The sequence below is a fragment of the Equus caballus genome, chromosome 5 (assembly GCF_041296265.1).
Source record: "Equus caballus isolate H_3958 breed thoroughbred chromosome 5, TB-T2T, whole genome shotgun sequence".
Lineage (NCBI taxonomy): Eukaryota > Metazoa > Chordata > Mammalia > Perissodactyla > Equidae > Equus > Equus caballus.
This window is the reverse complement of record NC_091688.1, coordinates 54,917,619-55,205,976: the sequence shown is the minus strand read 5'-3', so window position 1 is coordinate 55,205,976 and position 288,358 is coordinate 54,917,619. Positions and strand designations below refer to the sequence as shown.

At 40.8% G+C, this 288,358-nt stretch overlaps 4 protein-coding genes, 2 long non-coding RNA genes and 1 pseudogene across 10 annotated transcripts; 3 read left to right on the top strand and 4 right to left on the bottom strand.

Moving 5' to 3' along the window:
* Window positions 1-9,071: 9,071 nt before the first annotated feature.
* Window positions 9,072-22,189, bottom strand: LOC100066990 (putative neuroblastoma breakpoint family member 5). The gene is made up of 8 exons (XM_070267589.1): window positions 22,120-22,189; window positions 21,733-21,924; window positions 20,611-20,659; window positions 19,769-19,983; window positions 18,621-18,672; window positions 17,674-17,845; window positions 12,981-13,195; window positions 9,072-10,220 (listed from the first exon to the last, which is right to left on the bottom strand). Exons 1-6 carry the CDS (start codon window positions 22,187-22,189, stop codon window positions 17,776-17,778), a joined length of 648 nt encoding a protein of 215 aa, XP_070123690.1. The 3' UTR covers window positions 9,072-10,220; window positions 12,981-13,195; window positions 17,674-17,775.
* Window positions 22,190-22,584: 395 nt separating this feature from the next.
* On the bottom strand, window positions 22,585-28,365 carry LOC138924096 (uncharacterized). Of its 2 annotated transcripts, XR_011438722.1 has the most exons (4): window positions 27,345-28,365; window positions 23,955-26,533; window positions 23,722-23,832; window positions 22,597-22,623 (listed from the first exon to the last, which is right to left on the bottom strand). It is a non-coding gene; the product is annotated as an uncharacterized lncRNA (long non-coding RNA). The 2 variants fall into 2 exon arrangements; XR_011438721.1 differs by having other exon boundaries at window positions 22,585-22,623; window positions 23,722-26,533.
* REG4 (regenerating family member 4) lies at window positions 28,365-82,386 on the bottom strand. Its single transcript, XM_023642105.2, is given in 13 exon segments — window positions 28,365-28,420; window positions 35,273-35,475; window positions 37,032-37,134; window positions 39,310-39,519; window positions 39,620-39,775; window positions 53,192-53,327; window positions 58,017-58,267; window positions 62,841-62,946; window positions 64,986-65,056; window positions 65,059-65,122; window positions 70,114-70,213; window positions 76,061-76,136; window positions 82,293-82,386. Coding segments are annotated over 13 exon segments (1,626 nt in total).
* A 25,583-nt stretch (window positions 82,387-107,969) lies between these two features.
* Window positions 107,970-112,234, top strand: ADAM30 (ADAM metallopeptidase domain 30). The gene has a single exon (XM_001917008.5). The coding sequence runs from the start codon at window positions 108,365-108,367 to the stop codon at window positions 110,504-110,506; it is 2,142 nt and encodes a 713-aa protein (XP_001917043.4). The 5' UTR covers window positions 107,970-108,364; the 3' UTR covers window positions 110,507-112,234.
* Window positions 112,235-120,383: 8,149 nt separating this feature from the next.
* Window positions 120,384-274,158, bottom strand: NOTCH2 (notch receptor 2). 2 transcript variants are annotated; one of them, XM_023642104.2, is made up of 34 exons: window positions 273,602-274,158; window positions 235,585-235,666; window positions 209,238-209,497; window positions 205,433-205,768; window positions 195,837-195,959; window positions 178,174-178,407; window positions 176,659-176,814; window positions 176,021-176,209; window positions 174,951-175,064; window positions 174,030-174,143; window positions 172,156-172,389; window positions 168,321-168,431; window positions 161,413-161,605; window positions 159,913-160,058; window positions 158,231-158,344; window positions 155,726-155,845; window positions 155,163-155,315; window positions 147,733-147,961; window positions 146,758-146,959; window positions 144,968-145,121; window positions 144,396-144,580; window positions 142,638-142,770; window positions 137,798-138,034; window positions 135,388-135,500; window positions 133,946-134,451; window positions 132,211-132,558; window positions 131,198-131,340; window positions 130,785-130,995; window positions 130,247-130,343; window positions 128,630-128,798; window positions 127,677-127,978; window positions 126,766-126,913; window positions 125,982-126,079; window positions 120,384-125,054 (listed from the first exon to the last, which is right to left on the bottom strand). In XM_023642104.2, the coding sequence occupies exons 1-34, from the start codon at window positions 273,672-273,674 to the stop codon at window positions 123,666-123,668; spliced, it is 7,416 nt and encodes a 2,471-aa protein (XP_023497872.1). In that variant the 5' UTR covers window positions 273,675-274,158; the 3' UTR covers window positions 120,384-123,665. The 2 variants fall into 2 exon arrangements, with proteins under 2 accessions (XP_023497872.1, XP_070124548.1); XM_070268447.1 differs by lacking the exon at window positions 273,602-274,158 and adding an exon at window positions 245,832-245,865.
* On the top strand, window positions 186,287-186,624 carry LOC102151004 (ubiquitin-conjugating enzyme E2 D3 pseudogene; annotated as a pseudogene).
* LOC102147343 (uncharacterized) lies at window positions 273,995-282,126 on the top strand. 3 transcript variants are annotated; one of them, XR_011439272.1, is made up of 4 exons: window positions 273,995-274,110; window positions 274,445-274,618; window positions 277,480-277,621; window positions 280,556-282,126. It is a non-coding gene; the product is annotated as an uncharacterized lncRNA (long non-coding RNA). The 3 variants fall into 3 exon arrangements; XR_011439271.1 differs by having other exon boundaries at window positions 274,076-274,175; XR_290312.4 differs by lacking the exon at window positions 273,995-274,110 and having other exon boundaries at window positions 274,200-274,618.
* Window positions 282,127-288,358: the final 6,232 nt, after the last annotated feature.

The window sequence follows — 288,358 nt, the reverse complement described above, 5'->3', positions numbered from 1 at the left end:
TGTGTGTGAGGAAGATTTGCCCTGAGCTAACATTTGTTGCCAAACCTCCTCTTTGTTTTTCTGGAGGAAGATTAGCCCTGAGCTAACATCTGTGCCACTCTTCCTCTACTTTATATGTGGGATGCCTCCACAGCATGGCCAACCAGTAGAGTAGGTCCACACCCAGGATCCAAACCTGCAAACCCGAGCTGCTGAAGTGGAGTGTGTGGAACTTTAACCACTCGGCCACAGGGCCTGCCCCATAAAGTAATACTTTTTTAATGCGTCAGTCTCTTAAATTATGTAGAATACAAACTATGGAGTTACAAACTATTGTTACAATAATACTAGCTTCTAGACTAGTACATTTCTTTTAAAATGTTATTAGTTTCTTAAATCAGGTAGAAAATAAAAAGTGGAGTTATAAATCATTGTTGAAATAATACTAGCTTTTACAATTGCCCATGTATCTGCCTTTACTGAGATCTTTATTTCTTCATACAGCTTCTAGTTACTGTCTAGTTTCCTTTCATTTCAACTTACAAGTCTTCTCTTAGCATTTCCAGAAGGGCAAGTCTAGGGGTAACAGACCAACATAGCTTTTGTTTATCTGGGAATGTCTTAATTTCTCCCTTAATTTGAAGGACTGTTTTGCTGGATATAGCATTCTTGGCTAACAGTTCTTTTCTTTTAGCACTTTGAATATATCTGCCAACTGGCTTCTGGCCTTTAAAGTTTCTGATGAAAAATCTGGTGATAATATGATTGAGGACCTCCTGCACTTGACTAGTTGCTTCTCTCTTGCTGCTTTCAAAATTCTCTTGTCCTCTTTGTCATTTGACATTTTGATTATCATGTGTCCTGGTGTGGGTCCTTTAAGTTCATCCTACTTGGAGTTCATTCAGCTTCCTGGATATTTATATTCATGTCTTTAAATTTGGGAAATTTTTTGCCGTTATTTCCTCAGATATTATCTCTGCCTCTTTCTCTTTTTCTTTTCCTTCTAGGACTCCCTTGATGTGTATGTTTGTCCACTTTATGGTGTCTCATAGGTGCCTTAGGCTCTATTCACTTTTCTACAATCTTTTTTCTTCCTGTTCCTCAGTCTCAATAGTTGCCACTGTTTTATCTTTAAGTTCACTGATACTTTCTTTTGCCTGCTCGAATCTGATGTTGAATCCCTCTAGTGAATTTTTGATTTCAGTTATTGTAATTTTCAGCTCCAGAATTTATTTTTGGTTTCTTTTTATGTTTTCTATCTCTTTATTGATATTTCCACTTTGTTCATATATTGTTTTCTTGGCTCTCTCCATGTCTTCCTTCAGTTCTTTGACCATCTTTAAGACATATGTTTTAAAGTCTTTGTCTAGTAGAGCTGACAGCACTAAATTTTCAGGACTTTTCTATTGGCTTATTTTTTTTCTTTTGAATGGGACATATTTTCTTGTTTCTTTATATGCCTTGTGATTTTGTTGTTGTTGAAACTGAATATTTGCATCTAATAATGTGGTAGCTCTGGAAATCAGATTCTCTCCCTTCCCTAGGGTTTGCTGCTTTTTTGTTATTTATTTATTTATTTATTTATTTTTTACTGTTGTATGCTATCTCTGTGCTGAAGATCAGCCTGAGGTGTAAACTTAAGGTCTTCTCTGAGACTGCACTTTCCCTGGGCATACACAGTCACTTTCTAATTTCCCCCCTATATACAGTTGCTTTTGAATGTGCTAGCCTTCTATGTTTGGCTTCCAAAAGAGGAAAAAGGGGGAAATGAAGGGAAGGAAGGCATGGGCTCTTTAAATCTCCTGGAAGTCACTTCAGTTTTGGGGGGAGGGGTTGCAACAATGCAGAGAGCTGCAATAAAAATGGCCATGGCCTCTGCGTCTGCACCTTTGTAATCAGAAGCAGCAATCAGCAATCAGAGCACAGATCCCCAATATTTGGAGCATGGAATAGATTATTCCTCATTGGAAATTTGGATTTATGGTCTGATGATTTGATGATCTCTGTAAAGGGATTGGTGATTTATAGAGATTTTGTCTCTGTTGAGCAAGACAGCACAGGTAATTTTTTCACAGTGAATCTGGTTTATTGGTTTTTCCAATCAGGTGTTTGGTTTTATGGTCTGATCATTTGCTGATATCTATAAATGGATTAATAGTTTATAAAGATCTTGTCTCACTGGGTGAGCAATGACAGAGAATTTGGTTTATTAGTCTTTTTTGTTTGTCTATTTGTCTCCTTTGAGTTCAAAGCAATTAAGAATTTTTGCCTGTTTGGAAGAAAACAGCTCTTTGGTATGGACCAGGGAGCTCTGTAATTCTGTGTTTACTCTTTTTTTTTTTTAAAGATTGGCACCTGAGCTAACAACTGTTGCCAATCTCCTTTTTTTTTTCTCCCCAAAGCCCCTCAGTACATAGTTGTATATTTTTAGTTGTGGGTCCTTCTAGTTGTGGCATGTGGGACGCTGCCTCAGCATGGCCTGATGAGTGCTCCCATGTCCATGCCCAGGATTGGAACTGGTGAAACCCTGGGCAGCCAAAGTGTAGCACGCTAACTTAACCACTCTGCCATGGGTCCAGCCCAGTGTTTACTCTTGACTCATGGCTAAAATACCAGAGTTAAACTTACAAGTTCCCTTTATCTGAGTTTAGATGTCTATGTATATAATTCAAAAAGGCTTTTATGTCTCATTGTGTGAGGGGATAATATTTTCCTACTTGCAGCTGGTATTAGCAAGCTGAGTTATCAGTTATCTTAAGTAAAAGGATGTCTGTTCTGATTAGTTTATAGAGATAAATAAGGGCCTATATAAATTGAATATTTCTAAATTCCCAGAAAATAAGGAAATTGAACTTCTAATGCTTTCAATGTATTACATTTAGAAAGTATTCTTATAGAGACTAACTCAAAAATGTTTTAAGAATTCAAGTTTACATAAATTAGGTAAATATTTGGCAAATGAGGCCAGTTAAATAATTTTAGTTTAATAGAAACAGCTAAGCCTTCACTGATTTATCAGTGTTGAGTATAAGTGTAGATTTTTATTCTACGTGGGTATGTTCTTCCCAAGTTTATGCAGACTTACGGACCAAATAAGCTAGCATTACTTCTACCTTAAAGTTTAAATTTATGAAAAACGTAAACTTGTGTTTTAACAAATTGACTCCTTATTCTGAAAAAATTTATTTCGACAATAATTATGTTTTATATTATGTCAAACTGAAGATAATTTCCAAGATGTAGACTGATATTAAGTAGAATTAATTAATGGATATTCATTGGAGACCTACATAATTTCTAAGTGAGATAGAACACTGAAACATTAATTACTAAGCAAAATTTTGACTTTCTATATTTTTGTTGCCTCTTGTATGCTACAGACAGACTATATATGTTTGAGTCTACTAATGAATGTGCTCATTTTTGCTATTTTGAGACATTGTATAAAAGATGGCTATGGAAAGTTGTGTTGTAAGCATGAGCTCTGCATTACTGCAAAGATGCTGGTGTGTAATCCAAGTTATCCACTCCTCAGGTTTCTCTGTGAAATAGAAGTTACTTCGGTTAAAAGTTATGATTAATATATGTGAATGAGACTCTTTTTAGAAACAATAATTTCAGAGAAATACAACTGTGTACATTGTCAAGGAAATGATTAGTTTTGTCCTAAAAGACTGTAATGTTGGTCACCAAATCTCTTTGCCGGCTTAAAGCTTATTGAGGACCCCAAGAAACTTTACTTGTGGATTATAACTACTAATGTTTGCCACATTGAAAATTGAAAAAGAAATTTAAAAATGCTTACTTATTGATTCATTTGAAGATCACGACAATGAATGTTAATAATATCTTAGCAATATCAGAAAGTTGGTTTTCACCTCATGGACCCCCTGAGATGGTCCTAAAGTAAAGTATTAATTTGTTGGTCCTCAACTAAAGTGTCAGCCTGACCTGAGAATGTGGTGGCTTCAGGAGGACACATGCCCTGATCTGCTGTCCAATCAAGCCCCCTTTCACGTCACTTCTCCATGAGAGGCTCTTCTTCGCTTGCTTACTCCTCCCTAGAAAAGAAAAACTCTTTTGTCTGACCCTTGGGACACTTGCAGATCTCACGGTCAAGGATAGAGTCTTTTGAATACACCTTGTTTGTTTAGATTTGAGTTGCAAACCATATTCATTTTTACATAATTATAAGACTAAATGAAAGCTTAAAAATTTCATCTCTAGGCATTGAAAACACAATGTAACAAATGAAGCCAACTGTGTATCCCTGTTGTAGAACCACCATATGGATTAGAACTGTTCCAAGAGACTTTAAAAAATAATTTACCTGTATCTCAAGACAGTAACAAAACCAAAAGCCACTTTTCCCGATTGCGTTGTGAGTGGTGTTGTTGCTATTATCTTTATTATTTTGTTCATATAATGTGGAGAAAAGCAAATTAGATGTTGTGGGATATTGTAATTCTATTATTCCTGTGTCCTTAAAAACAGAAATGCTTGGTGTTAGAGAAAGGAGATTCAGATGAAAGACAGGCATTCAATAAAAACCCTGTAGTTCCAAATTTGATTTGGTGGAGTTTGTGAATATGTATGAATACATAAATACATATTAACATGAATATGCATTTCCTAGCTCTCTCCACTGGAAACAAACCAATGGCAATGAGTACCTCTAGGATACTCAATTTGACCTAAGAATACCATTTTGCACAAAAAGAAACCAGAGATTCTTAGAGAAATGACTGAGTCCATGTCAGGAGCAGTAAGTATTCAAGATGAGACAGAAACACTTTGTTGTACTGATATCAGGAAAGGCCTCAGAGATTATTAGCATCTTATCGACAAGATTAAGGAGACAACTTGAACTGATGTTTATTGTTGAAAGAGAAGATAATTGGAGCATCAGTAAAGACCACATTGCAATGGATTGAACTACCTCCATGTGTCTGAATCCTGGAGTTCACATTGATACAGGAAAAAAAAAAACAAAAGGAAAAAAGATAAGACACTAATTGGCAAACACAAGAGGATGCCAGGGGACCAGCCCATTTAGTGGCAGTTTTCTTTACAGACTGTACCACTAAATTACTAAATAGTATTTAGGGGAAGATTCTCTTTCTACAAGTGTCCCAGGTAATAATAACACATGATAGTGGAACATCACCATTTTGCTTCACATAATCAATCAATAGATGTGGGCCCTGAACATAAAGGGCTGCTAACGCCATTAGAAGGGACACACAGGACATGATGTGTCCCCTGATGGAAGAGCACACGTCACTTTTGAGTAAGTCTTGCCAACATATCAAACATGAATCTGATCAATCTCTATGTCTGCTGGGTCCAAAAAAGTAGCTGTTACAAACGTGGCTATTGAATATTTGGAATGTGGCTAGTGGTAAGGAGGAAGCGAATTTTAATTTCATTCAATTTATAACTCATTTAAATGTAAACTTAAAAACTGAAAACATGAAAAATATTTTTTATTAAACACAGCTTTTTAACTTTGGTGGAACAATTTCCCTTAACAGTAGCAATGTATAAAATGAATATTTTGTATTGTTGTGTGCTCATACTTTTTAGTTTCCAATATGGCTACTAAAATTTTTAAATTACATATGCAGCTTGCATTTTCTTCCTATTAAGACAGCATTGCTCTAGATTCTACCACCCACTGAGAGGAAGTATGGAGGACAGAGGCTTGTGTTAAAGTATATCCAGATACAAAATCAGCCAAAGTGAGACAGTGGCAATGCTACAGTACAAAGGACTCAATTTCATCACAAATAATTAACAAAAGAGGAGAGAACAAAAGCAAGAGAGGGACAGAGAGAGAAAGAAACTTAGGAAGACCCTATATATTCAAGAGGCCTAAAGACATATCCAATTGATGATAGTTTGTAAATTTTCTTTGTATCCTGATTTAAAGAAACCAACTTAAAAACAACAATGGAAAAGTGGAACACTGTCTATTTCATGATATTAAATATTTTAAATTAATTAATGAATAATTGTAATGTTATTATGATAATACTTTCAAAAGCGTCATCATTTAGGGAAATACACTGTTATAATTAGGAATGGAACATGATGTCTGGGATTTGCTTTAAATAATATAAAAAATGATAAGTAGGTGGGATTGTGTTAAAACAAGTTCAGCTATAAGTTGATAATTGTTGAAGCTGGTCAATAAAGATAAGAATGTTCTATTATAGAATTCTATTTTTGTGTACTATTGAAATTCTGCATTTGAAAAAGAATGAGAGAGAGTACAGGTCCACTTAGGATAATGGCAGCTGATTTTCTCAACATGTATTTCAAAGGATTAGGGATTAACAGAGTTGTAAAAGCAAAAACCCAGTTATTTCTTCCTGTATTTTTCTTTCCTGTCTGTCTCCTTTATTCCTTGTACAAAACAGCTTCACTTCTGACATTTCTGGTCACCAAATATTTGGGTTTTTTCCACCCACAAAGCAATTCTCCAGGACACCAGCTGAGTGTCCTACAATTTAACCTAGTTCTGACACTGTCTACCTGGAGATACTGTCTGATCCAAAAGGTTAAGGCCTCAGTCCCCTTTAGATGCCATCATAAGTAGTAGGTCCCCAGGTTACCCACAACTTCTCTCCAACTTGGCTACAAATCAGAAGTTCCCACAACCCCCTCCTCAGGTTTAACTAACCAATGAGTAGCCAGATGAAGACATACATAGGGTGAGATCTGGAAGGGTCCTGAATACAGGAGCTTCTGTCCTTGTGGAGTTGGGGTGTGTCATCTCCCAGTGTGGATGTGTTCACTAACCTGGAGGCTCTTCAAATCCCCTACTATTGGGCATATAGAGAGGCTTTTCATGTAGGCAGGATCAATTATGAAATTCATATCTGGCGTCTTCCCCCTCTCTGGAGGGTGGGTTGTGGGGCTGAAAATTCCAAGCTTCTAATCACAGCCTGGTTTTTCTGGTGAGCACTCCTACCCAGGAGCCATCCAGGTGCCCACTTAAGAGTTGCCTCATAGGACAAAAGATGCTCCTAGTTTTCTTATCACTTAGGAATTTACAATGGTTTTAGGAGCACTGTGTCAGGAAGGGGTCAAACACCAAATATTAGGAACAGAGATGCTCCTAATGTTCTTATCACTTAGGAAATTACAAGAGTTTCAGGAGTTCTGTGCCAGGAAACAGGGGCAGATAATATATTCTATTATCTCACAAGAGTCAAAAACACCTCTTGTACCCTGCCCCCAAACCACCAGGGGCCAGAGAACACTGTGAACTCCAGTTGGTTTGTATTGATCCAGGTCTGGAAGCCACACAGCAGTAAAAGGATAAGTGAAGATTGTGACCATAGAGGACAGGACAGCAGGGAGGCCCTGCTCCAGAGGGAACACAGGGAAATTCTCTACAGAAAGAGACTCTGATGAATTCAGAGCGGCCTGAGACCTCTGGAAATCGGGGAATTGAAAGGAAGGGTTCCACAGTGCGGAGGACCAGAGGTGACAATCTTGGGGAGCCACAATTGCCAGGGCCAGGGTGGGAGACCTAGATGAAGGTAGCGTCCTTTGGAGGCTTGTAGTGAAGAAAAGAATGAAGCAGGGGCTGGCCCCATGGCCGAGTGGTTAAGTTCACATGTTTTGCTTCAGCAGCCCAGGGTTTCACCAGTTTGGGTGCTGGGCCCTAGCACCACTCATCAAGCCATGCTGAGGCGGTATCCCACATAGCACAACTAGCAGGACCTATAGCCAGAATATACCACTACATACTGGGGGGCTTTGGGGAGAAAAAGAAGAAGAAGAAGAAGATAAGATTAACAAGCAAACCTGAAGATGCTCCCATTGACCAAAGATGGTACAATGGGAACTTCGATAAGGATAAAAACTGTAATAGATTAGAAACCTATAAAATAAAATTAAATTCATGAATTAATAATTACATTTAAAAAAGAAGAATGAAGCAGCTGGTAGAAATTAAAGGTCCTACTGGAAGAAGGTAGATTTCTAGAATCAGAAGATGCACCACACCCAGCCCCAAAACCTCACAATAGAGTCATTGCACCAAAGAGAGAGATCTAGACCTAAGAAATTGAATAAACCACTCAAACGCCCATCCGTTCCTACATAGAACCTGTGTTTCTCATCCAGGTAAACCTAGGCATGTTAATATGAAAGTCATATAGCAGACATGTATTCTAAGGGGACAGAAGAAAAAAACAGGAAGAGAGAGTTAAAGATTTCAACTCATGAAAAGAATCCCCTCAAAATCAATCACAAAACACTGGAAAACTGTAAAATGACATCCCTATCTGGATTAAACGTTCCTAAGAAAGCATTTGTGGATATGAAAAAAACTTCACATAAGAAATAGGCAACTCAAAAGAGAATTAGACAAGAAACAGGAAATGAGAAACAATGGCAGAACTTAGGAAAAAATGAAGAAAAAGAACATTCTCTGAAAAAGAGGCTAAATGGCAAGGTTGATAAGGGCAACACATCTGTCCAAAATTAGAAGAGACATTGTATAAAGAATGAAAGCATCAAGCAGAACAAAAATGAAGAAAAGATGATGAGAAAGGATCAGAGAGAAAATCATAGATACCTGGGAGAAATAGACTGGAATGGTCAACTCCAAATTCTATCCTCTTAGAACTAAAAGATTTAAAGAAAAAGAAAAAACAATTCCGCTGAAGTTCCAGACCTGCCCCTACCCCCTCAAAGCCAATTTACATACAACTGGGAGAAAAACAATTTACATTCTCCATCTCAACAGAACATACAGAGTGAGACAGTATTTTTTAAAAACTCAATAAAAATCATTGTGGGCAAGTACTTTATATTTAGCCAAGCTGTCCACGCATCAAGACTAGTAAACATGCAACATTCAGGGAGTCCTGATTCCATCACGAGAAGTCTTTGAAGGAGAAATTCTACCCAATCAAAGATGATTGAGGAAATTTTGTTTATGTGGGAAACTTTAGCATATAAACATGAACACGAGGAACAAGAATCTTTATATTGACTTAAATCCATATCCATTGAAATCAATCATGAGTATAATGGATTATGCTAATGAATGTTAAAAATTCACGAGTCCACAGTGACAGTCACAATAGAAACTTTAATGGTATGAAAGGGGGAGGGAATGTTCTTTTCCACAGCACTGTGCCAACAACTACAAGTATAGAGGAATATGAGATTAGAAAATCTCCAGTGTACAAACAGGAATATGATGACTGACACACAGCAGGACTCATTAATGGATGGTAAAAATTTTAGAGAAAGATCTTTAGAGAAGAGGATATTCAAACATTCTCAAACCACTACTCATCAAATTACTAATGATAGAAGAGAAAAATGTGTCTTTACAATGAACTGATCTCGTAGGCCCTCCAGAACAAAGTGACCAATGCTAGTCTCACAGTAACGGTGGTGGATAAACTAGACATCCTTGGTCTCCAGGGGGCTGCGCTAGGACACTCACAGCAGAAACTAACTGTATAGTGTTCTTGGCAGAAGGGTGAGTCTGAATTTAATCATGAGGAAATGGTCAGACAACTTCAGAATGTAGACCACTGAGCCGGACAACTGACCTGTCCCCTGCAAACAAGGCCACGTCACCACCACCACAGACAACCACAAAAAGGTGAGGAGATATTTTTGGTCCAAAAGGACTAAAGAAATATAATTACATAATCTTTTCAGTCCTTAGAAACCCAAAATATCTCTTCTCCTCTTGGTCATTGTCTTTGTGGTGGCACTGACTGTTGGAAGAAAGGCCAGTTGTCTTGTTCAATGGTCTACATTCTGCAGTTGTCTGATGACCTCATGATGAAATTCAGCCTGCACATTCTCAACAAGAACACTGCATGGTTACTGCTGCCTGCTGGTGGCAAAGAACGTCCGGTTCGACATGTTGTCTTTTCCCACTTGCTCCTGATTCTGGTTTCGTAGGGGATGGGAATTGAGAGGAGCGAGGGTTAAGGTCTCTCAGAACCGTGTGTGCATCTAGGCATTGGGCTCCTTCGCGATGTACCACAACTGGAGGCTGAGGGGCTGGGATTGCTCCCATCGAAGCAGGCTTTTGGAGTAAACATCCTGGAGAGTGGTTTGTGGTTGTGATGTGGATTCTCAGCAAAGGATCCCTCTGGTCTTTAACTTGTTTTGCTGTTTTAGGTTTGTTTTGTCAAGTGGAAAAGTGACTTTATAATGGGGTTTCTTCTTTTCTTAGTTTCAGAAGTACTTGGTATCTGAGAGAGAGAGAAAAGAAATCCAGTGTGAGTCTTTGTCAGGTCCTGCTGAGAGCTGAGCCTAAAGGGCTGACTACATGGTGACAGAGGCCAGGAGCAAGCTGAGCTCCTACTGGGAAGAGGAGCTGAAGGGGGAGCCGCAGGCTGGCTGAAGGGGAAAGTGAGATCCAAAGTTAGAAGAAGAACCTCCCTAAACTTCCATCCAGTCCATGGTGCAGGATCCAGGGACCCCTGTCCTCGCCCACCAGGAGCTGATGACGTCTGAGCTCAGAGCTGCTGCAGAGCCTTAGCCAGATCCCCACCACCCTGTCCTCAGCAGCCACTTCACTCCTGAATCCCCTTCGTCTGGAGCAAGGGGATGGTTGTCTCACACCTCCCAGGGAGGGATGTGCTCGGCATCCATCACACACATACAGAAACAGACTGCTGTTAGAAGGAGAGGACCCTTGGCAGAGAGGCACGCCCTCTTTCTCTCTCTGTCCCAGTACTCTGAGGAGGAAGGGCAGGCGATGGGAAGAGGTCCGGAATGTGAGAGCCTACAAGGGACCTCAGAATATATCCAAATCCAGTTCCACCTTTTATAGATGAGGAGTTGGGGTGCCAAGGGGTTAAGGCCTAAGTAAAGCCACGTGATCTGTTATCGACAACCCTGGGGCTAGAAACCAGGCCTTTCCCTTTGTGTACATTTCGGGGAAGGTGAGAGGAAAGGCTCCAGTCCGGAGGTGTCGACAGGAAGTAGATACTGTTGGGTCACCTTGGCTGGGCAAGAGTAAGGCTTTACAGAGAAATATTCTCCAGAGGGACTGAGGAAGAACCCCACAAGGGGAAACTCACAATGGAATTAGCAAAAGACAGCAGGGAGTACAACCATGGTCCCACCCATTTTCCTTCATTCCTGTGTTGATTCCACACCAGGATACACCTTAGGGCATTGCTAGGAATATTCTCAACATCTAGACCAGAAAGTCTCTGAAGGGGATGCATAAGGCAACTGGTTTGACTAGATTGTCTCCCATCCTCCCTTTGATTCTCCCAAAGCACTCCCTCGGGAAAGATTCCTTTTTAGGATTTATGCCAGTTTAAAGAATGACATAAAGAAGCATAAACCTACACTCTTTTTCCTAATGTTCAGTTTATTTACTATTACATTCTCTTTAGGGGAATGAACATAATTGTTCTCTTTGGGGATTTTACTTAATGAGGAAAATTGATCAAAACTAAAATTTTCCAACTGTAGTCCCATTAGACTTGAAAAAAATTTGATGGAATGTGAACTTCAAGTTTTACGATAAAAATCTTAAAGAAAGGGATGGTGTGGTGGCGTAGTGGTTAACTTCGCAGGCTCTGCTTAGGTGGCCCGGGTTCCGTGGGTTCATATCCTGGGTGTAGACCTACACACTACTCATCAAGCTATGCTGTGACGGTGTCCCACTGACAAAATAGAGGAAGACTGGCACACATGTTAGCTCAGAGAAATCTTCCTCAAGCAAAAAGAGAAAGATTGGCAACAGATGTTAGTTCGGGGCCAATCTTCCTCACCACACACCCACACAAAACCCCCACAAAACTCCAAAATTAAGGAAAATTCTAAATTCTGCTTATTTATAATGGGGAGGTATTTTTTTCTGTAAACTGAATTTTAATATAATGTTTATTTCTTATTTTATCTTATATTCAAAAAAGTTTCAGAAACTCTCCTCCAAGTAGAGAGGTTATAAGTCTAATCCATTTATCTACCTCTTTTTCTTCTCGATTTTTTGGTATGTTATACAGATAGTACCATTGAGAGAGGAATACAAATTCCATCAATGATGGATATTCAGTCATTACAATGAAGTGGTGAAATGTTTGGGATATTTATATGCTGAACCTGAGATCGTAGGAGACAAATGCTTCTTCTCATCTCTAGCGGCATATGAGAATCACTTGGGAGCTTTATAACAATACTGAAGCCCCAACCCCACCCCAGACCATTTAAATGAGAATCTTGAAGTATGAAGTCAAGGCATTCATTTTAAATAAAATTTCACTAGGTGTTTATTACATGGCAGTACTAACGCCAGCTCCAAGGAGGCCCTGAGGTGGGGACACGCATTCCCTGGAGGTCCCATGCAGACCAGCCTGGGCCTGCACACCTGGGGCTGAGAAGAAACCTGACTCCAGGCCAGTCCAGCACTCCCACCTGTGACCCAGGTTCCCATTTAGCTTTTTTAATTAGGGCTCTTTCTCCTCAGTTTTAACACTTCTTATTCACATGGAGAAGTCCAGGGTTAAGGGTTGTCCTAGGTCGGGTTCCCTAAAAGACCCAGGAGGAGGATCCATGTGCAAGTGGTCCATTAGGACTATGCTCCCAGAAGAAAGAGGCAGTGGAGTGGGGGAAGCAGGGAAGGGAAGGCAAAGAAGCCAAGAAACTGTCTGATTTCAGATGAAGTACGATGTGTTCAGAGGCTAAAAGATGCTCTTGTGATGAGGACCACCATGGGGCCGGGCTTCCCCTTGGCTAAGAGGAAAGGTGAGAGGGAGTATCAGGACAGCGGCAGTGGAAACACAGCAGAGGTCAGAGTGCAAACAGGAGACGGAGAAGGAAGGGCCTGGCACAGTGGCAGCCCCCATGAAGGACAGAGGTGAGACCAGACAGAGGTAGCACCAGCTGTTGAACTGAACAAACAAGGGAGAGAAAAAAGAGCGGGAGACTGAGCTATAAGCTTAGACAGAGAGCACTGAGGAATTAGTGCCTCTGAGAGCCCCAGATGGGATCACCTCTGGACTCTAAGCTTGAAGGCCAGGGAATCTGCATGGTAGTCTCCACTTGCTGAGCCACAGTTTTCTTTCGAGAATCCTCTGTTGAATGGCAATTGAAGCATTAATGTGGCCAACGACTTGACACCCCTGCTTGCTGGCATCCGAACACTCAAGAGCATCACCCTTCAGCGTGGGAGGGGTCTTCATCCTGAGGGATGCATCCAAACCCAGCTCTGAAAAGAAAACCACAGCCAACAGGATCCACAGTTTTTCATAGTCTTACTGTGACTTACTTCCCACCCAAGAGGGACATCGAATAAGGAAAGTGGCTCGAACAACAACGGCCATCTGAAAATCCGTGGGGGTGAGGTGAAGCCAATGCAGACACTTTGATATTTTCTTTTTTGTCGATCTTTCTTACAGTACTCAGTGATGATGAGATTATCAGGAGGCAAACACACTCCCAATTGCCAAGAAATATCAAGAAAAATAGTATTGATAAAGACAGTGTCTCAGTAGAGAAGACAAAGGCAAGGAAATCACATGGACAGAGGTTGTTGTATTGGGAGGGAAGAGACTGTAGAGATCAGGCAAAACCACAGTGGACGGGAAAACTTAGGAGAGAAAAAAACAGAACGGCAGAAGGTGAAAGCAGGGGAGTTTACAAAACTTGCACATACATGTATTTCACGTATGTACCTATATATAATGTACACACAAAATACACATAATGTATGACAAACGTATAAATACATATATGTATATGTATCCATTTATCTAATTGAACAAATGAATATAAAGGGACTTAGAGACGTTAAATATAACATTCTAATCACTATTCTGGTCAGTTGAAATTGGAAAAAATTTAGAAATACGAGAAGGAGAAAAGCTGTGGTGAGAAACAGATGACCCGTGGAACACCAGGAGGAGGCGGGTGAGGATAACACAAAGAGCATTAACGGTATCTCCAGAGAAGGATCGCTTGCGTTCCCCCAAATTCCTCTGTGGAAACCAGATCCCCAGTGTGATGGTGTTTGGAGGTGGAGCCTTTGGGCGGCAGGCTCCTCATGAATGGGATTAGTGCCCTCATAAATGAGACCCCAAGAGCTCCCTTATCCCTTCCAGCACGTGAGGACGGAGCGAGAAGACAGCCTCTGTGAACCAGGAACGGGGCTCTCACCAAACATCAAGTGTGCCAGTGCCGTGATTTTGGATGTGTCAGCCTCCAGAACTGTGAGAAATAAATTTCTGTTGTGTTAAGTCACCGAGTTAATGGTGTTTTTGTGATAGCAGCCTGAACGGACTAAGAAACTATCCTTGGCCAAAAAAACCTGGCGTGGAGCCTAGTTTCCTGCTCAGGCCCCTGTGGAAAGTGAGCAGGAAAGACAGCGACTGAGCCAGTGAGGCTGAGTCTTGGCTGGGATTGGGGAAGCCAAGGAGAAGGAAAAGAGAGGCTAGAGGGTGAGAAGACAACTAAATGGCCCAATATCTGATGGCACTTGTCAGGGCTACGCCTCCCCTGACCCTCACTGAGACTTTCTCTAGAACCTGTCCATGAGCAACAGGACACTCCTTGTTGCCCCACCTCCACTTGAGAACATGGGTCTCTCCTCCTTCCTCAGATGACACCATCACCTGAAGGATGAGCACCAGGCAGCTCCAGGGCCCAGGAGGAGATGCTGAGAGCGGTGGAGGGTGAGGAGGAACAAGACCCAGAGGAAATTGATGTCAGGGTTTGGAAGCTCAGTTTTAAGCAAACCTCAGCATCAGTGGATCCTGATGAGAAGAAAACTGAGGACATGGTCTTGGAGATGAGTAGAGATGATGAATTAAATGGAGTACCATAAAAGAGACGATTTGTGCACTTTACGGATGAAGGTGGCCCTTCATTTTAAAAACAGGAAAAAAACTGAAGAATAAGCAGGAGACTGAGCTATGCACCAGTGTTTCCTTTGGGACTGAACGTGCCGAATACAGTGTTACTGAGGGCACCTAATGGGGGAGAAATTGGCCTGATGATGGATCGTGAAAGGAGAGGGGGAAATGGGCAAACGTGCCTTTCTGAGAGCAAGGGGAGATGGGGTCCAGAGAGAGGGGAGACCATCAAGACTGCTCTTTGTCAGACGGAACAATGCACGTGGAATCATTTTGCAAGTGTTAAAGCACCAGGAAGATATGGGGTTAGATATGTATACTCATAGTTGTTATCAAGCAATTTTTATTGAATCAGACACTGTGGAAATTATGTCCTTAATACTCCCAAGAAACATGGAATGCAGACATAATTCTCAGGGGTTTCAGATGAGGGAATTGAGATGTAAATTCCTAAGAGGGTAAACAACCTGGCCAAGGTGAACAGCCAGTAAGATGCAAACCCGGGACCTGGGGCAGGGCTCATCCTAAAGCCCAGGCTCTCACCACCTCGCTCTATCAGAGCATCATGGGTTTCAACCTGACCTGAAGTGAGCACAGGAGAGGCCCCATTGCCGCCTCCCCACAGCCCTGTGATGCCCAACACATGGACTAGAGCTCCCTATTTCTCTTTTCTTCCTCACCTTGGAAGAGTGGCACTTCTAGAAGCAGTGTTGGCTGCAAAGCTCTAGATGGTGGAGGAAAGGCCAAGCAGGGCTTTGCCATCCCCGCAATGAAACTGGTCCAGGTCCAGCTGCAGATAATTTCTCACCTGCTGCTTGGCTCCAGCTGTGCTTGTGAAGTTTGCATCTCTAACCTTTGGAAACTCAAGTTTCCCCTCAGAGGCACCTGCTGACAAGCCTCCCAGGGAGGAGCTGAAACAAGAAGTGGTTTCAGTAGGACCAATCCGAGTTTCCCTTTGCTAAGCTCTCCCAGACCACTCATTTCAGAAGCCCCTGCTTGTCAGTGAGACCACCCAGTGACCCAGGAAACAAACGCAGACTTCATGTATATGAAGGAGATGTCGCCATGATGTGTGTGCCCGGGGAGGCTGAGATGGCAGGTGCCCAGACTACAGTGTCCCTGAAGTGGCCAATCACCCACTGGAGTCCAGAGGGCTTTGCATGGGCAGACGAGGTCATGCCTATTACTCTGTTACTAGTAACCTTAGTCCAGGAGCCTACAGAGACCGTTCTAGAGAGGGCTCAAGAGATGGGAGAGAAAGGGCTGCTGATGTCTACCCAGAAGAATATAAGAAGAGGAGAAGAAGTATGGTCCCAAGGCTTCAGATTCCAGTAGAAAGGGAGTTGGGAAACTGTAGACCAAGGACCAAGTTATGGAATATTTGCAAAGTTTTGGAGCCTTTTGACCTTCCCTGTCTGTAACATTTTACTGCCCCTCTATCACCCACACTTATATATTCTATTGCCACATGGAGGGATGTACTAGCAGCTGTAAGTAATGTGGTAGGGGTCTGAGTCCCTTATTGGAAACTTAGGGGCCAGGACTGCTACAGAATCAGACTTTGTATGGTTCTTCTGGGACGTAATATGGTACACAATCCTTATATGACACACTCCTCCTTGGGGTCTGGGCAGCAGTCCCTAATCAAACATGTTTATATTTCTTCTGTGAAATAAAAACATATTCTCAGAAAGAGGGCTAACCAAAGACCTCAAATAGCCTCAGACCAGTCCAGGTCAGGCTAAGGCAGGGTCATGACCCCCTGGGCCTACTCCACACCACTGTGCATTCCCCTATCTTCTCCTCTCTACACATCCTCATTGCCGCCAAAGTTGAACTGTTTCTTAAAAATATCACTTGGGATGGTGTTGCCATGTAGATCCTGACAACATACTCTATGAGACTCATCATCATTGATGTCTGGATTCATCAATCTCCTTCTGCTTCTCTGATCCTGTCATCTCCACACGATCAAACGTCTCAACAATCTAATCACCCAGAAGTCCTGTTCTCATCACGTTCCAACTCTACTCTGGCAAACTCCTTCCCCGCCTTTGTAGTCCTTCAGTCTTCTGGCCTCATGTTCTGCTTTGCTCACAAATTAGGCGAGGGTCCTATCAGACACACTGGTTGTTGACATTTACATGATAGTAGAACACTGAGACGTGACTCATGCTTGAAGCTCTAACCCACACATGGAAGAAGTCACTGGGCCTGCACATAGGATGAAAACCATGGCCATTCATGGAGGAGGGGAAACCAGAGCCAGAGCTTTGGCTTCACTGAAACTAATGGGCTCAGGCAGGATGTGGCGTCAAGGATCTCATTTTTAAATCTTCAGAGGGAGGTAGTCACTCCAGAGGAAGTGGAGAATCATCTTTGAACCCGAAATCATGAGAACAGACCTCCAGAATAATTGAGCAAAACTGTTGGCACATGTGGATGGCCAGAGAAGAGTGGGAGACATTGCTTAGGAAGAGCAATTAGCAAGAACACTGCTGGAGATGAGATGCGTCATCTTAAAGAAAGAGGTCTGACAAATACCTACTGTGCCCCTGCTGTAGTGGTGGCTGTGAGGTGGTTATGATCCCTTCTCTCTCCCACCTGGGGAACAATGGCTTGCAGATGCCACTGAGGGACAGGCTGAGAGGGACATAGCTAGGGACTAGGGTGACAGCACAGCTCCCAGGCCCTCCTGAAATCTGTACTTAAAACTCTGTCCAAGAGCCTGCAGAAATGATATCTCTCTACCTGGCCAGCTGTGGTGAGCACAAAAAATATGGAGGCTAACTGGGAGACCACTTGGATTTATCTGCTTTATAATGGGAGTACTCACTGGCTGCCTCCAGAGCCAAGCTGACTTGAGGCTCATCACATGGAAAGGCAGTGCTTCTGAGGGGCTCCCCGGAGGCAGACAGATCACAAGGACTGGAAGGAGTCAAACTGTGTTCACTGATGGATCTTGAAGGATTTCATTCACATTCACCTCCTGCAGCTCCCTCTCCAGACTGGGGAGAGAGGGAAGAGAAAAGAAGAAATCAAGAGGGATTAGACACCACAGTATCCCAGCTGGTTCTGATTGAAGGGTAGGGTCCAAGGGACTGGGGCAAAGCCTGGCTGTCCTGGAACAGGAGAGAGGGAGAGAGAAAAAAAGAGAGTGAGCAGAACGTGCTCAGTGCACTGGACAGACAGTGAGGTGATGATGGGGCCTGCACTCTCCCTGTAAGGCAGACTCATCGCACTTGGAGAACCAATACAATGGCTTCCAGTTTGTGAATACACTGTGTTGAATTTACATATGGCAGCCCAGTGAATGCAGGCTCCAGAGGCATTGTGGACTCCCAGAGATCTTGTGCCTTCTAGGCCATTTTCTGTCAAGATTGTGACTTGCTATGGTTTTTTTTCTTATTATTTTTGTCTAGTCCCTTTTTTGGCTATGCTATACCTATCAAGGACCTAAGGCCAACAGTTGGGAAAGCAGACATGCACCTCATCCTTGTTTTAGCCTTCCAAGAGAGAACAAGGGATTTCTTTAAGGGCAGGAAATCCCTGAGACTGCTTAGTTCCCCTTGTCAGACTGAGGCCACAAGTACCACGAAGACAACAGACAACCTCGTTCAAAGGGCTTTGCCATCCTTGCTTGAGTGACTGAAGTCACACAAGGGGCAGTGTTGGTTCCCCCTTGCATGTGAAACCTGGGGCTATTTGGCCCTCAGGGTCTCTCTTTCAGGTACTCTCCCCACACTTTACCCTTGCTTATTAGCCCTCCTCATTCACTGTTACCTGGGGGTCAGTGATTCTTGTTCTTCCTCATCTTCATCGTCTTCCAGATTTTCTGCAAACAAAATTCAGAAATGTCCAGACGGAGATGAAATAGTGCCCCTTCACCCGTTACAGACACAAAGGCCTGCCTGGGCATGGACAGCAATGACCTGTGTATGAGGTCAGGACACACTGAGAGAATTGTGCTGACAGCCCCATGTTTGACTTTGAAGGAATGGCCTGGGAGGGTGTACTGACCCATCAGGCAAAATGTCCTTGATCTGCTGGACCCCCATCATGGCATGCTCTGAGTTTCACTGGGAAAAGATCAAATATCTTTTGTCTCCAGATCAGCGGGTACTTTTCCAGTTTCCCTCTGGAATTCTCTAGTTCTATCCTCACTCCTTCCACAAAGCTGGTTCCCAGTCTCAGTAACTCTATGTCCACTCAGAACTCCCACATAGACCCTACTCCTTTCTCTAAAAGGAGGATAAAAAACCCCATGACTCACCCCTCCATACATCCCGGGACTTCACAGGGTCCTCCAAATTGTCTTTTACAATGTAAGAGGGGAAAATTTTCTTTGTGGAAAGTGTTCTATTACAAATCAACCTATCTGCCCCCAGATGTTACGATTTTAACTAAATAAACCCCAAATGGTTAGGGGTATGATACTTTTCTGAAGTACATTTGTGAGTATTCCCTCCTTTAATAGTTACAGATACCATGCAAGACATCTTTTGACCCATTTTACAGATGAGGAAACAGGAATCCAGGAAGGAGAAATCAATCACTCGCCTGTAGTTATAAAAGCTAGAGCTCAGGCAAGAGCCTGAGGAGCTCACGCTCAGTCCAGGACTCTTTCACTCTAACAAGCTGCCTCCTGTCACGTCCTCCTTTCTGCAGTGTGACAACAGGTGGAGGCTGCCTCCTGCCTCAAAGGGCACGATCCCTCAGGGAGGAAGCAGACTCTTGGAGCACTATGACGTCCCCCTGTGCATTTCTCCCCTCTCCTCCCACCCAGCCAGTCGTGGTCCTGTCACGGCTCCAAGTGCGATGCGGACACCAGGACAGCTGGCAAAAGCATTACGAGGGGAGATGCGGAGGCTCTTGTGAGCCAGGGGCCTTGGAGGGGCTCAGTGCAATCAGGGCCTGTGGGGCCCCCTTACCTGGGCTAAGCTTGCAGACAAGGTGCTCTGCCAGCCTGCGTCCCTCAGCCAGTTGTTCTCGGAAGCCCTGTCCCCAGTCGCTGCCAAGGTCACTGTGGATGAGGAGGTCCCTGAGGTGCTGATGGAGGAGGACAGAGACCTCTCTTCCTTCCCGTGATGTCTGGCGTATCTGGGTCAGCTTTCCTGCATGATCATGAATTAGGAAATGGTATTTCCTAAGGCGGGAGAGAAGAGAAATCCTCAGAATGGAAATGGGGTAATGAGAGATGATAAGGAGTTTGAGAGAGATTTCTGTGAGAATATCCCCAAAAGGCCTTCCAAGTAGAAATCTGCTCATTTTTGGTGGACCACATTTTTTCTTCTTTCCTTTTGCATTTTACACACAGTGACCCAGTAAAAACATGCTCCTGAGACACTGGAGACTCTAAGAGATCTTGTAACTTCTAGGCCTCCTCCTCTAAAGGTTGAGACAAAATATGAGTTTTTATTTTGCCTGGTTACTTTCCTTGTCATGAAACACCTGCCAACAAGCTCAGGCCCACATGCAGAGAGCAGGTATGGATCTTACTCTGGGTTTTGACCCTCTGGAGGAGAAGAAGGCATCTCTGAAGGGGCAGGACGTATCTAGGACTGGTTACCTCACTGTGAGTGAGACAGACTCCACATGCTACAAAGAACATGGATGATCCAGACTGGGGGAGTGGAGGAGACCAGCACAATCAGCCAGTTTTGTGCCTCCTTGCATCAGGAAAGTAGCTACTTTTGACCTCTGCGTCTGTTCTTTCCAGAACCCTCTCTGCATTTGACTTGTACATTACTCTCCTCTGATCCTTCATTGTTACCTGGGAGTCAGTGATCCCAGTTGTTCTTCAGCCTCATCTTCATGGTTTTCTGCAAAGAAATTGAGAAAAGTCCATTTAGACATTAGCTAGTTCCACTTCACCCATTACAAATGCAGGTGCCTCTCTGGGCATGGAGACACGAATTATCTCTACATGAGTTCAGAAAGGTGTCATGTTTTGTCTGTAAAGAAATGGGCTGCAGTGGTATTCTGATCGATCAGGCAAAGTGGCCCTGATCTGATGGATCCCAGAATGGCATGCTCTGGGTTGAATTGGGCAAGGAGTTAAAAATTGATTTTGTTACCCAGATCAAGAGATGCTTCTCCAGCTTTCCTAGGGGCTCCTCCCACTCTCTCCTCCCTCCTGCCACAAGGCTGGTTCCCAAGCTCAGTGACTCTGTGTCTCATCATGCCTTTCACAGAGAACCTCCTCCTTTCTCTCAGGAGAGGAAAAACAATTCTGTCCCACGAGTCTCACATGACTTGGTCCTTTGTGGGGACTTCCACATCTGCGTCTACTGTTCACCAGGAAAATTCTCTCCATGTTAAGTGCTAAGTATTCTAGAGTAAACCCACATCCCACTACCAGATCTACCATACCCAGGACTGAAATCAACCCCAGTGAGTGACTCTAGCATTGTGAAAGTACACTCATAGACATTCCCTATTGGAATGCTACAGCTACCACGCAACACATGTGTTAATCACATTAGAGATGAAGAAACTGAAATCCAGGAAGGATACATCCATCCCTCGCCCACTGCTAGGAAAGACAGAACTCAGCCTGGGAATGTCCACGCTTAGCTCAGGGCCCTTTTCACTCTAACTAGCCACCTCCTGTCACGTCCGCGTTTCTGTGCTCTAATACTGGGTGGAGGCTGCCCCCTGTCCCAAGGGCCATGGCCCATCATGGAGGAAGCAGGCACGTGGAGCACTATGACCTCCACCCTGTACATTTCTCCTCTCTGTCCTCCCACCCAGCCGCTCCTGGTCCTGTCATGACCCCAAGTGTGATGTGGAAACCAGGACAGATGGCAAAAACATTATGAGGGGAGAAGTGGAGGCTCTTGTGAGCCAGGGACCTTGGAGGGCTCAGCACAATCAGGGCCTGTGGCCGCCTTACCTGGGCTGAGCTTGCTGACAAGGGCCTGGGACTGCCTGCATCCTTCAGCCAATTGCTCTTGGAAGACCTGCCCCTGGAGGTTGTTAAGGTCACTGCGGGCGAGGAGGTCCTTGAGGTTCTGATTAAGCAGGATGGATAGCTCTCTTCCTTCCCGTGTCTTTAGGTGTAACTGGGTCAGCTCTCGTGCCTGAACTCAAATTAGAAAATCAAACTCCCTGTGGTGGGTTAGAAGGGAAAATTTATAATTGGAATTGAATCAAAGGTTCCTAGGACCTCCACAGAGGTTTCTATGAGAACATCCACCATTTGCCTTCAAAACAGAATTTTGGGACATGTTTGGTAAATGCATAAATATTTTTGAAAGTTACATCAGTGGCCAGGCAATACCAGCTCCTGAGGGATTGCAGACTCCAGCGTTCTTGTACCTTCTAGGCCACCTTCTCTCAATATTTGACATAATGCGATTTTTTTGGGGTCTAGTTACCTTCCTTGCTGTGAAATACCTGCCAACGACCTAAGATGAACTCTGCAGAAAGCAGATACGAATCTCACCCTGCCTTTTAACCAACCATCCATGAGAGGACACGTGGTGTCTGTGAGTACAGGAAATCCATGAGAGTAGTTAGTTTACCTTGGTTCAGACTAACTCCACAACTACCAGAAAGAGACTGCACAACCCCCTTAAGAGGGCTATGTCGTTGTTGGTTGAGAGAATGACAGGAGTGCAATCTGCAGGTTTGGGTGACCATCACATCATGAATGTGGTCACCTTGGCCCTCTTTGTTCTTTCTAGGACCCTTCCCATTCTTTACCTGTCCTTTATCCTCCCCTGATCATTCATTTTGGACAGTGGTTCTTTCTCTTCCTCATCCTCCTCGTCTTCCTGATTTTCTGCAAAAAAAATTCAGAAATGCGTAGTCAGACACTAAGCAGTTCCACCTCACCCATTGCAAACACAGGGGCCTGTCTGGCAGGGAGACAGGAATACCAGGGACAATTTCAGGACACTGAGAGAATTGTACTGAAAGGTCTCATAGTTTGTCTTTAAAGAAATCGCTTGGCTTGGTTTGATGAGCCGTCACATAAAGGTCTTTGATCTGGTGGCTCACCATCATGGCATGCTTTGCCTATAATTGGCCAAAAAGTTAAAAATTTCTTTAGTTCCACAGATCGCCATATACTATCCCGGCTGCCCTCTGGACTTCTCCCTCTGTCGCCTCCTCCTTGCCACAAGGCTGCTTCCTAGGCTCAGTGACTCTGTCCTGCCACAGCTCTCATACAGAATCTCCTCCTTTCTCTAACGAGAGTGCAGACAACCCTGTGGCAAGTCCTTCCAGACATCCAAGGCCTTCCTGGGCACCTCCGAGATGGCTTCTTGTGTTATCAGGGGAAATTCTCCATATGGAAAACGTTTCAGTATAAACCAACCTTCCCAGCACCAAGTTCTACTGCATCAGGCACCTCATCCAACCCCACGTGGTGAGGGGCGTTCATTTTTCTGAGGTGCATTTGTAAACATTCCCACATTTGATCAGGACAGCTACCGTGAATAGATAATTTGAACCATTTTAAAGATGAAGAGACAGCTATGGAAGAAGTAAAAATCAATAACTCTTAGCCTGCTCTTTGTAAAGCCAGTGCTCAGGCAAGAGCCTGAGAAACTCCTGCTCAGTCCAGGGGTCTTTTCACTCTAACAAGCTGCCTCCTGTCATGTCCTCCTTTCTGTGTTCTAACACTGGGTGGAGGCTGCCTCCTGCCCCAAAGGCCATGGTCCATCAGGGAGGAAGCAATGATTGCAACACTATGACCTCCACCTGCTGCATTTCTCCTCTGTTTTACCACTCAGGCAGACCTGGTCCTGTCATGGCCCAAAATGTGACATTAAAACCAGGACAGCTGGGAAAAACATGACGAGTGACTGTATAGAGTCCCTTGTGAGCTGAGGACGTGGGAGGGGCTCAGTGGAATCAGGGCCTGTGGCCGCCTTACCTGGGCTCAGATTGTGGGTGAAGCCCTATGACAGCCTGCATCCCACAGCCAGTTGCTCTTGCAAACCCTGTCCCTGGTAGTTGTTGTCGACGAAAATAATCCATAACCAATCTATAAATGAAAATTTGGGTGAGTTTATTCTGAGCTTAAATCTGAGGATTATAACCCGGGGCCTTTCTTCCCGAAGGAAGAAAGGGCACCGAAGAAGTGGGGTGCACAGAGTGGTTATATACCCCCAGAGAGGATGTTTCACATAGGATTGAAATGTCCCTTTTACAATAGTCTCATGACTGCTCTGTCGGCACAGCCGAATGATGGACACAGCAGGTAGGTCTTCTGTCTCAGTGAACACAGCAGGGTGGCAGTCTGTTGTCTCCAGCTGAGTGGTCACAGGTGAGCTGGGTGGTCAAAGGTGAGTGCAGCAATCAGTTCCTAGCCTAAGGAAAAATGCTTATCCCTAAGGAAATTCTAATGTGGGGGGAAGCTGCACCTTTATCTCAAAGGCCTTTGTTCTGGCCATAGGAAATGTCTAAGCAGATATACAGTGCGTGCTCAATAGCCACAGTCAGGCCCTTTTGGAAAAAACAAAGTCAGGCCGAATTAGGTTTATACCAAATGGCTTCCTGATATACTCCAATATCCTATTGCTTGCCATTTTTATTTGTCATTGTCAAGGTCATTGTAGTGAGTAGGTCCTTAAAGTGCCGATTGAGTAGGACAGAGACATCTCTCCCTTCCCCAAACTATACAAGCACAGGGATAGCAATATTCTTTGAGCAAAACCAGCGTCTTCTGAGAGGAACACTGCAGGAGGCCTCAAGTTGGGCCTTGTGAGAAGCGGCCGGGCTTGCCTTCTTGAGCCATCAAGCAAATTGACCCAGCCCTGGTAGATCGTCATCCCCATAGCCTCTTCCCTGAGTTGAGCAACCAGTTAAACATGTCTTTCTTCCCCAAAAGCACAAGGAACGTGTCAGCAGCCTTCAATAGGTGTTGCTGAAAGAGTCAGCTTGGCCCCAGCAGACACCCTGGTCTTTGGTGAGACAGATGGGATTATACACCAAGACAAGACTGATGGATGGAATCCATACACCCCACGTAGGAAAGCATATTTGGCGCTTTCGAGAGGCCAGGGACCTGGGTGATTCATAGAGGTGGGGGCACCAGGGCCCATGCCTTGATTTCAGGGCAAACTCCAGACATGGAAAGACAGAGGTATCTTTGTCTTTTTCCTCAGCAGACTGCTTAGCAAGGACAAGATGTCTCAGAGGTGAGAGAGACCGGAGTTCAGAGCTGAGGAACCATGGTAACAACATCTCCAAAGAGATAGGCAAGACTACCACCCTACTTGGACAGTCATTAATGCTCAGTTCAGGAACTCAATTAGGAAGAAAATTACAGGAGAGATCAGAGGGCCATCTTTATAGAAAGAGCTCATGGAGACTCCCGTTGTGCACAAGCATCAGCATGGCTGGAAGCGTGTTATGATCTCTTCAATCTCCCCACTCTGGTTTACCTGGTGTTCACCAGCCTGTACTTGGCATTGGGCCCCAGGGTGACAGAGATTTGACCTGGGACTTGGAAGGGTGTACAGCTACTTGACCCACCCGATGTCTGTGCTTACAACTGAATCTTAGATTCTGATTCAAACCATGATGGGTCTCCAGGGCCTGCCATCAAAGAGACATTTCTGTACCTGGACAGAGGTGTGAGCACAAAGAACTTGGAGGCTACCTGGAGAACATTCGGAGCTTGTCCTCTTTACAATAGAGTACTCACAGGCTCCATCCAGACAAGAGCAGATTTCATGCTCATCAGATGGGATGGTGGGACTATCGGGAGGGAGGCAGGAGTCAGACAAGTCATGGTGACTGGAAAGAGTCAAATACTGTTCATCCAAAGAATCCTGGAGCATATCATTCATTTCCTCCTCCTGGAGCTCCCTGCTGAGCCCAGAGGCACAAAGATAACAGAATATTAAACAAGGAAAGATTGGACACCACAACATCCCAACTGGTTCTGACTGGAAGACTAAGGGAGATGTCACAGAAGGTAAAGAGGGCATCCCTTGAAGTAGGAAGAAGATAACAATCCTTGTATGACTGCAACTAAGTGACGCTGCCGTGGTGGTGGGAGAGAGGGCGGCAGGTGCTCACTGCCCTGTCCAGATAACAAGTTAATGAGGAAGGAGACTCAGCTCTCCTCTATGGCACAGTCATGACACAGAGCACACAACGAGAACCACAGGAGCTCCTACAACTCCAAAGCATAACTTCTGTTCCACTTTTCTTACAGAGGCCCAGTGAGTAAAGGCTCCTGGGGCATTGTGGGCTCCCAGACGTCTTGTGCCTTCTAGGCCTGTTTCTCTCAATACTGTAATACCATATACACATTTTTGTCTAGCTATATGTCATGCTATGAAATTCTCACCAAGAAACTGGCCAAATGTGCAGACAGAAGTTATGCATCTTATCTTAGTTTTCCCCGAACAAGAGAGGACACATGGTCTCCCTGAGTGCAGGAAATCTCTAAGATTTGTTACTTTGCCTTGTGTCAAACTGATTCTAGGTTCCTAAACTTGAGAAATTTATACCAAGTGGAAACTAACAGGACAACTCGCAAGAAAATAGACAGCATTCTTAAAAGGGGTAATTCGTGCTTGTCTGATTGGATGAAATACGTCTATTTGGCACTTTCTGCTTTTCCCAGGATTTGAGATCTTCAGATGTCACCATTGCATTCACAGCCAGGATTATCAGTTACCTGGGGGCTGTTGGCTGTTCTCTTTCCTCATCCTTCTGGTCCTTTCGAGTTTCTGAAAATAAATTCGGACAGGGCCAGTCACACAAAAAAGTTGCTTCTTGACACATTACCAACCCAGGGGCCTATTTAAACACAGGGACACAAGTATTCTCAGTGTGAGAACAGGATATTCTCAGAATATTTCAGGAGGCCTCGGGTTGTGTCTTCCGAAAGTGACCAGGCTTCCTTTCCTGAGTCATTGGGCAGACTGTCTCTGACCTCGTAGATTAATATCACAATGTTCTCTGCCCTGAACCTGGGCAAAAAGTGAACATATTCTTTCAGAGGTCATGAGCAGCTCATCTAGTTGCTTTCTGGAAATGTTGCTGCAAGATTAAGCTCTTAGTCCATCAGGTATCCTGGCTGCAGTTGGTTTGGATGAAGTTATACACTGAGACTAGACTGATGGATGGAATTTATTCACTCATAAATTGGAAAGAATCTTTGGTGCCACCTAGAGAACAGGATTCTTGCTATTCAAAGTTGTGGAGGGTGCCAGGGTTCACGCCATGCATTCAGGGAAAATTCCAGAGCCATTCAAGAGGTGTTTATCTTTGACACTTAGATGGCTCCTTATTGAGGACAAGCCAACTTAGAGGAGACAGAGACTGCTGTTTGGAGTGGAGCAGGCATGGTAACGGGGATGACAGAGATTTGGCCTGGGACTCGGAAGAGTGTTGAACTACCTGACCCACCTGATGTGTATGCTTAAAACTGAGTCGTAGGTTCTGATTCAAATCAAGATAAGTCTTCAGGGCCAGCTGGCAGAGATGACACCTCTCTACCTGGACAGAGGTGTGGGGCACAAAGAATATGGACACTACCTGGGAGACCTGTTGGAGCTCTCTTCTCTTGACGATGGGAGTACTCAGTAGCTGCACCCAGTGCAGAACAGTCTGCGTGCTCCTCAGACAAGAAGACATTGGTGCTGGGAAGCTCATGGGAAGCAGACAGGTCCTGGTGACTGGAAGAAGTCATAGGGCCTTCATCCACTGAGCCCTTCAGGGCTTCATTCACTCTCTTGTTTTCCTGTAGCTCTGTGCTCAGGCCAGGGGAAAAAGGATATGATGAAACCAAGAAGGATTGCATGCCAGAGTCCCAGGTGGTCCTGATTGGAGGTGGAGGGATTGGTCACAGAAGGCAAGGGACAGTCCCCTCAAAGAGAAAGAAAACAGTCCTCCTGTGATGAGGGCAGTGTGTGGCTGCCCCAGAGGGCAGGAAAGAGGGGAGTGGGTGCTCAGTGAACTGGCCAGATAGCACTCAATGAGGAAGGAGAATCAACTCTACCTGTATGGTACAGCAATGGCACTCAGCAGACACAGAGAACCAGAACAGTGGCTCAACCATGCGCAGAAATTGTATTGAATGTTACATACGTCAGCCCAGGGAATACAGGTTCCTGACATATTGTAGATTCCCAGGGATCTTGTGCCTTCTAGACCTCTTTCTAACAATATTGTGACGTGATATGATTTTTGAGGGGTCTAATTACATTTCTTGCTATGAAATCCCTGCTAACAAGCTAAAGCCCATCGTGCAGAAAGCAGATATGCATCTCATCTTGAATTTAGCCATAGTGGAGTGAACAGATGGATTCTGTGACTACAACAAATTCCCCGAGACTGGTTAATTTCCCTTAGGTAAGGTTTACACGTATCACAAAGACAATGGACAACCTTTTAGAAGGCTATTTCCTTACTGGTTGAATGAATGTCATCATTCAATCAGCAGTTTTTGCTACTTTTTCATTTGAAATCTGTGGCTACTTTTGACCTCTTGGTATGTTCATTTGATGATCATCCTCATATTTCATCCATTCTCTTCCAGGCCCTGAGCATTCCTTGTTACCTGGGGTCCAGTGATGCTTTTTCTTCTTCATGCTCCTCATGTTCATGATGTTCTGCAAACAAATTCAGAAATGTCCAGTGAGGCATTAAGTATTTCCATGCCACTCATTATAAACAGAGTGGCCTGTCTGGTCATGAAGGTATAAATACCTATGTATGATTTCAGGGTACATTGAGAGAACTGTACAGAAAGATCTCTTATTTGTATTAAATAAATGTTCTGGCATGTTTCTATGATCCATCAGACAGTTTCCCTGAGCTGGTAGATCACCATCATGGCATGCTCTACCTGGTATTGGAAAAAATGTTAGAAGTATCTTTTGTTCCCAAGATCCATGTACTTGTCCAGCTTCCCTCTGGACTTCTACAACTGTATCATCCATCTTGACATAAAGCTAGTTCTCAGGCACGGTGAGAACTTTCTCTAAGGAGACAATAAACAATCCTCTCACTCTCCCGTCAAGACGTCTGGGGAGACTTCCAGTTTCTGGTCCACCAGGTAAGAATCTTGGAATTCATCACTCCTGTCCTCAGAACAAGAAAAAAGATGAACAAACTGAAAATAACCAGTCTTCTTAGATCCATCAGAGAATGAAGGTCAGAGAGCAAACTGCTGCCCCCCAAGCTGGAAATACAGACAGGCTAGGTGAATACAGAGAATTACAACTTATTGGAGCAGAAACCTAGGCGGGAGCCAGCACCAGAATAGGAAAACTTAACATGTAATTGACTACCTGCTAGATACTTGGTGCAGAGAAGTTTGAGTTTAATGCATCAGGGGGGCCCAGTCTTAGGAGAGCCCCCACACTTCTGGAGAGTTTTATGTCCAGGACCCTATCAGTTTCTCACAGTGAAGCCTAGAGAAAAATCTCCTTGCACTTCTGGCAGAGTGAGAGGAAAGCAGCCATTCTGAGGTATATCTAAAGCATTCTGATTTTCTTGACAAGACCTGTTCTCAAAGAAACTATTTTACCAGAGTTTAACCAACTGGGATTTAACCAGATCCCAACTTTCCTGGGATCAGTTTCCTGTAAACTGTCAACAGTTTGCTGTAAACAGGAATCTTTAAAGAAAGTACCCAGTTCCAGCCCTCTCTAGCCTTTCTTTTCCATTGAGGGGGGTAGGAGGGAGAACCCTGAGAAGTGGTGTGAAGGCCAGCACCCAGGGACACAGGCTGACTCAAAGACTGAGACCTGATCAAAAGGATGATAGAATGGTTCCACACAGACAAACACCTTACCACCACATCAGTAGGAATCTCTATGATAACAGGGCAATACAACTGAGAGAACTGCAAGGCTCAGGCCTCATTTAGGCAGAAATCTCTAGGGAAACTCAAGACAACAGGGGACACAAAACCAAATATGCCAGAGGAGATTTAAGCCTTTGACAGCTATAGCTACAGTAAACAGGAAACCCAGCCTGACCCCTAGGCAGATAAAGACAAAACCTCACACTAAGGCCTATTTACCTCAAATCCTTTACCGAGTACATCATGTTTGGCTTTTAACACAACATTAAAAAGCATGCTATTGGAGGAGTGACATCAGCATCATGGTGGAGCGAGGTCTCTCAGAAATCATTCCCTTCCAATACACAACAAAAAAAAAATCCCTACTCCAAGAGAAGACATCCAAACACAACACAAAAAATATCATAGAGACCCACACAGCCATATGACTGTGGGCAGAGAGGCTGGAGCCCCCCTCAGAGGAGGTGGAATGTGGTAAGAGAAATCTTCTCTTCCTCCCCTAAAGACTGTGATCAGGACCACCAGAGTCCTCCCAGAGGGAAGGAATGGGGGAAGAGATGTTCATTCGTGGCAACTTCAAGGACTCCCCCTTGCAGCCTAGAGGGAAGCCCTCTACTGGGGAGAAAGCTTTTGTGGGGGGTAACCTTATCAAGCCAACACCCCAGGAGAGCAGAGTGTGAAGGCCCCAAGAGCATGCAGGAGAAAGTGCCCCTCCTCCCAGCTGCCCAACTCCAGCTCCAGCCCCTGGGATTTTGGTTGAAGGCAGAGGGCTCAGAATATGCAGCTCTTGACTCCTACCAAGTGGCGATATGTGGTAACTGCAACCAAATAATATCAGGATGCATAAGAACAGAGCCATCACCTCTAGCAACACAAAACACTATATTAGATCTCCAGACCAGAGAGAAAATGTCAAGTACCCAGAAATCAGTCCCGAGGATGCAGAAATATGTAGTCTAAATGACAAAGAATTCAAAACAGCTATCATAAAAAAACTCAACAAGGTAAAAGAGAATGTAGAAAAACCATTCAATGAGTTCAGGAGCTACTTCACAAAAGAGATTGAAACTATAAAGAAGAATCAATCAAAAATATTAGAGATGAAAGACACAATGGAAGAAATAAAACAAAATATGGATTCCCTGAATGCTCAAGTGGACAACATAGAGGAGTGTATCAGCATAATTGAAGATAAACATGTTGAAATGCTCCAGATAGAGAAGGAGAGAGAACTAAGACTAAAAAGAAATGAAGAAAGTCTCCGAGAAATATCCAACTCAATTAGGAAATGAAACAAGAATTCTAGGTATTCAAGAAGGAGAAGAGAAGGTGAATGGAGCAGAAAGCTTGTTCAAAGAAAGAAGAGCAGAGAACTTCCTAAACCTAGGGAAGGAAATCCATGTGGAAGAGGCTGCCAGACCTCCTAAATACGTCAATGTAAAAAGACCTAGTGCAAGGTATATAGTAGTGAAACTGGCAAAACTGAATGACAGAGAAAGAATACTCAGAGCAGCAAGGCAGAAGAAAATAACCTACAAAGAAACTCCCATCAGGCTTTCAGCAAATTTCTTGCAGAAACTTTACAGGCTAGGAGAGACTGGAATGGCATATTCAAATCATAGAAGGACAAAAACTTTCAGCCAAGAATACTCTATCCAGCAAAAATATCCTTCAGATATGATGGAGAAATAAAAACTTTCCCAGACAAACATAAGCTAAGGGAGTTTGTGCCCACAAGACTCCCCCTACAAGAAATCCTTAAGAAGGCCCTCATTCTTGAAAAAAAACAGGGAGGGGAAAGGGTTACAAAGCACAGAGTAAGGAGTTAAACAGGTAGACACAATCAGAGCAGGATACCAAATACTCATGTATAGCATTAAAGGCAAAGGGAAGGAAAACACCAAAAAACAAAGATAATCTTGTCATTTTAACCACACACTCATAACACAAGATGGAATAAGATGTCAGAAAAACAACTTAGGAGGGGAAGAGGAAAGGGACTGAATTGGTTTAGTCTAAGGAAATTAGAGGCCATCAGAACAGGGACTATCTTATCCACAAAATCTTGAATACAAACCTCAGGGTAACCACTAAACAAAGCAGCAGAACAGAGACACAAATAATAAATAAGGAGAAAACAAAGAAACACAACATTAAAAACTACAAAACTCGATTGGCAGACCAAAATACACAGGATGAGAAACAAAGGAAACACAGGAGAACTGGAAAACGAGTGATAAAATGGCAGCATTAAGCCCTCATATATCGATAGTCACCCCAAACGTAAATGGATTGAATTCTCCAATAAAAAGACACAGAGTGGTGAGACGGATTAAAGAACAAGACCCAACAATATGCTTCCTCCAGGAAACACATCTAAGCTCCAGTGACAAACACAGCCTCAGAGTGAAGGGATGGAAGAGGATAGTCCAAGATAATGGCAAACAAAAGAAAGCAGGTGTTGCAATTCTTTTATCAGACAAAGTAGACTTCAAGATAAGACAGACAAAGAGAGACAAAGAGGGGCAGTATATAATGATCAAAGGGACATTCCATCAAGAAGAAATAACACTTATAAATATCTATGCACCCAACACAGGGCACCAAAGTACATAAAGCAACTATTAACAAACCTAAAGAAGACATTAATAATATCAATAGAAATGCCTAAAACTGAAATTCAAAGAGGAAAATTAAGGAAAAGGAACTGAACTTCGAAGAACTGTGGGACAAGGACAAGAGGTGTAAATATGCATAATGGGAATATCAGAAGGAGCACGGACAGAAAACGGAAAGAGTATTTGAAGCAATAATGACTGAGAATTTCCTTCAATTAATTATAGACACAAAACCACAGATCCAGGAAGCTCAGAGAATGCCAAGCAGGGAAATACCAAAAAATATACACCTAGGAAAGAGTATCATATTCCCATTGCAGAAAATCAAAGACAAAAGAAAACTTTAAAAGAAGCCAGAGGGGAAAACACCTTACCTAGAGAAGAGTAACGATAAGAATTCTATCAGACTTCTCTTCTGAAACCATGCAAGCAAGGAGAGAAGGGAGTTTAAGAAAAAAACCCCACCAACCTGGAATTCTGTATCCAGTAACTTATCCCTCATAAGTGAAAGAAAAAGACAGACTTTCCTAGACAAATAAAAATTGAGGACTTTGTCACCAGTAGACCTGCCTTGCAAGAAATGTCAAAAGAAATTCCTCAGAACAAAGGAAAATGATGTAAGTCAGAAACTGGGATCTACACAAAGAAAGTAGGAGCATTAGAGAAGGAATAAATTAAAATAAAACAGTTTATTTGTCTTATTCTTGATTGATCTATGTGATAACAGTTCAAAATAATAGCTGCAATAATGTACTCAGAGATCAAAGCTTATGGAAAAGTGAAATGAATGACAGCAATGCTCTAATGGATGGGTGGAATGAATCAGGAATACTCTGTTATAATGCACTTGTGTTAGCCATGAAGCAGTATATTGTTATTTGAAAGAGGGCTTGGGTTATTTGTAAATGTATATGGCAAACTCCAGAGCAACCACTGAAAAAAATGAAAGAAAAAAAACTAGAAGTATAGCTGATGTGCCAAGAGAGGAGAAAACACTGGAATCACATAAAATTCTTTTTTACAACCAGAGAAGACAGAAAAAGAGTGCAAGACAAAAAAAAAAAAAAAAAAAGAAACCAAGAAAAAGAGCAATGAATATAAAACAGTAACAAATATGGTAGACATTAATCCAAGTACATCAACAAAAACCTTCAAAGTCAGTGGTCTAAATGCACCAATTAAAAGATAGATTGTCAGAGTGGATGAAAAAATAAGACTTAATTAGATGTTGTGTATAAGAAATCCCCTTTAAATAAAAAGACACAGATATAATAAAAGAAACAGGATGGAGAAAGACATACCACACTATCACTGATAAAAGAAAGCCACAGTAGCTCAATCAATTTCAGACAAAGCAGACTTCAGAGCAATGAAAATGATCAGGGATAAAGAGGGGTATTACATAACAAAACGGGGTCAATTCTCGAAGAAGACATAACAATTCTGAAGGTGCATCTAGCAGAAGAGTGCCAAAATAAACGAGGCAAAAACTGAGAACTACAAGAAGAAATAGATGAATCCAGTATTACAGTGGGATATTTCAACACCCCTCTGTCACAAACAGACAGAACCCGCAGGCAGAAAATCAGGAAGCATATAGTTGAATAAACAGCACCATCAATCAACTGGATAGAATTGACATTTGTAGAACGCTTCATCAAACAAGCGCTGAACACACATTCTTCTCAAGCTCACATGGAACATTCGCTAAGGTAGGCCCCGTCTGGGCCATTAAAACACACATTAACACATTTAAAATAGAAAATATACAAAACATGCTCTCAAACCACAATGGAATTACACTAGAAATCAATAACAAAAAGATAGCTGCAACACTCCAAAATACAGATGTAGATGAAACAATAGGCTGCTAAGCAACACACTGGTCAAAGAAGAAGTCCTAAGAAAAAACTAAAAATATTTTGAACTGAACGAAAATGAAAATACAATCAAAATTTGTGGAATGCAGCAAAAGCAGTGCTTACAGGGAAATTTATGGCATCGTATTGCATATATTAGAAAAGAAGGATCTAAAGGCAATAATCTAGGCTTCCATCCTAGAATACTAGAAAAAGAAGAACAAATTAAGCCCAATGCAAGCAGAAGAAAACAGTCATAAAAATTAGAGCAGAAATCAATGAAATTGAAAACAGGAAATCAACAGAGAAAATCAACAAACCCAGAAGCACATTCTTAGAAATGCCCAATAAAACTGATAAACCTCTAGCCAGATTAACTAAGAAAAAAGAGAGAAGATACAAATTACTCATATGAGAAGTGAAAGAGGGACCGGCACTACTGATCCCACAGACATCAAATGGGTAATAAAGGAATGTTAGGAGCCAATCTGTGCCCTAAAATTTGAAACAGAGCCACTACTTGAAACACACAATCTACCAAAACTCAGGCATGGAGAAATAGAGCATCTGAATAGGCTTATATCTACTACAGAAATTGAAACAATAATTAAGAACCTTCCAAAACAGAAAGCACAAGGCCCAGATAAATTCACTGGTGAATTCTATCAAACATTTAAGGAAGAAATTAGGCCAGTTCTCTACAATCTCTTCCAGGAAATAGAAAGAGAGGGAATAATCCTAACACGTTCTATGAAGTCAGCATTATCCTAATACTAAAACCAGACAAAGACGTTACAAAAAGGAAAATTACAGGCCAATTAAGTCTCACAAACACAGGCGAAGAAATCATCAACAAAATTTGACAAATTGAATGCAACAAAGTATATGAAGAATTATATACCACAGCCAAGTGAGATTGATTCCAGGTATGCAAAGGAGGTTCAACATTCAAAAATCCATTAATGTGATTCACTGTCCATCAGGGAGGAAGCAGACAGTTGGATCACTATGGCCTGTGGCCCAGTGCATTTCTCCTCTCTGTTCTCACCTGCCAGTGCTGGCCCTGTTATGGCCCCAAATATGACATGGAAACCAGAACAACTGGTTGAAAAATATCCCTTGTGAGTGGAATCTCTTGGAGCAGCTCAGTGCAATCAGGGCACATGACTGCCTTACCTGGGCTGAGCTTTTGGGCAAGGCGCTCCACCAGCCTGCGTCCCTTAGCCAGTTGGTCTTGGAAGCCCTGCCCCTGGTAGGCGGCAGGGTCCCTGTGGGTGAAGTGGTACTTGAGGAGCACAGAAACTTCTTTGCCTTCCTCTACCGTTTGCCGTAACTGGGCCAGCTCTTGAGCCTGATCTTGGATTAGGACATGACATTTCCTAGGGTGGCACAGAAGAGACCATTTAAAAAATGCAGAGTTGAACCACAGATTATACAAGTTTTAATAGAGATTTCAGTGAGAACATCCCCCGAGGAGCCCTTGAAGCACAATTCGGGCACATGTGTGCTGACCTGCCTGTGGCAAAGAGAAAGAAGAAGGTAAAACCAAGGCTTCGTCTGTATCAGAAACTGCTCCTGTAGGATCCCTTGCCAGGCCATTCATTGTTTTCTTCTTTCAACAAAACCAAATGTCTCCCTAAACCTGCTTTAGAAAGATGTCCCTTCAGTTCCTTACTGAATGGCCATGTCCGTTTCCATGGAAAAATACACATAGTGCCTTAGTTAGTTAATGGACGCCGAACCAGACACAAAAATGTGGACAGGTACAGCTGGAGCTAACTGGAAAGAACACAAGAAGGACAGTGCCAAGGAGACAGCATTTTTTTAAAAAAAATTTAGATTATCATTGATATGCAATATCCCATTAATTTCAGGCGTACGTCATAGCGATTCAATGTTCATACACATTATGAAATGATCACCATGATAAGTCTATCTACCATCTATCACCATAAAAAGTTATTACAATATTATGGACTATATTCCCTATGCTCTACTTTGCATCCCCATGACTTATTGATTTTATAACTGGAAGTCTGTACCTCTTAATCGCTTTCATCCATTTTACCCGCCCCAGACCCCTCCCCACTCTGGTAACCACCAGTTTGTTCCCTGTGTCTATGAGTCTGTTTGTTTTGTTTTGTTTTATAGATTCCACATACGGGTGGAGAAAAGGAAACCCTCGTATACTGTTGGTGGGAAGGCAAATTGGTGCAGCCACTGTGGAAAACACTATGGAGGTTTCTCAAAAACTTTAGAATGACAGCTTTTTGTTGAAAGAAAGGAGGATAAGCTGTAGTCAGCCAGGAGGTGATTGTGTGAAATAAGTCAGAGGGAGAAAGTCAAATACAGTATGATCTCACTCATAAGTAGAAGATAAAAACAATGACAAACACATAGAGACAGGCGTTGGATTGTTGGTTACCAGATGGAGAGGGGGGAGGAAAGAGGGGGAGCAGGGTGATTAGGTACCTGTGTGTGGTGATAGATGGTAACTGAACATGATGTTGTCTACACAGAAATCGAAATGTATAACAATATATACCTGAAATTTGTATAATGTTGTAAACCAATGTTACCACAATAAAACAAACAAATAAATAAACACATTTAAAAAAAAGAAAGGTTTATGATGGTGGTGTTGCATATCGTGAATGTCCTAAGTGCCACTGAATGGTTCACTTGAATTTGGTCAACTTTACGTTATGTGAATTTCACCTCAATAAATTTTATTTTAAAAAAAAGAGTCAAGGAGCCTTTGAGTAATTGGAGTCCATAATTTACCAATTATTGTTCTCTAATTGTGTTATTCATATTCGTACGCATATGGCTGCCATAAAAAATTCTGCCCTTCCCCTGGCCCAGCATTGCTCCTTGCCCCCTTCAGAGATTCCTACAACTTCCCACCAGACGCCCAGCACAGAGCCCCCCTCACTTGAGCTTCTCCGCTAACATTGGCTTCTCTGTCAGCTTCCCCTCCTGGAACTGCAGCTTCTCCCCCAGCACTGATTCAATGATGTCTTTGCACGCTCCACACTCTGAGGAAAGAGAGAGGCCGGCCTCAGTGGAAAGCTGGCCATGCTGCTGTGGTCACTGCCTGCAAGGGAGGAGGCAGGCTCCATCTTCTCTCAGAGGGAGATATAACCCCAGCACCAGGCTCTCCACTGAGATTTCCACATCCTATTGCTCAGCCTCCCAAATACATGGCATTTGGTCACTCCTCATTTGAGAGCTGAGCAAAGAGAAGCTCCAAGGAAGAGAAAGTGACCAGACAAGATTAGCTGGTGTTTGGCAAGGTCAGAATTCACATCCCCTGAGACTGACCCTGAGTCCTGGGCCACTTTACCAAGACTTGCAGCCTCTTGAGTAAAACACTAAGCAGAGGCATGAAGTAGCGATCCCTGTGTGCTCGGGAAGGCCCCTAGGCCTACTGACTGTTGGTTCCCCTGAGCTCAAGTACCTTAAGGATAAAATAATTTTTGAGAATATGGTTCTGTAAAGTATAATGCATAACCATACATCCGTGAAGGAAATATGCACAGACTCTAACAAAATTTGTTTTAGGGGCCGGGCCAGTGGGGTAGTGGTTAAGTTCTCATGCTCTGCTTCTGTGGCCCAGGGTTCACCAGTTCAGATCCTGGGCGTGGACCTACCCACTGCTTATCAAGCCATGCTGTGGCTGGCGTCCCACATATAAAATAGAGGAAAACGGGCACAGATGTTAGCTCAGGGCTAATCTTCCTCAAAAAAAAAAATTGTTTTAAATTAAAAATAGTAGAAGGAAGAACTAATAAATAGTGTTTAATCTGTGCAAAGAACTGCTTTAGGAACTTTAAAGAAATAACTCATGTAATTCACTGCTGTCACTCAAAGAAGTAGGCACTATGACAGCGCCATATTAACGGAGGAGGAAACTGAGGCACAGAAAGATCCACAGCTTAGATCTGAGCCCAGGAAGACGGGACCGGTGTCCACGCTCTTCACCACTGCACTGTGTTACCTTGACACGAAGATCTTGGGTGACATCTTTCTTCCTCATCATCTTCAAAATTTGTTTCTACAGTTAAGTTACGATTGTAAAAAAAAGATGTAAATAAAACTTAGTCTGTCCTTTCTCAAAACCTCATCTCTTCATTTTCTTAAATAGCAGGCTTCAATTTTTACTTTTCTGTCAGTTATTTTAATTTAACCCCTCCTACAATGGTTTGTTGGAAAATGACACCGATTCAGGCTCAGAGTCGTCAAGGTTCCTTCTAATCAACCATTCTGTTGCGCACGTGCCCCCGTTCTCACGATCCCTTTCGTCACTACAGCCCCCTCTTACTGAACAGGTGCTTGAGCTTCCAATTGCGAGGCTGACTGTGGAAGGGAAGGGCCTGCCCCAGACACTGGCTTGAGTTTTCACTGGGGCTGGTGGCCACCCCCACTTACCATCATTCTGACTTTGGGCACAAGTCTCACAGCCCAGACCCTCAAGGTCACCCAGACCTGCTGGCAGTCCTGCATCACCAAAGGTTCACCAGCTCAGAGAGACACAGAAGAGGAGGTATGGATTCTCTCATTTCCCCAGAAACACCCTCTACCTCACCACAAGAGGCAAAGTGGCTTCCTTGGACTCAGAAACAAAAGCCTGTGCTCAGGAAGCACAGCTTCCCACTCAGCAGGGTCGTCTCTGTCTTGATGGCATCACTCACGGATACCACAGTGTCAGTGAGGAGCACACTCATGTTCAGGCTCCTGTAATGCAGGTTCTATCACCTGCTTCCCCCAGTGGGTACCATCACCCCGTCTCCCCAGTGTAAGGAGCACAGAGCTTTGCTAGTGGGACCTCAGAGAAGCCTGAACTGATGGAGCTCATTAATCCCGGACATTTAGGCCAACAGTGATGCAGGATCTGATTCCGTACAGAGTGGATGCTGAGGGAAACATGCAGTTCTGTCCCTGTACCAGGAATCAATCACTGGGATTTTAACGCTAATCCCACCTACACCTCACTGCCAACCTGGAAAAGTCCCTCAACTCTTTGGGCCTCGGTTTGTCCATGCTCAGCAAACTGAGGGTAAAAACCCACTTGTACCTTTCCTGGATTGTGGTCAGAATTAAATTTATTTTGCCTCAGGGAACAGAAGAAAAGGTATGGAGAGTTTCTAGTTTCTTAGAGGGAGCACAGTGGTCACTCATCACTCTGGTGACCATGACCCTGTAGGACTTACTGTATTTTTGCAGCTCGTTGGCCAGGATGTAGGTGGTGGACTCAGAGACAAGGAACTTCTCTTTGAGGTCTCGAAAGTCCTGTTTGCTTTGTTCCAGCTGAGACTGAAGCTCCTGGTTGATTTCCAGGAGGGTCATTTCGGCCCCCGGATCAGACACAGGGCCAAGAGAAACTGCCATGGTGACGTGGGGCAGAAGAGGTAGGGCAGGGACTGGGGAGAAGAGACCCAAACACAGAATGGGTTAAAAACAAGTGAAAGCAAATAGGTTTAATGAGGACTGAGGGGTATGATCCAGGAATTCTTAACTTACTGTCGGGAACAAGTTGATCAACACCCCACAACACTAGCGAGTCTGTAACCCCCAAAACAAGGTTCAAGACGCCAGAGCTCAGAGCCAAAGGCACTGCCTCTAGCTCACACTCCAACATGAGTGACGGAGGGAGGACCCAGCGTGCCAGGTAACAGTCTGGAGTTGCAATAACAGAACTGGAAGGTGGGGGGTGTCATGGAATCTTAGAAGCCCCTGCCTTCCAGTTGCCTAGGCCGTGATGATACACTAGGCCACCTGGTCTCTTCTGAAAGTCACCACTGATGAGGCCACCCCTCAGCAGCCACTCTCAGGAGTTGTCTACGCTTGTGCTGATACCACCGACCTATCTTTTTCCGAGACATATCTAAGCATAATAATTTCCCACTGTTCGTTCTTGTGTTTATAAAAACATCAAGGCAGAAATAGTTTCCCAACAAGTTTTATTTTCTTAAGGGCTGTCATGAAATCACCCCACCTTTCCCTTTAATTAAAACAGATCTGAAGTGTTTTCCACCAGTGAAAATTGTCAAACTTTTAGACTCTCATGATGTTCTTCTCTGGGAATTCTTCAGTCTTTTCTATATCTGTTAAAAAGTGCATGAAAAAAGCAAAGTATCAGGCTAACAGAATGAATAATGAATTTACAAAAATGTTTTCTGTCCTGACTCTCTCAATATCCTTCTTGCTGCATCCCTGTGTTCCGTCAGCTTCTTATCCATCAGTGGCACAGCATGTTGGCTTTTCATTAAACTCAAGTCAAGTGACATCCCTACCTCCTAAACTCCTATATGTCAGGTGCTTGCTTTCTTTTTTTAATGTACCTAAACACTGTATTTCATATTTGTCACTTACAGAGTTCATTCTAGTCCCAAAGTGTTCTTTCCAAGCTGTCAAAATGATTAAAATAGTTTAGGTATGTATCCTTGAAGACATGTAGTGACCATCTATTTTGCAAAGACTTGCAAACCTGATGCTATTTTTCCTGTCATTCAGTTCACTCACATATTGCACAGACAGGGATCAAGAGCAGTGTTTATGGGACATTGCTTGATAGATCTCTTTGACTTGTCCTCATGCCACTGATCTGTAGTTGTATTCCACTAACAGAACACGGTCAGTTCAAAGTCAGGGGTCCGGGATGGTCGATGATCCGTAGTGTACATGTGCAACAGGGTTCCGTGACGTAGAAGCTGAGGTTTAGAAGAGAAGGAGAGGCAGGCAGGGGAAAATGATGCCCGGAGCCCCTCCTTACTTCTTCAGCATCTGATCCCAACTGGGTCTTGTGAGGCTGAGACTTGGGAGACCCCTTGTAGCAGTCTCTCCAGTTTAGTGGTCTCTTCAGTTTAGCTCCTGGACTTGTCTGAGTTGAGGGTGCAACTGGTGTGACCAGGTACCCCCCAGCATTCATGTCAAAGTGAACCACTTTTGAAGTGTATCTTCTCCCCGCTCCATGCCATCCTCCAATGACATCGTGTAATGATATTGATGTGTGAGATCCATCAAAGGCTTTAAAGAAACCTATTTTCTGGTGTCTCTGGGACCTGACATTCTTTGGGAGAAACAAAAACTTGTCAAGTTCCGTCACTTTAAAAAATGATGAAACTGAAGGCTTGCAAAAGTTACATGAGTTACTGGAAGTCACACAGGGGTGTGTTTTTTGCAGTGCTGATTATAGTAATCATAATAACAGTAATAGTTCATTGAATGATATGGTGCCAGGCATTTTGCTAAGCACAATATGCATACGATGGCATTTTATTTTCATCATAATCATTTGAAGTAATACTGTGGTCCAGAAGTAAAGTAAGAAACCAGAAGAGGGACATTAAATTTATTTAGCCAAATTAAAAACAGAAAAAACACTTTTTATTATAAGAGCAAGTAAGTGATCACCTTGTGTTTTGCCACAGTAAGAGAAATCTGTTTTGTCTTTGTCCTGCATTTGTCCCATTTACTGCTGTTCTTTTTCTCTCTCTGTGATATAGCTTTGCTTCTAGAGCGCTCCCTTGTTCTACTAACCCAGCTCCATGCACGTCCAATAGCAGAAGTGACGGCTGGGCTCTTCCACAGTCTCCCTGAACTGCTTATGGTGTCAGGACGTCAGACACAGTCTGGAGGCAAGAGCAACCCATATCTGAGAATGGGTAGCTGCTTTCCCACCTCATTAGAGTCGGCATGATGTCAAATGACAGGAAGGGATGACCTCCCTGTAACTCAGGAGTGATGTCTCAGTTACTGTGATCTGTTGGGCTGAACTGTCCTGAACTTGAATGGTCTTGCTAATGTTCTGGTTTCTTAAGTGGCTAGACTATTTCTGCGTCTTTCTTACTTAAATATCTCTGTTGAAGTTGGAATTAATAGCAATATGATGAATTTTTGTAAGGTAGGAGTCTTGGAGAAGGAGTCTTTGCTCCCTTCAATGAGCAAAAAAGGGTAAATTTAACTTCCATTGAAAGCAAGCTAGAATTTGAAATGAAGGCTTTCACTGTTTTCAAGGTGGACTGTCAGGCACCTCAGGCGTATGTCCCCAAAGGCTTGTGTGTCTGCTGTAAACTGGATGAGGTTAAAACGGGGTCAGGCGCGCCAGGTCCCTTTCCATTCTAGGGTCCTCCAACAGTTCCTCCTCTGCTTTAGAGAATGGATTGGAAATGTCCTTGTGGTTCTTCTCTGTCCCACTTTTGTCTTTTGGGTAAAAGTTACACAGCTCAGTGCTTCCCACCCCAGGAGGGAATCATTATAAGAATCATCTGGGAGGGTTAGTGCAAATCAAGTTCACAGTCCTCACTTGTAGCCATTCTGATTCAATGGGCGGAGGTGGGGCATGGAATGTATTTGCTGAAGTTACTCAGATGCGAAACAGGTTTAGGGCCCACTGATGTCATCGACCTTCCTCACAGTTTGGGGATGATTATTTCAGACACATTATTAATTCTAACCTTCACCATCGACTTGTGAGGAAAGCGTTACATTTCCCTGGTTTGCAGATGAAGAAACCAAGGCACAGAGAGAGTCTGTAACTGGCCCAAGGTCTCCTGGCTGTAAGGGCTGGAGCCAGGTGTCAGGTAGAGTCCCCCTTTTCCCCCAAAGCCCAACCCACATTTTCCAGCTCACTCTCGTGTCAGGTCTTCCCTAGGAGGTGCATCCTTTGCCTATACTTCATTTCGACTGAAAACTTCCTGAATTTAATTTTTTCATCCAGTATGTTTTTCACAACAGGCTAACAGCATCCTATTTTGGCCACTGGCTACTTGAGACACAATGTTTAGTGAAAATACAGGGCATGAGAATGTGCAAAGTCATAATTCATAAACTGTACAATTCACCATTTTGTGACTTCTAGTCGATTTGCAAGGTTGTGAAAGCATCACCACTATCTAATTCCTGAATAGTTTCATTACCTCAAAACAGAAGTGCCATACCTGTTGGCAGACACTCCCTATTCCCCACTCCTCCCAGCCCTTGGCAGCCACTAACCTACTTTCTCTCTCTACAGACTTGCCTAATCTGCATGTTTCTTCTAAATAGAGCCATACAACATGTGATCTTTGGTGTCTGGCTTCTGCACTTAGCATAACGTTTTCAAGGTTCATCCATGATTTGGCATGTATCAGTACTTCATTATTTTCATGCTGGAATAGTATTTCATTTTATGACTATACTACATTTCGTTTGTTCATCACTTGATGGATATTTGGATTGTTTCTACTTTTGGCTACTATGAATAATGCTGCTATGAACGTTCATGTACATGTTTGTTTTTGACCATATGTTTTCAGTTCTCTTGGACATACACCCAGGAGTGGAATTGCTATGTCTACATCAGCTCTACGTTTAACTTTGAGGAACTGATAAACTTTTTTCCAAAGCAGTTGCACCATTTTACCTTCCCATTAGCAATGCATGAGGATTCCAATTTCTCCACATCCTCCTCAACACTTATTATTGCCTGTCTTTTCATTACAGCCATACTAGTGGATGTGAAGTGGTATCTCATTATGGGTTTGATTTCTATTTACTTAGTGACTAATGATGTTGAGCATCTTTTCATGTTCTTATTGGCCATTTGTGCGTCTTCTGTGGAGAAATGTCTGTTCAAACCCTTTTTCCATTCATATACTAGATCATTTGTCTTTTTACTGTTGAGTTGTGAGAGTTCGTTATATATTCTGGATACTAGACACTTGTTGGATACACGTTTTTCAGCTATCTTCTCTGATTCTGTGGGTTGTCTTTTCACTTCCTTGTTAGCATCCTTTGAAGCACAAAAAATTTTAATTTTGATGAAGTCCAATCAATCTACTTATTCATTAGTTGTTTTTGCTTTAGCTGTCTTATCTAAGAAATCATTACCTAATCAAAGATTACGAAGATGTACACATGTTTTCTTCAAAACACTGCTTTGAATTAGAACTTTCCTGGGTTAGGGTAGGGGGACATTTTTGAATGTTGATTCCTATAAATTGATATATATTTATATCCCTCTTGATTGATATTCACAGCCCTGCCACCCACTCCAATGGAGCATCCATGTCCTATAACAGAGATCTGGGAAATGGTATTTACTAACCTCCTGCCTTTGATTCAGGAGAGAGTTCTGGCCATGTGCTTCAGCTTCTCCCTGACCTCTCCTGGTTTCAAAAATTGTTCAATGTCTTTAGAGTGGAACAACTAATTGAGTGTTTTTCTGAGAAACCCTTGGGAGCCCAGCTTGTTCTAGAGCTAGAGTGGACGCCCTCAGTCCACTCCAGATGGGGAAGACTGCAGGAGTTGGGCTTAGGCAAGACTTTCCTCTCTGGTCTCTGATGGAAACGAGCCCCGCTTCAGGGTTTGGGGATGGCTGTTCAAAAGGCTCTTGTTCCTCTCCAATTCTTCTTACTGCATCCACGACTTCTTTCCAGAAATGGCGGGAAAATGTTTTTTTAAGAACAACTAATCTGCTCTCCACCAATAGTTTTCCATCTACAGATTTAAAGTGAGTAAAGGAGGACTCAAATATGTTCTGAGCGCCTATTATTGTTCAAGTGATCATACTTAATCTATGAACTATCTTAATCTATGAACAGGTTTTATCCTTTTCCTTATGTGAAAAGAAAACCCAGAAAGACTACACGACTTCCCAAGATCACACATCGAGTGAGCAGAGGATTGAGCACTAGAAACCATTTCTGTTTGGCCTTCGAAGTCAGCCTCGTACCATGATGTCAAACTGAATGGCAGTAATTTTGCTGGAATACGTCTCAGCGTTTGTTGTTCTAGGGCAATTTTCCCAAGGTAGCAGTGTGTCATTTTAACATTATTTGAGGAACTTTTACATTTCACTATCTTTTTTGGTTAAACTGCACATTTTCCTGTTTCTTCTTTTCCATTGCTTTGGGTTTTTTCTCAAGGGATTCTTATTATTTATGTGTTGAATATTTGTTACCTACTCTCTGTCATTTGTCACTTTTTTCACTCTTTGTCATCATCTCTCTCTCTTTTTTGTTGCTAACTTTTTTTATTGAGGTATAATTTACCTGGAGCAAAATGCACAAAACCTAAGGGTACAGCTCCATGAATTTAGCATACACAGGCCTTGTGTAATCACCACCCAGACCAAGAAACAGAGCATTTCCCACCACCTCCCAAAGTTCTATCGCACTCCCTGCCAGTCAACACCCATCCCCCACAGAGAAACATAGTCTCAATTCTCTCACCATAGATTAATTTTGCTTATTTTTGTACTTCATATAAATGGGATGATGCAGTATGTTCCCTTTCGTTCTGTGTTCTCTCCCTCAATATCTGCTTTTCAGGTTCAACCTTGACAGGCTACTGTGTGAATAATTTGGTTTTTCATTGCCAAGAAATAGTCTGTTTTATAACTATAGCACAATTTTATTATCCATTTTTCTGATGACGGACAGATTTATTTTTGGTTATTCTGCATGAAGTAACTACGAATATACATATACAACTTTGGGGGGTGAGATATTCACTTGTTTCTCCTGGTTACACATACCTAGGAACAGAATTGCATGGTGAAGGAGGGGGCGGGTAGAAACTGACGGAGACTCTTGCAAAGGAATTGCATTCTTTTACATTTTCTCCCAAATACAGAACAGTTTCAGTTTCTCTGTAATCCCCAACACTTAATATTTTCAGTCTGTTTAATTTTAGCCATTCTGCTGGCTGTGTAGTGGTTTTCCATTTTGGTTTTCAGAAGCTAACTGGCCGTGTGGCTCTCTTACTGTCTCAAGTGTCTCTCCCAATCTTCTGCTTATTAATAAACTAGGTCATTTGTAATGTTCTTTCTGACTTGTATAAGTTCTTTATATACTTTGGATATACTGTCCCTACTCAGATATATGTACTGCAAGTAATTATTCCTGGTCTATGAATTGCTTTTTCACTTTTTAAACAGTCATTTATGATAAGCTAAAGATTTAATATTTTATGAAATCCACTTTGATTATTCTTTCATGTACGGCGAGTGCCTTGGTGTTATGCCTAAGAAATCTTTGCCTATACCTTGTTCATGAAAATACTTCCATTTCTTTTTTCAAAGGCTTTATAGTTTTAACTTTCACATCTCCAATTAACTTCAATGTATGGTGGGAAGTGGTTTTTAATATTAACTTATTTTTACATAAATATGCATTCTTTCTAACACCTTTCCTTCCATGGAAAAGTCTTTCATTACCCCAGTCAAGTGTATTGGTGACTTCATTAAAAAAATCAAATAATTGTATACATATGTGGGTAAATATTTTACTCTCTACTCTTTCACATTGCTCTATTTGTGTTGTGTTTACTTCCACCAATACTATATGTTGTACTTGTTGTAGCTTTAGAGTGAGTTTTGAAATCTAGTAGTTTGTCCTCCAACTTAGTTCTTCTTCAAGGTTGTCTTGGCTATTCTAGGTACTTTCATATCCATAAACATTTTAGAATTAGCTTGAAAATTTGCCCCAAAAACGCCTGCCGCAATATTCATTGGGATAATGTTGATTTGACGTTCTAACAATATTGAATCTTCAACTCTATAAATTTGATAGATATTTTATGATTTATCTAGGTCTTCTTTAATTTCTCTCAGTAATAGTTTTCAGGGGCCTTTATTATATGTGTTCTTAGGCGTTTAATGATGGCGGGTGGTAATCTGTATATTGTTTTACTGAATTTCATTTTCTCAATAACTCACATCTAGAATGGAGAAATACAATCAATTATCATACGAATGCTGCTGAGGCATAATTTAGGTACAATAGACCGCACCACTTTAAAGTACACAATTAAATGCATCTGACAGACTATACACTAATGGAAATACTGCTACGATCAGGACACAGGGCATTTCCATTAGCTCATGATGTTCCTTGCGCCCCTTTGCAGTCCATCACTCCCTGAACCCCCAGCCCCAGGCAACCACGGTCATTACAGATGGGTTTGTGTTTTTAACAACTTTATATAATGGAACCATCCATGTACACTCTCATGTCTGCATTTCTTCATGAGGCATAATGATTTTAAAATCCATCCACATTACTCAAGGCATCAACAGTTCATGCCTTTTTATTGCTAAGGGGATTTCCTTTGTATGGCTGTATTGTGTCTATTTATATATTCATTTATTAATGGACATCTGTGTAGTTTCCAGGTTTTGGCCATTATGAATAAAGCTATTGTGCATATTCATGTGCGGATTGTTGTGTGGACATATTGCGTAAACACCTAGGAGTGGAACGGCTTTTCACGTGACTGGTGTGTGTTTAACTGTGGTGCAGCTGTTCAAAGTGGTTGTGCCATTTTTCATTTCCACAAGTGCAAGAGATTTCTAGTTGCTTTACACCCTCACCACATGTGGTATTTCCTGTCTCTTTAATTTTAGTCAAGCTAATGGATGGGGAATGGTAACCATTGCAGTATGAATTTATTTCCCGGATGACAGAGGTGAGCATCTTTTCATGTGCTTTTGGGCCATTTATATATCTTCTTTTGAGAAGTATTTCCTCAAGTCTTTTGACTGATTCTCTTATTGCATTATCTTATCATATGAGATATATGTAAGAAAGGTACACTGAAAACTACAGAACATCCCTTTAAGTAATTAAAGAACTAAATTAATGGAAAGATAAAACTTGTTATGAATTGGAAAACTCAAGATGCTTTAGATGTCAATTCTCCTCAAACTGCTCTGCAGATCTATTACAATCCCAATGCGAATTCTGGCAAGTATTTTGGGACATTGCCTATTTCCAGAATTACTATACAAATCTTTCGCCCAATTTATAATTGATTTCTTTGTCTTTTTATGATTTGGTTTTAAGAGTTTCTGTGTAGTCTGTGTATAAGTCCTCTATCAGGTATGTCATTTACAAATGTTTTCAACTCTGGCTGGACTTATCATTCTCTTACCAGTGTTTTTTGAAAAGCAAATGTTTTCAATTTTTATGACGTTCAATTTATCAATGTATTCTTTTACTGATTATATTTTTGGCATCCAGCTAGGAAACATTTGTCTAACCTAAGTCACAAATATTTTACTCTTAGTTTTCTTCTGGATGTTTTACAGTTTTAAAGTTTACATTTAGATCTATTTTGTATCATCAGTTCATTTTTGTATATGGTGTGAGACATGGATTCTATTTATTTATTTAACTATTTTTCATATGGATATAGATATCCACTAGTTGAAAAGGTTGAGAAAGATCATTCTTTACCATTTGCTGAAAAGACTATCTTTCCTCCACTGCATTGCCTTTTTCCATTTGTCAAAAATCATTCTGTTTACAGGTATTATTTTAATTTTTGACTCTTTTTTCTGTTCCATTGACCTTTTGACTTATCATTACACCAATACCATACTGCTTTGAATATGATAACTTCATAATAGTTCTTGAAATCAGGTAGAGCTAGCCTTCTAACACTGTTTTTTTATTTTATAGGTGTTTTGACTATGCAAGATCTTTGGCATTTTCATATTCATTTAGAATCAGCTCATTACTGTCTCCCTAAGATGCTGACTGAGATTTGAGTTGGCTTGCAGTGAATCTATAGATCAAATTGAGGAAAACTGACATCTCAAAAATAATGAGTCTTCTGACCCATGAACAAGGCATTTGTCTTCATTTGTTAGGTCTTCCTTAATTTCTTTCACCAGTTACCTCGTAGTTCCATTTGTTTGATGCTATTATTTTTTCACATTTCAATTGTGCATTGAAATTATATAGACAAAAAATAGATTTTTGTATATTGACCATGTATCCTGCTAGAAACAAATGCGTCAGAGTCAAGCTAGATCTGGCAGAGACCATACCTTTGGAGACTTGTGTATTTTCAAGTGAGAAGAATCTTCTTCAATTCAACTGGGGATTTATCATCAGTCCAAGGAAGACAATCAAAACCCATGCTGAGTCCCGTGGCTGGGAAGCGTTTGTAGGAGGGCTGTTGTGGACTAACGAATCTGAAAGGTTTTGTGTGTTCATCAGTAAGATTTCCTTAAAAGTAACCATTCAGTTGGTGAGCCTGCCAATTTACCCTTGTAGCTGCAATACCAGTTACAAGATTTAGGGACCAATCTTCTCCCTTATTATTTCATTTACTCTTCCTTAATTGATTGCAAAGTTACGTGCTGCCAGAATCTTTCGAACGGTATGCAAAAATATATCCACCAAATTTAGTGAGTTCATGCCCTGTTCTGACTAGTCTTATTGCTGATGTGTTCTATGATAAAAATGACAGGAAGAGCATTAAAATAATCAATAGCAGCAGCCGAGGGGGGTTGGTTGTGTGCCATTTGGAAGCCACAGGGGACATTGCCTCCTATACCATCTCTGAAGTAGGCGTCCACTCCCATCAGTCTGTGAGCATCGGAGCCCTGAGGCTGCGACTGAATGTGTACTCCCTTTGCGCCAGCTTCATTCCCCAAAAGGGGGTGAAAGACCTTCCGTTCAAATCATGCCATGACTGGTGTATGTAGCATATTTAAGTTATCTCCTTAGTCACTGAGCTTTCCAGCCAGTCATGTAAAGCCTGCTCACCTGGATGACTCACAAGGACTCATTCCCAGTGGGTCAGACGAATTGTCTCTGAAAGACCAAAGCATCCATTTGTCATTATATGTCTCTCCTAAAGCTTATTCTTGCTAGGCTAAAACACAGCTCACAAACAGCTTTAAATGTGTTTTATTTATATCTGTTTAATGGTTTTCTAAAGGCAGTGTCCCCACTGATTTTGTTTTTACAGTCCAATTTTTTCTTTGCCAATGCTCTGCCCATTTGACAGGATCCAAGAGTCAGTGTAAACATAGATTCACCACACTGGTTTGTTACCAACCTACTGATGATTGTGTACATTACACATAATTCTGTACATTGGGCTGACTGTCCCCTCCTCTTGTTACCTGCTTCCTACTGGGTGTTCAGTTGTAATGTCACTCACTACTTCCACTGACATCCCTGGATGACAGTGCCACTATCTGTAAAAACAGTTGTCTTACATTGCTATTTATCAAAATTATCATACTGTCATTAAGTCAGCATGTTTGTGAGCCTCATTAATAGTTATATCTACGATAGTCAATTCTTCAGTTAGGACAGAAACTAGAATTTAAAAATAAGAAATAACTTCTCTATTATTTTGGCTTTTTTAGAAAAATACACCATTTCCATTTCAGGTGTGTGTGCTGATGTGCAGCTTCCTGACCTCCTTTATAAAAGTCACTGTTGGTCCAAGAGAATATACAATAAATTTTGTACAGAATGACTGCAAATCATGGGCTAAATATTTAGTGTCCATGGCATCCAAAATTTCGCTAAACATGGTTTTCTAAGATGTAATGTTCTTCTGAGACAACTCATCTACAACTCCAAAAGCCTCAAGACATTTCCTCCACCTTTTGTGGCCACTGACATAAAATCTGCTCAGCCTCTTCTTACGGCACCTACAATGGGATCTGTTTTGTTCCATGGCCTTAGAGACAGAGCCATTTTCCCAACTTGTTTAAGTGCATGCAGGACCTCCTGTTTCTGTAAGATCAATGGAAATGAATGGCTCTCTTCATTATTTGGTATGTACAGTCATCGTTTGGGTCACTTGGGGAATGTGCTGTCTTCACAAGTCATTAGGTGTTGCTAAATGCAATAAATTTTCTCTCACCACATGACACTACACCCGACCCATGCACTGTTTTCCTGAAAATATCACTTTCTGAGTGAGATCTTGAAAGTTGTTGAGGTTCATTGCCGAACCACACATTATTCAATCTTTTCGAGTCCATCTCTCTGCTTTTTCTCTTGACATGGCTACTATCTAAATAACATCTGTGAAATGAAACACAGGAAGGAGGACCACGCCAATATTTGGGACACTCAACTATGACAGTTGGCAGCCAGGACGCTCTCTGGTGGAGATTCTCCAGATGCTTTTTTACCTGACTCCTTATTGCTCCTCCTCATCATCTTCCCTTTCCCCAGGATGAGACTATTGTATCTGCTGTTGATATTGTCACCTACAGAGAACCCAGACTGAGCTGGAGACAGGCATCTTTCAGCTCTCCTTAGTAAAGACTGTCTCCTCCAGCAAAATCAGCACAATGCTTTACCCACAGGGGCTCAGTAAATGCATTCATGGAGCTCAACTAATTTAGAATCCATGTTATCTAGATGAGCAGAGATGTTATATTTTATAGAACTTGATAGGATAAATAGAGGAGTGACACAGGGTGTGTTAGTTTATTCTATTTCTAAGGGAACAAAAGTCATTGGGTTTATCAACCACTAGAATATCAGAGGGCCAGGTATTAGTCCCAGACCCCCTACCTTCTCACTTCAAACTTGGAAGTTGCTTTATTCCATTTTTAGTTCAGGTATTTGATCTAAAATTTGAGGATTGAATACCAAGTTCCAAAATGCTGGGAATATGTCTGATTTTCAAATTATTTTTGGTGCGGGGAGAGAATCTTGAAGTCTAGAATGCATTTAAGTTACCAGAGCGAAGCTGGATCATCACTTTTCATTATGGTGAGGATGAACTCATAAGACTGGTTACCACAGGGGAAGAAGTGGTAAAGGGGTGGAAGAAGGGAAGAGGGGTGGGCAAAATGGGTAAAGGAGTTCATTTGTGTGGTAACAAATGGGAATTAGACTTTGGGTGGTGAATAGAAGGTAGTGTATACAGAAGTTGAATAATAATGAAAAACATCTGAAATCTTTAGAATGTTATAAACTAATGATACCTCAGTAAAGATAAAAGAAATAAAACTATAAAAATTTTAACAAAAGACTAATTAAACTTGCCTCTTTATTTCTCCAGCTGGCCAGGATATAGTCAGTAGCTACTGAGATCAGCAGTTTTCTCTGGAGACGTTGGCAGTGCTGAACGCTTTGAGCCAACATGGAGCCCAGGTTGGTTGTATCCTGAGAGGCTGAAACCTGGCTGAGGTCCAGGGTCACTGGGCCAGGAAAGGTCATCCACCTGCAGGAAAAAACAGAAAGGGGACCAGGACAACCACTGAGGTCATCCCTAGGCAGCACTGGCCACTTCCTCCAATGACCCACCACCACTACACTTCTCATGACTTCCTGGTTCCTAGACTGAGAGCTCTGTGAAGCTGGAATATTTTCTTAATCTCTGTATTCATGTCTCCCAGCACCAAGTCAAGCGCTGATGAGTCTCTCGTGATGTTCACTCACTGATCGAATCAAAGTGGTTCCAAACCATCATCTCACTACATTCCTGTCTCAAATGTCCCGTCAGGAATGCTCTGTTCTCTCTCAGGATGTAGCAGATGCCTATCCTTAGAGAGGAGCCTGCCCTACACTCTCTAGGCGCTATGACACTCACCTGGGGTCAGCTCTGGTGATGACGGGACTGTCCTCAGGGCTTCCTCTCGATGGTGCACCCTGTCATTAGGAAGAGATGTCCTCGGCCTACCCTCCCATCCTCTGGGCTGCCACGACACCCAAGTTTACGAGAGCTACTACACTGTGTTGAAACTATCTGTTTGTATTCTTCCTCTCACTGCTCTGATTTCCTCAGGGAAATCTCACTGATATCTGAACTCCAAGTTCTTAACACAGCATAAGGAAAATTAAGCCCTCATCAAATATTTAAGAGATATTGTGTGTGAAGCATTTCTCAACGATAAATGCAGAAGAATATTATTAGTATCACTGCTTCAGATGAAAGGGTTCCCTACCCATGCCCTCCTGACCTTAAGGCACAACTGTTTAATGTAAGAATGAACATCTCCAACCCTTCTCCAAACATCACTTATCCCTCTAAGCCCACACTTACTGGGAGGGCATCTACTACAAGGACAGCCCCAAGGTGGAGGCTGGGGGGTCTGGAGGGTCTGGGGCAGAGCCTCATGGTCGCTTCCTCTTCCTCTTGGAATTGGTGCTTCCCAGAAGTAGAAACCAACCCCGATCCATCCTTGGATCTCATTGGCAGGTGCACAGGTCTGCTGTGGAGTAAGTTGCTCTCCCAGTCATCACTGTTCAGCTCAGGCTGCTCCTCAAGGAGCCAGGTGATGCTATAAACATTCCTCAGTTTCCCTTGACTTTTCTGAACTCAACTTGGCCTGATTCTCACCTCCTTTGGCAACCACCTGCTCCACCAGTACCTGGCCATTCTTTGGGTTGTTCTCATCCACCAAACCTGCTGATTTTCTTTCTTCCATCTGCTCTCTCAGTTCTGTGTTTTCAGCCCGTGAGCTCAGCTCAGGCTCCTGCAGGAGACACACAGAGAAAGGACCAAGGTCAGTTCTTGTCTGCAGTTCCCAGGGCACATTTAACACACAACTCAGTCCTCACGTACTTAGAGAAAACCGAGCAGGAAAGGATTTTGGAGAATTTGAATAACAACCTTATCTTACTGATGAGCAAACTGAGGCCCAGAGAGAACAGGAGATTTTCCCAGGATCCTTCACCACTTGACGGCAGCAGAGCCACCACACAAGCCTTGGCCACAAGCTTCCCTGTTCAAAGCACCTACCACAACCTCCAGGAACCCACATCTGAGTTTCAGGGGACACTGGATCAAACATCAGTATTTCCACTGTTAAAACAAAAATATCTGAAGGATCTTTCCTGGGACAATTCTTTTATCACAGGTCTATAGTCTTCTTATATATACTCAGTCAGTTTTCAACCCTGGCTGACACAATGAGACCAGGGCATACATAAATATTAAATAAAATTTATTACAGCCATAATTAAAATGTATTTATGGGATCATCTGTGAAACGTCTAGCTCCTGTGTCAGAAGATCATCTTCCTGAGAGCAGGCGCGCTGTCTGCCTTGTCCACCCCATCTCCCCAGGGCTTCCACAAGAGCCCACCAGATAAACCACTCAGGAAACACTCGCCAAGTGGATACATAGGAGTTCCCAGGAATAACTAACTCTTGCTGGTTTCTTCTGGTCCCAACCACATCTGCAGGCAAACCCTATCCCAGGTCTGTGTTGAAGCAACAAAAGCACAGCCTTAGGAAAGGCAGTCAGAGGTTCAAAGACCAGCTCCACCATGGACCCAGAATGCTTTTGTGGAGGATTTCATTACCCTCTTTGAGCGTATTTATCTCATGTATAATAGAGAAGAATGTAGAATGGGAAAGAGAGAAGGCAGCATGGACCACTAGAGGGGTGGACGATTAAATGAGATATCATGCAGCAGACAGGGCTCCAATCCCTGAGCACTAGCTTCAGAACTAAAGATGCCCACATCAGAGACAGTGTGGTGCTTGTTAAAAACCTCTGGGGATAAGGCCCAGAAAACTGCATTTCAGATAAAAATTCCATGGAGAATCGCATGCAAAGAGAGAGCCCCACCATTAAACAAACAAGCTAGGGTGGAGATCCCAAAAGCTCTAGTGGCAGCAAGAATGACTCAGTTGGAGCAAAGCAAGTCCCTTGTCCCAGGTGTCCTTTGTACAGGAAATTTCCCCCTTTCCAAGAAGGGTTCCTACCTGATGTGGGACACAAAGAGGACCCTGCTTCCGCAGTCGGGGCTTTTGGTGCCTCCATTTTCCTTTAGGTTTTCTCCTCTGCTCTAATCGCTGGGGATTGCCATACTCATCTGGGTCATTTCTGTCTGAAGACCTCTGTGATTTTATTCTCCTCTTGGAGAAAGAGATGGCAGAGGTCAGTTCTGGGGCTCCACAGTTCTAGGCTTTCTCCTAAGCCGCCTAGGTGAGCGGAAAGATATCATGACGGAGAGAAATCAGGTCAATAAAGAGGATCCCAGAGGAGCATGAGATCGCAAGGGCAGGCCCTCATGGGAGATAGTCAGAACCCCAACAGGGTCAATATCAGACCTATTCAGGTGGAGAGGACACACCGACCAATTCTGTGAGCAGAGAACCCAGCCACGTCCTTCCAGACTTCTGACCTACAGAACTGTGAGATAACAAATGTGTGTTGTTTTATACCACTGTTTTTGTCATCTGTTAACAAGCAGCAATAGAAAACTAATTCAGATGCTTCTCTCTACTCTCCTGATTTTTCAATTTTCCCAAACATGTATGCTAATCCCCGTAAAGTAAAAAAGATCAAAGAACCACAGTAAAAACCTTGTGCTATGTAAATCTTGTGTTCCTCTTCCTATGACTGTTCCCAAGCCCGTGTATCATGAAGGACACTTTAAAGGGCATTTCAGGCGCTGGAGGAATGTCTCTTTAATGTGACCAACCAAACCTCTAAAGGAATAAAGAGGGCACAATACTTAACTCCACATAACATTATCTACAAATCCATCATCTAGCTCTATTTTCTATGGCAGAGTTTTTTAGCTCATTGTTCTGACTCACCAGACAAGGTTTTATAGCAAGTACCAGTTCCCAGCACAGGCAAACCTATTCAAGGAGAGCAATAAAGCAGCTACTATATTAAGTTTCCCAAATAAATTCCTTATATTGATGCAATCTCTCCTCTTATTTGGACTAGAAATAAACAAAAGTTTTGTGTGTGTGTGTGTTTGTTTTTTTGGAGGAAGATTAGCCCTGAGCTAACTTCTGCCAATCCTCCTCTTTTCACTGAGGAAGACCGGCCCCGACCTAATATCCATGCCCATCTTCCTCTACTTTATATGTTGGACGCCTACCACAGAGTCTATTTTTTAAAGTCCTATTCTAATGAAAATTTCAACTTAAAGGTCTCTATTTTCCAGTTTTTATTCTGCTCAATTCCAGTCATGGACACCTCACTCCCTAGGGTTGGTGAGTTCCCAAGACCCTGCAGCCTGGACTCTCTCAACGGAACTCAGGGGAACCCAACCCCAAACCTCATCTATGAACCAGCCCTGCACCCTCAAAATCCAGAACAGTGTTCAAACCCAACAGGCAGTGGCATGTACCCAGCAGGAGTGATATGTTTGCACAGCTCCAGATTATCTGAGAGAACAGAGCAGTCATCAAATAGAACACAACAGAGAAAAATCATGTTGATTTCAGCTTTTCCAGGATGCCAGTGAAGTTGGACCAATGAGCATAAACTCATTGGAGGAACTCTCTCAATAAGGGGTTAATTGTTGACAAAAATAGATGGTAGGTACAGATGCTACCCAGTGTTGGCAAGAGGGTGGAGAAAAGAACATTCTCTTAAATGACTGAGAATATGAATTGGTAAAGCTTTGCAAGGCAGTAGGGCAGGATTTAGCAAAACTATACATGTACAAATATATTTCTAAACCCAGCACTTCCCTTTACAGGGACAGATGCTGGAGAAATACTTACACAAGCAATGATAGAGATAGATACAGATACAGATATAGATATGGATATGGATGTAGACATAGATATAGATGTGGATGTAGATATACAGATGTCCCATGCAGCATTGTTTGTAAAAATAATCACTGGAAGCAATTCCATGTCCATCAATTGGAGAACATTTATTTATAATGGTCCATCCATACCCTGAAAGGATCTAAAGTTGTTTGAAAGAACAAGGCAGGTAATAACAATGCAGATGGGGATGGACTGGGAAGAGCTAAGATGTACTGAGTATTTACTCTGTGCCAGGCACTGGGCTCAATGCTTTCCCTGCACATCTCATTTAAACCTAGGACAACCCAGGGAGGAAGAACTCTTATTTGACGCATTTTTAAATGAGAAATTGAGCCATAGAAAATTCAAGAAACTTAGTTATCAACCTCACACTGTTACCCAGCCAGGTTTGCACCTACAGCTTGTGAGACCAGGATGCTCTCTTTCCCAGTTCTCTATTTTAGGGATTTCCAGAGTGAAAGAAAAATACCAGCCTCTGATGCCCTGAACTGATCTGACACTCACAGCCTGACTGTTTTGTTCTCATGCTGGAAAGAAACAATCTCACATACAGAATATCAACCTCAGATGGGATTACTCTGAGATCTTGATAAAATGAGACAAAACAAGGTTACCTCATAATTTCGTCCAGGCATAGACAAAGACAAGGTCACTATGCAACCTACAAAATCCCAAACATCCTCCTCTTTTCCTAAGGAAATGGCTGTTATTTCTTTAGCCCAATCATAGAATTGCCCCTGCTGACAACAGTATTCAGTATGGAACAAACCCTGCCTCCGTCCATCCTTCCCCAAATCACCCAGCCAAAGCCCAAATCCTATAATAGATTACTTCTAAGTCCCTCTTGCTTAGACCATGGGGTGTGTTCTTTCTGGCTGGAAGGAATAAAAAACCCAACTTGTTTCATGTTCCTGGCGATTTGGCTTAAGGGAATTGATACCAGCTTTCCAGGAATGAGCAGCTGTAAACACTCAGCCTCAGGAAGAAACGTTATGTTCTCCTGAGATATCTAGGCTCTGCAACTCCACCACTTGTTTTTACCCTAAAAGAGAAAGACAGATTCTTTCTACCTAATCCCTTTAATATCCAACGTGAACCTTAGGAGTTTAGGCAGGATTTTTCCACGTCTGATTTAAAGTAGAGAGATTGAAGATAAGGTTAAGAGAGAACCTAGTTAAGAGAGAACGTGCAGCACAAACATGGCTTAAAAGGACCTGGGATTAGTGAAAACTCAGTGTCCCTCGCGGGGCCTGACCACCCTCCTTTCATCTGACAGATGAACGAGCCCACCTATTACCCAGCAAAAGGCGGGCGCTGGTCCTCTCTGCCAAGTCTCTCTAGCCCCAAGCTGCCGCAGCCTGGGCTCTTCTCCCTTGTCTAATTGCGCCAGCTCCGGAAGACATTGACCCCAAGAATCGTGTGGAGATATCTACATTACCATTGTGTGATATCCTAAGAATCAGAAATTTCTGTTGGTGACAAAGTGACAAGACTGTCATATGCCCACATTCAGACGGAAAACTAAATTTCTTGAAGAGATCAGTCAAAATAAAGATGTCATTATCCCATCAAACTTAAACGTATGATGTTTTGGAAGGCATTTTTCTGGATCGTGCGGCAAGGGCTGTTCTACCTGGTTTTGATGCCTGGCGGCCTCCACCAAAGGCATGGACGACGTGGCAGGCTCTGTGGGGTCCTTAGTGTGGTCTTGCAACTCTTTTGTTGCTGTTGTTCTTATTCCTTCTATGATAGTTCTAATTTTCAAGAGCTCTTGTTCTACATTGGCCTGTGGATGAAAGACCATCCACAGGGACGAGACCTGACAGCCCACGTTCGGCCTAAACCTGGAGGGTGACGACGTCACTTCCCGCTCAGTTTGCTGTCCTGCCAGAGGTGGTGCGCACGTCAGAAGGAAGTAACAGTGAATGACACCAGGCCAGGGGCGGGTCTTATGCAGATAAGACAGGTCCAGGGGCTGCTGTTCAGACACCTGTTGGTCACAGACTCTATGACTTCCAGAGCCACAGGGACGGCGTCCAGGATGGTTGCCTGAATTTGAGCACAAGTGCTGTGCAGAGGAGCCCGGGGGCGGGGGGAGGGAGTCCTAGAGACGGGAGTGGACAGTGTAAAGAATGTCAGGCTATGGCAGGGCTGCAGGGAACGATTTTCCACGTGTTGTACTGCAGATATCCCCAAAATGGACGGGCCTCCTCAGGGTAAGTTTGCTCAGTTTTACTTCATGTTTTCTTATCCCTCTCATTGTCAGGAAATAACAATGTGGAATTGACTGTGCAATATGTGATAGTGAGTGATGGTGTATGGACTTTATCTTGTTTGGGCTTTAATGAGAGATGTCTTAATCCTGGGTTTCTAACTCCTTTTTCCAGCTTTTGGTTCTCCTAATCTTCCTCACATCTAAATTGGCCACTCTAGCTCTTCCGCTGATCTAGTGCTGTGGGCGCTGAGTTCTCTCCTGCTCCCTTCATGAGGCCTGCCACAGACTCAGGGGAGGAACAGCACTGGCCAGGTCCAGGGTCTTTACTGTCCGTTGTTTGGCTCCTGTTGCTGTCGGCTATTGGTTTTTGTTTTGTTGTTGCTCTGTGAGTGGGTGTGCGCGTGTTTTGCCACATGTTTACATTGGGGGGGAGCTTTTGGGGACACACGAGAAAGCTGATGCTGGGAACCTCAGGCCACCTTCTGTGGGTTCTGCTGCTTCTCTGGCTGTCTATTCTCTCCAGGTTGTTGACCTCTGTTGGAGGCCACTGTCCCGTCACCTCTGCATTTGGGCATTTCCTGTCTACAGGCCTCTGAGATCCTTGGAATGCTCTGGCCACCCTGCCCTTGAGGAGCTCTGTCCTGTGAACCCACAAAATGCCTGGGGTAACTGGGAAGTCCTCTTCTCTGCCATGGTTATCAAACACACTTCCTTCTTAGAAGGCCCCACGAGTTAGGACAATTCTCTGAGTCCCTCCCTAAAAAAAAGGCTTGGCACCCCAGTCCATGGCTCTAGAATGCACTGGATTCCAAGCTCCTCAGAGATACCCGCTGTTGGTCCAGGGACAATAGATCAGAGCTATGGTGGCCAGCACTGTGTCTGTCACACAGGGCCTCCTCCAGTCCTGGTGCCACCAGTTGTCTGGTTGGGACCAGGGCCCACCTCCTTGGCTTTCCCCGTGGGTCACATGGATGTAATAGTGTCCCACACCTGCTAGTGCTGTGCAGATTGAGATACCCCAACTGCTCACTTGTCACAGTTTGTGCTTCCTGGTATGAACAGCATTGACAGAATGGTATTTTTTCTTTAGCTGTGTAACACAATATGCAGAAGCTGGCATAAGACATGAGTGTACATCTTACTGAATGGCTATACATTAACATAACTCCTACCTAGGTCAACACCTACAACATATGAGGCTTCTAGAAGCTTCCCACATGCCCCTTCTTAATCACATTTTCCCTCCCTGCCCTTAGCAGTAACCACAGTCTTATTTTCATGATGTGCCATTTCTTGTTTACTTCATAATTTTGCTTATTATGCACTCTTCACATCTACCTTTTCTTTTCTTTTCTTTTATATTTTGAAGATTAGCCCTGAGCTAACATCTGCTGCCAATCCTCTTCTTTTTTGCTGAGGAAGACTGGCTGACGTCCATGCCCATCTTCCTCTATTTTATGTGGGACACCTGCCAAAACACGGCTTGACAAGCGATGCGTGGGTAGGCACCCAGAATCTGAACCAGGAAACCCCAGGCTACTGAAGCGGAACATGCAAACTTAACCACTGCACCACCAGGCTGGCCCCAGAAGTCTGGGTTTTCACCTGCAATCATACAGTATATATTTTCTTGGGGCCAGCCTGGTGGCGTAGCAGTTAAGTTCACGCACTCTGTTTTGATGGCCCAGGGTTTGCTGGTTCTGATCCCAGGCAGGGACCTACACAGCACTTATCAAGCCATGCTGTGGCAGGTGTCCCACTTATAAAATATAGGAAGATTGGCACAGATATTAGCTCAGGGCCAATCTTCCTCAGCAAAAAGAGGAGGATTGGTGGCAAATGTTAGCTCAGGGCTAATCTTCCTCAACAAAAAAGATGATTGGTACTATTATGTTTCCCTTTCTATCGAGAGGCAACTGAGGCACAGAGAAGCAAGGAATCTGCTTAAGGTCACACAGCTAAGTCAAGGAACTGGAATCCTACCCAGGCATTCAGCAAGCAGAGCCCATGGTCTTGATCCAAACTATACTGTATATGAAATTTATTTTTAAATTGTAGAATCCTAGTTGTCATTTTGAAATGTCTCAAAGTGAACCAGTAGATAAGTCAGGAAGTCCTGTGAAATGCAATTTTCCAGAGAGTCACAAAAGAGTTACCTTGTCATGCAAGAGAGGAGTCAGAGAGGGTGAGAGAAGGAGGGACAGAATCAAATGCCCTTCTAGGGTCTCTCTAAATAGATCTAAAAAAGGAGCAAGTCCAGACACACACGCACACGCACACAGAATACGTGTGTGGCTGTGTTTTGGGACACTGATACTCCATCTTTTGAGTCTTAAAGAGACAATTTAGCCAGTGGGTTGGTGGGGCTAAATCTGTTACACAGACAGAAACTGACATTGACATGGCTCAGGGGAATGTCCTCTTAAATTCTACCTTCCACCAGTTTCTGTCTAATCTTTGCTTCACTCCTTGTGAGAGCCTTTTTTCTGAGAGCTAAGAGCTGGGCTGAGTGAACCTGGAAAAGCAGGAGAGTCCAAAAGGCCTGGTGTTCTCAAGAGAACATGAGGCTTCTTCTTCCCACACAGGCAACTTCATTATTGGGAACTTTGCTGATGTGAGTATGGACAGACAGCAGAAAGAGCTTTGTTTATGAACTGTGTCCAATTGAATCTTAGAATCCTGAGAGGGACCTGAGGAGCTAGCTGGTCTGCTGCTTCCCCAAAGCTGGTCCAGCATCCAGCCCTAGAGATTCTGATGTTGTAGGTCCAAAGCGATCCCTGGAATTCGCATTGTAAAAATGTCCCTCAGTTGATTCTCTTGTGCCATTGAGCCTCTCTTCTGACACTTAATGCTGCCACTACAATAACAACTACAATGTCCACTTTTGCTTGGTTAAGTCTAGCGATGGATTTCTCACTACTTCCTGGGGTAGCCCATTATATCCTGGGTGGTGCTAATTGTTCAAAAATTTTTTCCTTAATTTGGATAGAAATCCACATTTTCGTAGCTTCTCCTTATTGGTCTTGGTCGTGTTCCTTCCATGTGAGCTGACTTAGTCTTTAACAGCAGTTGTGATCTCTGCGAGTCTGTGCAAAGTCCTTCCTTCCTCTGTGATGAGACCTTTTTATCTCAGAGGCTCTTCCTAGACCTTGCCTCAGGGTTTGTCTCCTCATGTCCACCATTCATCCGTTGCTGTTAGAAAGTTTTCTCACTTTTTTTGTGCATATAAGCTTTATTCCTCAGACAACGGTAAACCCTGCTCCCCATCCTTTTCCACCTGAACCCCAGTACCTCAGTCCTCAGTCCAGGCGCTGTCCCAGGCCCACTTCTTGGCTAGGAGGAGAGTCCTGGTGACACCGTGATGACCCTTTAAACCCAGTGGGATGCTCTCTTTGGCATCAAGTATCCTTTTCCTCTTTGATATTCTGTCTTCTTGTTTTACAACTGAAATCTTCCACATCAGTTACTAGCTGTGGTTCTCAAATGAGAGTGATTTTGCCCCCCAGAGGACATTTAGCAATGTCTGGAGACATTTTTGTTTGTGACAACACGTCGGGGGGTTGCTACCGGCATATGCTGACTAGACCATGGTATGTTAAACTATAATGGGCAGGACAGCCCCCACGACAAAGAATTACCCAGCCCAAAGTGTCATTAGTACCAAGGTTGAAAACCCTAGCTTATCAGCATAAAAAGCAAAGAATGAACGCAGGCAAGAGAAGTGAGGAGGCTCAGGCACCTGTACACAGTCTGCAGCTGAGGGGCCGGGCACTGTGTCTGGGCCTGAAACTCAGGGAGACAAACAAGGAGGAAGGACCCAGGCAAACGGGAGGTTTCCAGGGCTCATGGGGAACCTGAACTGTAGAAGAATCCAGAAAGGAGTCACACGTATTTGCTCCCTGTAGTGTCGGTTTTCCAAAATGTGACATATGGTATATACCCTCATCGTATATAACAGGATTTAAAAATAAATGTGCTGAAGAAAAAGGGGTGTGGATTTAAAGAAAATATCAATCAAATAACTGAAGAGCTGCTACACTGATGAGACAAAGGTTGTAAAATGGTCACAAATGTCTGAAGCTTGGTAAACAATGCCTGTGACGAGGCCAGTGACCTGCAGGAAAAAAGAGTTGTTGGCGTGAAATGGAGTGAGGGGGAGTAGACATTCATTTTTTGCTCTTAGTAGGCAAAGGGCAGGAGCTGCGATTTGGGCAAAGGTAGGGGTGAGGCATCAGAACTTACTGTTACTAGAGCTCCTCTCAGCACAGTACTTGTTCACACCCCCAGACTTGCCAGACCAGGTTCTGTCTAAAGGCAAGGCCCCACCGATCCACTGCCACTGCTGCTTCTGCAAATGACAGGAGATGGAAGACAGGTGCGGCTCAGCCCACCCCCCGGCTCACAGCCCAGGTGGCTGCATGGGCCCCTTTAAAATATAGTTTTCATTGTAACAGCTGGGAAAGCACAGAAATGTGTAAAGAAGGAAAATAGAAAAGTCACTGCATTTAACCACTAAGAGGAAAACATTACTAATACTTTAGCATATTTACTTCTGATGTAACAGGTTTATCTATCACAATATTTTTATGTACTAAAAACTGTAGTGATCTTTAAAATACATATTCAACTTTGTATTTTGCTTTCTAAACATTTTGTTAATGATAAGCATGTACCATAATTTACCTTAATAATTCTCCTGTTGATTGATGTTTATGTTGCTTCCCATTTACAATTATTACAAAGAATACTGCTATGAACAACTTTGTTCATAAAGCTGTTTCTGTACTTAAAGTTATTCTCTTAGTCTAGAGTCCCAGAAGGAGAGTTAATGGTCAAAGAGCGTGAATATTTTGAGGGTATTGATATGCACTGACGAACTGCTTTCCAAAAACAGTTCTGTGGTGGCCATTTACATCCCCACCTACTCGGTAATCTCTCCAGATCCTTAAAAATGTTATTCATTAAGACAAAGCAATAGTTTGATGATCTGATAAGTCAATTATATTGTTATTTTAATTTGCATTTCTTTAGAGACACCACACATTTTTTTAGAACATTTATTAGCCACTTACTTTCCTCAGACATGAATGTAAAAAAATTAAATTAGAGGGGCCAGCCGGGTGGGTAGTGCTTAAGTTGGCATGCTCTGCTTCAGCAACCTGGACTTCGTGGGCCCGGATCCTGGGTGTGGACCTATACACCACTCAACAAGCCGTGCTGAGGCGGCGTTCCACATACAAAATAGAAGAAGGTTGGCATAGATGTTAGCTCAGCAACAATCTTCCTCAAGCAAAAAGAGGAGGATTGACAACAGATGTTAGCTCAGAGCCAATCTTTGTCACCAAAACAAGTAAAAAATAAATAAAATAAAAAATGAAAATAAGCCAAAAAGAATTAACTTACAAAAAGTATCTGGTTGGGCCCAGCCCTGTGGCCTAGTGGTTAAGTTCAGTGTGCTCTGCTATGGTGGCCTGGGTTGGGTTCCTGGGCACAGACCTACACCACTTGTTGGCAGCTGTGCTGTGGCAGCAACCAACATACAAGATAGAGGAAGATTGGCACAGGTATTAGCTCAGGGTGACTCTTCCTCAGCAAAAAAAAAAAAAAAAAAAGTATCTGGTAGAAATAGATGTAAATATTTATCCTATCTCTGAATGAGAGTTCTGATTTATAGCAATGTGAATACATAAGAATGTAAAATTGTATAAAATATTTGTAACATCTATGGCAAAGTTTTATCAAGAAACAGAAAGTCTGGGGGTTCTCTCCTTGTGTTCCTCATGTTTGTTTGGGTTAACTGTCGAAGCCCGACAAAGGATCTGTGAACTGCAGATGCCACATGGAGACCTCAGTGACCAGCCCAAAGACCTCACATGTCATTCCTTACGATGAGGCATCAATGGACAGTAAAACGAGGGCCAGTGAAAACAGTTAGGGATGACATCAAAAACACAATAGCCTTTAGGGAGAAGCTTAGCTGAAAGTTTCCAACTTTAACTCAAGATCAAATGGGGACTGAATTAAGCTGGGTTCCATAACACGCTGTGTGTGTGCGCGTATGCATTATATATATGTATATACCCATATATACTTCCACAAACTTTTTTTTGAAGGGTCTGAAAATGTGGTAATTTGTGTTCTAAGATTTGGGAGGACTTTAATTAGATAGAAGGTTTATAAAATGATGCCACGGAAATCATTTCCTCCTCTAAGGGCCAGAACTGGGACCCTGACCTTGAGGCCTTTGCCTCTGTCAGTTGCAGGCACGTGAGAGAAGAAAATCTGCTACGTGTGCCGCTTGTCAGTAGCCCTGGGGGCCATTTCCCAGAGAGGGGCTATCTACGTGGCTTTCCCAAGGGGGCATCTGTGGGCTAAGTCTGAGGTTACCCTCTCTGGGTCATGCAGGCTGATCCACACAGGCTGTTTTCTTTGGTAGCCCCGTATGTACTCTGCTGTAATTTGGCTTCCTTTAAATTCAGGATAGATTCCAGGTGGGCTCCGTTTCCGTACGACTGACACTCGAGCTGCAGGCAGGGAGAAGTCGCATTAATGATGCTTTGAGGTTTAAAAGCACAGCCCTCACCTCAGAACCCTAGTGCGCCGAGCACCATGGACTCGTACGGGCCCCACCTCCTCCTTCGGAGGTTGTGATCTAAACCCCACAGAAGACTTCCTGTCACCATGGAAGAAAGGACAACTGCTACAAGTACCAGGTCTCAGAGGAAGAGGCAGCTCAAGGCAAGGACACAAGCTTTCGGGTCAGTGGAAGTGCCTGGGGTCCTGGTCTTGCCTCTCGTTAGTGTAGGTATGTGACCTCAACAAGTCACTTCACCTCTCTAAGGGTCAGTTCCCTTATCTGTAAAATGGAGAAAATAATTACCGCTACTCAAGGGAGTTATGAGGATATGATTGTTATAATTATGTATTATAATACTGCATTTCAAGAAATCGAAGAAACCACTAATTGTAAACTGTACTGTTCTCTAACCAGAAACATATTGTCCAATTAAGACAAAGATTTTCTATATAAACATTTTATAGATAGACATTTATACTTTATTTTATGCTCTTTGGGAGTTGTGTTACAGGATCTGCCTACATGATAAAACTTAAATTAATTTAATAAAAACATGGTTTGGGCTGTGGCTGCTACTCCAAAGCTTGCCTTTCATATCTTGCTCGGGGTTAGATGTGGTTACTGTTTAATGATAATTTAGTCCACACACTTGCCAGGCACTTCACAATACCCAAATGCTTTTAGACCTGTAATTACATTTGACTTTCAAATTTGTGAGGCCTGGAAGCCGGATTCCCAGTCAACACTTAGTGAGTGTACTGATCACAAAAGATTCCTGGGACAGAAGAGGAAACAGGCTTGGAGTGTTGTGATATTTTCCCTCCAAGTTCACACAGCTGGTAGTGACAGAGCTGGAACTAAATTCAGACCTCTCCTCTTAAGTCCGAGATCAGATCTGCCTGTCATTTCACTGTCCCCTCAATTAGCTTCCAGGAGTCCCAAGAACTAAGATCAGAATTGGCAAGGAGTCGAGGAGCAGCAGCGGCCGTGGTGTCAGTTTGTTGGGTCCTTTCCCAGAACCTTGTCTGCACTCTGCTTCAGGAGTGGTGAACTCTGCTAAGGCTTAGCATCCATCTGATGGACCATCTTTGCCTTAAGAGCCTGAACTGAGCATGTGCCACAGGCTTTTTGTAAGTTATTTTAATGAATCCTCCCGACAACACTATAGGATAAAAGTGTTGTCCCCATTTTATAGCAAGAAAACTGGTAAAATGACATACAGCTGTAAGTAATGAGTGGCAGAGTTGTGATTTAAACTCAGGTCTACATTACTCCGAGTTCAACAGATATCTTCCTCTTTGTTTTGGCAGCATTGGTGTCGGAATCTCTGGGGACAGGCAGTAGAAATGTCCTTCTAAGATTTCTTCAAGTTTCTTCCCAGGAACTGGGGGGAAGTCCATTGACCTCCATGAGCTCTTTGTCTTTCAGTAGACAGAGTCTGGGAAACCCCTTCTTTGTTTAGCTCTTTTTTTTTTTTATCAGTCTGTATTTTTTTTTATTGAGTCAATGATAGGTTACAATCTTGTGAAATTTCAGTTGTACATTAATGTTTGTCATTCGTGTTGTAGGTGCACCACTTCACCCTTTGTGCCCACCCCCAACCCCACCTTTCCCCTGGTATCCACTAAACTGTTCTTAGTCCGCATTTTTAAATTACTCATATGAGTGGAGTCATACACCAATTATCCTTCTCTAGCTGGCTTATTTCACTTAACACAATTCCCTCAAGGTCCATCCATGCTATTGCAAATGGAATGATTTTGTTCTGTTTTACAGCTGAGTAGTATTCCATTGTATATATGTACCACACCTTCTTTATCCATTCGTCTGTTGATGGGCACTTAGGTTGCTTCCATGTCTTGGCTATTGTAAATAATGCTGCAGTAAACATTGGGGTGCATAGGACTTTTGGGATTGCTGACTTCAAGCTCTTTGGATAAATACCCAGTAGTGGGATGGCTGGATCGTATGGTATTTCTATTTTTAATTTTTTGAGGAATCTCCATACTGTTTTCCATAGTGGCTGCACCAGTTTGCATTCCCACCAGCAGTGTATGAGGGTTCCTTTTTCTCTACAACCTCTCCAACATTTGTTACTATTAGTTTTAGATATTTTTGTCATTCTAATGGGTGTAAGGTGATATCTTAGTGTAGTTTTGATTTGCATTTCCCTGATGATCAGTGATGATGAGCATCTTTTCATGTGCCTATTGGCCATCTGTATATCTTCTTTGGAGAAATGTCTGTTCATGTCTCCAGCCCATTTTTTGATTGGGTTGTTTGATTTTTTGTTGTTAAGTTGTGAGAGTTCTTTATATATTATGGCTATTAAGCCTTTGTCAGATATATGACTTGCAAATATTTTTTCCCTTAGTTAGTGGGTTGTTTTTTTGTTTCAATCCTGTTTTCATTTGCCTTGAAGAAGCTCTTTAGTCTGATGAAGTCCCATTTGTTTATTCTTTCTATTGTTTCCCTTCTCTGAGAAGGCATGGTGTCCGAAAAGATCCTTTTAATACTGATGTCAAAGAGTGTACTGCCTACGTTTTCTTCCAGAAGCCTTATGGTTTCAGGTCTCACCTTTAGGTCTTTGATCCACTTTGAGTTTATTTTGGTGAATGGTGAAAAAGAATGGTCAATTTTCATTCTTTTACATGTTGCTTTCCAGTTTTCCCAGCACCATTTGTTGAAAAGACTTTCTTTTCTCCATTGTATGCTCTCAGCTCCTTTGTCAAAGATAAGCTGTCCATAGATGTGTGGTTTTATTTCTGGGCTTTCAATTCTGTTCCATTGATCTGTGCACCTGTTTTTGTACCAGTACCATGCTGTTTTGATTAGTGTAGCTTTGTAGTATGTTTTGAAGTCAGGGATTGTGATGCCTCCCGTTTTGTTCTTTTTTCTCAGGATTGCTTTAGAAATTCTGGGTCTTTTGTTGCCCCGTATGAATTTTAGGATTCTTTGTTCTAATTCTGTAAAGAATGTCATTGGGATTCTGATTGGGATGGCGTTGAATCTGTAGATTGCTTTAGGTAGAACGGACATTTTAACTATGTTTATTCTTCCAATCCATGTAGATGGAATGTCTTTCCATCTCCTTATGTCGTCATCCAATTCTCTCAGAAAGGCCTTGTAATTTTCACTATATAGATCTTCACTTCCTTAGTTAAATTTACCCCAAGGTATTTTATTCTTTTTGTAGTGATTGTGAATGGTATTGTCTTCTTGAGTTCTTTTTCTGTTAGTTCGTTATTGGAGTATAGAAATGCTACTGATTTATGCAAATTGATTTTGTACCCTGCAACTTTGCTGTAGTTGATTACTTCGAAGAGTTTGCCAATGGATTCTTTGGGGTTTTCTATATATAAGATCATGTCGTCTGAACTCATTATCACTTAGTTTACCTAATTCCAAGTCCTCAGGACTTAATTCTATGTTTTTATTGTTTTCCTTCTGGTCTGGGGCTTTTATAAATTGCTGGATGGTAGAGGAGCGGTTTTTTCGCATGGTGGTAGAATTTGGTTGCAGTTACAGCCTGTTGCCACTAGATGAGGGCCGAGAGCCACGTGTTATGAGCTCTCTGCCTTCGGGCAAGATGGCTGCGCCCAGTGGCTTTGCCGGGAGGGAAGGGCTGCTATTCTTGCCCGCTGATCTGGATTCAGATCAGTTCTGTTCTCTGGTCTCCCGAGGCCCTGGGTTTATGGGGTCCCCACGCACGGAAGCTTTCCCCCGTCAGCGGGTTTCCACTGAACCAGTGGCAGGAGTCCTGGATGATCCCTCGGTCGTGCAGCCCCTCCCCCACTCCTACCTGGACCTGCGCAGCAGCGATCACAGACTCTAGGGGAGGGAGCCACGTTCTCTCCTACCTGTTCCAGTGCCTCCGAGGCCGTGAGCAAGGTTTGTGATCCCCGCCTTCTTGGTATTGTAGGTCTCTAACTGTTGGCATTAGATTTATTCTCTGAAATTCAGTTTTTCCAATCCTTTGTTGTATTTTGGAGGGGAGAGATTCCCGGGTCAGCTCACCTGCCATTTTGCTCCACCCCTTCCTGTTTAGCTCTCTTTTTAACACTCATTCCCATCAGCTGAGGAAAGCCTTGCTTTAGGGCTGACTTCCCTGAGCTTGCTCTGCTAGTTACTCTTGGGAAAGTCACTTATGCTCACACTGCATTGGAGTTTTCTGTTTAAATGTCACAATCTCTCACTCATCCTGCCCTTTTTAAGGCCAGAGAAGACTTTCGTATCCTCAGTAGCTATCATGCAATAGGTGCTCCATCACTGCTGAGTTATTTATGTACAGGAATTCTGAGGCCGTTCTGGGCCCAGATCACACCCCATTTCCGTATGTGGTGTCCCCCTCAGTCACTTCAGTGAAATAGCACAATCCAGAGAGACAGCAGCACTGACTCCCCACGCTCCTCTGAGGTAACTTTGACTGACTATGTGGGTATCTCCTAGTGAAGTAAAATGGATACATTTGTTGGGTTGTGTAGACAACAAAACCCTCCATTTGCTTGGACTGTGTCACTTTCTGTCGGGTGGCTCTGAGACCTGTGCTCCAGGCCTCTCTACACTCTGCTGTTTTCCTGATAGGTCTTGTACAGCAATTCGATTATTCTTTCGGTAAGTTCTTCATCTTCTCATCCTTCTTTGATTTACGTATTTCTGTCTTTCTTCCTGACAGTGAACTCCTTGAGGATAGGGGCTGTTTCTTGTCCATTCCTATGTCTTTGTAGCCCATCTAGGGTCTGGGCATGTAGTATGTTCTCCATCAATGCTTACAAAATTGAATGAGTTGGGACACATCCCCTTCTCTCCATTTCACCAGACAGGTGACTTCTCAGAATGCCAAGGAAGGCCCCTTGATTCTGAGTCAAATGAGACCTGGAGCTCTGGGTGACCCCTTGCTTTAGAGACACTGGTCCAAATGTGAGCCAGATTTCCTACCTTAGCATCAGACCAGTTCCTCAGCTTCCTGGAGTATCCATAGCAATTGGACTTGTGGTAAAACCATCCAGTGGCACAGCTGGGTCTCAGGATGGTGTCAGCATATAAACAAAAGGCAATGACAAGTTATGATGGCAAGAACAATCAATTCCCACACTTGAGCCAGTTTACAGACCTGGAATGCCTTGAATGAAGGGGAGGCTGGATGCCTTTGAAGAAGGATCTTACTAAGCGATCAAAACTTTATACTGTTACCCTTTGTTCCAGCCTTCTCCAAAGGGAACTATGGCCTTTTTTTTTTTTTTGAGGAAGATTAGCCCTGAGCTAACTGCTGCCAATCTGCCTCTTTTTGCTGAGGAAGACTGGCCCTGAGCTAACATCCGTGCCCATCTTCCCCTACTTTATATGTGGGATGCCTACCACAGCATGGTGTGCCAAGCGGTGCCATGTCTGCACCCAGGATCCAAACTGGCAAACCCTGGGCCACCAAAGCGGAACGTGCGAACTTAACCGCTGTGCCACCAGGCCGGCCCCAACTAGGGCCTTTTACCAGGGTAACTGTGCACTGAAGAAAAGGAAATAATCGGATCTTTTGAGAATTACTAGACACTGGCTCTACAGTGACAGTAATTCCAGGAGACCCAAAACATCACCGTGGTCTGCTGGTCAGAGTAAGAGCATGTGGAGGCCAGGTGATCAATGGAGTTTTAGCTCAGGACTGTCTCACAGTGGGCCCAGTGGGTCCCCAAGCCCCTCCTGTGGTTGTTTCTCCAGTTACAGAATGTATAATTGCAATAGACGTGATCTGCAGCTGGCAGAATCCCCACATTGGTAGTGAGGTCAAACAGCTATAATTCAAGGCATCACAAGAGTGGATGAGGAGTGTAAATTGGTAGTTTTAGGCATTACAAGGAGGAAGCAGTTTTTTTGGTCAGGGGACACAGGTCAGGTTAGATGGCAACTTGGATGGGACTTGAGAATAGGTGGGCTGTAAATCAATAGCAAGGGGAGGGGGAAATTTTAGGCAAAACTGGTGGGTGAGCAGAGGAATGGAGGCAGGAATGTGCAAGATGTGCATAGGAAGAGTGAGTACTTCAGTTTACGTCGAGTGTAGGGGATCTGTCAGACAAGCATGGTAGGAAGGAAGAGGAGAGAGTAAGGGCCTAGAGGCCAAGGAAGCCAAGATTAGGGGAGGCACAAGTTCTTCCTGCTAGTCGATTGGTAAATGGGTCACGTCAGTGAATCTGAAGATCTCTGAAGAAGGGGAGCCGGCTGGGAATGCAGAGGGCCCAGATGATGAAGGGAATGCCAAGCCAGCCAGTTTGGACTTTGTGACAATGTGGTTACACTCCAAGGCCACAGATGGGTGTGGAGGTCTTTCTGCCCCTCGTAGACATCCACAGACTGTTGTTGTCACATAGCATTTCCTCTCTCCTCACTCAGATGACACTATTGTCGCTTGTTTGCCCCACTCTTCTGTTCTATTTCATCCCTTGCCTATAAACTTCCAGGGGCTTCCCATTGCTCTCAGATAAGCTCCCACTCAGTCTAGCGTTTAAGGGCTTTCATGACCTGGTCCTATTGCCCTATCCAGCCCCATCTTCCTCTGCAGCAGTCCCAGCTCCATCTTGGAGCATGACACTCATTATGGACATAGATCATTTGCACGTGCTATGCTTTGTACCTCTGAATGAAGGACAGTGACTAATGCAGGTAAGGTACAGCACACAAGGTTTCAAGGGGTGCCTCAAATATGCTAGGAACAAGCAGCAAAGATACTCATGTATTTAAATGCTTCACCTTCTACTACTTTTAGAAATATAAACACCATTGTACGTGAAATAAAAAGAAGGCTTTTATGCCACTGCTGCTACTTCTGCTACCACTAGCACCAGCTTCCATACACAAAGTGCTTCCTTGCTGCCAGGCACTGTGCTAGACAGTGTATGCATACTGTGTATTTATCATATATATATATATATATATATATATATATATATATATATATATATCAGATTGGTATGATAAATGTATATAAATATAAATATATGTCACATATATATCATATTGTTACAATAGATATATATGATATATAAATATATATATATATATCATAACTTAGGGAGGTGAGGAAACAGGGTGAGGTGGTCACCTGCCCAAGGTCACACAATAAGGGAGAAAAGCTGCTTTCCAGATTCAGTTCTGTGACTTCCAAGTCCATGTTCCCACCACCAGTTCTCTCAACTGTGGATTTTATAAATATGGAAAAATAAGAAATTAGAAATTTAGCAACAGAAATCAGAGGGTTGGGATGTCTTGGTTATTTTGTCTGAAAGAAAGAAAACGAAAGACATCCTTGACTCCTGAAGTGAAAATTGATCTTCTTAAAGAGAAGGCCGACCACTGATTACCATTCCCAATGAAAGGCTTGAGTTTCAGTAAGGGACAGCCTAGGGAGATGTTAGGAAGCGTGCCTTCCAACTTAACCCTGGTGAGAAGATCCTGAAAGGGTGGTGGAGCAGAGCACAAGCCTCAGACCTTGGTCTGAGGATTCAGACCCCTTACATCACACCAGATGCTCCTAGTTCAGTTCACTTCGATTTTTTTTTTTTTTTCTGTGAACTCTGAAGTGACTCCGTTTGGCATTCTGGAGCAAACCTGTTAGGACAGATCCTCCACCATCATGATCTTTATTTTTCCTGAATCTAGGTAGTGAGAGCAGAGTTCCCAGGGACACACATGGAGGACCTGTAGGGGCTCAAGGCGAAGGAGACCCAAGATCATTCTTGTGGCCAGACAGTCAGTGCTCTCACTCTTCTTTCTCCGTCTCTGTGTCTCTGTCTTTTTGAGTGTCTCTCTCCGTCTCTGCCTGTCTCCCTCTGTTCAACTCTCTCTCTGTGCATCTCTGTGTCTTTCTGGCTCTTTTTCTATATTTCTCTATTTCTCTCTCACGCTGTCTTTCTGCTCTCCCTGGCTATGTCTCTGTCTCTTCTGGACTGTCCCTTTCCATTGGTCTCTGTGCCTTTTTGAGTCTCTCTGTGTCTGTGATGCTCTATCTCTCTGTCTCTCATTCTTTCCTTGTCCCCCCACTTCTCTCTTCCTCTCTCCTCTCCCCTCTCTGGTGCTCACCCCACAGTATCACAGCTATGGCCATGTGCTCCCTGGTGGAGACACATTAGTTCCTAGAACTACAACTATGCTACCCTGCTAGAGTTACTGTGCTGCCTTCTACGACACCACCTTTTTATTCAGCCTTGACTGTGTACCTGGCACTGTTCCAGAGAGTTTACATATATTCTAGTTACCCCCGTAGTAACCCTGTGAAGTACACATTGTTATTTTCCCCATGTTCCAGATGAGAAAACAAGGTCCCACAGCAAGTAAGTGATAGAGACCGGATTTGACCTGAGACAATATGAATGCAAGTGGAAGTTCTTACTCGTTGTAGTCATTAGGCTTAATTTCTTTGTTTTAAAACTCATATGGGCAAGTGCATTCATTCAGATTGCCTTGTTTAATTACCAGAAACTTCCTGAGAGATAGGGATGTATAGCCCCATTGTACAGATAAGAAAACCTCCTCCGGGAGGTGAAGTAACCTGCTGAGGTTGCCCAGTTGGGGAGTAAGAGGGTTCCTGGGTGAGAAGCCAGTGTTCCCCCAGCAGCCCTCGCCCTGCTCTTTTGTGGTGTTAGAGTTCCTCATCACTGTGCATGCGGCGCCATGAGGCTTTGGCTCCCAGTATCTTTCCTGGACTACTACTGTCTTTTTATTCCACCACTTACTAGATGTGTGGCCTTGGGAACAGTATTTAACTGCTTTTAGCTTTAGTTTCCTTGTTTGTACAATGGACTAACAATAGATACCTTCTTCATAGGGATGATGCATATACAGTGATCAGCATGGAGCCAGTATGTAGTAATTGTTCAATAAATAGTAGCTCCTTAATAAATTGTAGCTATTAAAATAACCATATTATCATCAAAACCAGTGTACTATTTTTGAAAATAGTAACTGGATAAATTTTTTAATTATTTTATTTTTTTGATGAATATTAGCCCTGAGCTAACACCTGCCGCCAATCCCCCTCTTTTTGCTGAGGAAGACTGGCCCTGAGCTAACATTCATGCCCATCTTCCTCTACTTTATATGTGGGACGCCTGCCACAGCATGACTGGATGAGCTGTGCTAGGTCCGCACCCAAGATCCGAACCAGTGAACCCCAGGTCGTTGAAAGGGAACTTGCAAACCCTAACCGCTACACCAACGGGCCAGCCCCAGATAAAGCTTTTTATTGTCCATAAATCATATTGCTCTTTGTCTCCCCATGCATTGAATTAATGTTATGCATTGCTTTGGGTGAAGGGCAGCTACAGGCCAAGAACAGAAATCACTGTTGAGGCCATAAGGGTAATAATCTTGACCACCAGGTCTTGTTGAGAGAGAAAATTAATTTCTAAGTTCTCCATACTTCCTTTAAGGGAAGATTAGACTTTGCCCATATGCCATAGTGCAAACAATCTATAGGATGTGTCATAAGAGAGGGTCCCCCAAGATAGTAAGAATAAGTAGAAAGCCTTTCCACAGCTGGGAAGACGATCTGTGAAAGAGCAATGGAAGGACCAGTGGTGAGCGGCAGGGTCTACCTCCCCTGGGGAGAGAAACTGGGGAGCTTTAGTGAAATCCCAGAGTGGGGCAGCTCATTTCTCACCCCCCAGCATATAGCTTGGGCAAATTTTAAGCCCCCTCAGAGAAGCCAGAACCAGAGCAACAGGGAACTAACTACCTAGTTAGTTGGTGAGAAAAGTCCATGAAACGTGGCTCCTCAGGAGGAGCTTGAGGGCAGCCTCTCATCGTCTTTCACACTCTAGCATGGTTCAGAGAAAGTGGCTGAATTCCCCGGGTCCTGAGCAGCCAGAGGTGATTGAGAGAACTGGTGGCTGGAAATAGGCACAGGGTTGAGGGCAGAGAGCCTTAAAGCACAAGGACGTGTCAAGGGTGGGGCTATGGCACGGACCACAGACTTCAGCCACAGGCACCAACATGATGCCTGAAGAACCCTGCTTATCTTCATATTTCCTTCCAATTGGTCCTTCTCTTGACCAAGGTATTCCCCGGTGGGAGAAGTGCCAGGTTATAGACCACACTAGACCCCCTCAGGAGGCCCTCTTCTCAACAGAAGTGCTGCTCAGGCATGGTTTCTTCACTCACTCTGCTGCATACAGGCCCACAGGGCCACGTGGGACTGTGAAACACCCAGGACTAGGAGCCAGAGCATCGCATTATCTTGCTATGTGACCTTAGGCAAGTCTCTACCCTTCTCCGGGCCTCATTTTCCTCATAAACAGAACAAAGGAGTTACACCAGATGAGCCTACATTTTGTTTCCTTCCATTTCAGATATTCTGTGATGCTTATTCTTAGCTCACACACCCAGTTTTCTTCCCTGGCTTTCTTCACTGGAAGATCCTAGGGTATTGCTTTCCACTTTGTTGACGTGTTACTTTGTACTAGATGCTGGGTCTAAATGTGTGTAGGAGCCATCTGTCCAACTAGGCTGTAAGTCCCTTGCAAACCAGAATCCTGATATATTCAAATAGGAAAACAAGGCGTAAACATTGGGTAGCTCTAATTATAGCTATTACTTATTGACTGCTAGGAGTCAGGTGCTTTAAATACATTATCTCTACCCTTCATGATAAACTTGCAAAATGATTATTATAATCTACATTTAGTTGATGATTTAACTAAGGCTCACAACCATACAAGGTTAGAATTTGTTTGATTCTAAAGTCTTTGCACTTTTTACATCACTTTATCTTTCATACCTGTCTTTGACATCTATTTCCTGCAGGGCCTAACTATTTTGGGGGTGGATGGGTGGCTGTGTCAGTGCGCTGCATGAACATTGGCTGTGGGCTCAATTCCAGCTGAGTGACTGATACTCACCACCCAGGACTTCAGTGCTGGCTGCACAGCTCAGCAGTACGAGCAACCACATGCTTTTGGAAGCCGTCTTCCTCTCCCCTTGGGGATAGAAGTGCTTCGGAAACCTCTACTGCAAGGATCTCAGAGTCCTTGTTAGTTTTTCCTTGAAGCTCCTCGATTCATCTAGAACTGTGATCTGAACACATTTGCACTGATGAGATGGACCCAAGAATTTAAATGCCAAATCACATCTGGAGGGGATCCTAGGCAACGTCTGGAGTTTCCGTGGTTTACAAAGTGTATTTTAGAGAACCTCTGCCATTCTCGTGCTGCCCTGAAGAGAGAACACAAGGTTTGGCTTCCAATGGATCTTGGTTCAAGTTCTACTTCTGTTACCTACTCACTGTGTAACATTGGGTGTGCTCCTGAATCTCTCTGAGCTCAGTTTCCTAACTACATGTGGTAGAATATTACCAGATGAATTTATTTTTTATGCTACCTGTTAAACACAAGCCCATTGCCCTTTAGGTAGCTGAATGGGAACCATCATTGCTTCATGGCACAACAGAGAACAAAGATATTAACTCCAAGCCTTTTACATTCAAAAGCACTGGTCCAGATGTAAGAGAGAAAAGTGTTGACAAAATATGTGTTTAGGTGGTTTGCCACCCCCCCCCCCCCAACCCTCACTGCTGTCTCCATGCCATTATAGGAAGAGTTTAAGTCTTGAGATGAGAGAAGAGAGAGAAGGAGATTAAAGAAGCCAATTAGATGTTGATAAGACTTTAAAAGTTCTTTCAGTGAATTCTCTCATTAGTTAACTCCAAAGGTGGGTATTGAGAGAACCCACATAAAAGAGTGGGATGTGAGAACATAGAGGACTGGAGAAATATCTGAATTGAAAAGGTCTACTGAACACTGAGTAGGATTATTTCAAAAAATTTCTACATGTACACTCACCACTCATGAAATTTGGCAAGGGAGAAACCTGAAACCACAAATCAGCAACAATTACCTACAAAACAACAAGGATCAGAATGGCACCACACTGGAGAAATAAAAATGGAAGTCAGGCAAGTTTAGATTATCTTTAAAGGGCGAAAGGAAACAACTTTCAACCTGGAATTCTATACCCAGCCAACCATTCATTAGGAGGGACCATGAGATAAAGACATGTTAAAATTATAACAATGTAGAAAGGTTACTGTTCATAGACTCTTATTGAAATTACTGCTTAGGCATGTCACTTGGCAAAAAAATAAAATGATCCCTGAAGAAAAGAATGTGGTACCATAAAGAAACATGTGTTGAATATAATAATTATAATGAGGTTTGGAACAAGATTAATGGTAAGTTTGTTTTACTTTTTAATACAAAGCAGAACTAAAATACCACACAATAGCAACTGGGGTTAGAGAGAGTTTGGAATGAAGTTAAAATGTTCTAAGATCTGATGCTGATTAACTTTAGACTTTATTAGAAAGTTTTAATTTGAATATATGTATTTCCAGAATACTCTTTGTATAATGCAAACTTAATGCTGTTACTATATAATGAGAAGGTGAGTCTTGAAACTTTTTCCAGTCCTAAATCCTAAGCATGAGCGTAAACTACCCATTAGTTTACAAATCTATAGAGGAATTCCTCCTCGCCCCCTAGGGTGCAAATTTTTACAGTCTCAGACTTCGCCCTTTCATATTTGACAGAGATATTGACTATGAGCACTGCTGCCAATGAGCCCTGTAACATCCCATGATGCTGGATCAAATCCTTTCAGCGAGAGAGCAGAAACGAGTCACTGAGGAGGTGTTTATTAACTTTTACAGCCAGTCTGGAGAAATTCTTGTCTTGAGGACAGTAGAGTTTATGCCCACTCACTCAGTCCTGATGTGGGGGCAAGTGGCTTGGAGCAATGTTCCTTTCTCCAAATTTCCTGGGCAATCTACTATCTATATTTGTGAAAGCTCCACCAGCTAGAAAGCATCAGCTGATTTTCTCAAGAGGTACAATGGAAGTTATGCCACAAAGATGTAAACTGAAAAGTCTATACGTGACTAGCTCTCTTCTTCATCCTTCAGTGCTTGCAACCTGGGCCTCATCTTCTCCCTGAGCCCTGCTCTAAACCAGCCCCTCCTCTGTAATAACATCTCCTTCTTTACATGGAAATTATCTGTTTATGGACCTGTTACCCTCAACAGGGTGCCCCTTCTCAAGCAGAGGGATGTGACTCCTCATCTCTATCTGCATGTCCGGGACTTAGGTGGTGCTCAAAATGTGTTTGCTGGACCAAACACTCATTATATTGAAATGCCCAGGACAGTGCTTAACACATAGAAGATACACAATATATGTTAGCTTCCATTTTCTGTATTTCCTTCTAAAGATTTTCACTAACTTGATTGGGCTTATTATCTGAATAACTTATACGTGTTTTACAGATTCATATGTAGAGGTGTGAAAATATTGTTGTAGTAGTAGGCACCATAATTTGATTTGGGGAGTGTTGTCTTCAAAGACAGTATCTTGATAAGCAAATTGAGGGAAAGTAAGACCCTAAGAATATTGATTAGCAGCATAGAAGCATAAAATATATATCTAAATAGTTCTGCTTTTGAGCAATAAACGTGAAATTTGGTGGAGGGGAGCAGAAAAGAAAGGTGAGGAGAGGGAGTGAGAGGAGAGAGAGGGTTAGTGAAGAACTGTGGTGTGTCCAAGGGACTTTTAAAAACAGGTTGGTCTAATGTCAGACTAGACTTTCTGTTACTATTATGTAAACAGCTCTACATTTCCCAAAGCTTTATAAGTTCCGTCATATTCACAGAGACCTCATGAGAGTGAGGGGTTTGGTTTGCTTTTATTCTATTTTTATAAAAGGATTTCACCATATAATATGGATTGAAAATTACAGTTTACTATGTAGACCATGATCTCATTTTTTGTAAAAGAAATCAGCTCTGTAGGTATTATGTGTGTATGTATTTATGTCCCTAGAAAAGCATGCAAAGCACATTTACCTGTGGCTACCCCTGGAGAATGAGGTGGGAATGGGAAAAGGGAAGAACTTTCGCTTTTTCTGTGATGTTGCATTGTTTGAAAATGGTAAAAAGCATATTTTACTTTTGTAATTAGCCAAACAAAAAATAAATGAAATAATCTCTTTATTACTCACCTCACCAGGCTGCTGGGAAGACAATTAGGATAATCTATGGGAAAGCCATTTTTAAACTGTAAAGTGCTCTGTAAACTCTAAAGTGCTATATGCACATAGGGGATTATTTATGACTTTGAACGAAGTACCTCATGCCTTTGATTCCTCATTTGCTTATCTTTAAATTGGGGGAGTTGGGCTAGACGGTTTCTTAAACTCCTGCCAGGTCCAGATTCTTTGTGGTCTGTAGCTGTTCCCTGGTTTTCAATCACCAAGCTCTCAAAATTTCATCCTCCTGCCTCGGGGGCTTCTGCCGCATGTCCTCAGCACCCCACCTGTCACACTGCCTTGGGCTTTCTGAGTAACTGGGCATCATTTAGCCTGTGTGCAAGGAGGGCTTCTCAGCCACTAAATGTACAGGAGATCTTTTCTGTTTGCTGACCCCCCTGGGTTCCATAAGGCTGAATTAGATGTCTGCAAACATCTTTAATGACTAGGATTATTTGAGAATTTGCCAGTGCTTGTTCTTTCTCGAGGAAGGCCATTCAACCAGAGGACCACAGCTTGTGATTTTTGGTCACTTGCATTCTCTCATTTCTCTTTTCATTTCACTTTTCATTTCACTTTGGATTCTCATGGCTTCAAAATTTTTCGCTCCCCACTCACTGTTTCCTTCCTTCCTTTTGTCCTTCCTTCCTTCCTTCTTTCCCCCATCCCTCTCTCCTTCCATCTCCCCCTCCCTCCTTCGTTCCTTCCTTCCTGCTTTTCCCCTTGTTCTTTGAGTCATTTGATTTCCACTATACCATCCACTCATTTCTTGTGTGTTGAGTCTTGCCATATCACATCCTCAAAATGACTAGGTGAAAATGTAGTTCCCCTTATTGCCGAATTCCTTGTTTAATTTTGTTTTGCATTTTAAAAAGATTTTCTTATGATGACATTACTTTATTAGGCTTCATTTACATTGAATAAAATGCACATGTCTTAAATATTAAGCTCGAAGGATTTTGACAAATCTATACACCTGTGTAACAGTGTAATATAGATGAAGATATAGATATCTTCCAGGTGAAGATATAGAACATTTCTATCACCCCAGAAAATTCTCTCCTGCCTCTTCTCAGTCAATCCCCCCACCAAGGCAACAACTATTATCACTTCTATCACGTAGATTAGTTTTGTCTTTTTTTTAACTTTTTGTGAATGAAATCATATACTATGTATTCTATTCTGTATGGACTTTTTTTACGTGACAGTGTTTTTTCGATTCTTCCACATTGTTGCCTGTATTAATAATTTGTTCTTTTATAATGCTAAGTAGCTTCCATTACATGACTATAGCACAGGTTCTTTCTTATTGTGATTACTTATTCCTGGTTGAGGGACATTTTAGCTGTTTCCAGCTTCTGACTAAAGCTGCTGTGAGTGTGCTCAGTCTCTGGGTGGACATATGTTTTCATTCTATGGCTGGGAGTGGGTTTGCTGGCTCATGGGATGGGTGTGTATTTAAGTTTGTTAGAAAGTGACAAACTGTTTTCCAGAGCATTTGAACCATTTTACACTCCCAGTAGCAATGTATGAGACTTCCAAGTGCTCCACATCCTCAATAACACTTGTTATTGTCAGCCTTTTAATACCTTGGTCTCAATTCAAAAAGTAAGATATTCTTTTCCTCTGCTGTAACTTATCCCAAAGTAAAGGATCAAAAACTACCCAAAGAAAATGACCTAGACCTTAATGGGAAGAAAATTCCTATGTGGGAGAATCAGAATTCCTTTCTGGGCCTCATTATTGTCCCTAAAATAATGGCATTGGAGTGGATGAGTTCTGAGACATTTCTAACTGAAATAATGGATTTGGAGGGAGGCAGACAAGTGTAGTTGTCAGCACACGGGCTTTGGCATCAGAGACTCGGGTTCTCACAGGCTCTGGCACTTATTAGCTGGGGGCTTTGGGGAGAGAGCAAAGGGTTTTGCATAGTGCTTGGTACCTAGTAAGAACTTAACAAATATCAGATTTTAAAAAATAGACACTTTGTAAAGTGTATTCTGGGCATGAAGGTGGCATTCTAATGAACATGTCAGTCCTTAGTGTGGCTGACATGATGTGGATGGCAGTTTCTTTCCTTGAGAGATTTCCAAAGACTTGAAGTACTTCATCATCACAAAAATTTTCAAACATAAAACAAAGTTGAAAGACTATTACAAAAGTTGTATACTTTAACCCATATGCTCATCACTTAGATTCTATCATTAGCATTTTACTACCTTTCTTTATCACATACTATATATTTACCCATCTCCCAATGTAACCATCAATCCACGTTGGAGGAGTTTTTTTTGATGCGTTTCAAAGTATATTTCAGACATCAGTACACTTCTCTCTAAAGACTTCAACATATATATCATTTACTAAAGTTTAATATTTATTTATATGTTTTTTATTTTCAGGTAAAATTCACATACAACAAAACACACAAATCTCCAGTATACATTTGCAGAGTTTTGACAAGTACACACAAACACATATACCAAACCCCTATGAAGGTATAGAACATTTCCATCACCCTAGAAACTTCCTCATGCCCTTTCCCAATCAATTCCATCCATAGGTACATACTATTCTGAATTTTTTCCATCATAAATTAATTTTAAGTTCCAAAACTTCCATCAATGGAATTAAAGAGTATACACTCTTTTGCTCATGGCTTCTTTCACTCAATAAAATGTTTCTGAGATCCATCCATGTTGTTGTGTGCATCAGTAATTTGTTCCTTTTTATTGTTCACTTTTAGTATTCCATAAAATGAGTATATCACAGTTTAACCATTCTGTTGATAGATATCTGAATGTTTCCAGTATCAGCTATAATAATAAAGCTGCTATGAATATTCTCATTTTGTGGACATGTTTTAGTTTCTCTTGGATAAATACCTAGGAATTACTGAGTCATAGAATGGGTAGTTGTTTAGTTTTATCAGAATATACCAGATTTCTTCCCAAAGTAGTTAAACCATTTTGCATTTCCACCTATAATGTATGAGAAGGGAGAAAGCTTTTGCTACTTCCAAAGAAGTTTCTCGATCTACATGTGTGAATTTTTCTAACCAGAGACATGGCTGATGACTTCAGGAGCATGAGAATGGGACACGGGGATAACTCCACCACTACCATCACCTTGGACCTCAGGAAGTTGGTCCATTGTGTAAAGAATCCTCGAACCAGCATGAGTTCCTGTCAGACCATGCAAGGTACTCAAGGCATCTGGGCATAGGAGGCCCCGAGGTCACCAGTAGGGAAGTGTCTCATGGTGAGTTATTACACTTGTGCCCACAGGGCAGGTAAATACATTCTTTGCTCCTTCTTGGTAATCCTTAAAGATAAGGATGGTCAAACAAAGTAATATTGCCTCTGGAGAAACTCAGGTCTTGGGAAGATTTAAAAGAGAGGAATGAAGAGGTAATGCCAAGAAGTAGCCAATGGGAATCAAATTTAAGCCTGTGGGTCAAGGTGTGGAGTCAAATCTAGAGAAGGTTTTTGGAAGAGGCCACCAGTTGTTTTTCCAGAGCAGAGGTGGGTTCTTTGTTTATTTTTCTCTCTAATATAGCCCATATGCTTAGCTGAGAAAGCTTCTTCATCTCTCTTTGAATGTCCATATCTCTTGTTTAATAACTCCCTAAATATTCTTTAGAATGTTATGACCATCCTTCATGGGGTTTGGTCTTAAAATTAATAAATTTATGGTATTATTGCAAAGTCTTGCCTTTGTTTCCTTTTTAAGATGACACAATTTATAATATGCAAGCTTGCTGTCTGTCTCCTCCCTTTACGTACACATCAAATGAGCAAACATTTGGCCATGACACAGACATCATAGAGTTGGTTCAATGTTTGTGGGTGCAGCAACCTGAAAGCCTCTTATCTGAAGTAGCCCTAGGAATGCCTGGACACAGTTGACATAAGGTGTTCGACTGGCTACTTTAAGATGTCTGCTTCCAAAAGCAAAGTGATTGAAAAGGACCCAGAATTACAGAATGTCAGGGCCGGAGGAGAATTTAGAGGTCTTTGGTACCTCCTCCACATCTTACAAGGGAGATAGTGGAACCGAAGCAGGGATAATTCTGACGACTGCATTCACAGTTCATTGGAGATTGTTACTGTTAAGATTTTGTTTATAATGAAGGAGAGAAACACTCCAGCCAGCTCAACATCAAGTGGGTTTCTTGGAAAGATAAGCATCTTGCGGAAAGTAAGCATGACTGGGTCTTGTGGACTCTGGCTAGGGGAATGAGAAGCTATTCGTGGCTGATGCAGTCACTGACTCTGGGATCACATGGTCTGTGGTTCCCTTTGGGCATCTATTCTACTCTCTTGCTTCTCCCCTTAGCCTGGCATTCTTCAACACGTAATCGAACGTGGCTGCCCCAGTTCCAATGTTACCTGACCCTTTAGGTCAAATTTAAAAAGCATGAAATGGCTGGCCTTTTATCACATGTCTGTTGGCATGACAGTTGAGAATCCTAATATCTTGACTCTTGGCTTAGTGATTTATGCTGAACTTTCTGTTCTGAATGTGAGCACAGACAGTGGGAGAGTTTAGCGTCAGTTCCCTCATCACTAAGTCAGGGATAATAATAGTTCTACCCTGCAGAGATTTTGTGATGATTAAACCCATTTAATACATGTAAAATGCAGAGAACAATGACTAGAAAGTACGATATTAGTGTTACCTAATTTTATTAGCTGATATTCTTCTTCTGCTCTCCCTTCTCACCATCTCCACCACTTGGCACCAGAAACCCTCTCCATTCATCACTGTCCTGCTTTGTGCCACTGGAGGTTTCTTGCCTGCAGAATGCATGCCCTGGGCTCCCTTGCTTGCAGGATTCCAGTTAAATTTGGCCAATGGGAGACAGCAGATGGAGCCTGGAAGTGAAGTCAATATTTCTCCCCTCTCCCTCCCTGCTCTGGTACTGAGTATCTGGCAGTAGCTGTATCCCTCCAGAATTTCAGTGGCCCCTCTTCCACAGTCCCTGTTCTCAGTAGGTCTCGTAGCAGAATTTCTTTCCTTGTTTCCTTGCCTTGCACCAAGGAAGGTCCAGAAGACCTTCTCTTCACCACGGTATTAAGAAATGCATAGGTGAGAGGAGCTCGGGCATCCAGGAAAAGGCCCTGCGGTGTGCGTCCTCTGTAGGCTGAGCTAACGGTGGGAGACGCTGCCATGGATCTGGCTTCCTGATGTTGGTGGGAATAATAGGATTCTGGAGAAGCAGAGGACAGCTGGTGGCACTTAACCACCTAGAGACAAAGTGAGAGTAATTACCTTGAGGGCAAGGACATACGGTGGTGATTAATCAGCGTCCCTAGGAGTGAAATAGTTGGGAAGTCTACTATAAAATTGGTTTATTTACATAACAATTTTTAAAACTCAAGTTTGGGGTGACAGAGACCTGATTGAGTCACCATAGTGGGCATTTGTGACCTCTCACCTACTTCTTAGACTTGGAGCTCCTTGACTGAGAGGAGATCGAGACTCTCTGAGAAAGAGTGAACCCTGCTATGCAGCCACAAGTGTAGGCTGTAAATCTTCCATCAGGCCTTCTCTAGGGTCCTGAAGCCATTTCCTGGGGTGGCTGGGGGAAGGGAAAAATACTCAGACCTTCTGGGACTTATTAGGTTCTCGTTCTGAGTAACGCCAGCGCATGGGGACCTGTGGTGGCCATGAAAATACACCACTCATATCTCCAGCAGCAGAAAGCATAACTAATCAACAGCCTCAGCTAACGTACTCTGAATCCAGGGCTCTCTGACATCTTCCCAGGTTCTGTGCTAGCCCGTGAAGAAGAAAGCCTCACACCACTTCCCTGCAATAGAATACTCAAGATGAATCATGAGGATGTAAACCATTTTCCTGTCGTAACTCTGACTTTTCTTTCTCCACAATTTGTTTTGTTTCTGCATACTAACTTATTTATATAAAAAAGAGAATAAATCATTATGCTTTCATGAATCTCTTTATTGAATCCTGCGGTATGATACAGTGATGCTAAATTCAAAATGATTTTTTCTACTCTGTACCATGCAATCCCTTCTCCCACAGGATCAGTATCTTTGTATAGCTACTCGTCTTAACAGATCATAGCTAATTAGATGAGTAAGTAATAGACCCAATTCAGCCTAGTCAGTACACAGGCATCCATTCCTCACGCTGTAGTACTTGTCATCACTCCAAGGTCTTTTCCAGTTCATATTTGCTTCATTTGCTATTGCTGCATCACAAATTATCACAAACTTAGAGGCCTAAGACAACATCTGTTTATTATCTCACAGTTTCTGTAGGTCAGAAGTCCAGGCACAGTTTAGCTAGATCCTCTGCTTAGGTCTCGCAGGCTGAAATTAAGTTTTCATCCAGGTGTTGTTACTTTCTGGAGCTTCTGGGAAAGAATTCACTCCCAAGTTTATTCAAGTTGTCAGCTGAGTTCAGTTCCTTTTGACTGTAGGACTGAGGTCTCCATTTTCCTGCTGGCCATCAGCTTGGGGCCTCTCTTAGCTCCTAGAAGCTACCCACATTCCTGGCCACATGCCCCCTCCATCCAGCAAAGAAGGGACAGCTGTGCAGAAGGGTGGCTTCAAAATTCCATGTAGGTGTTTCATGTAAGTACTTTACCAAGGCCTGGGCTGCACCTGCACAGGAAAAGATTAAATGAGGTTTAGCAGAGAGTGGCTGCTACAGGGTTGAGTATAAATCAGAAATATTTGAGGTCCAGCTGTGTTGGGAAATCGGTAACGGAGTTTCCTGCCCATCCAAGGTGGGGAGACCCCAATAACACCTCATTAATACCCCAGAACTATCCAGCTGAGATGCCAGAAAGGCTGTACCTTAGGAATAAGTGCCACGGCTCTGGAATAAGACCTATTCTAGACCAGTCCTAGCAAAGTCTAAAATAACATCCTGCTAAAAAATACAGGAGTCAAAGAAGAAATCACAAAAGAAATTGAAAAAGACTTCAACAAACTTAATGAGAATAAAAACACAACATACTAAAATTTGTGGGATGCAGGTAAAGTGGAATCTAGAGGAAAATATACAACTTTAAATGTCTGTACTAGAGAAGAAGAAAATTTTAAAATGAATGATCTAAATTTCCATCTCAAGAATCTAGAAAAACACAAGTGAATTCAACCTGAAGTAAGTAGAACAAAAGAAATAGTAAAGAGTAGAAATCAATGAAATAGAGAATAGATAAATAATAGAAAATTAACAAAGCCGAAAGTTGGGTTTTTGGAAAAGAATAAAACTGATAAACACGTAGCAAGAGTAATCAAGAAAAAGGAAAGAAAATATAAATCATCATTATCAAGAACTTACAAGGTGATATCCACAGATTCTACAGACACTAAAGTTAACAAAAAATTATAATGAACAACTTTATGCCCATAATTGCAATAACTTAGATAAAATGGACACATCTCTAGAAAAATACAATTCACCAAAACTGAGCAGAAGAAATAAATAACAAGAATATCTATCTGTGAAAGAAATTGCATTCATAATAAAAAAAAAACCTGAAAAAAAGCAAAATCCAAACCCAGATGATTTCCTCATGAATTCTTTCGTTTATTTAAAGAAGAAATGATACAAATATTATACAAATTCTTTCAGAAAATAGAGGAGAAAGAAACTTGCCAATTCATTTTTGAGGCAAGCATAGCCTTAACACCAAAACCTGACAAAGATTTTATAGGAAAAAAATATACACACCATTTCTCATAAACATAGATGCAAGAAATCTTCTACAAAATGTTAGCAAATCAAATCCAGACATATATAACAGGCATAATACATCTTGACCAAGTCTAGTTTATCCAGGAATGCAGTTTGTTCAACATTTGAAAACCAATTAATATAAATCACTCTCGGGGCCAGCCCTGTGGGGAGTGGTAAGTTCGCGCTCCGGATAGGCGGCCCACAGTTCCCCTGGTTCAGATCCTGGGCGCGGACATAGCACCACTCCTCAGGCCATGCTGAGGCAGAGTCCCACACAGCACAGCCAGAGGGACCCACAGCTAGAATATGCAAGTAAGTGCTGGGGGGCTTTGGGGAGAAGAAGAAGAAGAAAAGAAAAGAAGATTGGCAACAGATGTTTGCTCAGGTGCCAATCTTTAAAAAAAAAGTTCCAGATGATGTCACCAAAAATTGAAGATGGTCAGGGAAATGTAAACAAAGAGAATACTATGTGGGAAAGTTGTGCTATCCCAACGCAATTTTCACAGTCCAAAAAGTATTCCAAAGTCACGTTAAAGGGAAGTCTGAACTAGCCAAATTTAGAGTTTCAGGAACCTACTGTTCTTTTCAGCCAGTGTTAGTATGTGACAAACTACCAACGAGCACACTTTCTCTCTACTGTTTCTTTACGTCACTGTTTTCCTAATACTGCCTGGACTAACCGCATACGCGTGTGTGCTTAACACAATACATACTCCAACAGCACATAAAGACTCGGACCAGAGCAGTCTTGAGACAAGTTGTTTCTGCACCACCGACTGATCTCCGGTTAGAAGGCAAAAGGGTGCCAGGCGAGGGGGAGACCAGCTGACGAGGCTCTCACAGCCCACCGCCAGAAAAAGAAAGCTGATCAGCTTGCTCATCCAGAGACACCCTGACCTCACTTGATATGGTTATTCTCCAAAGAGACTCGTAACTTGCGTTGAAGATACTGTTTTCCACAGGTTGGTAAAAGGCAGTCCGCTAAGACTGCCATGCTCGCCAATGATGAGTTTCTCCAACCAGAGCGCTTCTGAAGAATGGACCACTAAGGGCAGCTTTCACAAAGCCCCTCAAGAAGGGAAAACACCTAAAATCCTAACTCGAGATAAAATCCTAATTCTGACTTTTAGAAATAACACCAAAGCAGTGTCTAGCAAGGCAGAGGGTAGGCACCAAAAGAGAAGATGTTATTGGTCTTTATAAATTCTATGGACTCCCAGTTTCCCCTCTTCATTCCAGACGCTCCTGCCTTTTCTTCCGGAAGCCCTCCGCACGCTCTTGCTCCGCGCCCTTCAGCTCCACCTCGCTCCTCCAGAGTCAACCGCACCGCCTCCCGGGGGATGGGCCTCCCCGACCCTGGCTGGGAGCTGCGCAGCTCCTAGTGGGACCCAGACGAGTCTTGGCAGCCCAGCCGCCCCAGCGGCCCGGCTCGCCCTGCGCGGGTCCCTCTGGCGCCTCTAGTGGTGGCCACTGTAGTTCACGCCGGGCCTTGGGCTCAAGCTCAGGTCGGAAGGCAATGGGAACGTCCCAGTACTGGACAGCTACTAACCTTGCGGGCAATCTGTGCTGGCTCAGCCTGCCTGGGGCAGGGTTTTAATTTCCACCCAGAGCGAGGCTTTGACTCTTACGATCATCATCACCCCCAGGAAGCTGATCCCAGAATGGAAAAACAGACTGTGCCAGGACAAGTGTGCTACTTCCTGAACCCGATGGGCAGGAATGTCTCCTTTCCCTGAGGCCCGATAGGCTCCTGCTGCCCCAAGCCTGCGAGTGTTGTTCACAGAGGGAGCCCTCCCGAAGGATCAGCCTTATTTACCTGGACATTGCAAGTACATGGGCTTTGTGGAAGGCTCCCAAGGAATCTGAAGCCACGCTAAGTACCACTGACTTAAAAAGTGAATTGGCCAGTTGTTTTATGCAGAATGAGTTTATTTGGGAATAGCCAGAGGAATTGTAATTCCACATACACAGGCTACACCCATGATAATCAGATCCAGAGAAACAAAGAAAGGGGTTTGCTTCTAGTATAGAGGAAAAGGGGGAGAAGGGAGGGGCTGTAATAAACAAACAATCCATTGGAGAAAACTGGGAGTCCAAAGTGTAAAGGCTTCTCATTGTTTGGGTTGCCACAGTCTCTCATTGGCTGGGCTGTTGCCAGGCAGGGAGAGAAATCTACCTTCTGCTTTGTAGGAAAGCAGTAAACACCTTCCTGTCTGAGATGCAAGCGTACGTTCCCTTATTGTTCGGCATAATTGACATTGTATGATAGGGTGTGAGAGCTCCCCCTACAGGCCTTCCCGCCTCCAATTTAGTAGTAGAGCGGAAAGAAAATGGACGCAAACTTGCAGAGTCCTGCAATGGGAATTCAAGCCTCTGCCCAGATGATCCTTATGAGTAAGATGAAACTCCTTGCAAAGGTGGTTGCCTTTGTTACAAAAAGGAATGCTACATTCATTACCTATAGTGTAAAAATATATTTGGAGAAGAAGCCATAGATGGGCCATGTCAATGATACAATGCAGTGACTTTACGGGATGATGGATCTGGAAACTGTGGAATCTAGGGTCGTGGTTATATAACATGTAAACTGAACATACATCATGTGGAAGGACGCCGTGTATCAGTGTCAAGGCCATCCCTAACATGCTTGATCATATTACTCTACCTTCCACTCATCTGCAGAAGGAAAATCTCCTGTGCACAGAGTATCATGCATCTTTGATAGCCTGTGGATTACCAGATTTGGGCATCGTGAGGGATGGCACTTCCTGCGGTGAGGACCTGGTATGTATTGACAGAGAATATGTCAAAATCACAACCCTAAAATGTGACTGTTGGCCTGAGATTTGCAACTACTGAGATGTTAGCAATAATAGAAAAAACTGCCAATGTTTGTGAGGTTGGCCCCTCCTTTCTGTGAGGAGGAGTGGTTTGGAGGAAGCATTGAGAATGGGCCTTCAGGAGAGAGCAAACAACACCTGTCCGAGAAAGCACACACACTGTTGTTTCTGTTTATTCGCCTCTTTCTCCTCATAAGGTCTGTGATTCTTGTGTTGTCCAGGATAATTATAGCAAAATATCTTCAACCTATAAAGATAAGAGAATTGGTAAGGACAACCCAGGCCAAAAGTAAAACCAAATCAAAGAGATATGACAAATAAACATTATTCATGTGTTTATTGACATAACTCAATAACACCAGATTCCTTTTTGAATAACTTAACCTAAAGATAATTTATTTTGCTCTTCTGTAATTTTTTAATAATCTCAATGATCGCCGTTTCCTTCAGGTGAAGACTAGTGAAATATAATTAGAAAATTGAAAGGAGAAACATCCTAAATATACCAACAAAGATAGTCACTATTTATCAAGAATATCATCCTAAAGTGATTCAAGTAAAAGCAATTATGCTCAAAGTTACCTTATTTTAAATGCCAGTCCTATAAGTTAGTAGTCGAACAAAGGTACTGATTGTGTGTGTCATTCTAATTTATTTTGGTATCTTAATTCGTTTTAGTATGGTTTTCCCTTAGGTTTTCATTAGCAAATAGCTTTTTCTTTTCCCTAGAGTCTTACATTGTTTATCTGACCATTGAACCTCAGAATGGTAAATGCTGTTGAGAAATTACAGTAATTCTCCACATAGAACTGTCTGTCCCAGGGCCTTAACCTATAGGGAGACTGTTTTGTTGTTTGTTGTTGGCACTGTCAAGTCCATTCTGACTGCTGGCGACCCTGACTTCTCAGCAGAAACTACACAAGCTAGAAGAGAGTGGCATGATATATTTAAAGTGCTGAAAGGAAAAAACCTACAGCCAAGAATACTCTACCAAGCAAGGTTATCATTCAGAATGGAAGGAGAGATAAAGAGTTTTCCAGACAAGCAAAACTTAAAGGAGTTTATCCTAAGAAACCAGTTCTACAGGAAATGCTAAAGGGATTTATTTAAGTGGGAAAGAGAAGACCACAAATAGGAATAAGAAAATTATCCCCCCAAAAAGGCAATAAAATCACTGGTAAAGGCAAAAGTACAGTAAAGGTAGCAGATCAACCACCTATGAAGATAATATGAAGCTTAAAAGACAGAGTACTAAAATTACCTATTTCAATGATGAGAGTAATAGATACAGATACACAAAATAAGAAGTTATATATGATATCAAAAACATAAAATATGGGAAGAGGGGAGTAAAAGAGTAGACCTTTTAGAAAGAGGTCAAACTAGAGAGACTCTCAACTCAATATAGATTGTGTATATGGAGATTTGTATATATGAACCTCACGGCAATCACAAACCGGAAACCTATAATAAATACACAAATAAGTAAGAGAAAGGAAGCCAAACATATTACAAAAGAAGGCCAGCAAACCACAAAGGAAGAGAGCAAGAGAAGAAGAAAGTAACAGAGAATTACTAAAACACCCAGAAAAAACGTAGTAACAAAGAAGGTACAATGGATACCAGAGAAATAGAAAGGATTAAAAGAGGCTGCTGTGAACGGTTATGTGCCAACAAACTGGACAACCTGTAAGAAATGGATAAATTCTTAGAGTCACACAACCATCCAAGACTGAATCATGAAGAAATAGAAAATCGGAATAGATTGTTTTGTAGTAAAGAGATTGAAACCTTAATCAAAAACCTCCCAAAAAACAAAAGTTCAGAACCAGACAACTTCATTGGTGAATCCTACCAAACATTCAAAGATTTAATGCCTATCCTTCTCAAAGTCTTCTAAACAATTGAAGAGGAGGGAAACTTTTCTAACTCATTTTATGAGATCAACATTACCCTGATACCAAAACCATACAAGGACAATACAAAAAGGGAAAATTACTGGCCAATATCTCTGATGAACATAGGTGCCAAAATCCTCAACAAAATATTAGCAAACCGAATACAACAATACATTAAAAGGATCACACACCATGATCAAGTGTGATTTATTCCAGGAATGCAAAGATGACTTCACATCTGCAAATCAATCAATGTGATACACTACATTAATAAAATGAAGGATAAAATTTATATAATCATCTCAGCAGACACAGAAAAAGTATTTGACAAGATTAAACATTCATTTATGATAGCAACTCTCAAGAAAATGGGTATAGAAGGAAAGTACCTCAACATAATAAAGCCATATATGACAAACCCATAGTTGACATCATATTCAATGGTGAAAAACTGAAAGCTATCCTTCTAAGATCAGGAACAAGTTAAGGGTGCTCACTCTCACCACACTTATTCAACATAGTATTGGAAGTCTTACCTAGAGCAATTAGATGAGAAAAAGAAATAAAAGGCATTCAAATTGGAAAAGAAGAAGTAAACGTGTCACTATTTGCAGATGACATGATTTTGTATATAGAAAATCCTAAAGACTCAACCAAAAAACTACTGTGTTTCTATACACTAACAACAAACAAGCAGAAAAAGAAATTAGAAAACAGTTTCATTTACAATAACAGCAAAAAGACTAAAATATCTAGGAATAAATTTAATGAAGGAGGCGAAGAATTGTACACTGAAAACTGTAAGACATTATTGAAAGAAATTTAAGAAGACACAAAGAAATGGAAAGATATTCCATACTCATGGATTGGATGAATTAGTGTTGTTAAAATGTCCAAATTACCTAAAGCAATCTACAGATTCAATGCAATCTCCATCAAAATCCCAATGACACTTTTTACAGAAATCCTAAAATTTGGGGGCCTACTCAGTGGTGTAGCAGTTAAGTTCACATGCTTCACTTCGGCGGCCCAGGGTTCACTGGTTCCGATCCCAGGCAGGGACATAGGCATCGCTTATCAAGCCATGCTGTGGCAGGTGTCCCACATATAAAATAGAGGAAGATGGGCACAGAGGTTAGCTAAGGGCCAATCTTTCTCAGCAAAAATAGGAGGATTGGCAGCAGATGTCAGCTCAGGACTAATCTTTCTCAAAAAAAAAAAAAAAAACCCTAAAATTTGTATTGAGCCAAAAAAATCCTGAATAGGAAAAGCAATCCCAAGCAAAGCTGGAAAAATCACACTTCCTGATTTCAAATATACTACAAAGCCATAGTAATCACAACAGTGTGGTATTGGTAAAAACAAACAAACAAACAAACAAAAAAACAGACACAGAGATCAATGGAAGAGAATTGACAGCCCCAAAGTAAACTCACACATATATGGGCAACTAATTTACAACAAAGAAGCTAAGAATATACAATGGAGAAAGGAAAGTCTCTTTAATAATGGTGTTGGGAGAACAGGACGGCCATATGCAAAGAAATGAAACTACACCACTGTCTTACATAATACACAAAAATTAACTCAAAATGTATTAAAGACTTCAATGTAAGACTTGAAACATATAATCCTAGAAGAAAATATAGTCCGGATGCTCTTAGACATTGGTCTTAGCAATATCTTTTTGGATATGTCTCGTTAAAAAGGGAAACATAAGAAAAAATAAACTAATGGCACTACATCAAACTAAAAAGCTTTTCATGGCAAAGGAAACCATCAGTTAACTGAAAAGACAATCTACTAAATAGGAGAAGATATTTGCAAATCATATATCCGAGAAGAGGTTAATATCCAAAATATATAAAGAACTCATACAACTCAACAACTAAAAAAGAACAACCTAATTAAAAAATGAGCAGAGGATTTGAACAGACATTTTTCCAAAGAAGATATATAGATGGCCAACAGGCACATGAAAAGGTGTTCAACATCACTACTTATTAGGGAAATGCAAATCAAAACCACAATAAATTATCACTTCATGCCTATTAGAACGGCTGTTATCAAAAAGATGAGAAATAACAAGTATTGGATAGGATGTGGAGAAAAGGGAACCCTCATACACTGTTGGTGAGAATGTACACTGGTGCAGCTGCTATGGAAAACAGTATGGAGATTCCTTTAAAAATTAAGAATAGAACTACCATATGATCCAGCTATTCTACTCCTGGGTATTTATCTGAAGAATACAAGAATACTAATTCGAAAAGATATATGCACCCTATGTTCGTTGCAACTTTATTTACGATAGCCAAGATATGGAAACAACCTAAGTGTTCATTGATGGATGAATGGATAAAGAAGATGTGGTGTACATATATACAATGGAATACTATTCAGCCATAAAATCTTGCCATTTGCAACATCATGGATGGACCTTGAGGGTATTTTGCTAAGTGAAATAAGTCAAAGAAAGATAAATACCATATGATTTCACTCATGTGAAATTAAAACAATTTTAAAAAGTAAAAAACAAACACATAGATACCAAGAACGATTGGTGGTAACTAGAGGGAAAGGTGGGGTGAGGGGAGGGCGAAATGGGTAAAGGGGGTCAATTCTATGACGTCAAATGGAAACTAGATTTTGGTGGTGAGCATGCTATAGTGTATACACAAGTAAAATTAGAATGTCATACATTTGAAACATACGATTTTATAAACCAATATTAGCTCAATAAAAAAGCTTTCTTACAATAAATATAATAAGCACTAAAAATACAGATTAAAAAGAGAAAAATAGTTCATTAACATGTGCATTGCACATACACATGAGAGTGTTCAGTGATGAGTAACTCAAAGGGGTGGTTAGAACTTGGCCTTATATAGCATCTTAACAAAAGAACAATAAACTTGTAGAGAAGTAACAAGACAAAGGACTTAAGAGTTCTTAGGGTGGCAGATAGTGGGAAGGTAAGTATATGGGGGAAACAATGGAAGATAAGGGCTAGTTAGCACAGTCTGTGATGTAGATTCCTTTAGTGCTGATTAGTGTCTCAAGTTGTCTCTGGTGATTAACTTCCCTCTTAGTAGAGAGGGGAGGAGGGACACCTTTACAAATTTATGTCCTGCTTTTCAGCAAATAGAGGAAGAGCAGAGAACTTTTCTTGTATCTGCTTCTTCTCAATTGCCTGCAGCTCAAAATAATCCTTACACCAAAGTGGCATATTTTGGGGTGGCATATTCTGCTTCTATTCAAGTCTATCTTTCTTCACATCTTGTAAGTGGTCCTTGTATGTGTATAATACTAATAACAAATATGTACTGAGAATTTACTGTGTGCAAGACGGTAGAATGCACTCTAGCTACATTAGTCATAAAAGCACATGTTCAAGGGATTTGTGTAATTTATAAACTCTCCAGGAGGGCCAGAAATCTCATTTGGATTAAGGATTAAGTAGTCAGAAAAAACAGGAGCCAGGAAAAAGGCCCAAACACATCACAGAGGTTTTCCAGTGGAAACCAAGAAATGCTGACTCCCCACATGTTTCTTCTGTCTTTCATTGCCTGTTTCCACATATGGGTTCATCTCAAGCGGGTTCATCTCTTTGCAGCATCTAGGCCAATCTGCAACCCTCACTACAAGGGAATCTGGGAAATATCGCTTATAACTTTTCATTCCCTGCAATATTGGAAGCCAGGATAAAAGGAGGAAAAGATATCTGCCACAGTAGGTATTAGTAGTATTATACACTTTTTACATAAATTTACTTTTTTCTTTCAGTCTATTAATTTTTGAAATATATTAATAGATCTTCTAATATTTACCCATCATGGCATTCCTAGAACAAACATAACTCATTTATGGTGATTCTTTTTTATAACATATTGCTTAATTTGACTTAGAGATACATTATTTAAGATAATGCCTTAATTACCAAAATAATATTGATGCGTTGGGGTTTGTTTGCTTTTTTGTTTATTTGTTGTTGTTTACAGTTCATGAACCAATATTCATACATTAATATTGACTGAAGGCCATAGTTTACATTAGGGTTCACTCTTTGTGTTGCATAGTTCTCTGGATTTTGATACATGTATAAGGCCATGTATCCACCATTAGAGTATCATACAGAATAGTTTCATTGCCTTAAAAATCTCCTGTGCTCCACCTACTCATCTCTCCCTCCCTACCCCTGAACCTCTGGCAATGATTGTTGGTTCCTATGGTAAGAGTATGTTTAGTTTTGTAAGAAAAGGCCAATCTGTCTTCCAAAGTGGCTGTACGATTTTGCCTTCCCGCCAGCAATGAATGAGAGTTCCTCACATTGCTCCTTAGTTCTAAAATCACCTTTTCTGCCTGCTCTGTGAAAATGGATCTGGGCTCTTTAAATATTTTTGCTTGCTAGCATTCTGTTAAGCTTTATCAGTAGAGGGTGCTGGAGAGGTATTTTTTAGGAGTAAGGGGTTTTTCTTCCTGGTTCCAGTGACTCCCTAGACAGGCTCCTCCTGCAGTGTAAGTAGCTTGCCAAGTGACAGGCTCCTGAAGCACAGGCAGCTTCTCCAGCGCCCAGGGTCTGCAGTGTATGGCAGCTGGAGGCACCCACCAGCCAATAGCAAGCCCAGGCACCCACTTTTTCCCAGGTGGCTTTGTAGTAGAGTGTATTAGATGCCCTGGTGAGACAGCTTCCTGGGAACAGCTTTCCCCAGTCCTCAGAGGATGGATTTCTGGCAAGATCCACCAGAGGGGTGCCTCAGTGAATTCTCTGCCATCCAGCGACCGAGGCTGTGCCTCCAACAAAATCTGGCTCTTAGCCCTGAAAGATCGAGGCTCTTCCTTGGATGCCCTATTTCAGCCCAATAGCTAGTAGTAGACTACACTATATATTATAGTATTTAGATTACATTACACCATTTCTTATCTTATCACTTCAAATCTGCTATATTATGTATTATATCCACTATTCCAATATTCTTTAGAGTTCTCTTTACATTTTAGTAGTAAATCTCTTATTACTCCAATTTCCTGTTATAATTAATAATTCTTTGTGTTACATTTTCCCTCTTCAGTTACGATATGGATTCTCCCTCCTGATTTAACCCAGACTGATAGATACAGAGGGTAACTTTTGTAGAGAAATAAATACTACTCTCTGTTGTGCTTAGTTTTATCCTAATATCAACAAGTCAAGGCATTTTGGAATCTATATAATTCACTTTCATTGATTCACTTGCAAAAAGGACATAATGAATCATGATGGCCATCTCAATAAGCTGAAGTTATGTTTTTTTAACTTTTAGAAAAAAGGAAGGGACAAAATATAAATGTTTACAATGTAAGTAAAAAATATTAGCCATATTTAATCTACTAGCAGTATCCCTTCAACAATATCTTTATGATTCTAAGGTAATCTGTCAACTTAAAGATTAATGATTCCAAAGCATAGTTAATTGTCTCATCTCACAAAATAGATCAAAAGACTATATTATTAAAACTTTTTTCATCATGAAATGTAACATATACAGAAGTGAGCATAAAAATTTTAGGAATGATTTAACAAATATGTACAGCCAACCTTAGTGTTCAAGCAGTATATTGCCAATACCCCAGCACCCTAGAAGCTACACCACCATACTTGCCCCTCCAGCATCCCTTCCTGATTATAGCCCCTTCCCTTCACCATGCAAGTAACAAGTCTTCTGACAGTTCTGGTAATCATTTCTATGATTTATTTTTACCAATTATGCATGCAGCCCTAAAAATAAAGTTCAGTTTGTCGGATTTTGACCTTTATATTCATTTGTTTTGCTTTTCCTTGTGTGTAATATTCATCCATGTTGTTGCATATAACTGATTCATTATCTCCATTGCCACGGTCACTGTTGATGGAAATTAGGATTGTTTCCAGTTTGGGGAATATCGCTACATCCATGCGTCCTAGTGTACATAGGTACACATTTCTGTAGGGTATATACCTAGGAGTGAAATTTTTCTGGATCATAGAGCATATTTTGAACAATATGAGATAATGCTAAACAGCTTTCTAAAGTGATTTTACTGATTTGCATTGCCACTGAAGTGTATGAGAGTTCTTATCATTCTACATCTTCACCAAAACTTCATATTATCAGTCACTTGAATTGTTGCTAACCTGATGGCTATAGTACCAGAGAGCAGCTTTAATTTGCAGTACTCTCTTTAATATTGTGGTTGAGAACATTTCCATTTGTTTATTGGCTACCTGAATTCTCTCTTTTGTGACGTGCTTGTAGAAGTCTTTTGCTCACTTTTCTGTTAGATTATCTGTCTTCTCACTGATTTGTCAGAACCATTTATAGTCCTCTTTGTCAGTTATAGGATTGCTTAATATTTGATCTAATAATAAAACAGAATCATACCACACCTAGGAAATGAAATTGTATTCCATACAAACAAAATCAGAGATGTACTAAAAGAAATTTGTTAAAGCACATATTAGGCAGACATTTTACAATCGTAGGATGAGGGAGGACAGAAGAACGCCATGAAATCCAGAAACTAGACGGGCTTAGAATGCTCTGTATGATGAAAGACGCTATAAAAGTTCAGTGACGAAAAACAGATTGTGAAAATTAATTTGCAATATCTAAGTAGCTCCAACAAATCAATAAAAGCAGAGAAAACTATGTAATAGAAGAGTGGGCAAAAGATATGTGTAGGCAAATTTAAGAATTATTTAATAATGTATTGTACATTTGAAAGTTGCTAAGAGAGTAAATCTTAAAAGTTCTCATCACAAAAAATTTTGCAACAATACTTAGTGATGGATGTTAACTAGACTTATTGTGGTGATCATTTCACAATATATACATATATTATATCATTCGTTTAAGGTATGTAATGTTAAATATCAGTTATATCTTAAGTTAAAAAAGAATTTAAAAAGTAGTTTGGCATTAAGCTATAATACTCAACTTCACTAATAATCAGACAATGCAATTTAAAATAATGAGCTACATTCTTTTTCTAATGTGAGTCTAGATTAAAGAGTTGGATATTAAGTGCTGCTGGAAAGCTTGTAGGAATATGGTCCTTCTATAGCTGTGCTGTCTCATGTGGCAGCTAGTAGCCACAAGTGACTATTTAAATTAACTAAAATTAAAGTTTGAAGTTCAGTTCCTCAGTCATAATAGCCACATTTCAAGTGTTCAATAACCACATGTGGTTAGTGGCTACAGTACTGGACTGGATTAACACTTCTACCATTGCAAAAAGTTCCATTGAACAGACTAAAGACATCAGCAAGATAGAATAGGAAGCCCTAGACACTCCTTCTCCCACAAAAAACCACAAAATACCTCTGAGAAAGCCAGTTAAGGGGTTCCAGCACCCCAGGTGAGCATGAAGCCAACCACATGGAAGCTGGGTACAGAATTTGCAACACTCTCCACTCTCTCTCATCAGAGCTTCTCCCTGCTCCCACCCAGCCCCTCAATGAGGCAGCATGTTTGGGAGGAAATGCTCAACTCCCATCTTCTCCTTGGGGAGTGAAAGAAGCAGAATGTAAGTCCAACTGACTTTCAGAAGGTTGTCTGAGGGACTAGTGTCTGTTTTGCCTGTGTTCTAATATTGATAGGAATGAGGGTGCCAGGTTGAGGACTCTCTGAGGACAAAGACATAAACCATGCACCAAGGTGTGTAGCACCACAGATGGACACTAGGTGGAGCCTTGGATGGTGATTTACTGCAACAAAAGGGAGGCTGCAATATTGTAGACAGACACCAGTGGGAGCTCCTGAGTAGAAACTGGCAAATCTCTTCAAATATGTTATACACAGAGGCCCAGAAAGGACACACACACATTACATATTACACACACATACCCAGAAAAGACTTGAGAGGTCTCCTGAATCTCTAGCCTGTCTATGTAGAGAAAGCCCACCCTCTATGAAACCAGACAGCAATCTGAGAGAGTCATCTGCTTCTTTAGATGCCAAAATCCCAAACACAAAAACAACAACAAAAACAAGACATACAAAGAAACAGGCAACCATGACAGGTTTAAAGGAACCAATTACATCTCTAGGATCTGAATCTAAAGAAATGAAGATATATGAATTGCCAAACAAAGAATTCAAATTACCATTATAAGGATGCTCAATGAACCAAAAGACAGCACAGATAGACAACTAAACAAAATCAGGAAAATGATGCATGATCAAATGAGAATATCAACAAACAGAAACTATGGAAGAACCGAACAGATTCTGGAAATGAAGAATACAATATCTGAATTGAAAAATTTACTGGAGAGATTCAACAGCACACTTGACCAGGAAGAAGAAAGAATCAGTGAACTCAAAGATGGGACTGTCATAATTAGTGAAACAGAGAAAGAAAAAGAATGAAGAAAAATGAAAAGAACCTAAGGGACTAATGAGATACCATCAAATGAAACAACATATGCATTATGGGAGTCCCAGAAGGAGAAAGGAGGGAGAAAGGGCCAGAGTACCTATCTGAAGAAGCAATGACCAAAAATGTCTCAAATCTGAGGCGAGAAATGGACCTACAAATTCAAGAAGCTCAAAAAGCTCTAAGTAGGATAAATCAAAAGAGACCTACACTGAGATGCATCATAATCAAACTGTCAAAAGTCAAAAATAAAGAGAATCTTGAAAGCAGTGAGAGAAAAGTGACTGTTTCATACAAAGGAGCTCCTATTAGACTGTCATCAGATTTATCAGCAGAAACCTTGTAGGCTAGAAGAGAGTGGGATGAAATATTCAAATTACTGAAAGAAAAAACTGTCAACTAAGAATGCCATATCTGGCAAAACTATCCTCCAAAAACAAAGCAGAAATTGAGACTTGCCCAGATAAGCAAAAGCTGAGGGAGTTCATCACCACTAGACGTATCCTACAAGAAATTCTGAAAGGAGTTCTACAAGTTGAAGTGAAAGGATGATAAACAGCAACACAAAACCATACAAACATATATAATTCCCTGGTAAAGGTAAATATTTAGACAAATAAAGAATTCCATAGTATTGTAATGTAGTTGAATTAATAACTTATAAATCTGGTGTAGAATTTCTAAAGCATGAAAAGTAATTATGAATCTATGTTAATAGATAAGCAATATAAAAAGAGGTAATTTATGTCATCAATAACATAAAGAAGGAGGGGGATAGAGATGTAAAAGAGTAGAGTTTTTATATGTGATTGAAGCTAGGTTGTTATCAGTTTAAAATAGATTGTCATAACATTAAAATGTTTTCTGTAATTGCAATCATAACCACACAGAAAACATCTACAGAATATACACAAAGGGAACAGAGAAGGGAATCAAAGCATATCACTACAAAAAATCAATGAAACACAAAGGAAGACAGCAAGAGATGACAAAAGGGTCAAAACAGCTAGAAGACACACAGAAAACAATGTAAAAAATGGCAATAGTAAGTTCTTTCCTGTCAGTAATTACTTTAAGTGTAAACAGATTAAACACACCAATTAGAAGACATAGATGGGCTGAATGGATGAAAAAACAAGATTCTACTATATGCTGCCTATAAGGACTCACATAGGCTAAAAATGAAGGGGTGGAAAAAGATATTCCATGCAAATGGGAACCTAAAGAGAGAGTGGTGGCTCTAGTTAGATCAGAATAAATAGACTTTAAGTCAACAAGTGTTACAAGAGACAAGGAAGGACATTATATAACAATGAGTCAATTCACCAGGAAACTATAAAAATTAGAAATATGTATGCACCTAGCATTAGAGCATCCAAATATATGAAGCAAACATAGACAGAAACTGAAGGGAGAAATAGACAGCAACACAACAAAAGTAGGAGACTTCAATACCACAATTTCAGTTATGGACAGATAAACCAAACAGAAGATCAATAAAGAAACACAGGACTTGAACAACGCTATAGACCAAGTGGACATAACAGATATATACAGAACACTCTACCCAACGACAGTAGAATACACATTCTTCTCAAGTGCACATGCAACATTTCCAAGGTAGACCACATATTAGGTCACAAAATAAGTCTTCACAAATCTAAGAAGATTAAAATTATACAAAGTCTCTTCTCCAACTCTAATGGAATGAAACTAGAAATCAGTAGCATAAGGAAAACAGAAAAATCAACACATATGTGGAAATGAAACAATGCACTCTTAAACAACCAATGAGTGAAAGAAGAAATCATAAGGGAATTTAGAATATCTGGAGACAAATGAAGACACAACATACCAAAACTTATGGGATGCAGTAAAAGCAATAGTAAGAGGAAAATTTATAGCAGTGAATGCTTACATTAGAAAAAAGCAGGAGCTCATATAAAACACTTCACCTTACACCTCAAGGAACCAGAAAAAAAAGAAAAAATTAAACCCAAAGTCAGCAGAAGGAAGGAAATAATAGAGATAGGACAGAAATAAATGAAATAGAGAAAAGAAAAGCAGTAGAAAAAAATCAATAAAACCAAGAGTTGACTTTTTAAAAATATCAACAAAATTGACAAACCTTTAGCCAGACTAATGCAGAAAAAAAGAAAAGACTCAAATATCTAAAATTAGAAATGAAAGAGGAAACATTACAGTTAGTCACATTAAATTAAAAAAATTATGAGACTACTATGAATAATTACATACTAACAAATTGGATAACCTAAGAAATGGATAAATTCCTAGAAATATACAACCTACCAAGGATGAATCATGAAGAAATAAAAGATCTAAATAGGCCTATAAATCGTGAGGAGATTGAAGCAGCAATCAAAAACCTGCAAAAAAGGAAAGCCCAGGACCAGGTGGTTTCACTGGAGAATTCTACCAAACATTTAAATAACAATTAACACCAATCTTTGTCAAACTCTTCCAAAGAACTGAAGAGGAAGGGACACTCCCAAACTCATTCTATGAAGCCAGCATTACCCTGATACCAAAACCAGACAAAATGCAACAGGGAAAGAAAGCTACAGACCAATATCCCTGATGAATGTGATACAAAAATCCTAGACAAAATACTAGCAAACTGAATTCAACAGCACATTAAAAGGGATCACATTTCATGACCAGGTAGGATTTATACTTGGATGCAAGGATGGTTCTTGACACATGAAAATCTATCAAGGTAATATACCTCATTAACAAAATGAAGAATAAAGCCATATATGAAAAGCTTACAGCTGGGATCATACTCAATGGGAAAGCTTTTCCTTTAAGTTCAGGAACAAGTGGACAAGGATGTTCAGTCTAGTCACTAATATTCAACATAGTACTGGAAGTTCTATCCAGAGCAATCAGACATGAAAAAGAAATAAAAGGCATAAAATTGGACAAGAATAATTAAAATAATCTCTGTTTGCAGATGATATGGTACATCCTTATACATAGAAAACCCTAAAGATGCCACCAAAAAACTGTTAGAACTAGTAAATGAATTCAGCAAAGTTGCACTCAAGAATCAGCACTCAAAATTCAGAGGCATTCCTATACATTAACGATGAACACAATCTGAAATGAAAATTAAGAAAACAATCCCTTCTACTATAGCATCAAACAGGATAAAATACTTAGGAATAAACTTAACCAAGGAGGTGAAAGACTTGTATTTGGAAAACTACAAAATACTGCTAAAAGAAACCAAAGAAGCTTCAAATAATTGGGAAGACATCTCATGCTCACAAACTTAATATTGTTAAAATGTCCCTAAAACCCAAAGCAATCTACAGATTCAGTGCAATCTCGATCAAAATCCTAATGGCATTTTTTACCGAAATAGAAAAATCCATCCTAAGATTAGTACAGAATTTCAAGGGGCTCCAAATAGCCAAAACAATCTTGAAAAACAACTAACTTGGAGGCCTCACATTCCTGATTTCAAAATATACTACAAGGCAATAGTAATTAAGATGTTTTTGTGCTGGCATAAAGATAGATGTATAGATGAAAGGAATACACTTGAGAGCCCAAAGACAAACCCTTCCATATATGGCCAAATGATGTTCAACAAGAGTGCCAACACTACACAATGGAGAAAAGGCAGTCTCTTCAACAAACAGTGTTGGGAAAACTGTATATCCACATGCAAAAGAATGAAGCTGGACTCTTACCTTACACCATTTACAAAAATCAACTCAAAATGGATTAAAGACCTAAATGTAAGAATGAAAACTATTAAACTCCTATAACACAACATAAGGGAAAGCCTCAGGACACTGGATTTGGCAATGATTTCTTGGATGTGACACCAAAAGCACAGACAACAAAATAAAAAATAGACAAATTGGACTACACCAAACTTTTAAACTTCTGCACACCAAAAGAAACAATAAACAGAGTGAAAAGGCAACTACAGAATGGGAAAAAATAATTGCAAATCACATGTCTGATAAGGGTTAATATGCAGAATACATAAGAAACTTCTTCAACTCAACAACAACAAAAAATAATCCAATTGAAAAAATTGGCAAAGGACTTGAATAAACATTTCTTCAAAGAAGTTATACCAGCGGCCAATAATCACATGAAAAGATGCTCAACATAATCATTACAGAAAAGTAAATCAAAACCACAGTGAGATACCACCTCATACCCAGCAGGACGGCCACTATCAAAAGAACAGAAAATAATGAGTGTTGAGAAGAATGCAGGGAAGTTGGAACCAGGAACGGTTGGTGGGAATGTAAAATGGGGCAGCCATTATGAAAAACAATACGGAGGTTTGTCAGAAAATTAAAAATAGAATTACCATATAATCCAGCAATTCTACTTCTGGATATAGATTCTAAAGAACTCAAAGCAGGATCTTGAAGAGACATTTGCACACCCATTTTCATCACAGCATTATTCATGAAAGTCAAGGAGTGGAAGCAACCCAAATGTCTATCGACAGATGAATGATTAAAGAAAGTGTGGCACCTACATACAGGGAACATTATGCATCCTTAACAAGAAGGAAATCCTGTCACATGCTACAACATGAATGAACCTTGAGAACATTGTGCTAAGCGAAATAAGCCAGTCACAAAAGGACAAATACTGTATGATTGTACTCATTTAAAATATATTAAGAATTCAAAATCACAGAAACAGAAAGTAGAAAGGTGGTTACCAAGAGCAGAGGGAGGAGGAGTGGAATTAGCGTTTAATGAGTATAGAGTTTCAGTGTTGTAAAATGAAAAAGTTCTAGAGATCTGTTGCAGAAAAATGTGAATATACTTAACACTATGGAAATGTACCTGTAAAAATAGTTAGAAGGTAAATTTAATTTTATGTTTTGATCATAATTTTTAAAAAGTTCTATTGGACAGGGCTGCTTTATAGATAGGTGGTAAATGAATATAAGATTTTTACAGGTCTATTTGATTTTTAGAGAACTCAGTCAATATGAGTACTTGCTTTCTTTTTGATCTAACAATTTCAATTCTAGGAATCCATCACAAGGGGCAAAAAATGTGTGTGTATATAAATGTGTGTGTATCTACATATAAATATATAATATAAATTCTTTTAAATGCATATATATGTTTATATTTATTACCATGATGTAAAATTTTTATAAACAAGATAAATGTAAAAATGTGAAGCACTGCAACCTTATCATCCACGCATAAAGGCAAAGGTTAAACAATGATTATGTGAACACTATAGAATATTATACTTGTAGTAGAGGCAATGATCTAAATCTGTATAAATGACCTAGAAAATTATTATAATATGTTGTTTACTGAAAAATAGGTGTATCAAAAATATATGAATGGCATGTACTATTTTACAATATGACATAACTTCTATATTGTTAATGGCATAACAAAAGATGGAGAAATAATCATACCTAATAATCTTGTCTGGGGAGGGGAGTGTGTTGGAGAAGTCTGCAGGGTGGAGGGTAAAGAGGCTTTCATTTTCTACTCTATATAATTCATGGTTATTCCAACCCTTTATGATACATATGTATAATTTTTGTAAATAAAGAGAAATATGTCAAATCAGCCTATTTTCACAAGGCTCTGTGTGAACAAACACGCTACAGAGTTTAGCACACAGACTGTATTGTAGCAATAGAAATTAGCAGCTTTCCTCAAGAAATTCTCCAACAGCCTAAAGGAAAATGGTAAAGAGATGAAAATGGTGATAAAACAGAATGGATGCAGGAGATAGATTCCAACTGCCCTCCTCAATTTAGGCCGCTGGGTGTTGCTTGAGAAAATCAACTGGATTTACAGACTGGGGAAACTAATTTCTGGTTTCCAACCTGGGCTAGGAGCTCAACACACTTGGTGATCCTCCCATTTTTCCCAGTCAACTCTCTCCTGAGTTCTCCTCTTCTTCATCTCCTCTACCTCTACCAGCTACTCACGCTCAGCAGCAGACTTCTCAGGATACAGAGCCTTTGGACTGGCCCTCCCCTACTGTCTTCTCACTACATTCACAGCTGCTCCTGCCTGCCTACCAGCTCATCTCCACTGTCCACACACCCTCTCATGGAGGCTGAGTGGGGCTGTCTGCTGCTGCTTTCCCACCAGCACATGAGAATGGCCAGGACCCTCCCATCTAACAATCACTCTTTCCACCACAGAGGACCCTCCAGTGACTGTCCCATCTCTTCTCTCTCTGTCACATCTAATTTCTTGAAGATGTGGTCTGGATCTGTGACCTCTCCTTCCTAATCCCCCATTCACATCACGACCTTCTGGCATCTGGCTTTGCTCCTCAGCAGTTTCTCGAACAATTCTCACTAAAATGACCTCACTTTTGCTAAATTCAGTGTGTTTGAACTCTGCTCAGTATTTCGACTGTTGACCACCACATCTTTCATGAAATGCTTCTACGGCCAGCCCTTAGCCTCACTTTCCCCTTCCAAGGGTATCTGCTTCTTTCCAGGTCATTGCAAACTCCTTTCTTCAGGCTGGTCTTAAATCCTAGTATTCTGGAGGCTTTCAGTCATGTCTGTTTCTCTGCTCCTTCCACACAGTCCCTTGAGGCATGTCATCAGCGTTCATGGCTTCATTCAGCACCACTGTGCTCATGACTCCAGCTCAGCTTAGGCCAGGCACCTCACCCCAGATGGTGCTGCCCATTTATTTGATTGCAGTTTAGAACCCTTTCTTTGACACTCCGCTGGCACCTCAAAATCTACAGTTCTCAAGTGGAGCTTGTCGTATTTCTTCTGCTCACCCAAGACTACTACTTGTTCTGAAGTTTTCTCCTTCCCTGAGTGACAGGAACCACAATACACACATCTGCCTGAGCCAGAAAACTGAATATTCTTTTTCATTTTTGCCTCTTTCTAGCTGGGAGAATCCATTCAATCATTAAGTCTGGCAGAGTCTTCATCCTTCATATATTTTGAAACTGTCCACTTGTGTCCTTTCCCAGAGAGACAACAGAGGTGACTGGTAAGGAATACAGCTCTGGGGTGGAACTGCCTACAAGTGTGTAGTGATTGCATCACCTCGCATCACCATCTGAGCCAAAGTATTGTTTCAGCTTCCTCGTGTGTAACATACGGATGATAATAATAGGGTTATGATTATCTGCAAAATAGGATTATTGTAAGAATTAACAGTCTGATTCATGTAAAGAGCCTGGCACACAGTAAGCCTTCCTTAAATACTGTGTTTCTCACGAGCCCCAAGCCCACTGTTTCTGGGCCCACAGACAACATTGCTTGTCTGGATGGTTACAAGAGCTTCTTAACTGGTCTCCCTGACTCAGCCTCGTCCTTTTTTAACCTTTCCCCGTAATGCAGCCAAAATTAAGTCCCTAAGAACAAAACTGAAAACGTTCTTCTTGTGTCAGAATCCCTCAACAGACCCTTACGGTTTACCCTTTCCATGGACAAGTCCCTCCATTGTCTTCAACGGACCTGGGCGGTCTCCTGCTCACTCACACTGCAAAAATAAACACTTGCCTTTCTCTGGAACCTCCCGGGTTTTGCCGTTTTCCGAGGTACTTTTCTCTTCCTAGATTTCCCCGCCACTGTACACACACCCCCACAAATCACGCTGATCCCTGGCACCTAAGGACGCACGGCACAAAGAGCCCCCCCCCCGCCCCCCGGAACCTTTCTCTCGCCTGAATTCAGGCGCTGCCCGAGACGGGGCTGGAATGTAGACTCTGCACTGATGTTCTCAGCTCTGCTGCTGCTCTTGCCGGCTCCGTGGCGCTCCTTCCCTCCGCCTCAGGCGAGCCCAGGGGAAAACTGGCAACGGAGTGGTGAGGTGGGCACAGTGGCCCATAAAACATCCCATTCCAACCGATGGAAAACATCAGGTATGCACTCGGGCCACAGAAACAAGACTAAACGGCACAGGCATAGTGAGCCTTCAACAGGTTCTCTGTTCTTCCTATTCCCTATGCCTGCTTTTCCCAGCCGCTCTCTGCCCTTTTCCATCCCTCGTGCCAATAGCCTCTCTTTTCTCTTTTATTCGCGCGCACGTTTCCCTCGTTTCTTCCACGTGCGCCCAACGGCGCCGCCCAGAAAACGGTCTAGGTATGGTTCCGGGAAATGTCAGCTGGGCCGAGCCCGGGAGGCTGGAGCTCCCGCCCGCCCTGCTCTGGGAGCTCCGCACTTTGCGCTCCGGCGCCTCTAGTGGCGGCCCCTGGAAGTCTGACTCGCAAGGCCGCAGCGGCAGGGACTGACTCCCTAAAGGACGGAGCTGCGCCATGAGGTCAGTGAGGACCTTACTCTCCCAAGGCCGTTCGCTCTCCATCCTGATCCTAGTCCTGGGGCTGCTCCTGGTTGACTCTCTCGGCGAGGATTTAATTTTTCACCCTGAGTGGGGGTTTGACTCGTATGAAATCATCATCCCCAAGAAGCTGAGTTCACGGGGAGGGGAGGAGGCTGTGGCCAAGCACGTGTCCTACCTCCTGCAGGTAAAAGGCAAGGAGCATGTCCTCCACCTGTGGCCCAAGAGGTTACTATTGTCCCGAAATCTGCAGGTTTTCTCCTTCACAGAAGAGGGCGATCTCCTGGAGGATTACCCTTACATACCGGGGGACTGCAACTATATGGGTTTCATTGAAGGAACCCGGGATTCTGAAGCTACCCTAAGTACATGCCTGGGGGGTCTCCAAGGCATATTGAAAATTGATGCCAAACATTACCAAATCGAGCCCCTCAAGGCCTCTTCCAGTTTTGAACATGTCATATATCTTCTGAAGAAAGAAGAGGAATTTCACAATCAGTCCTGTGGCTTACTTGATGATGAAATAAAACGGCAGATGGCCCAGCATGAGAATGTGGCTCGGCTTAGGGACTTTTCTGACTCCTATAAACACAAAAAGTACCTTGAATTAGCCCTGGTCTTTGATCATCGTAGATATTTGTACTCCAATTCCAATCTTACTCGAGTCATAAATGATGCCATTCTTATGACTGGGATTATGGACACTTACTTCCAAGATATCAATATGAGAATACATCTGAGAGGTATTGAAGTTTGGACAGATGCAAACAAAATGAAGGTTGATTCTCCAACGACACAGCAGGTTTTAAGCCAATTTTTGCTGTACAGACGCAGGACCCTAAATGCCCGGATCCCGGCAGATTGGGCACACCTATACCTTAAAGGACAATATGTCGATTACCTTGGACAGTCCTTTGGAAGAGTGTGTAGTCAGACATACAGTGGAGCTATAAGTGTCTTTCCAGATATAAATGTCCTTGGACCTGCCACCTGGAGTGCTCATTGCCTTGGCCATGGTGTGGGAATGTCCCATGATTATGAATACTGTCAATGTAAGGGCAGGCGTAGTTGCATCATGGGCACTGGGCGAACTGGGTTTAGTAATTGTAGTTATTCCTATTATATTGCTTTCATACACTCAGCAGGAGCGTGTCTAACTGACATCCCAGAAGTAGGCTATGTGGTTCAGAGATGTGGAAACAAAATTGTGGAAGAGAATGAGGAATGTGATTGTGGTTCAAGAGAGGACTGTAAAAAAGACCAGTGTTGTCAACCAGATTGTAAATTGAAACATGGTGTCAATTGTAGCATGGGACTTTGCTGTCATAAGTGTCACTTTCGTCCCTCTGGGTATGTGTGTCGGAAGGAAGAAAATGAATGTGACCTTGCAGAGTACTGCACTGGGACCTCAGGTCTCTGCCCAAGTGACACTTATAAGCAGGATGGAACCCCTTGCAAGTACGAAGCCCGTTGTTTCAGAAAGGGGTGCCAATCCAGATATATGCAGTGCCAAAGGCTTTTTGGACCTGATGCCAGGGAGGCTCCCAGTAAGTGCTATGATGCAGTTAATTTAATTGGTGATCAACATGGGAACTGTGGTATTAGAGGAATTGGTGACTATCAAAAGTGTACTAGGGAAAATGCAGTATGTGGCAGGCTACAGTGTATCAATGTCAAAACCATCCCTGAAATGCCAGAACATACTACTATCATTTCTACTCATTTGGGAGAGGAAAACCTCATGTGCTGGGGCACAGGCTATCATCTATCCAAGGTACCCTTGGGGATACCTGACATTGGTGTGGTAAATGATGGTACCTCCTGTGGTACGAATCGGATATGTGTTAACAGAACCTGTGTGGATAGCTCATTGCTGCAGTTTGACTGTTTGCCTGAGAAGTGCAACCACCGGGGCATTTGCAACAATAAAAAAAACTGCCACTGCTTGTATGGCTGGGCCCCTCCTTTCTGTGAGGAGGTAGGGTATGGAGGAAGTGTTGACAGTGGGCCACCGGGACCGCTAAAAGCAAGGGTGCCCACCTTACTTCAGGTTGTTCTCATCATGTTAACACGCATTTCTCTCTTTGCTATCTCAGTGATTATTGTGTATCTGAAGTGATTGGTAGAAAATTGTTTAAAACTCAAACAGAAAAAAACACCACCAATTAACACTGGAGTTAGAAAATCCAAGGCAAAGGAAGTCAAGAAACCAAAAGACGAATCAGGCAATCCACAGTCACTCAATAATGCAGGGCCGTATATTGAACAAGCTTGTTTATCCACAAGGCTCTTGGTTCTTCTTCCCATTCTTTTTTACTTAATTTTCCTTCAAGTGTTGATCAACAAATAAACGATATTCTTATTTTGGAAACAAATCAATGTATTTTATTTTCCTAGTATTCACTTGTCCTTTAGTTTGTGATTGAATTTTGGATGTCCTGAAAAGAAAGCCCTGATGGACTTTCTGAACACTGAGGCTCCGAATGTTGTGGGTTTCAGGGAACTGCAGTACAGTTCCTGTCTCTCTGAATCCAGCAAACATGGTGCTTGTCTGCCTTTCCCTCTGCCTCCCTCAGGTGATCAATGAGAACATCCGTGCCTGTGCCCCCCGCTGAATGATAAATGGAGACTACCACATTTTATAAAAAGAGAGGGGATACTTTACAAGGAGTGTCCCCGCAGATTGCTATTTTCCCTGTTATGGTCACTGTATGGTCACTCCAGCTCTGCAGACATGTGGTCTCTGACTCAGTGTCTGGGGTGACCTCAGTGGGTTAAGGACAGTAATCTACTGTAACTCCTGCACTGCACTGCAGTCTATAAATGATGGCAAGCTCTGGCAGTGTTCTGGACACCAGACTCTTAAAAAAATTCTGGGCTTTGGGTTTCTCCTTACAGGGGCGGGTCTTCCAGGAATGTGTGCTGAGGGACACCTGGCCCTAGGTTTGCCACACCCCTAAGTAGAGCTGAGAAGAGGGAATAACGTCTTCCACATTCAAGTCTCCCCATGTCTGCCTCCAAATGTTCTCTCCCGTTTGCCCAGTGCTTTGGGATCACCAAGTGTGTTGAGCTCCTAGCTCAGGTTGGAAACCAGAAATTACAGTTTCCCCAGTCTGTAAATCCAGTTGATTTTCTCAAGCAACACCCAGCGGCCTAAATTGAGGAGGGCAGTTGGAATCTATCTCCTGCATCCATTCTGTTTTATCACCATTTTCATCTCTTTACCATTTTCCTTTAGGCTGTTGGAGAATTTCTTGAGGAAAGCTGCTAATTTCTATTGCTACAATACAGTCTGTGTGCTAAACTCTGTAGCGTGTTTGTTCACACAGAGCCTTGTGAAAATAGGCTGATTTGACATATTTCTCTTTATGTATTTTATTTTTTTTTATTTATAAAAATTATGCATGTATGTTCTAAAGGGTAGAAATAGCCCTGAATTATTTAGAGTAGAAAATGAAAGCCTCTTTACCCTCCACCCTGCAGGCTTCTCCAACACACTCGCCTCCCCAGACAGGATTATTAGGTATGATTATTTCTCCATCTTTTGATATGCCTTTAAAAGTTTAGAAATTATGTCACGTTTTAAAATAATACCTAACATACATATTATTTTTACACTTGCTTTTTTCACTAAATTGAATATTGTGAATAATTTTCTAGGTCCTTTATGTAAATTTAGATCATTCCCTCTAATAAATGCAGAGTATTCTGTAGAATGCAAGTAATAACTTATTTAACCATCTCCCTTATGTATGGATGATACAGTCATGTCATTTAAACTTTTTACATTTATGTTGTTTAGAAATTTTTAAATATGTGTGATTAAACTTAACATATATATGTTTTTTACAAAGAAGTGTATGTCTATATTTATATATAAACACACACACATATATGTGTAAAACTTTTTACCCCATGAGAGTATTTCTGTGGTGATAGATTCCTAGAATTGAAACAGTTACCTCAAAGAAAAAATTCAAATGTTCACATTGATGGATACTGCCAAATGGCCCTTTAAAATCTTGTGCTAATTCATAAGCTATCTGCCCAGTAGGACTGTCCAATAGAACGTTTTGCAATGATGGAAATGTTAATACAGTCCAATACTGTAGCCACTAGCTACATCTGGCTATTGAACCCTTTATATGTAGCTAGTGTGACTAAGCAACTAGATTTTAAACTTTATTTAATTTTAGTTAATTTAAATTTAAACAACACGTGTGTCTAGTAGCTGCCACTTTAAACAGTGAAGCTATAGAAGACCTATATTCCTACAGCCTTTTTCAGCAGTGTGTAATATCCAACCCTTTAATCTAGACTCACATTAGAAAAACAGGATCGCTTGTTATTTTACTTCGCTTTCTGATTATTAGTGCGATTGAGCCTATTTTAGTAGCTTAATGCCAGTCTGCTTTTGTAACTCTCAAATTTGCCTGTTCGTGTTCTTTGCCGTTCGTCTATTACACAGTTTGCTCTGATTTATTGGTTTGTTGGAGCTGTTTATCTATTGCAAATCAATTCTGCCAATCCCTTGTCACTTAACTTTTATAGTCTTTCACCAAACAAAACATTTTAAGCCCTTCTGACTTCTGGGTTCCATGTCTTTCTTCTGTTCTCCCTCATCCTATGATTGCAAAATGTCTGCCTAATATGCTCTTTAACAAATTTCTTTTAGTACATCTCTGATTTTCTTCATATGGAATAAAATTATGCCTACCATCTGAGGCATGATTCTTTTCATTGGATCAGGATATTGAATAATCCTATAACTGACAAAGGGCAAAATCTTAAATGATTCTGACAAATCAGTGAGAAAAAGGCAGATAATCTAATAGAAAAAGTAGCAAAAGACTTCTACAGGCATTTCACGAAAGAGAATTTCAGGTAGCCAATGAACAAATGGGAAGGTTCTCAACTATATTACCAAATAGAAGGCTGCAAAGTAAAGCTGCTATCTGATGCTACATACCGTATCATCAGGTTGGCAATGATTCAAAAAAGATTGATAATATGAAGTTTTGATGAGGATGTATAATGATAACTCTCATTCACTTCTGGAACTTATATAAATAGGCAAAACCACTTTAGAAATCTGTTTAGCATTATCTCATATAGCTGAAAATATGCAGACTCTATGATCCAGCAGTTCCACACCTAGGTATATACGCTACGGAAATGTCTACATATGTACACCAGGATACATGGATGTAGCGATATTCCCCACACTGCAAACAATCTTAATTTCCATCCGCAGTGATTGTGGCAATGGAGACGACAAATCAGAGTTACATGCAACAACATGGACAAATAGTACAAACATGGAAAAACAAAACACAAATAAATATAAAGGTCAAAATCAGACAGAGTTGAACTTTACTTTTAGGGATATGTGTATAGTTGGTAAAATAAATCGAAGAAGTAATTACCAGAACTGTCAGGAGAGTCATTACTTTTAGGGTGAAGGGAAGGGACTATCATCAGGAGAGAATGGAGGAGGGGTAGACTATGGTTCTTGTGGTTTCTAGGGCGCTGGGGTGTTGGCAATATATGCCCTGACCACTGGCATTTGCTGTACATATTTGTTAAACCATTCCTAAAAATTTTATGCTCATTTCTGTGTACGTTATATTCACATTGAAAAAATATCTTGGTAACGTAAAAGTTTTTGGTCTATTTTCTGAGATGAGACAATTAAACATGCTTTAGAATCATTAATCTTTAACTTGACAGCTTGGAGCCATGAAGTCATTATTGAAGGGCTAGTGCTAGCAGATTAAATATGCCTAGTATTATTAACTTACATTGTAAAAATTTATATCACCAATGTATTTTGTCCCTTCCGATCATTTTTTCTTTTTAAAGAACAGCTCCAAGTTTTTGAGATGGTCATCATGATTTATTATGTCTCTTTTGGAAAGGAGTTAATAAAAGAAAATAATGTAGATTTGGTGATGGCTCTGACTTACTGATATTAGGATAAAACTAAGCACAACACAGAGCAGTGGTTTTTTTCTCTACAAAAATTACCTCCTGTACCTATCAATCTGGCTTCAGTCAGAAGGGAGAATCCATATCGTAATCAAAGATGGAAAATGCAATATAAAGAATTATTAATTATAATAGGAAATTGGAGTAATAAGAGATTTACTACTAAAATGTAAAGAGAACTCTAAAGAATATTGGAATAGTGGATATAATACATAATATAGCAGATTTGAAGTGATAAGATAAGAAATGGTGTAATGTAATCTAAATACTATAATATATAGTGTAGTCTACTACTAGCTATTGGGCTGAAATAGGGCATCCAAGGAAGAGCCTCGATCTTTCAGGGCTAAGAGCCAGATTTTGTTGGAGGCACAGCCTCGGTCGCTGGATGGCAGAGAATTCACTGAGGCACCCCTCTGGTGGATCTTGCCAGAAATCCATCCTCTGAGGACTGGGGAAAGCTGTTCCCAGGAGGGCGTCTCACTGAGGCATCTAGGGCACTGGAGAAAGCTGTTCCCAGGAAGCTGTCTCACCAGGGCATCTAATATACTCTACTACAAAGCCACCTGGGAAAAAGTGGGTGCCTGGGCTTGCTATTGGCTGGTGGGTGCCTCCAGCTGCCATACACTGCAGACCCTGGGCGCTGGAGAAGCTGCCTGTGCTTCAGGAGCCTGTCACTTGGCAAGCTACTTACACTGCAGGAGGAGCCTGTCTAGGGAGTCACTGGAACCAGGAAGAAAAACCCCTTACTCCTAAAAAATACCTCTCCAGCACCCTCTACTGATAAAGCTTAACAGAATGCTAGCAAGCAAAAATATTTAAAGAGCCCAGATCCATTTTCACAGAGCAGGTGGAAAGGGTGGTTTTAGAAGAGTCAATAAATGGATAATCTACACAGTTTGCTAGCAGGAATTAGATTTGCCAGTCAGGAGAGGCAAGATTACAGAATTCTAGTTAGTGCTCTATTTGTTTTCACCCAGATGTCTGAGGCTGGGACAAGGAATGAAGGCTACATGCTTCCAGGATGATTCTTCCTGAGGTACAGATGGAACTGCTGGACCCATTTTTTTCCTCCAGTGTCCTCCGTTAGGTCAACAGAGGTCTATAAATCTATCCCCTTTAATGTCCCCGTTCTCACCTGACATGGGTAGATAGATTCCTGTACCCTACAGCCAGAGTGTATTTAATTTCCTTCACCATTTGGTTGGAGTCAACTAACTGTTAACAGGAAAGAGTCTGTGTTTTCGTTTGTTTGTTTCCCCTGTCTTCTTTAACGGCCACGAGTTCTAACAGTTTATATATTCTCTTGGACTTTTTATGTACGTTACCAGATGGTGTATAAGCAATGACTGTTTTTGTTTTTCTTTCCTGGCTGAAACTAGAATTTCCAGACTGAGTTGAATAGAACATATGAGAGCTGGCATCTACATTATACCTAACTTTAAAGGAAACAAATTTATACTCTCATCAAGTATGATGTTTGCCATAGATTGTGGTAGATAGCCTTTAGTAGTTTGGGGAAGTCCCTGTTTCTAATTTGCTATTATATTTCATAATTTTTATCATGAAGATTTAATTTTACTAAATACTTCATTGCGTCTATTACTTTTTTTTCAGTGAGTTAATTTCTGTTTATCTTGATAATTTCCTACCTTCTATTTCTTTGGATTTAGTCTGTGGTTCTTTGTCTAATTTCTTCTATAAAATGCTTAGGTTATTGATTCAGTCTTTCTGCTGTAATATAAGCATTTAGGCTAAAGTTTCTCCACTTAAAACTTTAGTTGCTTTCCATAAGTTTTAATAATTAGTATTTCAAAAACAGTGGTACTATTGGATAAGTATTTTTGTGCAGTTTCTAAATATCTTCTAACATATTTGTGTTAACAACTGACTTATTTATAAGTTTTTAAAATTTGCATACATATAAGTATGTTGGTTACATGTTTATTTTTGTTTCTAATTTGATAGTGTTGTGTTCAGAGATAACTGTCTGTATGATACTGATTCTTTGAAACTTTCTCTGAGATTTTATAATGGCTTCATATACGTTCAATTTTTGTGAATGTTCCAGATATTCTTGAAATAAATTCATGAACTCTTACTGTTACAGTCAGTGCTCTGTATATAACAGGGTGTGAAAACGGGATTTTTTTCTGTTTTGGAGTTTGAGCACAGGGCCCTGCTGATATCTTTCAAAGACCACCAGGAGCACCTCTGCAAGTCAAACAAAGATGGATTTATTGATGCTCTTTGCAGCAGGGAAAACTGCACACCAGGGGGAAATGTGGGTATCTCAGTAAGTGGGTGTCAGGAAGGGCTTATTATAGGATTTGGAGTTGTGTTAGATGGTATTGAGATGGATTCAAAGAATTGAGTATCTTAATGAATTTTTATCTAAGTTGTGGGCATGATCAGATATATTTATGATTTTTATCTAGCAGGTGGGAAGAATAGAGCAGAGCTAAAGCTGTAATTGATAAAGCAGCAGCATCACTCAAGTTTTCAGGAGTAGGGGGTATTTGGTAATATTTGCAGTTAGGAGTTTTTTTAAAGGTTATTACTGTGTGTACATTGGGGGGAAATGTGTGTGTGTGTTTGTTATTTTAAATGTGGTTTTTTCTTCAATTACATCGCCCAGTTGGTATTCGTTTATAACAAAGGTTTTTCTATGAATTAGTTTTACATCATTTTATTTATTGAATTCTGAATGGTTTAGGGTAGTTTTTCAGTAAGTTTTCTTGGGTTGCCCAGGTATATAGTCTTATTGATCTCAGATGCAGATAGCTTCTCTTTCTCCTTACCAATTCTTCTATGTAAAACCCTGCAGTAACCATAGGAACACAGATTCTGATATGACATAGTGGCTGGTGCGTATCCTCTGTCAGGACCATGTTCTTAAACCTTTTTCCAGGAGTCAAGGGAAAGGGATCATGGAGGAGAGAGAGAGAGAAACATGAGACAATTCCATTAGAGAGAGCCAGGAGCTGAGTCCCTACGTCTAGTATTTGCCTTGCCTAAATTGTCTGAAATAGGCATATGAAGCAGGTGATGATTTACAATGAGGTCTTGCAAATCCCAGCCAGATTACAGAACCCAGAATCAACCGAAACATGTTTATGCTGAAGCAGACAAGGGCTACCAGGTAGTGCCAAATAGCAGCCAGGACCCAGAGCGATATGGATTATCCAGCCCAGCTCCAGAACGCCTACTCAGCTAGCCAACAGCTGACTCCCCTCACTCATTTATTAACTTTGCAATTATGCAGTCCTATATTTTATATAATTGAATTTGAAAATATATTTTCTTCATGGATAAACTATTGCAAATAACAATATTTTTAAGAATAAAATAATCCCCACAAACCAAATTTATGCAAACAAGTAAATGGGAAAGGGAGGAGGGAGGAAGAAGAGGAGGAAGCAGGGAGAAATAAAGAAATTATCTATTATAAATTATATATAATTTTATAATAGTGTTTCTACATTTCTGTTTACTATTATATATTTTACAGCAGTGTAACTTACATAAGTAAAATGCACAAATCTTAAGTAAATTTTACATATGTATACATTCATGTAATCACCATGGATATTTCCAGATTCCAGAAAGATTTTTCTTGCCCTCTTCTCAGTCAAGATCCCTCTCCCAAAAAAGTACCCACTATTCAGTTCTCTATTTACCTTTTTTTTTTTTTTATCCTGAATTATATAATTGAATCATATAGAACGTCTTCTTTTGTGTTTGGCTTATTTTGCTCAACAGTATGTCAATGACAATTCTTCATATTGTTGCATTTTGTTCTTTTTCATTTCTTTACAGTATTCCACTGAATGAAGATACCATAAGTTATCCATCCTACTGCTGATGACTGTCTTCAGTTTGGGTACTTAAAGCCAAAGTGATGATGAAACACACTAGTAGATCTGGAAAAGAAGTTAAGTCAGGATTATGAATACATAATTCCTTTTACTTTGTTTCCTGCCTTGACACATCAATGGCAGGCTGTCAGGAGAAGTCTTTTAGAAATGCTATGGTTGGAGTGAGAATGTTTTGGATAATGACGTGTTTGCACCTTCAGACCCACCTTCTTCCTTTCTCCACCAAGCTCTTTGTCCCCGGAAGCTGACCTGTATCAATGGATCAAATCCAATGGGCTCCTGTATTTTCAGACTTCCACTTGGATTCAGCAAATGGAAAGTCCAGGGTGGAAGTGGGTGGAGATGAGATCACGGTATTCATTCCCTGGCTTCTTCATTGTGAGGGGACCTGGGGCTCACTGTGTTCCCTGACAGAAGTCACAGCTCTTCTTGACGTAAGTTACTCTGCAAGACTTTCTCCTTCCAGGTTCCGGTAACCTCTCCCAGCCTTCAGCCCTTTGGACCGAGGGGTGGTAACAGCTCTGCTGGTGCTAGCCAGGCTTCCTGCACTGCCCCTTAGAGTTCCCCTACACCTCACACACACACTTCATAATTAGTTCTTTTGTAAATAAACTCTTCCTGAATTATCCTAATTTGAGTTTGCCCACACTTTGCAGTTGGGACTTGACCAGTGCAAATGTTTTAAATGTGTTTTGCTAAGCTCTAAGTCAAAAGAAGAAAAAGTTGTATTCCCTTTTCGACCACTCACCACTGTGACTCGACCACTCACACAGCTGGTCTGGAGCAGTGTTTATTGGGAGCACTTACAGAGGCAGAGGAAGTAACAGGTTCGCAGTTCCCCCATTGTCCATCACATCCTGGACCGTATGCGGGCATTCAGGATGATTGTTCTACTCATCACGTTCTGAAAGAGGAACTCAGCCCCCTCTCCTTGGGCTATGAGGATTTTTAGCTGCATCACTGGGGGAAGCATCAGTCCCTCCCCTGGCATGACCATGGCCTGGTGTCCAAGTCTATTGTTCCAGCTGTGTGATGTGGCAGCCCTTGGCCTCCAGCCCTGCTCTCCATCCTTGGATTTCATGACTGGGAGAGCCCTGGATCCTCCACACGCAATCAAGGGCTAGGTTTCTAGTCTTGCAATTGCAGGGCTAGGATGTGGTCAGCGGCCCAGTGGTCTGCAGCACAGACCCACCAAAGCAGATTTCCCTGGGGCAAGTTTTAGTTCCCAAGTAGCCTGAAGAGGCAACTCCAGCTCTGAGAGGCCAGCCTACAGAGGACCAGACTGGTGAGTCATTCCTTAGCTCTCAAGTTCAATCTTTTTACACCATTACAAAACCCAACATGAGGACTCAAATGTGTCTTATCTAAAATTACAACACTCTCAGGATAACCAATGTGTTACCAGTTGTGTTAAAACATATTTGTGCAGATCTTGAATAAGGTTCCTTCATCTGCTTAACTGAAACATATCCTGAGAATTTAAGTCAAGTCATTTAAAAAATACTGCTACCATTTAGAATTATGCATGTGTGTTGTAGAAGTTTCTGCTAATAGAATCTGGAAATGAACTCCATGTAGATATAAGACTGCTGATGCCATACAGATCACAAAAGTCAAATATTTATGTTCAAATGTCTCACTAATTGACTTTAAAAAAAGCAAACGTAGGAACAAACTTGGTAACATATTTATATGCAAAATGATATTTTATAATTGCATATGTTAAGTTCTACACAAAATTTGAGGAATAATATTGCAAATTAATGGTTTAAGTAACAGCACCATCAATATTTTTAATTACATCCCAATCCTCAGTTCTGGCTTTAGCAAACACTCTCCATTTCCAGTGGAAGGCACTTTGTCTTGAGCAATTGTCCACCTGTCACCAGCCAGTGCACAGAGAAGTGACTCAGTCCTGCAATGCTTCCTATCTGACAAAAGCTTTTTCCTCAAAAGCATTTATTAATGACCCAACTGGAGAAAGAAAAAAAGAAGCCTAGTGCTAGGCTTTGTGGGATTCAGAGTGAAAAGAAAATGCTTTCTCTCTCAGCAAATCACGACCCCATGAGCTAGATCATTGTGAGACCGGGGATACAGGAAAGGAAAATAAAAACTGCAGTGCCACTGAACTTGACATGTAACCTTTTTTATTTTGTGATAAAAATGCTTTCATATAAATTTCATCTTAACTACTTTTAGAATGAAACTTTGAAAGTAAAAACAAAGTGTGCGTTTTCCTTACTATGTATAGTTAGGAATACGCAGTCATTTTATTGGTTACTGGGTTTTTCATACAAACAGATATAATATCACTTTTAAGGGAAATGTACACAAGGAAGGAACCATAGTACCAGACAGTTACGAGTGGGAGTCTCAGGGCACATCAACGTGTCCTCTCAGTCATCATACATTCAACGTACTGGTTAAGGCCAAAATCCCCAAACCATCTGCCAACGAAACATTACAGATTTGGTTCTTTTCTATGCAAGAATTGTGAACTAGCAAATTTAATAAAGGATGACATAATGGACTTGAGCATCTTAGCTGATTGCTTACATTAAAATCTTTAACTCTCAGTCTCCCTTTCCCTCAAACCTCTCCCTCGCTCACCATCATGTAAGTCAGAAAACGATGCTTAACACAAAACAGAAAAAACAAACAATTAAACAAAACATCTATCCCCCAGACAGACAGGAGTCAAAGGAAAAAACTTATAAAAATAAAAATAAACCAAAAATGGGGGGGGATGACCTATAGACGGCATAAAAGATGTGTTCCATAAAAACCTAGTCTCCAATTCTGAACCCAAATGAGAAAGTGATTCTCCGTCTTACCTTCTCTTTTATTAGATTCTATACACTCAAGGGCTCTTAAAATGTAGGAGATTGATAAATGCTCGAAAGGCAGTGTCTTCCTTCTCATCACTGAAGCCTGTTGTCTGTAATGGCAGCTTTCACATTCCCTTCCCCAAAACCCAAGGATCCCAAGAAGGAGAAGCAAGCAAGTTAGGCCTACATTGAGCTCAGGGAGGGGAGAGGCTATAAACGATCCAAGCTGCTGGATTAGAGGCTGATACTTTCAGGATGTGGGGCTGGAACAGGATGACAGAGAGGGTCAGATGTGGTGGGGTCCACAGTGGTCCATGCAGATAGGTTCTCCCCATCTGTGAATTGACAAATGGGTCCAAGGATAGAGAATCACCATTTAGAATGATAAAATGTCATACACCATGAAAGGGGCTGCTGGAGCTGCCATGTGAGAGAATAAAACACAGAATGAACAATCTGCTTACGTCAGGGCAGAACTAATTATTTTTGTTGGTTAAATGAACTTGGGCAAGACAAAAAACCATTTGTAGACTGCCATGCTAACAGACACACAGGGTTTCCATATAGGGCCATAGACAGATAAATCAGGTAAGTGAGAAGCACTGAGAAACACTCCCAGCCAATGGGAATGAAGACTATCATTCAAACCAAAACAGAGTAGGGAATTTAACTATTAATATCTACAAAAGGGCCCGGCAGAACTAATTTTCCAGGTTTCATGACATCATAGCACAGGGAGAAGTGACAGTGTGACCACAGGACCAATTATCAGCAGACTCAGGGAGAAGAGGAAGAAAGCTATTCTCCTCCTATTTCTAGTGATGACTGGAATGCTTCTGCCCTTGACAGAGGGTCAAGGCAGTTACCAAGATCACAGATACAGAGAGGAGACTCAGGTGAGATGCAATCACAATCTGAACCTGAGGATGAGAAAGACGGTGAGTCTGAAATTGTCCATTATCATCTAGAAGGTGACACTAGGAAAGGGAAGTGTCCTGATAAGTGTCTTTGTTAATTGCCTAAACAGCAGTGTCATGACTGCTTCAAAGGAAAAGAAAAGGTAGCAAAAAATAGCAAAGGCTGCCTCATAGTTCCTCCCTTTCCAACCTTCTTATAGGGCTGGCTTGGACCCTAGAGAACGAGGCCAACTTTCTATTTCCTGCACTTGAACATAGAAAATCCATGTGTGCGGTGAGAACCTACTGGGTGTACCAGTAACTCAGACCATACAATGTGGAGGGAAGACTGGTAAACAGGCCTTTGATCAGAAAGAGAATCAAGAAGTAGAGACAGTGATCACCTGATGAAGGGAGGGCGACTGTCATGGGGTCCCTTGAGCTGAGGAAGGTTCAGTTCTAAATGGCAAGGGAATATCGTCTCAGACATTTTCTTCTGTGGAGATAGATGGAAGGAAAAGCTCAACAGCTAGGACTAGCTTCACCTGCTGGATGAGTGAGTGAAGCAGGCCGAGGGTTCTAAGCTCTGGGAACAAATGTGCTTCATGCTGGCAGTCAATGGAATGCTTGGCAGGAAGGGAAGGGGGGGACCTGTCAGTGGGTAACCACTTCTTGCATGAGTTAGCTTATCTCTGGGTCATTCCAACATTCCAAACCTTTGTCTGTCTGTTTGTTTTTGTAAGGAGGTCACAGTACCTATGGTGCCAAGGAAAAGATGTCACCCTGACTAGGCCCACAAATGGAAAACAACCAATTTTTATCCTTCTTTCTAGTAAGGTTTATATGAAGCCCCACATGCAGGCAAGAGAATTAAGGTGCAGCCTCTTGAAGGGGTCTCCTGTCCCCAAAATGGGTTCGAAGAAATATATTTTGCTCCCTTCTTCTTCTGGGAGTCCTATTATGTAGGAGAGTATAATAGGTCCATTTTCTAAAGAAACATACCTGAAAGGTTTATGCTGAGAACCATAACCAAAGTAAACCCTGTGAGACTCCTAGGGGCACTGGGAAAGGAGGAGGGGAAAAAGGAGGCTGAAGTTGCTTTCCAGAGCAGGAATGAGTAAAAGCACAAAGGTCTTGCCCTAGAACATGCTGGTGTGGCTACAACCATAGAAAGGTGCAAAAATTAAAGCACCAAATGAAGTCAAAAGAATTTCCAAGGATGAGAAGATGAGATAACTCAACTCAGGCAGAATTCCAGGGCACAGTTCCCAGTAGGACTCTACTATAGAATCTTCTCATGGATATGGCAGAAGCCCCCAGGGCTTAAAATGCAGTCTAAGCTGCAAGACTGTCTGGGCTACAACAGGCATCCATCCATCCTAGTCTCCAAATAGAAGAGAGTAAACATGGTCCCAAGTCTTGTATTCATCTTGCATTTCCATGAACTTGGCTTGATGGGCAAGAGACTAGAAGGAGCCATGTCTCTCCCCTACAAAACTCTGCATATAGCCAGTGAAGCTGATAAAATTGCTTCCCTTGCATTATCTAAAAGGTAAGAGCATCTCCTCTCTTCTGCCTCCAGAGGCTGGTTCCAGAGATTTCTTCATTTCTCTCCCGGATGACCTTCATTTGTTCCTCAGCAGCATTTACAATAGGCAGTTCTGTCCCTAAACTGGAGGCAGACTTTTTCATGCGTAAACCTGCATGTTGCTGCGTGGTGGCTCAGACATATGTGTCCCAGGTCCCCGCTGACCTGCTCCAGCACCCCCAGGAGTAGGGCTGGTGGTCACATCTGACCAGTCAGAAGCAGAGTGGGGTGATGAACTTGACCACTGGTCAGGAGATTCTGGGGATGGTGTCAGGTAGGGATGTTCACCCTGGAGGTGACCACTGTGACTGGGTGTTCGCTCAGCAGCATTCGAGGAAGCATAACTATGCTGTGAAGGGGGTGTGGGATACTTGCCCACAGAGGCTGGAAAAGGATGATAGGCTGGCAGAATGGTTTGAGCAACCTGCCCATCCTGCTGGGGCATCATGGCAGTGGGGAATGCCACACTGGGCAAACGAGCCATTTCTGGAATCTGGTACATGGTGGGCAGGGGGCCTGCAACAGCAGGAGGGCAGTTGGACTGAGGCTGGGGAGCCCCAGCTGGCTGGGCAATACTGCCTTTGGGGATTAGCTGGAAAGTCACAATGGGGGGCAAGGGCTCCCGAGGGGTAGTTATATGCTTCCCTTCAGGTGGCCTGCTCTGGGGAGCTATGCCAGGGTGGGTGCCCTCAGCTGGAGCCAGGACCATACCAAACATCTCATTGTACTGGGTCTCATTCATCTCCATGCGGTTCATCCAATCTGCTGGCACAGTGACTGGATGTAGCCTACCCAAGCTCCCTGCACTGCCATTGCCTGGGGGAACAATGTGGTGGTGGGACAGCAGCTGGCTCACTGAGGGCAGCACAGTGCTGGCCCCATGAGACAAAGGCTGCATCTCATGAAGGTTAGAGAAAGAGAGTGCATGCTGCGCATGAACTGGGGCAGGGGGTGCAGCAGTGGCCAACATAGGGTTGGGTGAAGCCTGTAAGATTCCAGGAGATGTAATCATTGGAGAGGATGTGGTGTCAGAAACATATGTGTGAGGAGATTCTAGGGAATCAACAGGGGATAAAGTCACTGAGCTCTCAGAGAGCTGGCCCTTATCACTCAGAGACTTCTTCCTCCTACTACCCTTGGCATCCTTGGTCTCCTTGGCAAGGTTAGGGAGGCTAGTGGGCATGGCACTCTTGGCATTGGGCCGTCTAGGCTTCTTGCCCATTGGGGTGTGCTTCAGACTGAGGAAAGATCTGTTGGGCCCACAGATGACAGGTGAAAGAGCAGAAGTCAGCACAGTGCCTGGAGGGCTTGGTGTCACATTGTACTCGTCCAGGAGGCGGACAATGTCATGGTGCATGCGGTCCCGAGCCACATCCCGAGGAAGACGATCCATATGGTCTGTGATGTCCCGATTGGCAAAATGGTCTAAGAGAATCTTGGCTGCTTCATAGCTCCCCTCCCGGGCAGCAAGAAACAGAGGTGTCTCTTCCTGCAGAAAAGGCCCAGATAGAGCACATTTTAATAACGTTCTTGAGAATACAGCAGTTTCTCAATCTTTTTGTTATTATCATTCCCTTAGACATTTTTTTCCTAACTCCCTCCCACATGAAATTTTAATACCACAGATAAATTGTATATCTACCCATGTACTGAATGGATATCTGCATTTTATATACAAAAGAGTAAGATGATTTCGCACCTCCTCAACAATCAATTTTCCCTCATTGAGGATGTTATCACCTTAATGGGGAATGTATGAAATTAAACATGCCACTGGGCCAGAGAGTCACTTAAAAGAGCACTGAGCTCACCGAAATAGGGTTTTAAGAGGAAAAAGAGTTAGAAATAAGACAGGTAGGAGGGGAAGAACCTAGAGCATGTAGAGAAATGGCAAAAATAAGGGAAAATAAAAAGAAGAAGAGATAAAACGTGTTCAAGAAAGAACTAAAATAAGGGAACAGACGAAATAAATGAGACAAGATAAGATGAGTGAGAGAGGGGAAGCCTGACATAAAACTCAGGAAGAAAAGTAAAGAGGAAAACATCATGGTGTCCAACAGGAGAGAAAAGAGCAGTGGGAAAAAATGAAAACACACAGGAGAAAAGGAAGTGAGTGTGGACGGAACTGAGAGCAGGAGAAGAGAAATGTCAGAGAAAAGAGAGGCGGAGAAGGCCACGCCAGTTATTTACAGCACAGCCCGGTTGAGACTGAGTGCTGAGCAGACAGAGGGCTCCATCCTGACACTGCTCTGGAGAAGCCCAACACCCTTCCTCAAGCTCTCTGGACCAACTTCCTTTCCAACCTGCCTTCATCTTTGTCTACACATATCACAGGAGGAGCTACAGGACAAAAGGGAAGGCCTTCTAATCTGAGGCGCTGCCATGCCTGCCCTCCAGCTCAGAGCCCAGACTGTACCTTGTTGTCCTGCATGTCTCGGTTGGCCCCATTTTTCAACAGCAAAAGGGTCGCCTCCACATTATTGACAGCAGCTGCCCAGTGAAGAGCAGATTTTCCTGCAAGGAAGAACATTTTTATAAGCAGACAAGAGTTTAGAAGGACGTGAGCTACTCCTAGTAGAAGGAAACATCATAACTTATACAAGAAAACCTTAAACTTCCCAAAGAGCAACAGAAAGCCAGTTCTCTGTGAAGGCCCATAGGAAAAACCTAAGTGTTATCTTCTTGTTCCTCTGTTCTAGAAATACTTCTACAGGCTGGCTGGCCTTCAGAAAACCTCTGTGTAAAGGACCACTTGTCTACGGTACCCACATCCTCCACATGGCAGAATCGACCATTGGAGGATCTACCAATCACACACTGAAGACAACAACCTATTTATTTATTACATGTCAGACTGTGTATTCAGGATCTCCGACAACCCCCCGAGTGAAGTCAGCTCTCATAAGTCCTCGTATCAAGAGTGGTATCGCTGGGAATCTACACAGGAAATCTATGCGATCTACCTTTCACAGACCTGCTTTGAGGACCAAGAACCCTCACTAAAGATCCCTTCCCATCTTCATCTATGGACTTCCCACTGGTCCAGTTCTCTGAACTCAATATGTCGAAAAGGAAGAATTAATGAATTAATCTTCAGTGGATTCAGATCTGAGACAGTTCTTTAAGGATCGTGTAACAATTTTCCTCCTTAGAGGCATGCTTTTCAGGGGAGAATTTGAATCCCTGCCTTTTGTCCCTACCATGGTCATCCACTGCATTCACATCTGCTTGGCAGTTGATCAGTTCTGCCACCATTCCCTCCACAGCCAGGCGGGCAGCCAGGATCAGGGGTGTGGTACCATCATTCATCCTAGCATCTAGATCAGTTACTCGGTTGCGGATCAGAATCTAGAAGAGGAGAACGTACAGAAAACAGAGTCACCTGGATTAAGGAAAATCATGAAGCTAAGAAAAGAAACAAAAGCATCAGAGCTGAAGCTACACTGTAAGTGCCTGGAAGGGACGGAATGTCTCGTTATCTTTGTGCCCAAAATTCTACCATGGTCAATCAATAAATATTTGTTGAATGAAAGTACAAATAAATGGATGCTCAAGAGACAATGGCTCATGTAAAGTGATGTATTTCTACTTTCTAAAGAAAGAAGGAGGTGTGGGAAAACACCATAATTTCAATTATGGCGTTAGTTTAAGCTGATTCAGAATACTTTCAATTTCCTCGTAAGGGTAAAATAAAAGGGCCTCAAGGAGTACACTGTGAACTCACGTCAAGAAAACCACCAAGGAGCAGCTGGAAGCCCATATGGTCAGATAAATTTACAGAGAGAAGCTGGCACTAGTCAAAGGCTTTATAACAGGTAAGACTCCTATCTGATCCATTCATTTGGGAGGCATTTTGCACATCGAAAAGAACAGTGATTAAGAATCAGAAGACTTGTGTTATCTGCTGTTGGTTCTATCACTATCTGGCTGTACAGAGTTAAGTCAGTTTGCCTGCCTCACTTTTCCTGCTTTTCCGTCTAGCAAGCATGACTCTACTAACTGCCTTATTCTCTCAAAGAATTATTGAACAAATATAATGGGATATTAAGTGTCTTAACAAAGATAAAACATTATAGATCCAAAAGGAACCAACTCTTCTCATGTTCTTTACCTGGAAGACACCTTGTGCATCAGCTGCCACTGCAGCATGGAGAGGGCAGCGGCCCATGTTGTCCTGGGCATTGGCATCTGCACCTGCATCCAGCAGACGCTTGGCAGCATCAGCTCTTGAGTAGCGGGCTGCAAGGTGCAGGGCCATCTCACCAGTCCGGTCTGTCTGGGCCTGGAGGCTGGCACCCTGGTAGACCAAGTCTGTGATGATGTTGGCAGAAGAGTCCTCTGCATCTTCATCTTCATCACTCATATCTGAGCTGCCTCCTCGGAGAGAAGCCAGCATCAGTGGAGTGCACCCATCTACAGGAAAGGAAAATTCCAAAAAGTATTCAAAGAGGAGAAGGACATTAATGTTCAATTAACTCTATTGTTGGAAAAGTTCAATTTGAGTAAAGTTCTTCTTATGGGGGAAAAAAATCCCTGTGGTTCCTAATTGGCAATTCATTTTACATTTGGCACCTACTTTTCCTCTGATATTGTCCCTTCTGTAAAGAGTAAAGGGAAAGTAAGAGTCATTTTAAGCTGGGGGATCTTTTCTAAGTAAACAAGCTTTTCTCTTCAAGTTTCTAAGTGCTATGTTATTTTGAATTGGACAACAATTTGAAATATCCAATATTAACAGAACTATATGCACTCAGGTGTCAACTAAACTAATTCTCTAGCCTTCTGATTGGGGATATTATCTTTCTATCCTAGTAAAATCTATCCCATATAATCAGCCTGTTCTCAAGCATGCTGTATGTGAAGCAATGTGAAATCCTCCCCTTTCCTCTCAGGTAAATTAATAATTTCTGCATGCCTCTATTCTTTAAGCATTCGTTTCTTCATGCTGATTTAGAATCTGTGACATTGGCAGAGGGCATATCATTAAGTGGGGTCAACACAAGGACAACACTGCAGAACCAAGGGCAGGCATGCCCTAGTGAAAAGGGGAAGCTTGCAGGTGCTGACCTGGGCCACGGACATTCACGTCCAGCACATCCACCTCCTGCTCTGCCTGCGGGGGAGTGAGAGCCAACGATGGTGTCCTACGGATATCTGCAGCTTCAAGGTGCTGCTGTGTCCATGGACGTCGATCAATGGGGTCATCTTCTTCTGAGAGTAAAGCCTCATCTTCAGCCTGAGAGGGGAAAACAACTCTCCTATCAATCTGGCCCACCACCAGGAACTGCAGACAAGGACCTAGTCCAGAGCCTCCCACCACTTCTAATCTCCCCCCAGCTTTCTCTCTCCTCCTACTCTACCCCTCCAGATTATTAACTGCATCTGCTTCCCACTGCCCTCGTGATATGGTTCCTATTTACCTCACCTGCATCATCTGTCCAACTCTCCCAACCGCCCATCTCAAACTCTAGGCTGCAGCCCTAACATGTCACCTATATTACCTACCTAATATGCTACCTATAGAACCCCGAAGCACCATTTTCTTGCTTCTGGGCTTTTGCCTCTGTTGTTCCTCTGCCTGCCATGGTCTCTCCCAATTCTTTGTTTGATTAACTCTTACCTACTTTTCAAATACAAATTAGACTTTAATTCCTCTTTTTGGTCCTAAAAAGCACACTCTGCCTACCTCTATTTAACTGACTATGTATTAAGTGCTACCAAGGCACTACATGGAAGTCTCTACCTCTAGACCGCAAGGTTCGTGAGAATATGGAACAAGACTCGTTCGAGGTTGCCCAGCACATAGCAAGCACTCAGGAAATATTTGTTGAACGATAATTATTATTATAATTTAAAAAGCAACTAGCCTTCATTGAATATTTAGTATGTGACAGAAAATAGGTAAGGCGCTTTACATGTATCATTGTGTTTAATCCTCACAACTCACAGGGGAAAGAATTATTATTGTCCCTATTTTACAGATACGGATAATTAAGTAAAAAGAGATTAAGTAATTTGGTAGCTACCAAGTAGCAGTGTTTTAGAATCCAGTTCTGATTATAACTAAAGCAATGTCCTAACCATCATGCTGTACTACATGCCTGCATTCTTCAAGCATTCATTTCTGTAGCTAATCTAGAATATCTATGGGATACATGCATATCCCAGCCATGTAGAGCTATGGATAGAAGGATGGTCTCCTTTTTCACATCAGCTTCAGCCCAATCTACTTCTGACTTCCATATGGCTTTAGTTTCCTGGGCTCAAGATGCAGAGCCTCCAAACTCAATGGTCACTGGCTTTCTTTCCCTGTTTAATTCCACCTTCCCTTCCAGAAGGAAAAGTGTCCAGAAACGATAAGGGAGAGAGCTAGCCATGAAGAAATGCTATTTACACACATCAGTCCTTATTCGACTACCATCAGCATGACACTTGAGGAAGGAAGCATGTTTGTTTCATTATTTTTAAAGAGTTCTTATTGAAAAACATACACAGGTAACCTAAGGCCATCAACGACCTAAAGATTCCTGCCTTTCATGACACCCTGGGATGGTCATTGCCTAAGCAACATACAAAGACTATCACCCTTTTCTCCCTTCCGGGACACTCTAGATACCAAAGGACACAAATTGAAATGTGATCAGCTAATGGCTGACAGTGGTGGTTCTACCATGGCCAGCTTACCTTGGCTTTCTTTGGCTGTGGCCCTTCATCATCGACCCAATGTTCACTTGTTCCGGAACCAATTAGGTTAGCCTCTGAGACTTGCACTGAGAGATTCCTGATATGACAGAATTATGAAGGGGAAAAATAAAAGCAGAGATTATGTTACAAACTAATAGAATGGTTTTCAACTTCTTCCACCATGACACACTCTCGTGGCTATACTCAGACTTTCAGGCGCCTTGGCCTACAAAGGATGGGCAGTATCTTACATCCCATCGCCTGAGAAAATATCCTTTCCTTTCCCAATGATCAAGAGCTCACAACAAAAGTGTGCCTCAACACAGAAGCTGAGCATCACTGCAATAATATATATAGAATAGAAGCATCCAGACTATTATTTCATAGTCACTCAGTAGACATTCAGAATCATGGTCAAGTGTGATAATGTGGTATGGCCAGAGCTCAGAATTTAGAAACATGATTCAACAAGACCTGCTTTTCGATTTATCCCTGCTCATTACCACTGTGACAGTAGCTTGTTGGCAAACCCTCTTACTTCAGCCCCACGGCATCCTGTCCCACTGGCTCACGACGCTTGTGATTGCTGGAGTCTCGGCGAAGGGTGAAACCTTCAGGCAGCCAGAGGGAGCCATGCTTACGCTTTCGTTTTGCCATGATAACCCCCAGCAGGATAATAAACAGGATGATGACAACAGCAACAGCAAGTAGATAGAGAAGCTGAGTGCGTTTTGGAGTCAAGGATTCACCTGAAAGGGCGGAGAGACAGGGAAAGCGCTGAACAAAATATCGACCTTTCAATATTCGCATCAAATTCATTTAGAGGGTAGCTTTGACCTCACCAGCCCTGAAAAATAGAGAACTGCACATTGAAAAGTGTGATGTTTTCTCTTTGCCCCCAAGTGATGCCTTTCACCCCCATACTTTCCCCTTAAGACCAGTGCCACTCACTGACGACAGACACAAGAGGGTACGACAGGGTCCCCTGGATGGCATGAGAAGCCAGAAGAGCTGCTGCTGCATCTGTGTTCTTGAAGCACTGGTCTGAATCTTGAACACACTGCCGGTTGTCAATTTCCAGAAATACCTTAGAGCTGTGAAATGCCAAGGGAAAGAGGAAAAAGGGAAATGCTAAGTAAAACAGAAGGTGCCAGTCAAGCAAGCTGAGTCAGAAAGGGTTATGTGATCCTTCCTTCCTCACCTTGAGCATCACGCTTTCCATCTCTGTGATGCTGCCTCCAGAAAGATCTCAGAAATTAAGATATTGTCCCTTCAGATCCTAAACACTACTTCCCACTCAGGCGATGTCTCACCTGCTTTGGTCTGGGTGAGTCTAAGCCTTCTGACTCAGGCACACAGGACAAGGTGAGAAAACTGGGTAGCGCTGGACTTCGGTGCTCTCCTGGTTGGGTGGTGGTCTTTCACCCCTTCCTAGGTACTCAGCAGCACATAGTGCTACTCTAAAAATATACCCCCCCATACTTTTGGTTCTTATTCTCCTTTGTTTCTGCATCCCTATCTCAGCTAGCTATAGAGTTGAAAGTTGCGGGATATACCAACAAATAGTGGGGTATGAATGACAAAACAATTGGAGATTATTACCCTCATCAAAGAGAATTATATTACAAATGAAGGGCCTTGAAAAGAGGGCAATGATTAGTACAAAGGAGGAGTCACTACTAAAGGGATTTGAGGCAACACTGGAAAAACGACAGAGATTCTAGCATTTGAGGAGGGCTTCCAGACATCCTGCCTCCTGCTTGCTCCAGCCCACCCTTCAGGATCCCAAGATCAAGGCAAACCTTGAGCCTTAAGCATAAGTACTGTGAAAATCAGTTTGTTTGACCTGATACACTGCTCTGTTTGGGGTACGCATTTTTATAGGTTCAGTTATGACTTCTGTGTATCAAAGTGCTCAGCTTTATAAAATTAAGCTTGAAGAAATTCAGAAACCAAAAACCTACCCAGCCACCTCCTGTTCTTCATCACTAGGAAGGGACCTGCGTGTCATCCTCGGTTTCTTCACAACAGCTGACTTCTCACCATAATAGGGATAGACCATGAGGCCCCCCTGGGAGTCCCGCTTAATGCGCAGGTTGGTGTGGAGCAGAGTGCCCAGTGCCCGCAAGAAGCTGCGGGCATCCTGACGTAGTTGTTCAGGTGGCATCAGCACGACAATTACCAGGGTACCCTCTGCCAGGTTCTCTGGCTGGTCAGCAGCACAGTCTAGTCCATCCCAGCCACACTCCTCGCTGTTGCATCCCTGGTCACAATGGTTGTCTTTGAAGTGGTCTGCACAGTATTTGTCATACCTAGGCAGGTGGAGGCAGAGGAGGGAGAGAACAAGGAAGGGAGTTCAGACTTGACTGGAGCTCTATTTGGTTTTCCACTTGGAATTACTGTGGATTTTCCTACCTGTCCTCTGTGGCCCAGATCAAGTCCCAAATGCCCCGGGAAGCCTTCCCCGAATCGCCTATCCCTGACATCATAAGTACGTATAGTCTATGCCACTTAACATCAGTGAATGCTCCACGAATGAGAAACAGCACTGAGCTCACTATGCTACACAGGCTTATGGGGCCCCAGGCAGCTCGTAATCTTGTTAAGTCAGATTTGTAAACAAAGCTGTGTATTTGAAACAAAAATCAACCTGGTTCATACTTCCTCTGTTTTTGTATCTACTGCTCCTGTGAGGTAACAAAGAGGCTTTCAGAAGTATAAGCTGCCTCTAGAAGATTCTTCCAGAAACTGGACACATAGCCTTGAACCATCAAGAGTTGCTATACAGAGGGCCATGTCACTATGGCCCATTTCTTTCCCAATCAAAACTGAATACCAACTATGGAAGGTAGGCAGTGAGGGGTATGTCTCATACAGGATACCAGATCTAACTTGTACAGCCTCTTTCAAATACTGAGAATAGGAAATTGAGTCCCAAAACCTAAATGATGCACAAACCATTTCATCTACACTCTCCTCTCCTCCCCCACCCCTTGATAGTGACATGATTTGGTTCAACTTGCCACACTAGCTCAGTGAAGAGATTAGGAGTCAGGAATAGCTCATGTGCTTTGGCAAGACCTTTAACATCCCAGGTCTCAGTTCCCTCACCTGTGAAAGACTATTAACAATACCTATGCCTCGCAAGGTTGTTGAGAATTAATCAGGGTTAAATTCAATGGGATGGCTAAAAGGAAAGTTTCTATGTAAACCATAAAACACCCTATAACTGCAACAATGAAGACCAGCAGGGTTAAGTGGCCTAATCTAGTGTACGCTCCCTGATAAATCCAGATGGGGAACCCAGTCCTAGGGAAAGGATGGGGTGAACAGAGAGAGTACAGACCTTTCCATCCATCCTGCAGGCAGGTTATGTGAGAGGCTGCCTGAGAGTGGGTAACACCACTTCCAAAGTTATTTCCCCTGGGAGGTCACGAGAGCAGCAGGTGAGAAGGCAGAGATAGGCAGAGAGGGGGTGGTTGTGCAATGAGCATTCCTGGACCTCTGTCAGCAAGGGAGAGCACGGGGTAGCGTGTGATGGGACAAGGCTGACACCAGGAAGAAGAGGACCTTCAGGGCACCAGTCTGAAAAGCAGAGGCAGCTTGGGTTGAAGCACTGGAGTGGTTAGGAGTAAGAACAAGAAACTGAGGTATGTTAGTGACAGTCTCCCTCAGCTTCTGGGGACCGTGGACCCTTACTTGCATGTCTTGCTGTTCCCCTGGCATTCAAAATTGTCAAATAGGCACTCAGCCGTGTTGCACAGCTCATCACATTGGTTGTTGATGTAATCCCAGCAGGGAAGTGGGGAGGAGCAGTTGGCCCAGGGGTTCTCCATAGTGAGGGAACAGTCACCCCCATCCCATTGGCAGGCGTGGCTGTTGCAGGCCTCATCGCAGACGCCATCACGAGCTTTGTCAGCACAATACTGGCTCAGACAGGTGTCAGGCGGGGTGCTAGTGGGGGCTGTGTAGAGTTCACAGCGGCTGCCCCAGAATGGTGGAGAGCACTGGCACGAGTAGTAAGGAGGCTGGCGCTGAGGGTAGCAGCTGCCCCCATGCTGGCAGGGGTTACTGGCACAGCTGGACTCGCAGTCCTGGGGGTTGGGGCAGAAGCAGCGGGGTCCTGAGGCCGTGTGCACACACTGCTCCCCTCTCCTACACTTCACTTGTCCACAGCTGCTCTGGCATCTTGCCCCGGAGAATCCCTGTGGAAATCAGTGAACAAATGAGGATGGTGGACCGACTCTTGAGGGCATGACCCGTTTTCCCTCCTAATCCCTTCCCTCTCACACCCCTGGGGAGAGAAAGACTGGATGCTTGGCTAAGATCCTCATGTAGCCTCCTGGACCAAGTTCTAGGAAGAGACTTCTTCAAGTCAACCTATAGGTGAGGGCTGAAGATTCCACGGGATGAATGTAGAATTCTCTCCCTTTAGGAGCTCACTTCTAGAAACTAAGTCCACAGGTCATGGTGGGATGAGTCAGGTGACATTGTATCTATAAGCACCTTCTCTAACTGTCATATAATGGCTTTACAGGGGGGAAAATATCATTTCAGGAGGTTTGGGTATCTAAAAAAACTTTCCTGTGTCATTTCATTCTTATACTTCCTGATCAGCCCAGGCCAAGGTCACTGGACATGTTTCCTTTTGGTATCTCCCCACATATAGTGATCTCTGCTCTAGGGAGGTTTTAGCCTCTGGCAGTGGCAAAAGAGTTTGCCAGCAAGTGGCTAAAACTAGGCTTCCTTCTAGTTTAAGAAACATCTTGCTCCCAAATAGTTGCTGCTAAGGAATGTAAGCAACTCTACCCCAGTCTGGGCAGCAAGACCACCCTCCAGCATAGGACTCAGAAGTCAGACAGTAGTCCTGTTTTCAAGGGAACATTCCACAACTTGTTGTGGTTTTTCCTTGGTGCTTCTGAAGACTGACAGTCACAGATTAGGGAGCTCACTGTTTCTGGGAGTATCTTAACAGCTTTACATGGAAAACCTAAGCACTTTCTTCTGAAAGAGATAAAATTAAGAAATCTCCCCAACCAGAAAGTTCCCCATGGAGCTTGAAAAAACCAGGTTTAATTTCAGCTTTGTCACAGACTGTGTGAAAGAGAGCATGCTCCTTAACCATGCAACACAGCACTTACCGGGGGACAACGACAAATGAAACCATCAGGCATGTTGCTGGCCACAGCACAAGTGCCTCCATTAAGGCAAGGCATCTGGGGACACACATCGATGAAAGTTTCACAGTGACGACCTCAAAGCAGAAGATGAAAAGGAGTTTCAAAAGGCAGAAGTAGGAACTACAAGCTACCGAACAGAACACTGCTGGATTGTGAACTAGCCAGAGGATTAGAGATGGAGCAAGAGGTGTGAGGGTTCAGTTCTCAGCCTAAGTGAGCATAAGATGAAGGAAACACAGACCGGATCTCCACATGATTGACCCATCACTGGCTCAGGCCAGTTCCTCATCTCTCTCACCTATGCAATAAGGACACATGGCATACATCCCCAAACAGGATGGATGTGAAAAACGACTCTAATCTCACCAAAAATGATGCCTCAGGTTTTTTTAAGGCACTTTACCTTTCACAAGTCAAAGAACACTTAGCAAAACTTTCACTCTACTTTGTTAACATCATCTACTTCATAGGAGAGGCTACTCCAGGCCAAGACATCTAAATGATGATTTACAGCTTACAGAAAATTTTCATCTGTAACTTCTCTTTTCAATCATTTTCTAGCCTTTCTGTAACCTGACTGGTACTGCTTTAAAATACAGTTTAATTTTCCCAGAGTTAATTTTCTCTAGAAACAGTTCTAAAATAGAAGGCATATAGAGGCCACTGCTCCAACACAAAGTAAATTAAGCAACTGAAATCATGGGGGAGACATGGAGGCACAGCTGGGCCCTCTTGGCACATAGCAGGAGATGGGCCTCATCTGGCTTATAGTCAATTAGAAGGAAAGAGGCAGCTTGAAAAAGGAAATTAAAATAGTAATAATTTTGGCCAACCAGAATTAATAGGCAAGAGTTACAGATGTTTGTCTCTTCCAAGCACAGCAGCAGCCCCTAACCAAGAGCAGGTATCACATGGACACATGGTCAGAGACCAACGGTCCCTCGATCTTCATCTCAGCATCAGCATCCCACAATAATTACAATCAGGGAGCTCAAGGGATTTTTTTTTTCATTCACAAACATGGGAAATGCACAAACACTACTTCCTGGCTGTGGGACCCTACTTCAAGGTGGTCTCCATTCCTTCCTTCATGTGTGCCCTCTTTCTTGGTAAGTACTTGTCAGTGTTTCCAGATAAAGGAAGCCTCTGAGGCAGTGAAAGGACCAGAAGCCAGCTTTGCCTCTCTGGCTTCCCAAGCACATCGTGGCTAATATGAGACTGTAGACAGATTGTTCAAACTCTTTCTGTCCAGCACTGCCTCAATAGGTATGATATTCATAATGGATTGTTTCTCTTTTGATATTCCATCCAGGCATCTTCCATATTGCAAAAGCCCTTCCAATCTTTATAAAATTCCAAAATTCTTAAAGGTAACATAGCTTTAAAATTGGAAGGAAGGAAGTTTGCAGATGGGCTCAGAATGTAGCAGAGTCCAACTTGCCAAATTATTCGTAGACTACTGCAACCTATTATCTGACTCCCAAGGAATACTACTACAGTATAAGATTTGGAATGACCCCAGAAACGCAAGACAGATTTCTAATCTGAGCATCTGATGATACTACCACATTTAGATACAAACAACTATTTTAGTCCCAAAAGGTCACCGAGCTGCCCTTCTCCAGAAGTAACTAGTGAGCGCCCGTGGTAAAGCTCCTACTCTGAAGCAGGAGTTGGTCATCGTTATGATCTGTGATGAAAAAAAAGAAGCCTGAGAAAGTCCAGACCCTCATCAACTGATTTTTGATTTAACACACCCAAATTTGGACCTACTCCCCTTAAACACCCTAGAAGATCCTAAGTCTCTCTGGGTCCCAGAGTTGGAAAGAAGGTCACAGTGGCAGCAACTACCCAGAAACTCAAGTCACTAGATGCCAAAGAAGGCAGAGTTAGATGTAAGCTTCTTGAAAACAAGATGCTATTTTGCTCAGATAAAAAGAGTTCTGTGGATGGATGGTGGTGATGGTAGCACAACAATGTGAACGTGCATACTACCACTGAATAGTATATTTTAAAATGGCCAAGATGGCAAACTTTATGTTGTGTGTATTTTGCCACAATTAAAAAATGTTATTTTGCTCAACTACCCTCAGCATTCTATTTCTTTTTTTATATTTCTGCTCCAGTATGATACAATCAATGTATAACAAAAGAAAAAGTGTCTCTCAGGAAAAAGAAAAGGTAGAGATTGATCATAACATCCATGGAGCATAGACGTAAGAAAAAATTGGGCCCGTGAATTAAGCTGGTCTAGGTTTTCACATATAATGAAAAGCTTCACTTGGGTCTAGGACGTGTATACAGGGCCCCACTTCCTCACTGAAAGCCCCCTCGGAGGCAGAGTGGCTGGAGAGGCTGGAGGGGCTCTCACCGGTGAAGGCCCTGTGGCAGACACACAGGTAGTCGTTGATGAGCTGTATGCAGTCCAAGCTGCCCTCAGAGCTGCAGGGGCTGGAGAGGCACTCATTGATGTCCCCCTCACACCGCTCTCCGGCAAAGCCAGGCAAGCAGCGACAACTGTAGCCCCCAATCCTATCCACACACTGACCACCATGAAGACAGTGGGGACCCCCAGCACAGTCGTCAATGTTGTCTTCACAAAGCAGGCCTGGAGGGAAGAGAGGAGAGAGAGCATTATGACAACCCTGGGAACACTGCTTTCCAGCAGGGAGAGCCACCCTGGTTGGCACTTGCACAATTAATCAGGTTATACTCCTCAGTCTGTGGTGGGACCTGTTAGGTCAGGCAGGGCAAAGCACACTCTTGATCCATGACAGCTGCCATCCTCTTGGCGACCAGTAAGAGCAAAGGAAAGGATATGCGTAGAGCTTCTCATGGACTCTCTCACACAACCAATGAAGCCACCTCCTGTGGAGCAGCTGGTACTGTTTGTCCCAACCGAGAGACAAAACACTAGAGCTCAAGAGAGACTCAGCACTTTTTCATTAATTTATCCATTTTAATTCAAAATATAAAAACAGTTGAAAAGAGAATATAACAAGAAATCATAGATTACAAATACGTAAAAATATTGGTAAGAATTGGAACTAAATTTGAGTGATATATTTTTTTAAGTTTTATATCCATTGTGTTTTTTTCCTGTAAAATAGTGGCAGTGCACTAGTGTCTTATTTTTAATAAAAATAGAGGGAAAATATCCTGTTGAGAGCTCAAAGCTTATTCCATTTACAACAGAATTCATTCAATATACTGTAGATGTAAATGCACCATCTAGTATGAATATCTGTAAATATTTTTAAGAAGCTAAAGAAATCAATCACTATTATAGAAATGATTCTATGATTAATTCAAAAAATTACAAAAGAAAGGAAAACAGTTCTGTATTCCTACCACTTGCATTTGTAGCATACACTAATATAAGCAAGACTATTAAAAAAGAAAAAGAAAAATGTAAGAAAAGGCCTCATTTTCAATAGGAATAGCAAAAGATAAAATAGGAATGATCTTAATAAGAAATGTACTACACCTATATGAAAACTTTAAAATATTCCTGAAAGGCACAAAAGGAGATTTGAATAAATGAAAAGACACTATGATTTGGTTAGGTAGATTCCTCATCAGAAAGATGTCAGTTTTCTCTATACAAATTTATCAACTTAATGTGACCCCAACAAAATACACCAACAGAATTTTTTAACAGACAATCTGATTCTAAAATTGTATGGAAAAATAAACTATACCCATAGCCTGGAAAACCCGGAAAAAGAAGATCCATAATAATTAAAACAGAGTGGTATTGCTAAATTAATAGAACAAAAAAGAAAGTCCAGAAAAACACTCAAATACACATGGGAATTTAGAATTTGATTAAAGTGCCAGTTCAAATTATTCTATCAAAGATCAAATATTCAGTAAATTGTGTTGGGAAAAATCAGTAGCCATCTGGAAAATGTGCTTCAGTATTCTAGTACTTGAAGAAAATATGGGAGAATTCCCTTCTAATCTTAGAGAGGAAGGTGTTGCTGACTAGGACTCAAAATCCAGAAGCCATTAAAAAGGTTAATAAATTCAACTTGACTAAAAATAAAAAGCTCTGGGGCCTGGCCCAGTGGTTAAGTTTGTGTGCTCCACTTCAGCGGCTGGGGATTTGCAGGTTTGGATTCTGGGTGCAGACCTACACCACTTGTCAAGCCATGCTGGGGTGGCATCCCACATAAAACAGAGGAAGACTGACACAGATGTTAGCTCATTGACAATCTTCCTCAAGCAAAAAGAGGAAAATTGGCAACAGATGTTAGCTCAGGGACAATCTTACTCACACAAAAAATAAAAATAAAAAAGAAAATAAATAAAAAGCTCTGCATTAAAAAAATCACCAAAAAGAAAAGCAAAAAGCAATATATTGGGAATATATTTACATTTTGTATTATAGACAGCTAACCTCTGCAAAATATTAAGAACAACAACGTAATGGGAAAAAAAGGACAAAGATATAAACAGAAAAACCATAGAAAAAGGAAAACCAAATGACTCTTAAATGAGAATATGTTCATCCATAGTGAGAAGCCAGTATGCTCATACATTGCAATTCAGCAATATCAATCAAAATTACAAATAAACATATTCTTTAACCTAGCAATTGAATTTCTGAAAATTTATTCTACAATACACTTATATACATGCAGGACTACCCAAATTTCTATCACTAGGGCACTGGTTAAGTAAAATATTGTATGCCCATAAAAGGGAATTCTGCAGGACCACAACAAATTAAGGCAGTTCTATATTTTGATATGAAAATAACTCCAATTAACTTTAAAAAAACAAGTGCAAAAGACTGTGTTTAATATTCTATCTTCAGAGTAAGAATTGGGGTAAATAAAATAATCTTTCTATTTGGCTTCTATATACATAAAGAAACTCTGGAGGATACATTAAAAAAACTCTAGAAAGATATAAAAAAAAAGCGGTGGTTACTTGTTTGTGGGAGAGAGAACTAGGTACGGGAGTAGAGGGGTGGGAAGGAGACTTTTCACTGTACGCTTTTTCTACTTGTGTTTGTGCAAGTGTGTGTGTGTGTAAAATTCTGGACCATGTGCATATATCACCTATTTACAAACTAAATCAAAAACAAGAAAGCAAAAATAAACAAAATCAGTATGTGCTCCCACTCTCATAGAATATTTGGTATTTAAGGTCTGCTAGCAAATTAACATAGACGCCTTATCCTCCCATCAGAATGGAACCAGCAGTAACGACAGACTTATCCAGTCAGAAGGAGCTCACCCTCAGCCTGAAGCAAAGTAGGAGGGAAGGCAGAAATGTTATAGTGAGCCCTTGACCTGGGAACTGGAGGCATGCCCAGACCAAGATCCAAAGTTCAGGAGAACAGGAATAAAAACAATCATTGTGCTAACTCTCACCATGAGATCATGGGACTTGAGAGTCTCCAATGTTCACCAATGGCCAGAGAAGTCAAGCCAGGAGAGAGAACTAGCACTCCACATATGTAACCAAGCACACGTAGTATAATAACTCAATGAATCCTAAGTATGAAAAACTCAAAGTGATCCACATCTACACACATCATAACCAAACTGTCAAAAGATAAAGACAGAGAGAATTTTGAAAATACCAGGAAAGAAGCAATCTATCATGTACAAGGGATCCTCAATAAGGTTAACAGTTGATTTCTCATTTAAAAAGACACAGAAGTCAAAAAGCAGTGGGATGACATGTTTAAAGTGCTGAAAGAAAAAGACTGTCAATAATAATAGCAAAACCATTGTTTAAACCATCCTTAGCAAATGGTCAGAAGAGAGAAATTTTGTTGCTTTATGAGATGGTCCATTCTAGACCAATCTAGAGATGGTCCATATCTCTATAATCAATAAAAAGTTTATGGGATAGCAGAGATTTTAGTGTTCAATGAAAATCCATGTGCTCTCCCACATTTCCCAGTCACCCTTGGATCAGGTTGAGACCGTTTTACTAATTTCGGTCAATATATATACTATAAGCAATAGTGAGGGTGTCACTTCCAGACAGAGGATGTGAAAGGTGCTACATGACCCTACAAGTCTGTCTCTTTTCCCCTGCTGTGGAGGCCTTAGAGGCCAAGAGCTTCAAATCACACTTCTAAAACACAGAGAGAGGTAGCCCAACACACTCAGACTATGGGTAACAACAACAACAAAAAACGATGTTGTTTGTCAAGCCACTGAGATTTGAGGCCTAATTTGCTACCACTAAAATTGCAGCTTGTCCTAAACAGTACAGTTATTCACATGAACAAACTAATAATGAAACGAAATTCACTTCTACTTTTCTTTCAACTATTGATTTCTAGAGCAGAGAACAACTCTCCTTTTCACAGGACAAATCTTCAAATATTTGAAGGCTGTTTCTGCTTAGTTTTCTCTTCCCCTTTAACCTCATTGCTCAATAACTAGCCTGCTACTGGGGTACTCTTCTATCTTGCTTTAGTCAGATTCTGAACTCAAGTAAGCTAAATTCTCAAAATCCACTGAGACAAATGTCTACGACGGTATAACTACTTCCCTGACATTCTACTCTCCTTGACACTGAGAATGAATTTTCCACCACCGTGGGTGGCCTCTTACATTTCTTTCCACAGACTGCTCAGAGCAGGTACCAATATAGCTACATCTCCTCTAACAACCAACACTCCCAGCTCTTTCCTGAGGTTGTTTGGAAGCAGAGCAATGCCCATAGTAGTATGGTGGCCCCACCATCCACAGTCTAGGGTTGCATGTCATGCAGCCTTACTGCAATTCTTAGTTACAGCCTTTGGCCAACAGTCTCCTCTCCTGGGCTTATGAAAATAGGTAAATGTTTTCATTTCATTTGTTCTCCCACCTTATGGAGGCAAGACTTGGCATGCTTAAAAAAATACATAAGCTGGTAAATGTGAATTATTTATGCAGAAGGCCACTGAGCTGTTTTCCCTTGAAGTACCAAGAAATCTTGCTAACCAGGCAAATTTTGTTGCAACATTATATCATTTCCACATTTTGTGTTTCACGGAACATAATATGTCAACACAACCAGACAGAACTGAGAACAAAAGTCAGAACATCAGAGTTAGGCAAGAGATGAGAGAATAAAATGGCTTGAATTACCAGGATTCAGAACTAAACACTTGATTTTTTAAAACTCCCTCAACACTGAAAATGGATTTATGAATTAGAGACGCCCTGGACAGAGGACAGCTGAGGCTGACTTCATACCCCGAGTGCCTGGTGGGCAGGAGCACTTGAAATGGTTCACAAGGTCGATACACGTGCCTCCATTCTGGCATGGCTGATTCTGGCACTCATCCACTTCATACTCACAATTGACACCCTGATATCCTGGGACACACTGTCAGGAGCAAACAAAAAGGATAAGAAATATTGGAGCGTTGTTGGAAACAGACCATGAGAACAAATGATATCTGGAATGTTACTGCCACCCTCTCCCCCACGCCCATCCAGCTCTTGTGTGCTTCTCTGGCATCGCCACACGCCCCACTCATCATCCTGTGCAGGGGCACCTTGCAGCTCACAGGCACTTAACTCTTCCAGCTGAAAAAGCCACTTTAAAGGGAAGGCAAGGACTAAACATTCTGAGGAATATTTCAGATCTGACCCCTGTGCAAAACTTCTGTGCCTCCTGTGTACAGGTTTTCCCATCTTTAAAATATGCATTCCTTTGTATGTGATGAAGACCCTATGACTCAGTCAAATGGTATGTGTAGATGGTCGTAAAGACATTGCATTTACTGATCTCCAGATTCAGGACACTACATGTATAAGTGGGAAAATGGTTGAGATAGGGTTGAGGGCAGGGGAGGTGGGCTAGCTGGCTATAGCAGATGTAGGGGTTCAAGGGCTGAGCAAGGAAGATGATATTGACCATGAAGGCTTTATTTGGGCAATGCTTTGACAGGTCTGCATATGGGGGAAGTCCCTCACAGCATGAGGTCGTCTGGAGCCGGGGAGGAGGGTGAGGAGAGGAAGGCAAGTGAACTCAGGGGGGAAAGTGGTCACAGGGAGGGGGCTTACATGTTTGGTGATGTCACTCAGCAGCCAGGCCAGAGAGCTCTGAAGGGCAGCAGTGGCTTGGGGTCTTTTATGTCCTGGGGCTTATCTTATCTATGCCTAGCAGATTTGGGGTACAGTTTTGCAGAATATACAAAGCAGGCAGGCTCTAAATGGCTAAAAATCTGCTTATTAGGGCTATGTTTAAAACAAGTGGATGTGTAAACATTTGAGTTTGGTGTCAGCAGCTTTTGAGCTAACAGGCCTCAGCCTGCTGCGAAGAAATAAATAACCTAGGGGACAAAATACAGAGGCCATCTTTGGCTCATTTATGAGACATAGAGAAGCAGAGCTTTTCTCAGTGTTGCTTGGTGACTTGAATTGATAACAAATTCTCATCTCTGGTGTTTTGTTAACATCTTGCTCTAACCATTATCGGCCCAAACATTAAGAAGACAGTGACATGCTCCTTAAAAGACACACACTTCCCCAAATATACACATGTAACACTTAGTATGAGGCTACAGGGAACAGGCTAACAAACATTAGTTGATTGATGAATGACTATATACAAAGATGACACAGGTCAAAGGAACATTCCTCAAAGTGGCTTCTCCTATCTCAGCTGCTATTCAGGGAAGTAACAGGTGCCACTGGTCTGGGTGGGCCTGTGAAACGCATTCTGGTAGTAAATGTTAGCTCTGAATCCTGGAGGCAACCCTGTGGAAATGAGGCAGTTCTAGACCTCTAAAAAATATCTGACTGGAGCTATGTTAACTTATTGTACAGGGGGACTGAAAGAAACAGTGATTAGTAAACACTGTAATGGTGATTGGAACAAATATATATATATATATATAAATTGTAAAAATAAGACATAAGCAGCTAAGTTCAATATGCTAGTGTTCACAATAGTTGCACCATCTTCTGGGAGGTCTCTGACTTCTGCCCACTCATCCTACTCACCTCACATCTGTATCCGCCAATGAAGTCGCTGCAGGTGGCTCCGTGCTGGCAGGGATTGGACGAGCACTCATTGAGCTGCTCCTCACAGTAGCTCCCTGTGTAGCCTAGAGGGCACTGGCAGTGATGCGAGTTGCCAGCACTGATACAGATGCCTGAGTGCTGACACAAGCGGTCAACGGGTACCCCTGGAAACCCAGTGGAGGAAGAAACATCACAGAAGAGTACACAACACATCAGGTTCAGACCAACTAACATGCAAACTAATCTAAGCCTGTTGACACATCAAATTTTATTCTTATCTAGTTCACGACCCTCAGTACCAGATTTGTATTGAAAAGAGACAAGCCCTGAAAGTGGAATATGCCTTCGTTTCATTTCGAATATATTTCTTTTTGGAATCTCTAAATCCATTCCTCTGCCCTATCACCTTCTGTCTCAGATCCTTTTTCTCCAGGGTCTTGCCCATCCACTACTGTCTGCCCTTCTCTCTCATCCACAGTGGTAATTCGTGCCCTCAAATGCCGCTGGTCAGTCAGTACTTCAGGGAATGACCCTTCGCGGGCAGAGCTCACCTCTGCGGTCGGCCGCCACCTCACAGGAGACATTGGGCACGTCACAGTAAGCACCAGCCCATCCAGACGGACACAGGCACCGGGACTCTGCTTTTTCCTGAATGCAAGTACCTTGGTTTTTACATGGAGACCGACTACAAAGGTTCACCAGGGTCTGAAACAGAGGCATACACATACATCAACATCCAAATCCAGAAATGAAGAAACTAAGTTACACTGCATTCTATGAAATCAAAAGAAAGCAGCACACTAATTCATCAAAAAAAAAAAAAAGCTCTCATCCAAGCCTTAGATGAGATCCAGTGCTCCCAGGTAATCTAATCATCTTATATAGTCTAATCCTCTTGGCTCTGCTATTTGAAAAGTTCTTACACAGAGGTTTAAGAATTTAAAGGAGCCTAATAGCTTAAGTTATTCTCTGTATCATGATTATGTCAAGATATCTGGCCACCCTCAGGGCTAGAAAGAAAGAGTTCAAGCTGTCGGACAGGCCTATAACTCCCTGTGCTGATCCCACGTGAGGAATCCACCTGGGTCGTGATCAAATCTGTCTGTAGTGAACATGGGTAAAAGGACTTAAAGTCTATTAACAAACCTAAACACTGTCGAAGAACTTATTTTGAGGGAAGAAAAATCAAGCTCATGAAAAACACAAGGCAGAGAGTGCAAGCAGATGAGCACTTTCTCCATAACTCACATGTGGTGGCTTGGCCCCACTGGAGAAGAGGGCCACATTCGCCACACAGACTGTTTGTGAAAGGAGGGGCTGGGGGGAATGGGAGAGTGCTCCCCCAGCACTTGTAGTCTCACACTGAGAATAAGCAGGAGCCCAATGAAAAATGTCTTCCTGATCCTCAGAATCAGCAAAAAGCTGTTTAACATGCAGATATCCAATATAGCCGAAGCCTTATTGGAGTGCACCCTGTAAGGCTGATTAAATTTGGCCATTTATTCCTAAATTCTTTGGAGTTCTGTTATTCTATTATTGTTTAAGAGGCAAAGTCGCATAAAATTAAACACAATGCTGTTTGGTATGCAACCTTGGAAAAGTTACTTTGTACCTCTGGAACTCAGTTTCTTCTTCCATGAAATGAAAGGCTAGACTAGGTGGCTCTGAGGGGTCCTTCCATCCTAAGAGTCTAGGAAACTGTACGTTTATACATATTTGAATTTAAAAGATATGTGAATAGCTTGGTTTTGAAAATGTTACAATATTGCAAGATATGATAATTATTACTATTATCCCCTTACATGTTGTATCTGACCTTTAAAGATTTTATTTTGCTTGTTTTTTATTTCCCATTTTGCATTTCCAATGTAAGTGATATTTCTGTGTGTGTGTGAGGAATATTGTCACTGAGCTAACATCTGTGCCAATCTTCCTCTATTTTATGTGGGATGCCGCCACAGTGTAGCTTGATGATCGGTGCTGGGTCCATACCTGGCATCCAAACCTGCAAACCCCAGGCCACCAAAGTAGAGCACACGAACTTATCCACTATGCCACCAGGGCAGCCCCTGATATTTATGTGCTTATTTTCCACATGTATTTTTCTGCAGTTCTTGGTTAGTCTGTTACAACAATCTTATGTTTGTTAACCCGTATAATCTTGCCAGTGTCACCATTTCGGAATCCACCAGCTATTAAGAAGTTATCCAGATTGATCTCAGGGGCATCCCTGAGACCCACAGTCTTCTCTTTTAGGAGGGGCTTATTCTGCCTAGAAAAGAATAGATGTAACCCTCAGCTACTCGGAGAGAGCTGAGTGAGTGGGATGGAATTTAATTACCTGACAGTTTTTCCCAGTGTAGCCCAAGGAGCAGATGCAGCGGTAGGTACCCAGGCCATCGACACATCTTCCTTCATTCAGGCAGGGGTGAGAGTTGCATTCATTGATCTCATGGAGGCAGAAGGAGCCAGTGAAGCCCACAGGGCACAAACAAGAGAAGGAGTTAATCCCATCAACACATGTGCCGCCATTGAAACAGGAGCTAAGAAACAAACAGGGAGAGCAACACTGGCTGTGCAATCTGTTCCTCTGACCTGCTCCTTACAAAAGTAAGGTTCTTGGAATTTAAGACATTACAGAGGCAAATACTCCTGAGCACCCCAAACTCCTACATCTGGCAAATTTTACCTTTTTCCAAACTAGATTGGGTGCCAATTAGACTGAGTCCCAGCTTCCTTCCCACAACCAAAAAGTTTAGAGGAGGATTTAAAAGGCTGAGCTTATTAGAGCTTCCTAGAGAAAGTGAAGGTTTCCAGGTTTTACCCAGGAATGCTTTCTGTAGTTTTCCATGTAGTGTATTTCAAAGTCAATTTAATTTATAAGGAAAGTGCTAAATAAATAGCTCTTGAATCTAGATTTCTTTGAAAGAGAAACAGAACTTGTTGATAATAAAAAAAAGACATAAATCTCCTAGAAATCACTTACATAGTGATGACAAATCTGCAAAGAAATAGGAATTTTTAAATTATCAACTGAAATGAACAAGAGACAAAGAGAAAACTTATAGCTCCCTCTGTTCCCTAAGGAAGAAATAAATGATGATTCAACTTACTAGGCTTTTCAACCTCTGACCTTTGACCAGCTAACTACATGTCTAAAAGGAATCAAGCACCTGGCAATAGGAGATGATGGCAGAATGGGACCTAAGTGGATGACTGATCCCTGCCCCACAGCCCGAGTAGTGTGCTCTGTAGTTTCCTCCCCTTTTTCCCTTTTTCCATAAGACACTGGTGCCTGACCGCATAGGTTGCTCACCTCTCAGTGCACTCGTCGATGTTGTTCTCACAGTGGATTCCATCAAATCCCGCCTGGCACTTGCAAGTATAACTGCTGACATAGTCGGAGCAGGTCCCTCCATTCTTACAGGGTTCGCTCAGACACTCATTCATGTCTGTCTGACATTTATCCCCAATGAAGCCCGGAAGGCACAGGCAGGAGAAAGTATTCACTCCATCTACACAGGAACCTCCATTCTGGCAAGGATCTAAGCCATTACACACAAGAATGAGAGCTCCGAACAGTCGCTTCAATTTAATCTTAGACTCATAAAGGTGAGTGACCTGAACTGAGTCACACTAAGAACAGTAATAATTCTGATTTTTCTGTACCTGTATTTTTAAGTCTATTTTGTCCTGACTCCTCCATTTACGAAAATGAATGCAATAACACTTGGCTGTTTGATAACTGAAATCAAGTTTACATACACCACTAAGAGTTTTGGAAAATTAAGAGTGATAAAACATGCATTGGTCCCCTACATGTTTGCAAATCAAATATGTGCCCCCAACACACAAAATCTCAGAAATATCAATAAAGATTTTCAAAAAGTGTATGTGGTGGTGGAGTGGGTGGGGTAGGACAGAATATATATTATTCAGCCCCCTGTGCCGATTGATCTTTCTTTCCTTTCTTTTCCCTCCCGTCTTTCCTTTCTTTTCCATTTTTTTGTTTTTCAGATTTAGGTAGAAGTAGGAAACAAAGGGGATTTTTTGTTTTGTTTTTTGTTTTTTTTTTTGAGGAAGATTAGCCCTGAGCTAACTGCTGCCAATCCTCCTCTTTTTGCTGAGGAAGACTGGCTCTGAGCTAATATCCATGCCCACCTTCCTCTACTTTATATGTGGGATGCATACCACAGCATGGCGTGCCAAGCGGTGCCATGTCTGCACCCAGGATCCCAATCGGCAAACCTGAGGCCGCCAAAGCAGAACGTGCGCACTTAACCACTGTGCCAATGGGCTGGCCCCAGAAACAAAGTTTTTTTCATTTCAAATATTACATAGCTCAATCTTAGAACACTTTACACTCACAACACGTAATCAACAACTTTTGAGCTACTCTCAGGGCACGGTCCTCTGCAACATATGGCATATAAATCAGAACAAGAAAAACAAGATGTAGCTCCTGCTCTTAAGGACTTTAAAACATAATTGCAAAGACAGGTCATAAACATAAAAAGAAAACTAAACACCAGGTGGGTAAAGTGGCCCCTATTGTATAAGAGGGATACGTAATGTACCTATTCATCTATTAGGCTAATTTCATTCTAAGGCTCATCTGCAATCTACAGTGGACCAATGGTAAAAAATCACATTATCACTTCTTACCCACAATACACGGTACACAGTTACTGTAATTTCCATAGCTCCTTTCAGGAAACTCACCATAATTTACTGAATTATTTTAAACTAATTGCAAATATTGCTAGTCCTACTTTAAATAGGAAAAATCTTAAAATACTGGAAATTTTGACTGATATTGATTAATGTGGGACAGGAATCCAAATAGTTGGATCTCACTCTCTTAAATTTCTCCATCAATTATAACTTGGACATGTTTTTTTCATTATTTGTCACATAATGTTGACATTATTTGTCTAGATGTCTTTCTTTCCTAACAGACTATGAGTTTCATGAATGTAAGGACTGAGTTTTATTTATCTTGGCAGGGCCAGGACCTACTTTGGTGCCGTTTAGATGATGATCTGAAATTATATATGCCGTGAATTAAGGTGCCATTATTCTTAATGCATTATGATAACCTCATTTAAAGTTTAATGATTTAATCACCACACAAGTAACTGGGTACTGGTAAGTATGAGTACATCACAGGCATATGATGAAACTATTGAAGCTGGGGAAATAATCACCAGAAGGAAGTAGGCAGAACAATCCCTACTGAGAATAGCTTGTGTTTATGCCACTCAGGATGAAAAGACCTCCTGACAGGTGCAGCACTGAGTAGGGTCCTCATAGAATGCTGTCTCAGTAGGGAGTCATTTTAGCCCTGAGCTAAAGGCTGATCCGGACCCACCTAACAAATCTTGAAGAAAAGACTCAAAAGGACCAAACTGTTTCCAAATAATCATTAAACAAAGCTTAAAAATACTTCAAAGGTTTTTCTTTTGTTTGTTTTAATCTAGCATCCAATCAAAAATCACCAGGCAGGCAAAGAAGCAGGAAATTCAACTCATGATGAGGAAAAAAATCATCAATAGAAACAGACCCAGGAATTTCCCATATGGTAGAATTAGTGTGAGGAAAATAAAACAACTATAATAAATATACTCCAGGGGCCGGCCCTGTGGCTGAGTGGTTAAGTTTCTGTGCTCCGCTGCAGTGGCCCAGGGTTTCGCTGGTTTGGATCCTGGGTGCGGATGTGGCACCGCTTGTCAGGCCACGCTGAGGCAACGTCCCACGTGCCACAGCTGGAGGGACCCGCAACTAAAATATATAGCTATGTACTGGGGAGATTTAGGGAGAAAAAACCATAAAGAAAGAAAAAAAAAGATTGGCAACAGTTGTTAGCTCAGGTGCCAATCTTCAAAAAAAAAAAAAAAATATATATATATACTCCATATGTTCATAATAAATGACAAAAAAAAAAAACATTTATACATATATATGTACTCCATATGTTCAAGAAGGTGAAGAAAGTACAAATATGACAAGAAGAAAGATAAGGTTACAAGAAAGACTCAAATCCAACTTCTAGAGATAAAAATACAATATCTGAGGGGAAAAAATATACTAGATGGGATTAACAACAAAGAAAACACTACAGAGGAAATGATTAGTGAACTTGAAAATATAGCAAAATATAGCAAATATATCTTCAAATAACAAGATGATATAAAGTGAAACACTGAAGAAAAAATTCTAAAAAGTTAAGTAAAATAGAGCATTAGTGGACAGAGGGACAATTTCAAGTAACGTAAAAAATGTATAATGAAAGTTGTAAAGAAGGGCAAAAAAGTTTTGAAAAAGTAAATATTTTCCAAATAATGGTTGAATATTTTCCAAATTTGGACCCATATATCCAAAAAGATCAATGAGCCCCAAACAGAAGAAACATGAAGAACACTATACCAGGTAACATAAAAGTTAGTGGAAAGAGAATATCTTAAAAAATATTTAAGGAGAGAAAATAACATATAAAAAAACAAATAAAAGGATATAGCCAATTTCTCCTCAGAAATAATGCAAGGAAGAAAACAGTAGAAGGATAATTTTAAAGTGCTGGAGAGAAAAATCAACTTAGAATTCTGCTCCCTATGAAAATATCTTTGAAAACTAAGGCAAAATAAAAACCTTTCAGACACACAAAAGCAGAAAGAACTAATCACTAGGAGATAAGCACTACAAGAAATATTAAAGGAATTTCTTCAGACAAGGAAAATGATACCTGATGGAAATGCAGATCTACACAAAAGACTGAAAAACATCAAGAACTACACATATGTAGATAAATATACAGACTTTTAAATTATTTTTTAAATTTCTTGAGAAATTAATTGACCATTTAAAGCAAAAATCATATTTTGGGGGGTTTACAATACAGATATTATATGACAACAAGAGAACAGAGAGGAGTATAAATGCAAGCATGCTGCTGTAAGGCTCTTATCCTCTATACAACATCATATAATTGAAGGTAAATTTTGATGAGTTAAAGTTGCATACTGAAAACCCAACAATCACACAGACACATAAAAGATATGGCTAATATGCCAGTGGAGAAATAACAGTAATCACAAAAAATACTCAATTATTCTAAAGAAGGCAAAAAAAGAGGGAAATGGAAATAGACAAAAAGGACCAAGACAAAGTAAACAACAAGATGGAAAATACTGAACTCATTTACATCAAAAATAACATTAAATTTAAATGTATAAACACCTCAATTAGAAGCCAGACATTGTCATGTCAGAGAAAAAAAGCAAGACCCAATATATGCTCTCTACAAGAAATCTACTTTAAAGACACAGACAGGCCTGAAGTAAAAGGATGAAAAAGTATACACCCTAACAATAATCGAAAGAAAGCTAGAATAGCTACATTAATATGATGCAACATAGACTTCAGAGGTAGGGATACTACAAGGGGTAGAGAAGGTCATTTCAAAGCCAAGACTCAATTCTTCAAGAGGACATAACAATCCTAAACGGTTATGTACTTAATATCAGAGCTTCAAAACACTACGCAAAAACTGATAGAATTGCAAGTAGAAACAGACAAATACACAATGATAGTGGGAAATTCCAAAATCCCTCTGTCAATAATTGATAGAATAAGTAGTGAGAAAATATGGGAGAGTATAGAAGACCTAAAAATACTGTAAGCCAATTGGAATTAATAACATTTACAGAACACTCCACCAAAAAACAGCAAAATAGACTTTTTTTTTCAAGTGCACACAGAACATTTACCAAAACAGACCATACAGTGGGCCATAAGACATTCTTTAAAAATTTAAAATAATTCAGATCATGCAAAGTATGTTCTCTGACCACAATGTAATTAAACTAGAAGCTATCTGGAAGGAATCAGCAATAAAAGATATTTGGAAACTAAAGAAAACACCTCTAAATAATCTATGAGTCAAAGAACAAATCAAAATGGAAATTAGATAATATTTTGAGCTGAAAGAAAAAACATGACAAAAAAATTTTCGAAATACAGCTAAATCAGTGTTTTTAGCAAAAATATATAGCATTAAATGCTTATGTTAAAAAAAAGTAGAAATAAGTAAAATTAATGATCTAAGTTTCTATCTTAAGAAACTAGAAAAAGAACAGCAAACTAAACCCAAAGTAAGCAATGAAAAGAATAAAGGGTAGAAATCAATGAAATAGAAAACAGTAGAACAATAGAGGAAAATCATGAAACTAAAAATGAGTTTGCTAAAAAGATCACTAAAATCAATAACCTTCTACCCAGAGGAATCAGAAAAAAAAGAGAGAAGGTACAAATACCAGATATCTTATAGACATTAAAAGTACAATAAAGGAATATTATGCATGACCTATGCCAATAATTCTGACAACTTAAAGTAAAACTCATTCCTTGAAAGATAAAAAATTACCAAAGCTCAATAAAAAAGAAATAGATACCCTGAATAATACTGTATCTATTAAAGAAATTAAATTTATAGTTAAAAATCTTCCCAGAAATAAAATTTCAGGCCTAGATGTTTAGTAGAAATAATACCAATTCTACACAAACTCTTCCAGAAAATAGAAAGAGAACACTTCCCAATTTCTTCTATGAGGGTGGCATTGCTCTCTTATCAAAATCATACAAATAAAGTACAAGAAAACTGGAGAATGATATCCCTCACAAACATAGATACAAAAGTTCTTAACAAAATTTCAGGAAATCACATCCAATAATATATAAGAAAGATAATACATCATGACCAAGTAAAATTTATCCCAGAAATTTAAGATTTGTTTAACATTTGAAAATCAATGAATATAACTCACTTATGTTAAAAGAGCAAAGTGAATGGTATTACCACCTCAACAGACAGAAAAAGTCATTTGAAAAAAATAAAAGTTCATTCATTATAAAAAGAAAGAAACTCTCAGAAAACCAGTAGTACATGGTAAATTCCTCAAATTGATAGAAGGCATCTACCAAGAAACCTATAGGTAACATCATACTTAATAGTAGAAGGCTACATACTTTTCTCTTAGAATCAAGAACAAGACAAGACTGGCTTTCTCTCACCACTTCTATTCTGCATCTACTAAAGGTCTCAGCCAGTGCGATAATGCAAGAAAAATGAATAAAAGGTATACAGATTTAAAAAGAAATAAAAGGCATACCAATCTTATTTATTTAGAGATAACATAATTGTTTCTGTAAGAAAATCGTAGCTATCTAAACTAAACTAGAACCTAAACTAATCTAGAATAATAAGTTTAGCAAAATTACACACCAAAATTAATATTTAAAACCTTTAAAACTCATGCTATATGTAAAAATTAATGCAAAATAGATCATGGTCCTAAAGGTGAGTGCTAAAAGTATTAAACTTTTAGAAGAAATCAAAAGATATAAACCCCAGTGATCCTGAGTTAGGCAAAAATTTGTTAAATAAGACACAAGAAGCATGAACTATGAAAGAAAATCATAAATATATTAAATTTCATCAAAACTAAACTCTTCCTCTTCAAAAGAAAACCAAAACAGAAGCTACAGATTGGGAGAAAATAGTTTTAAAGCAAATATCTGACACAGCATTTGTATCTAGAATATAAAGAATTCTTTCCACTCAAAAATATGACAATCCAATTTTTCAAATGGGCAGAAGATTTGAATAGACACTACACCAAGTAAGATATACAACTGGCCAATAAGCATGTGAAAAGATGTTCAACATCATTAATAAATAGGGAAATGCAAGTTAAAAACACAGTGAAATACCACATATACCCACTAGAATGGCTAAAATTAAAATGTGTAATCATACCAAGTGTTCCTGAGGATGTAATTCAACTGGAACTTTCATATAATGCTTGTGGGAATGAAAATGGTACAATCACCTTGGAAAACATTTGGCAATTTTGTAAAAAGTTTAACATACCTACCACATAATTCATCTATTCCACTCCTAGATATTCCACTCCTAGACATTTACTCAAAAGAAATGAAATCATATATTCACAGACTCATTCACAGCAGCTTTATTTGTAACACCCAAAACTGTAAAAAAGCCAACTGGCCCACTAGTGAATGGTAATATATCTAACCAATCGAATACTACTTAGCAATAAAACAGAATGAACTATTAATACACACAACATAGGTGAGCCTCAAATAACATGCTGAATGAAAGAAGTCATATTCCTTCCCTCTCCCAAAAGAAGAGTTTGCATTATCTGATTCCATTTATACAAAACTGTAAAACTTGTCAACAAAGCTATGGTGACAGAGGTAGATCTCTGGTTGCCTGGACAGGCAGGTGAAAAGGAGGGTTAAACTACAAAAGAGATGAGAATACTTCCAGGGGCATAGATATGTTTGTTACCCTGAATGACGGTTTCAGTTGTCATATGTCAAAACTTGTTGAATTATAGATTTAAAATATTGACAGTGTACTGCATGTTAAAAATAACTCAAACTCAATAGACCTGCTTAAAAAAAAAGGAATCATAGCCTTGTCCCCACTTTGTCAGTGTAGAAAAACAGTAAGTACGAGAATGCTTAAAAGAGATTGCATTGCCTCAACCCCTAAAGCCACTAGCTTCAAAAAGATTATTAAAATACTAATATTAAAGACATGATAAACTATTAGGATGGCCCATCTCAGCACTGAGAGGCAGCTGCCTCACTGAGCTCTTCTGTGCTCCCTGGGTGTTCTCCTCTCCCTCAGGGGGTTTAGGAGCTGGCTGGCATACTTACTGGCAAGGCAGTCATCGATGTCCTCCTCACAGTCCATGCCACTGAAGCCTGGAGGACACTCGCACATGTAGCTGCCCTGGGTATTATGGCAGAGACCATGGTTCATGCAAGGCTTGGAGACACACTCATCAATGTCAATTGTACACCGCTGACCTACAACACAGGGGCAATGAATGGTCCAGTCTTTGGAAGCTGCCTCCCATAGATATTTCTGTGAGGCCTGAGCTTCAGCTGGGATGGATGGGGCTACTCCATGGATATTTTGGTTGGTCTCCTGCTTTGGCAAGTCCCTTACGGCTTCTGTGCCCTGCCAAGTTGCTGCCCAGGAGCTAAAATTCCCTGTAGAACATCATGGTTTCGGACTCAGGTTGGAATCTTCCAGCCACTAGGGGGCCCCAAAGACACGAAAAATGGAAATGCTTTCTAAGGCATTCCAGTTTCTGTACAAGGTCTGTGTTCTTGACAAAGATGGACAGGCCTCAGAAGACTAGGGTCTTTCATGTTATCTGATGACATGACCACTTTGTTTAAAGATCTTGGTTTCTCCACTCTTGTGGTATTACCTTGCCAGCCAGGAGCACACAGGCAGGTGTAACTCTCAAAATTTGGTGCCTCTTTGCAAACAGCAGCATTCTCACAAGGATTTGGGGAACAGGGAGCCAATACAGTCTGACAGTTCTTGCCTATAAAGCAAATGATAAAGTTTATGATGGAGAACTAGTCAAGGAAATTTCCCCAAATCCTATATTAAAGTATGCTCTCCAAATTCAAGTCTACGGTAGTGGTTAAGAGCTTGGAATCTGAGAGACCTAAGGTCCTTTGAGTCTTGGCTCTGACTTGATTCCTGTGTGACTTCAGACAAGTTATTTATCTTCCCTGGGCCTTCCACATAAGTAAAATGGGAATTAGGATGATATGTAACTCACAGAGCGTTTTTGAAGATTAAATGAAAAAATGCTTACAAAGTCCTTATTAGCACAGAGCCTGGCACATAGAGTGAGTGCTCAACAGCTGCTGGGTTGCTGTCATCTTCGTGTTATCATGAGCGGTTACACTGATGCGGATGCTTGCATCATTGAGGGAGTGATAGTTTCTGCATCTCCATAGCTAAGATTCAGGAGTACTCAGAAGCTCAGCCACACATATCCTCCTTCACGTGAGCAGGGAAGAAGCAACACAGCCTCCTACTCCTCATGACCTCTGCTGGCCTGCTCCAGAAGGTGATGGGGTTGATCAGAAGGCCATTAGAGGTGGGAAACTGTGAAGAAATTCTGACTGCCTCCTTATACCAACATCAACAACATGCCATGGACATCTGCCCACAAATATTTCTTGCCTTAGTATACTGAATATAAGCTTCCAGCAAAAAAATATTAAAAGAATGCTTTTATTAAAAGGAATATGAGGTTTTTAAAGTCAAGTTACAACTAACTCAATTTTAAATTTTATCAGAAAACTTTGTAGAAAGAAAAAAAAATACTATCACAAATTTTCACTGATATCCCCAACCAGTTTTTCACATGTCTGATCAGATATAGTGGCTCATGGGGAAGGTGATGCTGCTTAGTTCCTTTCATGATGGCCAAACTCAATAGCCCTGAAATTCTAATCTGCGTAAGCTTTAAGTCTAATATAATTCCCAAAGTTCACATGCAGCAAATTCTTTTATTGGGATCCTTATCTGAAGAAAAACCAATAGCTAGCATATAGTCCAAATATTTTTATAGTATCTGAGTAGCATGAAGACAAAATAAGTATTTTCAAGATGAGTTGTACACCTAAGTCATGCTCAGATAAGCCTATACTGTGACTGAGCATGGTGACACCTGCTCATATCTCCTTACAGCCACCAATTCTCAGTCTTCATGGACTAAGACAGATGATCTTCTCACTACCAACACATGTGATCGGCACTGTTACTATGGAATGACATTACTTAGACTGTCCTTGTCTGGAAACAGCTAGAGATCTCTGATAACTTTGACTCTATCAACCAAGCTGGCTAAATGTACATTCCCTACATGAACATTTCTTCTAAAGAGGGACAAAGGTAACAATGTAGTATCAAGTCTTTCAGGTAACAGAGGCATGCTTTTGGCCACTCTGCTACTCTCAACAGCTTAGCGTCGCTATTAACAGCCCAAGACTCCAGAGGAGCAAGAATTCAGCCATGCTCCTGCCTGCATGCTGCACACTGGAGAAACAGGCAAAGCCATCATCCAGGTTTCTTTTTTGTTCCTCATGGATGAAGAAAATGGATGACAAGGAGGTAAGTGAGCCGCACAAACACAACCAATCACAAGATGGCAGTAATGAGGCAGGAGAAAAGACAAGAAATGTCCAAGCACACACCTAAAATACCATCTGAAACAAAGACACCCGATGTGAAATGAAGTCACACCCATGTCTTCGGTGTGTGGGGTCACCGTCCAAGGGGCAAAACCTCTCTGAATGGGACGTAGTGGTACTGAATGTGAGGAGAGAATGGCAGTTAAGAGGACAAGCTTTAGATTCAGAGAGATTTAGGGGTGAATCCCAGATCTACCACTTACCTATGTGACCTTCAGCAAATAACTTTGCTTTGCTTTAGCTTCCATGTATAAAATGGCGATAGGACCTCCTACTTTGTAGAATTACTGTGAGCACTAGATTAAATAACCCAAAGTACATAAAGTGTATGGCACATGGTAAATTACCAACAAGTGGTAGTTGCTGTGTAACTGAAACTAAAACTAAGAGGGCAGGCCAAGAAGACACTGGGTCCATGCAAATAAGGGACTAAACCATCAGCTATGCATTGATTCCAGCCTATAATATAGAACTAAAAAGAAAATTTCAAACCCTAAAGTACAAAGAAGGCAAATGAGTTTCCCCACCACTTGCATCTAGGGAGGCCACAGTGTTTTCTCAGAGCTCACATCCAAGTCAGTGAGGGCAGGAAGGGTGACCAGGGTGTATTTCCTTGGAACAGCATCTTGACCCACAGGCCATGACTCTGAAACTCAGATGTTTGGCACAATAAGGCAAGACCAAGCATCTCCCCTGGCCCCGGCACCTGCAGGTCTCACCTGTGTATGGTAGCACACATTGGCAAGTGTAGCCACTTATGTCATCAAAGCAGGTTCCCTGGTTCAGACATGGATTTGAAGCACATTCATCAATATTCACCTGACAATTAAAGCCTGTAAACAGAAAAGGGGAAAAACCAAAAACAGTGAACCTCTGTGTTAGCCTCCTCATTACCTCAATTACTAAGCAATCCTCAGTGATAAAAATTAAACACCTCAGACATCACATTAATTTCCTCAGGCCAGTGGAACACTTTTTCATTCATTTCAGTGACAAGCCCCTGACATACAGTCAGTTGGTCAAAGATAGTGCTTAATTAGTCAAAAAGATGAATGGAAGAACAGTATATTCTAACAGCTGGGAAGTCTAATGCACCTCCAAATACAAGGTATTTCTTAACAATGGACCAAGAAGTTTATTAAAAGGAATAATCTGCTGCTGTATCTAAATACAAGCTCTTTCTATACAAAGTATGTGGGCAGGGCTTAAAAAGGGAGTATAAATTATCAAGGAATAACATTTGTGAATACATTAATCAAAGCCTCTGATTTATGCCCACTCTTTCATATACACAGTCTCAACCATCGATGTGGTAGTACTTCCTGAAGTCCAAAGGCTGTTCTGCCCTGATCCAAGACATGAAATCTACTCCCACTATGAAAAAGAGAAAAGAAAGGAAGCATCAATGGGGATAGGACTGTACCCAAATATTACACACCTTTGCATCTTCACTAGAGCCTGGCACAGAGCCCTAATATGAAGGAACTACAGCACCGTAAAAAAAGAAAATGATGGTCTGGGAGTACAGAAGTCTGGGTTCAAGTTGTACTCTGCTCCTCAACAGCTGTACAGCTGTGGATTTACATTTTGATCTTATTTTGCTCATTAATCAGCAAGTCTCAAAGAGACAAAGAAATAATAGTGCTTTTATATCTGTAAGTTTCTTTGCAAATGTAATATAATATATCAGAAAATCAATGATGAAATGGTCTCAGAAAATTTTTAAGTAATCAGATAACCTGACTCTGAAACATATTGCTGTATCACGGTGGCCTGGCACAATTTTTGAGTAGGGAAATCAATGACTAAGTGGAGAGAGGAGTGCAAATATCAATGACTTATTCATCGATTTCTCTCCCATGAGTTTCTAGGAGAAGATTGAGGACAACTCAAAAAATAATTTTACACAACACCCACTATTCTGCATTTTTTCCAGGAGGCCATAGGTGACTATGTATCTAAGAATATCTCACTATGCAAGAGAATTTGTTGGAAGGGTTGTGAATACATAGATTCTCCTATGATATTACTGCTATCATAATTACAGTAAAACAATATTTTCATTCTACTACTGATATCCCTTTTGAGTTATCATAGAAGCAAACCCACACGAAGGGGCTGACAATTAGAACACCTGTCCAAGCTGTATAAGTGGAATCATAGCAGCTCACCTTAACTAGTACTGTTTCAGTTGCTCACCTCTCTGCTAGGCTGAAACTAGAATTTATATCTACATTTATGTTTTTTATTCCCCAATTGCCTTACAAATACTAAGTGCTCAATTGATGCTTGCCATATGAATGAACAGGAAAAAGAAAATGGAAAGGAAGAAAGGAGTCAAGCTGTGTGTAACAACAGAAAGGCACAGAGAGAGAGAGAAAAATATGCACTTTTGTTGCACCTTTGAAACCCTTCTTGCAGGTACACCTGTATCCATTCACCAGATTGTCACAAGTTCCTCCATTTTGGCATGGGTTAGAAAAACATTCATTTTTGTCCACTTCACAGTTGATGCCAACCCAGCCTGCTTCACAGAGGCACTTGTACCTGAAAGAAGACAGAATTCTTTACCATGGGGGGATGAATACACAATTCAGTCATAGTTAATACAGGACTTGGTGAAGAAATGAGGAACAGAAGAGCTCACAGGTGAGCTCATCTCATTTCTCCTCTTTGATGGACCTATACCTGGATCACCATGCACATAGTGTGAATCATGTGGGACCATCTTGAATATTCAGTAAATAGACCTTCCTGGTGCTTTCTTGGCTCACAAAGATGCTAGAGAAATTCATTAATTATAGTGAGCTTTCATGTGTAAAGAGTGGTTGGTACAACATATCAGGCCAATCTGATAGTCACATTAACATGGACAAATCTAAATGGTTTCTTTTCTTATAAATGAAACTAAAGTAAAGCAAATCCTTCAGATCATTTGTTTCTGGTGCAAAACAGACACCCAGGAAGCAGGTCAGTCTCACAGACTCTAAGCCACTCTGAGGAGCTACGGGAATGTATGACTTTGGAGACATGCTTTGTTCTGACCTGAAACCCTGCCCTAGAAAGCACCTAGGGTACTGAGCAGGGAAAAATGAAGGTATTTGAAATATATGGACATTGTTCACAATTTGAACATCATTAGCACTTAGAACGTGGTATCGGGAGATACCTTGTTTAGAGATCCTTAGGAAAAGTGTAGTTGGGTTGGGATGCTTTGAAGGCTGCCATACTCTGAAAACAGGAATACTGAGTTAATTCCTCTTGGAAATAACTTGATTTCCCACTTACCTCTAAATATACTCTTCATTCTTTCACCTGTTGGAAGTATGACAATAGGCAATGCCCAGAGCCCTGTCCTCTGGCAAGCACAGCACGAGTATAGAACTATCTCATGGGACCTAATGTCACACTCTGTGATTCTACAAAATTACCTACCAACATATCACATAACTCTCAGGGGCTTGCAAACTGTGAACATTTTACTAGGGCCACATCTAAAGTTAGCTGAGACCAACTCTACTTCAGTGGCACACATTTGGTACCATGATAGAACAGAGTTGAGCTTTTTTTAAGCAGAGGAAAAAATCAAATAGAATATCCCTGAGAACTCAGTTTTGCAGTAAGTACTAAAAGCACAATTGCCAAAGACTCAAAATAATGCTGGACTCCTCCTTGTGCTGACTACCCACCTGAGAGAGGCATTCCTTCTTATTTTTCACCTACTCGGCATTGAAAGATAGGGAAGAAGTGGCGATGTGGAAGACTATAATGCAGACTACCAAATCTTCAGCTGATTCTCAGCTCAAGCTCCTGACTGACTTCTACAGGGTATGGTCAGTACTAAAACCTAATGGCTTGGCACAGGTCAATAAGAAACTATTAATACATGACAGCTACTCACCCACTGAGGCCCCCAGTACAGTTTCCGTGGATGCAGGGATTGCTCAGGCACTCGTTCACCTGTGAGTAGCAGCTGGGGTGATGGGGTCCCTCAGGGCATATACAGCGGAAACCATTCACATCGTTGATGCATGTCGCACCTTTGCGACAGGGATTGGAAGCACACTCATCAATGTCAATGTTACATCTCTGCCCTGTAGAGGAGGGGTATAGTTTTTGTCAAATCTAAAATGCTTAGGGAATAGACACAGAACTATAAGACATTGCGTTGAGATCTTCATCTGCCCAAGCTATAAGATGCCTTGGCATCAAATGTCAAGATTTAAAGAAAAAAACCCAATGGCGGTCAGTGCCATGTGACGAAAGAGCAAACAGCTTATCAAATGACAATGAAGCAAAGTTAACGAAATGCTGGAACAGTGTTGTGTTTTGACATATTTTTTTTTCTTCACTCCATCTTAGAAACAGAGAAATATGCAAAGATTCAAAAAAGAGAACATTGAATGCTAACAAAGTTGCCTGCTCATCTTAGTGCTGTTCTGAGCATTGTCAAAGAAGCTTTCCTTATCACTGTTTTCAGCTGGTTCTACTGCAAATTCATTTTTTCAGTCAGCCAACATCTTACACTTCTACATGTGGTAAATCTTAGTTAACTAGAATGCTTAATGAATGGACTATTAACATAATGATTAAATTGGTTAAAAAGAAAAACCATTTTGCTTTCATTCTTAGAGTTATATTAATCCATTTTCTGCCTCAGGAAGAAGAACATTTTAAGTATAATTCTATTGTCCTCTGATAACTGAGAAAAACATTCAGGGTCTCCCAGTCTAGACCAGTGGTTCTCAAACTTTAATGTGCAAAAAGAGTCCCTTAAAGTACTTGTTTTAAAAGGAGATCCTTACAGCCCATCGCCATGGACTGGGATGGGTGGGGTCCAGGAACCATATTTGAAGTAATGCAGGTGGCTCAAATGCTACATTCTGAGAAACTCTGATATAGACAATTATTAGTTTACCATCACGTAAAAATGTAAATACTGAGAATATATGAAATTGAAGTGAATATATTCTTCCTCTAAAACATACTAAGACTGCACTTTGAAAAGACGTCTGCTATAATCTTGATATTTATTGCTTTAAGCTAAATAAAATGTGCCAGTTATATAAAAGTTTTGCCTTGTTAATTTTGAATCAGTGAAATTTAACTATACAGTCCAAAATAATACCAAATTTTTAAATAACCCATAATTCTATAAATGAACGGCAATGAACAACTGCTATGAAGGAATTTATAAATTTCAAAGAGTACAATGTTCTGATTCAGATAAAAACATGCATTTTTATTTAAGAAAGAGTAACCCTGCATTTGGAACAGGAAATTCCAAATGAAATAGATACCCAGCCCGTTAAAGTATGGGTATTAACATTTTTTCACCCTCCGTTGCTCTCTACACCATTATTGGCGGTTCTTGTGGCAAAGACCCATAATCTGCTAGTGGTTGTTGTTTTCCTCTTACATGTTTTATTAATAACTTATTTTACAATACTACTTCCTTAGCCTCAACCTCCGATTTTTTTTAGATGTTCAACACTGGCACCAAGATATAAGCCACAACTCTTCAACTTCAGAGATGCCCTCAGCCTGCAATCCACTGGAGAAAGAGAGAAAAAAGCCTTCCTTTTCTGTCCTTTTTTGGAAGCAACTTCTCAGAAGCCACTCCTCCCATGTTTTCTTTTTTTTTTTTTTTTTTTTTAAAGATTTTATTTTTTCCTTTTTCTCCCCAAAGCCCCCCGGTACATAGTTGTATATTCTTCGATGTGGGTCATTCTAGTTGTGGCATGTGGGACGCTACCTCAGCGTGGTTTGATGAGCAGTGTCATGTCCGCGCCCAGGATTCGAACCAACGAAACACTGGGCCGCCTGCAGCGGAGCGCGTGAACTTAACCGCTCGGCCACGGGGCCAGCCCCCCTCCCATGTTTTCTTTTAAAACTCTTTCCAGAATCAATTTCAAGACATCTTTAGGCGAGAGGGTTAAGTGCCTCTTTGTGCAGTCTACCATGTGGACTCACAGCTGCTTCACTAGCAAGGTCCTACGCTTACAGAGTTTCCACCTGGCATCAGAAATGCCCACCCAGCAGAAGACTGTGCACCCTGTTGGGCTCAGTAACTACTCAATGAGAAGTCAACCGTTGTTTCTTTTAGGTACTCAACAAATTGGTGTTTAATGAATGAAAGCATGGTATAGCTCAGACTCAAGAATCTGGGAATTAGATGTCAGAAGTCTCACATTTGAGTTCTAGTCATTCATTTAACTACATTTACTGAGTGTTTCTTCTGTGCTAGACACTGTTTTAGACATTGGCTAAAAAGACGATTTAGGGAAGTCCCTGCCTTCTTGGAACTCACAGTCCTAGCTGTGTGACTCCTAGCTGACAACACAGACACATCAAGCTCTATTTCTCAGTTACCTTATTTGTTAAATGGGGATTAAAAAAAACTTCCCTAGCTTTTTAAATTTTTTATTGAAATATAATTGACATATAACATTGTGTAAGTTTAAGGTATACAAGGTGCTGATTTGATACATTTATATATTGCAATATGATTACCATTGTAGCTTTAGCTAACGCCTCTATCATGTCACATAATTATTACTTCTTTTTGGGGCTAAGAACAATTAAGATCTACTCTCTTAGCAAGTTTGAAGTTTATAATACAGTATTGCTGACTATAATCACTTTGTTTGGCATCAGATCTCTAGAACTTATTCATCTACTAGTTGCAAGCTTGTATCCTTAAACAACATCTCCCCAATTTTCCCACCTCCCCTCCCAGCCCCTGGTAATCACCATTCTACTCTCTGCTTTTACAAGTTCAGGTTTTTTATATTCTGCATATAAATGATATCATACAGTATCTGTTTTTCTCTGATATCTCACTTAGCATAATGCCCTAAAGGCCCATCCATGCTGTCACAAATGGCAAGATTTCCTTCTTTCTCATGGCTGAATAATATTCATTGTATATATAAGCCATATCTTCTTTATCCATTCATCCATTGATGGACACTTGGGTTGTTTCCATATCTTGGTTATTGTGAATAATGCTGAAATGAACATGGGTGTGCAGATATCTATTTGAGATACTAATTTCAATTCCTTCAGATTTCAATTCCTCAGTAGCGGGATTGCTGGATCACATGGCAGTTCCTATTTTTAATTTTTTGAGGAACTGTAATACTATTTTCCATAATGAGTGTACCATTTTACATTCCCACCAATAGCGCACAAGGGTTCCATTTTCTCCACGTTCTTGCCAACATTTGTTGTCTCTTGCCTTTTTGATAAGAGCCATTCTAATAGGTGTGAGGTGATATCTCATTGTGGTTTTGATTCTCATTTCCCTGATAATGAGATGTTCAGTATCTTTTCATGTATTTATTGGCCATTTGTATGTCTTCTTTGGAAAAATATCTATTCAGGTCCTTTGCCCATTTTTGTTCCCTGATTCTAAACATTTATTTGTTTTCCTTCATCACTTATGCATTTCTTGAATGTATGTACACTGTTTATACTTTCTTCCACAGTCTTTTGTCATTTTCTTATGCAGGTAGTCTGGGTTCCTGATCACACTTTAAATCTTTCTGAAGGCGGAACTCATTTTCTACCACTTTTGCCACAATGCAATGCTCTTCACTTCCCCTTGTTCTTGGCAGTATGCCTGTGCAGGATACGCCACTATCTGGTTGACTAAGGGTCAGAGAACCAAAAAGCAATTGCACATTCAACATTTATAAATTCATAAACACTTACATACTCTACTACTGATTAGAAACTATTGTGAGAGATTTAAAAAGAGAAGAGATTGTAAAACTCATATTTATGTTTTCTCCTTGTATTTTGGCAATTTTATATAGTTTTATAAAGACACTATAATGAGGACCAGCTATGCTGGTAGATATGTTACTCATGATTAGCCTTTCAAACGCTATTTGAAAATCACTATGGTTTGGAAAATTGTGAAGCTTTCAAAACTCACCTGTTTCAGATGATATTGGATTTCTAAATACAAATAATGATTTACAGCTTAAAAATACAATCACTCCATGGTTAAATCATGCAGCTTTGAGAACTAGAGTGAACACTTCCAGAATCCTCTACCTGGAAATTATTGGGAATTTTCCAATAATATTTTCTGAAATTGTGTTTAGTCACTCCTGCCTAATGTGTTTTTTAATTGGGGTATAAGTATAACATATAACATTATATTAGTTTCAGGTGTACAACATAGTAATCTGATATTTGTATATATTGCAAAATGATTACCACAATAATTCTAGTTAGTATCTGTCACCACATAGTTACAAATTTTTTTTCCTGTCCTTTGCTACTTTTTAATTGGATTATTTGCTTCTTTGCTATTGAGGTGTACAAGTTCTTCATATATTTTGGATATTAACCTCTTATTAGATATATTGTTTGCAAATATTTTCTCCCATTCTGTAGGTTGCCTTTAACATATTGACTGTTTCCTTTGCTGCGCAGAAGCTTTTTAATTTAATGTATTCCTGCTTGTTTATTTTAGCTTTTGTTGCCTGTGCTTTTGGTTTCTTATCCAATCTATCTACTTTTACGGGCTGTTAAGAGAAGTCAGTAAAATAATGGACATGAAGGTAAAACTGGAAAAGTAGTTTACAGAAGTACCACATAATTTCTTACTTTCCCCATTCAATCAGTAAGTATAAAAAGGTTTGAGGAGAACAGAGAATTTAGTCTTATTAAAAAGAAAACCCTCCCTTAAATCTGTCAAAGCTGCTATTAAAATGGTAAGAAAAAAAAAAGAAGAGAAAAAGTAGTAATATTAAAATAAAATAAAGGAAAGAGTAAAACACCTCACATTTATACTTCACAAGTATACACCAAAGTTGTCTTTGATATTTTTAGGAGCTAATTTTAAAAAACAGAAAAAAAAACAAAAAAAACCCAGACATGGAAAACAGTTCCAAGAACAGGGTACCACCCAGTAACCAAAACATTCCATTTTTTGGTTATGTAGTTTCATGCTACACCTTAAGCTTATTTTAGAATATATTTAGCCATGTCCTCCCTCCTTGACCTTCCTGGTTTGCTGAATGTTAAAAAGAGGGAGAAGATGATACACTGACATTTCCAAAAAAAAATAATTCCAGTCTAAGGCTTATATCAAAAAAGAAAGCACAAGAGGCACTCACTCACTTGGGCTGCCCAGCGAAATGGGAATGAGCAGGCTCTGGAGGACTGCCTGGGGCAGATTCCTGGCCATAGTATGCTGGCAATACTACTTAAGCTCTCTAAGCTCTGGGGTTCTCGTCAATACCATAGGAATGATAAACGCAGTGACAATTAAATGAGATTAGGCACTTGATTTAATGCCTATCTCAAAATAAGTCCTTAATAAATGGTAGCTATTCTCTCCTTATTACTTATTTAACAAAAATGCACCTATTATCCTATCAAGAATTTTTGTGTATTCAATTGGCTTTCACTTAATCTTGGAGTAAGAAGTTTCAAGACACAGGAGAACATCCTGGTTACCAGGACTGCTCGGTGAGACATGAGAGCTCTCATCACACTTGTCTTCTGAGTAATCTTCCATTTAACAGGGATTACAATGACCCAGGTGGGTCACAAACACTCCTCCCTGGTGTCTACAATCATACCAAGCAGGAGAAAGGACTGTGAAATACAGAGGAAAGTAAGTTCCTGGCAAGTGAGAGGCAGGCATCCACTTCAACTGGCTCTGATTGCCTTTTGATGTTATAGTTTAAAAAGCTCTAAGGAAGTTTCTTACATCGGATGCAAATGACCACATGGTATTTATTAAATGGTAATATCATGTTAGTGTCTGCTTGTATGCGGCACTGTCTTGAAAGAATAAGATGGGCACAGTATATGCCCTCTGATAGTGCCAGTGACAAACAGGTATGTCAGTAAGAGGCCTCAGGTTTCCTCAGCAGCCTCTAGCACTTTTTGATCAGAGTAAAAGATAGAGATAATCTTATTAGCATCAGAAGAGAGAAAAGATGTGTGTGAGTTTGTGTGTGTGCACACGTGTGTGTGCGCATAAATGCTCTAGCTGCTTATAACTTAAGAATTACTATAACCAATTTCATTTTAGCCATTTACTTTCTTCCTTTGGGGGAAAAAAATCTCACTTGTGCTAGCCAAATTAGGTTGGTCCTCTCAAGTTCTGGCCTTATTCAACAATCTCCCATAAGAAGAAGCACTCAGAAAAATGCATTCAGTGTTTTTACAGACATTTACCTTGGCTTGGTCTTTATGGAAATCATTCCCTACTAAGTGTAGAAAAATGAAGGTGGGCTTTGGAAGCTATTATATAACTCAAGACAGTGACAGAAACTCATGGTCTGACTAGAAATTCTTTTCAGGTAGCTATAAACACATGGTCTAAAAATCCTAACCAATGAGTTTCATGCTACCATTTACGGAAAGTCTGCAAGTAGAAAACTGGGCCAGAGAAGCACAGAAACAAAACTTCTAACCTTCCAAGAGACAAAAAAAATAGGAAACAGGGAAACATTAGAAAAGTAACTTTCCTTTAGAAGCTCTTTTCTCAAAGTGATGGGGCTGAAGGTGGGACCTCCCAGCAAAAAGGAGCAGTACCCGGGCTGGCCCCGTGGCTGAGTGGTTAAGTCCGTGCGCTCCGCCACAGGCGCCCCAGTGTTTCGTTGGTTCGAATCCTGGGTGCGGACATGGCACCACTCATCAGGCCACGCTGAGGCGGCATCCCACATGCCACAACTAGAAGGACCCACAACTGAAAATATACAACTATGTACCAGGGGGCTTTGGGGAGAAAAAGGAAAAAAATAAAGTCTTTAAAAGAAAAAAAAAAAGGAGCAGTACCTGTGAATCCTGGTGAGCAGACACAACTGTAACGATTAACACCATCCATACAGACTCCATGGACACAAGGATTACTTGCACAGTCATCAAAATTGATTTCACAATTAACACCTGCAAAGATAAAAGCAAAGAGAAACCACGAAACATTACCATACAAATATCAGTGATCTCTGCTTATGACACTAGTTGTTAAGAAATTAAAGAGTGCCCGGCCAATCCTGGATGGAGTGAAGCAGTGGTTCTCTAAGCGCAATCCTCCAGATGCTGTCAGGGGGATCATGAGGTCAAAATGATTTTATTAATCATACTAAGTCACTATTTGCCTTTTTCACTGTGTTGCCATTTGCATTGATGATGCAAAAGCAATGGAGGTAGGACTGCTGACATCTTCGCAGGAATCAAGGCAGTGGCACCAAATTGTACTAGTGGTCATTGTAGTCTTCACCTCCATGCATTCACGGTTAAAACAGTCAAAATTATTAGCATTATAATTTATTATATCTCAGCTCTTGAGAATACATCTACTGTTCCTTGTGACAAAATGAGAAGTACTCATAAAACAATTCTGTGGCATGCTGTCTCCAGGAAAAGAAGTTGTGTGACCATCTGGGTCTTGAACTGAAAAGTTGCTTTTTTTCATGGAATCTCATGTTAATTGAAAGGACAACTGACAGAGAAACCAGGGCTATTGAGATCTAAGTACATAGCAAACATTAAGTGAAAGAAGTAAACCTGTCATTTCAAGGAAAACAATTGACAGTATTGGGCTCCAAAGATAAAACTTAAGCTTTCATGTGAAAATGGGAATTTTTGGACTTGTATCCACCACCGTAAGCTTGAAACTCACTGTCACTATTATGGGCTAAAGTTCAGGATAAATCTTATGATTTTGAGTAAGTGTACGGTAACTTCCTCCCAGGTATGCTGCCTTCCTCCTGGTCTATTCCCAAACGAATGACTGAGTTTGGCTATGTTAAGAAATGTTTAATTGCAGATATGGGTAACTAAACAATAGAAATATACCAATCATTATTGTAACCATTATTTTGTAAAAATAGGATATTTCATTATTTATTTAACACGAATTTAGTGATGCTTTTTGGGTATCATAGAAGAATACCTCGATAGTTTAAAAACTAAAAATAAAGCCTGGTAATAAGGATATACACTATCAAACGAAACTTCCATGACAAAATGCCATATTTTGGATTCACTCATACTTAGTATTAATATTGATTAATAACAATAATCACATTAAAAATTTATTGAGCTATTAATACGTACAAAGTATTCTGCCTCTCTCTTTGCATAACTTTTCTCTAATCTTCTCACTCAAACACCAAATCATGTTGCATTACACCCATTTTGTCATGGACTTGCACAATTACGGCAGCACAGCTAGGATGCAACCCAGCTCTCTGGATTCTATACTGTTCACCACACCATTCTGGTCATTGTGTGATTAATGAAGCTATACTGCCTCACTAGCCACAAACGAGGCAACGGTTTCCATATTCCTTGTATACAAGTGGCTACCTTTAGGAGATGTGTCCAGCCCTTGGCTGACAACCTCCATTTAACAACAACTGACCAAGGCAGACCTCAGGAAGCCAGAGTGGTCCAGCGTGACTCTGCCCCGAAGGCCAAGTTTTGTTCCGGCAGGAACAGACACCCAACCCAAGTTGGGCCAATCAGATTCCCTCACTGGAATGTTGGAATATGAACTGTGTGACCTATGGTCTGCAAATGGCCCTGACTCCTGGCTCTGCAAAGCCTTGTGGATCAATTCTTGTGAGGAGTCTGTAAGATGCTTCTGTGTGCTTTCATGAAATTCTTTCTGCTTGTTTTGTTGTTGTTTACTTGTTTGTTAATGATTCTTTAAGCTAGTCAAGTTGGTTTCGGTGACTTGAAACCCAAAAAAAACTTATTTCAGGTTCCCATCATAAGATGAGAGGCGAAAGAAAGCATCAGAAGTGATTCTGGGTAGCATATGTCACCTTAAGTACCCAGTGAGTGAGAAACCACAATCATAACCAGCAAATTGTAAAGTATCCCTTCCGTCTACACACTCATTCCAATGCCAACCTACCAATTTAGACCATATTATGAATGGGTCATGGATTCTTACTCTAGAACTCGAGAGTCTATTCATAATGATTAATTGAATGAATCCTTTCACCCAGGCCCCTACCTAGTACACGCCAGGTCTTTCTCCAACAATTACAGACCAAGATTCTTTATGTTGCCTGCATCTCTTTGCTTGAATTCTTCAAACAGCCACAGGAATGGATTTGGCAGTTTTCTGAAATTCTGGGCCTTCCTTCTCTAGGCTGTCTACACACCACTCATATTTACTTCTTGTCTTTCTCACTGACAGCTACTTATACCTTCTCTGCCCTCCCCAAGGAACACACCTGATACACCCTGGCATAAAGATACAATCCCAGAAAAAACCAAGTGCTTGCCAACCCACCAGTCACCCAGGTTTCCAGGACGTTGTTATAATGGGAATGATAGCAAAACCTAAAACAGCTCCACCATTCTAAAGGCATCCATTCAATTGCTTGTAAATCTCTCAAATTTCTTTTCGTACTGCAATTTCTCATGTCTGGGGACCAGCCCGGAAGCAAATTGCTTTTGGAAGGTTTCACAAAGATCTATTCAGTCCTTTTAGTGAGTTATCTAAACGCGGGGAGGGGGAAGGCATTTTCAACTGTGAAGGCATGGGATGTTTTTCGTATGCTTGAGCAACTCAAAAAGGACTTTGTTTTCAAACTTGGCATGTATGAGGTCCTGGATGAAGACCAGGGCCTTTGACAAGTTTGAAGAAATGGATTTGGAAATAACAAAATAAAATGAGGGCAGCGAACCACCTCCCCCACCTTTGCCCCCTACATAGACCATTTTCCTTAAATTGAGAATGAGTTCTCAATAAATCACTCCCTTCTATTGGCAGGTCCCTTCTAACAAAGGCACACACTAGTTAATCTTCCACTAATACATTTTCCTTTGATCTGAGACATAGTACTTCTCTGTCCATTAACCACAGTTGTGACCATAATTATTCCTCGAATAAGGAAAACAGAATCCAGTGAAACCTGTGAAATGCTACTGCCTGAGAAAATAATTCAACATTTCCCCAGAAAGAGCAGCATGCCCTCACAACTAACAAGCAGTCATTCAACCGGAGTCAGGAAACAGCAATGAACTTGGGATGGGAAACAGCAGCTCTGCATTCTAATTTACAATGACTGGGACATGCAGCAAAGTCTTTCCTCTCCCTTACAATCCCCTAAGATGCCCAAGGCCCACCAGAGACAAATGGCAGAAGAAAAGTGTCACATTAAAGATAACGGAATCTGAAATACAGAAAAAACTATTGCAAGGGCAGGAGGAGGGGAGAGTGAGAGAGAGAGAGAGAGGGAGGGAGGAAGGGAGAGAAATTGAAAGGGAGGGAGGGAGGGGAAAAGACCAAGTTCATTAATCTAAGTGGGGTGGAGGTTAAAGAAAAAAACACAATCAAATCAAGACACAAAGGCAAAATGGTTTTCAATTTTAAATAATAATTTCAATTTTTTGAAGTGGTGTGCTTCTTCTAAATGAAAAACACATACACAAAATCATCAGCTTTGTAAAGCTATTGTCTCTAATTTCTCCACTGGCTAGAGCCATCTGCCTCTGAGATGTTTCTGGCTGTGGCTTTGGCTGTGCTTCTCTGAATCGGGACTATTTTTTAGGCATCTAAGCATATGCCAAGAGAGTCTGAGACATCTGTGTAAACTGCTTTTGAGAAACAGTGAAAACACCTAAGGGAACAAAAACAGAGCGAGCTTACCTGACGTGCCTGGCTGGCAGTTGCACTGGTATCCATTTACCAGGTCGATGCAGCGACCATCATTCAAGCAGGGGCTGCTGTAACACTCATCTATCTGGTCACTGCAGATGGCGCCCATGTACCCAGGATTGCAGATGCAGGTGTAGGAATCAATCCCGTCCTGACACTGGCCATGGTGGCAAGGGTCAGGGTCACAGTTGTCGATGTTTTCCTCACACAACACACCGGTGAAACCTTGGAAGGAATTTTACCAAGCAGGCTTAAAAACCAAGGCAGATACTCCACCCCTGAACATAAGTGTAGCCACATCCACTTACTCTACACATCCCACGTCTTAAACAATTCACATTGTAGGCAATGAGCAGTTGAAACTGACTACGTGCGTTGACTTATAAGGCAAGCCTAATCAAATCAAATTAAAGAATTCACATACTTTTTTCTAAATGATCAATGGTTTCATTAGAGATGCTTTAACTGCATCTTCGTTTCATACTGGACTTCAGTGAGGAAGAGCTCTCAATTTTTCCTTTATATGTTTACCTCTATATTCTGTTTCTCTCAAACCCAACATACAGGTACTGTATTAATGGTCTCATGGACCTTATCTTCCCAATTCTGAACTTAGAGGACAGAGAACTTTTCTTATTCCTCTCAATCCCTCCCAGAGTGCTCTGCATATATAGTAAGTTTTTAATAAATACTTGCTGAATAAAATGAATGAACAAGTTATGAGCATTTAAGAGAAAAAGGGACAAACAGAAGTTCCTTCATTCAACATTAAATCTCTTTTAAAAGACACTAATAGGGCTTGCCTCCTTTTTAAATATGAGTCTAAGGTTTTTAATTTCTCTCCAATGAAGGTTATTCTCCATGAGCATAATCCGGTCAGAGGAGGACAAAATCTGGAACTTCTCCAACCAGAGACAACAGCTATGAAAAGAAAAGGAAGTTAAGCGATTCATCTGACAGGGCCTGTTCTAAATGGACCTAATGAGTGGTAATGTTCCACTACTACTGAAATATTAATTCTCTGTGTTTATTTTTGTAACTTAGTTTGTTTTTCTGTGATAAGAAATCATGCACATGATGTTTAAAATCCTTTAAGAATCCATTTTCTAAAATAAGAAAAATGTCTTGAATTATTTTCATAACTTCTTTCTCTCTTAAGCAGTCAGATAAAAAAGAAACTGAGAAATCACCTCTTCTAATAGTTTCTAGTCTTACTCTACAACATTGGTCTGTGCAGAAGCAAATGTATAATAGGGGACAATTAGCTTATTCGAATCCACTCCCAAATGAGAAATGTGGCCATAGATCGGAAATGCAGAATATTTATAAACAGATTCTTTTTGGTTCTAGTAGCAGAAGTCAGGAAAGAGGACTTTCCCAAACAGAGCTCCCTCGCCTGTTCAGATACACACCTGACTCTCATACCGTGAGTCGTCTTTCATGCAGAAAACCTCTGCACTTCCACACAATCGCCCTTAGACTTCTGGGCCTTTGTTCAATCACTTGCCTCAAGAAACACAGACAGGCCTCCTGCTGAGAAGCCTCAGTGAAAAATAGCTTTCAATTGGAATTCTTTTATTTCCCAAAAGAGTAAGTCAAGCCAGCTGGAAACTCACCGCTGCCAAAATCTGTCCCAGAAAGACATGGACACCAAATGGAAATGTCCAGGCCAGGCCACTATTGTGGAGAACGAGGCAGGTGTCATAGAAGGAAACAGTGAGAGCAGCAAAAAAATTTGCCAGAAGACGCTAAACACAGAGCAGCCCCTGTTAGTGGACTGACCTGGTAGGGCAGCTAGAAGAGGAGAGTCTCCTATTTTGTTCAGGTAGACCTACCAGGGGAATAAAAAGTGAGAAAAATCTTACCTGTGGCACACTGGCATTCATAGCCATTCGGGTGATCAATACACTTTGCCCCATTCAGACACGGAGTACTGGAACAGTCATCAATATCAATCTGGCAAACTGGTCCAGTGAAACCTTAAAAGGGCACGGTGATGATACAAGTCAAAGGATTATCCTATGTCTTCCTTTATTATGAGAATGATGCCCATAAAGAGTTGGGTTAAGTTACTGGCAGGGCTTAATATCAATGAGTCAGCAAATGTAAAATTATTGTCCCTAACAGGTTACTGGAATAACTGGGTGAAGCTCAGTGCATCAGAGGCACCTGTGTGTGTCTCTACATCTGTTTCTTCCCAGCACAGATTTCACTTGTAGTTAATGACTGAATGATTACAGGTAGAGCCTTCAAACAAGTGAGTGCAGCTTCAGAGGAACTAGGACCTTCCCTCCGAAGAAACAACAAAAGAGGCCATAGTCTATGGCAGAAAATTTGGCATGTCTTCAACGACAGCTTTGGGGAGCAAAAGGTGAGACAGAGTGTTCTCTGGAAAAAATTGACTTGTTTCTGGATCGATGGGTGAACTATCTAAAAATAATCATCTCACAGAGGGGCTTCAAGAATATGACCCAAGGGAAAAACATAAAATTCTGAGTAGCCTACAAGGAAGGCTTCTGTGAGGTATGAACTTTCTGAAATATACACACAGACAGAGAGGTCATGGGCCATTCAGAACAGACTTGGACTTTTGGCCACAAAGGATTTGGAAGATATATTAGCTGAAACAAATTCTTCATTTCTGTACACACACACTCCTATTCCAAAGTGCTCACTTTAATGACTTCCTTATGTACAGCCCACACACATTCTCTCCCTCCTCCCTTCCCTGAGGTCAGTCAGCTTTATGCTTTCAAAGAAAACAGGGGCAGGTGGTGGGCACTTACCAGGCGGACACAGACACTGGAAGCGATTGACTTTATCCACACACTGCCCATTGTTCACACAAGGGTTGCTTTGACATTCGTTTATCTCCAATTCACAATGCACACCTTTGAAACCTGAACAAAACAGACCACACAAGTGGCTTAGAAAGAGAGAAAGGCATATTCTAGCCAAGAAAGTACAAACTGGCAAAAATGACTACATCCTCTATGAGAATCAACATTTCTGCAGAGGGCAAAGGGAACTCTGCCATGATGGGAAAGAGACTTAGCATTAGACAGGGATATCCACGTCACTGTGAAGAGCGGGAAGAGGTTACCTTCAAAGACAAGTAAGTAGACAGGTAAGACCTGGCATGCCAACAAAGACTGTCCCACATTCTCTGACCAGTCCAGGCATTGCTTTCAGAACAGTCTCAGGCCACTCATGTTCAGGATCTCCACTCCATGTTCCTGAAGACCAGCTGAGGTGGAGATGCTGTTGTTCTCAGGGTGCAGGTGAAGGTCGGGGGGCCTCCCAAAGCTAGATGGCTAGCATCCTTAACCAGGCAAAGCAGCCACTGTCTGCTGACATTTTAAGTTGGATTTGGCTGTGCTCTCTGAGGACTCAAGAAACAGTCTTTGCAGAAGAGCTCCAGAATATAACAAAGCATGTGTACATCACTATGAATGAATGGCAAGTTCTTTTACAATTATCTGTAAAATGAATTTCTATAAATGGAATGGTATGGTGTTTGTAATATATCAGGGGATGAGGAAAGCTTACTGTTTACAGGATTCATGTGGTAAATCGTGTATTAATCAAAGAATATTTGCACAAAAACAATCACTTTTGAATTCTTCTCTTACATGTAAATGATGCTGAGGGCTTATTTAATTTGGTCTCTATAGCTCTAAGAATTCTACCACAGCCTTACTCCTTAAGGGTCCCCTTGGCTGGGAACCCTGTCATTATTGGGAATTAAATGCTAACAGAGCTCATGGAATTGACACACTACACTGAGTGCTCCACCTAAGAGAAGCACAGTGCAGCGCCCCCTGTATAGACCCCACACACTGATGGGCCCATGTACCTGGCATGCACAAACATGTGAAGCCTCCAATCTTATCCAGACAGGTGGCATCATTCTGGCAGGGGTCAGAATGGCACTCGTTGATGTCCATCTCACAACGAGGCCCTGCATAACCCTTCAGGCACTCACAGTGGAAGGCGCCATCTGTGTTCACGCATTTTCCTGCATGCTCACAAGGATTGCTATTGGCTGGAAGACACAAGCACCAATTACCGGGATCAAAGCACTTGATGGAGTTTCCACAAATGTGGACTACAGAAGCACATCTGACTGCTACAGCATGAGGGCTAGGCCTTTAATAATCTGGTTCTCAATTTCCATATCCTTCCTTAAAAAAAATAAAGAAATAAGACAGACTAGGGCAATCTCAATTCTTGCACGTCTCTGCTGTTCTTTTGCCCCAACTGTCACTAAAGCAGGGCTTTCTATTGATAACCAAGGACAAATCTTCCATATATTTCAATTCCCAGAAGAGAATATATGGTTAAACTGACAGGTGAGTTGTAAACAGCAGGCATGTGACAGGAGAGATCTGAGGTTTGGGTGAAATATGGCCCTACAGTAAAACGTGCTTCAGTTTAAATGCTTGCCGAGCTCGACAGACACCATGAGGAAGAGGAAAAGTTCCATATACTCACCCATGGCACACTCATCCACATCTTCTGTACAGTCAGCCCCTTTGTAGCCTTGTGGGCAGGTGCAGATATACTGCCCATTCAGGGGGTTGGTATCACACAGTGCCCCCTTGTGGCAAGGATTGCTGATGCATGCATCATCCAGGTGGCATAGGAGACCTGGGGAGCAGTGGGGGGGACACAATGAGAACAAAGAGAAAAGGTCACTTACTTGGGGAAGTTTTCTCTTTAAAGAAGGAGGGGAAACCTTGTGATGGACTTATCAAAATCCAGTATGGAGATTGAGCAGCAACTCTCCCTTTTGTCTGACGCAATCTTAGGGACACACTGCAGCCATCAGCAAAGCGAGGGGCTTCTGCAACAACCCTAGTGCTCTGCCCCTGAGCCCTCTGCTAGACCTCTCCTAAAGGGGAGAGTTGTCCAGAAAGTGAGACGGTTAGATGATGGAGACAGGAAAATGGAGATCTCCTTCAAATAGAGCTGCCAGATTTAGCAAGTAAAAACAGAAGATGCCCAGTTCAATTTGAGTTTCAAATAAATAGTAAATAATTTTTACTATAAGTCCCAAACATTGTATGCATCCTGTATTTTATTTGGCAACCTGCTTTCCTAAAATCATGCTACCTGATGATCACGGGGCCAAAAACATTTCACTAGCCTCAGAATAAAAAAACTGCTCAACATCATTAGCCTGTACTAAGGCAACCTTTTAATAGTGTCAACATTCCAGGCTCAAATGCTCCCAGGACTCTGAAGTTATTACTAGGCTCAATATTCTGCGTAGTTCACATGGGAACTGGATTTTCCAGGCTGCAATTAGCTTAAGAACAGGTAAGTAAGGCTTCTTCTACAAAGCTGGAGGTGGGGTTTTTGGAAAGACATAGATATGAGAACATTTCAAAACTGCTGGGCACAAAGTTCTCTCAACTAAGCTATCTTCTTCCATCACATTCCTCCCTTCATTGCTCTCTACTCCTAGAACTAGAAGCTGTTAAAACTGAGAGGCTAGAGCAATGTTAACTTCGCAGTTGGTAAAAATTATCCTTTAAAGGAGTATTTCCATAGACATGGAGAGGTGGAATGCACTTAAGTGCTTCTCTTCTGCCAACTCCTTCTGAGTAAATGTATTATTTCTTCTTAAAATGAAGTCCCCAAATCCATTTATTAGTAATTCTGTCTTAATTTCTGAAAAATTAATCTTAATTTCTGAGGTGCCTTTCAGCCTAATATCTTAAAGAAGTCAACAGATGCTCCCAAGGCAATAGTTAACTAACTTTCATTTTGCAGGATGAAACACTGAGGTGCACAGAGTTGAGACGAGAACAAGAAGTTCTAAGGAAGAAGACTAACTTTATAACACTTTGGCTAGTGATTACATTTCCAGAACAGCATTAAGCAACATGTTCCTACAGATGGTAATTAAAAGGACACAGTGATCAGGATGAAGAGAAGGCAGAAATTCTGAATGCTCACCCGTCCCTTCCCTGATCTCCAGCTCTGTTCTTCTACTGGCCTTACCTGCCTTTCCTTCTGGGCACATGCAAGAGAAGGAAGCCACTCGGTCAATGCAGGTGGAGCCCGGAGTGCAGGAGGCGAAGGCACAGTCATCAATGTTCTCACTGCAGTCATCTCCGCTCCAGCCGTTAACACATACACAGCCATAGCCCCCATTGCGGTTGGTACAGGTGCCCCCATTCTGACATGCATTGGGTTGCAGCAAGCATTCGTCTACATCCTCTGTGCAGAACTGTCCTTTGGGGGAAAAAGTGACTTTGATTAGGGCTCTTAAGTCTCAAAGGATTAGTACCACACCAGCCCCCATACATTCTTCACCTTCATGTGACCCGCCTGAAATTAAGTCAAGCAGAAATCACAGCAGACCAGGCCCTCACATAAATTTTGAGGCCACCTTGAGCCATCCAAATAATATTTATTCCAGGCAAATAATTTAAAGAAGAACGGAAGTTGCTATTCTTAGAAACTCTGACAACATGAGAATTTAGCCAACCTGTCAAAGAGAAGATAAGTCTTGCAGGATGCTTGACTCAGTTAAATCCTTGGGACATTAAATATATAAGTGAGAAGAGCGAGGAGAGAAGAGTCTAAGAAATGAGTAAGGAAAAGAATAATTAGAAGGAACCAAAAAGTCAAAATGGTAGGGCAATTGTTCTCTATCTCTATCTATGGGCAATGCCCATATCTGGGTTACAATACTGTACAATAGTTTTACAGGATGATGTTACTATTGGGGGAGACTTGGTAAAGGGTATAGGGCATCTCTATATTAATTCTTCTTTGGTGTGTGAGGAAGATTAGCCCTGAGCTAATTACTGCCAATCCTCCTCTTTTTGCTGAGGAAGACTGGCCCTGAGCTAACATCCATGCCCATCTTCCTCTACTTTATACGTGGGATGCTTACCACAGCAAGGCTTTTGCCAAGATGTGCCATGTCCACACCTGGGATCTGAACCGGTGAACCCTGGACCACCGAGAAGCAGAACGTGCGAACTTAACTACTGCGCCACCGGGCTGGCCCCTCTATATTAATTCTTATAACTACATGTGTAATCACAATTATCTAAAAATAAAAAGTTTAATCAGAAAATAAAAGTAAGGACAAGCAAGGGTAGAAAGAAGAGATTAAGGACAATGAAAAGCCTTAGTAAAATATGGGTGTGAAAGGTAAAGTCAAGATGATATTGAGCAAATTGTGCTTAGCCTGATGCATTCAAGCTTCAAGGATGTGAATTTGTGGAATAAGATGCAGAAAGCTGACCCAATGTAATAGAAGATGGAAAAAAGGATCAGTTTGCTCTGCCTGAAAAAAGACCAAAATGAAGGATGATAAACATTATGGACACACTGCAGGTCACCACAATAGCAAAGGGTGGAGGACTGTTGCAAAGGTCTCAGGCTCCATGACAAGGAACAACAGTATGTCTTCAATTTACAAGCAAGAAATTTGTGATTAACAAGTAGTTTAGTTCCAGGCCACCAGAGTTGTAAAACAAGTTGATGAATTGGTCTTTTCAGAGGTCTTTTGATACCAGTTTAGAGAGCTATCAAAAGGAACTAATGTTCAGATCATCTGAAATCTCTAAGACACAACACAAGTGCATGAAACTCAAAAAACTTCAAGGTGGCCTTCTTTCTTTCTTTGACGATAACTCAATGAATAACTCAAAAAGGCATTCTGATGAAGAGGTCTCAATGAAAAAGCATATGATGTTTATACTCAGAAAATGCCAAGTCTATCCCTAGTCCCCAGAATACCTAACAATAATTCAACTGACAAGTATTTCCAGAAAGCCTGCAATGTGTCTAGTTGTATAGCCATCCCTGCAGCAGAAGCTGGTTGTGTCTGAGCTAAGCTAACTGATCACCTATTCTTTACTCCTCTCTAACTTAAACATCCATTATTACAGCACCAACATCACCCTATTGCCTTATTTGATTGCACATCCATCTGCCATCATTTGGCTGCAAGCAACCTCAGTTCAGGAATACCTGTTTGTATTCCCAGCTAAGATCCCACAGCCTAGGATGGCAGGATGGTAGGATGGGTGTGTGGGCATCTCTGGAACTCTATGCTCAGTGCCCCACTTCATCCATATAATTCTTGAAGGAGCTACCATGTCTTTACATGATCACATTCTCCTAGTTACAGCTGACTGAGCCAGGATGGGCATCTGATACAAGCTTTATTGCTGTGTCTCCTCCACTATTTTGGACTAGGAACCCTTTGCCACATGGATCAAAAGGATGAAGTGGCCAATCTACAAACAAAGTGATATGGGTAAATCAGATGTGCTCTGAAGAGAAAAACAGAATCATGGAGGCATTCAAATTACTGGTTTCTGTTGTTCCTAAAGCTCAACTGCTCCTAAGCCCATTCAGGGGCACAGCCATGCTGAGAGATGTCACTTTGAACAGATCCCCTAATTTCAGATGAGGATCTGTCAATTGAAATTCATTACATTAAGTACCACAGAGTGAGTAAGTGAGTGAGTGCTCACATTGGCAATCAATTACCCCATAAGAGATGATGTCATTTATTACAGAAAGCTTTGATCCCTTAATATACTGGCAGAAATCCTACCTCAGAGCAAAGGTAAATGTGTAATTAGGATACAGGTGAGATTTAGAAATGAAAACATGACGAAGAAGTAGGTGAAGAGTTGTATAACCTGGAAATTACTGGCAATCTTAACTCTTACACTTAATGCTAACTCAAATATCTATGCTACCCTCAAACCAAATTGACTTGCTGAACGTGAGCAATTTGAATGTTTTTCTTTTTGACTGGCTCTGTGATGATTCTGGGTATAAGACACTGTGTGTTTAAAAATATCTCATATATTTCTTACGCATAATATAAGGTAAATAAAACAATGCTAGGAATGGAAATTTGGAAGTCTTTGGAAAGGAAACCAAGAGTCACTGATTGCCCACTATGAACCAGCCATTGCACTTGGGCTGTCACAAAAATTATCTCACTTATAGTGGATGAAACAGACTCAGAGAAGTAAAATAACTTGCCTAGTGTGAGGCAGGAGAGCTGGAAGTTCAACCAAAGTCACCTGACTCTAAATTCTTAACAAAGACCTAAGGTGTGAATCTCACCATATCAAACCATTTCTGCATGTCTCATTTTCCCAAGCACACAAAGGCATGGGGAGGTGGAGAGGATGGAGAAAGTGAAGAATAAAATCATGACTCACACAACTGGATTATTGGAAAAACTTATGACTCTGAATTACTATCCAAAAGTCAAATGTACTTTTGGGTACAGTTCACTGTTTTTTGAATGAGATTGATTTTTGAAGGTTAGATACTTTCACTGAACACCTTAGATACTGTTTGTTAGAGAAATCAAATTTAGACAGCCAAGAGCATACTGGCTTATTAGTCATTTTCTACAAAACAGATCATTTTTCTCTAAGGTTCAGGCACATTTCTAGAGAACAACACTCCCTCCCAGGCTCATTTCTGCCAGAACTTTTTTCCCCTCATTCCAATTCTATCACCCAGTTTAAATTCAGAAGGAGGAAAACAGTAACCCTGGTGGCGACTACAATTGCTTGTTCCAAAATTCCCCAAAGAATGTCTGCTATGATACTGCACTTCCTTCATGTCACCACATCTTGGAACAGGAGGAAACCAATGCAGAAGGCTAAAAATAAAAAACATAAGGCTCAGAAAGGTTAAGTAACCCTCCCAAGGTCATAAACTAGTAAGTGAGAGCACTGTCATTCAAACCTGGATCAGCCTGACTCAAAATCTATTGCTCTTTGTACTGAAGCACAGTTAAGTATCCAGCCCTGGATCTGATCAACAAGATCTACAGACTAGGTCCCTGATCCTAGAGTTTTAAAGAACACTGAGAAGACATAGAAGCATGAGACAATTAAGAACACCCTTGGTAGAAATGAATAAAGGCAGAAAGTCTCTAGATAGTAGAATGGGAAAAGTTACTGGTGATTATCTAGAGGGGTTGCGCGCATTGTCTACAGTCATTTGACTTTCCCACTACAGCATGCCAAGAAAACACCAGCCTGGGCTGGAGAGAGAAAGCTTACTGAGGGTGGTGGGGAGGTGCTTAAAAGGAGAAAAGGTTGGAGATCATTAGAAGCTTTGAATTCAACTATAAATTCTGAATTTGATACAACAACCAAAGGGGAGTTATTGTAGGCTCACGGGTGGGCAAAGACATGATCAAAATTGTGTTTGAAGATTAGTCTGCCAGTAGAATACAGAAGGGACTAAAAGCAAATGACTTTCTGTGAGTAGGGAGAGATGGAGAGAGCACTAAGTTATGAGGTACCTAGCATATAAAAGCCTCTGGTGAAAAGGGAGAGCTGTGTTGTTTCCATGCCCTACCAAGCTACTAAATCGTCAGTCCAAACAAGTCTCAGCATGTATCACCATCTGTGTCAACACGCAAACTTTGCTGGTGAACTCCCAAAATACACTGCACAAAGCTCAGTTAGGCAAGCTTTTGAGGGTATCAATTATCCCTCTTACTAATTTCCAACTGCCAGACATTGCAGGCTACTACCATTTAACACTAGGAATAAGGCAGTGGGCTCTTAGGCCCTTCCCATTGCTTGTGTGCAAAAAAAAAAAAAGAAAGAACAACTTAAAAAAAAAAACAACAAATTACCTTCCCTATTGCCACCATGAGTCTGGACTAACTAGAAATGTCACACTACCAAATCTTTGGCTGATACCTTAAACACGTAGAGCCACTGATAGCAACTGACAATTTTCTGGGTGATAGTTTTTACCTTGTAAATATATCACAAATACGTATCTTCTCTTTACATATTTTCCTTCAGCCCCCATGGCTTACTGTTGGTTCCTTAAACATTAAGTTCTTTCCTACTTCGGAGTCTCTGCATACCCTGTTCTCTGCACCTCAAATATTCTTGCCCCTCTTATTTATTTATACGACTAGTTACTTCTCATTCTTTGACCTCTTTTATAAATTAAGAGATCTCCAAATTCACATCTCCCTGTTTTTCTCCATCATTGCATCTATTCCATTAAATCCATCCTGCCATTTACCAAGAGTTGTAATTTTATATTTATTAACTCTTTACAGTCTCTGCCCCTATTAGACTGTACGTACCATGAGGGCAGGGACTGTGTCTGCCATTCACCTCAGTTTCCATGTCAGGCACTGTACTAGACACTTGGTATCAGTGGTGAAATAGACCTTAGACCTTGTATCTAATCTAACATGCTCATTTTCCAGATGAGGAAAGTAGGACCAAAGAGGTACGGTGATTGTCCACATTTGCACAGCTAGTTGGCAGAAGAATTGGAAATAGACAAAATTAAAGATGGAAATCATTCAGTGCTAAAAAGGATGCTGGGGGTGTGAGATCACAGCAGATCAAGTTAGTCTTCAAAATGGGGAAGGGGACTCTGAGCTGACTGTTGAGGGACAGGGCAGAATTGAGTAACACAGGGGAAGAGCAGGACGCCTCAGTGGTGCTATTAATGAAGACAATACTAGCAACCAACCATTAGAAAAATAAGCATGCTGTATTGGTTTTATAGTAGTGTCACTTTCATGTTAATCTTTTCTTATTGCCCAGTCCTACGATCTTAAAACCAAAGGATGAATGAGTAAGATTAAGGGCACAGCCTGTGGCAGTAAATATAACAACAGAGTAAACCTAAGAGGTCTGTATTGAAATGGAAACCATGACCTAGGCCTCATTAGCATTCAAGTGAGCCCGGGACCACTAAACAGACACCATTTTATGAGCTGCAACGCACCGGGGTACAAACAGCTCATTATGGCTCTCTCAAGATACCACAAACACCATCAATCTGACTTGGAGTTACAAATGACTGGGAAGTGAGAGGAGGAGGGGGAAAAAAGAAAAGAAAAGAAATGATCACTGAGTCTTAGCACTTTGAGAAGAAGCCCTCACCCTTCCTAGTCATCTCTCAACTGTGAAGTGTGTGGGAAAAACCTTTATCACATCAATGGCCCTGTTAAGGGTCAACTCTCATTGCCAACAACAATCACCACATGGGGAACATATAAAAATGTTCCTTGCCCTGACCCTGCTATCTCCTATTCTATGGTTAAATCAAGATAATTTGGTCTCCAACATATCCTTCCAGCCAGCAGTCACCCAAGATCCTGAGTTATGGAGTTTCATCTTTCCATATCATAACAGAGTTTTCTTATAACCTCTGTCCTATAAACCTTCTCCTCTGTACACAGGAGATTTTCCATTCCGCTGCTGAAGTGAAAGAACAGAGAACAAGCTTGACTGTTCTACTGCCTGCTGGGTCTAAAGCTGGTTGAAACATTCTGTATAAACCCTGGAGCCTACAGAGTCTGCCTAATGAGGGAACGTGAGTGTGCACTAATGCGCAAGCACACGAATATGTATACGAAGCCTGGGGGTACGGAAGTGGCTAAGGGGATAATGTAGAGGTAGGGGATACACATATGGATAAATGCAAGAATCTCAGTGAATGTTCCCTAATCCTAGATACCATCATTTTTTTAGGACTCCTCAAAAGCCTGGTATCCCTGCATCCTGATCAATATATTTTCTAAAGTGTCACCAGAATGATCTCAACATGTACAGGGGATTGTGCCATTTTGCCTGTTCGAACCCTTTGATGACTTCTATTACACTTAGGATAAAATTCTAAATCCTATCCACATTTTCCGCCTACCTCTCCAGTCTCTCCCCTTGAAACATCACTAGCTCCAGCCACTCTGGCTTTTTTTCATTTCTCAAAATGATCACAATCTTCCCCCTCCCCCCCCAGGGTCTTTGCATATTCTGTTCCCTGTGCTTGGAACACTCTTACCCACATCTTTCCCGCACTAATTATTACTCATTGTCCACAACTAAAATGTCACCTTCTCAAACAGACCTTACATACCTACCCCAAATTCAAGTACTTCTGCCTGTTAATAAGCTCTCCTAATAACCTCTACTTTTTCTGAAGGTATTTATTACACTTCAAAATTTTACAGATGATTATATGATTTCTGTCCTTACTAGACTGTAAGTTCCAAGAAGAAATGAGTCGTTATCTATTTACTTCATCAGTGACTCCTCAGCACTTAGCACAGTGCCCAGCTAACAATATTTCTTGAGAAGTGCTCAAAAATATTTCTTAAATGAATGTTTATCTGCTTCTGTTTTCTCTTAAGTCATTCTAATCACAAAATAATAATCATCTTTCAACTCATCTCTCTCACACCTTTAGGGTGTCTCTACTCTATTCATACTCCCAAAGTTTCCATCATCCACTTATCCACATCCACCAATCAATACACAAACTTCTCATTCCATTCAAACTTCTCATATACAGATATCTCATTAGTTGCTGAACTCCATCTCATTTATACCATACCAAATTCATCTTGCCTTTTGACACTATAAGTTCAACTACATCTAAATAGTAACTCTCCATCATGGTGGGTACCTTCCTTCTTCAACTGAAACCTAAGCTTTCCCTAAAGAATGTATCCCAGCTAGCCCTCTTTGACAGAGGTCCTCCTCTTCCAATTACTTCCATCTATATGAAGGTAAGTAGGCAGATTCAACTTTTTCTTTAAACCCTAATGCTGCTACTGACTTCAAAGAGTGAAAATATATTTATTTAGCTATTTCTAGGTACCAGACACTGTGATAAGTGCTTACATTGATTGTCAAATGTAATCCTCTCATACAATTAGTCCAGTTTTACAGATGGAGTACACATCCAGTCCACACTGAAGAAAGATACTAAGTATCTCAGCCAGGTAAGGAGAAGAGACCCTGACAAAACCCAATAACAGCCCTGAATTTGGAGAGAAGGGTTGGGCCAGGAATAACTACAAAATTTAATGTCCCAATTCATTCATTTATTCAACAAATATGTATACACTATGTGGCAGGCCCTGACCTATATACACTGAGATTTTAATTGTAAACAGTTGTGGCTTCTACTCTGTAGAACTTACACAAATAAGTGTTTTACAACCAAACAATTACAACAGAGGGTGATAAGTGTTGTAATGGATACATGTTGCCTTGGGAGCACAAAGTAGGAGAACAGAGAAGAACTATGGTCTACAGGTCCAGCTGGGGATGATGAGTTTCACTGGCGAGCCACAATTATGGAACCCAATGACAGCACATATCAAGGCAATGTATTTTTTTAACAATTCATTCTCCTACAGACTACCCCTTCAAATCACCTAAGGTTGCATTTACAAGAATTTATTATCAAATATTAACAATAATGGCAGCATTTGTCTTGATATTCTAAGATCACAGTGGTCTCTTGCTTTAACTATTTCTACTTTTATCCATTTGTTCACTCCTATGTGATCCAGACCCAGATGAGCCCCTAGTGCCAGAGACTGCATGAATCTATAAAACAGACAGAGATAGGTACAACAGAATATCTCAGGAAAGGAATCAGAAGTATGCCATGTGATGCTACCTTAAAGTCAGAATAACCTGCATTATAACTGAATAAACTTTAAATTACTGTTAAAAAAAAAAAAGAGAGAGAGACTTTATGTGTTAACCAGGTTGTGTGAAAGTGTGCATGTGTGTAAGACTGTGTAGAGGAAGGGGGTGCAGTGTGGAGTACTTCAGGCAGAAGGAAGTGTATGTGTATTGGTTTGAACAGAAGAGAAAACATGGCTCATTTGAGGCAATGAAGAAAAATTAGTGTGGTTCAATGACAAGGCATGCACCAGGGGAGACATGGCTGCAGAGGGAGTTGTATGCAGAACCTTGGAACTCTATCCAAAGACAAGGAGGACCCGCTGAAGCATTTTAAGCAAAGAAACAACACGATCCAATTTGTGTTTCAGAAAGCCCACTCCGCTGCTGTGGGGAGAATGGACTGAACTCCATCTCACCCCTCCAGGTCAACAGCAATTTAAAGCACTGGGGACTCCCAGGGCTCCTGTGGCCGCTATAGCAACGAGAAAGTCTGTGGTGCATCTGGGGCAAATTCTGGATGCAGCAGCACCAAAGAGCATCCAGCCTCAGCCACTGTATGGAGAGCAGTGGATGCTGTGCCAATGCTGGATATTCATAAAGCTGACCCCTGGCACAGAGGCTTCTCCACAGAGAAGAAAATGGTGCCAAGCTTTGGTCCCCCTACTAGGAGGCCCACACTCTGGCTCTCTCCCTACCTTCCTGCTGCTGGACTGTTAACCAGTTTACATATAGAGCTCCTCACCTCAATGGGAGAAAAAACTAACTGCAGCAGGGGTTCCAAAGAGAATCAACATACTCTGTTATGGGCAAGCAGTTACTATGAGCAGAAGGAGTAAAATGGAGTTTAAAAAAATAACATGGGATCTATTAAAACATTTTGCAATATAAAAGATGGAGAACATACTATGTAAGATGTAGATAAAGAGCATACTTGTGAAAAATATTCACATCCAGAAACTAATATACTTTAGAAATAATTGGCTCTGGATTCTCAAGAAATTTAGACACATATATGTTCTAAAAAGAAATAAAAAATAACATAGAACATCATATCTGATGAAAGGGTGCAGGCTGGGAGAAACGCAGAAATAGAGAGGACCTAGAGGCAATGAGTAAATATTGTAAGAATATAAAATTGCAGTTCAAATAAAAATCAGAATTGGAAGCAATAAAGGATAGAACTGACAATGAAGAAAAATAAATCGGTGTTCTGAAGGAAACGCTTAAGAAGCTGTCTTAAAATGCAAAGGGAAAAAACAAGCAGATTAAAATAAGGAGAGAGAAGCTTTTAGCTATGGGGAAGAATGAAGACCTAATGTAAAGATAATAGGTGTTCCTGAAGACACAAAAAGAATGAAAAGGACACTTTTTTCCTGAGGTGAGAACAGACCTAAGTCTGCAGATACACAGGACTCAAAAAAGTACTAGGAGAAAGAATAACAGAGAAGATACCTATACAATATTGGTTTAAGATTTAAGTTTTAAAGAGAGAGAGAAAGAAGAGAGGAGAGACAGAAAGGGAGAGGGAGTGAGAGACTCATCTTACATTGGACGTCCCTAAAATACTGACCACGAGAAGCAAAGGAACAACGTCAAGGAACTTAATAAGATTAATTTGTGACCCAAGATTTCAATATCCAGATAAGATGCCATTTGTGCATTAAGGCAACTAAATCAAAAGATATTTTTCAAATATCCAAGAGCTCTGAAGATATGCCAACATGTCACTTTTCTGGAAAAAAAATTACTCAAAGATGTACTCATTTGACTGAAGAAAATAAACCAAAATAAAGAACTCAGGAATGAAAAGGTTGTGATATAAATGTTAAATGTACTGGTAGTTAACACAAAACAAGTTACACATAGAGCTAAGTCTAAGATATTATAAATTGTATTATAAAACAGCATAAATATCAAGAATAATTTTAAAAGAACATGCATACAATTTTTAAATTTTTAAATCCCAGATCACATAAACAAAATCTGGAGAGTGAATAGAAGATATAACAGAACTAAAAGTATGTTTATTCCTCATCCTACAGAAGAGGCAATTCGTATATACAGTCTCATGTTTGACACTAAAACAGAGAGACGGATTCAAATCCAAACTTTTCTAAACATGTATACCTCTAAAAACAAAATTAAAAAACACTAAATGCTATAATTTAAATCATCTCACCTCTATCTATTGTCCTCCTGGACCACTTTCCACTTCCTTGAATGACTTAAGCACATAGCTTATGTTCTTCTCACTCTTTCTTCTCCCATCTCCCATGAAATCAACCTCTGGGTTGAGGACCAATAAGGTCATCCGAGCCAAGAATTATTACTTTTCTCAACTCATCAGACCTCTACACCACTCCATATCACAAGTATACTCACATTCTAGATCTCATTATAAGACACTCATTGTTCCAACTCCAAGATCTCAAACCTAGCACTTATACTCTCTGACTATAACTTTTCATTTCTCTCCTTTCCCATTCCCAACAACCGTTTCACCTAATTTACCCCCACTAAAACTTGTCAAAGTAAATCCCTCCTAAATAACCCAATTCATTAACCAACTCCCTTCTAGCTGCCTTCACTCTTAGTTTATGTTCTATGGTAGGTCACATGAATGAATGAAGATCCTGTCCTCTATAGCTACTGCCCTGTATCTCTCCAATTTTTAGCTGCACAAAATGTTGAATGAGTGATCTATACCCACTCCTTCCCTTCCTCCCTTCTCAACACCTATTTTTCTCTTTAACCCCTTGCAATCTGGCCTCCTTCTCTCCTTTATATTGAAACTACATTTTAGAAGATTTCCAATGACCTGAAAAATTCTGATTAACACTTTGCAGTTATCATTCTTATTTGAGTCTCCTGTCATTCATTCAGTAACTATAATTTGTTAAAATTGGTCCTGGGAATGTCAAAATAAGTAAGACCAGTTCTCAATCCTCCAGAGGCTGAGAGCCTATTAAGAGAGGAAAGCATATAAACCAATAAGAGCAGTAAATGTTACAAGTGCTACAACAGAGGCATGCAGAATTGAGTCAAGGGCACAATCTTAGAATGCACCCCCACCCCCCAACTCAGGATGCTATTAAGGCAGAGCCTCTTCCCAACTCTCATACATCCTCTTTTCTCACCTTCCTCCTTTGGATCCCTTTCCTCATCCATTTTCTTAAGTGTGGACAATTCTCACAATTCAGGTCCAAACTCTCTATTCTTTTCACTCCACACACTTTCCCTTACAGCCTTGATACATTCCCAAGACAACCAAAGATGACTTGAAATCTGAGTCTCTAGCCCCTCCCTCTGTTTGGACCTCCTGGTCTTTCTGCTGGATGTTTTTCACTTGGAAAACTCACCTCAAACTTACTATCATCGCTAGCCCATTTCTCTATCTCTGTCAATAGTCCCCACATTCTCCCACTGCTCAGATTCAAACAGAAGTTAACTCTTCTTAATCTCCCCACTCACCCAACTGAGTACTTAGATGGTCCCTAATTCCTACCTATGCTTCTTTCAAACTCACATTAATTCATACTTTCTACCTCCTATTGTGGTTATGTGTAGACTTTCTTATTTCTTCCTAGTGAATCTGATCATTCTTTAAACGTAGAAATTGATATATTTCTTCTATCTCTTCCAGCATCCACCATAGCATATTGGCTATAACAGTTTTTCAATAAATATCTGTTATTGAAGCTACCTTACAACCATTCTATGGGGGCTTGAAAAGCCATGAAGTGAGACTGGATCCTGCCTGGGCTGTAGCCAAAGCCAGACATTGAATTATGGACCACAAGGGCAGGAAAGACGCCTGTCAATCTCACCCTCTGGATTTAGTGCAGGGTCATACTAACCACTCAGCCCTGTTCACACCCCCGAGCACTAATTAGCTCTGAGACCTCTGGGATGAGGGTGCTTCAGGTTAGCACTCCGGCAGTCTGCCCAACTGAGAGCAGACTGAAATTGGGGTGGGGAAGCAGAATTCCAGAAAACAGGCTTATTATCAAGTCCTCACAATCAAGTTGACAGTAGAGAAACTGAAATGGGAGGTATATTTTCCCATTCTCCCATGCAGAATACAAATGAGAAAACTTTTATAGTCCCAGAAAAGAAACAAAAAATGGTTGTGAGAAAAGCCTCATCCTAGAGAATAGCTTATAACTAGAGGATAGACTGAAAGAGGAGCATTTGTTTCAAAATCAAAATACCACCATGAAAAGACTCCATTCCCAGACACAAGGAGCTCAGGCACTACCTCTGGCAGTATGCACTTGCTGATTCATGCCAAAAATTTTTACTGAAATTGGAGCAACAGACAGCAAAGGGAATCTTAACTAAATCTTTAGGATCATCATGTTATAAAGGAGAGCTGAGAGAAAACGTAGTCAGTTTTATTTGACTCATGTCCACCTAACTTCCATCGTTCACTTCTGCTTAGCATCCCAAAGCACTATTCCAAGCCCAAGCTGAAATTACATTTCTGGGTTAATAACAAGCACAGGAAAATAAATCATGTCTGCCCTAGAAGTGAACCCAAAACCAAAAGCTGCCAGAGAGGAATTTGTGAGTTGAGTTTAGAGGCAACTTTAATTCTGAAGGAAATGAACCTTTAAAAAGAAAATTCAAATCACAAGCTATGTAGACAAAACATTAATCTACACTGCATTAATTAATTTGGGAGACTTTAAAAACTTTTTTTTTCCTTAAGTGGATATCTGCCAGAGCAGAACTTCTTTCATGAGATGACTTGGGGCCAAATACAGTAATAGTAAAGACATTTGTGCTCAGGCTTCATCAAATCCTTAGGTATGCTTCCATTTCCTAAAGGAGCATCCAACTACTCAGACTTATCTCTGTAACAAGATTTCTACAAAAAAGTAAACCATTTGCCAACCAACACCAGTTTCTTCCTCCTGTGCTTTAGTTCATCCAGAAGAGTGGTAGCTTTTAAAGGCACAAACTAATACTATTCTACACAGCCATGTCAAGTAAAGAGGTTCTGCAGTGGACTAGAACACAGTTCTATCCACAACTGATGTAGAAACCACACCAGAACAAGGCTAACATGCTTTCCTCTAGTGAGGCCAACACAAGGCCCCTCTGCAGATAGCTACAAAAGTCCATCTGTCTATCACCCAGGATCAGAGAGGAGGCCCCTACAGAGTAGCAGCAATGGTAATACCTACAGATTGTCTCTGCATCTAAAGTAGTGTTGCCCAAGAGAAATATCATGAGAGATGCAGATATAATTTTTAAATTTCTAGTAGCACTTAAAAAAAGGAAAAAGAAACTGGTGAAATTATCTTTAATATTATGTTTTATTTAACCCAGTGTATCTAAAACATTATCATTTTAGCATCTAATCAATACTTAAAACATTATTAATGAGACATTTTACTTTTTTTTCTAAGTCTTCAAAATCAGGTATTTTACAGTGGTGACATCTCAATTTAAATCAGTCACCTTTCAGATGCTCAGTAGCAAGATGTGGCTAGTGGCTACCCTATCAAACAGCATGGATCTAGAATGTTTTACATGATAATTGTTTGCTGAATAAATGAAAAGCTCAAAATCTTGTTATTGTACCATTTATTCTCCTAATACTCCAACAAAGTAAGACATATCAGTTGCATGGATAGCAAATAAGGACTTCTGAAGAAAAGGAAGCTGACTCATTTACCCCAAATCAAACTATGAATAGACTCGGAAAAAATTTCTGGTCATCTTGAAGTCCAGAACATGCTATAAAAGACCAAGTCTTCTACTTATGTGCACTTATAAAGCAATACAGTACCTATCAGGCTCTTCTCATTAAAACTGTAGCAAATTCCCAAATCTCCAATTATTTCAAATTGATACCTAGTTATTCAGCTATATAATCCCATCCATTCTTTTTCAGATAGCTGGCAAGTTCATTTCCTTTCCTAGTGCCTATTCCAACCCTTCCTTTTCTATTTTGTCAAAAGCCAGACCAAACAACATGCTTCAATAGCTGGAAACTGTAAAGGGAATTCTGAACAAAACAGTAATAAGGCTCTTAGGTACAGTGAAAAAAACACCAGGCTGAATATAAAACATTCACTTAATTCACTTAATTTCTAATCTCAAAGTAAACAGGCAAATATTTAAAAAGGAAAAACAAAAAGACTAAATCATTATATCCTAGGATGATAAAATTATAAATTGAACTTTCAATCTATTAAAAAGACTCAAAGTCCTTAAAAAATAAAAATAAAACAACCCATAGAGTCAATCTGTATAGAAAAAAAGACCACAGATTTGAGCAGACTTGGCGTTCAACAAGCCTAGATTCAAACCCTAATCCAACCACTATGTGACTTGAGTAACTGTTTAACCCTTCTGAATATCCATCATCATCTGTAAAAAGCATATTTAACAAACTCTACCCCTAATACAGTTATCATGAAGATTATACAAAATAAAACATTATAATTATCATTTGGGTGCTAATAAACCTTAGTTGACTCCAAGTGCCCAGTCCCATTCATTTCTTTAATTTATGTAATGCAGAAAATATTAATTTGAATTTACAGCTCTAACATCAATAGAAATAGGAACGCTATGACCCAAAATTTTCTTTCTATTTTTCTCAGAATGAAGTGGGGGTTGGAATGGTGAACAGCTCGGCTATATTCTACTGAGAACAAAGGTCTATAAAGGGTTCCAGTAAGTGGTGTCATCAATAGTTCAACCACCCCATAACTCAGTACTTCTCTTACCTCAAGCATATAATAATGCCAATATGAACGTGGGGAGCATTATCACAGAGGGATGTATGGGGTAGTATGGAAGCCCAGAGAAGAACACTTAACTCAGCCTGGAGAGAGGTCACAGAAGGCTTCCCAAAGGAAGTAACCACTTGATCTGAGCCAGGAAGGCAAAAATGGTGAGGACAATAGGGAGAGGAGTGGAGAAGGGAAATCTAAAGAAAAGGAACAGTATGAATGAAGGCACAGGATGTGGTAGATATAGGAGAACTGGAAGCAGTTCTTATTGCTAGAATATGAAGTGCTGGTGGATGCATGAGAAGACTATAGAAGCAGACAGAGCCAAGGCCAGGAAGGACTTCATATTACAGAGGAAGGACCTTGGATTTCATCCTGTTAGTGATGGGGATAGAAAAAAACAAGGATGTCATTGGAAATCAAAGAACTGGCATGAGTGAAAAGAGGAAGGAAACATGTGATGGGAAACTGAAGACTGAGTCACTTTAAATGAAAGCAGATCAAACGAAATAAATATTGCCACATTGAATTTATCCATCATTCCTACCATCCTTTCTAGAAAATGGAAAAACACATGGAGGAAGAAACACCTTATCAGGACTTTCATAGAAGAGAGGTATTTATTAAACATCCTGCGTAAGAAATTTTGGTAAACTATTATTCCACTGGGAAAATTTCCCTAAGATCAGGCCTTCCTAATTCATACCAAAGCAGGAAATTGAGTATGGTATCAAAGAAAAACCAGCAATGAAATCACAATATCATTTAATCTTCACTGGCATCAGAAGCCTTAGTACCTCACAAAGCCAGTCTCTCACAGGGCAAAGGAGAGATGAGAACAGGGTCATGTTCCTAGCAAGTATCTCATCCTGCCCAACACCACCGTGAGGATCATTAAAAAGAAAGACATTCAAATCTTTCCAGGTATTATGTGTCACATAATTAACTTCACAGTAACTGTTTTAAGTTGAAAAAAAAATGGCCTCTGAAAAGTCTACCAGAGAAATGGCAAAAACTAAAGAGAATAGAGAATTCGACAGAAAGAGCAGAGGGTTGGGAGTGAAGTCCTAGGATCAAGACACCGAGAAGAAATTCTAGGGGAAGTCCAATTCCAGGGAAAGTTGGTGGGAAAGCAATAAAAATGACAGTTTGGGGATTAAAAGCAGAAATGTGTGGCCTTCCAGGAAATCATGTTATTGAAGTTTTAAACCCTTCTAATCCTTCTCTATTCATAGTTTATAGCTCTAAAGAGTACTCTAAATAATTAGCTGATACAGAGAAGGGAAAGCAATTCGGAGATTTGAAAGACTCCCAGGTGGTATCGGCAGGGACCCAAGATCTAGACTTCTCTGCTGGGCACAATTCCTCGCTGGCACTGGAGTTTCTTCCCTGTAACATTCACTTATTCTTGGGTTTCCAGATTAAAACAATCAATTTCTCTCTTAATCACTTACTCAGGTCCTAATTGTCTCCACTTTCAGTTAGACAAATAGAAACAGAAATTGGAACCAAATGTCTGCATAAAATCACTTAACTTTCAAAAGTAAGTGGAAAATCTGCCTAAGACAACATCAGAAACTTCCAAGAGGTTGTGAAATTGAGCAAGACTACTCCCCTGACGTCAGAGGCAGAAAAATCTATTCTTTTTCCTATATGCAAAAAGGGATACAAGAAAAGAAGAAACAGAAATGTAGGTGAGTGTCATAAAAATAATGCCATCAAGGGGACCTGCCCCACTCTTTGCACAATTATAGGACACGACAATAAGATGAGATAGATTTCTGTCTGTGAAGATAAGCTCTGAACTCTTGCATTCTGTATAACTTATTTTCACTTTTTTTTTCAGTTGGAAGGAGTATTTTTAATGGCCTTTTCATATGACTATGAATATTCTTTGATATTACACCAAAACTTGACAAGTTGTAGTTTCCCTTTTTTCCAGCTTTACTGAGGTATATTTGACTTATAACACCATGTCAGTTTAAGGTGTACAACGTGATAATTTGATATCCATGTACATTGCAAAATGATTACCACAATAAAATTAGTTACCACATCCATCAGCTCACAGTTACCGCTTGTGTGTGTGTGGTGAAAACATTTATATTTTCGCATTTAAGTATGTTCTTGCCCTCTCAAATATTTATTAAGCATCTGCTATGTTCCAGGCAATGTACTGCTTTTCCCAGATAGTGACATCAGAGTCTGTCAGTCATGCTCTTCTCTCATATCTGCCACAGCACCTAGCATGGTGCTGAGATCAGAGCAGCTGCCCAATAGATACCTGTGAAAATATTTCTTTCTTTCAGAGAAATAGGTGAACAGACAGGGTTAGCACTTTACCCAATGATGTAGCACCCTTATAAAAAGTGCCCACTTCAGTAAAAGCCTGCCTCTGGATACCAATCCTTGCCCCATCCTGACTGACTCACCACACTGTACATACCTGTCCACTGAGGCGGGCAGCGGCAGTTGTACGTATTAACACCATCCACACAAACCCCTCCATTCTGACACTTGTGGTTAGGGCAGTCATCAATATTCCGTTCACAGGTGTTCCCTTCAAAACCTGGTGCAAGAAGAACAAGAGAAAATGATGAATTCTCATAGAGGAGAGGTGATCTACTCTTCTCCCATAGGACATGGTCATCAGAACAGACCTACTTCATTATTTCAATTCAGTAGCCAACAGTTGGTCCACCCAGGACTCACCATATAAAAAAAAATCCCTCAATCATCTATCTTCTCTTGCCTCAAGCATCGCTAGACAGTTAAAATGAATCATTATGCCAACGACATGCCTTCATAGTTACCTCACAAGTATTTCAAAGCGTTTTCATGAAATAAAATCCCAGTGAAGATGAATGTCTAGTCAGGACAGCTATTCACTGCTTCTAAAAAAAAAGAGTATTATATTTGCCCCAGTTCCATGCTGGGGAATGAGCCGAACAGATAAAAGATTACCTAATTAAATTTAAATTCCTTTTATTCTTTTCTTGGGATGATTGGTTGGGAAAACTAGGTGGAAGTAGGGAGCATAAGAAAAATACTGAACTTAAAGTCTGAAGATATGAGTCAAGTTCCAGCCTCATTATCTATAAGCTATTTAACACACAGTAAATTACAAACTCTGAACCAGCTTCCTTATCTGTAAAAAGAGGCTGATTCCACCTGCCCAGCCTGCCTTTCTAGGTTGTTATAAGTGCCACGTCATGAGTCAAGTGCAATATAAATATAAAAAGCCAGCTGAAAATGGAGTGGCATTATTACTAATTAAACTTACCAACTCTCCAAAATCTTCATCCTCCTTTCTACATTTATAACATTACTTCCTTCCTCCTCATTTTTCCCTTTTATGAAAAACGAACCAGCACACCAAACTTCGCCTTAACTGACCGCAGTGTGTTCCTCTGTAATTTATATATTGGGCTTTTTCATTTCTCCTTGCTACCAAATCCCTTACTATTAAAATAGAAGACTACCAGCTTTAAAACAAGAGAGAGTTCACAGAACATTCTCCTATTTGAAATATAGTATGACTAAGTATTTGGCCTCTTCGAAATATCCCTTAAAGTTTCCCTCTCTCACTCAAAACACTTATTTGGTCTTCAACTAGGCACTGGGGATATAACAGTGAGGAAAAGAGACAGAATCCCTGATTTCAGGGCATTTTCACCACCATTTGCCTGGTGGGTGGGACAGACATCAATCACATCTTGCTTTATTCATTCCTTAGCACAAGCTACTGTGATATTCTACATCTGCTCTGCTCCACTGGAACACGGCTGGTTCCTCTGAATACAGTGGCAGTCAGGTAACTGAGTATAAACCAAGTGGCCAAATAAATCACCCAAAGACCAAAGGAAATCACTCCCTAGAAGACAGTGATAAGTGAAAGCTTGACTACAGAGAACCATATTTCTCCAGGTATTTGGTACTCAGTCCATTCAAGCAGATGAATCACCAAGTAAGACTGAGAAAGACTAGTAAAATTTTTAGAGACTCAGATTTTTAAAAATTTATTGTATTACTCACATATCTGTTTAATCAAATGAAAGTCTTAAAAATAGAATACTGAGTCAGAAAATGTTGAATTGTTTAGGCCCACCCCTAATTACGATAAGTGAGGGCAAATCTACAGATCCACCAAGTAGCAGTCCCCAAGCAAGAACTGAGGTCCATACTCCTAGTTTAGTCCTCTTAATGGAAATATTCTTTAGGAAAGTTAAAGATACAGTTTTAGAGTACGGGAGAGAAATAGGGCTCCTGACCCTCCACTGTAGAACCTGTGTGGTCTGGGGGTGTTCTAGAACTGGCAATGGTCATCTTCCCCCTACCTTGATCTCTCTGGTGACTAAGACCAAATATGGCTGACCAGGGTGTCAGGGAGGTGATGAAGCCCTTGCAGCCAAACTAGAAGGAATTGAAACTGCAACCCTGAATTTATACTAGCCAATGCTACAACTAACTGAATTCACCAACCACAGACAAATTAAGAAAGCAGAAGCATTTCAGCATAACCACAACATATGAGAAATAAAATGTTTTCTTTTTATGACTATTTTTAAGGTGGTTCTTCCTTGTCAATAGGTAAGTAGGTAAGAAGGCAGGTAGGTGAAAGAGTTCATTCACAGTTAAAGCAGGGCCTCTGGGGCCCTAGGTTCAACTCTCAACCTTGCCATGCCATAGTTATGTGAACATGGACAAGATACTTAAATTTTCTTTCCTCTCTGGGAGAAGTAACAGGACCTAACTCAAAGGGTTGTTGTAAAGATTAAATGAGTTAGATATAAAGAGCACTTAATTTAATAAATAGTTGGACAAATGACTATCTACCTGCAAAAGAATAAAGTTGGACCACTTCCTCACACGATATACAAAAATTAACTCAAAATGTAAGAGTTAAAATTATAAGACTCTTAGAAGAAAACACAGGGTAAATCTGTGACTCAGGATAGGCAAAGCTTCCATAATATGATCAAAAGCACAAGCGACAAAATAAAAAAGAGACAGTTTGGACTTCATCAAAATTAAAAACACTTGGGCTCCAAAGGATACTATCAAGAAAGTGAAAAGACTGCCCACAGAATGGGAGAAAATATTTGCAAATCATATATCTGATAAGAGACTTTTATCTAAGATATATAAAGAACTCTTACAACAATGATAAGAATACAATATACATAATATAGTAATAAAAGACAACCCAATTATAAAATGGGTAAAGGATCTAAATAGATATTTCTCCAAAGAAGATATACAAATGGCCAATAAACACATTAAAAGATGCTCAACATCATCAGCCATCAGGAAAATGCAAATCAAAACCACAATGAGATATCACTTTATACCCACTAGGAGGACTATAATCAAAAAGACAGATAATAACAAGTGTTGCCAAGCATGTGGTGAAATCAGAAACCCTCATACACTGCTGGTTAGAATGTAAAATAGTGCAGTCACTTTGAAATACAGTCTGGTAGTTCCTGAAAAGGTTAAATAGAGTTATCATATCACCCAGCAATTCCTCTCCTAAGGATATACCCAGGAGAAATAAAAACACATGTCCATACAAGTACTTCTAAAAAGATGTTCATAGTAGCATTATTCATAACAGACAAAGAAGTAGAAGCAGCCCAAATGTCTATTAATAGACATGATGAATGGATGAATAAAATGTGGTAAATGCATACAACTGAATATTATTCAGCCATGAAAAGGAATGAAGCACTGATATCTCCTACAACAATGGATGAACTATGAAAATACTATAAAAACATTATATGAAAGAAGCCAATCACAAATGACCACATAGCATGTGTTTCCATTTACATGAAACGTCCAAAATATGCAAATCTATAGACAGAACGTAGATTAGTAGTTGCCTAATACTGAGGGGGAGTGGGGGGTGGCAGGAGATGGTGACTGTCTGTTAATGAGTACAGGGTTTCTTTTGGAATGATAAAAATGTTCTAAAATTGACTGTCGTGATGGTTACACATATCTGTGAGTATAGTAAAAACCACTGAATTGTACACTTTAAAAGAGCAAATTATATGGTATACAAATTATATCTCATAAAGCTGTTATATTTCCGGAAAAAGCACTTAAAACAGTCTGATGCATAATAAGTATTCTATACATATTAGCTACTACTATTATATATCAACAGGATCAAAGCATTCCCTAGAGATTATCTACTCCAATCCTTTTACATTACAGATGAAGAAGTTGAGGGCCACATGGCTGATTTACCCAAGTTTACATGGCTAGGAGATAGGAGTCAGCGCTGAACCAGAAACTTCACCCAGTTTCAATCAGTATGCTCTCGGGGACTCCAGAATTTCCTTTCAATAATCTGAAAAACTGACCTCAGGTCAAAAGTTCCCACGTCTGAGAAAACTCAAGCCAAATCAGTTCTCCTCCAGAGTTAAGACAGATTTATGCTTTAAAAATAGAGATCCAGAACTCTTTTTGGAAACAGCTAGCAAATACTTATAAGAAAGTCTAACAAAGTGGGGAGGGGGTAAGGTTTATATGAACAAGTTAGAGTGCAATCACTTCTTAAAAATATTTTTTAAGGTTTTAGGGGAAAGGGAAACAGACAAGTCTCCAGACCCGTGGGTGGGATGGGTGTAGCCGACTTAGGGAGAGGCTCACATGACTGCACTAAAAGGAGTATACTGCTGAAAGCCAACTCACATCCTTAAAAGGCCAAAAGGAGAGAAATTAAACTTAGAAGGAACATTTTAAGGCTGTGTTGTTATAAAACCGTAGGCCACGTAACTGATAAATGATGACAGTGAGGGTGGGGAGCAGAAAAGAGTCTTTTGAACTTGTCATCCCACACAGAAAACAGCATCTCTCAAGAGAGCATCATATCTTTCCATTTTCAGACCCTGGGAGGTGTGAGGGTTGAGAGATACAAAGAAGAGAGCAGAAAGGGGAAGATGAGATGACACAACCAGGATTCTCTCAGGCCAAGCTGAAAGTTCTCAGGAAGAGCTTCAGCGCACAGCGATGAAATAGTGAGGAAAAAAACAGGGATACCTGGAACCGGACAAAGGCAAAAGGTAAAAGGCTACAGGGCCACCTTCTTCCCTCCCCCCCAGGGAGAAGCCTATCACAAAAGCAAACTGACCGCATCTTTGTCCAACTGGTTTCCTTGGCACACATCTTCCATCCTCTGAATGGGCCCAGATGAGCTCAGTGACCCCCATGACTGGCCCATGTATCCCTCAGCCCTACCACCCACCCAGGCTGCTGCTCCTACCTGCTTCCCTTGATGTTCCCTTATGGCTCTCCACCTCCCTTTCAACCTTATCACCAAAAAAGTCAGACAAATGAATAAGGGGGTTCAAAAGCAATAAATTCAGTACATAAAAAAAAATTACAGAATATAGGAACTCTCTTCTCTATCACAATGAATTCATTTATTTGCCAGATATTCACTGAGTCTCAATTTTGTGCATCGCACTAAGTTGTATACTGTGGGGAAAGTTAAAATGAGAGTGTCTACTAGGAAAAAGGAACAAATAAACACTTGGTTTGATAAGTGCTGTGCTAGAGGTATGAAGGTTGCCAAAAGACCTCAGAGGGTCTCTAATCCCCATGGGGTAGAAAATATAGAAGGCATTTCAGTGAAATAGGTACCTCTGGCAAATCACAAAGAATAAGTTCTATATAAAAAGGTGGGGTGAGGGGTAGAAGATGAAAGAAAGCTGAAGAGATGGCATGGGCAAAACTACCAAGCGTGGGAGAACAGGAAAGACTTCCAGGAACATCAAGTCAAAGGAGCTAAACCAATGCCCCCTGGAAACTGGTACGATCATTTCTGCATCTGCTCCAGAGAAATCTGCCAAATATGATTAGTATAATACCCAAGAGAATATCACATGCCCCTGCAGATGAGAATGCAAGAGGGGATTACTTCTAACAGGTGTTAAGCTCAGCAACAACAGAGGAGACATAAAAGCCACAAAAAGTGTTTAAGCTTTATTTTAATGATATAGGGATACTACACGTAATCAGCCTGTGAAGTAAAGAGGTGGTTTACAAAGAATAAACCTTCGTTGTTTGGAAAGGACAGATGACAGCTTTTTTATGAAGTTTAAAAAAGATCACGGAGGAATAAAGAGGTGTGGGAGAGAGAAAAAGAGAAAGTATGTTGAGGCCTGTTTAAGTGTGAACTCCCAAGGCACAGCCAGTAGATCCAAACAACCCACTGTTAGATTATTGTGCTACTTTTTTAAATATCCACAAACACAAAACCAGCCTAACTCATTCTCTCCCCACTAGTTGGCCCTAACCCCAAATTACTGAGAGTCAATGATTCAATAATTTATTTTCTATTTTGCTCTTACGTTAAAATTATCCTGGCTGAGTGCCCTTCCTCAGGGCTTCTGCTAAAGATTTTACTTAATGGTAGCTCATGAAGGATCTGGATTATTAACAGTTGTTGATCCAAGGAGAAGATGAAATATAGTTCCCTGGTTTTATTCTATTAGTTCCCTCTTGAACATATTCTTTTTTCCTTCCCTCTACGGAGAAACACTTCTTTTTTTGTCACACAGATGAGTCATTTTTTCAGTTTTAATTCCCTCCACATGAGTCTTGCAATAATACTAAAATCAACTTATGGTAACTTTTCCTTTGCAGGAAAAGAACTATAACTTAGCCATTTGAATATAATCACGAATTTATGTGGGGTTCACTGACTTTGAGAGTTGAAAAGGACTCTCAAATTTTTCTTATCTAGTACAAGAGTATACACGAACAAAAGGAGAAGCCAAACTAAGTCCGGGTGCATCCTCAGCAAACTAAAGATGCATGATACCAGGAAGAAAATGAGAAGACCAAAGTTATATTCGCAATACTATGATATTATACTAAACTCAGTCCATAAATATTTGTGTGCCTATTATGTACCTGTCACTGTTTTTAGGTGTTTGGGATACATTGCTAAACAAAAAACAAAGATTATAGCTTTCCCTCTGGTGGGGGAAGAGGCGGGAGAATTTGGAAAAAGGCAATAAACAGTAGACATAATGAAGTAAATTATATAGTGCAAATTATATAGTGAGAAGATGGTTAAGTGTTACAGAAAAGGAAAAGAAAAAGTAGACCAGGGCCAGTAATTAAGGGGGGAAGGGGACTGGTTACAATTTGAAATAGGGTGATCAGGGTAGGCCTCAATTAAAAGTGCAAAGACTTGAAATATGGTGGGAACCAGCGATGGACAGTTGCAGAGCATCTTAACAAGCTACTTCACCTCCTGCTGACTTGGTTTCCTCATTTTTAGAACATTCTCTTCAAATAAGGGTAGTGTTTACATTGAGAGAGTGATTATTATTTTAACTAACATTTTAGTCTCTTGAATAGTGTGGAGGGCAATGGAGGGAGGGGCAAGGAGAATGGTATTACATTATGAAGAGGACTTTCTAAAAGAAAAATTGTCTCCAGGCACTATTTCCCTATGTAGAAACAAAGTTACTTTCCAAACTCCACCTGGGACATAGAGACAATGAGCATAAAATCTTACAAATTGTGTAAATACATATTTATTCATAGTGTTACTGCACCATCTATTGTTTTGAATTCTTTTTTGATTTCCTTCTACACGTTGTCCAAGCTAATGTCATCTGCTTTAGATCCTGGGACCCCAAAGGCAAGAACTAGTCTACTTATTTTTAAATATGTGCATGATGCCATATATAGGCTGATATGTAATAAATACTCTTTGATCGTAATTAGAAGTATCTCCTTTTTCTTAAAACATGAAACTACTTTTTTTTAACCCAAACAACTCAAAGCATTTAACAAAAAGTTTCACACATTTCAGGGGCAGACAGGCAGCACAGTGTGATGCAGCTGGATGCACAAGGCACAGGCTTTGGAAATAACCTGCCTGGGTTTCAGGACCCAGCCTAACCACATGTCAGCTGTGTAACTTTGGGTAAATCACTTAACATCTTCAAACTTGAGTTACCTCACCTGGGAAAACTCAAAAAATCATACCTATCCTCAAGGTTTTCATGTAATTGAGCTAATGGATGCAGAAGTACCTGGCACAGTGCCTGACTCATAAAAAGTATTAAATAAATGTTGGTTTTCTCTTCGCCAAATCTTCTCCCCGCCCCCGCACTCCCATCCCAATCTCTAACACACACACACACACACTTCATCAGGGAGTAAATAAACGTCTTGCTTTAAACTACAAGCAGAGCATAAGAGACAGCCCAGATCTCCTTACTCCATCCCACTAGCCCTGGCAGCCTCTCAGCTGTGGAATCCCTGGTTATTTCCTTTCTCAAGGAGATACTATTCTGGTTTGACAGATCCTTTCCTGGACACACTCTCAGAATTCCCTAAGGTTCTTATCGTGGCTAATGGCTAACAATGCAGAGACTATGGGAGTGAATAATCACTCTCTCCTAGCTAAAAACTTCCTTTATTGACTTCTCTCACTTCCCGTCAGTATTTTGCTGCCAAATCAACCTCTGGTTCTAGGCAACTATTAAAAGTAATTTTCTTGAAACTGAAAAACATATTTAGCCTCAACAATAAATCACACTAACCTCAATTACTAGCCACTGAGACTATTAGAATATTAGGCTATTAGAATATTTGTAAAATTAAATTGTTTACATTTCTATTTGCTTCTTTAATCCTTAAAATACAAACAAACATGGGAGTGAAGAAAGATATCTTTTAGTTATTCCTTCTAAAAGATAATGTGGGTGATGGTAATATTATGTCAATAAAAATTTATTTAGTGTCTAGAATGATAACATTATTTACTCTTCATTGAAAGAGAAACTGAAAGCAATACAATTACTAGCTTGTTCTTGTGGTTTACAGCTAAATGGTATAAAGTTTTCTATTATGCAGCAGTGTCTTGTATCATTGTATCCCAAGCACACAGCATGGTGCCTAGAACATGGCTGGCAGTCAGTAAATTTTTACTGAATGAAGTGAACAAATTACCATTTGGTTTTATACCGAGGACCAAGATATCACCTTTAATCTCCAAATTAAACACACAACCCCATTATACGTGAACCATAGCCCCAACACCAGAACCTAAGATTCCCATTCTGCAAGAGTAGCTAGAACAACTTCTTTTTGAGGCAGTTCTGCTTACTTAGCACATTACTCTCCCCTACAGTTTTCCTTCTTTTGTTTTTGTACTAAGAATATTTGTATAAAAACAGAATCTTTGTTGCTTAGTAATTCATCTGCTCCAGCTGCTTGTGTTCTGTTCCCAATCAAAATTCTCGGTTTTCAACCTCCTCATCGTTTTTATAAGGAGTTTAGTGAATTGGCCAGGCTTGCTCCTTTCTCCATCTCTACAGAATGCAGGGCCCCAAGCTCCCATACACTGATTCTCTCATTGCTTCTATCTTGGAATTAAGCACTCACTGATTAACAGAGCACCACACCCCCTCAGTTCCAAACTTCTCTAGCTTCAAGCTGGGGCAGGGTTACTGTGAAGTCAGTGAGGGTAGGTACATGGAGAGGGTTCTGAGGGAGAGAAGCCCAAGGAAAATCACAAAAGAGTAGGCGGGTGCATTTAGGTAGACAGGAAAATAACCTATTACTCCATCAGAGGTGAAATAAAATAAAAGTTGGTCACCTGATATTACTGTCAACTCAGTTTAAAGCGCTTTATTAATCATACATACACATTTTTCTGTCTAATTCTCACTGTGTTCCTTTCCATGCCATAGACTTCTCTATCCCTTTCCTGGAGCTCTGTTTCTCTTATTTCTTACTGTTTCTCCAAAAAGAACAATAAACAATTTCCTAGCCACTCATCATCATAAACTGTGACATGTTAAACTACCCCCTGCTCAGTTTATGGACCACATTGGGCCCATAAAACCCCTCCCTCACCAGTGACCCACCTCACACAAAATTCTCACTTCCCCTTTTCCCTCCTGGGAAGGCTACTTCCTAAAGGAGCAATTGAGCCACACCTACCACCTTTCTTCTGTGCTGCACGTGCACCCCCAATCCCAAGACACTAGGGGGACTGCTTACCTGGAAGGCAGTTGCACTCAAAAGTGAAGTCACCAGTCTGCCGGCAGGTGCCTCCATTGACACAGGGGGAGGGTGCACAGGGCACATAAGGGCTGTCACAGTGCTGGCCTGTGAAACCCTGGGGGCACTGGCATTGATAGGAACCAGGTAGGTTGAGGCAAGTGCCACCATGCTGGCATTGTCCAGGAATTTCACACTCATTGACATCAGTCTCACACTTCTGCCCTGTGAAGCCTCCAAGGCATTTACAGGAGAACTGGTTGGCCACAGTGGTACAGGTACTTCCATTTGCACAGGGATGAGACAGGCAGGCATCAGTCCATTGGCACAGCTTACCTAGAGGAAGGATAAGAGAACTCAGTACTGCCCACAAAAATGGGAGTTAGCCCAATTCTCAACACCCCACATCTTGACACCAGGGAGCTCCTGCATGGAAAATCCCTAAACTCTCTGAATTTTACAGGAAGCCCAAATAAGAGCCTCATCAAGATCATCTGACACAGGCACTCTCCAGGGCCCTCAGCTGAGACACAAAGAGCCAACGAGCACATGGAGAAGACTGTAAGCTAGTCACAAGAAGCCCAGTCCTGCAGGATCCCATCAGTCCCTGCAGCAAAGAAGGGTCTGGGTCCACCTATTGTCTCACACTTCCTTGTCTTTGCATAACGTGCTCTTCGGTTTGGAATGCTATCTTCCTTTTTGTTTTCCTAGTGAACTCCCAATTATCTTGACAACTCTACTCATAAATCACGGTTACTAAAGTCATCCTTAATGCCTCCCTCAACTCCCCAAATCTCTCTCTCTCTCACACACACACACACACACACGCCCCTGCACACGCATCTCAAGCTTGCTGTTTCCTTCTGTTATACCACCTGCCACACTGTCAGGGGCTGGATCCCCGTAGTAGGCTCTCAAATCATGTCTGGTGAATGAATAAAATGTACTGATATTTTCCGCAGCATATTACTAGTTACTAAATTAACCTCTTGGATGATAGAAACAAGTCAACACTACTTCTATTTCCTTTAAACCAACACACATGCACACAAATTCTGGGAAACATTTTATTAATTGTGGTCTTGCTGCAAATATTGCTTGATGTGTTTGAAGAGGATGAAGACTCTCTGGCTCCTTATATATGAAAAGAACTAGAAGTTCCCATAAGAATAAAGGTCTAAAAAGGTAACTGTTGTGGACTCTCTCGGGTACGAAAGTACTAGCAGAAGCAGGAAGACTCTGACGTGCTAGATCCTAAGGCATGACTTCACAGGAGCAAAGCAGATTCTTTGAGATAGAAAGAGAGAGAGAAAAAAAATACTCCCATGCTACTAGTAAATTTGGCATTCACATGGTTTTCTGTTTTCATTAGCCTCATCCTTTTTTAAACTAAAGATATGAGAACTCCATGAATTTATTAATACTCCATCTGGTTGTCTAGGTAAACATCCAAATCTTTGACCCCCACAGAAAAGCAAATGAGAGCTATGACATCTTTTCTAAAAGGGACAACGAGGTGACACATGAGCACATAGAAGTGGTCTCTGCCTATTAAGGACCGTCAAATCAAATGGAAAAGGTGCAATAAAAGTCTGGGCACAGCACATATATCTCAGGGTGCTAAGCAGAGAGAAAATGAAGGAACTGTAATTTTTCTCCCTATTTTCTCTCATTCCACTGAGAGGTACTTACTTACAGTGGAGAAGAGATAAAAATGCTTACTTCTAGCAACCATGTGTGTCAGAATGTTTGCCTACAACTAAAACAGGAAGGTCCTTGAACTTGGTTTTCCATATATGTTACATAGGCACTAATATACATAGGCACTAACTTCCTGCCTCTGTTTCTTCATCTATGAGTAGATACAAGTTAATATGGTCTGACTAGATGGGGTATTGGGTTATCACAAAACCAAAGGGATGAACTTGACCTGTGGTGATTCCTAAAGTGACAGACAAGTGGCAGATGTATAAAGATGATCAGAACTCTGCAGAACACCAAAAAGAGATCCTTTTAAAAGAAAAGGAAGAAGTCATAATTTAGGGATCATTTCAGAGTAGCATTTTAATTATGAAGAAAGCACTGCTGGCATTTCCACTGAACAAGATTAAAATGTTTTAAATGGGTATGCCCTCCCCTTTGGCTGTGGAGCAAAACAACTCAAACCAACAATTAGGAAAAAATTAATCTGTTAACCACCACATCTCTTCGATGACTCACAGCATCACTGCTGTCATAGTCATGATGGAGATAATGGATCATCCTAACTATCCTCAACCCCACCAACACCTTTACATGAAAAATCAGTATAACAAGTATTCCTAACTAGTCTAGTTTTATGGGTATGTTTTTTAATTTTTGCCAATTAGATCTACAGAATTGTTGGTGTGGTGGGGGACAAAATGGTAAATGGTTCTCCTTTTCTCATATAACTTAATAAACATTTATGGTTCATCCTGAATAAAGCTCAGACCCACCTTTAAAGAACCCATAATCTAGTCAGATGAGAGACATGTAAAAAATTAATTGCAATAAAAAGTGACACATAAAATAAGAGAACATACAAACTAAACTGCCTCAAAGAGTCATGAAAGGGTCAGTAAGACAGAGTTTTACATAACATTGGGCAATCACCAATTGTAGAAAAGGGCATTCCAGGAAGAGGGGTGTGTAATAGGATGGAGGCAGTAGGAAGGGTGACATTTTCAGGAAGTGATGAGAATGTTGACGTGACTAGAGATAGATGCTGGTGGGGAGGTGAGGCTATAAAAATACAGAAGGCCTAGACTGGGAAGGGCCATGGAAGCCATGCAAAAGAGTTTGCAGTTTACTCTGTGGATGATGAAAAGTCAGCAGGCCTTCTAAGCAAGCAAGTCTGTGAGAAGATTTGCATTTATAATTAAAGAGGTGGCAATGTGACAGGTGAACAAGATGGGGAGAAAGTAAAGGCAAGGAAACGACTACGGGAGTCCAGGTGAGAGATGACATGGACCTCAATTACAGAGTAGGAGAGGAAATGGATAAGAGTAGACAGGTGAGAGGTAATTCAGAGGCTGGGTTGGGTGACTGGGTCCAAGTGGGTTAAACACAAGGGAGAAGGAGTTTCTAGTGTGGAGTGTTTGGAGTATACATTGGTGCCACCTATTTATATCAATACGTTGAGTTTGAGATACCTATTGAATTTCCAAGGATAACATGCAATGCATAGTTAGAAATATGAGCCTGAGTGTCAGGGTTGGGGTGGAGTGAAAAGGATAACTTCGAGAGTCATCAGCAACTGATAAAGATAACACAGCTGAAAGTAACTGGAGATGGTGAGATTCCCTGGGAAGAACTGCGATGTGGCTCAAACGAGGGCCCAAAACAGAGTTCCAAGGAAGACAAAAATTTAATGGATGAGGACAAGGAAATGCAGAACCAAAAGGAACAATCAGAATTTAGAAAACCAGAAAAGGCAGTACCTTGAATGTCTAGGGAGAGGAGATTTCAAGGAATAAGTTATCAAGAGCACAAACAGCTTTTCTTCTGGTAACAGTGAAATAATTCTGATCCCCAATCCTGACATATACACTTTAGGTAGTCAAATGCTCAGAAGCATATGACTTTTTTTATCTCCTTCTCCCCTCTTAAAACTTTCAAAAGGAAGTTAAGGATAGTCATCTGGAACATGCCAGTCCCTTACCATAATGTTAAACATGCACCAGAATTGGGGAACCCTTAAGAGCAAGATGCCAAGATCTAAAAGATGCTAAATAGAGGTACCTGCTGAAAATAGAAAAGTATGGGCCTGAGTCCCATTTGTTACCTGTAAAACCCACTTGGCAGGTGCACTCATAGGCATCCCGGCTAAGTACGTGGCAAGTGCCTCCATTCAGGCAGGGGTGAGACACAAAGCAGGGGTGAGTGGTCGAGTACTGGCAGTCCTCGCCCGTGAACCCCAAGGCACAGCGACATGTGGCTTTCCCCAACATGGCCTGGGCCACACATGTCCCACCATTCTGGCAGCGGTTCTTCTCACAAGGGTCTCGATGTTGACAATATTCTCCCAAGAAGCCCTCTTGACACCTGTGTGGAAAAGAGAGGAGTCTATGAAAACACTTGACTTCTTGTGAGTCCAAAAACTTACAAGATAATGTAGTCCATTCAAGAAAAACAACTTGTAAAACTGCCTCGCTTTAAGAGAAGTGCTCGGAGAACTTAACCACACACTCCCGTGTCCTCTGAGTCTTAAGACTTGAAAGGTGACAGAATACCACGTGGGTGATCCAGCATGGTCTGTCATAGCCAGTCAGCATGACCCTTATTCAAAGGCAAAATACAATCATAGCTTTTTTTCTTGTAGGTACAGGTTGGTATGGGGTAACAGTACCTTTCTGTGCAGCATTGTTGATACTTGTCTGTTTAAATTCATTAACTTTTTCATTTTGACTAAGCCATCTGAAAGGATCAAGATGGTCACATGACAATCCATGGGCTGATCCTCTTATCCTCTCTAATTTAAAATACATAAAATATCATGTGTTTCTCTCCAGTAAGCATTGAGAAATAATAACTTTTTCTTTTCTTATTTCCACTGAGACATTGACTGGCCTATACATAGATTTCTGGGTTCTGTTCAGGGGGTTGAGACTGTGATAAAGAAAGAAAAAGTAGGTACAGGAATAGGGGAGGGTTCGAAGGGGTTTTTTTTTTAACTTAAATCTGTTAAGATATAAGTAGTAGGTAGCTTTTATAACCAAATAAAAAAGCACAAAATATAATTAAAATAACATAAAAAATATCTAAGGTAGCATACAAACACCCAAGTGAAGAAGGGAAAACAATTCCAGAATAACATTCTACAACTTCTTCCATATGCTGTGTTGAGGACTCCCTTCATATGCCATGCACTGATTCAGAAGATGCATAACCATCCCAAATTGTGTGCAATATTTATGGAAATTTTCTCTAAACAGCATAGAAAAGGCATGGAAAGTCTCCATCTTCATAATGAAGAAGCTGTTTAAATGGGACCTCTAAGACACATTTAAAAGAACACAAAGACTGATTCTAACTATAAATTTTGTCACTTGGCTGTCACCCCAAATATTTGGTTCAATTTATTTCTCCACTTTACTTTTTGAAGGATAGGAAACTAAACCTAGAAGGCTGTTCTACCATTACCTCAAAGGTAACACATTTAAACCAAACTCGAAATTTTCCCCTCAAAGCCAGCTCCTATCATGTCTTCCTATGCCCAATTACTGTGTCCTGATTCTCCCAATCACCCATACTTGAAGCACAGTTTTACTCCTTCCTGTCTTTGCCAAACATCCCCAAGACATTTCATTAGCCATTGGGTGGCAAGGTGAGGTCTTTAGAAGTTACAGTTATTGAGAAAAGAAGGAGGACCAAATGTTAGGGAACTAAGAGTAACGTGCCCAGAAGAATTAGGCAGTAGCTAAAATGGCTGGAGGGGGAAACAGCTGCTAAGTAGCTACAGTAGTAGTGATGTAATTGGCCACTGCCTCCTCACCCCTTCCCAGAGCTGTATACAGTAAACATGGCAGTCAGGAGCAGCTAGAGCTTTGAGCATCTTCATGAGCAGGTGAAGCTAGAGATTGAAAGGCAGGGAGGAGAAGGCACAGCGCTGAAATCAAAGACCGGCTGAAATTTCCAGGGAGGAGTCTGTACCTCATATGGTGAGAAGGCCTGTTGGGAGTCCCGATGCTGTGACCTTGGACAAGTTACTTAACCTCATTGACTATTAGTTCTCTCATATTTTAAATAGTTAATAAGGCTACCTACATCGTGGGATTATTGTAAGAATTGAAAAAAAACAAGTGTGTGAAAAACATTATACATAAAAAGTTTTGCAAATGAAAAACATTTTTCTTTCCTTGTACTTATTGAGGAAAATATGATGCTTTATTCAAATCACAGCTTGATTTGATAATAGGATAGGTTATTTTCTGATTTTTTTTAAGTAGAGGAGCAAAAATTGTCAATGTAGCACTGCTAAAATTAACCTTGAGCTATATTATCAAAAGCATTTGTAACTTATTCAAGAAATCTGTTGTGAATGATGTTAAAAACTGCAACACAATTCTCATGTACAGTGATAGTCCTCTGGGCATTAAGCCTGGCTGACAACTTTTGATTCTCCCATATGGGAATTATTCACCTTGCAAATAATAGTAAACTTTTAAACTTGGGTGGGCTTTGCTCAGCTTTGCTGCCAGACTATTACACCACCACAACCTCTCCAACCCTATCATGTGGCACATGCTCAGAGAATGCAAACTCCTTTAAATATCAGCATTGTATACACGTAATGAAAACATAAGGTGCCCAGGAAAACAAACAGGAAACAATATGAAAAATTCCGGAGCCAAACAAAAGTATTCCTGAATTATCTGTTACTAGGGTTTAATCTACATTGTTGCTATCTACCAAGTATGGAAAAATAAGTTTCAACTAAGATATGTTAATAAACCAGGAAAGCAGAGGTTGGCAAACTACAGCTTACAGGCCTACTCTGGCCCGCTGTCTGTTTTTTTTTTTTTGGGGGGGGTGGGGGGAAGATCAGCTCTGAGCTAACTGCTGCAATCCTCTTTTTGCTGAGGAAGACTGGCCCTGAGCTAACATCCGTGCCCATCTTCCTCTACTTTATATGTGGGACACCCACCACAGCATGGCTTGCCAAGCAGTGCCATGTCCACACCTGGGATCCAAACCGGCGAACCCCAGGCCGCGGAAGTGGAATGTGTAAACTTAATCGCTGTGCCACTGGGCTGGCCCCTCTGCTGCCTGTTTTTGTATAGCCCATCAGCTGAGAACGGTTTTTACATTTTTAAATAGTTGGGGAAACAAATCAAAAGCATCATAATATTTCATAACACTTAAAAATTATGTAAAACTCAAATTTCAGTGTCCACAAATAAAGCCTTATTGGAACATAGCCACACCTGTCCATTTATGGACTGTCTGACTACTTTTGCATTACAATAACAGGGTTGAAGTTAAGATGAGACTATATGGCCCACAAAAAATATTTACTATCTGGTGCTGTACAGAAAACATCTGCCAACTCCTGTGTAAGAGAATATATGAAGCCTAATTCTATAAATAGCATCCAATATGCTTATTAATAATGATGTTGGTGATGAAGAAGAATGTTTTCATATCAGTTTCCACAAAGAATATTACACTCATTCATTCATTCAACAAACATTTAGCAAGTGCCTATTATGTGCCAGGAATTGTTCTAGTGCTAAGGATATTCTTGAACTTGTGGAGTTTAAATTCTACTAGGAGAAGATAAAAAACAAAATCAGTAAGTAAAATACATAATTTGTTAGGTGGAGTTAAGTGCTATGTAAAAAATTAATTAAAACAGGAAAGCAGGATAGGAAAGGATGGAATTGGGGAGAGCAGGGGGTAAAGTGAGGTACTTTGATTTTAAATAGGAAAATCAGAGAAGGCCTCAGTGAGGAGGCACAGTTGAGTCAAGACCTGAATGAAGTGAGGGACTAGCTATGCAGGCATCTAGGGGAAGCATGTTCAAGGTGGAGGGAACAGCAAATGCAAAAGCCCCCAAACAGGCACTGGTGCCAGCAGTTTGAGGAGTAGCAAGGAGACCTTTATGGTTCTACCAAAGGGATTAAGAAACAGGGCAGCTGAAAACAGATGAGAGCTGTAACCAGAAGGCGGATCATGAAAGGCCTTTAGTCCACTGTTAAGAAGGATTTTGTGTTATTCTAAGTGAGATAATTCTTGGATAAGAAGTTTAACTGACTCACTCTCCTAAAGTCCTTGTACAGAACCACATCTTATATTTATGCGAAACTAGACCTACTGCTGGTATAATAATAAAGACTCAACTTCTTACTTTAGATGTTCTAGCAGGCTAGACATCAGCCTCTTTCTTTACCTTAAAACATGTATAAGTCCCTTTTAACCTACATTTTTCACTAAGCCCCATTTCCCAATTCTCCTTCCTTCACAATCAAACTTCTATAACTATAGCCTAATTTCATAGATATTTTCCCTTTCTTTTCCATCTACTTCTTACTTGTCCCTTTGCAACAAAAAATTCATTCTAATTATTGCCCAGAAACTATGTTCTAAGATCAATGACCCTCCCCTTGTCAAGTTCAGCGGTCTCATCTGAGATTTCATAAGGAAATTCTCTCCTATAGAAAGTATTGCTGACCGTGCCTTCCATCATTTTAATCTTTTCACATTTGGCTTCCATGACTCCTTCTGTCTACCTCAAAACTCCATAAATTCTTAGGTGTAGATGACTGATTCCTCTTCCCCTTCTTCCCCCTCAATTATGACCACTTTAAAGTTGAAGTCCGGGCTGCACTGCTCTTTTTTCTCATAAGCATTTGTTATTGTTGTTGTTCACCTGGTTTTAAGCAACTACCTTCATGTATTTGACTCTCAAAATACAGCTCCAGTTCCATATGCTCAGTTTACTAAAAGTCATCTACTTACCATAACATATCCTGCCAATATCTGAAACTAAACATTTAAAAAGTGGGATCATTTTCCCATGAAACTTCAGTTCCTCCATTTTTCTAAGGCTTCCATTCACAATCTCAAAAGTCGCTTTGGTTAATCCTTTTCAGTTATATATAATTTATTGCCATGTTCTGACAAGTCTTGTTAACTAAATTCCTATAATACTTATCATTCATATTCACAGTCTCCTTTTTGATACAAATTCTGATCATCTTAAAAGCCTCAGGCCAGGCATCTTGTTGCTGGCTTTCTCCTGACTTCGATCCATCCTCTGAATTCAAGACACCCTAAGGTAATTCTATCCAATGAGATAATTCTTTCTAAAACAACCCTCAAAGATGATCATAAGCCTCTACCTGAATACCAGCAGTTAAGCAAGGTGCCTAGAAATAGTAAGAATTTAATAAATTCCTGAAGTTATTATTGTTCCTGCTATTAAAAGGATAGACTCTAGATCCAGAGTACCTGGATTTCAATCCTTGCTCTACCATTCACTTGATGAGTGGCCTTGGGCAAGTTGGTAAACTTCCCTATTGTAAGATGGATTTAATAATAGTGCCTATCTCATAGCATTTTTAAATAATTGTAAAGCATTTAGAATAGTATCCAGCATATAGTACACACCATGCATTTGTTACGTAAAATAAAATTACTGGCTCACTACTTCAACAATAGAACAGTCTTCAGTATGGGTGGATCCCTTTGTCAGAAAACTCTTTCTTTCTGAAGTCTTAAAATTCTGCCACCCCTCCTAGGTATATACCCAAGATAGCTAAAAACATAAATCTACACAGAAACTTGTAAAGAATGTTTGTAGCAGTACTATTCATAACAGCCAAAAGGTGGAAACAATCCAAATGTCCATAAGCTGATGAAGGGATCAATAAAATGTGGTATATCCATACATACAATGAAAAATAATTTGGCCATAAAAAGGAATGAAGTTCTGTTACATGCTATAACCTGAATGAACCTTGAAAACATCATGCTACATGAAAGAAGTTAGGCACAAAAGGCCATATATTGTATAATCTCATTTATATAAAATATCCAGAAGAGGCATATCCATAGAGATAGAAAACAAATTAGTGTTGCCAGGGGCTGGGGAGAGGGGGAAATGGAGAGTGACTATTAAGGAGCAGAGCGTTTCTTTAGGGTGTAATGAAAATGCTTTGAAATTAAATAATGGTGATGTTATACAATTCTGTGAATATACTAAAAACCACTGAATTGTACACTTTAAAAGGGTGAACCACGTGAATTACATCTTATGTTTTAAAAATCTGCCTTCTTATAATTTCTACCTACTGGCTAACCCTGTCTTCTAGAACACATAGTCCTTCAAGAATTTGAAGACAGTTATGTTGACCCTTTGTTTTCTTTTCTCCAGGATTCAGTGCTTTGGACTATTCCTCAGTGTAAAATTATTTCCAGACTTCCTCACCATTTTAATGGCTCTTCTATGCTTAAGATAACAATAGTAATAATAATTATAGTGACAACATTTTTGAAACACTTACTATGGATTATGTATTTGCTAAGCATTTAACAACTATTATCTCTTTTATTACTCCCTATAACAATATATTATATTATGACCTCCATTTTGTATTTGAGGACCTTGAAGCTAGAAAGATTAAGATTTCACAGGTAGTAGACAGCAGCGGCAAGATTCAAAACCAGGTTTGACTCCAGAGCTCATGTACAGTCATGTGTCCCTTAAACCATGGGGCTAGGTTCAGAGAAATGCATCATTAGGCGATTTCGTCGATGTGCGAACATCATAGAGTGCACTTACACAGACCTAGATGGTATAGCCTACTACATGTCCAGGCTATATGGTACTAATCTTATGGGACCAGTGTCATATATCCGGCCTGTCGTGGATCAAAATGTCGTTATGCAGCGCATGACTATACATCAACGCTGAGCTATCCTGTCTCCCCCCACTAGATGATTCTAGTTCATCAAAAACCTCTTTAAAGTGCAGGGCTCAAAATGGGGGTAAAAAAACCACACGTGTTCTTACCAGCACAGCATAAAGCTGGATCATCACCTCCTGTGATCTGGATACTATGTTTCTACTTTGGTAGCCTCATGCCACAAAATACTATATATGCTACTGAACACAGAGTCAGTTAAAAAGCCCAGACCTTTTTTTTTTTTCACGTGAACTACTTTTATGACACATTTCTCTCACTGTATACGTGTACATGTTTCTTGAATCCAGTAATGGGACCTGTTATTTATTCCTTTTTAATTCATGATGCTGAATCCTTATCCCAAGTTTCCTTGATTGGGATAACTTTTATACTCTATTCTTAGAATCGTAGAATGTCAGCACTGCACTATGCCTCAGAAGTCAACTGGTCTGAAGCCCTATTGCACTGATAAGGATGCCAAAGCTAACTGACTTGCCCAAGTTTGTTGTCTGTGAATCTAGCAATTTCCCTGTTTTGTGTCAGCTACAACCGTATCTCTATCTTCACACAGATCTTTTATCAAAACATAAAATGGCACTTAACTGAAAGTATTCTCCTAGGTCTCGCCCCGAGACCAGCACCTACTCAGTCAGCTCTATCATCCTAACTGCAGCGGCATCCTATCCACATCTCTGCGTAAGGACAACCTGGAAATTCCTTGCTGAAACTAACTACTACTTAAAGAATAACCCTTCTCACGCACAGTTTTGATGACATCACTTCTCTGCTCAGAAACCAGCACTAGTGCCCAGCTCCTCAGAATCTACAACCAGCTTGTCTGCCCCACTCCTACCATCTTACTCTCTAGTAACTTATAACTCAAACACTAGAGATTTCCACACCTTATCTACTGTTCCCTATGTAAAAATCTAATTTCCTGTGAGAGATATCATTCTCTCCCATCTGATGTGTCTCTAATTAATGTTCCTCTCTTCCATCCTTGTTTCAAAAAAGATCTGCTCAAAACCTATGTTCTCCATTAAGGCTCCTCCAAACCATCTCACCCACCTCCGAGCTCTCCAACGGTAGATGCAGTGCCGCATTACACATCATGCTATTTCTGCCAGTATGTCTCTTCTTCATTTAAGCCATTGTTATGTATTTCCTGTGCCTTTTCAAACTCCCCTCTAATGGGGGGGGGGGGGGGGCATGTCTTGAGACCCTGGTGCAGGTTCCTTGAATATCATAAGCATCTACTTACCATTAAGCAACTGGTTCCAAAGCAAGTTAAACGTCATAGGATGAACAAAGTCAGTCTCTCAACCCCAATCTGCTATAAAATCCCCTTCCAACCCCACACTATGCTCTGCCTGGTAGAACACAGGCCAAATCAACCCTAAGAATCATCCTGAGGTACAAGATTATCCCTCACACCCCAGGAGGCTAAGCAGAATTATGGACATGGGAAGAAAAGGGAGAAATGGGTAAGGGAGACAGCCAGAAATAAAGGGCCTCTGTTTCCTAAGGCAGGAGACCTTTCAACTTTGCAAATCCCTGTTCAACTGTAATACAAGAACACTATATATCCTGTAAGTATGAGCGGGAATTAAGACTCTCTGCCTGAAAACAAGAGTTTAAACAGCTCTCTCCCGGAGATGACTCAAGTTGAGTTTGGTTAGAGGCTGGAAACATGACTGATCATCCAAGTTCCCTCACAAATCTGTAGTTCTATTAAGCAACCCCAGCATAACTTTCGGAAAATAGCTTACATCTTGAACTAAAGGTGTATGTAAGAAATTTTCTAAAAAATAACCAAGTAAATCTTTTTGGGGTATGAAAGCTGCCTTTTGTTCCCAAAACTATACGAATGCCTCCCTCCTGGAGGGAACTTATCAATATTTTTGTAGTTCTCTCAGTGACTTTCTCCTATCCCCCTTCTCGAGTTTTGGAACTCTCAAAGAATAGTTCACAGAGGAGGCAGTTAATACAGGGAAAGTTTTGAGGAGCCTTTCCCCTATAAAATAATTAGTAAACTAATGTGAATACTTATCAGGTCCATACAGATATATTCATGCTTTTTTTTCTGAAAAAGTCTGCCGTTTCTGACATGAAGAGGCCTACTCTTTCATTGTCATTGTTCAAACACACATGGGAGTAGGGTGAAGGGGAGGGAAGGACAGAGGAAAAGAGAGAAAAAAGACGGGATTCCTCCTAATGGAACTAGAAAACACTCCATTTGAAAGGATGCCCATACAGTTCCCCCCTCAATAAAACAGATGAAAACCAGACCCCAACTCTCAGATGTCACCAGCAGGCTGGATTCGTTTACATGTAGCCACTTTACAGATTTCAACGAAGCTGGGATTCAAATAGCAATTCCAAGCTATCTGGCAATGGCTACAGTTCAGGATCAGTCTCCCTAGTAATACAGGACAGAAAAATTTGTTCTTTCAAGTTTCCTAAGTGAATAGCCACTCGTCTAGAGAAAAGCTGAAAACACTGTAGCAGCTTGTGTCAGCTCCAAGATGACTGAAATCTGAGCAGGAAATAAGCCCCTTTTCCAAATAAGAGCCAGCGTTCTCGCTCCTTGTTTTCTCCACCGAATGTTCTGTATCAGCAGGGTGAACCCAAATTGCATCCAGGGCTTTGCTGCAGCTCTGCCTTTAGTGTTTTTTAGCAAGGATTTAGTCTTTAAAAAAATAAAACAACAAAGCAAAACCCAACCACATACAAGAAGAAGAAAAAGAGAGGCGTGCTTTACAAAACAGCTATTTCAAAATCGTGATTTTTCAAAATCTATACAGAATGTGGAACAGAGGGGAAAAAAATGTCTCATGTGGGTTGCATCGGCCCTGCAGCTGCTCCTCATTACAGCTCCTCTTTACTCCCTCTGGGCTGGTTTCCAGCAGAAAATTCTTTAAACAGCACTCTGCTTTCAACCCACTTTCTTCTTGCTCTGGGCCTCTCAGCCCCACAGTCCGCAGTGGCCGCCTGCCCTAGCTGAGAGAGAAGGAGCTGTCGTTAAGGTAAATGAGGTAAGGGCAGGGGAAAAAATAACAAAACCCAGAAACCAAATTAACCATTGGTCAGTAACAAAGGTCTGCAGTCTGAAAAGGCCCCAAATCAGTCTGTTCTTTCCTGTGACCATAATGCCAGCTTAGTTTCCTGCCCCCTCCCCCGCAACCCTGTTAAAGTAGATAAAAATAATTGCTAACAGCCAAGGCTAACTGTAACCAGTGAAAGTTCCTATATAACATTTAATTCCCAAGGCTCTGGCTACAAACATCTAGATGCCCCAGAGCCTAGAGAATCAACTCTGTTCTCTCAGGTTGGCATTCAAGAGGCCCAAACAACTAATCTAACTTCATCACCCCCTCCTCCCAGCACTTCCAGTTTGATATCTCATCAGACTGTCAACTTTTTAATTCTGTAACTCTGTGTAAAGGTAACTAACTGGGTTATACCAACTACTGACTTTGTAAAAAAAAGAAAAAAAAAAAAAGCAGCTGCAATGAAGACTTCTAGTTAACTTCCTGATACAGAGGGGAAGAAAAAGGAAGCAGCTCTGTCATGTTGACTTCTTCTTGGCCATTCCCACTCCCACGTTCCCCTCCCTTCCCCCAAAAAAGAAAGAAAGAAAGAAAAAAGGAAACACTATAGCTTACTCAGCAAGAAGGAAAAACAAAAAGAACTAAAAAAAGTATTCGTGTACAGTTAGGGCCCAGTACTGGGCTGTTTGTGGTAAAACACACTTTCTAGGGCTTTGTTGGTTTGATGTAAAGGAAACAAAGACAAATATACAATCTGTCTCTCTCTCTCTCTCTCTCTCTCTCTCTCGTCAAACATACACATACACACACACACACATACACACACACACACACCACACACAACTTTTTACCACAACTAATAAAGACTACCAAAAAGTGCAGGACAGCCCATTTTCCTACTATGTAAATTTAGCTTCCTGAACAGAACATTTCTGCTTTTCTTGTAGAAGTATTTCAGAAAATGTTAATCTGGGTTCCCACATTAGGCTGAATGCTTCCAAATTAAAAGTTTCCCACAGGAAAAGAATTTCACAGGGAATTGTGAGGGTGGGAATTATCTTCTGAAACTCCACCTCACTTGGTTTCCATGTGTTCAGGTTTTTCAACCCCCTCATCCGAATAAAACAATAAATGCATGCTGATTTTAATAAATCCAAACCAAAAAGAAGTTGCAATGGTACAAGCTTTAAAACTGTTAATTCACAGCATTGTTCATCTTCATCAGAGACTATGAAATCAGTAACCATTGCAATGGGAAACCATGCTGTATTTACACAAGAATTTGCAAACACCCTTATCTTCCAGTTTACAGTCTGGCCTCATTTATCAGAACTCAAAAACTGAAATGAGCGCCTAGTCTCTTCAATCATCACTTGAAAGATTGAGCAAGGGCACACAAACAGTGCTGAAAGGCTTATGTTGCTGCTAAAACAGAAGGTGGTCTTTCTTCCGTCTTCTAGCATACATTCAGTATCTTACCATATTTCACTGCACTGGACCCTGAGAAAATGTCTGCTTGTGATTAAAAGATGGCAAACACACTCTAAACATATGAGTGTACAAAAAGCACCCTTCACAGTAATAGGCAAAAATGAATGAGTTAAGCCAGTTGTTCCCAAGCTATGGGCTGTACAGTTATTGCATGGGCTCTGCAAATGTTTAGAAAGCATTCTATAGACCACTAAATAATGTCCTCCCCATATTTAAATGTCTATAGATTATGTTATGATTATTAATATATAAAGGTATTATAAAATGGTTTACAGAATTCTTGGTAGATTTTGACATTTTGCTTTGCATTCCAAAATAGACTGAGAAAAGGCTTCACCTCCAGATCATCTCTCCTTTATGCTTGACACTCTTGCTGGGCTCACCTTCTTGCAGCTCCCAGAACATGCTAGAGTGTGCCACTTCTCACCTCCAGACCTTTGCACAGCCCGAAACACTCTTTCCCACTCTCTTCTCATAGCTAAGCCCTAAAATTCCTTCAAGCCTCAGCTTAAATGTTATTTCCTCTGAGAAATAGGCCTGATACCCCCAACTGAATGTTCCCATAACCCTGACATATCACTCATTATCCTTTATTCTTATTATTTGTCTTCTCCAACAGACTAAGAATTGTTCGTCACCATACTCCCAGTGTCTAACACAGTAACTGGCATATAGAGACTATTCAGTGCTCATATTCTTAAAAGCCAAAGGGCAAAATGCAAGAGTCATGGAATCTTTATATCTTAAAACCCTCTTTAATTATACTTGAAGTTGGGAACCACTAGGTTGGACTATTTACCCAAAAGCTTATCAAAGCCAATTAAGATTCCTGATATATACAGGACTTCTTAACTCTCACTCACCCCTATATCATTCAAAGTGGGCCAGCCAACCCTACATGGGGTAGATGTTTTTTAATCACATTTTCCCCCAAAATATGAAGTTAACCAATACACACACACACACACAGAGTCTTCATTCTCTGTTGCACTTTTATTAATCTTTGATAAAACATTGACTACATGAACCACCAGAGCGTGGAGTCCTTAGTGACAGAACGTCCTACAAAGCAGCCTCAGTAGCATGAACTGCTCAGTTCTTCAGAGACCAAGCAATGAAAATTAAACAAGATTTTAGGAAAGAAAGTGAGTGGGGACGCCTGCTTTCTGTTCTCCAGCATGAGTGGATGACCCCCTTCAAAGTTCTGAAGTCCAAAAACTGTCTGAAAGCAAAACAGTTCCAAAAGCTTAAAGTTTGGTCTGAAAAAATTACTAATTCAAAAATAATTGACCCAAATCATATCAAACGAAAGCTGACTGTGAGAGTTAGTGGGAGAAGAATCTGCATTCCTTCAAACTTTAAGAGGATAAAAAATATTTCTTTGTAGATTTGGAAAAAATCATTATCCAAAAAAAGAAGGAATCACAAATGTAGGTATGTGAAACTGTTCAGTGAAAAATTGGGAAATACAATTTCAGTATGCCCTGAAACACAAGAAAAATCCCATTTAAATGGCCTCAATTAGAACCACAGATAATAAAAATAGTGGACATCATAGAAAAAGAAATAACAGTGTTCAACTGTATGTCAAGACAAAAACTACTACTTCCCTTAAAAGAGAGGACCGTGGCCCAAGGGGTAAAAAAATTGGTTCTTGGGGGTCAAAAAAAAATCTTAGATATTAGAATCATTTGCGGCCTTCCAAAGGGCCACAACAGATAAACAGATATACAGTATATGATATTAAAATTGGGGGTGGGGGGACTAGGAAAAAAAGCCTTAAAAGGTTCTTTTTGGGTAAGGGGTAATGATAAAAAGATTGAGAAACACTAAGATAACTTATACAAGTAAAGTAATTCTTAGCCTAGTATCTAGCACTCATAATACTCATAAATGTTGGTTGAATTGAATAGAAATATTTCCTACAAATGTTGCCTGTATTAGTATATATCCAAACTCACACGTCTTGAAAATCAAGTGTGCCTCAGCTTTGGAAATTCCTTCACCTATGCCTGATGTGCTATTATGAACTCAAAGTCTACGCCTCCACAGGGACAAAGTGAAAAATCCTACAGAGCCAAACAGTAGTCTCATGAGAAAGTTTACCTGACCTACATCCAGACACCAGACAGATTATTTCTTTTAACAGTACAATGCTATCATTATTTCACGTATTCTTGCATTCTTACATAGACAAAAACAACAACAAAACTCAGAAACCCTCATCATGTGGATGATGCTAGTAGTGCGTGTGAAAGTCTTAGCCTCCTGGAGCCAATCCTCAGAAGCATGCTCTATCACCAGCTACACTGCTGGGACTGGATTTGGTTTGTTTATCTGTTTTCCTCTGGATTATATGCTTTTGAGAACAAACATAATTATTAAAATCATCACCATCACAGTAACACCCAAAAATCTTTTCCACACAAAGGATAACTTTCATGAAGTCAATGACATCTCACAACATTGATTACTTTGATGGCAACAAGGGAATAGTTTATTGTTAAAGAAAAAAATGTAATGTTCTCATTTATTTTCTTGCTACCACTCATTAACTTAACAGGATCTCAGCTTTAGTGCAGACCTCCGCTACAGATCACCTCAACTAGAAAAGTGGCATCAACCAAAAATAGATAAAGGAGGAATCAGATATGATTCTTTGTTCTAACTGCAGCAACATCTGCTTCAAGAATTTCTTCTGTATATTAAAAAAAACAAAAACTAGCCACAAAGAATGGTTCTACCAGTCTATACCCCACACCCTGGGAGGATGTGAAGCATTTTAAGTGGCTGTTATGCTCTAAGGTAAAGGTCAGCCAATACTGCCCTCAGATGAAATCCACAGGCCACCTGTTCTTATACCTCCAGCCCAGGAGCTAAAACTGGTTTTTACATGGCTATGTTTTAAGTAGGTATATAAGTACGTACATAACATCCTCAATTTGCCTCTTGGCCAGCAAGCCTAAAACATTTACTGCCTGGCACTTGAACAAAATATTGCTGATCCCTGCTCTGAGGCCATGATGGCATTAAAGTATATGTAAGCAAAAACAATCCCAAAACACGTGCTTACAGTTTAGGTAACTTTTTTTGTTTATTTAGAAATCAGGTCAGTTTAGGAGCACTTGTAATGAACTATGTTTAATTTCAGAAAGGCAATCAAATGGTCAAAGGATCATCGTCAGTCGCCATACCTTTGCATAATTAGAACCAAAGATAATAAAATAATGGACATCACGGAAAAACATTATGGTGTCTAACCCTAATGTGGTGACTCAAGACAAAAACCACTACTTCCCTAAAAGATAGGACCATGGCCCAAGGGGCCAAAAAAAATCGTAGCTGTTACAATGATTTGTGGCCTTCTAAACCAGAGAAACTGAGTATCAAACAGGTATCCTGGAAGTTTACTCCAAGTGAAGACAAATGCATTCTGCAAATACATTACATTTACCCCAAAATCAAAAAGATGGAGGTAATAAGCACAAAGACCCTGTGAAACCTGAATGGCCCAGGCTGCATCTGTACTTAGCACCCAAGCTGATGTTCCAAATAAAATCTCCCCACTCTAAACAAAAAGAAATATTATAGCAGAAACCATGATATAAATCAAGACTCAAGTTTTCACAGTAACTCTGGGGAGGCACTTCACCCACTGATCTGAGTCAGGTCCAAGCCACACCTGACATGGCTACATTCTCCTGCATCATTCTGCTTAAAAAACCCATGCCTAGTGTTAGGTGAGATGTTTTTAAGGCATACTTGAACAAATATATATTAAGATTTCAAAACTTATACACATATATGTTTATATATATGTTCAAGATTGTCCTAAAAACATCATATATATAATTTTTTTAATCTTAAGAGTTATGAGTATGTTTTTCATCTGAATAAGAATAAAAATATAATTAGTATATTTTTGTTTTACAAAAATCTCTCACCCAAGACTTCAGCATGTTCTCAGATCTTTTTGATAGAGTGGCTCCCCAGAGACCTGTCCTCTGGACCAGCCAGCCCTGGCTCTTCCCCTAGACGTTAACCTTGAAAAAGCCACTTTACCTCTCTGAGCCTCAGCTTCCTTACGTATAAAAACAAGATGTTAGACCACATAATCCCTAATATTCCCTTTTGCTCTAAAATTGTATGAATCCAACTCCAAAGCCCCTTGGATACTAATATAGAGTAGATTTCCTTTATGAGGAACTCAAAAGAATTTCCAGACTACTATTTTGTTTCATGGAATGTTACAAAATAAAAATGCATAGCTAGAGTTAAAATACTTGGTCTTTCAAATTGCCTCACAAAAGCCCTGGTTTTTTTTATTCTGCTTTTGTGTGTGTGTGTGTGTGTGTGTGTGTGTGTGTATTCACCCACATTGGTTCCTTGAAGGTTGGTACCGAGAATGAAAAGAAATAGTGCTGAATCTTTAGATTGTCTAAAGGGGTCTAAGAAACAACTTTTAGTCCCAGTCTATATTCTAATCAGTTATATAATACAGGGTAAGTCACTTGGCCACATTAAATCTCAGGCTCCTCACATATAAAACAAGATGAGTGGGACAGGTGCTCGCCAAAGTCCTTTCAACCTCCTAAGTATGATGACTCTACAATTTCAGCTTTTGAATTCCCTCTGCAATATCGTCCAAGGATGTAATGACGCTTGCTGATCTTAATGCCTGGGGTCAGTGGTTGTATAAATCCTGACCGTCACACTATCCAAGCAGGGGCTGCCTGGGGAAAGAAGTGTGCCTTGTCTCTCTCCTTTTATATCCCTCACACTGCCTACCTATTACCCTTGTAAGTGCGCAGACAGTTCCATACATGCTTGTGTAAATGAACTGTTGCACAACTCACACTTTCAGCTAACCCCTCACAGGAAGCATAAGGAAGCTAAGAACAAGCAAAGGAGAAAACAACAATATATTTAAACAAGACACAGAAAATAAAAAGGAATCCTGAACCTAAAAGGGAAAGAAAGGTCTTACCATCTTCCCCAAAACAACTGGCCAACATGGGAGCCCATTTTCTTCAAGCACAGAGTGGTTGTAGACACTGCAGTCTCTTTTTGAAATCTGACCTGCTGATAAACTACACAAGGCTAAAAATGACTCCTGTGTGTGTAAAACAATGCTTTGGGAAGAGACGCACCAAAGTGAAACTCACGGGGAATCAACCACTTAATTAAATTCATGTAGGACTTTTTCCACATATCATTTTTATATATCCTCTCAACACAGCATAAACGCTTGTCTTACTCACTTCCCCAGCTCATGACGCTCTCATTAATTCTTATAAAATTTGGGAAAGAATAGATGATGTCCCATAATTAGAGACATTGCTTCTGTGGAGACTAATTATCAACTCTGATAGTCAGTGTCAGCTTTTGCCTGGGAGGAAATGAGTCAACTTTTCATTAGTAATCAAGGTCTGTCCATTTTTTAAGAGTGACCCAGAAATTCAAGGCCATGAGTTTTAGCAATATGAGACAGAGACTCAAATACCACAAACATTATATACAAATAGGACTAAGACAGAAAAACTTAAGTCAAAGAAGTTCCTGAGGTACTTTTCAGGATGACTGAGGTTTCAGAAGGGGGCAAGTTGCCCAGTAAAATAATTCCTCAAGGAGATGTGTCTGGCTTACACAACAAGAACCAGCATTTCAAAATTTTAAAGGGACAGGCAGTTAAATGGCTAAGGCGCTACCAGGGTCTAGGGAAGAGAATCATAACTACTGTCAAATGTTTTCCACACAGAACAGGCAGCCCTGGTTTATTCTGGATAATTGAGGGTTTGGATATGTACTATATAATCAGAGGAAACAAGCAGTAAAGGACATGAGCTAATTTGGGGTAACCAAAGACTTGGCTAGCAGATGCTTGGTTACTCTGGATCCCTGAAATGAACTGGGTCAAGCCAAAGATATGCTGGAAAAAAGAGATTTGAGGTTGGGATACCTGAATTCTCAGCTAAGAAAATGCACTATGAAAACTGATCCTGTTCTTAGCGTCTCTGTTTTTATATCACTCCTCCTATCCCAACTCATTCTTTTTCTTGCCTCAGAGATTCATGGATTCTGAGATTCCTTATAAATGGTGTTCACAAACTTATCTGGCTGCTTTGTTCTGGAAGCAGCACAAGAATCAACAGTCAAGACCAAAAAGGTTGGGGGTCCGCGGGTGGGGGCAGGTGACTGCTCCCAGCTTCCCTCTCCTCCTGTCCCCTGGTCTTCCCCTTCACTCCTCACTCTAGACATTCTATCTTCAAGGATTCAAGCCACCATGTGCTAAAGGAATGATTTTTTAAATCACTTACCTGTCACTGTGAAACCAGATTAATCCACATACTGGTTTAGTAAAACCTCACACAAACTGGAGTATAGACAGAAGAGAGCAACCAAGATGTAGAAAAGTTTTGAAACTATGTCATTAAGAAAAAAAATGATGAAGATACTGGTAGCAATTATTCCAGGAAGCAACAGCCCTTCTAGTCCCATCAGTTTCCCCACCTCCATCCTTCTACTTATCTATCTTCTAAGCTACCACTAATATTCTCAGATTTATAATCTAGATAATCCACCAAAAATCCTCTGATTTTAGTCTTCAGTCCCATAGTAGTTGCTCCTTTGTCTGAATCTCCATAGTTCTTATCTGTGCCACTAGATGGGCAATGATAGACTGTTTGAATTTATACATATACGTATGCCTTATCTCCTCAACAAGATAACAAGGTGTCAGAGGACTGCCACCATGTCTTATGCAGGAGAAACACAACATCCATTAGCAGACACTTTGGAGGTGTATATACTTGTGAGTAAGGAAGTCAGACAGCTCAGGCCTCTTGGACCTTTATGTATATTCACAATTCTGAGCACAGTATTACCATAGGACCCAGCTCAATAAGTACCAGTTTGATGAAAATTAAACTTTTCTTTGAAGAGTGCTATGGACTGAATGTTTGTTTCCCCCAACCAAAATTCCTATGTTAAAACCTTAATCCCCAATGTGATGGTATTTGGAGGTAGGGCCTTTCGGTGGTAATAAGATAGATGAAGTCATAAGGGTGGGGTCATCATGATGGGATTAGTGCCCTCATAAGGAGATGAAGGGACCAGAGCTTTCTCTCTCCACCATGTGAGGATATACAGTCACACACCACACAATGACATTTTGGTCAACAGCTGACCGCATATACAATGGTGGTCCCATGAGATTAATACCATATAGCCCAGGTGTGTGGTAGGCTATAGCATCTAGGTTTGTGTAGGTACACTCTATGACATTCACACAATGACAAAAATACCTAATGATGCATATCTCTGAACATGTTTCCATCATTAACTGACACATGACTGTAGTAAGAAGGCGGCCATCTGCAAACTAGGAAGAAGGTCCTCACAGGGAACCAAATAGGCCAGTACCTTGATCTTGGACCTCCCTGCCTCCAGAACTGTGAAAAATACATGTCTGCTGTTTGAGCCACCCAGTCTGTGGTAGGTTGCTACAGCAGCCTGGGCCGACAAAGACAAAGAGTAAGGATCTACAGTGCTTCAGGGTCTATCTGAATTTCAGTGTTCAGGACACATGATACAGACATAGTAACTGCAGGAAAGTGGCCTGAATCTATACAGATTTAGTACCCTAACTGCTACTGTTCTACATAAGTCCTAATCAGGTTACTTTCTGATTAACACCTACCTTCTCCTCACACTTACATGAAAAAAAAATTGGACATAATGTTCCAGTTGGATGTGTTCGCTCAGTAATACTACGTGTCCCTTAAATAATGTCTTTACTAGTCTTTACTTTCACCTGTCTTTCATAAAGGCCTTTCATAAAGATCCAAGTAGGAGACTATTTAGAGGAAGAACATTTTAAACAGAAGGTAACGGCATTAATAAAGGAAGGCTGAAGGCACTAGTATAAGAATCAGTAATACATTTTTAGTCAGACTATAAAGTGTTAGTGAAGATTACTGATGATGAATAAATAAGATATAGAAAACTTTGGGAAATCCAGAGAAATTGTAATTTACCTTACAATGAGATCAAAAGTAAAACATAACTAATACAAATATGAAAACAAAACACACACACATAATGATGGGGGTGGAGGAGTCAGTAAACTTAATTCCTAGCTACCAAATTCCTGGCTACAGGATGTTGAGAAGAGGGCTTAGCAAAAACCCCCATCACTCCCACAAATCTATGCTGGCTTAACAAAGAAAAAAGCACTTAGAAATTTTTAGATAATTACATTTTTATCACATTCTGAAATCCCCCCACCTCTTTGTATGCTATCTCGCTAGCCTCAATGAAAGACAGATAGCCAAAATTTAAAATAAAGGATTTAATTAAGCTACTCCAGATCTTGAAAGAGAAATATTTCTTATCCTGCTTAATCACAAGGAAAAAGGGGAAAAAAGAATTCCTAGATGAAATTAATGGTGCTGACATGCCACAATGAAACAATAAGAAAGCAGCTTTATATAGGATTATGGTTAACCTGGGGACTATGTTGAAAGAAGCCTAACTAAACTCACGTCTATTCATGCCAGGTTTGCAGGCCAAAATGAGTTGATCTGACTTATTGGCAGTTACCCAAGACAGGCAAAAGGATACAAGCAGAACCTAAGAACCACCTTCTCCTATTCTCTACCCAACACTGAAGTTTATAAAGATTCCAACCTAAAGAATAAAGACTGGTTCAAAAGAGTAAGAGAATCCTATTGTTATATATTGACAAGAAGCTGCTAATCAGGACCTCCTTTACGAAAAATTCCTCAGGGACACTTAACATATTTGTTAAAGGATTTTTCAAGGACATAAGTGTTAATAAGAAGAGTCACTGAGGAATGGTACATTAAAGGGTCCTGATCTTAAGTCCCAAACAAAGAAAGCCTCACAGGATACACATCTATACATCTATAACTCGCTATGCAAACGTACAGTGCTGTGTTTAACAACCTGTGACTTTTGTGCTGGCAGCAACATTTACCATGTATCAGACGTCGTTGAATTTAACCTGTCTCAATTTCACAGCTGCATAAAATCTGTCTGGACTTGCTCATCTTCCATTAGGAAAAAGAAGTGAGAAGTTTCAAGTTTTTCAATTGACTTTTCTCCACAAAAGATCATTTTAATAGATAATATCCTCTATCCCCACCTTCACTGCCCTCTTCTTATATTTCATCTGCAGTAATTGCACTCAGCTTTAAAATCAAAGATCATTTCTCAGAAATGCAGCATTAGCCAAGCCTGGCCATGTACACTCATGTAACTACAAGTAGGCTCAATACTCGAGTATTACGTGAACTACCCAGGCCTACCTAATGCTACAGTCTCTACTTTAAAATTAGGAACTATATAAAGCAGAGTTTTAATCATATTCCTGATCTGAAAAGCCACTTTTCATATACTTTCAAATGCTCTACACTTCCTTTTCAGAAGATCCTGTTTGAATTGGCACTTTAAAGTAGGTAATTTTGTCCCATTTTACTGATAGGCAAACTGAGACGGAGCGATAGCACATTTTCCAAGAGCACATCTCAGGTCCACTACTCAAGAGTTATGTGACCTTGGGCAAATTATTTCACCTCTGAGTTTCCATATACTCGTTGATAAAACAGGGATATTAAGACTACCCTATATGAGGACTAAAACAACACCTGTAAAGAGCTTAATTGGGCACAGAGTTTGGCACATAACACATACTCAATAAATGTTAGCTAGCACAGTATTCTTTAAGTCGCTAAAGGCCAATTTCTAACAGGAATTAGGGCTCAAACTCAAGTCGATGTGGCATAAAAACCTATGTTGTCTCCATGTCACCAGGCAGGGCTCTTCTAGATGCCTTAATCTACTCACGAGTACCAAACTGAACCATATCGGAGGCTGAGGCCAAAGAAAAAAATCAGTACTACTGATTTTCTCTTTATTCAAAATTTGGATTTTTTTATCATAGTTTTTTTTTACATTAATTTTGAGTTTTGGAACTACTGCATTAAAGTATTATTTATCTTGATTATTAAGTTTTGGGCACCATCTTGAATTTTATACCTAAGACGAATGCCTCACTTACCTCACGTTGGTCCCAGCCCTATGTCATTGGTGGTTCCTGCACCAAAATACCATGTTACAGTCAGTCATTTCACAACTTACTCTACAATACTCTAGTAAGACTCATTCTGAAGTCCTTTAAGAAGTCCAGGATAATGAATTGGTCATTATTTTATTACTTCCCCAAGAGGTATGAAATAACGTCAAAACAATATTGAATAATTCCTACTACCACAGACTTGAGGTATGTTATATGTGGTACACATAAACAGCAATACAATAGATAATTCCTGAATTAATAACTCCTAAAGCATCACCTTAAAAAAAATTACTCCATGAAAGGTATTTAGTAAGCCAAAAGACAGCATTCCTCATTTTATGGTAAAGATAAAAGAACTATCGAAAAGGGGCCAGTATCTTCCAGAAAAATTGCATTATAATGTTCTGCTAAATAGGCAGTCCACTTGAAGGAACGTTGCTGACAGAACCACTTTGAGCATAGAAGAGAAAGTGATTTAACAGTTGATGCTTTTCCCAGTGTACTTCTTTGATCTGACACGGCCCCTGAACAGCAGTGAGTCCGTTAACAAGGTGAGTAAAAGGGAAAAATACTAAATCAGTCATCACTTTTGAAAATGTCTTTCTAGGGTAGCACCACCACAACACAAACATTGATGATGAATCCTCTGCTATAAGCCAGGCTCTGGAGGATTCTGAGAGCCCCTATTCTCACTTGACTATACAGAAACTTATCAAGAGGACAAAGAAGAGAATGGCTGCAATTTTCTTGGATGGCTTTAGGAGGCCTGGACCACCAACATTACTCCCTAACCCTGGCAAGGAAAATTGTCAGTTGTTAATGTTTAATGTTTCTTACAGTTAGCAGACAAATTTTAGGTAAAATATGGTACAATGTTGTATTTTATAACATTTTATAATGATTGACTTTAAAATGCAGTTTCTAGTTAGATACTTTGGCAAAAAGTAGAGATTCTCAACTGTAGTCACTCATCCGCAAGAACCTATGAAACTCATGGTGACTTTCCATTGTTTAATAAACACTATGCTAGCTACCTTCTAAGTGGTATGTAGACAGTTTTGAAAGCCTCCTTTATAATTATAATTTTTATCATTAAAAATAATGGCAGAGTAACATATATCAGACCAATTCTCTTGCTTATAATAATTATCAACTCTGGACAAAATATTAAAGGTACCAGAGAGCAACCAAAAGCGGGCAGAAACTGGAAGGGATATTAGCATCAAAAAAAGAAAAGCCAACTATAGGAAACCTACATTTATACAGCTTTTTCCTTGAAGGTATTCCCCAGCCCATGCAGCACAAGAGGAACAGAATGCAAGCAGAAAATGGAAGTCTTACTGGGCTAAGGAGTCAAAGGTATCTGGAACTGTCAAAGCTGCTGGAATTTGAGGAAGAGAAATCCTGGAAAAGACAGAACCACAGAGGGGTAGCCCTAAAAACAGCATACAACTCCACTCAAATCCTTAAATGATTCCTGACTGTGCATGAACAAGACGATACTTAGGAACTCAAGGGAAAGCAAGAACTGGAAGGCCAAAAGGCTGAGCAGGGTTCTTAGGAGTCAGAGGTATGCATTCAAGTCCCACCAAATTAGAGGAGCTTGGGAAAAACCCAGAGCTTGGGAACACCTCATGCTTTTCACTGAACCCCCTGAGGGTCATATCTTGGGAGTAAGGACCATATCCCAGGACGAAGACTTACACCATCAGACTAAGGGCAAAACAGACCACCATGGCAAAGCCTAAAACCAAGTTTCCACAGGATCACAGCGATCTTCCAGTAATGTGACCGCCCGCTAGAACAAAACTCAACATTCTTTAGTGGAAGATAAACTTTAAGATGCATCACCTATAATGTCCAGTAAATAATAAAAGCTACTATAAATGTGAAGTAAAGGGAAAGAGAAAGAGCTGTTGACAGAAACACACCCAAAGACAACCCAGATGTTAAGAATTGGCAGGCAAGGACTTTAAATAACTATGATAAATATGTCCTTAAAAATGCACATTTTGCAAATCGTGACCTCACCCACCCCCAACATTCTAGTGAACTTGAGTTGCCCACGATTTTTAATCAAATTGGGATTTGGAATGGTTTATCTTGAAAGCCTGAGACAAACAACTTGAAAGTGATTAATGACAGCCAAACTTAATTATATATTTATACCTCCCAGTAGGACAAGGGAAAGAATAAAATGTCTTATCTCTCTGTAGTGAGAGGGCTTTATTAAGATCTGACAACAACTATTAAGGAGCAATAATTGAGTTTTACGCAAGATTACACAGGTTCTCCTTGTCTGGCATCTCAATCTAATCACAGACTGATAGAATACTCAGGCTCCTAACAGTGAGAAAAAACAGGTGAGCTGTGCACAAAACTAACCTTTGAAAGTACTTATCCTCCTCTGTCAATGTGAGCTTATCAAGGATTTCTATAATTTCTATAAACAACCATTATATTTTAGCTGAAACAGCAGCATTATGCTCTTTAAACAGATAGTCAGATACCTTCTACTCTGAAACATTTTCCATTAATTCCCACCCCACCCCCCAATAAAAGGAATTTGGCTTCAATTTTCTTAATCCACTAAGCAATCTCGTGAATAAAACATAATCATATGCTCTGCATGTCTGATGTAATTTTTATAAACCTTCTAAATGTCCTAATATTCATTTACCATTTTGTGAAAATAATATTTACTGAACAAGTTGGATTACCTTCTTTCCCCAGGGAAAAAAAGCAAAGTTGATGAAGATACACTAAAAGGTCTGCCAAGCAGATGTTATTTCTGCTAAAAATTTTGCTTAACCTTCTATGGAGGTTGGCATGGCATTGCACAGATCTTTGACTTGACCTCCCTAACACTGTTCTTGCTTTCCCTATGTCCACTTATGTTGACACTGCCACTCTTGAAGATGCTAATATTGCTTTTACTGAGGTAGAGGAACACTCTTAAGTTTTACAAATTTTGTTGTTCATATTGGTGTGCCAAGAGGATGGCCTCAACCGTTTTTTTCCTTACCCTCCCTTCTCAGGGGGCTTGTTTCCCTCACAACAGGATTGGAGAACATCTGAGGGACCTACCCTAACTATATCCATAAGCAACCCATCCCATTGACAGTGAAAAAGTATCCAGGGACAGAATTCAGGCAGCTCCATTGTTGTCAATCACAAAATGAGTCCCTGTTTCTCTGAGTGCCTCTTGCAGAATTGGGGAAACTTTGTCTTTCTCACCTTGGTTGGAGAGTCTGATAGCGGCAGGCCACAAATTTGTTTTCTCCCGAAAGTTACCCTCAGTGACCTCTCCTGGTGCTCAAAGATTGGTCTCCTCTAGAAATCCTCTCTCCCCATACCAGACTACAAATACGTAGACCAACAGTTAGACCTATTTGAAATTCTCCCTACATGAATCACCAACTTGAATTATCTCCAAATAGAAGTAAATTGCCTTTCTGTATAGTACTACTATCCTGGATACTGCGTGAAGCAAATAAAATTCTCAGAGAGAACCAGCTTCTTCTTATTTAAGACAAATAGATTAAAAAACATGTGAATGATGGTATCTATTGACCACCTTTTGGTTCAAGAAACAAACAGCTGAGCGCTAGCTATACACCAGGAACTGCACCAGGCATTCACTATACAAAAATGCGTAAGACCAAGACCTCACAATCCAGTAGGAGAAACAAACATATCAACAAATGACCCTAATGTGATGGGTTAACTACCACAAGAGAGCTGAATAATAGAATAAAGCAAGTAGCTAAGACACCAGATGCCAAAAAGGGACTGAAAAGATTTCAGTGGCCAATTCTAAGGTATTAAGTTCCTTCCCTTATTATCTGCTGTTGCGTTTCCAATCTTAGAGGTGAATGCATCACGTTTTTGTTTTGTTTTGTTTTGTTTTGTTTTGCTTGTCCAGCTAGAAAAGCTAAATGAGCAGCCCATAATCAGTTACATAAAAAATTTCATTTCCAATGTTATCTTTATTCCAATCCAAACAGCCTATTGTTAAGCTTTACTGTCATCGCAGCTTAAAATATTTTCACTTTGGTGAAGAAAATTTTTTCTGACTTGGAAAAATTCTTGTTTATGATATTAAAGAACTTAGATCCTGGTGCCAGAATGGACTTGATTGGAACAAATGTCATTATTATATTTATAGTATTCAATTAAATATCCAGAGAAGAAACAAAAATGTGTTGGATAAACTCAAAACTGTTTATCAAGCAAGTACCTCTACCAAAGCAAAGAACAAATATACCCCATACGAATGGTAAAGAAAGTAAATTTCATATGGTCAAATCTTATTTTCCATGATATAAATAGAATGGATACATGTTCCTACCAAAAATTTTCAACTGAGGTAGAAGGAAAAAAATGGTCCATAGGAAACCTAGAGAAGCTCTTTATGAGATTATCTCACAGGCTTCCTCAAACAAACAAAAAGTATGGCTAGACTAGATGGTCGGAGAGAAAGAAAGAAACGCTCTTGAGAACTAGCCTACGCTCCCTAGTCCTGTTCCTGATCCTTACTCTTTTAAAACTCATGTAACAACATTCACCCACAGCCCCTAATCCCCACTCCATCCCTACAGGTTTACGTGCATCTTCCTCTCTCACAGTCTCTCTCTCAGATTTGGATTTTTTACAATATAAAAAATTACTTTCACATGGCTGTAATATTCACTTGTACTAGGCAGAATTAAAGTTAATATCTATTTGGTTTGACTTAAAAATGAGATCATAGCTAACATACTGAGAAGTGATTCTAAGGCTTTGTCTTAAACTGAAAAATGCATAAGAATGTACTTAATATATATATATTAACTAGCCACTCACTGAAAAGTCTTTTTCACAGTGAAAAAGATAGTAAGATAAGAAGTTCTTATTAACCATTTATCTGACATCCACATCCTTTCATCCTCATCCCAGCTACAAACTCATCTGAAAAGTTAGAGAACCAATAACATTTCACAGCAGTATTAAAAACGGAATAGTAGAACCAAATCTTGTCCAGTGTCCTACTGAGGAAAAATAAATATACAAAAAAGAAAAAAAACCCAGAGAAAAACTTACTTGCAGTATCCTGTGCCATTGTGGTAGGTAACACATATTCCTTCATTTACACAGGGCTCATAGCCGTCCCGACATTGCAATGCTAAAAATAAAAACAAATGCACATTAGAAATAAGTAACTGATCATAACCTTCAGACATCAAAGAAATGTTATCCACTCCAGGCCAACATTCATTCCCATGTCCAACCTGATCTGAGTTTCCCTTTAGAGTTTTAAGCAGTTTTTTATCTTTTTGTTTTTGGGGTCATAGAAACACGGAAGCTCATCCCAAAAGTCTCTTCCCACAGTAACCGTTTTGTGGTCTTGATGATGTTCTTAATTCTCTGCACCTCTATCTCCCCAGCTGTTACATCCTTATCTCATAATGATACTAAGAAAATTAAAGCTATAACCCCATGACATGCCATGAGCCTCTTGGAATTTGGATATTTCAGATGAATAATATAAGGATTCATCAATGGAGATTTAGAAAGACTTGGGTAGATACTAGGTGACCGTGATATTAATGAATTACTTAAGCCTTCAGGTGAAGTTTCAGAACAGGACACTTCAAGAAGTATTCAGAAACATCGCCAGTACTCATTCAACAAACAGTAGTTGAGAGCCTAGTATGTACCAGGCACTATATTAGAAGTCAGGGGGAAAAGAGGAAATGGAACACATAGAGAAATGAATAAAACACAATCTCTTACTTCAACGTGTTCACACAAAGATGGAGGGTAGACCATGAATAGAGATTGTAGAGGAGCAGACATTAAACGAAATGAAAAGCTAATTTTATACAAACAGATAAAACAATAATTCTCAAATTCTTGAACCCCAGTCGCTTTACAAGGCAATAAAAAGTCATATCACCACACTAATCCCTCCCAGAAACAGACAACTCAGAAATAAACAGCGGTAGTGGGAACTTTCGCTGATTTCAGCCAAAAGAGGAGGAAGGCCACCCAAAGTCTGCCATTCACTCGCTGGATAGTTACAATACCTTGATTGTTTAGCTTTTAGAGTTGGAATTTTCATCACCAAAATGCTTGTCAAGGATCCTAATAACAACTGGAAAGACAAGACAGAAAGAAACCTAGCCAAACAATAAAAATCAAAGTTGAAGTTCACAAACTTTTTCTGGAAGATTATTAAGACGTCCATCTCCTAGGATGGTTCATTACCTGAAACCAAAACTGAGAAGTCTCCTCCTCTGAGTTTCCTCCAGCCACATCACTCTGAATAAACTGTGCAATACCAGAGGCTCTGGGCCTGCCATTCTTGGGCATCGAAACCAGCTTCTTTTCACGGCAAGGCCCAGGCACAAGCTGGATGCTAGAACAACTCCATTAACAATTACTGCATAAGAACCCTCTATCTGCCCAGTACTGTTATCAAGTGATGGAACCATTGAGAACATGCTCAAAGAAATTTCATCTCTTAAGACAGTAATATTTTTAAAAAATAGTAATAACAACAGCAGCTAACACTTAGCACTAACTAAATATCAGGTATTGTTCTAAGCACTTTAGATAGACTAACTCAATCTTCCCAACAACCCTATGAAGTAATTTCATTACGCCCATTCCACAGAAAGGATAAGTGACCTGCCCATTGTCACACCAGTGAGTGAAAGAGCAGGACTCTGAACCTAGGCGGTCTGGATCCTGTGAGAGTGTCCGTGCTCTTAACTACAGTGATACACTGCTTCCCACCACCTGACATTGTGCTTCTCAGGACAGGCAGGACAGGTTTTATTATACCCATTTACTAGAAAGTGAAGGCCAAGGAGGTTAAGTGACCTCCTCGTGGGCATCACACCACTAGCTGTGGCAATGTTGGGCCTGGGACCCAGGTCTGTTACTGAGTCCAGCCCTGTCTCCATGACAGCTGCTGAGGTCACACAAGCAGTCACTAGGCTGCAGCCTGAACAGGCAGATTCAGGAAGAGGGTCATCTTGTTGTCCATATCCCACTTCCCTGTAGGGCTCCAATGCTCTCTCTTCCCACACTGATAAGCCCAATGCAACAACTATAATTAAAACAGTTAATGTCAGGTTATTTCCTCCATACTAAAGTTCTCAAACTGATTTTTTTATTCTCTTTAGACACTTTTATTAGTTTCAATGAGAACTTCCTGACTTTTTTCTATTTGCTTTTTTTCTTTAAATAAAAAAGAAAGTCTCTCAGTAGGAAAGGAATGTCCTGCAGGCACAGAGCAAGCTGCAGCTCTGTCCTCTCCCTTCAGGAATCCTGGTGCAGTGGAGGGAGTCAGGAGACCTGAAAGCCCGTCTATACCACTTACTAGCTGTGCTACTGCAAACAAAGCACAGCCTCACGGGGGCTCAATTTCCCCACCTGTAAGCCAAACGAGGGTGAACCAAATGTTCACGAAGGTCCCCTGTGATGCAAGATTGACACTGCCCTCATTAAAAGTATATGAATGGCATGCCTGGTACCTGGAAAAATCTACCCAGAAGAGCATAAGGACCCAGCCACCCATGACTCAGAAAGCCATGGGCGCAAAAAATCATAGTCTGTTCCTATTAAGTGTCCTGGCAAATCATTACAGTGACAGGTTCAGAGAAATACAAACAACCCAAAGTCAATATGTGGCAATCAATCTAGCAAATAACTTTACAGCCTGGCCTTAGTGAACTAATCAAATTCAGTGGTCAAAAAGGAGGTGGGCTTACAGGGCTAATTATTAATGCCATTTGGCTGATGTGTAGGATCACTCTACCTTGAACCTTTAACATTTACTGAGCTACGGTTCTCAAACTTCAGTGTGCATCAGAATCATCTGGAGGGCTCATTAAAACACAGATTGCAGGACTCCATCCCCACAGTGCTGACTGAGCAGGTCCTGAGGGGCCTGGGCATGTGCATTCCTAACTAGTTCCCAGGCGATGCTAACGCTACCAGTCTGAGGAACCACACTTTGAGAACAACTACTGTCCTAAAGCAGGAGTGTCCACCTTAAGGAATCTTCTAAGACTATATAATCCACTAGAGGTCTTAGGTGACCCAGACGATAATATATTGTATGAATAAACAAAAGAAAAACAAAGGAAAATTTGAGAGTCATGACTTTGCTCAGGGGCTATTTCTAAATGAGCACTGTAATTATTTGACATTCAACAAGAGTTAAAACTTTGATAACTTAAAACCATGACAGTGAGACTGGGAAAGACCTCATTTCAAAACTCAATTTACTTTTTTTCCCAATGTACAACATTTAAATTTAACAACGAAATTGAAAGCAGCTTTATATTTGCAGAGTAAAAAAATGAAATGTTCAGTCACACCACAGAGAACTGATGCTTAAAATGTTTTAATAGACTCAGAGAAACTAGTTACTCATAAAACGAGTGACTTTTTTCCAAATTTTCACCTTAAGCCACAAACTGTGGTCACTCCATAAATACTGGCTGACTGAAATCAATCTCATATACTGTATTTGTGTATCTATATGTGCATGCCCTCTCCCCCAAAAAAGGGCATAAACGAAGAGAAGCAGTGGATTCCAATGTCATCACTCCATCACTTGGCAATGTGACACAAAATCTAGAAGCCAATTTTCAATTTTCACACATTTTCCATGCAGTGTATTTGGGAACCAGTCTTCCAATATTCAGAACATATTTACAGAGCATCTACTGTGTGAGGTACAGGCCATGATGTCAAGGATGCCATGATTAACAGAATAAACTCCTTGTCCTCAAGAACCTTATTTCTATTAGGAAAAGACAGATAAACGAATAAATAAATAAATATTTTCAGACAGGGGTAAGTGATAGCTTTTGATGGAAATAGAATCCAGTTATGAGATACAGTAATCACAAAGGCTGGAGGTGTAGGGATCTACTTTCGACAGGATGACTAGGAAAGGTCTCTCTCAGCAGGTATCCTTTGAGCCAAGAATTAAATGAACACGAATCATGAAGATAGTGGGAAACGGTAATCCCAGGCAGAGGAAACAGCGAGTGTAAAAGCCTTGAGATGGGCATGAGACTGGTATTCAAGGTTTGTATGGATAGAGAGTATTAAGCAAGGGGGAAGAGTAGCAGGAGACAGGCCAGGGACGTAGGCAGGGTTAGATCTCAGCTTCTACTCCAAGTGTGAGGGTGAATTACTGGGCTGCTTTAAGCAAGGAAAATGACACAGATTTATTTTTGAAAAAAGTCAAAACTGTAAAATGTTGCAGTGAGTGAAAGGCTTTTTTCCATTCTTATATAAGCTTATTCAAGTCATCTGTTTTTAGACTAGGCTGAAGATATCCATTTTCTCAGGTCCCCCAAAATGGTTAAGGGTTTTATTCTAATGGCATCTAACCTCCCAGGAGCACCGCTTGAAACATGTCACTCCACCACTCTCTAATCTACAGTGGCTTTCAGTTCTTAATCAGTTCTCAGAATTTACTGTCAGGTTGGCTTCAGAAGAACCAGCTGAGAGGTCTATGCAGTACCTTCACACAGTGCCAAGCTTGGCACTTTTTCTTCCAGAGACAAGCCATTCATTACTTCTTGCTAAACCCTCATGCTCACCTGCAAGACTGCAGCCTACCTTACCTGTCCAGTATTACTTTTGAATGCAGTCTCTTGCTTGAATAGATCACCATCGAACTCAGTTCCATGCCTCCATGTGTGTCTCAGCTTCCTCTGATTGCTGCTTCCCCCCTCCCCCCCCCCCACTATCTAAATTCTACTCATTCGCCTGAGGTTCTGCTCACCTCCTACCTCACCGACAAAGCCCGGCCTTGACAGTTCTGGTCCTCACAGGCCAACTCCTACTCTCTAACAATCATAACTTAGTTTAGAATTTAATTCTATACTGTCTTCTAACTCTCTCTGCTTTTTCACTTTCAAGTTCCTAGAGGATAGAAAACATTTCCTTTCTGTATATTTGAGGCAATACAGTGTAGTGGTTGAAAGCATAGATGCTGAAATCAGGATCTGGGTCTGAATTCTAGCTCCACCATTACTATCTATCTCTGTATCCTCTTCATGCTTCAGTTTCCTCCTCTGTAAAATAATCTCAGAGCCCTGGTAAGAATGAACTGAATTAACACATTTAAAGAGCCTAGAACAATGCCTGATACCTAGTAAGAACTCAAAAAAAGGCTAGCTCACACAGTAGGTACTTAAATTCTTAGTCACTGATTCCATGATCAACAGTGCCTTTAGGGAAACTTGTCATATCAATCAAACCTCAGTCTAACCAAACTGAGAAACCTGGAAAAATAGAAGAGCCCTGGACAATGTAGGATGTGATATCAATAACTGGAATAAGTTCTTCCCAGTTGCCATCACTGAGAGTCTAATAAAAGATATACTGAACTACCACTACAAAAAAAAACAGAGGTCACCGCTCTTTAAAAATAAAAAGGTACAGCACTGCAGGCATAAGAAGTGAGTCACTAAAGGTAAAATCAACACTGTACATGAGCAAAAATGTCACTCAGTTTTAATACAGTTCTATTAACACTGTTGAACAACTACTATGAGCATGGCTCTCTACAGGGCATTGCATGGAAATCAAACATGAATAACACAAACAATTGCTTTGCTGATGATCCATACAATCTACTGGAGGGAAGTTAGGGATGGGGACAGAAAGACTGTGACCTACCCAAATGACTCTAAGATAAACACAAACAAAATAAAAAGGGCTTTTTTTTTTTTTTTGAGGAAGATTAGCCCTGAGCTAACACCTGCTGCCAATCCTCCTCTTTTTGCTGAGGAGACTGGCCCTGAGCTGACATCTGTGCCCGTCTTCCCCTACTTTTTATATGTGGGACGCCTACCACAGCATGGCATGCCAAGCAGTGCCATGTCCACACCCGGGATCTGAACCGGCGAACCCCGGGCCACTGAAGTGGAACGTGCGCACTTATCCGCTGCGCCACTGGGCCGGCCCCAAATGGGCTTTTATTATATACCTTTAGCAGACCCTCTTAATCTGAGTCACTCCAGAAAAAAACCTTTAAGAAATACACTACGAACCCTTGTTGTTTAGCACTAACTAAAACTCAGTCCAGACAAGGTTCTAGCAGTTATTCAAGTTTATCAGCTTCTTTTGTATATAAATACTGCAAACAACAGAATAAGCTGTCATTGATTTTAACCAGTTCCAGTGCTCAGGAATTTGCTCATTTAGGGACAGGCCCAAGGTACACAAACTTGATGGAATCTTCCTTAAAATTTCCTCTAGGCATTTACATTGGTTTTCCTGGGCTTTTCAGTATCATGCCAGCTAAGAATCACTGGTTTAAAAGCCTCTCTTTGTTTTAGGAATCTCTAACATGAGTAATTAAGCCTGCACCCCAGCTAGTGTAATCTGAGCAGCCTTCAATGTGTTTCACTTGTTGTATTAACATGTAATCGTTTTAAATTGGCATTACTTGTTGCTTTGTAGCCTCTTCAAATAAGCCTCTGTCTCTTTTCTATCTCACATGATTTTTTTCATATCCTGCTCCCTCTGTCTGCAGTGTGGTATCTGTGCTTATATATCCACTGCTCAATCAAAAGACATGTTAATGCCTTGAATGGCTGGGGTTCCTAAAATACGTGAAGAGGAGGTATACAGGGCCCTTTTAATTTTCTCTTCAACGTTTATGCAAATTTCAAGTAGGAGCATTTGAGGGAGACGAAGTCGGAGTTTACGCCCTAGGACCTTGGCTGTGGCTGGTTGCTGTTGCTTCAGGCACATGGTGTCTGGAAGAGGCTCAGTAAAATGAACAAAGCAAAGTTTTCTGAAATGACTGCTTGCATTACTACCAAAAATAGGAGAATTGAGGGCAGACAGGAAGACATCAGGGATTTGAAATAATTCTCGTAGCACCCCGCAATTTCAAACAACAAAGCTTTCACTAAATTTTTTATCCCATTTTTTGGGATCAAGCCATGAAAGGAAAAAATCCAAACAAACAGAAGAAGTGCAGAAGCTTCAAATCCCAAGTGGTACATTTAAATAAAAACAAAGTGAAGAAAACATCTGTCTTCCTCCCTGAAATTTGTCTTGATTAAAAGGCAAATAAATGCAGCAAGGGAGATACTAATTTTATTTTCCTGCCAGTGTTCTGAGGATTTCCATGCCTCTTACAGATATCATCTAAAAGAAAATGTGTTTCCTACTTATGAGATGCTGATACCAGAACCACAGAGATTAAAGTTTAGGCTACAGGGTTCATATAGGGTTCAGCAAAATATTACTACTTTTCAAAAACAGGTATGCCTTGATTTAAGAAAATATAACCAACAAAAACTGAAGTTATGAATAACATAAGGGTATTTTTGACATTACTAATAGAATTTTTGTTTTATAAAGATATTCATTCCAGTGACTTGATAAATCTAGAATAATCTTTCATTTTAAAAACTTCAATTTTGTCTTATTTCATAATACTGGATTTATTGCAAAAAACAAAATCCATCAATATTTGCTGTGCTATATTGACATATACTATGCACTGTACTTTTTCCTTTCCATTTTATTTTTATCTTTTTAAAGACTGCATAATTTTTAATTTATTTATTAAATTTTAATTTCTTAGTTTGGGGATGAAAACGGATTTAACACTTCCATACGAAATGCAAAATTTGAAAAATCCACATATACTTATAAATTAGATGTGGCCCATTTGTTAATGATCACCTGTACACACATACACATTTTTCCACCTGGAAAATACTTCCCCTCCCTTTCTTTCTTCTCCATCTTGCTAACTCCTACTCATATTTCAAATCATAGATAAAGCCTTAGGAAGCCCTCAGAGACCCTCTAGTTTGATTTAGATGTTCCTCCTCTGTGCTCCCACTACATCCTGGGAAGATGTATTATGAGTACTGGCTCACCAATCTCTCTCTCCAACCTCTGTGCAAATTCTCTAAAGGCAGTGACCATCATCAGCTCATCTTTGTATACCCAGGACCTAGCACAGTGCCTGGATCACAGCAGGTATACTCAATACTCACAAGATGTTCAATGAACTATCTGTAACTAAGACAAAACCTATTCTCAAACTCAACAATCAGTTTATATGTTTAAAATGTTCCAAGGCTACGATTTTAGTAAGCATAAGGATACCCAAACATGACTGTGTCTAATAATTCTGATTTCATTTTGTGTAAGGAGTAGAAAAGTAAAATGAGAAGGAAAAAATGATGCAAATTTCCTGGCCTTTATCAGGGATGAAAAGTTGATAAGTGGAACTGTACTTTTCTAATCTTCATAAAACTAAAACATCTTTGGAAGTTCCTGCCCTAAAATTTGCATGAATGAAGATCTACCTTCCTCTACCCTCCTCCAAGAATCTTAAGCCATGTGTACTATGGTAAGACTTTGATTAAAATGGGTTGAATGGAAGCCAAAATAATTTACATCTAAATGACAAATGCAGAAAACAAGGTAATAAAAATTCCAAGCAAATGGTAAGCTAAGATAGTGTGTTTTCATTGCACGGTACCATTTTCCCTATGAGTAGATTCACTGATACATGCATAAGCACCAATCTGATCCAAAGTATCCCAATGTATTTCTTCACTATAAGTATCTAACCCTTTGTAAAATGACACTGATTGAAATAATTACAGGATTTCCATGTCCATAAGGTTCAGGATCTTGGTGTAAAACAACCCAATAGAGGGTGAAGAAGCTATATCATATCTAGAAGTTAAATTATTCTCTATACAAAGGGCTACATATTTGTGCACAACTTAATGGTCAAAAAAGGCCAGTTGGAGGTGTTATTCCATTGTCTTATCTTATATCTTCTATTATCTGTTTTGTTCTATGAACTATATCTGTTCTGTTATCAGAGACGAATTCTGCCTGTCACTAATTTCCTGTGCTTTTTGCAAATGCTCCCTTTTAAAGCTTTTTAAAGACTATTTTGTTAAGTACAGCTTCATTTTTTAAAAAGCCCTTAATTTTAAATACATGCCTTTAAGTGCACTTGCTGGAAAAGAATTTTATAAATATATATAATCTTCTTGCTGCCCACCCAAAAGAAAGAAAGTGTTCTTTTAGCTTAAATGGTTCAGGACACTTTTTAAATGGAGTAGACAATTTCTATTGTTTGTTAATTTAGAGGTAGAGCCCAAAAAGAAAGAGTAAGGGATGAAATTATGTTAAAAATGAAAATGGAAAAACCTAAAATTGTTATATGTTATTATATAAAATCATGAAGACTTCCCAAAACCAAATGGGGAAAATCCAGAAAACAGCCCCAGATTTCCCCATGGGCACCCTTCCACCACAGCCTTTTTTACAAACCATTGGTTAGTAGCAATGAAGGCTACTCACAAGAATCAAGTCACCAGAACACCATAAGCAATGTGCTGTGTTAATGGATGATGGGAGGTCTGAGTCCCACGTAAAGTCCCCCTACATGTATAGCTAACCATTCTCAAGTCAGGGTTTGCAGAAGCTAAGGTTCTAATATTTGGGTTATTTCTGTTATTATCTGAGTCACAGAGGTCTTACATCTTCAGCCAAAAAACAAACCCTATTCACCTGTTGACAATATTCAACTCAAAATCCCTGCACACATCACTGAGAATTGTGTAATCCCAAGAGTTCAAAAGGTCCTAAACGGGGGCTCATAACCAGAACATTCCAGATAAGTGTGGAAACCAGCACTGTGAGGAAAATATCTAAATCTGGAGATGGTAAATGCATATCGTTCCCATTTCCACAGAACATGCCTGGGGCAACAACCTTGGCACAGAGGAAGAGCGGACAGCAGGAAAATATCAAATTTTTATTAAATATTGAGAGGGGAAGAAAACAGGAAATATAGCCCCAAATTTCAATTTTATTTAGTTTGGTTTTCAATTGCTCCATTCTTTTAATTTGTTTCTTCAAACACAAATCAGTGCCAATTCACGTCAACATAACTTGGGCCCCATGGTCAACAGAAAAAAATAATAATGCACCCTTTAAGATATTTGATGAAGAGCTTATAATTTCAATGGTCAATTAAATCCTCTTAAAAACTCCAGTCCTCCAACTCCATAAACCTTTCAACTACTCACATTTTTTCTTTACTGCGAGTGTAAGCAAGAATTTATCTCCAAGACTCCTTAGATTTCTGTGGAGTTCAGTAACAGCCATTTTAATAAAAACAGCCCAGCACACTAGTAAACAGTCACAATCCGGTTTGCAAATCCTGACGTCCATTCTTGCTCATCCAACTGATGCTGGATGAGCAAAGAAAGGAAGCAAAGACAGAAAATTTTGTATACATCAATAAATGACCATACCAGAACTTAAACTTTCCATGCTTGTGTCTTCAAACACAGAAAGGAAATCGAGGTTTCTCCATTTGCAGCAACACCTGATTTGGCAAACCCAAGAGTTACATTGCCTTTGACAAAGATTATCTTGGTTCTAGAGAGATCAAAAGACTTCTCTTGTTCCAGCTTCAGTCCAGAGTTCTCAGAAAGAGCAAAAGAAATGACCTAAACTGTAATATATTAAAATAAATTTTTTTTGGTAAATCCTGTAAGGGGTGTTGACTTTCTGGAGCTTAGTGCTTCCCCCACTCTCATAAATGAGTCATAAATTCCTAGAGGAATTTAAAAAAAAAGCAGATGCCCCAACCCACCACTCATTTCATCTGCTTTGCTGCCACTCCTCCTGCCTGGCAGCCAAAGGAGTTCCAGCAAAAGACAAATCCTGGACTGGGCAACACCTACCTGATGTCTGCTCCATCTAGCTTCAACCCAACCATGACGCCAGGTACATGGTAAATGCTTAGAAAATGTTTGCCAAGCCCAACTGTCGAAGGAGCAGGCCAGTAATTATCTATCTCCCTCCAAGAGAATATAAACAAGTCCTTAATTTCCCACAAAAGAAGACAAAAATAAAATCTGCAAAATGATAGTTTATTCTAGCTTTCTAAGGTTACAATGACCTGGTACAGGAGATATTTTAATCTCTTTTGTTTATCACTCTTAAAATATTCTCTCCATAAAAATTCATTCCACTTTGGGGACATGGGAGTGACATTCATGTTGAACAAGAGGGATTTACAAAGGGAGTTTTACCAGTTAAACCACTCCAGGCCTAGTAGGAATGTCCTTCCCCCATCACCTCATCACATTAACAGGATTAAGTCCTTTGGAAAACCAGTATTAAAGCAAGTAACCCTCAGTTCAAGCAAAGAGACAAAGGATTTAGTGAACGTGGTTATTAGTGTAGTGCTAGTGATTAAATAACATTTCTCCTCCTCCCTACCAAAGCACACATTACCTCATTGAAAATATTAAAACCAAGGCATTGTAATCACTTTGGCTATAAGCCTAAACACAAGTTACCATAGAAAGTCTCAAATACTCTAAGTTTTATATTAAAAACATCAAGTGAATCAAGTATCCTTCCCCTCAATGTAATCTGGCTTTACAATTGTCAAGTAGAACAAGTTTATAAATTTGAGTACAGTGAGCTTCTGTATGTGCCCTTCTACCTCCACAAAAAATAACCCAAAAACCTTCCAAAGACACCATACCTTACATTCAAGGAGTAACTCTAATGATGTGCATTTCAGACATTAGCCAGTTTTATCCTAAGTTAGTAGGCTGGTCAGAGTCCTTCCAGTAAAATGGGAGTAACAAGCACCTATTCCACCTAAAGATGGAGTTGGTGTTGACTTGGCAACACGATTTTAGGATTAACATCCCAGCTTCTAATGGGCAGGGATTTTCAGCTGATTTCCATCGATGTTCTCTCACCCAAACCTACAAGCATTCTAAGGCAAATGTGAACATTGTGACCAAACAAACCAGAAAGTCACAATCCTTGATTTCTCAGCCCTGAGAAGAATGACCATACCCAGAACAACTGGCTAAAGACAATACTAATACATATCTTCACAGTTTACAAAACATTTCATACAAATGATCTCATTTGATCCCCACAACAACCCTGTAAGACATCAAATTGATATTAGCACCACTTTACAGAAGAGGAACTTGCAATTCAAAAAATAAGAGACTTGCCCAAAGTCATTCAAGTCAAGATGGCCAAACCTGGACTAGCACACAAGTCTTTTATCTACTAGTCCAGCATCACTTCACTCATTACATCTCTTGAACTGCAGTCAGAAAAACATGATATCCACCACAATCTGCAAACATCCATAATATACATTTGTGACTATAACATCCTCATGTAGATAAGCACCCACATACCAGCTATGTACATAAAAAACATTTATGTCAAAGATCAGCTAATGACCACAAGCTTGTCAAAAGCAAAACCAAGACTGAGTTCCCAGGACAAGAGGAGCTACCAATGCTGCATTTCAGAACCAGTCTTCACACACATGCCAGAACAACAACTGACATCTATTCATCAGTATCCCTTCTACTTCCACAAAAGAAACCCACTTTTGAAAAACTGCTAACTCTAGGATTCAATATACTGCTATGTATTATTTCCCAGGAAAAACACAAAAACAAACTATCCTTTGAGGTAAAAGAATGGGTGAAACTGCATAGAGTTCCTCCTTTGTAAAACTGTAACTAGATACCATTTCTTCTCAGTAACAGAGTAACATTGCAGAAGCAACAAGTTATGGAACCAGATCATACAACTGATCACATTTATATTGATAAGATTTTACTGTTAAGAATGGTGACCCTCTTAAAAGTAGGCAACCCATCACCATTTGATCAAGCTATCCGTAATTCAACTGATCAAAAATAAATCCCTCCAAAGAACATAAGTGCAGTTAAGTTAGTGGAAAGTGACCCAGTGAACAGGAAAAGTATGGCCTTGCTACTCAGAGAAGGTAGGTAATAACTAATGTGGTAAACCAAGAATGCTGGAAGGGAGAACATTTTCTTCATTTGGTCTGCTTCTCTCCAATTAAAGGAATCAACTGAGAGGGGAAAAAAGACAAAAACTCACCTTCCCAAACCAAGAAATAAACTCTCCAGACACATACTCTTAATGATATTGGATCCCACTTAAGGAAAACTCAGACAGCTCACGGTTATTTTTCCACAAAGCTGAGAACACCAGATTCTTGTCTTCCAAAGTCAAAAGGATATATTTCATCATTACAGTTTGGTATATTGTTCCATAAAATACCATCTTACTTCATGTCCACACCGCTAAGGAACTGTAGAAAATAATAATGTTAAAACAGATCACTTTCCTGCTTCCCTTATGACATTTTTTAAAGGATATCTGACATCATATACCAACTCTGGTCCATCAATTGGTAAATGAATTCAAAATAAAGTTTTAAACTACAATGGGTCTATAATAAATAATATTCTCTATAAAAAAAAGTAGCCTGTCAAAATTCAGGAAATCTAATGATAGAAATCTAAGGAGAAAATAAATTTTTGAAAAGTCTCAGGCAAAAAGAAAACTAAACGGCTATAATTGAGAAAGAAAGGAAATGGGCAACTTCTGTTTTTGCATCTAAGTCTCACTTCTGAAACAACAGTTGTCTTTGCTCAGCTGGAGGAAACCACAGGACTTGGAATAACTCACTTAATGTACTGTCCCTCCTTATATTAAAATGACACTGTTGACTCACCCTCAGTAGGACATGTACTTGGTTTAACTAGTTTTTCCAGTAACAGTAATGACCGAGCTGCTCTAACGTCGAAATGATTTGCATCCTTACAACTGAAAAAATATTTGAAAATACCTACAAATATAGAATACATGTCCCTGAGTTTGTCTGGCTCTGCTGTGTAGCCAAAGTGAGTTTTATCCCTCTCTCTAATTTGCTCTCCAGAGTCTCTCTACAAATGATGACCAAGGTTATTCCTTTTTATTTTATTACAAAAATGAAATTCCTTCTAATTGTCAAAATAATCTTTCACTGCATTTACTCACTGTACCTTTGTTTTAGCTAATCCCTGTAGTCCTGGGCTTCCCAAGTCTGAAATGAAATGAACTAATTTATTTTCTTTACTTCTGATTATAAGTCTTGCTGGACTTTGGGTGATATTGCAGAAGGCCTACAACAAATCAACAGCCCTTGCATGCTACCAGTCTCATTCAACAGCATTCCTCAGGAAAGTGTAATATATCCCCCATTCTATTGCTCTATCTATCCCCCAAACTATTTCTAGTTTGCTCTCTAGTTAAGGTTGAAAGAATTAAAAAAAAAAATCAGCAAACATTTACCAAGTCCTAATATGGATTATGAAGCAGGCTAATCACTATAATGGTGGGGAGGGAAGGCTTAATGACATCAAACAAGGGTTTTGCACCAACAAAGACCACGAAAGGGAAAGTGGCTTATTCTCCATAGATCAAAAACAGCATTCTTTCTCAAGGAGAGATTCAACCTAATTCACATACATCCTCCATCCTTAACCTCTTCCTCTCTGGAAAGATAGCATTTTAATTCAAAACTTCAATTCAAAAACTATTTTGCAGAAAGACTTTAGAAATATTAGGAGTGAAAATAATCTATCTAATGAAAGAACCAATAGCTTTGACACTAAACTCTTCAATTTTCATTCTGCACCAGCAGTCTGCAAAATGAGATGTGTGTATCCCAGAGGTGTAGGGGTGCAAGACCATCCACTGGGGTACCAGAAGAACTTTTAGAACGTCCACATATTTACAGTCTAAAAAAGCTATTATCAAGCTTTACTAAGAATTAAATATGCATGTACGGTTTAATAGTTGTATATGCATATAATTTATAAATATTTATTTACTTATTTGGAGGAGAGGGTCCATGCTCAAAAAAAATATCTTTCTTGGGGCATACATTTTTTTTTAAAGTTTAGAGGTTTCTGCCTTATCCATGCATTTCACAAACTAGGACACACACAGCCGTGGGGTACACAGCATTTGGGAGAAAATGCAAAGAAACTGGATAAATCTGGTACATGTTCCTGGTGTCTATTGTATGTACTCTAGGGTAAGTGACAGACATTTTTCTGTAATCAGATGCTTTGGAAGACAACCCCCCGTGAACGTGTCTTAGGATGAAAGGGGCCACAGAACGATGACCTAGGTTCTCTCCCTGGCTGTCTATCGTCTAGCCATCTGACCAAAGGCCAATCACTTTACTCTTCTGGGTCTTTTACGCTGTTTTTCCTTTGAATTTTATGATTCGCAAGTGAAGGTTTTCATCCCGTCCTTACTTGCTCTACACATCATTCTTCTAACTAGAATGTATTAGCCTCTCCTCCCCACCAATCTCAACCTCTGCCTCCCTCCCTGATGAGGCCTTGCCTATGCATCCCCTCAGCTTCCATGGACTGTTTGTCTAATGCTAAAGGAAACTTGCTGACAGGGTTTGTAAGCATTCTCAAATTCTTTCCAAGTGTCCTCCATTACTCCTGGACAGACCATCAGCTAAAGTGCTGGGGCACCATTCTGCATGGGGGACCAATATATATCATCACCTGATCATGCAGACAATCCACAGCCCTGCCCCTGATACAAATCAGCAATGTATTAATTTAAGGGGAAAAGTAATAGCAACCTAAATCACCCATAAAGGTAGGTGATCTGGCACAAGAAAATGAAGCTGAGACCATGCTCAGGTAAGCCAGGCTGTGACGAAAATAGCTCTGAACTCAGCAGGAACAAAATGAGGAACTGGGGACAGCATAGAGAAGTGTTAACTCACACTGGTAGGATGCCCCCTCTCACTCAAAACAGCCAAGTTTATGTCCCAGCCATGGCAACCCTGTCAAAATAATTAGTAATTAAACGAGTTAATATATGCAATGCGCTTACAGCCTCGCCCTGTTAGTTAATATTATTATCCTCATTCCATCAAGTACACCAGAATTAACAAGAGAACTGTTACATCTTTGTCTGCAGACTTTAGGGTCTCCATGGCAGAATTTTCACCTACTCATAGCAGGCTGAGATTCAACTTCCCTTTTCAGGTTTTGTCAACATCTCTAAAGTTTCCATGGCATATTTCCCATCACGTGAAAAGATAAGACTCAATTCCCAGGCAATATAGTGCACTTTTAAGGAAGCAGCACGATGCAAGGGATAAAGCAGTGGACCAGGGGCTAAAACATCAGAGACCTGATCTTTGTACTGCCACTATGTTTGTGCTCTTGAAAAATTACTTAATTTTCTAAGGCTTAAATTGTCAAATCTGTTAAAAAAAAAAAAGGCAAGATTAGATGACCTATGGTCCCACAGCCAATGAGGGAGTAGCTTACAAATAATTTTTACTGTAATCTACAGTAAGAAATATATTTTAAGTCAAAACTCAATATTCATATATACGTACACAGCAAAAAACAAAAATTTCAAGAAACAATGCTTATCCTTACTGTGTTATTTTCTATTCTATTCCATTTTTTCCTCCAAAAGTGCCATTTGAGACCTACCAAATTGATTTTATGACCCACTAGTGTTCACAATCTACTGTTTAAAAACACTGGACTAAAGCATGGTAGTAAAGACACGGCCTTGCAGTCAGACAGATTGAGGTCCACCATTAACTAGTTGCATAATCTTGAGTAAGTTACCAATTCTTTCAAAGTTCATCTTTTAGATTGAGATGAAAACACCAGAGTTGTTCTAAAGATTAAATGGGATAATGAATGTAAAGCTTAGCTACACTGTGTCTGACAAAGAACAAGCACTTAATAAAAAGTTATGGTGATGATTAATAATATCACTGTTACTATTACTAAATTCAAAGATTCCCAAAGAAAGTAAAATAAGTGGTAGGAAGCTAGGAAACGAAACAGGCCCACCTGCAAGCATCAATAACCAGCAGGACTGATGTCAGGTTAATCCTGGTCTGTCCTCATTGAAGTTCCACTTGAAGTTCCAAATGAAGGGATATTTTTGTGTGCTTTCACAGTATCCCCTAACAACTATAACAGTGCCTGGCACATAACAGACACTCACATATTTGTTGAATGAATTAATACATCTGGAAGCTCATCTCTATGCACTGGAATTGCTGTGAAAAGATCCAGCCAAGCCTGCATAGCTCCCTCTCCCCCAAAACTGAAACACCTGAGGTTGCTCTAAGCCAATGGTTCTCAAAGTCTAGTTCCCAAAACAGCAGCATCACCTGGGAACTTGTCAGAAATGCGACTTACTAGGTCCCACTCCAGGCCTACAGAATCAGAAACTCTGTGGGTAAGGCCCAGGGTTCTAACAAACCCTCCAAAACTCGATTACACTCAGGTTTGAAAACCACCATTCCAAACTGCGATGACTTGGAACCCTACAGCAATCCTAGGGAGCTACGTGTACAACCAAAGGGACTCCTGAAAAGTTCATTAGTCCTAGGAACTAGGTACTCACCTAGTTCAACCAAGACTCCTAAGGGCCAGCTATAATCTCTAGGGAAGTTCCCAGGAATTGCTTCTCCTTAGCTCACCATTAGAAGCCTAAACTAGACAAAGAGGCCCTTTGAAACAACTACTCTAACATTGAACACAAGGCCTGATTCTTAGAAGGAATGCAAAACCCATTTCTTCAACAGTGTCTTACCTAACTAAGCATGTTCCCTGGGTTCACAATGTCCCAACCAGGACTTCTGGATCACAGGCTCAGGGTGCTTCCTGAAACTCTACATCAGTGCTCAAAAGAAGACCTAGGTCTCAGAGCCAGTCTGCACGCAGCAATCTTGGCACTGAAGTTACCTAGTACTCTTCTACCAATATCCACCTTGCATTTGACAACTTGTCAAAACAAGAACTTATTAAGCATACATTTTGTGAACATATATTTGTTTCAGAAAGAAAGAAATCAAATAAAAAACTTCAAAATTAAAATTTATAATGTGTCAGTAAATCAAAGAACACATTTTTATCACTAGAGTGAGTCTACTCCTTCAGAAAGTAATAGAAAAGCTCACTAATTTCTATAAAACCTTAATTTTCCAAAAGGCACCTTAGTCAGAAGCCCTGCAGTGCCATGAGACTCTAACAATAAGACTTAGAGAGAAAACGATGATTTTTTGTCAAAAGGAAGGAAAATATAACTATCTTCTTTCCACTCTAGAAAGGATTACTAACATAACTTCCAAAGGCAAAGGGGCACCTTTTAAAAACAGAAAGACTCCGTATTTCTGCCAATAAAATAATGATCAAGTTATACACCAAGGAACACACAGAAGACCTGGCTTTGGTTCTCCAGCTGGCCCTGGTACCTACAGCGCGATTCTGGATAAGGTCTCAGGGTCTCCGCCTCAGTATCCACAAATGAACACATAGTCTTGTAAAAGAGTGCACATGAAAGTGCTTTGCAGACTATCAGATATTGTCTTCTCAACATGCAAATTTATTCCTGTGAACCAAATCCTCCCCTCCCACTCACAGTGACCAAAATGATTTATATTAGAAAGTGCTCGTAAGTGGCTTCACGGAAGTTGTAACAAGTGTAAACTAGAAAAGATACTAAACACTTTTGTACATACACATAAAGCGGCGTGAAGCCAGACATGAAGCCCCTCAAAGGACAAAGAAATGGGCTAGAAAAATGACCCATGGTACATTGGCCCTTCCTGGTTTTGGCAAAAATTTGAACTGGAAAGACACAGTACTTAAGAAGGAAAATTAATGACAAGTAAGAAATAAAGTGAATTATTTCAAAACCTCACAAAAGGGTATGTTTAAAGAGAAGATTGGGAACAAGAGGTGAGAGAGGGCTAGGTGTTTGTCAGGTCTGACTTGCCCTATGCTGAGTACACTGTCTTTTCATGCGGCCCCAAAGAAAGAGTTGAGCCATTCTTGTTGTTGATAATGACGAGCAGATGCTGATGGGATGACTGCACATCAACAGTTCTCAGACTCAGGTCTTGTGTAATTGGGTGTGTCGATCTATGTCACTCCACAGATGGTTATTAAACTGGTTACAACTTCCCTAAATCTTTTCACTAGACCTGAGCAACATTCTGGATAGCTATTCTCTGCCAACTGAGAATAGGCACCATTATAAAAAAAAAAAATTAACAGTACCAAGGTCTATTCTTCCTCCCAACAAACGAACTCACAACACACTTAAGGCAGGAATGTTTGTTTACTTCAAAGATTCAAATTATCAAATTTGAAATTTAAAACTTCACCAAAACCACAAATTTTCCTTTACTACAGTGAATGCAACAAGTCTATTAATTTCAACCTGTCATTAATAAAAAAATCAATTCCCAATTTTCTATGAACAAATTATACGCATTTTGGATAATCCATGTGCCTCAGGAGCAAGGTTGCTATCAAAGTTCCCCTCAGGATAATGGAGAATGGGGAATCCCAAACCTCATGATAAACAACTGTCAAATTCTTCCTAAAGAGAGAGCTGGATGGCCCCAATGTTGCTAGATGACAGCAGCCTTCATCAACACAGCTTTCAACGGACCACAGGGCATGACCAAATGTCCAGCCAGATTGCTAGAGGAGTCAAGATGGTCCAAATGGCATTTTGTTGATAGTGAGGTCTCAAACTTTCAACCAGTTGGCCACTCTTTGTGCTAAGCCTTACTCTGTACACCTGAAAGAACATTTGTTGAGATGACTCCCTTGAAAGAAAACTTGTAAAATGCACTTTTATGGAAAGGCAAGCATACTTTCATATACTAATAGATGGAAACAAGACAGAGACTCATACAAGTTATCAGTCTTAGAATTAGTAAGCTAAACTGAAGTGCAACATGTGAGTTTGATCGTTCTTCTTTCTTTCCAAATGAACAATTTGGCAGAGTTAAAATTTTAGCCCTTGTGCATTTTCTTCCCTGAAATGTATCAGTTACAGTTCCCACAGAAGCTTGCTACGCATTTCCTTGTGGGTGTATGTGTAAAACTACCATAACAAAACATTTTCTATTTCCTCATTTTGATTAAAAGGAAAGAAGAAATGCTCAAGTGCGCTTACATAAGTGACAGTGCACTACTGACACGCCTATCTGTATACACAACTTATATTCTGTTTGAATTTAAGGTTTTAATGATTAAGGAGGAAATGCCAAGAGCTACGAAATAAAATTACATTAAGAAGTTAGCCCACGCTGTACGCTCTTGAGAGACTTTAGGGAAACTTAAGGAACAGCAAAGGTACTTCAACCCACTTAGGAAGAACTAAGGTTTGAGACATTAAAAACAGCTGAGGGGGCCTGCCCGGTGGTGCAGCAGTTAAGTTTGCACACTACACTTCGGCGGCCGAGGGTCACTGGTTTGGATCCCGGGTGCGGACCTGGCACCGCTCATCAAGTCATGCTGTGGCAGGTATCCCACGTATAAAGTAGAGGAAGATGGGCATGGACGTTAGCTCAGGGCCAGTCTTCCTCAGCAAAAAGAGGAGGATTGGCAGCAAATGTTAGCTCAGGGCTTACCTTCCTCAAAAAAAACCAAAAAGCAAAAAAACAGCTAAGGAAAAATACTAAGAAATAGACATCAGAGCACACAAAATGCATGTAAATGTCATTTTGAACATGACATTATGGACTCTGTGGCAGAACATCTGGAAGTTGTGCTCGGTTAAGCTGAGTCAGCCATACTCTCCTCCCTAATTTCCCTTTGGATCAACATCCTGTCCAGGTAACAGAGACTACTGGTTACTGCAGGCCTAGAGCAGCTTTAGGAAAAGCTAACGGACTCCTCTGGGGAAAGAATCCTCAACTTCTGCTTCATTGCTGCCATGCTCTAACTGACACAGCTAATCAAACAGAAAGGAAGAGAATCCTTTCATATCATGGGGAACAGAATTCAGATTTAGGGACATGATGCAGGAAGCAATGTGGTATAATGAAACAAGAACTGCCCTAGAAATCAGAACCTGGGTTCTAATCCTGGCTTCACCATATACTCAGCATGTGATCTACAGGAATTCCCTTAAGCTCTTTGAGACTTATTATTCTCATCTGTGAAACTAAAATAGTATCACCAGGCCTCCCTCCTTAGCAGAGTTCATTTGTTACTCAAATAAGATCATGTTTATAAAAGTGATTATGCACCGGAAAGCAACTATTTAATATAAAATATTATTTTATGTAAAATTCCTAATCCAAAATTCTGTAAAACAGAAAATCCTCACCATCTAGCCCAGAAATGATAAACTATTACATGATTCAAATTAGGTCACATACACCTATATTATGAGACCAGCCCAAATGATGGTGGGAGGTACATGTGTGTTGGGCTACTTTAACCAACGTCGACAATTTAAAAAAAAATTTCCCCCCTGCTCTCCTAGTGTCTCAGCAATGCTCAGGAATTAGAAGCAAGAGCAATAATCTCCTCAACCTCCCCTAGCCTTCTCTGGCACAGAAATCCGACATAGGCCACTTCACATGCCTGATTAGATAAGCTTTCCCAACTGCTTCTAACATTTCAAACCTGATTTCCATGAAGACTCAGGGGTGAAAGATGGAAACAAATAAGCCAACCAAGTAGCTCCTCCTTACTGAAAAAGTTCTCCAGCTTTGATTTGAAACACTAAGTTATTTTTTTCTATGAATCTTTGCTTGAGAGTTGAGAGGTACAAGATGCTGCAAACTATGAGCAGACAAAAGGGTTAGAAAGGCTTTTAATTCACACACAGTTAATCTACAAACTTGAAATTTCTAGACAATAGTGCTTTCATCTGTTCTTTAGGTGAACCATAATCTCATCTTGAAAGTGGAGCCGAGTCTAAAGGAAATCATTAAAAACAAAGTGAAACAAGGAGGTCCAGAGACAACTAATTCCCAGACTCTGTCTTCCAAAGGGAATCACCATAAGGCTAACGAAGTTTAAACTTTGGGGTTCCCCGCACTTGAGTACCTATTTTGTTCCCAGAACCATGCAATTAAATATGTTGTTTCCAATATTTAAAAACAATCCTGCAAGTTAGGTATTACTATTACTCCCATTATATAAATAAGGGAACTGAGACTTAGAGAAGTTACGTGGCTTGCCCAATAGTCTTAGCTAAGAATCAGAGCCAGGTCTAGCTGGTTCCAAAACTTACCAGCTATGCTAAAGTAAATATCAAAATGAAGTAGGGAAGAGTATCTAAAAGTCATTCCAGGAGGTAATTAAAAATAAACAACCAAGTCTTTACTGTCATGTATCTCTTTCATTATCCATAATATTCCTGGGCATTCTCTCCTTCACCACTTACCTGGTGGCTAACAACAACTAAACCTTAAGGAAAAAGTCCAGTATGTTCAAAAGGACCCTCATGTCTGAGCATGCATGTGCAGGACTTTGTTTTAAAACATAAGGGAGTATATGGGATAATCTGTTGGTGTCTAACATACTTCTCTCACCTATTAGTACAGATGACCATCAAGTTTCAGTAACAAAGGAGATAATAAGGAAAAAGTTCACAGAAAAGAAAAACCAAGGTTATCCGTATGCATTTTCTATAATGATATGTGTAGAAATGTTGCACACAGTTAATTCCAAAGTTCCCAGGCCAAGATAGGTTAGTCTTTGGTAGTTTTAGCAACTGGTTATGTCCATTGTTCACATGCTGAGGTATTCCAATCATTTTACATGGTCTCTTACGTCCCTTTCAGAATGATACAATAGGAATACAAGCGCACAGTCAAGAAAAAGCTATCTGCAACTAAAAAGGCCAGCATCAATATGACTCTGGATTGCCATTTTCAATCTTTCAAAATGTTTTTTATTAAAAAGAAAAAAGCTACACATTCATTCCTGGTCTTAATCTACTAAAGAATTCCTTTTAGGATCAAGAAGTAACAGGGAAAGAAACACTAAACAACTTTCCTTGGATTACAAAAAACATAAATCCATGCTTCCCACTTTCAAAGAGATTTAGAAAGAACTGCAACTCCTTAAAACGGAATTTTCAAGTTTAATTAATTTCCATACTATGCAAATGTTCATTCAGAGGTGAAGTGTTAAGAAGAGTAAAACTTAAGTCAGTTTAGTGTGCAAAATATTATTAAAGTCAAAGTTACAGTATCTGTGAGACTACAGGGTTCCATCAAATAGACAATGGCACTATTTATAGGGGATAAGTGTGTGAGCGGTTGAGTCAGGCAAGAGAGGTTCTGGTTCCTGGTCTATACTACTGACTAGCTGGGTGACCTGGATGACCATCCCTTAACCTTTCAGTAAACAGGAATCATAACACCTACTGTGAGGAGTAAAGGAAACGGGTAAAAGAACTTTTTCCCCAAGCATCTGTCACATAATAAACCCTCAGTTTACAGGAGCTATTGTTACTTCTTATTAGCTCCTTGAAGACAGAGATTTCTGTCTGTTTGGTTCACTCTGTTAATAAGGAGGCATGCCTCGGTCAGCTTTCATGCAAATACTCCCAGTTCCTCCAAAGTGACATTCACACTCATCTATATTAATTACATTCAAATGCTGCTATCCTCAGTGTATACCTCCTCTCTCTTACTGTAAGTGGCTTCAGCTGGTTTTTGGAAAGATTTAAATTCTTGGAAAATATTTTAAGTGTTTTAAGGGTATTTGAGTTAACATATGCACCACTTACATTTTGTGTAAACAGTGTGCTTACACATAATTATAAATATCTCAGACTATAAAAGAAAACCTTTCATAGTACTCCCACAACTGAAAGACAAAGTCTTAGAAATAATTATAGAGGGAGCAGAGGGGAGTGGAAGGTAGAAGACAGTTTACTAAATTGGCAAAATAAAATCTGGAGTTTTGTCTTAAAACAAAACAAAACAAAAAACCTGACAACCATTTGCTTAAGGCTGCCAAAACTTGAGAATAAGCAAACTGTCATGGGAAACAAATGTTAAAATATGAAACCCTTCTCTGAGAAAGTTAACTCCACCAGTCCTGGCTAACCCAATTCTGAATCACTAATGACAGCAGCCCTGCTGGGTTGTCTTAGCCACCACAAAGAAGTCCAGCGGGACAGGCAGGGGTTCATAGGCAAATATTTTCTCATCTATCACTGATATTTTCAATATGGCCACACCTCTCCCCTCCCTCCCCTCTCCTGCTCCAGCACTGTTCCCTTCTCGGATCTCAAAAGGCAGACGGTTGACATACTAATACATCATTTGAGTAGTGAGTGGAGACAAAAAACAACTTGACTAGAAAACAAGAGCTTGGATTCTGGCCCCAACTTGACCTCGCTCTGGACCCTTTGGCCAATCACTTCACTTCTCTGGGCTTTGGTTTCCTCATCTGTAAAACAAGGAAGGACTAGGTGGGTGGTTCCAGCCTGAGATCCCAAAATCTCCAGGAGCTCCTGAAGTTGTAATAACAGACCATGGGATATTTCTATTACTTCAAAATGTCTAACAGAGATAGTCCATTAAGAGCTATAAGGCTAATTAAAACATCAAATATTTTGGCCTTAGGCTAGTACTCCACATGGTGACACTGAATGGCATGTGATGATATTTGTCATATCATAGGAAATTGGGAAACAAGAGTGTTGGACCTGACATTGTCCTCAAAGCCACACCTCAGAAGAATCAGTTTCTGTACTAAACATAACATCCTACCACAAATGTTGGTTAATAAATAATGGGGAAATCATTTAACACCTATCAATGAAATTTGTATAACAGACAAAATTTCTCCAAATTGGAAGTACACCTCATTAAGGTAACAGACTCAAACACAATACCCATAAATATTTATAGGGTTACTGGAAGCCAGTGAACAATCTACATGCTACAAAGGTAAAACTCCTATTTATCAGCAAGTGTCTGAATTACTCATTCACTTTTGTTTAAAGAAAAGTGAAAGCAACAAAAAGCCCATCCACTCTGCAACATAAAATAACACCACCATCAACAGTAACTACTATTTACTGCACTCTTCCTATGTCCAGGCACTGTGCTATGAATTTAAAACTTATTAACTTATTTAATTCTCATAACAACCCTAATAATTACATGCCGCTATTATCTGCATTTTACAAATAATGAAATTGAGACACAGAGTGCTTAAGAAACTTGCCCAAGTACACAGGGCTAGTATGTCTAGAGCCAGACTTCTAAGTATCACCACCCTCTCTCCCCATAAGCTGACAACCCCCTCCCAGAGAGAAGTCTCCAGAAAGACAGACAGGAATGTCCACATGCAGAACCCTCAGGAGTTGAGCCATTACTCCTGAGAGCAGCCCCCTCTGAAGAGCTCATAGTTGTGGCTCAGTTAGGGGAACTCCCCTCCTCTCAACCCAAATTCAATTTGCTTGTCCGGGTGATAGAAAGCAACTGAGAGAAAGCAAGGGCCATCAGTCAACTAATGTCCACCCATTTCTTATTTATTCAGAAGATACAAATGATTTCTAACAGCTGGCTCCTACACTCAAAGAACTGACAGTCTTATGAACTAATTTTTAGCTACACATATCACAAAAACATGCATCTTCAGTGTACTGGAATGAGTAAAGGTTATGCAGACAGATAGGCCTAGCTCTAAATCCCAACTCTGCCACTTACTAATTGCATTATTCTGAGCATGTTAAAGGCCTCAGTTTCCCCATTTCCCTACTCCCCATCTCATAGCGTTGTTGTGAGGTTTAATTGTATGTATGCACATAAAGTGCCACGGCTGACTACAGAGGCCCTGGAGCCAGACAGAGGTTGAATCCTGGCTCCATCCCTCACTAACTACATGATTCGCCCCAACACCCAAAGCTATGAACCTAAGCTCCGATTTCTTTATCTGTAATATGAGGATAGTCATGTGAAATTGCTTAAATAAGGAAATATACGTAAAGTCCCTAACAGAATGACAGGCATATAGTAAGAACTCAATAAATGTTTAAAAAGTCAAACCACAAATTTAAGTCCCAGCTCTGTCACTTATTATCTAGGACTAAACAATGGTATACAAGCTAACTAACCCCTCTGAGGCTCAGTTTCCACCAAGGCTTTGTTAAGATTAAAGGAGGCAATTGTGTTAAGAGTTTTCTGTAAACTCTACATTGCTATGTAAACATTGGGGTTGTTTTACTTTATGAAAATAAGTTTTATGTTAATTATATTGCCTAGTCCTTTCAAATACTATCTTCATCTTTAAAGTGGAAAAACTGAGACAGAGAAGTTTTTTTTTAAATAAAGCACTTTTTTTTTAGGATTGGCACCTGAGCTAACAGTTGTTGCCAATCTTCTTTTTTTTTCCCCCCTGCTTTTTCTCCCGAAATTCCCCCAGTACCTAGTTGCATATTCTAATTATGGCATGTGGGATGCCGCCTCAGCATGGCCTGATGAGCGGTGCCATGTCCGTGCCCGGGATCCAAACCGGTGAAACCCTGGGCTGCCAAAGCAGAGCCATAAACTTAACCACTCGCCCACGGGGCCGGCCCCTGAGGCAGAGAAGTTTTAAGCTATAGAGGGAAAGTTGACGATTCCAAAAGTAAGATGGAGAAAAAGACTGGGCCAAAATAAATTCAGACTATGACAAAGCAGAAAACCTAAAAAGCCTTCAAGAAGAAAAATGAGAATAAACACCCATAAACCCGTGTTTTTAATCAGCAGCTTCACCTGCTGATTAAGTCTCTCAGCACACAGTCGAGGCATAAGAATTCTCTAATTTCCTCCCAGGAACAGTGTTAAACTTGGCGGTGAGAAAAAGCTTCACTGTCAAATCTCTTTTCCCATCCATATATTAATTTTGTGGATGGGGCACAGAAATAAAGACCACTGGACACAAACTGGAATCTCACTCCAACTGCCATTCTCTTAACTACATGTCAAAAAAAAAAAAGTCACAATCCTTCAGAGAGGTTTCCTTCTTTGGTTGCTCAGAAATGTCCTTGTTCCCCAGGTCTCCTCATGCTAAATATGGTAATAGCTGGCAAACAACCAGCCCAGTAAATTCCAATGATACTTAAGAAAGCATTCATATTGCCTGAAATTACTCTGAATCAAACAGTTAAGACTTGCAGGGCTTCCACACAGAGCAGTTCAGATGGAGTTCTTAATGGCAAAAGCATCAGGGTGCCTAAAGAACATACAAGCTTGGAAAAAAAAGCAATCTACTCTTCTTTATTGCAACGTTCTTCAGCAACAACATTGATCTCCTACTCACTGTGCACGATGCACTAGTGCAGTGAGAGGCTGCAGGGAGAAATGGAAGAAACAGGTGGTGTCCATGGGGTGCCAAAACAACAGGTTGATTCAGTCAGTTCTGTCCCACAACTAATCAATTTGGTGAGGGGAGAGGGGAGGGCATCTTAGTCATCCTGCTGTCTGACCAACCTGACTGGCTAGACCACTATACACTTATCAATTAGGTCAAAACGTGAGACTTAGTAGCGCATTAGTCCTGCCTTTCAGGGATGTTACATACTTCAAAAATCTTGGACATCTAGGGAGACAGGACAGAAGCAGATTACCCTGTTGCCACCAAAAAAATCACATATTTGGCTTCAGAATATACTGTTTTCCTCCAGTATCTTTTTATAAAGTATTAAAGTAAATGTGCATTTCCTGGGCATATACAACTGATGGTTTGTTGATTTATGATACAGTCAGATTAGGCTTTTAAAGTAGCTACAGAAAATAACAGTTAACAAATACATAAAAAACTGACCAAGCTCATTAGAAATCAAAGGGTAAAAAAATTAACCTATCAAATAAATAATTTTTGATATCAATACTGGTAGCAACTTGATATTATGTTGTTTAACCAACCTGTCCATATGTGTTGCAACATATATAAGATAGACAAAAGACTAATATTTAAAGACTAATCAGTAACCACAAAATGAACACCTTGATGGGTAAAAGATACAACTTACCTAAATAAATAAATTTTTAAAAGGCAATACAAATGGTCACAGACCATATGAAAAAACATTCAACATCACTGTAATCAGAAAGGTAAATTAAGATGAGGTAGCATTTACGACTTATCAAATTGGGAGAGAGTTTTAAAAATAAAAACTAGTGTTGACAATGGTTGCATACACTGACAGTCCCATATTCTGCCGCTGGAAGTATAATTAGGTCAAACTATATGGAAGGGAATTTGGCAGTGTTTAGCAAAAGCCACAGAAAGGTCCATACCCTTTGATACAATAATTTGACTTCCAGGAGCTTATGTTAAGGAAATAAATATCCCTACTGAGATTTATATACAAGAACATTAAACATAGCATTATTATACTTACAAAAATTGGAATAATATTGGAAATTGGAAAAAATCTAAGAATAGATTTCAGTCTAAATAAAATATAGTAGATCCTTAAGACGGACTAGTACACAGCCTTTAAAACCGTGTTCTTAAAGACTATTTATATATGTGGGAAAATGTTCACAATATTTTAACTGGTACAGAAGCAGACGATAAAACTGTACATATGTTAAATCCCAATTACAATAATAGATATAGAAAAAAGCTGTCTAGAGTGCATCAAAATGTTCACCATGAGTTTTGGTTGGAGGTGACGGGACTATTGGCAATTTTAATTTTCTCTTACATTTTCCTGTTGTTGGTTTTAACTCTGTTACCTGATTTTTTTTTAAAGATTTTATTTTTTCCTTTTTCTCCCCAAAGCCCCCCTGTACATAGCTGTGTATTCTTCGTTGTGGGTTCCTCTAGTTGTGGCATGTGGGACGCTGCCTCAGCGTGGTCTGATGAGCAGTGCCATGTCCGCGCCCAGGATTCGCACCAACGAAACACTGGGCTGCCTGCAGCGGAGCATGCGAACTTAACCACTCGGCCACGGGGCCAGCCCCTCTGTTACCTGATTTTTAAAAATCATTCTCTTTGACATAGTAATTCTTCTTCTGGAAATGTAGCTTAAAGGAAAAATCCTAAGAAGGGAAATTTCTTTCTGTATGAAGATGATCAGGACCATTTATATGGCAAAAAAAAAAAAAAGGAACCAATAAAATATGCAACCGAACCAAAGGAGAGTGGTCAAAACACAGTAAACCTATTAATTAGAATACTATTTAACCATTAAAATATAATTTATGAAAAATGCTTGAAAATATGAAAAATATTTATAACCATCAAAAAAGGTAAACAGAAAATTGTATATATATTATAAATCAACAACTTTTGTAAACCTAAGAGTAGAAAAATAAGGCCAAAAGATCAAAGAGATACACCAAAATATTAACAGTGGTATGATTGTGGATATTTTTCTTACATTTTTCCAGATTTTTCAAATATCCTTAACTACTTTTAAATGTAATTACTTTTTAAATATATATACATATTTATTTTACTGAGGAAGATTCACCCTGAGTTAACATCTGTTGCCAATATTCCTCTTTTTGCTTGAGAAGATTCGCCCTGAGCTAACATCTGTGCCAATCTTCCTCTGTTCTGTATGTGGGTCACTGCCACAGCATGGCCACCGACAAGTGGTGTAGGTCCACACCCGGGAACCAAACCCAGGCAGCCAAAGCAGAGCACACCAAACAACCACTAAGCCACAGGGCCAGCCCGTAATTACTTTTTAAATAACCACTTGGAAAAAAAAATCTTGTAAAGGTGCCAGAGAAAATCAACAAAGTACAAATATGAGGTAATTGTGTGTAAACACAAGGAATAATTCTGTTGCTATGTAAACCTAGCTTAAAATGCTACAATGTTTGTTTTTAGTTATGACCATTTTCCTTAAATCTATTAGAAAGTATATGTCACAGGAGCCACAACATGTTGTTACTGACTTTAAATAGTAACATAATGCAAAAGACTTGCATGATTCACAGGATATAGTTTTTCCCCTAATAATCCTCATAAAGATTATAAAGTGGTTTAAATGTTGTAATAAAGTAAATGTCCTTAATGTTTCCAATTAAAAGAGGTCTAGCAAACAAATAAAACCATGTTCACAGCAAAGAAAAACATTATAAAAAGTAATAATCAAAATACACATATCCTCAAACTTCAGTTGAGTCCTACTTTCTGGACAAACAAAAGCATGTGAAAGCAGAGAATTAAACAAAAGTCTCTTTCCATCTTATATTCACCATTCAGAGAAGTTAATACATTAGCATTACCTAGTTTTGTGACTATTCATATTCAGAAACTCAACAAAATATATTAGCGAGTAGACAGTATTCAATTATTCTTATTTGAATGTTTGATACATATGCCAAAATAGCAACTTCTCCCTGTTAGGTACCAGCTAAAATAGGCTATTTCCAGAATTTCGTCATAAAAGAGAGATAAGAGTAAAAAGAGTTGAAAAAGAAGCAAACAACAATAATTTTAAAATGCACCTGCCTCTGAACAAGGCAGTATGCTTTGGAATGGAACCACAGCTTCTTGTACCACCCTTTATTCAGAAAGCAAAATCATATTTAAGAGATGCTATTTGCTAAAAGACAACATATTATTAAGGAGACAATATCTGACTCCAATCAAAATATTATCATCATATTTTCCTTACCTCACAAAATACACACACAGTTTCTTCATATGAATAAATATATATGAGGGCGGGAGAGCTACTCTTAACCCAGAAACAGGTTCTGCAACACCCAGAAATCCAACCTGTCTCTGTGAGGCGATGAGTCCATCTTGGTGTGATGTTTGGCTGATGTATTCAAAGAACCAGAGTCACTGCCCAGCTGCCAATACCCTGTAGAAGGAACTAAAGTGGAGACCAGAAACTGCCCGAGGCAGGCCTCCAGGGAAAGTGCTTCAGTCCAATGGGAAGAGAGACCCAGATCCCTCACTGCTTGGCCAGGAGACCAAGGGCACCAGAGTGAGACCAAGGTAACTGGCCCGCAGTTCAAGAGTGGCAAGGGACAGTAAGATGACCCCCCAAGAGTTTGTTGAATCATATCTAGTAAAGTCCAAACTTTGAGGAGCTGGTAAAACAGGGTTTTGCCAAGACAAGCACAAGAGGGTGAGGGAAATGTTAGTACGATTAATCAATGCCACCTGAGGCAGCAACTCTGGGTGTGTCCATACCGCACCTCAGTCATTGCCTGGCTGTGATGAGAAGTTCCTTCAGCTACTGCCACTGAGAACTAGATCTTCCAAAGAAGATACTTTCACCTTAAGTTGTCCTAGATCAGGCTCGGCATCCCGGACTGAGAACTCAGCCCTCTCTCTTGCCACAAACCCACTAATGGACATAATAAACACCACAACATGTGCCAAATTTATACTTACACCCCCACCACACAAATGGGTCTTTGTCTTTTCCCCAAGTCAAGTTTTGATACCTCTAAATTACAGCAGAGAAAGAGAACAGCAGACAAGCCCAGCAGGGGTGAATGGGGGGTCACTATTCCCTGGTGGAGCTGGAATTTACTCCCCCAGACTCTACAGCTCTTAGTCAGCCTCACTGCAGGAAACTGCTTTCAGAGAGTGTAGATAAGTGATGAAATGACTGTGCTTCATATTCCTAATTGTGTGCTCATCTGTCTTGTCTCCATGATGATGTCAGCTCTTTGGGGTCAGGACCCTACCTTCTACTTGGTCAACGATTCCCACACATCTAGGAGAGTAGAATACCCTGTAGTCCTGGCCACATGATATTAAGGGAAACACACAAATTAAGGATAACAACACACCACAATCCTCCCTAACACACAATTAAGACAGCAGAGCTACAAAGATAAATCTTGGCACCAATAGCCAGGGCTCCTACCAGAGTATTATACAAAAACATATATTTACATATATAAATAAATTAATACAATAATCGCTTCACTTTTCTCACTCTAAGCTATGGCTTCTATCATCTCCCCTTCTAGGCTTTACTCTTCTTTTTAAGGTCACAATGCATTTTCTGCCATACAGCTGGTATTCCCCTCAAAATGGAGAGAGGGAGAGAAAGAACAGATCTCCAGCAAACCTCCTATCACTACAATGAACACTGCAGTCTGTCCTATCCAGAGGCAATGAGCATATCCTTTCAGATCTGAAGTCACTTCCTTTTTCCTATCAAGGACAACAATATCAAGTATCTGTATCAGAGCAGTGTTCCTGGGCTCGTTCTTGCAGGGTCCCTGGGCCCCTCTTATTCTGCTTAAGAAGTCCTTGATTCCTCCTTTATTCACCCTTCTTTATTTCATTTGCTGCTGCAGCCCAGATACCCCAAAAGCAAGACTGCCTGAAATGAATGGCCTTTATATCTTTCTGCACTAACACATCTGAGGGAAATCCCTGACATCAGATACGTTCATGGGTTAACAAAGCAGACGTCCTCAAAGGCAGCATCACTCACAAGGGCTGAGGACAGAATTCTTTAACGGACACCAAAAAGACTGGAACACCTATGTATGCTGGCACCTCAGGTAACATTCTGATGAAGGAATAAGGAGGCATCCACCAAACTCATGCATGACACACACACAGCAGTCCTAAGACTTTGCATAGTGTGTAGATTATTTTTTGAAAGACAAAACCTACAATTTTACTAGCCTTATGGAGATAACAGAGCAGCTTTCTTCTCCCTAGGGACCTAGTATGCAGCAAGAAGGGGCAAAAAAGACCACAGGACCCAGTCAAAGCAACCCATTCTAGCACTATCAAAGAACAAACCAACAAAAACTAAACTAAACCTTTGGCTTCTCCACATTCACTCTGCAGTAATTCCAAAACTTGCCAGATATAAAAATTACCAGACTATTTCTTAAATATACAAATTCCCAGACACTATTCCAGACCCAGTGAATCAGAATCTCCAGGAGAACACCCCAAATTGATCATCTTCATGCTCCTCATTGAGTTTAACTTCTTTCAAGGAGGGGGAGGTGTCAGTTCAATAAGGTACCCCTTTTGGATCCCTGTCGTCCACACAGGGCTCAGGACTCTATAAGGCAAATTCCTGAGAAGACACCAATAGGTGCAAATCATAAGGAGACCGATTACAGCTGAATATAAGATCTTTCTAAGAATTAGAGCTGTCCAAAGGTGGACTAACCTGCCTCTGGAGGCAGGGAGCTGCCTATCACAAGAGGTATTCAAGCAGAAAGAAGGCAGGCTACCTCTTGACCAGGATGTTGTAAGAGGAACAGATCCAGCACGGGATGGACAGAAGAACTAGATGAATTTTAAAGTTCCTGCCAGCAGGTAAGTCAACAAAGAGGAAAATTTCAGCTACTCACTAATTAACAAAAAGAGATAGAATAAAAGCCTGTAGGTGGGGTCAGCTTTCAACTGATCTTTTCTCTTCAAAGGAGAAAGGAGCACAAAGACACACCTCTGACTCACCACCAGCCTCTCCTCCAGAACGTTCCAGAGGTGGGGAGGACAGACCAGGAGTCACAGATACTGTGACCAAGCCTGCTGCTCAGCTGACTCTGCATGTTGGGCATATGCTAGACAAGTTTTGTAGGTCAGAGAAGAAATACACGTGAGATAGTCCCTGAACTCAAGAAGCAAATCCTGTAGGGGAGACAGCTCACACACTATATGGTTCTCTCAAAAATTTATCATATCCCACCTTTGGAGTTTGTCAATGGTAGTGGTTTTCAGGGAGCTCTCTTGATGGGAAAGAAAACAAATAAACTTTACTAAATGTACATATCCTCTTAGTCCAGTACAAGTCTGCCATATCGAGCTCACAATGAAAAAAATCTCAAAAAAAAATCATCTAACAAACATAAACTTAGTTAACTGTAATTTTAAAAATAGTATTCCAGTAGACCCCAAAATGACCAAATTACAATAAAATGTGGCAACTCTGAACAAAATAATAGAAATTGCTGGCCTAGTAATATACTAATACAGAAAGCAGTAGTAGCAACTCAGGTGAGAGGCAGGGGGTGGGTGCCAGCGCCTTTGAGGTTAAATTCCAAAGTCAAAGTGACCTTTATGAATTGCAGAAGTGATCAGAACAAAAAGAGAGAGAGAGAAGAAACCACACACACAGAAATTCAAAATGGCAAGTTTAAATAAAACATCCGGGGAAGGGAAAAATTTGTCTTTTCCCCAAATGTAAGGTAAGCAATGACTTTTACAAATACTATTTTTTAAAAAACTGTCTTGGAGTACCACAGTAGCCAGAATAAGAAAATGACTAAAAGTAATTGTTCAAATGAACAAATATTTATTGAGTGCCTATTAGACGTCAAGGCACTGTGCTAGGTATAAGGGTAGGGGTGGGAACATTAGAATAAACACATAAATGAAAAAGAGTTCTTTTCGTCAACAAGTACACATGAACAATAAGCACTTGAGGATATTCTGAGTGCTTTTATGTACATGAGCTCATTTGTGCAAGAGACAGAAGTGGTGTGGAGAGTGGCCAAGGCATTGGACTGAAGACCAGGAGAGAGAGATTCCAGTCTCAACTCTGTAACTGGCTCAAAAACTATGGACAACATACCTGAGCAAATGGAGGACCAAAACTGCCCTCCCCCAAGATCAGAAGACTAATTAATTACAGACCTGAAGGAGAATTCTGGTCTTCTGGCTCCTAGACAGTGATCTTTCCAAAATATTAGACATATGGTGTACCAATAAAGAGATAAAAACAGAAGAAAAGAAAACCTTTTGGTTTGAAGTCATTTGCAAAGGACGGGAAGAAGAAAAGAAGAGAATCAGGAAAGGGTGGGAGGAAACTGAAAGGTTCAAGTTGCATTAGTTAGAGATGTCCAGAAAGGAAGCACTTAAATAACAAGTGTAAACACAATGTAAGGATAATGTAAAATCTCTTATTATATTCTCATTCAAATCACTGCTTAGAATTTTTTACTCTAAAATCATTAAGGACCAACAGATAAAAGGTCCAAAATGATATAGATGAATGAGCTTGAGGAAAAAGAGATAACAGAGAAGAAGTGGGGCAGCGGGGGGGGGTGGGGGGGGGGGTAGTTTATAATAATATCATTCAAATACACAAAGCCCTTCTAAAGAGACAATTGGAACCCACTAGCCCAGATGAACAAGAAGAAATGGCATCACACTCTACAGCTTTTATGTCAGCAATTTACAAAATCTTTCAGAGTCAGAAGGTTAAACATTGGAATGTCTGACTAAGGTTAGGTTCATTCTGGAAATCATTCAAATTAAGAAGGAAACACTCCACATACACACCTGAAGGCACAATAATGAACCATCATGGGTTCCAATCAATGCGCTGTATCAGAACCTATAAATCTTGGAAAATGCAGACTCTCAGACCTATTATATCAGAATCCCTGGGTGCTGAGCCTAAGAATCATCTGGGCAGATTCTGAAGCAGCCAGACCGTGGAGCTTTGTTCTATCACAGAGGACAGGGTAAGGAGGGGGACTACTAGGAATTGCATCAGAGAGTGGGAACTAGATCAATGCAAATTTTGTGGGCAAAATAGAATTGCTGTGGGTGTGATATTTTTAAAATGTATTATAAGGCTGCTCTGAAGCATCCAAGCATATCCCACTGAATTTAAACATTTTCTAAAGGTCCTGAAGTCAGCAACTACAGTTCAGGTGAACCCAAAGTTACTCCTCTACGTCGTAACCAGTCTACAGAAGAGGCAGTGGAGGGGGACTGGCGCAGAGAGACGCCAAGGAGATGTGGGTAAATACTTTTAAAAACCAAAACATCAGGAAGAGGAAAAGAGACCAGAAATAATCACTCGCCTTCCTCCTCCCTTCCAAAAAACGAGTAATAATAAAGAAAGAACAAGAAGAAAGAGAAAAGGAAAGTAGTTTTAGGGTACATTTCATCTCCATCTGAAAGAAAAAAAACAATCGCTCTTTGTGATTTTTTAAAAAGCAAGAGAAGAATTCAGCTGAGAAGTTATCTAGCAGGCAGAAAAACCAGGGAGTCACTGCCCATGGCAAAGCAAAAGTAAACAAGGAGCAAGGGGTGGTCTTGGATAGCTGTTTAGACAATCAGACAGAGGGGTTGACAGCTCCTTGCCTTAGGAACTCAGTGATGTTTAAATTAACGACTGGCCACAAGCCAAATACAGGAACACTCAAAAGTTTGGAAGAGTGTTATAATTGGTACCTCGGCAAAACACAATGCTGATAAGCTGAGAAGATTCAAGAAGCCTTCACTGCTAGACTCTGAAAAGTTTTAAGATTTGTACTGAGAAATGTTTTTTAACCTCTTATAGTGCAGTAGCTTAGTATCTGAAGAATACCTGTCGATTTTTTAAAAATTAAAATATCAAATCTTGTCCTTTCAGCTAATTGACTAACACTCACTTTTCCACCTGAAAGGCAGCTAGTAATAGCAATACCTGCTCAGTGCAGAAGTATAAAAGAGGGTGTCATTCTCTGTAGTGAGGGCCTAGAATGAGAAGCCCTGTGTGTCAGAGTATCCTACTTCTGACACCAGTCTTATCATTTAACACTTAATTTTGCAATCATATTATTCCTTCCAGCTCTCTAAAGAAGGTTATTTCTTGAGTTCTATTTTATAGGTGAGGAGACAACAGATCATGAAGATTACATTATTTACTAAAACAAGTTAATGGAAGACCAAGGATTGTAACCCTCAGACTAGCCCATTGTTTATACTCCTCTCTATCCTAAATCTACACTTATACTAAAGTTCCCACTCAAACAAAAAAGAAATGCAAAAATGCCAATCTACATGCTTTGTCAAACTCTTCCGAAACAACAGTTTTTGTTCATCATCACACAGCCTCATGGTCCACTTCTGAAATTCTTAGGGACCTAGAGGTGTGAAGAATTTGAACTTCCCAAGAAGAATGTGGTTGATGCCGAATCCAGCCCTGTAATAAATAACCTTGTTCTCTTTTAAACATCTGTGATTGGCATGTCGACTGCCTGTTAACAATGAACAAACAGCAAATTTTTCTGAAGCTCCTCATCTTCTTAACCTTTTCTTTGCAAAGAGACACAGCTCATATACTAGTTTTTTGATAAAAGTAAAAATTTTCCTTCAGATTAGGCTAGGAAAAGAAGGGACCCCTTTCAATTTCAACAAACATGCACAAGCGACCATCCCACTGGAAGCAGAGTTGGGAAAAAATAAAAACCAGCCCTGCCCTGAGAGGACTTTCTACCTTTTGACTGCCATGGGTTTAATACACATTCTCTTAATTAATCCTATTAGCTGGCTAATTTTATTCCCATTTTATTGGTGAGTTCATACAGCATAGCTGGACTTGAACCCAGGATTACAGAGCAGGGCTCCAAAGCCCCAGCTCTTTCCACTAAACAGCCTGAAGAAATCTGGAATCCAAGAGTGCGAGTGGGATGGGTAACATATGATTCGATTTCCTTTCCTTGGTCCAACCGTGTTAAGAAAGGCTGTTGCAAATATCCAACCATAAAGAGGCTTTCTAAGGAAGCACTTTGAATTAACGTATCCACTTTTCCTCACCCGCCCGTGCCCCACCCCCAACCATGCCAAAAGAGCAGCAAATGCCGCAGCCAGGTTGGAGGAGTTGGTGATCGTCACACCACATTCCTGGGGCTGGACACAGACTCTGAAACAGCGCCCGAGGTCCGCGCCTCGGAAAGAATAACAGCAGTTGAGATTTTTAAATCATATGGCTCACCATGCAGCCACACCAGTTTTCCTTCTGCTCCTGCCTCCACCTTTCCAAGACTCGAGCCAAACAGACCGGATTTATCGGGACCATGGATTCGGAGTGTCAGAATTCAGACGCATCGCAAAACCCTGTCCCCATCCAAACCAAACCCACCCACCCACCCAGATTGTGTGCCTCCCTTTGGCGAAGCGAAGGCAGGCTGTGAAGGTGCAAGCCGTTGGCCTCGGAGGCCCTGCCCCCGCTCGCTCCTCGCCAGAATCTGGCATTCCTTCGCTCAGCCCATCTGCGGTCCGCGGCCGGCGAGGGCTCGTCTCGGGCAGCCCGCCCCCGGCTCTCCCTCAACCCCAGGAAACGCGGAACCAAAAGGGCAAGACTGCCCAACTCCCCGAATTGAAGCGCTCGAGAAAGGGGGTTTCTGAGACTTGCTGCCCGGCCTTCCTCCGGCCGAGGAGGCGTGTGTGGGGCCACCCGCGAGGGGAGCCGGAGGCAGCGGGGAGCGAGGGGAGGAGGCGCTCCCGGGGAGGGGGCCCCGACGATGTGCAAACTTTCGGGAACCAAGTGGCCTCGCTCCGCGCCGACGGCCGAGCCCGGCCTTATCCCAGAGAGGAGGACGCAAGGAGGGGAATGGTCGCCCCAGGTGGCCGGCCGGGCCGGGCGGGGGCGGCGGGGCGCGGGGGCTGGGTGCGCGGGCCTGGGCACGGGGGACAGCAGCCCTCGGCGCGGTACTCACCACGGGCGGGGGCCGCGCGGCACAGCCAGAGCGCCAGCAGCGCCCACAGCTGAGCCGGGCGCAGGGCGGGCATCTTCTCGGTCGCCTCCTCCTCCGCCGCCGCCGCCTGGGCAGATCCACATGGGAAGGGGGTCCCGACAGAGAAGCCCCCACTTTCTCCTCCCCTGCTCCTGCTTTTGCGGCTCACGGCCTCGCGCTGCGCCCCGAAGCTCAGCTTCAATGCCTCCACTCCCTGTACCCCAAGGCCGCAACTCCTGGGCCGCCACCTCAGCCGCCGCCCGAAGTTTTGCCGAAACTTTCTCGGGTGTGCAGCGAAGCAGCCTCGTGTGTCCTTCCGCCTCGCCCGCCTCCTCCCTCTGCAAACCCCGCCCCGCTGTCGCCCTAGCCGGGCCCCGCCGCCTTCGGCACCCAGGGGTTTCCCGCAGGAAGAAGCGCCGGCCCGAGCTGCGCGCGGAGGGATCTACTACGGTCCTCAGACACCCACTCCAGCCTTCTCCAAGCCGCGTTGGGTACGGACGCGCCTTAACTCAGTCGGCGCTGGAGCGCCTCGCTGGGCCGGTCTCTGGTGAAGGGGGTGGGTGTTAGGACTCTGAGCTTCATACACTAGGATTGCCGAGATCGTGAACTTGCAGGGAGAGACAGCCCTCATCCAGTGAGATAGGTCTCGCCCCGCACACCCACGCGTCCACACACTCTCGAGCTAGCTAGAGGAAGGCAGTAGAGAAGGACCAGTGCTGTCAAAGAAGGAAATAGGGGCTAAGGCGCCAAAGCCGTTTAAAATGAACAGAGCCATCAACTGGGCTGTGCTGTACCATTCATTCATTCTTTCATTCATTCGTTTAGCAACTATTTCTTAAGCGCCTTATTTTGGGAAGCGTTGTGCTTGGCACGATGAAATGATACCAAAGACGCATGATGCGCAAGCTACTTTTGAGCACCAGGACTTTGCTGCTGCGGGCCGGTGAATTCAGAGAAGGCTTTCACGGAGGAGCTGGGATGAGAGCAGGATCTTGAAAGGTTAGTAAAATTTGTGTAGGACAAGGAGACCAGCTAAGGATATTCATTGTAACATTTTCTGTAATAGCCAAAAATTGGAAACAACCTAAATGCCCACCCATAGAGGAATGGATGAATAATGGTATACTTATAAACTGAAATGCAGTACAGCAACTGAAAATACTATATTCACATATATCAATAGGGATGAATCTTAAAAATAAAATGATAGTGAAAAATTAATTGCTGAAGGAGATATAAAGTATATCATTTATGTATGTTTAAATTTTTTCAAAATAATACTATATATGATTTATGGATGCATGCCATACAGTATATAGTCATAGAATATAACTGAAATAATGGTCACTTTCAAGGCAGGACCCGGGGGATGTGATCATACATGGGTACAAATGGGCTTGCTATTTGTAAGAAAAGAAATAAACGGCAAAAAAAAAAAGTTTGTGTGGGTGTAGCATTCCAGGTGAGAGCCACTGTAAAAGCAAAGGTACAGATCAGGGAATGAGTAGATGAGTTCTGGCACTATGAGCAGTGACAGGAGTCAAGGCGGGAAAGAGTGTTGGGACCAGATTATGCAGGACCTTGAATGACAAGCTGAAAAGGGGGAGGGGCAGTTCTCTCTTAGGTCACGGAAAACCATTGAAGGTTTTTGAACAGGAGTGAGACTTGATGGAAAGGAAGGTTGCTCTGATAATCCTGTGCAAAATTGATTGTCAGGAGCAAAAGATGAACTGGAGTCCAAGGGCCAGTCAGGAGTTGGTGAAACAGACCAGGCATGGGTGATGAAGGGCTGAACTAATGAGGTAAATGTCAGAGTGGAAAGGAAGAGATGGATCTGAGACAATCTTGAAAGAAAAAAAAGAGAGTGGGGGGAGGGGCAAACCCATGTGACTAATTGGATGTGGGAGTTTATAGTCCTTTTGGGGAGGGAAATCCTACCCACAGAGCCTCTCCCTGGCTCCTATAGGATAAAGTCCAAACTTCTAAAAAACGGTAAATACAAGGCCTTTACTTCATTGGGCCCCATCTCTTGTCCTCTCTGCCCCCACTGTGAACTTTACACAATAACGGTATTGAATGACTTGAGATTCCCCCAAACATCTTCTTGTTTCAGTCTCTGTACCTTCTGTTCCCCTGGCTTAGAATGACTCTTGTAGTCCCCTTCCCTCCTCCTCTTGTTGAACTTCTAATCATCATTCATCCTTCAGTCCTGAGAAGGCTTTGCAAATTCCTTCCCCTCACAGACAGTCTCTTGGCTGTACTGCTTCTTTATCTTACACTGATATCTATTTTTCACACAGGACTCCTTATATTTTCATCTTCTCAACTAGATTAGGAGGTCCTTATGGGCAAGGACCATGGCCTTATTCATTCCCAGCGTCTATCACATAATAGCTATTGAACTAGAATGTAAAACAACAGTAAACAGGTGCAAGTCAGTATGATCACTGGCTTATGAAGTTGCAACACTGGATTTTAATAAGCACTTTATAATAGCTAAGCAAGTACTATTATTGAAAGTAGTCACCTTGGGATGCTAGAAACTCTTCAAAAATAACATAATTAGTCAAGATAGTTTTGGAATTTCCCTTGTGCAAATACGTTCAGAGAAAGATAATAACATTACTTTTTAGTTGTGGACCCATAGAGTTAACAGCTTGATCATTCTCTTTACTCACTAAATATAGCTCATGGTGACTTGGCTATATATAAATTTTAAAAATCACTTGCAAAAGTTAGATTTGTCACTGTTAAAATCTATTCAGAAGAATGTAGGAGTAATCATTCCCAAAGAGCAGTTCTAGAAATGACTGGGGCTATGCCAACATTATCAAAACAGGTGTGCAGTTTCTGAAGGTGACTGTTTTAAGGAAAGCAGTTATTATGATCACATCTAACTTTTTTTTGGTTTTGTTACAATGTTAAATTTATTGCATACATTTCCATAAGGACAAGAGGAATAAAGAATAAATGTTATGAGTGAAAGTAGAAGGCTATGACCAAAGAATTGTTTTAAAAGACGTGTTTCGGAGGAAGCTATGGATATAAATTGGTAAAAACAAAACAAAACAAAAAGGGAGCTGAAAATCAAGGGAAGAAGTAGAATTGGCAAAAACTGAGAGATGAGAACAAGAAGTCCAACCTATCAACAAGCATTTTGGTGAATATTTACCATGGGCGAGATCCTGTGTGAGGAGTTGAGAGAGAAAGAGAGACAAGTAATCAACAGTTAAGATCAGTATGACAAGTAGAGTGTTGCGGGTTCACAGCTGAGGAACTGGGTAGTCCAGTCAGGGTAGGCTTCCAGGAACACCTCAGCAGCCAGACTAAGACTTGGAGGACCAAAGATTAAGCAAGCAAAGAAGAGATTTCTCATGTTTAGAGGTCTAAGGCTATTTGAGGCACAGGGAACAAGTATAGAGGCAGGTAAACAATAGAAACCAGAGCCTGTTACCTAAAGCGGGAAGACAAGAACTTAGGCAGGGCCTGTGGGAATGCAGAAAAGATGGGCATTGGCTCCTAAGACTAATAACTGCTTAGATGAAAGAGGAACAGTAGATCAAGGAATAAGCAATGACCTCAGTATCTTGAGGCATAATGAGCTATTCCCAGATATAGGAAATATAGGAGAAGGGAAAGGAGGTTTGGTAGAGTATTTAAGCAGGCAAGATATCAAAGTCTCTGGAAGGGGAAAATGGTGTTCAGGAGGAGCAGCAGCAGCTGTTGACTGCTTCAGGGAAAGCCAGGAGTAGACTGACTGAACTGTACTGAAATATGCTTTCTGCTATTGGCCTCTCCCCAAAGCTAAGCCTAAATTCCAGTGTGTGCATTTAGGTGACCATTTCTCTCATCCCTCTCAGAAGCCAAGGGGTCTTGTGATGGTGTCTCAAAACTTGAGTAGCAGCTGAGGATATGAAGGCAAGGATCTGCCTGGAGATGTCAGCCCCAAATGTGCTCAGCACATTAATTTCTCAGTTGAATTGGAGCATGGTCTTCCCCAAGGTGAGTGCTTCTAGTCAAAGCAAATCCTACTTTGTAGGAGAAATTGGCAGGAAAACATTCAGGTGATCCTATAATTAATCATAGCTATTGCTATTCCTTAAAGTTCCATAGCTTCACTGATACAAAGAAAAATAGGATCCCACAAACTTTCATCTGAAAGAAAAATCTCAGTCTCCAAGACCAAATAAAAATTTACAGATGATTAACAGTCTAAGGGCCAATTCTAGTTTTCGTTTTAGTCAAAACTAAATATATATGTATATACGTATGTATATACATATGTATGTATATGTCTTTAATAATTAAAACTCACATGTAAAATTGCCTCCTGAAACAAATGCAGAATTAGGCACTTACTTGTTCTCATGTCTGTTCTCTCAGATCCAATAAGCTGAAAAAACCCCACAAGGGCAGAGATCCTGTGTCATTTGTCTATTTTGCCCCAGTTCCTAGCACAGTAGTTAGTACACATATGTGCTCAATGTGTAACATTAAATAAATGTTGAGGGAGGGGCATATATATCTACATGAATTGGAGAGAGACGCAAGATTGAGAGAAAATCGAGGTGTTTCCAAGCCTGAATCATTTAAACACTATCAGTGCTGAAGAAAAGATTCTGGGGTCCATATTAAGGAAAGGTTGACATATCAAGCTACTCCACACATCTTACAACACAACCCAGGAACCTAGGGTTGTGTGATAAAGTGTTTGTGGAAGCAGGAATTAAAGGGAAGATTTCTTTCAAAATAATGCCTTGCATTTGTGAAGTGCTTCAGGCTTTCCAAGCCACTTTTAAGTATATTATCTGATTTGATCCTCAAAGCAATCGTGGGAAATAGCCAACCCAGTCATTATTATTCCCATTTCACAGATGGAGAAACTGAGATAGAGTTTAAGTGTCTTGCCCAAGGTTAAATAACTCCTTTGTGACAGAGTTGAGACAGAACCCCACTGTTTCTGATTTCTTATTCAGTCTCATTCCACTGTCCCTTCCTGCAACACTGTGAAGCATATCCAAGACAGTATTTAGTGTTGGGACCTCTGGGCAGAGGTCCACTAGCTTCTTATCACTTCCATATTGGTACAGAACAATCTGACCCACTGTAATTAGGAAACCTAAGCAAGCAAGTGCATTCTTTTATTTAAAAGCATTTTTTGAGAGCCTACCCTCTACAAAGCACATTCTTGACTCTGGCAGTACAAACATGAATCATATCCAGCCCCTGTTCTCTGGAGATCACAGGGCACTGAGTGAGGACAACATACAAACAACATAACTACAACAGAGATAAAGCACGGGGCTGTGGAAAAGTAGAGAGTGCTGTGATTAATTCTAAGGCCACTTTCGTTTTGTCCTGTACACAGCCTGCAAGATACAAATGAACAGAGGTGGCCTATACAATTGGACTGTACAGTGTGAACACAAGAACCTTCTTTTATTCATGTCTGTAAACACCATGGTAGTTGGGTCTTTGTCTTACATAGAGTAAGTGCCCAGTAAAGATACACATTCTGAGAGGTCCACCAGTTTCAGCCAAACAGAGAACAAGTTCTAGGAGGCAGGAGTTAATCTCAAGATCCAAACTAGCTCTGAGAATTAGGAGCCAATCAGACCCTTCAACTGAGCCTAGACCCAAATATGTAATACAAGAAATTGTAATTTTGGCTTCTTGACATATTTTTGTCCTTTTAAGAATGTGATTATTTCAATTCAATTGATATCAAGGAGAAGAAAGTTTCAGATTGTCTTTGTACAATTAACTCTTCCTAGCATGCATGTACCATGTGATGAATGGTACATATAAAACTTAACTACGAATCCAAAATTCTCTGCTATCCATGAGATAAGCAGGAAAAGTTAGTACAGGAATGGTCACTTTAGCACTACCTGACTAAAAATTTCTTTTAGGTATTTTATGCAGGGAGATATTACACTTCAACTCCTAAGTGAGGGTACACTTTATAGATGTAATGATGTAAAAAAAGAGTTGACCTGTATGCACCAGGACATCTCCCTAATTCAAGAGTAGCATAAATCCACAACTGTGTAATTATCAAACCACAGTATTATTGGATGAGTCACAGTGCTTCAGCCACTCAAGTGGTTATACATCTCTGGATATTTGTGAAATGTTAAGGTGTTTGTTCTCAGGGACTATTCAATTGTTTCTACTCAACATTCTTATATTATTCCCTCACAATTAGCCAAGAAATTCTTGAGCAGTGAGGTCCAGGCATACAGAAAGTTTCCACCTTAAAGTATGGAAAAATCTGCATGCTGTCTGGGTGCAGATCACATCTAAGTCTCCTGAAGCAGAAGAAAAGAGAACGTTTTCTTATATGTGGAATTCAAAATGGTTAACTAACTAGGAGGATGGGGGCATCAAAAAGAAAGGAAAAGAAATCCCATTTTTAAAAGTAAGTGTAAAAAAATCTTCTAAAGTAATTCATCAGGAGATAATTAATGGCTGGCAACAGGTATTTATAATGGAAGCGTACATGGCCTTAACGAGAGGGTTTGCCTCTGAAAACATTCTAATTAAAAAGGGAAAGAGTAATTTTATAGGAAAGTACAAATCAGTGGTGTGTATGTGTGCTAATGTGTGCAGAGACAGAGGTGGTAATTGCTAGGCTCAGAGCAAGCATCTGTTGCTGAAAGTAAAGACCTTGTAAATATACAAATGGGGTTTCCAACAAAGCTGAAAGTGGATCATTATTATTCATCATTGTGGAATGGAATGTGAAATTGGAATTCAGCAGGCGAGTGGTGGTTGTACCTGATCTGGATATCAACTTATTTTTGTTTTTAATCATTCTGATTTCTGTTAAGAGTAATGTAATATGACTGCTCTGTTCTCTTGCTCAGACCACTGATCTAATCATTTTTCTTTCAAACATTTGAACTCTTTCCCTCTTATCACACATACTAAAAGCTGAAGCAGTAAAAGAAGAACAGATGCGAGCAAGACAGAGAATGTTTCTGACATGAAGATCTACATCTGTGTCCAGGAAAGTACACTTCGTTGCCAAGAAGAGCCCTGTGGACAGTTCACGCCTCTGCGAGTTTCTTTTGTAATTTATAGTCACCTCAAAAGAGCCTTCCTTAATTGAACTCTTATGGTCTAGAATACTTGCCTGTCTACTGAGGACTATCATTTGTTGTGGGTATAGATATTTTTAAGTAAGTGAAGGAATGGGTAGGATGAACACAGAATGACTTATGTAAACTCCTAGTGCTGGAATTAGGAGACAGCTTTCAAGTTTCTAAAAGGCAAACTTGGAACATGCAAAAAGTAGTATACTTCCTTACTCATCCACCACTTGGGGTTTTGAGGAGAAAAGAGAAGTAAGAAGGGTTGAGGAGAAGAAAAACAGAACGGAAGAGTTGGGAGAGGAAGGTGAAAGGGTGCTCTGGAGTAATATGCACCTGTTTGGAAGTGGGGAAGTGGCATGAACACCAGCAAAAGAAGAACCAATGTGGAGTTCCTCCTTGCACATCTCTCTCTTCCCTCTTGAAGGCCTGGGGTGAACCCACAGCATTGTTCTAGAGTTGAGAGAGAACCGCCCTCAGGACACCTCCCTGAATTCTCTCCAAAGAATTCAGAGTGCCCCCAGTCCCAATCAGTGCCCTCCATCATAAATATTTATGGATAATAATGACAATAATTGCATTCGTAATGGGAATGGCAGTAACCATTTATGGAGTGCTTATTGTGTGCCAGGCACTGTATTAAGCTCTTGACCTGCTATATTGTTTGTAATGCTCCAACCAGCTTATGAGCAGGTATTATTATTCCCACTTCACAGACAGAGAAAGTGAAGCCTGACAAGTTGCCCGAGAGCACACAGCTGCTGGGCAGTGGCACAGCCCAGGTCCATCTGACCACCTCCAGTGCCACACAGTTGACCTCTGCATGGCGTGTATGCCTGCCCACAGGTCTCTGCCTCAGAGATCCAAACCCATTTGTTGTTTAGACTTCCCACTTGAGCACTGAATAAGTCACCCTGTAACCATTTATTGTAAGCCTGGTCTCCTAAATTTGTTGATATAAGGGCTTGATCGCATACCTCCTTTGTGCTCCCCCACGGCATAATCCCCAATCTCTTCCTTATCAGCCTCCAACTGTGGGACAACTCCAAGACTTCATTGCCCTGCTTCTGCACCCTAGATGAGAGAAGGTCAGACAATTCTGCAGTGTGATTCCACACTACAACTTTTTATTTTGAAATACTCTCTTCTAAGTCTATCTAATAAAAGACAATTCCGGTAGGGAAAGAACCAATTCTATTGATTGCCACATCCTTGTTGAAATTATCAACAAAAATATATTTTCTTAAAAATTAAAGGAAAATCACCTATAATACCACCATGGATAACATTTTGATATGTTTTATTCAGTTGTTCCTGCATATGCACATTTCAAATAGTTATAACCAAGACATACAGTTTTTATCCTGCTCTCTCAGCTAATTCATATATCATAAATCGTTTCCTGTGATGCTACAGAGTTGTCATATATAACAGTGTTATGTCTGCATTATATTCCAGGATTGGTGATATAGAGCTAGAATGCTCTCCCTCTTAGTATTAAGATCTGTACCAGAGTTGTCCATCTCATTGCAGAGACAGCCCCTGCAGACAATCTACCCACACTGCTTCCACTGCCAAAGCCACTGGGGTGAATGGGTGGGCCCTTCAGCAGCTGAAATGGGTCAGCCCCAAAGAATCCCCTGCTACTGCTCTCTAACCTCACTACCCATCCCCCACCTCCATGGCATTTACAGCCTTTACCACTCTCCTCTGGCCTCTTTCTCTCTTTCTGTTCCCTGTTTCCTTGCCAGAAAAAGGCCTCACCTCCCACTTCAATAAAGACATCTCCTAGCACGATTATCACCTCCCCTGTAAAACATTTCCTTGCCTTCCCCATTTCTGTATTGGCAGGCCATCTAAGAACTCTTCCAACCTCTCTACCTCAACCTCATAACTTATCTCTTCTGTACCCACCTTTACTTCCTAGCCTTACATCTCAGAGAAGAGTCGTTGCTTCATTCCAATGCTAAGCCTTCCGCATTAGCCACTGATTTCATCCTCTTCTGCTTTTTCCAAGACCATTTTGCCATTGATTAGCCATCTGTACCCAGTGTCACTGTCATTCGGCTCTCCCTCTCTACTGGCTTAACCCCCTCAGCCGGCGATTTTCTTCCAGCCTTAAGGCACATGTGTGTGCACACACCCATGCACTTTCTATTGTAGGGTCACTCCCTACACTCTTTCCTCTCACTCTCAAACCTCTGAAAAGAGTAGTTTATCCCTTTCTGTTCTTGCTTCCTCAACCCATTACAGCTTCCTCTCACTACACTTGTTGAGCATCTACTACATGAAAACAATGGGGAAATAGAGATGAACAAGGCAGTCCCTGCTCCTGAGGAGCTTCTAGCTAGTGGGAAAGACAGACAGTAAACCAAACAATGCAACACGGTAAAATAAATGTCATAATAGAAATATGTGCAAAAGGATCCTTGAAAGGCTGCCTGGGGGAAACTGGAAGGACTTCCTAGGGAGGTGGCCCTTGAGTTAAGCCTTGAACAATGAGTTCAGTATTGCCAGGTAGAGACTGCATATATGTACAATGTTGAGTCAGGGAGAGCATACAACTGACAGAGGAAACAACTTACACAAAGGGCTGAGAAACCATAATATTAGTGATTATTTAGGGAATACCAAACAGCTCAGTTATTGGAATAGTTGGGTTCCTAGTAAGGATTGCTAGAGAAGAGATGGAGAAAGATTTGTTTAGGCCAATGGTTCTCAAGCTTTAGCAAGCATCTGAATTATTTAAAGGGCATACGAACATACAAATTTCTGGACTCCACTCCCAGAGTTTTGGGGTGGGGTCTGGGGTGAGGCTGGTAATTTGCATTTCCAGTAAGTCTCAAGTGATACTAATGCTGTTGGGCTGGAGACCACACTTTGAGAACCATTGGTTTAGTAACCTGGCTTTGGCTTAAATTGTTGTAGTGAAATTATTTTTATATGTCGCCAAAGACCTTCAACTGCCAAATTCAATGCACTCCTCAGTTCTCATCCTCCTTGACCATTTTTCAGTATTTGACACAATTGACAGTGTCTTAACTGGTCTCCCAGCTTCTAGTCTCACCTTCTTTCAGTCCATTCACTACACTGAAGCCCAGAGGACTGTCCAAAATACAAGTATAATCCTACCGCTCTGTACTTAAAACCTACCAGCGGCTCCCCATTCCCTGTAGTTAGAACCCAAACTCCACGGGCTGATACAGAAAACCCCTGGCACTCTGGCCACATTCACCTCCTCTCCTGCAGCTGTCCCCGTATTGCCCAGCCTACATCAAAGGCACATCAGACAACTGGCCAGTCCCCAGTCATGCTGTGGGCTCATGTGCTCTTCACCTCTGTGCATGCACTTTCTTTTGCCTGGCATGCCCTCCTTCCTGCCTCTTCCATCTTCCCCTTGACCTGTGGAATCCTAGCTCAAGGCCTAGCTCAAATGTCTTCTCCTCTGTGAAACTTTCCTCAGCCTTGTTGAGCCTTTCCCTGAGCCCCTCTACAGTTGGTTTCTGCATATTATATACACCATTTAACAATTAGTTGCACATGTAACTACAATATTTGGACCTAGTGGAGTGCGCAGTCTGAGTCTGTCTTATTATTTTTGTTATTCTCATTCAAGACAACCAATATGGATGTGTTGAATGAATGTTGGGTACTTAGTACACACTCAATAAATAAGTGATGATTTGAGTAGGCACTCATTGCCTATCCAGTGGAACCCAGCAGTGGCCAGGCAGGCAAAGAGGAGGACATAAAGAGAAACATTGTTAATGAGCAAAAGTCAAACATGACACCTGACAGCCACCTGACCCCCTGCCTGAGAGATTGAACCACAGGCTTTTATTTCCGATGAGTCTCTCTTTCTCTGATGACACACCAGTTTGTCAGCTCCATGGACCAGGCAATCATGCAGCTGCCTTTCTTGCTTTCGGCAAAATACCCTCCAGGGACTTATCCAGAGCTAAAGAACAACATCTGTGGAGACTGAACAGGAAACTCTTTGGTTACCTGGCTTGATGAGCACACCACCAGCAGGCAGCCATTCACCTCTCATTCCTGTACTACTGCTGAAGGAATGCTGAGATTCTCTGCCTTTGGAGAGAACAGATCCTCTCCATTCTTTCTCCCTCTCTCTGCCTTACCCCTACACATGCTAATTGCTGAGGTGACCAGATCCTGGTGAAATAAAACAGGCCTGGATTTCTATGTGAGTAGCCTGCATTATCCTCATTCTCTAATGTTACTGTAAGGTTAAGGAAGCATGTAGCAGCTAATGAGCTCAGAATGCCCATGCCTTTTGTAACCTAGCCTTTTCCCATCTCTGTGCAGATATTCCTAGAGAGCAGCCATTTATTCAGTGACTCTTATGTGCTAGGTGTTTTGCATACATGATCTCATTGGATCCTCACAACATTCCTGCAAGGTAGATATCTTTGTCTCCATTTGACAAATAGAGATACTGAGGCTCAAAGAAATTAAATAACTTATCCAAGGTCAACAAGCTAATGAATGGTAGGGGTAGGATATGGACCCATGTTGTAATAATTCAAAAGCCCGTATGTTTTCCATTATTCATACCATCTGGGATAACTGAAAAGGTTGAAAGTTACAGGGTCAGCCAATGTCACAGCAAGGATTAAATTCAAGGTGTCCTGATTCCCAGAGCAGCCTACAAATAGTTCACTAATTTGAAAGAATTGTTTGAATGGGTATGTTTGACGTTCCAAGAATTTACAAAACTTAAAAAAATATATTGAGGCTACAATGTGAAAATGACCCAGAACTGCAAAAGATGTTTAATTACCCTCCAGTGTCCCTTGTTGTTATTCTCTTGTCATCAATGGCCCCTCTCAGTTGTGTGCACCTAAGAAGAGATGCTTCCCTATCCCCTAAAATCATACATTTACCTGTGGTTCAGACTCCCACTTGAAGCAGTGTTTTAAAAATCTTCCCTTCACTTCTCTTCCCTTCCCTCTGAAGTACAGAGTATGACCAGAAAGGAGGAATAAGACTGACTACATGCACAACTAGTTTGACAAAATATAAATGAGTGTTTATTTCTAAAACAATGCCAAATTCAGTAAAATAATGATATTTCTTTTTTTCTGGTTCAACTGAACAGTTAAAGAGTAGATCTTCCTGAATATTTCCCTATTCAACTGGTACTCTTGGCATTGTGAATAAACAGAGTTGGTGATAACATCCGTCAGAGAGTTAAGCCCACACAGTGGGTGATAAAGTCAACAAGAAGCTGAAAACAAGATTTACCACCGATAAGCTTCCAAGAGTTGGCTATAGAATCTAAGTGGACACTGTGGCTCATCCATCTTCCCCCTTCAGCTTTCCACCCCAACAACATCATCTCTGCTTCAGCACTCATGACAGGAGTAGGAAAGCAGGAGAGAAGGGAAGCTCGCGAGTCAAGCACAGGAGATGAATGCAGAGCATGGATGATCTGACTAGGATAAAATGCAAAGACTCAGTGGTAAATTCTTAATTAATTCTACAAGAGAACGAAGAAGAGCATTTTAAAAGTCAAAACAAACAACCAAGTCAAGGTCATACTCTAGAAGAGCAAGTAGACACACATGATTGCCAGGCTTCCTTTAAGCAACATTCTGTTTCCTGGTCCTAACCTACCACAAGCCCAGCTAAGGAGGTTCTAGAGTCTGTCTATTGTTCAAAGACTTGAAATTGTTTTCCTTGGATTATTCCAACTCTTGTATTTTCCTTTCCTCTCTTTTCAAAAGTAGGTTGAGGATGTTCAGGTTTCCCTCAAGCATTTTAATGAGTTAGTCATGATTACAATTACATCTTTTAAATTGCCCAACCGGTTGAAAGGCTGCCATGAAAGGAGCTTTTACAAACACAAGCTGGGCTGTGTTTCTTATTTTCTTATGTTGCAAAATGTGAATGAGGATTTACCTCCAAGTGTGTAATTAGCCTAAAACCTGCTGAAGCAGAGAGGAGATAGGAGGGCTACTGTCTCAGTGGAAAATGTTGCTGTTCTTGCAAGGAATATGTACATGGAGACTAAAATAAGGAGATGCTTTTCACTAACCAATGTGAAATGGTTTCACACAGCTCATGGCATATAATAAGTGCTCAAAATTTGTTTGCTAGATTAGAGTCTTCTCCCTAATCTACTTCTCAGTCAGTAACCAACCATGGCTTCCTCCATTTCCTCACCATCCACTCTTCTTGTGCTCCTCTTGTGGCTTGAATTTCAGCCTCACCACCTATCAAAGTGTTTCTCAACCTTTTTCCCCCCCCGTTATTGCCCTGCTAAGGAGCCTTTTAGGACATTTTTTAATTGCTCCCCCCATGACATTTTAATACCCCAGATATATTGTTACATCAGTTTATGTTCTGTATTTATATCTGTAGTTTACACACTAAAAAATTAAGTTGTTTTTCATTCCCCCAAGAACCATTCTCACTCCTGTGGAGAATGCATAAGCTATCAGACTAAAGTAGAGTGATCTGGGACACAAGAGAAGGATATCACAGAACTAAATGCTACATGAAATCAATTTGGGAAATAAATCCAGGCAGGAGGCAGGCATAGGAGATTGTCTAGATCAGGTTTAGTATGGGTCAAGACAGACAGCTGGCCATAAAGATTAGCCAAGAAGGATATAGGTTGGAGAAGGCAGCTGAAGGCAGTTTTGGTGGAAGACAGGAAAGGCAAGGTTCAAGGCAAGCAGAGGCATGGAGAATATTGGTCCACTGGGTCAGAGAATGTCTCATACAGGGAAATCCCAATATCCAGAAAAGCTCCATGGAAGAGAAATTGCTCTCAGATCTGAAGCCAGATTAGACATTTTGCCTTTGAAGCTAAAGAACCCCTAGACTACCAGGCTGCTTATGCCCCATTGATGAGAATTTCTAACTATTATTTGGGAACACATCAAGTTGATCCCTGTTTTCCCTGAGAACCACCCACATGTCCCGATACTTTGAACCCTTTGTATCAGATGACCAAACCAAGCCTTCCAACCTGTCTTGGAGCTGCGCTGTGGTGTTCATGTCCTTAGGCATTCAAGAAGGTTGACTGGATAAGAAGTCTTGTTTTCCTCTTCCTCAGGTCGTTTATCTTCTGGAGATCTTTTTTCTCACAAACTGAAAACAGGAGCAGACCCAGGGCCCTGACTGAGCCTCCCAAAGCTGTGCTTCCTAAGCCATTAGGAGCTCTTAAAGGTCAGATCCAACAGCCTTTCTCATTGATTTTCCAGGTCAGCGTCTCAGTGGCATTTGGTGCTGCTAGCCACACTCTCCTCTTTAATTAGAGGTCAGTCACTCTAACTCTGGTCATCATCACAGTCTGCTTTCTTGAGTCTTCTGAACACTCTTTGTGAGTGTCTTCTCAGTCTCCTCCTGCCTCCTTTACCTTTTCTCAAGGGCATCCTTTACCTTTGGTTCCTTCCTATTGCCCCCCATGCTCACCCCTTCCATGCTCGTCTTTTCATATGTCCAGTTTAATTTAATAAACTTTGCTGAGCACTCACTATATGCCTAGCACTGGCATAAACAAGACTTGGTCCCTGCACACTGCTGTGGGGCAACAGACATGTATGTAACCAAGCAAAATGGAATGTGAGATAGAGAATACAAATATGTACAAAATATCTTAGCAACTCAAACAAGC

Excerpts from the sequence above, each read along its gene's own strand:
- ADAM30 (XM_001917008.5), top strand. The coding sequence starts at position 108,365 with ATGAGGTCAGTGAGGACCTTACTCTCCCAAGGCCGTTCGCTCTCCATC.
- NOTCH2 (XM_023642104.2), bottom strand. The coding sequence starts at position 273,674 with ATGCCCGCCCTGCGCCCGGCTCAGCTGTGGGCGCTGCTGGCGCTCTGG. Across the intron at positions 178,408-195,836 it reads CTGCCCGCCTCAGTGGACAG|GACAGTTCTGCACAGAGGAT; the intron begins GTATGTACAGTG and ends TTTCCCCCAAAG. Across the intron at positions 172,390-174,029 it reads TGAATGCCAGTGTGCCACAG|GTTTCACCGGTGTGTTGTGT; the intron begins GTAAGATTTTTC and ends ATTCCTTCCAAG.
- LOC100066990 (XM_070267589.1), bottom strand. The coding sequence starts at position 22,189 with ATGTCAAATATTGAGAGAAGGTGGCCTAGAAGGTACAAGAACGCTGGA. Across the intron at positions 21,925-22,119 it reads CTGCAATCCCTCAGGAGCTG|TTCAGGCACGAGAGCTGACC; the intron begins GTATTGCCTGGC and ends TTCTAATTTGAG. Across the intron at positions 20,660-21,732 it reads TGTCAGCAAGCTCAGCCCAG|AAAACCATGAAGATGAGGCT; the intron begins GTAAGGCGGCCA and ends ATTTCTTTGCAG.